The sequence below is a fragment of the Hyperolius riggenbachi genome, chromosome 3 (assembly GCF_040937935.1).
Source record: "Hyperolius riggenbachi isolate aHypRig1 chromosome 3, aHypRig1.pri, whole genome shotgun sequence".
In the NCBI taxonomy this organism is placed as follows: Eukaryota; Metazoa; Chordata; class Amphibia; order Anura; family Hyperoliidae; genus Hyperolius; species Hyperolius riggenbachi.
Genome location: NC_090648.1, coordinates 8,513,890 through 8,802,247, shown reverse-complemented (window position 1 = coordinate 8,802,247; position 288,358 = coordinate 8,513,890). Strand labels below are relative to the sequence as shown.

At 46.7% G+C, this 288,358-nt stretch overlaps 1 protein-coding gene across 2 annotated transcripts; it reads left to right on the top strand.

Annotated features, from left to right (window-relative positions):
* The first annotated feature begins 117,705 nt into the window (after nt 1-117,705).
* LOC137560845 (ficolin-1-B-like) lies at nt 117,706-269,343 on the top strand. 2 transcript variants are annotated; one of them, XM_068271989.1, is made up of 8 exons: nt 117,715-117,776; nt 122,000-122,074; nt 127,561-127,671; nt 129,684-129,725; nt 146,344-146,471; nt 154,923-155,052; nt 155,137-155,271; nt 268,615-269,343. In XM_068271989.1, exons 1-8 carry the CDS (start codon nt 117,740-117,742, stop codon nt 268,860-268,862), a joined length of 906 nt encoding a protein of 301 aa, XP_068128090.1. In that variant the 5' UTR covers nt 117,715-117,739; the 3' UTR covers nt 268,863-269,343. The 2 variants fall into 2 exon arrangements, with proteins under 2 accessions (XP_068128091.1, XP_068128090.1); XM_068271990.1 differs by lacking the exon at nt 122,000-122,074 and having other exon boundaries at nt 117,706-117,776.
* The last annotated feature ends 19,015 nt before the right edge of the window (nt 269,344-288,358 follow it).

The window sequence follows — 288,358 nt, the reverse complement described above, 5'->3', positions numbered from 1 at the left end:
TGTAAGAATGGCTGCAGTTTACATTTTCAAGTAAAATTTGTATTTGTCTCCGCCCCCTTTTTGGTCATGGGAATAAAACGTATCCTAGACTTTATTCCAGGTAATGTACTATGTGTGTGCCAAATTTCATTCAAAACCGTTCAGCCATTTTTGCGTGATCGAGTAACAAACATCCAAACATCCAAACATCCGAACTTTCCCATTTATTATATTAGTAGGATTAATTTAAAATGTTTTTATTTTTTTAATTAAATTTTGTTTTGTTTTTTATTTACAAACTCCCCCCCCCCCCCCCGCCCCAGGTCCAATCACTGATCGCGTCTCATAGCATCTGTGCGCACGCTCCCCGCTAATCTTACTAGAGTATCCTCCCTACTTCCTAAGAATGGGAGTGGAGGACAGGTAGAAATGTGTGGATTGGGCCTTCACAGGTCTGAAGACCTGGTTTGGAATTGGTTACCAATTGAGACCATACTTCTTATGACTAAACATATTAGTTGTAAATATGTATAATGACCTTGGGAGCAGTGGGAGACCTATTTACCTCAATGGTAGTTGTATTCAAGGCTTCAAAGAATTGGTATGAGTTTTAATGCATACTAAATAGAACAAAAGTTGTCAAAACTGGGATTGACTTAAAAGTACAAGTACTAGAACTATGACTAGACTAGAAGTATCTGTTCTTTGTATACCTTTTTGAATGACTTCTTACCAGGGTAGAGGTCTCTGATAGTTGTCAGTCAAACTACCATTTCTTGTTCTTATGATGGTCTCTAGTTGGAGATTGGATTGGGCCAGTGGCGTACCTAGGGAATTTGACACCCGGTGCTGATTAGTTTCAGACACCCCCCAAAAACAACATTTTTTTTAGATGTAAGGGTTGATGGGTTGGGGCGCTGAGCGTGTCACTGCAAATTTTGGGGAATTTAATTTTGGGGTAAAAGCGTGTGGACAGAGCTAACCGTTATGAAACTCTGTACTGTATACAGTGCTGCAGAAGATGTCAGTGCCACTGGCTTCTGTAACAGCAGACTGCCCTGCATTATTAAATCTAACACGCGCTCCGAAATTGTATCTCAATTTCCTTTTATTTTCAATCACTTTTGTTTCAAATTTCCACAAAAATCAATAAAATATTCAGGCAGCCTAATCCTAAAATCCAAATTGTTCATACCCATTCACTCATACACATTCATAAATAGAAGGGCCCTTCTACCTCAACCCTGCTCATGCGTGTGTACACAATAGGGAAGAAGCAAATGAGTAAAGAGTAAAAAAAAATATATATATATATATATATAAAAAAAGGGGGAAAGATTTATTTTTTTGTTGTTTGTTTGAGAAATCCCAGTTTAAAAAATCCTCATGGGGAACTTGTCCTGTTTTGGCAAGCGTCTGTTTCCAAAAGCTCTTATGTCGTGGTTTCTCCAATTAAGATAAGAAGTTTTCCACTTACAGTTCCGCAGTGTCTCTGCTATAAAAAAATGGATCTGCTAAGCTCCAAGATGTTATGTTTCCTGTAGGTCTCACCACCGCAAACCCAGGGTCCGTCTGATGGTGAACCGTCTCCTTGCTGCTCTCCACGCCAAGTAGTTGAGGTGCGCATACGTCACTTCCGCATGTTAAACACACGGGTCCGCTCGTCGCACTTCCTTCTGGCTGGTTGCAGTCTGTATTTCGGCTGTTTTGGGTGACGTCACCACTAAAGATCCGTTGAACCTCTGCTTACAGGCAGCCGCTGCGCGCTACCGCGGCTCGTCTATTGTCCACGATCTAAGTCAAAAGTGACAATTAACAGTGAAACCTCTACGCGTTTCTGCCAATCAGCGTTGGCCTTCTTCAGGAGGGTTTACTCTAGGTCATCTTAGGTTAGCATCGTTCATCCTTCTTATATAGTTTTCATCAGTCCTTCCTTCCTCCCTCTTAATTGGGTTATAGGTCATAGTTCAAAGGGTGCCAGAGTTTGGCTAGACCACTTCCTTTTATCATTCATCAATCAATTCACAACATTTATTATATTTTTTATCAAATCCTCATCCTTCCACTAATAGTCATCATGATATGAGTAAAATTAAGCGCACACATTCATATCTCCACTCGCGTATAAACACATCACACATAACCACTCCCCCACGCATAATTAGTCACTTGTCAAGATTCAGTATGTCCCTCATATTCAGTATATGTGTGTGACCGACATTGACCTCACACTATCCCTCACCTACTGAGATCAGGCACCCCAATCTCAAAAGTATGAGGGGCAGTTTCTAGTATTTGCAAGGGTCATTTAAAAAACACAAACAGTTCCATCTCACTATTAAGTCCCTTGGGGATAAGGGTGTCCAATTGAAAAATCCATTTGGACTCATTCCTCGACATCTTCTGTATATAATCCCCCCCCCCTTGTATTCGGTTGTATAATTTCCAAACCAAAAAATATAGTCCCCCTCACATTCCCCCCATGTTGTTCCTAATAGTGTTTTGATAAAGGATGTCCCTCTTTCTTTTTCTCAATATTGTTGAAATGTTCCCCCACCCTCCTCAAAAGTGATCTCTTAGTTCTCCCAACGTATCTCTTATGACATAGTGTTGGGCGAACATCTAGATGTTCGGGTTCGGGCCGAACAGGCCGAACATGGCCGCGATGTTCGGGTGTTCGACCCGAACTCCGAACATAATGGAAGTCAATGGGGACCCGAACTTTTGTGCTTTGTAAAGCCTCCTTACATGCTACATACCCCAAATTAACAGGGTATGTGCACCTTGAGAGTGGGTACAAGAGGAAAAAAAAATTAGCAAAAAGAGCTTATAGTTTTTGAGAAAATCGATTTTAAAGTTTCAAAGGGAAAACTGTCTTTTAAATGCGGGAAATGTCTGTTTTCTTTGCACAGGTAACATGCTTTTTGTCGGCATGCAGTCATAAATGTAATACATATAAGAGGTTCCCGGAAAAGGGACCGGTAACGCTAACCCAGCAGCAGCACACGTGATGGAACAGGAGGAGGGTGGCGCAGGAGGAGAAGGCCACGCTTTGTGAGACACAACAACCCAGGCCTTGCATGAGGACAAGAAGCGTGCGGATAGCATGCTTTGTACCGCCATGCAGTCATAAATGTAATAAAGATAAGTGGTTCAATAAACAGGGACCACGCGGCAACGCTAACCCAGCAGCAGCAGACGTGATGGAACAGGAGGAGGCGCAGGAGGAGAAGGCCACGCTTTGTGAGACACAACAACCCAGGCCTTGCATGAGGACAAGAAGCGTGCGGATAGCATGCTTTGTACCGCCATGCAGTCATAAATGTAATAAAGATAAGTGGTTCAATAAACAGGGACCACGCGGCAATGCTATATAGTCTGGCTGAGCGGTGTACACAGAGTGGCAGTACACACAATGCTATATAGTCTGGCTGAGCGGTGTACACAGAGTGGCAGTACACACAATGATATATAGTCTGGCTGAGCCGTGTACACAGAGTGGCAGTACACACAATGCTATATAGTCTGGCTGACCCGTGTACACAGAGTGTCAGTAAACAATGCTATATATAGCGTGGCTGAGCGAGGTGCACAGTGGCAGTACACACAATGCTATATAGTCAGGCTGAGCCATGTACACAGAGTGTCAGTAAACAATGGTATATAGTCTGGCTGAGCGGTGTACACAGAGTGTCAGTAAACAATGGTATATAGTCTGGCTGAGCGGTGTACACAGAGTGTCAGTAAACAATGGTATATAGTCTGGCTGAGCGGTGTACACAGAGTGGCAGTAAACACAATGCTATATATAGCGTGGCTGAGCGAGGTACACAGTGGCAGTAAACAATGCTATATATATAGTGTGGCTGAGCGAGCGGTGTACTACTGTTCCCAGCAGCGACACACAATGACTGGGGGGGACCCTGGCTAGCGTGGCTGGAGAGCGAACTACCCTGCCTGCCTACCCAAAGCTAAACCCACAGAGAAATGGCGGAGATATGACGTGGTTCGGGTATTTATTTACCCGAACCACGTGACCGTTCGGCCAATCAGAGCGCGTTCGGGCCCGAACCACGTGACCCGTTCGGCCAATCACAGCGCTAGCCGAACGTTCGGGGAACGTTCGGCCATGCGCTCTTAGTTCGGCCATGTGGCCAAACGGTTTGGCCGAGCACCGTCAGGTGTTCGGCCGAACTCGAACATCACCCGAACAGGGTGATGTTCTGCAGAACCCGAACAGTGGCGAACACTGTTCGCCCAACACTATTATGACAGGGGCACTGGATGCAGTAAATGACCCCACAAGTGGTACAAGTCATGGAGTCCTTAATTTTGTATTTCACTGCATCCAGTGCCTCAATCTCCACTATTCTACCTGGATTGTCCGTTCTTCTACAATTCAGGCACATCCCACATCTAACAAACCCCGCTCTACCCCTTCCCAGGGGTGCCTGGTAATTTCTCACTTAAGGACTCCATGACTTGTACCACTTGTGGGGTCATTTACTGCATCCAGTGCCCCTGTCATAAGAGATACGTTGGGAGAACTAAGAGATCACTTTTGAGGAGGGTGGGGGAACATTTCAACAATATTGAGAAAAAGAAAGAGGGACATCCTTTATCAAAACACTATTAGGAACAACATGGGGGGAATGTGAGGGGGACTATATTTTTTGGTTTGGAAATTATACAACCGAATACAAGGGGGGGGGGGGGGGATTATATACAGAAGATGTCGAGGAATGAGTCCAAATGGATTTTTCAATTGGACACCCTTATCCCCAAGGGACTTAATAGTGAGATGGAACTGTTTGCGTTTTTTAAATGACCCTTGCAAATACTAGAAACTGCCCCTCATACTTTTGAGATTGGGGTGCCTGATCTCAGTAGGTGAGGGATAGTGTGAGGTCAATGTCGGTCACACACATATACTGAATATGAGGGACATACTGAATCTTGACAAGTGACTAATTATGCGTGGGGGAGTGGTTATGTGTGATGTGTTTATACGCGAGTGGAGATATGAATGTGTGCGCTTAATTTTACTCATATCATGATGACTATTAGTGGAAGGATGAGGATTTGATTATAAATATAATAAATGTTGTGAATTGATTGATGAATGATAAAAGGAAGTGGTCTAGCCAAACTCTGGCACCCTTTGAACTATGACCTATAACCCAATTAAGAGGGAGGAAGAAAGGACTGATGAAAACTATATAAGAAGGATGGACGATGCTAACCTAAGATGACCTAGAGTAAACCCTCCTGAAGAAGGCCAACGCTGATTGGCAGAAACGCATAGAGGTTTCACTGTTGATTGTCACTTTTGGCTTAGATCGTGGACAATAGACGAGCCGCCGTAGCGCGCAGCGGCCGCCTGTAAGCAGAGGTTCAACGGATCTTTAGTGGTGACGTCACCCAAAACAGCCAAAATACAGACTGCAACCAGCCAGAAGGAAGTGCGACGAGCGGACCCGTGTGTTTAACATGCGGAAGTGACGTATGCGCACCTCAACTACTTGGCGTGGAGAGCAGCAAGGAGACGGTTCACCATCAGACGGACCCTGGGTTTGCGGTGGTGAGACCTACAGGAAACATAACATCTTGGAGCTTAGCAGATCCATTTTTTTATAGCAGAGACACTGCGGAACTGTAAGTGGAAAACTTCTTATCTTAATTGGAGAAACCACGACATAAGAGCTTTTGGAAACAGACGCTTGCCAAAACAGGACAGGTTCCCCATGAGGATTTTTTAAACTGGGATTTCTCAAACAAACAACAAAAAAAGAAACCTTTTAATCCCCCTTTATATATATATATATATATATATATATATATATATTTTTTTTTTTTTTATTTATTTTTTTTTTTTTACTCTTTACTCATTTGCTTCTTCCCTATTGTGTACACACGCATGAGCAGGGTTGAGGTAGAAGGGCCCTTCTATTTATGAATGTGTATGAGTGAATGGGTATGAACAATTTGGATTTTAGGATTAGGCTGCCTGATTATTTTATTGATTTTTGTGGAAATTTGAAACAAAAGTGATTGAAAATAAAAGGAAATTGAGATACAATTTTGGAGCGCGTGTTAGATTTAATATACAATTTTGGTCTATCCTTGTGAGGGTTTGAGGGATCCCTCAACTAACAACGCAGCTCAATTTTACATAAGAACTTCCAGCGCTTGGTAGTAGTATACAATTGCCCTGCATTATTGATTAATTACTCTGATCAGGATAAATAATAAATAGTCTAGGGCACTCTGATATTACAGCAGCCAGGGCACATGGCTACTAATGAAAGACAACTTCTGAAGCACTAAACACATCCTGCCCCCTCTCCCTGCTAGTGTCCCAGCTGCAGCACAACAATCATTCGCTCTACTCACCCTGCTGCTCCGCACATTCACTCACTGCAGGCTGTGTGTAGAGAGCGAGGAGACACATTGCCCACAGGAGCACTAAACACATCCTGCCACCTCTCCCTGCTAATGTCCCAGCTGCAGCACAGCAATCATTCTCTCTACTCACCCTGCTGCTCCGCACATTCACTCACTGCAGACTGTGTGTAGAGAGCGAGGAGACACATTGCCCACAGGATCACTAAACACATCCTGCCACCTCTCCCTGCTAATGTCCCAGCTGCAGCACAGCAATCATTCGCTCTACTCACCCTGCTGCTCTGCACATTCACTCACTGCAGGCTGTGTGTAGAGAGCGAGGAGACACATTGCCCACAGGAGCACTAAACACATCCTGCCACCTCTCCCTGCTAATGTCCCAGCTGCAGCACAGCAATCATTCTCTCTACTCACCCTGCTGCTCCGCACATTCACTCACTGCAGGCTGTGTGTAGAGAGCGAGGAGACACATTGCCCACAGGATCACTAAACACATCCTGCCACCTCCCCCTGCTAATGTCCCAGCTGCAGCACAGCAATCATTCTCTCTACTCACCCTGCTGCTCTGCACATTCACTCACTGCAGGCTGTGTGTAGAGAGTGAGGAGACACATTGCCCACAGGAGCACTAAACACATCCTGCCACCTCTCCCTGCTAGTGTCCCAGCTGCAGCACAGCAATCATTCTCTCTACTCACCCTGCTGCTCTGCACATTCACTCACTGCAGGCTGTGTGTAGAGAGTGAGGAGACACATTGCCCACAGGAGCACTATACACATCCTGCCACCTCTCCCTGCTAATGTCCCAGCTGCAGCACAGCAATCATTCTCTCTACTCACCCTGCTGCTCTGCACATTCACTCACTGCAGGCTGTGTGTAGAGAGTGAGGGGACACATTGCCCACAGGAGCACTAAACACATCCTGCCACCTCTCCCTGCTAATGTCCCAGCTGCAGCACAGCAATCATTCTCTCTACTCACCCTGCTGCTCTGCACACATTCACTCACTGCAGGCTGTGTGTAGAGAGTGAGGAGACACATTGCCCACAGGAGCACTAAACACATCCTGCCACCTCTACCTGCTAATGTCCCAGCTGCAGCACAGCAATCATCCTCTCTACTCACCCTGCTGCTCTGCACAGTGACTCACTGCAGACTGTGTGTAGAGAGCGAGGAGACACATTGCCCACAGGAGCACTAAACACATCCTGCCCCCTCTCCCTGCTAATGTCCCAGCTGCAGCACAGCAATCATTCTCTCTACTCACCCTGCTGCTCTGCACATTCACTCACTGCAGGCTGTGTGTAGAGAGCGAGGAGACACATTGCCCACAGGAGCACTAAACACATCCTGCCACCTCTCCCTGCTAATGTCCCAGCTGCAGCACAGCAATCATTCTCTCTACTCACCCTGCTTCTCTGCACATTCACTCACTGCAGGCTGTGTGTAGAGAGCGAGGAGACACATTGCCCCCCAGGAGCACTAAACACATCCTGCCACCTCTCCCTGCTAATGTCCCAGCTGCAGCACAGCAATCATTCTCTCTACTCACCCTGCTGCTCTGCACATTCACTCACTGCAGGCTGTGTGTAGAGAGCGAGGAGACACATTGCCCACAGGAGCACTAAACACATCCTGACACCTCTCCCTGCTAATGTCCCAGCTGCAGCACAGCAATCATTCTCTCTACTCACCCTGCTGCTCTGCACATTCACTCACTGCAGGCTGTGTGTAGTGAGGAGACACATTGTCCACAGGAGCACTAACCACATCCTGCCTCCTCTCCCTGCTAATGTCCCAGCTGCAGCACAGCAATCATTCTCTCTACTCACCCTGCTGCTCTGCACACTCACTCACTGCAGGCTGTGTGTAGAGAGCGAGGAGACACATTGCCCACAGGAGCACTAAACACATCCTGCCACCTCTCCCTGCTAATGTCCCAGCTGCAGCACAGCAATCATTCTCTCTACTCACCCTGCTCCTCTGCACATTCACTCACTGCAGACTGTGTGTAGAGAGGGAGGAGAGACACATTGCCCACAGGACAGGAAGGGGAGGGGTGCTACATCTAGTGCAGGAAGTAATACAGTCCCCTGCACTGCCTGCTGACATTTTTCCAAATGTTGCCTTGACCCTAATGCAAAAAAGACACCCTGTGTGTGTATGAGGAGTAGAGCAGAATCTTAACTGCTTCCATTGCCCCAGCATCAGCCTCTGTTTATCTGTAAAGTATCCTGTTACTGAGTACTGATCGGCAAGGTCAGCACAGGCGCAGTATGTCTCTGGGAGTACATGTGCACTCCTGTGGGAAGACATACCCGGCATGTGTATGCACACAAGGTACTCAAGCAGACATACTGCACATGCACAGCATAATATGCTCATTGCAGAGGGCATTTGTGCCGGGTATGTCTTCCTGCAGGAGTCAATGCACGTGTACTCCCATGAACATACTGCACAAACCCCGCTTACCAGGACTCAGGAACAGGCCACTTTATTGATAAACGGAGGCTGAAGCCGGGGCAAGGGAGGTGAGGTAAGTTTCTGCTCTACTTCCAAAACAAACACAAGGCATAATTTTTGCAATTGGGTCAGGACTGAGGTATCCTTTAACCACTTTACCCCTCACGGTACGAATTTCTCCGTCCCTATTTCCCCCCCTAAAAAACCAAGGGACAGAGAAATCCGTACCACCTGCTCTACCGCCGCTGTCCGTGCTCCCGCTGCTCGTGCGCATGCTCTCACCGCTCGTGCATGGCGCCGCCCGCTCGCCCGGAGATCAATGAACGGGAAAATCCATTCCCGTTCGTTGATCTAAGCCCCCGCAATGATCTGCTGCTTCTATGAAAAACAGCGAGATCATTGTGATTTTCCCAGCCTCATACTCCTTCCTGTAAGCATTCTTCCGGACGCTCACAGGTCGCTTGACAACAAACTTACTGTGGCCATCTTGTGGCCAAATAGTAAAACTACACCCTAAAGCATTTTACATATACAAATACATTAGTTTTACACAATAAGTAATCTCATTACCTCCCACACTCCCCAATTTTTTTTGTAATTAAAAAAAAAAAAATACAATAAAAAAAAACATAAATAGTTACCTTAGGGACTGAACTTTTTAAATATTTATGTCAAGAGGGTATAACACTGTTACTTTATAAACTATGGGCTTGTAATTAGGGATGGGTGCAAAACTGAAAAAAATGCACCTTTATTTCCAAATAAAATATTGGCGCCAAACATTGTGATAGGGGCATAATTTAAACGGTTTTATAACTGGGACAAATGGGCAAATACATTTCATGGGTTTTAATTACAGTAGCATGCATTATTTAAAAACTATAATGGCCGAAAACTGAAAAATAATAATTTTTTCCCACATTTTTTCCTATTTTCCCATTAAAACACATTTATAATAAAATAATTCTTGGCATAATGTCCCACCTAAAGAAAGCCTAATTGGTGGCGAAAAAAACAAGATATAGTTAATTTCATTGCGATAAGTAATAATAAAGTTATAGACGAATGAATGGAAGGAGCGCTGAAAGGTGAAAATTGCTCTGGTGTTCAAGGGGTAAAACCCCCTAGTGGTGAAGTGATTAAGGCTACACTTATTAGCCTCCCAGAAATTATGGAACATTTTCCAAAACTTCTTCCCAATGTTTGCAGCATTGATGGAACTTAATATAATCAAACATTCCCTGGTGCTATTTAGTAGCTTTTGGTACATTTTGCAATATAAAATACATTTTTAGGCTAACTATATCAAATATAGTAAAAACGGGCTATATGGTGAAACATATATGCCCCACGTGAATGTTTGCTATCAAAACACACCTGCAGTAATTAACTAACCAACTTTGAAACCACACCTGTGCAGTGAGTCAATTGACTTCCTAACAATCCCTGCAGCCAATTGGCTTCCTAACAACCACTGCAGCCAATTGGCTTCCTAACAAAATTCAATCAGCATGAAGAGACTCCATAGAACACAAGAGAGGGACTACTGTTACTCAACATGTCAAAGACAAAGGAATCAGTCTGGAGCTCGGAAAGAAGATAGTAGATGATAATTATAAGGGGAGGCTACACTGCCATTTCCAAGTGATTCACAGTGCCTAGAACTTCTGTACATTGCATCATTGCCTAGTACAAGGAGACATATTCTGTAAAAAAAAAAAAAAAACTAGTTGTGGCTGTAAGCACAAAATGTGTAGATCTCTGGAGAGGAAAGTAGTCAGAGATGTCAGCAAGGAGCCCCAGACATCTGCCAAGGTGATTATTGCTGACCTGACCTCTTCTGGCGTTGAAGTTTCAAGGAACACAGTTGTGAGGGCTCTTCATTGTGGTGAGCTTCAGGGCCATTGTTTAACTGCTTGCTGACCGCGATGCTGCGATGGGCGTGGCGGCAGCCCCAGGACCAGCTAACGCAGATTGGCGTAAAGTCCTGGGGCAGCAGTTTGCAGGAGATCAGTCTCCGAGTGGTGAAACCCTGTGTATTTACATGTACAGCGCTGCAATCTTCAGCAGCGCTGTACTGGGGACAGCCGGACAAGAGAGCGATCGGCTCTCATAGGCAGAAGCCTATGACAGCCGATCGCCATGATTGGCCGGCTGGGGGGAGCGAGGGGATTTGGGGAAAAAAATAGCAAAAAATATTTTTTAAAAAAAATATTTATTTAAAAAAAAATAAACACAGGGGGGGGGGGGGGGGGGGGGGCGATCAGATCTCACCAACAGAGAGCTCTGTTGGTGGGGAGAAAAGGGGGGGGGACCACTTGTGTGCTGAGTTGTACGGGCCTGCAGCTTGGCCTTAAAGCTGCAGTGGCCGATTAGGCAGGAAATACCTTGGTCACTAGGGGGGTTTAACACCATGGTCCTCAAGAGGTTAAGAAGAACCCTTTTACTCAAAGAGGGCACACCACAGCATGACTGAGGTTTGCCCATGAAGATTTGAAAGGTAAAGAGGAGTTTTGGAAGTCTGCGCTTTGGTCTGATGAGACTAAACTGGAACTGTTTGGCCACATGGATGTTACTTACAACTGGCAAAGAAAAGTAGAGGCCTTCAACCCAAGCAACACAGCTCGCACAGTTAATCCTGGTGGTGGTAGCATCATACCATGGGACTTTTTTGCAGCATTAAGAACAGGGAGCTTTCTTTGGGATGCATGGTATCATGAAACAATAGATTAAGTTGAAATTTTAAGGGATAAAATGCGCATTGATTTGAAAAGGGCATCTGGAAAAAAGGGCGCCTGGTACAATACAATAATACAATACAATAACATTTCTATAGCGCTTTTCTCCCATAGGACTCAAAGCGCTTAGGCTCTCTCAGATTCAGTAATTAGTAGGATGAAGTATTCACACAACAAAAGTTATATTTCTGCAAATGCCAAACTGAACAGGTGGGTTTTCAGTCTGGATTTAAACACGTCCAGGGATGGAGCTGTCCTGATCTGTTGAGGTAAGGAGTTCCATAACGTAGGGGCAGCATGACAGAAGGCTCTGGGACCAAAAGTTTCCAAGTGGACTCTGGGTATGACTAGATTATTAGAACCTGTTGATCTGAGAATGCGGGGATTGCTACGCAGCTGCAACATATCTTTCATGTATCCAGGGCCTAGATTATTCAGGGATTTAAATGTCAGTAGGCCGATCTTGAATAGGACCCTCCATTCTATAGGTAGCCAGTGAATGGAGTGCAGGACTGGCGTTATGTGGCAGTGACGGGGTTGGTTGGTTAGCAGTCTGGCAGCAGTATTCTGTATCAGCTGTAGTCGGTACAAGACCTTTTTTGGAAGGCCAGTGTAGAGAGCATTGCAGTAGTCCAGTCGGGATGTGATGAAGGCGTGGACTAAGGTTGGCAGATCTTCTGGGGGTATGAGGTGCTTAATTTTTGCAATGTTCTTCAGGTGAAAATAGGATGATTTCACCTGGTGTAGTCCATATACCAAATTCGGCTATAAAGGGCACCTGGTGTAGCACATATGCCAAATTTTGCTACAATGGGTGCCTGGTGTTGCCCATATGCCATATTCGGCTACAAAGGGCGCCCGGTGTAGCTCATATTCCAAATACGGCTACAAAGGGTGTCTGGTGCAGCCCATATGCCAAATTCAGCTACAGAGGGTGCCTGATATAGCCGAAAAAAACTAGTTTTAGTTTATAAAAGGATGCTGTTATAGGCAGCATTTGTTGGGCTATAAAAGGGCTCTGGATATAGCCGAGGAAAGTGATTACTATAACTTAACTTCTCCCTACTCTCACATAGAACTCTCCCCTGGTGGTGCCTAACCCGAACCACTCCCTGGTGGTGGTGCCTAACAATAAGACCCCCTGGTGGTGCCTAACCCTAACACCCCCCTGGTGATTACTATGACCTAACTTCTTCCCACTCTCACATAGAACCCTCCACTGGTGGTAGTGCCTAAACTCCCTTGGTGGTGCCTAACCCTAACCCCCCTTGGTGGTGCCTAACCCTAAGACCCTACCTGGTGGTGCTTAACTATAAGACCCCCCTGGTGATGCCTAACCCCCCCCCCCCCCTCCCTCCCCCGGTGATTACTATGACCTAACTTCTCCTTACTCTCACACTAAACCCTCCCCTGGTGGTGCCTAACCCTAACCCCCCACCGCTTGTGATGCTAATCCTAACCCCCCTGCACCCCCAATTCAAAAATTTCAGCTAGAAAAGGGCACCCTTTTGTAGCAGAATCAAAAACTTTGTAACCAAATGATAAATATGGGCTGCAAAGGGGCGCTCTTTTTTTTAACCAAATGAAAAACCCTGTAGCCGAAAAAGAAAACTCAGGCACCTGTTTCACCACTTTGTAGCCCATATTTGCAGAAATAACACTGAAGTCTATGGAGGCGCCTGTAATGATCCGCTCAGCTGTCTGCACAGACAGACAGCTGTTTGACCATTCCTTAAGTCTGAGGGCTGCAGGTCTCTGGAAAAGAGACCTGTCTTTGCTTTGCAAGTTTCAGACCTGCTCTGCTGCTGAGGAATTTGCATACATTCATTATGCAAATCGCCTACCTGCATCCTTTGAAGGCTGGCAGTATAAATACCATGTTCTCCCAGAATCCTTTGCTGATCATCTTCATGGTTTGTTACTGATGAACTGTCCTAGAGTATCAGCCCTGTTTGTTTGTTAGTTTATCTTAGACTAATTCCCTGGGACTGCACTAGGTATTCCTTCTAGTGCAGTCAGGTTGTATTATTTGTATTGCCTTGTTATCCCTCTCTGTCTCGATTGCCTTGTCACCAGCGGTGGTCGACAAGGAATCGTTCTGTCTGTCTTGCCCTGTGGATCACACTCACTCTGGTGGAGAGAACAGTGGATCCTGCTAGCTCTGTTTCTGTACTTGGATCACACTTGGTCTGGTGGAAAAGAGCAGTGGATCCTGCTACCTCTGTTTCTCTAGTTGGTTCACATTTGCTTAGGTGGAAAAGAGCAGTGGATCCTGCTACCTCTGTTTCTGTACTTGGTTCATACTTGCTCTGGTGAAAAAGAGCAGTGGATCCTGCTAGCTCTGTTTCTGTACTTGGATCACACTTGCTCTGGTGGAAAAGAGCAGTGGATCCTGCTAGCTCCGTTTCTGTACTTGATTCACACTCGCTCTGGTGGAAAAGAGCAGTGGAACCTGCTAGCTCTGTTTCTGTACTTGGATCGCACTTGCTTAGGTGGAAAAGAGCAGTGGATCCTGCTAGCTCTGTTTCTGTACTTGGATCACACTTGCTCTGGTGAAAAAGAGCAGTGGATCCTGCTAGCTCCGTTTCTGTACTTGGTTCACACTCGCTCTGGCGGAAAGAGCAGTGGATCCTGCTAGCTCCGTTTCTGTACTTGGTTCACACTCGCTCTGGTGGAAAGAGCAGTGGATCTTTCCTGTCCTGTCCCTGAGCCCGGAACACACTTGCTCTGGCGGAAGAGCGGTGGATCTTATCTGACCTATTCCTGTTTCTGTTCGTTTGTCTGTCTGGATCGCACTCGCTCTAGTGGTAGCAGCGGTGGTTCCTTTTGAACTCTGTCTGGGAGTGTAGGCCAGAGCTGCGGTTTCTGCTGGCTGCTCCTTCTCTCTGTCTTGTCTGATACGAACGCTTGCTGTAGGCTCGGTGAGGTAATCGTTAAGCAAGCGTTCGCGTTCTCTATTTTGTGTTTGTGTGTCGTAGGGTGGCGTGCTTGTCTCTGTTGCGCTTAGCGTGCGGAGACCGCGGCGTAAACGCGTTCGCTGTTGCGAATGAGTGCGGTGTTCGTGTTTAGCTAGCGTTTGTTATTTTCCTTAATGTTCTGATCATTCTTGTTTGCTGTGCCTTTGCTACTCTTGTGTGCTGTCCTGCTCGGCCTCATGTCACTTCTGGCAATCGCCTCTCTCCTGTGATTGCATTCCCGCTTTGTTTCTGCGGATGTGTGTTCACCATTGCTGGGTGGCGGCTAGATTGGGGAACACACATTTAGTCTGTTTCTGTGCTCTCTCTCTTAGAGGGCTATCATGTCTTACTTTGCCTTTATCTGTACAATTCCCATCTGGCATCTGTGGCTGTGCAGAGGCTGTGCTCATCTGCACTCCACAGCTCCATCTGCTGGTGGGAATTGCCCTCTACTGGTGCATTGCACCTTACCTGGGTTCTCCAAATTACACCTTTGTAGAGGATTTCCGCTGCGTCAGCGCACGTCTGGTGCGCTGACCACGGGAACAATTCCGCAAACGTTACAGCGCCCTTTTAATACAGATGGCTCAGGCACCCTTTACCACTGATTCGGAAAATGCAGAAATCTGCTCATAGTTGTAAGGAAACGCGGAAAATCAGCCGCCTCCACTCAGCGTGAGGCGGCTGTTTCCATGGAGAGCATGACGGAACGCGGAAAAACCACGCATGGCTCTGTTGCTGACACTTTGACCCAGCGCGGGGAGGCAGCCGCCGGTGCAGATAGCGGTGCGACCAACCCCGCGCATGGGTCAGCGGAGACATTGCAAAGCAGTACTGGTGTGGCTGGGACTGATAGTCCACCTAGGTTCAGAATGACGCGCGTGCGCGCGGAGAGGCAGAACCTTTATGGCAGTCAGAGAAAGGTCAGCTGACCAGGCCGGTCAGCTGACAATCACAGCAACTTTTATTGGTCCAGCACTTGAGGGAGGTGCTGGAGAGCACAGGTGTATATATACTGGGTGCTGGTCATTCTCTGGTTGTCTGTCGTTGCGATCACTACGTGGTAGCACTCAGGCCTTGTCTGTATCTGTGTTCTAGCATAGTTTCCAAAGGTGTTGACGATCACGGACCTCACACCTTAGCGTTAGGAATATTGAACTGTATTATTTGTTATGACCTTCTGCCTGCCTGACTATCCTGCTGAACTCTGATTCTGTACCTTGCTATCTCTGATATCCTGTTGCCAAACTCTGCTCGTTCCTGGACTCTTTATTTGCCTCTCGATTCTGTACCCCGCTATTCTGATACTCCGTTGCCAAACCCTGACTGTTCATTGGATTCTGTATCTGTCTCCTGAATCTGTACCGTATCGGTCTGTGTGTTAACGACCTGGATTGCTTGACCTCGAGAACTGGCCTTACTGTTAGAGGCAGTTCCCAGACCTGTTAGTAACACCCTCTCTCTGGTGTCACGTTCTGTCCTTCCTATCCTCAGCCTAGCTCCTCCCCCGGGAGAGTCTAGGCATACGGAAGGAACATACTTCTGTGCAGTACTCCTTACTGCTTCTGTACCTTCTCCTAAGGTGCAATACTAAGTATTACTGTTACACCAAAACACTCTTAATCCTCAGATGTCCAGAGGTTAGAATATATATCTGATTATCGGTGATACTGCAGATCACCAATGATCGGGTATATTCTGTATTCTTGGTGATACTGCAGTTCACCGGTAATCAGACCCTCTCTGTTACACCGATCGTTACAATAGTCTAGACTTAAGTCATTGCTGGGTCTTCCAACAAGAGAGTGACCGAAAGCATACATCAAGTTTAGTCCAACTGTTCATCAAGAATTTCAAAACCAAGATCCTTGGAGGCCATTCAATTTGGATCAGCTAGACTAATTTACAATGGAAGAATGGACCAAAATCCCTCAGGAGACATGTTCCAACTAAGTAAAGAATTAATCGAAAGCCTTGTTCACATTGCGTTCCTTTCGCATGTCCGTCCACGTTTGGCGTTTTTTGAGGCACTTTTTATTTCAGATTCCCAGCGATTACCTGTGCAATGTTTTATTTGTTTTTTTTTAACCGCTTTTCTAAGCGGTTTTGATGAGCGATTGCGTTTTTACACTTCCTGACTTCAGTCAGGAAGTGAACTCTTTGATCCGGAAAATAATAAATACAAGGGGCTTGATTCACTAAAGGGTGCTAAGTGTTAGCACGGCAGTGAAAAGCCCCTTAGCATGTGCAAAGTGTCTTTGCAAGTGCTAACATGCACTCAAAAGTTTGCACGCGCAAAGTTTAAGCACTGCGCAGTGCGCACAAAACATTGCACCAGTGCGCGTGTAATGTCGCACCGTTCATGTGCTAAGTATGCTTAGCATGTGAATGGTGCAACGTTTCATGCGCACCATGCAGTGCTAAACTTTGCACACAATCAGAACTAGGTTTACTTAGCACCCTAGTTTGCACGTCCAAAGCTTTTAGGCGTGCTAACTAGGTTAGCACCGTTTAGTGAATCAAGGCCCATGTATTTATTCTTAAAAACACGAACGCAATCGCTGCAGAAAGCAATTTTGTGAGTGTTTGCGTTTTTCCTACACCTTCCATTGAGACAAAATCGCATCAAAAATGGCTCATGCAGCGCTTTGCTGAGTGGATCAGAAACAAACCACTCACAAGTGAACTGTCTCATAGAGAATAATGGTGTAAGCGCTTTTAGGGTGATTTTGAAATATCGCCAGCGCTTAAAAAAGCAAAAAATGCCTCTATTGTGAACGAGCGCTCTGAGATTGTTGTTGTAATGATCCACTCAGCTGTCTGCACAGACAGACAGCTGTTTGACCATTCCTTAAGTCTGAGGGCTGCAGGTCTCTGGAAAAGAGACCTGTCTTTGCTTTGCAAGTTTCAGACCTGTTCTGCTGCTGCAGAATTTGCATACATTCGTTATGCAAATCATCTAGCTGCCTCCTTTGAAGGCTGGCAGTATAAAAGCCAGGTTCTCCCAGAATCCTTTGCTGGTCATGTTTCATGGTTTGTTACTGATGAACTCTCCTAGAGTGTCAGCCCTGGTTGTTTGCTAGTTTATCTTAGAGTAATTCCTTGGGACTGCACTAGGCAGCTCCTCTAGTGCAGTTAGATTGCATTATCTGTTGTGAGAATCTGCTCAGCTGCCTGTGCAGACAGGCAGCGTTTTGATCACTGTTCACGTCTGCATTCTGCAGGTCTCTTTAAGAGAGACATTTTGTTAGTTCTGCAGCTTGCTGCTGAGAAATTTGCATACATTCGTTATGCAAATCCCCTACCTGCCTCCTGTGATGACTGGCAGTATAAAGGTTGGGATTACCCACAGTCCTTTGCTGGTCATTCCTTCAGGGTTTGTAGTACACACTCCTAGAGAGTGTCAGCCATGCTACTTCTTGTTGAAGTTATCTTAGAGTAACTCCTGGAAGCTGTGCTAGGCAGATTTCCCTAGTGCAGTGAGGATTGTTTATCTGTTTGTTTGTTCTGTTGCTGTTGTCCTGTCCCAGCGGTGGTCGACAGGAAATGGTTCTGATCTCTGTTCTTGGAGTATAGCTGGTGCAGAGGTTGCTACCAGCTATCTCTTCTGTTCTGTCTCCTGGGATCGCGCTAGCCACTTTTCGCTAGTGCTGTGGATCCTTCTGTTCTGCTACTCTGTACCTGGATCGCACTAGCTTCTCGCTAGTGCTGTGGATCCTATCTCTCGCTTGTCCCTGTTTCCGTGTGTCTGTCTTGTCTGCTACGGATGCTTGCTGGAGGCTCGGTGAGGTAACCGTTAAGCAAGCGTTCGCGTCCTCTTTTTCATGTTTGTCTGTCGATGGTTAGTTAGGCGTGCTTGTCTCTATTGTGCTTATCACGTGGAGACCGTGCGTAACCGCGTGCACTGTTGCGAATGAGTGCGGTGTTCGCGGTTAGCTAGCGTTTGTTATTTTCCATATTTCCTCATTGTATGATTTGCTGTGCCTTTGCTACTCTCGTGCTCCGCCTTGCTGTAGCCTTGTGTCACGCTTGGAGATTTCACCTCTCGCGATCGCGTTCCTGCTTCGTATCTGCTGTGGTGTGTGCACAGTCACGGGTTGGCGACTAGTTTTATGCACACACACACAATCTGTCTCTGTGCTCACGCTCAATCGCTTCTCTTGCGATTACACTTCTTCCCTTCGTACAATTCCTGTCTGGCGTGTGTGGTACAATTCCTGTCTGGTGGGTGTGTCAGTTTTGTCAATGATATGTGAGATCCCTCGTCTTGTAAAAACAGATCTTCTTCTCCCAGTACTACTATAAGATCCTCCATCTATGATCTTGCTATGGGGAAAATTCCCAAACTATGCAGTTTCAAGAGTAAGGGTAATGTGATTAATAAAGTTTCTCATGTTGTTGTCACAACTCCTTCTTCTAATATTATTCAGTATGTATGCTCAGACCTAGTCAGGTGTGAATGGGAGCCCCCGTTCCAGAAAAAGCAGCTCGAATCGCTGGTGTACGAATTGGAGAACGATTCAAAGTCATTTTGTGAGTACTACATTGCCAGAAGTGAGTCTGTCTTGAGAGCATGTATAAGTTCTGCTTCTGCCTTAAGAAAAGGAAAGGGGTGTGAATTTGACTTTGTGAGTCCGCTGATTTGTATGTGGAAAATAATTCTGAATGAACAACGTGTACTTCATTAAGTTGATGTTTGTAAAAGCACATTGTCAGCTGGCGTTTCTGAGATCCAGCAATCCAGCCTGGAGACCTCTGAATCCGTCTTCGAAATGTCCACTTTCGCAATTGACTGCGATCTTGGATTCGCAAATTTTGCGTTCTGACTCCTCGGATTCGACATCGGTAGCCGAGTCCAAGAGTGAGACAGCGCCTTGGGCTTGCGAACCTGATACTGAAGCACCTTTGCTCTGTCCAGAGAAGATGTCTCTGAGCCTGCCCTGTAGACATGAATAAAGACATTGGCCCTGATTCACAAAGCGGTGATAACTCAGTTATCACGCCTAAAAGACTTTAGGCGTGATAAGCCGTGCAAAGCTGAGTTATCACCGATTTGTGCTGCTCTTCGCGCGAAGTTCCCGCGCGCAAATTTTTGCGCGCGTAGCGCACCGCGCTACGCGCGCAAAGTCCCATAGGGCTCAATGGACGCTGCGCGCGAAGCATGGTACACTGCGCGCACAGCGCGGTGCGCTACGCGTGCAAAACTTTGCGCACGGGAGATCGCGTGAGTTTCTTCTTATCACGCCTAAACTGAGTTTAGGCGTGATAAAGGGCTTTTCACAGGCGTGCAAACACTTTGCACCGCTTTGTGAATCAAGCCCATTATGTCCACTCGCATTGACATTTGCGAGTCTGATTCTGAAGAAAGTATTGACTCTCCACCCAGTACTCTGGATGAGTCAATATTGCCTTGTACAATATCTCCTGCAGTGCCCCTAGAGGCTCGTCTAGGTATTGCTGCTATTTTCACCTGTTTTTCTGCACTTTTGGAATTTCAAGCTAGTTTGACTGCTACGCAGAATTCTGGGTTCAGTGAGAAGGAAGTTAGGGAGTCAGTGTGTGGTCCAGTGAATATGCCTGTACATTCCCCTCATGATTATGAAATTCAATCTCAGTTTATGGTGGAACCTTCCTTGGGACATCTGCCCTGTTCACAAGATAAAGTTCCAGTTTTGTCCTGTAACATGGATAGTTCAGAATCCTTCCAAGAAAACTTGAAAAATGATGTTCCTGAGGTCTTGTTTGATGTTCTGGAGGTCTCCGAGTTCCTCCCAAAGGGTGCAGAACTTGTAGGGGATGTCTCCTGCCCCCCAAGTCCTTCTGAAGTGTTACCCTCTTCCGTAGGCATTGCTGCCTTGCTGGCTACCTTTTCAGCTCCGATGGAGCTTCACTCATATGTAGTCAATGATGATATTATTGTCACAGAAATTTCTGAATTGATATCCGAGTCTTCTTTTGAAAGTCCAGTGCCTGTGACCTCCACTCATGATGATTCTCTGCCCGGTACTGGTTTTGGTCTTGTCGTGCCGGACTCTGAGGTTGGCAGTTCCCCAACATGTCCTGAGGTTGCTCCTGTACTGGTGTACCCCAGTGTGCTCTGTGACCCAGAAAGCCCAAGTGTACCTCGGTTACCAGCGTACTCAGATGCTTCCTCGGTGGAGACATGTTCTGATTTAGCCTGCCTGCTTGCATGCCCAGAAGTGGTCCCTGAAAGTCCTGATGGGTGTCCTGCTAATTCTGAATCTGGAACTGTCATAGGTTCCATGGGGGTGCTTGGTAGCTCTCCATGTGAGCCTGGTGAGCGTTCTGGCTTCTTGGAATCTCTGCGGAGCTTCAAGGCGTTCTGGGAGATTCCGAGAGAAGTTTTGCTTGGTACCCTGAATACGATCAACAGCGGCTTTTGTTTTGAAAGAGACACTTCGAACAGGTTTTGTGGCAGATTTGGTATTTTCGGACGCTCCTTGGAAGGTGGTGGGTATTGTCTGGAGGGTGTCGATGGCTTCTTCTCTGGCGTTCACAGTCCTGATGGGTGTTATACTGAGACTGGTAGTACTGATGGGCATGTTTCGGTGGCTTCTGTTTCCGATGAGGTCGGTTTCGGGTGGACTGACTCTGGAATTGGACCTTGTCGGGCTGCCCCGACCTTCATGAGTCTTCTGTTAGAGTGGTTTGGAGATATCAGTTTTGAGGGTCGTCTGGAATTCGACCCTAGAAGGGGGGGTACTGTGAGAATCTGCTCAGCTGCCTGTGCAGACATGCAGCGTTTTGATCACTGTTCACGTCTGCATTCTGCAGGTCTCTTTAAGAGAGACATTTTGTTAGTTCTGCAGCTTGCTGCTGAGGAATTTGCATACATTCGTTATGCAAATCCCCTACCTGCCTCCTGTGATGACTGGCAGTATAAAGGTTGGGATTACCCACAGTCCTTTGCTGGTCATTCCTTCAGGGTTTGTAGTACACACTCCTAGAGAGTGTCAGCCATGCTACTTCTTGTTGAAGTTATCTTAGAGTAACTCCTTCAAGCTGTGCTAGGCAGATTTCCCTAGTGCAGTGAGGATTGTTTATCTGTTTGTTTGTTCTGTTGCTGTTGTCCTGTCCCAGCGGTGGTCGACAGGAAATGGTTCTGATCTCTGTTCTTGGAGTATAGCTGGTGCAGCAGTTGCTACCAGCTATCTCTTCTGTTCTGTCTCCTGGGATCGCGCTAGCCACTTTTCGCTAGCGCTGGGGATCCTTCTGTTTTGTCTCCTGGGATCGCGCTAGCCACTTTTCGCTAGTGCTGTGGATCCTTCTGTTCTGCTACTCTGTACCTGGATCACACTCGCTTCTCGCTAGTGCTGTGGATCCTATCTCTCGCTTGTCCCTGTTTTCGTGTGTCTGTCTTGTCTGCTACGGATGCTTGCTGGAAGCTCGGTGAGGTAACCGTTAAGCAAGCATTCGCGTCCTCTGTTTCATGTTTGTCTGTCGATGGTTAGTTAGGCGTGCTTGTCTCTATTGTGCTTATCACGTGGAGACCGCGCGTAACCACGTGCACTGTTGCGAATGAGTGCGGTGTTCGCGGTTAGCTAGCGTTTGTTAATTTCCATATTTCCTCATTGTATGATTTGCTGTGCCTTTGCTACTCTCGTCGTGCTCCGCCTTGCTGTAGCCTTGTGTCACGCTTAGCGATCGCACCTCTCGCGATCGCGTTCCTGCTTCGTATCTGCTGTGGTGTGTGCACAGTCGCGGGGTGGCGACTAGTTTTATGCACACACACACAATCTGTCTCTGTGCTCACTCTCAATCGCTTCTCTTGCGGTTACAGTTCTTCCCTTCGTACAATTCCTGTCTGGCGTGTGTGGTAGAGCAGAGGAGCTGTTCCTCTGCACTCCACAGCTCCACCTGCCGTCAGGAATTTCCCTCTGCAGGTGCAATGCACCTACTGCTGGGTTCCTGCAAATTTATACGCTTGTGGAGGAAATCCGCTGTGTCAGCGCACGTCTGGTGCGCTGACCACGGAGACGATTCCACAATCGTTACATCTGTTTTGTCTGTGTTGTCTCTCTGCTGCGATTGTCCTGCCGCCAGCGGCGGTCGACAGGAAATCATTCTGTCTGTCTGGGGGTGCTAACCAGAGCAGCGGTTGCTACTGGTAGCCGCTTCTGTTCATCTGTCTGTATTGCATTGGCCCTAATGGTAGTGGCAGTGCTTCCTTTTGAGTCTCGATTGCTTTGTCACCAGCGGCGGTCGACAGGGAATCGTTCTGTCTGTCTGGGAGTGTAGGCCAGGGCTGCAGTGGCTGCTGGCTGCTCCATCTGTCTGGATCGCACTAGCCCAGGCATGGGCAAACTCGGCCCTTCAGCTGTTACATAACTACAAGTCCCACAATGCATTTGCCTTTATAAGTCATGACTGTGGCTGTCAGACTCCTGCAATGCATTGTGGGACTTGTAGTTCCGTAACAGCTGGAGGGCCGAGTTTGCCCATGCCTGCACTAGCCTCTAGCGGTAGCGGCTGTGGATCCTTCTGATCTGTGTTCCTGGAGTGTAAGCTGGAGCAGTGGTTGCTACTGGCTACCTCACCTGTCTGTCTTGTCTGTTTGTGCTCATTTGTGTTACTTGTGGCTAACTCTGTTTCTGTACTTGGATCACACTTGCTCTGGTGGAAAAGAGCATTGGATCCTGCTACCTCTGTTTCTGTACTTGGATCACACTTGCTCTGGTGGAAAAGAGCAGTGGATCTTGCTACCTCTGTTTCTGTACTTGGATCACACTTGCTCTGGTGGAAAAGAGCAGTGGATCCTGCTATCTCTGTTTCTGTACTTGGATCACACTCGCTCTGGTGGAAAAGAGCAGTGGATCCTGCTAGCTCTATTTCGGTACTTGGTTCACACTCGCTCTGGTGGAGAGAGCAGTGGATCCTGCTAGCCTGTTTCTGTACTTGGATCACACTTGCTCTGGCGGAAGAGCAGTGGATCCTGCTGGCTCTGTTTCTGTACTTGGTTCACACTTGCTCTGGTGGAAGAGCAGTTGATTCTTCCTGTCCTGTCCCTGAATCCGGATCGCACTCGCTCTGGCAGAAGAGCGGTGGATCTTATCTGACCTATTCCTGTTTCTGTTCGTTTGTCTGTCTGGAGCAAACGCTTGCGGTTGCCTGAGGTAAGGCAGTCGTTTAGCAAGCGTTCCTGTTATTTGTTCGTTTGTGTCATTTCTTAGTCAGGGTGGCGTGCTTGTCTTTGTTGCGCTTATCGTGCGGAGACCGCGCCGTAAACGCGTTCGCTGTTGCGAATGAGTGCGATGTTCGCGTTTAGCTAGCGTTTGTTATTTTCCTTATCTCTCATTGTTGTTTGCTGTGCCTTTGCTACTCTTGTGCTCTGTCTTGATTCGGTCTTGTGTCGCTTCTGGCAATCGCCTCTCTCGCGATTGCATTCATACTTTGTTTCTGCTGATGTGTGTTCACCGTCGCTGGGTGGCGACTAGTTTGGTGGACACACATTTAGTCTGTCTCTGTGCTCTCTCTTTTAGAGGGCTATCGTGCCCTACTTTGCTTTTATCTGTACAATTCCCACTGGCATCTGTGGCCGTGCAGAGGCTGTGTTCGTCTGCACTCCACAGCTCCATCTGCTGGTGGGAATTGCCCTCTACAGGTGCATAGCACCTAACCTGGGTTCTACCTTAATTATACGCTTGTGGAGGATTTCCGATGTGTCAGCGCGCATCTTGTGCGCTGACCACGGAAACTATTCCGCAATCGTTACAGTTGTCAGTTGTGGCTCAGAAAGGGTACACTACTGAATATTAATGACCAGAGGGTAATCATTTTGGTTGTTTCATGTTTGCCCTTTCGTGTTTCCACTTGGACATTGTGTTTTATTATAGTGTATATGTTTCCAAAATAACAAACACTTGCTAATGGTTCTTTTCATAGAGAAATCAAGAGTGTTGTCTAATTATATAAGGGGGGGAAGGGGGTGTAAAAATGTTGGCCTCAGTTGTACATTGCGGTTGCCCTTTTCCCTTTTTTCATTGCACAAACACAATATTGGTCACCTAAGGTTATCTAGACCTTTTATAATTTATAAACATGATTGTGAGTATGTCCTGTGTCATGTTGATCTATATTTTATTATTCTATTATACCTGTACCTTCACACGTATAACAGAATAATAGAATATATTTTATATTTTGCATTTTATGGCTGTTGCTGTATTTGTTGTTTTTCAGTCTCAGGCTGGCCACCTTGCTGCTGTTTACTTTGTGGGATGCATACTATATCCTTTTTATTTGATACCACTATTACTATAGTAGTAGTTAATATATGGGTCACTGGATGCATCCGTACAGTATTTGTATTTGCACAATATTTCAATGTGATCTCTAGAGCAGTTTTGGGTGCAAGCAATTTGCTCACCTACAGCTGCCTTTTTGTTGTTTTGATACATCCTGTCATTGCTGCTGATTAGTGATGGAACAAACATTAAATTTTGCGTTTGCGAATGCGAAAACGAATTTAAAAGATTTTCTAACTGACCATTTGTGGCTTTAATGGCATGAAAACTTGTTCTCACTGTCCTCCTCAACATACTCTACAAATTTGGTGTTTCTAGCACGTACAAAAAAAAGTAGGCACAGCTTACACCAGCCAAATACATAAAAGGGCAACGCCAGGTCATAAGTGGGCGGAGACAAATACAAATTTTCCTGGGAAAATGTAAACTGCAGCCATTCTTACACTGTTATTGGCAGGGTTCTCAAACTTTGCACAGTTGGTCACTGGGTGACTGGGATTAACCACTTCACCACTGAGGGGTTTTACCCCCTGAGCACCAGAGCAATTTTCACCTTTCAGCGCTCCTTCCATTCATTCGTCTATAACTTTATTATTACTTATCGCAATGAAATGAACTATATCTTGTTTTTTTCGCCACCAATTAGGCTTTCTTTAGGTGGGACATTATGCCAAGAATTATTTTTTTCTAAATGTGTTTTAATGGGAAAATAGGAAAAATGTGGGGAAAAAAATAATTATTTTTCAGTTTTCGGCCATTATAGTTTTTAAATAATGCATGCTACTGTAATTAAAACCCATGAAACGTATTTGCCCTTTTGTCCCGGTTATAAAACCATTTAAATTATGTCCCTATCACAATGTTTGGCGCCAATATTTTATTTGGAAATAAAGGTGCATTTTTTTCAGTTTTGCGTCCATCCCTAATTACAAGCCCATAGTTTATAAAGTAACAGTGTTATACCCTCTTGACATAAATATTTAAAAAGTTCAGTCCCTAAGGTAACTATTTATGTATTTTTTTTAATTGTACATTTTTTAATGTTTTTTTAATTACAAAAAAAAAAAAATGGGGAGTGTGGGAGGTAATGAGTTAATTTTATGTGTAAAAGTCATTTATTTGTGTAATGATCGCTGCTGCAGCAGCTATTGCTGGAAGTAGTGCTGCAGCTCAGGCAGTTCTGATCTATTTCCATGCAAGCTGTATAGCTTTGTCTGTTTTTCCCTGCTGTCAGCTTGTGACTGATTATCATTCACCTGTGTGGGAATCTGCATGTCTGCTCCCATTGGATGACCTCAGTATAAAGATCTGCTTCCTGCAGGGTTTCCTTGGGTTTTCATAGCTTCAGTGTAAGCCAGTCTTGCTGTCGCTTTAGCCCCCGATCGTGTTTCTTGTTATAAAGATACTTTGCTGGTCTTTGCATCATATATTGGTTCATTGCCAATATATATGCATACCAGCACGTTTATTATTTTCCTTGTATTTGTGTTACGTTAATACATCAGTGTCGCTGATGTATACGTACACGAACTGTTTATATCCTGTGTGCAGTTAGTCAGCTTTCCAGCACGTTTTGGTAGGTTGCGCGTACCGTGACCACCCGTGCTGAGGTAGTTACCCTGCTCCTGGTTCTGTTTGTGGATTGCGTTCATCTCTGCGAAGAGATAACGAATCCTTCTGAATCCTGTTCTGTTACTGTTTGTGGACTGCGTTCATCTCTGCGAAGAGATAACGAATCCTTCTGAATCCTGTTCTGTTACCGTTTGTGGATTGCGTTCATCTCTGCGAAGAGATAGCGAATCCTTCTGAGTCCTGTTCCCTGTGTTACTCCATTCCTAGTCAGCGTTCCTGCTTATGTCATATATCGGTTCATTGCCGATATATACATATGTTAGTCAGACGTTACAAATAGTTTCATTGATAGCTGTAATTGTAATACGCTAGGAAAACATACTTATTGTATATTTATCTGTGTTACGTTCATCTATCTTAATCCTGCTATTTTCTGACTATCCTGTCCTGTCTTTGTGAGGCACGCCATCGCCGCATCGCATTGGCTGCCTCATTCCAGTCTGTCTGGTTTTGGATGCTTGCTGTCGCTAAGTAGCCGCTAGCTAGCAAGCGTTCATTCTGTCTACCTGTCCTGATCTCCTCAGTTCTGGTTTATGCGCTCAGCGCTACTTTGCGCTGAGACGTTATAACGAAAGCATTGTTTGTGGCTGTCAGATCTGCACCGGCTCTGTGCGCCACAATCTCCTATTGGAGTCAGTCCTCCCCTCCACTATACTAGGGATAGCCTGTTTCCTGGTGCTAGTGTGTGTACCTCCTCCACGCCAGCTCATGCGTTGCATGCTGACTGTGGAGAATACACCACCAAGCGTTACAATTTGTATGTGAAAAATGTGTAGGGTGTAGTTTACTATTTGGCCACAAGATGGCCACAGTAACTTTTTGTTTTAATGCGACCTCCAAGCTTCCTTCCGGAAGCTTGGAGGAAGAATAAGGAGGCTGGACACGTGAGTTTTTTCTCACAATGATCGCGCTGCCCATAGGAGAGCAGCTGATCATTGCGGGGCTTAGATCAACGAACGGGAATGGATTTTCCCGTTCATTGATCTCTGGGCGAGCGGGCGGCGGCGTGTTTACTAGCGGCGGGCGGCGTGTTTACGAGCGGGAGCGCGGGCAGCGTCGGGAACGCGGAAAGTACGTGTTTCTCCGTCCCTGGTTTTTAAAGGATGGAAAAAGGGGCGGAGAAATACGTACGCGCGGGGGTAAAGTGGTTAATATTCACAAAGGTGGGTGGAGTCTACAAAAGCCAATCAAAATTAACCTATTGATTTTCAAGGGGAATATTTACATTGCTGCCATTCTTGCACTGTTAATGGCACAAGCCTCAAACCTGGTACAGTTGATCATTGGGTGACTAGGGTTCAATTTCAGAAAGGGGGTGGAGCCACAAACAGCCAATTAGATTTGTTTCATTCCAATGCATATTATCGATGCCAAACACCGCAAAGCTCACAAACTTGGTAATTGAGTAATTGATTAATTGTGCGTTAGGGTTAGAAAAGTGGGCACAGCCAACACCAGCCAAATACATAAGTGGGCAATGCCGGGTCATAGGTGGAAGGAGACAAATACAAATTTTTTTGGGAAAATGTAAACAGAAGCCATTCTTACACTGTTAATGGTAGGGTTCTCAAACTTTGCACAGTTGGTCACTGGGTGACTGGGGTTAATATTCAGAAAAGTGGGTGGAGCCTACAAAAGCCAATCAAAAATTACCTATTGATTTTTCAGGGGAATATTTCATTGCTGCCATATTTGCACTGTTAATGGCACAAGCCTCAAACCTGGTACAGTTGATCATTGGGTGACTGGGGTTTAAATTTATAAAAGGGGGTGAAGCCACAGACAGCTAATATAATTTGTTTCATTTTAATGCAGGTTATTGATGCCAAAGACCGCAAAGCTCACAAACGTGGTCATTGAGTAATTGATTAATTGTGTGTTAGGGTTAGGAAAAGTGGGCGCAGCCAGCACCTGCAAAATACATAATCGGGCAATGCCGGGTCATCAGTAGGCGGAGACAAACGCAAATTTCACTGAGAAAATGTAAACTGCAGTAATTCTTACACTTTTAATGGTAGGGTTCTCAAACTTTGCACAATTGGTCACTGGGTGACTGGGATTCATATTCAGATAAGTGGGTGGAGCCTACAAAAGCCAATCAAAATTCACCTATTGATTTTCAAGGGGAATATGTAATTGCTACCATTCTTGCACTGTTAATGGCACAAGCCTTAAACCTGGTACAGTTGGTCATTGGGTGACTGGGGTTCAAATTCAGACAAAGGGGTGGAGCCACAAACAGCCAATCAGATTTTTTTAATCTCAATGCAAATTATTGATGCCAAAGACCGCAAAGCTCACAAACTTGGTTATTGAGTAATTGTGTGTTAGAGCTAGAAATAATAGGCGGAGCCAACAACAGCCAAATACATACCTGAACAATGTTAGGAATAAGTGGGTGGAGAAAAATACAAATTTCATTGCACAAATGTAAACTGCAGCCATTCTTACACTGTTAATGGTAGGGTTCTCAAACTTTGCACAGTTGGTCACTAGGTGACTGGGATTACTATTCAGAAAAGTGGGTGGAGCCTATAAAAGCCAATCAAGATCCACCTATTCATTTTTAAGGGGAATATTTAATTGCTGTCATTCTTGCACTGTTAATCACCTATACCTGGTACAGTTGGCCAGTGGGTGATTGGGTTCAAAATCAAAAAAGGGGTGGAGCCACATTCAATCAGATTAATTTTATTTCATTGCAAATTATTGATGCCAAAGACCGCAAAGCTCACATACTTGGTCATTAAGTAATTGTGTGTTAGGGTTAGGGAAAGTGGGCAGAGCCAACACTAGCCAAATACATACCCAGGCAACGCCGGGCGTCCAGCTAGTACATAATAATACTATGAGAGGACATTACGCTATGACTATGGTAGGATTAGATTCTGAGCTCCTCTGAGGACAGTCAGTGACATGACTATGTACTCTGTAATGTGCTGCAGAAGATGTCAATGCTATACAAATCCTACTAATATTATAAATGGGAAAGTTCGGATGTTTGGATGTTTAGATGTTTGGATGTTTGGATGTTTGTTACTCGATCATGCAAAAATGGCTGAACGGATTTGAATGAAATTTGGCACACACATAGTACATTACCTTAAAGTATAGGATACTTTTTATTCCCATAACCAAAAAGGGGGCGAAGACAAATACAAATTTCACAGGAAAATGTAAACTGCAGCCATTCTTACACTGTTAATGGTAGGGTTCTCAAACTTTGCACGGTTGGTCGTTGGGTGACTGGGATTAATATTCAGAAAGGTGGGTGGAGTCTAAAAAATCCAATCAAAATGAACCTATTGATTTTCAAGGGGAATATTTACATTGCTGCCATTCTTGCACTGTTAATGGCACAAGCCTCAAACCTGGTACAGTTGATCATTGGGTGACTAGGGTTCAATTTCAGAAAGGGGGTGGAGCCACAAACAGCCAATTAAATTTGTTTCATTTCAATGCACATTATTGATGCCAAACACCGCAAAGATCACAAACTTGGTAATTGATTAATTGTGTGTTAGGGTTAGAAAAGTAGGCACAGCCAACACCAGCCAAATACATAAGCGGGCAATGCCGGGTCATAAGTGGGCGGAGACAAATACACATTTTACTGGGAAAATGTAAACAGCAGCCTTTCTTACACTGTTAATGGCAGGGTTCTCAAACTTTGCACAGTTGGTTACTGGGTGACTGGGATTAATATTCAGAAAAGTGGGTGGAGTCTATAAAAGCCAATCAAAATTAACCTATTGATTTTCAAGGGGAATATTTACATTGCTGCCATTCTTGCACTGTTAATGGCACAAGCCTCAAACCTGGTACAGTGGATCATTGCATGACTGGGGTTTACATTTATAAAATAGGGTGGAGCCACACACAGCCAATATGATTTGTTTCATTTTAATGCAGGTTATTGATGCCAAAGACCGCAAAGCTCACAAACGTGGTCATTGAGTAATTGATCAATTGTGTGTTAAGGTTAGGAAAAGTGGGCGCAGCCAACACCAGCCAAATACATAATCGGGCAATGCTGGGTCATCAGTAGGTGGAGACAAATGCAAATTTCACTGAGAAAATGTAAACTGCAGCAATTCTTACACTGTTAATGGTAGGGTTCTCAAACTTTGCACAATTGGTCACTGGGTGACTGGGATTAATATTCAGATAAGTGGGTGGAGCCTACAAAAGCCAATCAAAATTCACCTATTGATTTTCAAGGGGAATATGTAATTGCTACCATTCTTGAACTGTTAATGGCACTTAAACCTGGTACAGTTGGTCATTGGGTGATTGGGGTTCAAATTCAGACAAAGGGGTGGAGCCACAAACAGCCATAAGACCGCAAAGCTCACAAACTTGGTCATTGAGTAATTGTGTGCTAGGGTTAGAAATAGTAGGCAGAGCCAACACCATCCAAATACATACCTGAACAATGTTAGGAAATAAGTGGGTGGAGAAAAATACAAATTTCATTGTGCAAATGTAAACTGCAGCCATTCTTACACTGTTAAGGGTAGGATTCTCAAACTTTGCACGGTTGGTCACTGGGTGACTGGGATTAATATTCAGAAAAGTCGGTGGAGCTTATACAAGCCAATCAAAATCCACCTATTGATTTTTAAGGGGAATATTTAATTGCTGCCATTCTTACACTGTTAATCACCTGTACCTGGCACAGTTGGCCATTGGGTGATTGGGTTCAAAATCAAAAAAGGGGTGGAGCCACGGCCAATCAGATTAATTTATTTCATTGCAAATTATTGATGCCAAAGACCGCAAAGCTCACATACTTGGTCATTAAGTAATTGTGTGTTAATGTTAGGAAAAGTGGGCAGAGCCAACACTAGCCAAATACATACCCGGGCAACGCCGGGCGTCCAGCTAGTACAAAATAAATGGGATACAGTTGGGGACATCAAACTTGGAGAAGGACTTAGGAGTACTCATCGACAACAAGTTAAATAATCGTACTCAATGCCAAGCTGCTGCAGCTAAAGCTAACAAAATTTTGGGATGCATTAAAAGGGAAATAAAAACTCAGGATGCTAGCATAATATTGCCCCTGTTTAACTCTCTAGTAAGGCCACATCTGGAATATGGAATTCAGTCCTGGGTAGTGTTGGGCGAACAGTGTTCGCCACTGTTCGGGTTCTGCAGAACATCACCCTGTTCGGGTGATGTTCGAGTTCGGCCGAACACCTGACGGTGCTCGGCCAAACCGTTCGGCCACATGGCCGAACTAAGAGCGCATGACCGAACGTTCCCCGAACGTTCGGCTAGCGCTGTGATTGGCCGAACGGGTCACGTGGTTCGGACCCGAACGCGCTCTGATTGGCCGAACGGTCACGTGGTTCGGGTAAATAAATACCCGAACCACGTCATATCTCCGCCATTTGTCTGTGGGTTTAGCTTTGGGTAGGCAGGCAGGGTAGTTCGCGCTCCAGCCACGCTAGCCAGGGTCCCCCCTGTCATTGTGTCACTGCTGGGAACAGTAGTACACCGCTTGCTCAGCCACACTATATAGCATTCTGTTTACTGCCACTCTGTGTACCTCGCTCAGCCACACTATATAGCATTCTGTTTACTGCCACTCTGTGTCTGCTGGGAATAGTAGTACACCGCTTGCTCAGCCACACTATATAGCATTCTGTTTACTGCCACTCTGTGTACCTCGCTCAGCCACACTATATAGCATTCTGTTTACTGCCACTCTGTGTCTGCTGGGAATAGTGGTACACCGCTCGCTCAGCCACACTATATAGCATTCTGTTCACTGTTCTGTGTCTGTTTGGAATAGTGGTACACCGCTCGCTCAGCCACACTATATAGCATTCTGTTTACTGTTCTGTGTCTGCTGGGAATAGTGGTACACCGCTCGCTCAGCCACACTATATAGCATTCTGTTTACTGTTCTGTGTCTGCTGGGAATAGTGGTACACCGCTCGCTCAGCCACACTATATAGCATTCTGTTTACTGTTCTGTGTCTGCTGGGAACAGTAGTACACCGCTCGCTCAGCCAGAGTATATAGCATTGTGTTTACTGCCACTCTGTGTACACCGCTCAGCCAGACTATATACCATTGTTTACTGACACTCTGTGTACACCGCTCAGCCAGACTATATACCATTGTTTACTGACACTCTGTGTACACCGCTCAGCCAGACTATATACCATTGTTTACTGCCACTCTGATTCTGCTGGGAACAGTAGTACACCGCTCGCTCAGCCAGACTATATAGCATTGTGTTTACTGCCACTCTGTGTACACCGCTCAGCCAGACTATATACCATTGTTTACTGACACTCTGTGTACACCGCTCAGCCAGACTATATACCATTGTTTACTGAAACTCTGTGTACACCGCTCAGCCAGACTATATACCATTGTTTACTGCCACTCTGATTCTGCTGGGAACAGTAGTACACCGCTCGCTCAGCCAGACTATATACCATTGTTTACTGACACTATATAGCAGACTATATAGCATTGTGTGTACACCGCTCAGCCAGACTATATACCATTGTTTACTGACACTCTGTGTACACCGCTCAGCCAGACTATATACCATTGTTTACTGCCACTCTGATTCTGCTGGGAACAGTAGTACACCGCTCGCTCAGCCAGACTATATACCATTGTTTACTGACACTCTGTGTACACCGCTCAGCCAGACTATATACCATTGTTTACTGCCACTCTGATTCTGCTGGGAACAGTAGTACACCGCTCGCTCAGCCAGACTATATAGCATTGTGTTTACTGCCACTCTGTGTACACCGCTCAGCCACACTATATAGCATTGCGTACTCTGCCAGTCAGTGTGTATATTGCTGGGATCAGTAATACTCCACTCACCGTCAACCACTATATGAGCTCAACATGAGTTCCCCAGAGACCTCCGCTGTGAGCAGCACTCCCAACAACAGCAACAGCCAACGCCCCACGCAAGCTATAACATCCACCCCAGCAGCCAGTGGTCAGCAGCAGCCCTCCCCGGAGGAGAACGTTGTGTCCATCAGTCCGTCGCCAGAGCGATTAATGAGGGCTGCCATTGAGGAGATGATGGGGCCTGATGTGGAGGAGGAGGTCTGGCTCAGGCCAGCATCCCAAGTTAATGTTGAGGACGATGAGGGGTCTGTGTCTGGGGATGTTGGGGTGGCAGAGGTGGTGGGTGGGTCAGACTCAGGAGAAGAGTTGTATGATGAGGATGATGATCGGGACCATCTGTATGTGCCTCAGAGTCCGACCCCGGAAAACATGTTGTATCGTGTGTTTAGGTACTAAAATCTGCGTTCCCTCCCAGTAGTGTTGGGCGAACAGTGTTTGCCACTGTTTGGGTTCTGCAGAACATCACCCTGTTCGGGGTGACTATATAGCAGACTATATAGCATTGTGTTTAATGCCACTCTGTGTACACGGCTCAGCCACACTATATAGCATTGTGTTTACTTCCACTCTGTGTCTGCTGGGAACAGTAGTACACCGCTCACCCGCCACTGTATAGCATTGTGCTCTGTGTCACTGCTGACAATAGTGGTACACCGCTCACCCACCACTGTATAGCATTTCTGTACTGCCACTGTACTGCTGCCAGTCAGCGTGTACTTTAAGGATAAGTGAAATGAGGAAGAAATCCGGTGAAAGAGGGAGGGGCAAGGGAAGAGGTGTTTCCCCTGACGGTTCACGTACAGGCCACAGGGGAGCACCCAAGAAAACCCACTCAATACTGCCCATGTTGTCCAGGACAACAACCCTCACAGATCCAAAAGAACAGGACCAGATAATTACTTGGATGACCTCTCAAGCGTCCAGCAGTGGGTTAAGCAGCACCAGCACATCACGCACGAGGTCCGAGTCCTCAGCCAGTTAAAGTCTGGGCTTTCTTTGAAGACTGCACTGAGGATGTTACCATGGCGATTTGCAAGGTGTGCAAGACCCGCCTGAGCAGGGGGAAAAGTATTAACAACCTCTCCACCACCAGCATGAGCCGCCACATTCTATCCAAACATCCCACTCTGTGGGCAAACGCGGCAGGACAGGGTACCACCAGCAACACTGCCTCCCTTGGGTTCACCAGACTCACCACCAGACCCGCCTCAGCAGCAGCAGTAGCCCAGCCATTGCGTGGTTCACAACATTCACAAACATCAGACGATGCTGACACTGTCACTTTCCGGACTAGTGCTCTTGAGGTCTCCCAGTGTTCATCAAACACAACAACCAACAGCCCTTCGGTGTGCAGCGCTACGGTTGAGTTGTCTGTCTCTGAGATGTTTGAGCACAAGAGGAAATTGCCAGCAAATGACCCCCGGGCCGTGGCAGTAACAGCCAGCCAGCATAGCCAAGCTTCTGGCCTGCGAAATGCTGCCATATCGAGTGGTGGAGACAAACAGCTTCAAGGGCATGATGTCAGTGGCCATCCCACGTTACGTGGTTCCCAGCCGCTACCACTTTGCGCGCTCTGCAGTGCCTGAGTTGCATGAGCACGTGGTCAGCTAAATAACCCGAAGCTTGAAGAATGCCGTTGCCTGCAAGGTTCACCTCACCACTGACACCTGGACGAGTGCGTTCGGCCAGGGTCGATACATCTCCCTTACCGCGCACTGGGTGAACCTTGTGGAGCCTGGCAGCGATTCCTCACCTGCTACGGCGCGGGTGTTGCCCACGCCGCAAACAGCTGGATAACAACAGCAGCACCTACCTCTCTGACTCCTTCTCCTCCAACGCATCTCAAAGCTGTACCTCATCCGGAAATGCTAACCCAGCACCAGCAGCAGTAGGATCGTGGAAGCAGTGCAGCACAGCTGTTGGCATGCGTCAGCAAGCGTTGCTGAAGCTGATCTGCCTTGGGGATAAGCAGCACACAGGGGAGGAAATTTGGAGGGGAATAAAGGAACAGACGGATTTGTGGCTGGCACCGCTGGACCTGAAACCGGGCATGAAGCTAGACACCTGGCACGAACTGGCAATGTACGCAATAGAGGTGCTGGCTTGCCCGGCAGCCAGCGTTATGTCGGAACGCTGTTTCAGTGCTGCCGGAGGCATCATCACAGATCGGCGTATCCGCCTCTCCACAGAAAATGCAGACCGTCTGACTCAAATTAAAATGAATCAATCCTGGATTGGAAACGACTACGCAACACTCCTGGACCCCAACCAAGTAACATGACCGATGAACATCTGGGATGGTTTAGCGTTTCCGGTCCCTGTTTATTGAACCTCTCATCTGTATTACATTTATGACTGCATGGCGGCAAAAAGCATTGCTGCTATATCCGCACGCTTTTTGTCCTCATGCAAGGCCTGGGTTGTTGTGTCTCACAAAGCGTGGCCTTCTCCTCCTGCGCCTCCTCCTGTTCCATCACGTGTGCTGCTGCTGCTGCTGCTGCTGCTGGGTTACCGTTGCCGGTCCCTGTTTATGGAACCTCTTATCTTTATTACATTTATGACTACATGGCGGTACAAAGCATGCTATCCGCACGCTTTTTGTCCTCATGCAAGGCCTGGGTTGTTGTGTCTCACAAAGCGTGGCCTTCTCCTCCTGCGCCTCCTCCTGTTCCATCACGTGTGCTGCTGCTGCTGCTGCTGCTGCTGGGTTACCGTTGCCGGTCCCTGTTTATGGAACCTCTTATCTTTATTACATTTATGACTACATGGCGGTACAAAGCATGCTATCCGCACGCTTTTTGTCCTCATGCAAGGCCTGGGTTGTTGTGTCTCACAAAGCGTGGCCTTCTCCTCCTGCGCCACCCTCCTCCTGTTCCATCACGTGTGCTGCTGCTGGGTTAGCATTACCGGTCCCTTTTCCTGGAACCTCTTATATGTATTACATTTATGACTGCATGCCGACAAAAAGCATGTTACCTGTGCAAAGAAAACAGACATTTCCCGCATTTAAAAGACAGTTTTCCCTTTGAAACTTTAAAATCGATTTTCTCAAAAACTATAAGCTCTTTTTGCTAAATTTTTTTTCCTCTTGTACCCACTCCCAAGGTGCACATACCCTGTAAATTTGGGGTATGTAGCATGTAAGGAGGCTTTACAAACCACAAAAGTTCGGGTCCCCATTGACTTCCATTATGTTCGGAGTTCGGGTCGAACACCCGAACATCGCGGCCATGTTCGGCCTGTTCGGCCCGAACCCGAACATCTAGATGTTCGCCCAACACTAGTCCTGGGCACCACATTACAGGAAAGATATTGCAGTTTTAGAGCAGGTGCAGAGACGAGCAACAAAATTGATACGTGGGATGGAAGGTCTCACTTACCAAGAAAGGTTAGATAAACTTGGTTTATTTAGTCTAAAGAAAAGACGCCTTAGAGGGGATCTAATTAGCATGCATAAATACATCAGAGGGCAATATAAAAGCTTGGCGAATGAACTTTTTGTCCCTAGGTCTTCTCAAAGGACTAGAGGACATGATCTGCGCATGGAGGAAAAGCCTTTTAGACATTTATTTAGGAAAGGATTCTTTACAGTAAAAGTGATTAAGATGTGGAATGCATTGCCACAGGAAGTAGTTATGGCAAATTCTATACCTGCATTTAAAGGGGGCTTAGATGCTTTGCTTGCATTGAAAGACATCCATGGCTACAATTACTAGGTAATGCCCAATGATGTTGATCCAGGGATTTTATCTGATTGCCACCTGGAGTCGGGAAGGATTTTTTTTCCCTTTTGGGGCTAATCGGACCATGCCTTGTAAGGGTTTTTTCGCCTTCCTCTGGATCAGCAGGGATATGTGAGGGAGCAGGCTGGAGTTGTGCCTTCCTCTGGATCAGCAGGGATATGTGAGGGAGCAGGCTGGTGTTGTGCCTTCCTCTGGATCAGCAGGGATATGTGAGGGAACAGGCTGGTGTTGTGCCTTCCTCTGGATCAGCAGGGATATGTGAGGGAGCAGGCTGGTGTTGTGCCTTCCTCTGGATCAGCATGGATATGTGAGGGTGCAGGCTGGTGTTGTGCCTTCCTCTGGATCAGCCGGAACATGTGAGGGAGCAGGCTGGTGTTGTGCCTTCCTCTGGATCAGCAGGGATATGTGATGGAGCAGGGTGGTGTTGTGCCTTCCTCTGGATCAACAGGGATATGTGAGGGAGCAGGCTGGTGTTGTGCCTTCCTCTGGATCAGCAGGGATATGTGAGGGTGCAGGCTGGTGTTACGCCTTCCCCTGGATCAGCAGGGATATGTGAGGGAGGCAGGCTGGTGTTGTGCCTTCCTCTGCATCAGCAGGGATATGTGAGGGTGCAGGCTGGTGCTGTGCCTTCCTCTGGATCAGCAGGGATATGTGAGGGTGCAGGCTGGTGTTGTGCCTTCCTCTGGATCAGCAGGGATATGTGAGGGTGCAGGCTGGTGTTGTGCCTTCCTCTGGATCAGCAGGGATATGTGAGGGTGCAGGCTGGTGTTGTACCTTCCTCCGGATCAGCAGGGATATGTGAGGGTGCAGGCTGGTGTTACGCCTTCCCCTGGATCAGCAGGGATATGTGAGGGAGCAGGCTGGTGTTGTACCTTCCTCCGGATCAGCAGGGATATGTGAGGGTGCAGGCTGGTGTTGTGCCTTCCTCTGGATCAGCAGGGATATGTGAGGGAGCAGGCTGGTGTTGTGCCTTCCCCTGGATCAGCAGGGATATGTGAGGGAGGCAGGCTGGTGTTGTGCCTTCCTCTGGATCAGCAGGGATATGTGAGGGAGCAGGCTGGTGTTGTACCTTCCTCTGGATCAGCAGGGATATGTGAGGGAGGCAGGCTGGTGTTGTACTTTGTTCTCTGGTTGAACTCGATGGACGTATGTCTTTTTTCAACCAAAATAACTATGTAACTATGTAACTGTTAAAGTCATCAGCCATTGATTTAAATGCAAATGCAAATTTTTGACAAAAAGATTTGCATTAAATGCGAATGACGCACAGCCCAAGTTCACCAGGAACTGTCTGTTGGTGAACTGTTCAGGCCATCACTACTGCTGATCCTTCAGACATGTCAGGGCTAATCCTAAATTACAGCCTCAGTCGTTTGTAGCCTATGCTGGGCAACATATAGCAACAAATAGCAGGTGCTGAGGGGTGTGGTCAAATTTACATATAAACAATCATTAACCTTCTGCACTGATGACACTCACATCAAGCTGGAACACTCACATCAGTAAAAACAACTAGGCTGTACAATATACCAAGTGAAGAAAGGGAATTGCTGGTGTAAGGGCTCTAGTACACAATGCTATTGCATGCAGTCCATTTTGGAAGCTAACCTAGGTACTTTTTATCTAATCTGGTGGTTGGGATTGCTTGTTGGAGACCAGCGGGGCCATACTATTCCCACCAGTAGACGGTTCTGGCTCTTTGCTTTATTTTTCTCTACAAATTAAATGTTTGTATCTCTTTTTTTTAATCTCTCCTAGTCAATGGCCTCACCTCACAACTAGAAATTCTCTATTATTATTATGTCTCTGGTACATATACACAGCTATTCCCATGATTATCTCTGGAATATGCTGGTCCTTTATTTTCTGTTGTTGATGGGCAGAAAACCCTCCATGGCCTGGACTGACTAAGCTCCTCTGGCCTGGAGGTCACTCACCAGAGAACATAGCTGATCAGGACTCAGAGACAGGAACAAAGAATTCCCAAGCTGAAATCCATCCAAAATTCAACAAAACCGCATAGCATGCAACAAAAAGAAAACAAGGGAAATTAATAAAATCGGTGATGTGCCTAGTTGGCAGCGGATTTCCCCCTGGTCCTTTCCCATGGGTCCATCTTTCTACAAGCTCCTCTACCTATACCCTACACTCTATAATCTATGCCTATATAAGATTTGCACCTACTGTAGGTATCTATTGTATGTATCTGCAGACACTGTATGTATCTACTGTATATCAAATGTACCTACTGTATGCTAAATGTACTTTGTACCATCACCGACCCTGTTGTGCCAAAATCAATTCCGGGTACAACTCACGTTGTACTTGGCAAAATAAATGATTCTGATTCTGATGAGTGAATATAGTTGCTGTAGAAGGGTCCCCTGCAGTTCATGATGATGGTTAATAAACTCTAATGCTGGCTCACTAATGGCCGGGTGTGATGTACTTAGTTACAGGTCAGGAACTTATGTTGCAAACATTTAAAGTGTATATTTAGTTTTAGGGTGGGAAATATAGAAAGTAAAGTGCTCCACCAGGCATTTCTAAAGAAAAGCCTCTCAACTTTGAGGAAGAGAGAGAGAGAAGTTTGTCAATAACTTCTACCATGGTGTTTTTCTTCTTTCTCTTGCAGTCGATGACCTGACTTCACAGCTAGCGAAACTTAAACAGGAAACAGACAAGTCTATTGTATGTGAATATCAGGATTATACAAACAGGTTTAGAGATAAAACAGCAAAATTGTGACTTTGCTACAAGTGTGTTAGTTCTCTTGATGCAGAAAATTAAATCAATTTGTTTTATTATTTTTAGCTCTTCCCACCCCTACCAGTGGTTACCAAAATAAAACACTTGTTTAAAAAAAAAAAAATAATAATTATATAAAAAAAACCTAAAAGTTACCTTCAGGACTTTTTTTTAATATGTGTGTCATGAGGGTATATTACTGCCGCTTTTGTAAATAAAGGCTTGTAATTATTGTTATAGTATATATAGAAAAAACAAAAAAACACTAAATGGATACAAATACACCTGTATTTTTAAATAAAATACTATCATCCTGATGAAGGCGCAGGAAGCACTGAAACCAGTAGTAACGTTGAGGCATTTACGTGAGCGGTTACGCCCCCTCCTTCCCCTGCTGGCGACACCGCAGCCAGCGGAACGTGGAACAACAACGTTGAATCCCCAGGTCCTGGCCAGACCGTGGCAGAGGGTTATGATCGCGGGCAGGCCGCTACACGCTGATTTTAACAAAACCTAAATGTAAGTGCAATTTTATATTGCATATCCTCATTAAAAATTTTAATGCACTATTGCATATATTTTTTGTTTTCTTCCTAATAGCAGGGACAAATTGGTAAATATAATGTGTCTGTTTTATCAACAATAGCACATTTTAAACTACGATGGCTGAAAGCTGAGAAATGGTAATTTTTTTTTTCAGTTTTTTTCTTCTTCTTCCCTGCAATGTGCATATAAAATTAAATAATTCTTAGAAAAAAGGTACTGTCCAAAGAAAGCCTAGTTTGTTCTGCAAAAAAAAAATAATATATAGATCATTTCAGTGTGATAAGTAGCGATACAGTTCAAAATTAAGTGAAAAGTTGAATGAAAATTGCTCTGGTTTTCAAGGGAAAAAAAAAACCTGTGGTAGGGAAGTGGTTAATAAAAAATAAAATAAAAAAAAATCTAAATGATTTGTGTCCTTATTTTTAAGACCTTTAAAATGTGATCATGTGATTATTTACATACTGTATGAGTGAGTGACTTACTTTCTATCTTTTGATGCTTGTTGTAAGGTGAGGCCATTGACTAGGAGATATATATATAAAAAAAGAAATACAACATATAATCTGTAGAGGAAAATAAAGCAAAGAGCCAGAACAGTCTACTGGTGGACATAGTATGGCCCCATCTGCCTCCAACAAGCAATCCCAATCAACAGATTAGATGAAAAGTGGGTAGGTTGCAAAATTATGTCGGCAGAAGAAAGGAGGTCCCGCTACACCAATGGCTGGGTGAAGAAGTCTCCATTTTATTAGTCACATCAGTGGGTACACAAAAATTAAAAAGCTGACGCGTATCGGAGCTCAAGGCTCCTTAATCATAGCTTACATGATGTTACATTGCACTGGTATAAATAATCAAGTGCCAGCTAGCGAGTTCATTCCTTTTCTACTACAAAATTATGTGATTAAAGAAAGGGGACGTTACCTTCCAAAATTGATTTCATGCTATAGCATTGTGTACTAGACCCCTTACACCAGCAATCCCTTTTCTTCAATCACATCATTTTGCAACCTAGTTGTTTTTAATGCTACTCGTGTTAGGGCTTGAGGTGAGTGTCTTGAGTGCAGAGGGTAATAATTGTTTATATGTAAATTTGACCACTCCCCTCTTGACCTGCATTTCCATTTAAAATCATAGTCTATGAGCAAGGTGAGCATGGCCCCTCCTTTCTTCTATGTATGTTTTACCAGCCATTGTGATCTGGCTGCAGGCTGCAGCTCTCCTGTTCCCTGTGACGGCACAGCCCATCTATCGCATAGTGTAAGTAGTGCAGTTTGTCACTTCCGGGAAATCTCAGACTGCTTTATGTGTAATGTGTGTTGAGTGGTTGAACCTGACAGGCCTCAGCGGAATCTCAGGATATGAGCATAACATGTTTGCTTGTGTGCTGACTGGTATAAGTCGATTAGGGACTCTTACCATTAACGGGTGGACCTCATTGCTGGTGTAAGGGGTCTAGTACACAATGCTACTTCATGCAATACATTTTGGAAGCTAACGTCCCCTTTCTTCAATCGCATAATTTTGCAACCTAGTTGTTTTTAAAGCTGCTAGTGTTCCAGCTTGACGTGAGTGTCATGAGTGTAGAGGGTTAATGATTCTTTATATTTATATTTCAAGGGATTGGCAACCGGAAGGAACCAAACATAAGAGAGACAGCAGGCAGAAAGATCATCCCATTACTGATAAGTATAAAATTACTGCCAAAGTCATAGAGAGTAACACAGATTTCCCCTCCACTCACCATTATACCTGAGCTGTGACACTTCCTCCGAGGAGCTCTTCTCTGCAGAGGAGACAGAAGCCACAGTAAGAATGTCCATTCATGTAACTCATAGGCTGCCCTGAATTTATTAAAATAAAGCAAAACAATCTCAAAAGACCTGGCATTCGATATGTGAGACCTGTGCAGTCACATAGGGTGCCAAGAAGGCATCATTCCTAAACTATCCCTTATGTCATATGAGAGTGTCACCACCCCTTATGTCATATGAGAGTGTCACCACCCCTTATGTCATATAAGAGTGCCACCACCCCTTATGTCATATAAGAGTGTCACCACCCCTTATGTCATATAAGAGTGCCACTACCCCTTATGTCATATTAGAGTGTCACTACCCTTTATGTCATAAGAGAGTGTCACCACCCCTTATGTCATATGAGAGTGTCACTACCCTTTATGTCATATAAGAGTGTCACCACCCCTTATGTCATATAAGAGTGTCACCACCCCTTTATGTCATATGAGAGTGTCACCACCCCTTATGTCATATGAGAGTGTCACCACCCCTTATGTCATATGAGAGTGTCACCACCCCTTATGTCATATGAGAGTGTCACCACCCCTTATGTCATATTAGAGTGTCACCACCCCTTATGTCATATGAGAGTGTCACCGCCCCTTATGTCATATAAGAGTGCCACCACCCCTTATGTCATATAAGAGTGTCACCACCCTTTATGTCATATAAGAGTGCCACTACCCCTTATGTCATATTAGAGTGTCACTACCCTTTATGTCATATGAGAGTGTCACCACCCCTTATGTCATATAAAAGTGTCACCACCCCTTATGTCATATGAGAGTGTAACCACCCCTTATGTCATATGAGAGTGTCACCACCCCTTATGTCATATAAGAGTGCCATCACCCCTTATGTCATATAAGAGTGTCACCACCCCTTATGTCATATAAGAGTGTCACCACCCCTTATGTCATATAAGAGTGTCACCACCCCTTAGGTCATATGAGAGTGTCACCACCCCTTATGTCATATGAGAGTGTCACCACCCCTTATGTCATATTAGAGTGTCACCACCCCTTATGTCATATGAGAGTGTCACCGCCCCTTATGTCATATAAGAGTGCCACCACCCCTTATGTCATATAAGAGTGTCACCACCCTTTATGTCATATAAGAGTGCCACTACCCCTTATGTCATATTAGAGTGTCACTACCCTTTATGTCATATGAGAGTGTCACCACCCCTTATGTCATATGAGAGTGTCACCACCCCTTATGTCATATGAGAGTGTCACCACCCCTTATGTCATATTAGAGTGTCACCACCCCTTATGTCATATGAGAGTGTCACCGCCCCTTATGTCATATAAGAGTGCCACCACCCCTTATGTCATATAAGAGTGTCACCACCCTTTATGTCATATAAGAGTGCCACTACCCCTTATGTCATATTAGAGTGTCACTACCCTTTATGTCATATGAGAGTGTCACCACCCCTTATGTCATATAAAAGTGTCACCACCCCTTATGTCATATGAGAGTGTAACCACCCCTTATGTCATATGAGAGTGTCACCACCCCTTATGTCATATAAGAGTGCCATCACCCCTTATGTCATATAAGAGTGTCACAACCCCTTATGTCATATAAGAGTGTCACCACCCCTTATGTCATATAAGAGTGTCACCACCCCTTAGGTCATATGAGAGTGTCACCACCCCTTATGTCATATAAGAGTGTCACCACCCCTTATGTCATATAAGAGTGTCACCACCCTTTATGTCATATAAGAGTGTCACCACCCCTTATGTCATATAAGAGTGTCACTACCCTTTATGTCATATAAGAGTGTCACCACCCCTTATGTCATATAAGAGTGCCACTACCCCTTATGTCATATAAGAGTGTCACTACCCTTTATGTCATATGAGAGTGTCACCACCCCTTATGTCATATAAGAGTGTCACCACCCCTTATGTCATATATGAGCATCACTACCCCTTATGTCATATGAGAGTGTCACCACCCCTTATGTCATATATGAGTGTCACTACCCCTTATGTCATATAAGGGTGTCACCACCCCTTATGTCATATAAGAGTGTCACTACCCTTTATGTCATATGAGAGTGTCACCACCCCTTATGTCATATAAGAGTGTCACCACCCCTTATGTCATATATGAGCGTCACTACCCCTTATGTCATATGAGAGTGTCACCACCCCTTATGTCATATATGAGCGTCACTACCCCTTATGTCATAAACATACATAATATCAGAATATGAAAGACTAGATTTAGTTTCACAAACCTCTATTTATCAATCGTACTTTATCGTTTTATGTAAAATTTTGATATTTTGCAACGGTGCCCAAACATTTGCAAAGTTGAGTGAAAAATTACAAAACCGATAATTAACATTAAAAAGATAGCCGCACCCAAATCTATTAGTGCTATAATTAGCTGATCTGTCTCTGGTTGCACGAGTGTAGCACGCCCTTCTGCTGTAGGAACGGCCTTTTATTTGTATTCTCCCTTTCAATACACGTCATTTAAATGGTAGTGTGTTTCATTAAGTCGATAAAAACCCACAAACTTCTCTTTATAAAAAGCTCAGCAAACCCACAACCGCAAGGGGAAGATATCAGCTCTGCCAGCGGCCACACATCTACCTAAACTAGCCACATAAAGGAAGCTAGCAAATACAATGCCCACACACCTCAAAGGTGTGAATTCCCCGTTGTTTTGTCACAGGACACTTCAGGGGAACTTACAGTATAAAACTTCACATTTATTTATAAACTATTAACAATATTTGTCTATGTGAAGTCTTCATTCATTTACTTATATGCCTTCCCACGTGGTCCACAGACACACAGACAGTGTTTGGTCTTCCCATCCCTCAGTTGAGGATTTAGTTTGCCTTCTGGTTCACACTTCAGACGAAATTGTGAACTCTACATGTACATGTGTGGTCTCTCTCTCTCTCCAACCCCAATCTCTGATGCCTGAAGAAGTGAACTTTGTTTCATGAAACATGTAGAGATTAGGTGAGATATTTGGGTTTGGGTTTATGCATTTGTATTAGGTTTGCCTCATGTGATCCTCTGGGTGGCGCAGTAGCTTACACAGCTTTTCCAAACCTCTGAGGTGCAGGTAGGAGTGTGTGTATAAAACTAGTGACTATGTGTTGCATTATGCTATATTATTCAATTGGATATATAATAAATAAATGTAAGGTTTGAACACTTCCCCTCCCCCTGGACGAGTAGCTACATCCCTGCAAATTCCCTCTTGCCCTTACAGGGACAGAGCTACTATGTTCCTTCCTGCGACACAAACTGGCTTGCACTGACCCCCCCCCCCCCCCCCTCTCTCGTGGGAAATGAATGAATGGGAACACAATTCCATCTCTTTAATCTCTGTCCCCGTATGAATGGTCGCAAGCATCAAAGAGATGCTGTGGTCATGTTTTTTACTTTGGACATACCCCTTCACACATTACTTCCTATTTAGTGTAGCGTAGACACAATAGGAAGTAATGAGTGAGAACATGTTGTGACCAAATATTAAAATTACACCTACACACATTTAATAAAAAAAAGACCCAAAAATACATTTTAAATTAACACATTACCTCCCCCACTTTCCCATAATGACCCATTTTTTGCATTAAAAAATACGTAAATAGTTACCTTAGGGACTGAACTTTTTTTTTAATATTTATGTCAAGACAGTATATTGCTGTTAATTTTGAGACTACGGGCTTGTAAATAGTGATGGACACAACACTGAAAAAATGCACCTTTATTTCCAAATAAAATATTGGCAACATTTATTGTTCTAGGGGAATATTTTAAATGTTGCAATAACTGAAACAAATGGGCATTTAAATGTGTGTGGATTTTAATTATGGTAGCTAGAGATGGCCCAAACCTCCGATTTTAGGTTTGCGAACCCGGTTCGCGAACCTCTGCAAACGTCCGCGAACTTGCGAAGGTTCGCGAACCGCCATAGACTTCAATGGGGAGGCGAACTTAAAAAATTTGAAAAAATTTGAAAAAATTATGCTGGCCAGAAAAGTGATGGAAAAGATGCTTCAAGGCATCTAACACCTGGAGGGAGACATGGTTGACTGGGATAGACGTCAAAAGTCTAAGAAAAAAAATTAGTTTTCACGCAAAGCAGAAATCACATTCAATGCTAAATTGCAGGCCTAAACTACTGTATGTGTATACATCAATCAAGGAGTGTAATTCTTTCTTCCCCTCTCTCTCTCTCTCTGATTTTGTCTTCCAGGGATTTGTAGGCGGTCAAAAGCAAGCTCACATACATTGGCCAGGAATCAAACCCAAGTCAACTGCTTGGAAGGCAGCTGTGCTCACCACTATACCACCATTGGCCGAGAATCAAAACCCAGGTCAACTAACATTACAGGCTGAAGCCAGCCATTTCAGCCATCTCTTCAACTACAAGAAAGGCCCAGGAGTAGTCTTAGCTACCGTAATATCTATGCTACGGCAGGGCACTTATTACACTTTCTCTTACAGGGCTATGGAAACCGTTTTGTCCATGCGATAAAGCGAGGTGCAAAAATGAAATCATGCCTAGCAGAGGATGGTTTCAATCCATCAACCTCTGGGTTATGGGCCCAGCACACTTCCACTGCGCCACTCTGCACTATTGGGGCGAATTGAACTTCCAGAAAAGTTCACGTGAACGCGAACCACCCAAAGTTCACCTGGAACCGTTCGCCGGCGATCGGGCCATCTCTAATGGTAGCATGTATTATTTTTACTATAATGGCTGAAAACTGAGAAAAAAACAAGGTATAGGTTTTTTCTTGTGATAAGCGCTGACAGGTGAAAATTGCTCTGGTTTTTAAGGGGAAAAACCCTTGGAGGTGAAGTGGTTAATATTTGTGTGTGTACTCTCCTGTGCAGGATTCGTATAGATATCTGTTCCCCTAAAAAGGCCTGGAGCTGTTGTTTTTCAACCTTTTCCTAGTAATTTAACTTTTGGATGTGGGGATTGTTCTGAAATATGAATCCTCTCTGCAGGAAGCCCCCTGTGGTTGTGCATGAGTGCACCTGACTTGGGAATGTACGAGTTCCCATCCCCACATGTCCAGTAAAAGGAGATGATTGAGCAAGAAAGATAGAAGATGTGCATGAGCACTTTGTTTCTCTGGGAATGTGAGGGATGTGAGGTCTGGAACTTGCACCACTCAGGTCAGTTTTTAGCTTGGTGAAGTCCCGAGATGCTGTGATTAGAAAACCTTCAAAAACTGAAGCAGGAGTCGGGTGTCAGGGACTCACCTGATCGCTCCTGATTGCTTGTGGCTGTGCGCCCGTCCTTTGCTCTTAGACGCGAGCAGCAGTAGAGTCAGCTGATAGCCTTGATCAGCTGACGCTTAGGTAGGAGATTGTGTGCAGTGTCAGCTGACATGTCTATCAGCCGACACTCAGGCACGGCTGTTTGATTTGTTCCTGGATGTGTGGCCGGCCCCTGATTGGATGCAAGTCATTATTTAAGCCTGCTGTGTCAGTATGTTGTTGCCCATGATAGCTTTAGCTGTGTGCTAGTTGCTGGGTGCTGTTATCGTTAGTGAATCTTGCCTGTGCAGTGCTGCTCGGATACCCCTTTTCAAAATCCGAATTGAATTTGGATCCGGATACCCAGATATCCGGATCCAAATCATATATCCGAATCTGAACTTTTTGGTATCCGAGTAGAATCGGATATCCAATAATCCAAACCCAATATCCGGTTTGATTTGGTTATCCGGATAGAAAACCGGAATTGGCCTTTAAATAGCTTAAAATCTCTCTCTCTCCCTCTCCCTCCCCCGAGTAGATTCGGATATCCGAACCCAATATCCGGTTGGATTCGGTTATCCGGATAGAAAACCGGAAGTGGCCTTAAAAGAGACACTGAAGCGAGATTAAATCTCGCTTCAGTGCTTATATTCAGCAGGGGCATGTGTGCCTGTGCTAAAATGCCGCTATCCCGCGGCTAAACAGCGGTCCCTTACCTCCCAAATCCCCTCCGTGCAGCGGGGGATCTCTTCCACATTGAGACAGGGCTAACCGCCGCAGCCCTGCCTCACGCGAGTCTGTCAGCGCGTATCTCCGCCTCTCCCCCGCCCCTCTCAGTCTTCCTTCGCTGAGAGGGGCGGGGGAGAGGCGGCGATGCGCCACTGATAGACGGCGCTGAGAGGCAGGGCTGCAGCCGTTAGCCCTGCCTCCAGGAAGAGCAAAATCTACGACCAAGTTGGTCGTAGATTTTGCAGGGGTGGGTTTGGGGGGTAAGGGACCACCGTTTAGCCACGGGATAGCGGCGTTTTAGCAGGGGCACACATGCCCCTGCTATATATAAGCACTGAAGCGAGATTTATTCTCGCTTCAGAGTCTCTTTTAAAATCTCTCTCTCTCCCTCTCCCTCTCCCTCTCTCTCTCTGCCTCCCCCGAGTAGATTCGGATATCCAAACCCAAAATTCGGTAGGATTCAGTTATCCGGATAGAAAACCGGAAGGGGCCTTTAAATAGCTTAAAATCTCTCTCTCTTTTAGATTTAGGCTGTTCGACCGAAACTAAGGAAAAAATTAAAGATCTTAGTAATTTCAGATGGAAACATGTGGTTAAATATCTAGGTATTCACCTAAGTCAAGAAATAAACAACTTGTTTGCTCTGAATTTTAAGAATATGATTAAGGAAAGCAAGGGAAAATTGAATGGGTGGGACCGTCCATATTTTAGCCCTTTGGGAAGGGTGGCCATTATAAAAATGTTAATACTGCCAAAAATTCTGTTTGTTATGCAGTGCCTCCCTATTATCCTCCCTAGCACATGGTTTAAAGACTGGCATAGGCTGTTCCAAGAATTTATCTGGGCAAAATCCAACCGTAGGATCAGTTACAAAATCATTAGTAGAGACAAAAAAAGAGGAGGTGTGTCTGCTCCGTATATTTTGGATTACTATACAAGCATACTACTATCTAGAGTTTTAGACTGGAAAATAGAAATATCCTCGAAAATAAGAAATAAAGTTTGGCCCTTACTGGAAAAGGAGGAAATTGACCTGGAGATGTTTTTTTCCTGGCACCCGACAAATATAAATAATCTGATTCACTCTACGACTCACCCTCTCATAAAGCCTACATTAAAAACCTTATATGCTTTAATTATACAGTGGCAGAAAAAGACAGGGCTCTCCCCCTTCACCACTTTGAGGGATAATCCAGATTTCCCACCCGCATCCACCCCTCGCTGGCTTGTAGTTAACAGCCTTGCACAGGACACACGTGTGCTGCATATGCTGGGAAATGGGGAGTTAAAGATCCCTAGTGTGTTGAACGAATCTAAAAATGCAGAAGCATGGTGGCAGAAACAAGTCAAAAGCTACTTAAATGAGAATAAGCCCATTAGGAGAGAACTTAATGATATAGAGAAACTCCTCCTTTTTTGTAAAAGACCCCCAAAAACAATATCAGTATTGTATGACTTTTTGGCACTCTCAAAATATGATGAACCTCCACCATATTGTAATAAATGGGAAATAATGTTACATACCCCCCTTGGAAAAAAATGGCCCCAAATCTGGTCTAACATCTGGAAGATTCCAGACAGTGACTTACAAATGCTACAATATAAAATAATAGCAAGGTGGTATTTTACACCTGCACGAGCAGGGAAGCTGTCTATTTCTACTGATATTACATGTTGGAGATGCGGATTAGGAAATGGTACGGAGGTTCACATGTGGTGGGATTGTCCAATAACCGAAAGCCTTTGGAAAGAATTTATCCAATTTGGTAGGAGTGTTATAGACCATAACTTTTGCATTTCTGCCACCACTGCTATACTGGGTATAACAGACCAAGAAGAAAGCAGGGAGAGCAGATTTTTGAAGGAAATAGGCACTTTAGTGGTTAAAAACATATTAGCGAAATATTGGAAAAGCTCATGATAATGGTAGAGCCTACCTCCCCTTAACTACCATCCGCCCCAACCCCCATTTAAACTCCCCATCTTAAGTCTAATAAATAAGGCACACGGACTACTAGGCATTGGATTAATTAAGGCCATAGCAGCCCCTTCTTTATTTTCCAGTTAACAATATTCCAAAGCCATAATAATAACTCAACAACATAAACAAAGAGCTGGGGTAAAGGGGTCCGGAGGTACGAACTTCTCCACGTCAAAAAACACACACGTGTGACATGCAGCCTTGTACCGGCCCCCAGCCGCGCAGCTCGGCTCAGGGACAGCTGCATGCCCCAAAGTCATCTCTCCCGTAGTTGCCATTAGGCCACCGGATTTGTCCCGCGACAAATCACCTTTCACGATAAACCCACCTCCGGAGCCCCTTTTTCCCCTTCCGGCTGCAATGACAAACAAAGACATACCTACATAAAACAAAAAATAAGGGAGGGAGGGAGGGAGCTTCTTCCATCACGCTGCAGTGACCGGATGTGCCCGCCCCCTTGTTCCCGCCTCCTATCCGGAATCCGCACTCCTCCCCAGACCAACCACCCGCCTTGCCCTACATTAACTTCCTGCCCCTGCATTAACCCCCTGCCTACCTAACCCACTAACCGGGAAGACGGCTACCCCATCATGCCCGGGCCCTCCGCACTACGTTTCCCTGCGGCTCCAGGCCCTATCTTGATAATGGTAGAGCCTACCTCCCCTTAACTACCATCCGCCCCAACCCCCATTTAAACTCCCCATCTTAAGTCTAATAAATAAGGCACACGGACTACTAGGCATTGGATTAATTAAGGCCATAGCAGCCCCTTCTTTATTTTCCAGTTAACAATATTCCAAAGCCATAATAATAACTCAACAACATAAACAAAGAGCTGGGGTAAAGGGGTCCGGAGGTACGAACTTCTCCACGTCAAAAAACACACACGTGTGACATGCAGCCTTGTACCGGCCCCCAGCCGCGCAGCTCGGCTCAGGGACAGCTGCATGCCCCAAAGTCATCTCTCCCGTAGTTGCCATTAGGCCACCGGATTTGTCCCGCGACAAATCACCTTTCACGATAAACCCACCTCCGGAGCCCCTTTTTCCCCTTCCACCACGAAAGGGCGTGACCCCTTATGCCCTTGAGGCCCCCAACCTTAGGGCTCTGTGGATACCATCCTCGATGCCCAGAGCCCATAAGTCCATCCCAATATCATTGAGATGGACCCCATCCCTGCGCAGAAACAAACCAATTTCATCCTCTAGATCAAAATGCCGAATCGCCAACCCCCCATTCCGAATAAAGAAACGTGCCACCTCTTTATTTAACTTTATCCTTGCCTTATTGACCTTCGGTACCGAATTAGCCAATCTCCAAAACCCCCGTGCCACTATGTCCGACCAAACCGCGATGGTCTCGGGGAACAAGGACCGAATTCTTAAAAAATCAAATTTGATTTCCTTTATCACTAATCTAGTGGACCTGGCCGCCAAATCATTCCCCCCAACATGCAAAATTAAGATATCGGGGGCTCTGTCCTGACGCGCCAGTCTATGCAGTTCCGGTAGCAGGCTGGTCCAAACCATTCCAGGGAAGCCTATCCACCGGATACGAACCTGCTCCCTCGGGAAGCCGAGCTGACGGCCGTCCGGCCTCACATCAGCTCTTCTGGCACCCCTGCGAACATAGGAATGCCCCACGATCCACACGACCACCTGCGAACCTGCAACAAAAACAAAAGAAACTGACAGCAATCGCCTAAAACCCCTCAAAACACCCCCCACCTAAACTAAATGGGGTCTAACATAAGACTTGTACCTAGCTGATTCCCATCTCCCGATCTGCTTTATGATCCTCTCACTCAAACCCCAATGGGAAGCCTCTGTAGCTGCCCCAATCCTGAAAGAATGGGAGGCAAACTCCGTGGAAGGAAGGCCGAGACGGCCAAGGCACTTACGAAATACCGCCACAAACTGGAACCTGGACATAGACGTACCATCCAGGTGTGCAAAGAAAACCCGCGCTTGTGACGGGCGAGCTGCGACCATCCATTGCGCGTTCGCATGCGGACATAGCGACCCGCCGATCTGAAACAGAGTGATGGCTCGGCCCTTACCCGCCTGGTCAGTTTTTGAGCGGGGTAAGTATACGACCACTGTGTCTGCCAGAACCGTAACGTGTTCCGCGAGAATGCCTCCCACTCCAGACTTATTACGACTCACCAATTCCCCTATCCTAAATGCACCGAAGAACGCCAACACAAATGCGGCCCGAAAAAGGCCACACTCGTAGCTTGAAGAACATAGACCCGGTAGCACCTCTGCCAACCTACCCAGTAACTCAAAAGTAACCGGGCGGCGAGACTCCCTGCGAACCACCCCCACCCGATAACCTTTTAACGCCTGCCTTACCCTAAAATCTTTTGTAACATCCACCATCCCCCTGACCTTAAACCAAAAAGCCAGAGCTGACAACTTTTTTGCCACCGCTGATGCTGCAATGCCGTCCACAAAATTCGTCCCCAGAAAATACAACAACAAACACAGCCGTTCCTCGTCCGAAGCACAACCTCCTACTTGCGTCATCAAAGCGTCCCACGCGTTCCACACCACCGTGTACGCTGCCGACGATGCCTCTGACAAGGATCGCCCGATCATACGGGACACCGCCCGAAAGGAATCCTCCACACCGTGGATGGGCAAGGAACCCCACGCTCTTCCGCTGTGGGAGCCGCGGCCCGGAATCTGTCCCACTGGAATCGAGAAAGTGCATCAGCAATCACATTGTCGACCCCAGGCAAATGTACAGCAAACAAGTAAATGTTCAACCGCAAACAATCCAACACCAGCTGCCGCATGAGGCTAATCACTGGAGGAGAAGACGCCGAGCAGCTGTTAATCGCCCCGACCACCCCCATGTTATCGCAATTGATCCTAACCCGTCTGTTAGCCAATTGGTGCCCCCAAATCTGAATTGCCACTACAATGGGGAGTAATTCTAACAACACCAAATTGGAAGTAAAACCAGCCTCCACCCAGGACCTATCCCAGGGGACCGCGCACCATTGCCCCGCAAAAAAGGCCCCAAAACCTTGAGAGCCCGACGCGTCCGTGAACAACTCTAACTCCGCATTACTCACCGTGTCTTTCATCCACAGGGATCTGCAATTGAAATCTGTCAGGAAGGTCAGCCACACTTGCAGATCAGCTTTGATATCCGCTGTCAACCGAAGGCGGTGATGTGGCGCGGATATCCCGGCTGTTGCCATAGCCAAACGCCTGCAGAATATACGCCCCATGGGCATGATCCTGCAGGCGAAGTTTAACTTACCCAGCACCGACTGCACCTCCCTCAATGTCATTTTCTTACACCTGATTGCCTCAGAAACAGATTGCTTGAGGTCCCTAACCTTATCGACTGGCAAGCTACATTCCATAGCAACAGTGTCTATGGTAATGCCAAGAAATTTTAACGAAGTCACGGGACCCTCTGTCTTCTCCTCGGCGAGTGGAACTCCAAATCGCTCACAGACATGCCGCATGGTAGCCACCGCATACGCACAGTCTGGCGAGCCCGCTGCCCCCATGAACAAAAAATCGTCAAGGTAGTGTATAACCGACTGAACACTCGACATGTCCTTCACCACCCACTCCAAAAATGTACTAAAACACTCAAAAAACGCACATGAAATGGAGCACCCCATGGGTAAGCATCTGTCCACAAAATACTCACCTTTCCAGAAACATCCCAACAAACGGAAACTGGAAGGATGAACCGGCAACAACCTAAAAGCCGATTCTATATCAGTTTTTGCCAAGAGCGCTCCCTGACCCAAACGTCTAACCCAACACAATGCCGCGTCGAACGATGTGTACACCACGGACGTGTCGCCCTCCGATAAGCCGTCATTAACCGATGACCCACGAGGAAAAGACAGGTGATGTATCAAGCGGAACGACCCTGGTTCTTTTTTGGGAACCACGCCGAGTGGGGACACAATCAAATTAACCAATGGACGAGATGAAAAAGGGCCCGCCAGGCGACCCGCCAACACTTCTTTCTCAATTTTCTTATCTACAACCCTAGGGAACTCGTAAGCCGATTTTAAATTCCTAAAAGGGGGTTCCGACCGCAATGAACAACTACTTGGGATCCGAAAACCCTCCTCAAAACCCGCCCTCAAAAACTCTGCAGCCTCCCGATCAGGATACCTGTTTAGAAAGGCCGCCATCTCCACCCCCTTCACCGGCGTCGTCCCTTTTTCGCATAGAATCCCCAGACTTCGCCCTTCGCTGCTTATAACATCTTGACGCCATATGAGAGCCTCCGCAATTGGAGCACTCGTGTTTGAAGCGGCAGGACTGACCGAAACGACAGGATCCGTCGTTGAACTGCCAACAAACACCCTTCCCTCGGGTGGCCAGCTGGCCAGCAGGGGCCGACCCGCCGGCAACCGCGGGAAAGGACTGAGGAGACCGAGACGGGATCATCAACCGCATCCACAATGTGATGTCCTTGTGATCCCAACGAACCGCCGGCCTTACCGCCTTCTCCTGCCTGAACTGCTCATCATACCGCAGCCATGCATTACCTCCATACGACCGATAAGCCTCCCCGATCGAATCCATGTATCCAAACAGCGCCGAACAATGTTCGGGCTGTTTCTCCCCGATCACGCTTGCCAGGATTGAAAAAGCCTGGAACCAGTTCTGGAATGTACGGGGAATTAATCTGTATCGCCTCTCCTCCTCCCTCTTCTTCTCGTCGGGCTTGCCTTTATCCAAATTAAACTTTTCCAAAAGGAGGAGCGAAAATATTTCAATATATTCGCCCTTCCAAATCCGTTCCTTTACCTCTTGCTTCAAATGGGAACCCAGGAGGCCATTGAAGCAAACGTAAAGCTCCGCGTGTGACGCGTCCGCCAAACGCACCTGACCTGCCCCATGAATCGCTGAGGAATCACTCCCAGTAGTGTCCGTTTGCACTGCCACCTCTGACTGGACCCCACTGGCGACCTGCGCAACCGGCGACGCCACTAAAACTACCCCCTGAGCCGCTGGTCCTGCCAGCGGAGGCGGCAACACCCCCAAGGACCCCGAGTGTGTAACCGCTGCGGGCGCTGAGGGAGCCCACGCACCTATCGGTGACACGGGGGAGCCCAGTGGCAACAAACCCGTCGCAGCCACCCCAGGAGGTGAAGGCTGCGCCTGTCCTAACTGCGGCCTTGCTGCTGCTAGTAGGTTACCGTCCCCCCCTTGTCTCCCCCCACAAATCCCCAAAAGTAACGTGGCTAAAGCGTTAACCGCTGCTAAACCGGCCTCACCTGGCTGCTCCGGACGCACGTCCCTGCCAGCCGTCACTCCGGATCCACTCGCTGCGTTGCCATCGTCCTCCGCTGCCGAGTCCTCTTCTGAAGCAGAGCCGTCCCTGGCTGGTGGGCCCCTGCTGTGCTGATCGTGCCGGGCCTGCTGTCTCTGTGAGTCCCTCCTGGAGGAACCTCCCTGCTTGCGCTTTCCAGTGGAGCTCCTGCTCCCACCATGTGCCTGCTGGGACACCGCCGCGGGGGGAGGGGCGGCACCCGTCTGCGTGGGGTCCTTCTGCTGGGCCCGCTTAGTCTGCCGCGCCGCGCGGGGACTAAGGGCCGCATCACCTCTGGCCGACTGCCCCTGGGAGGAACTGGCTGTGCCGGATGTCCCTTCTCCTGCCGACTCACGCTGCTGCTGGGCGGGATTCCTCCCACCAGACCCCTTGGTTTTAGAGGTGCGCTTCGCGGGGGGAGGCGGAGGGTCCCGAGGGGGGCTCCCTGAACGGCGCCTGGCTCTGGCTTGAGGCTCCGGGCTGAGACGCTCCGGAGGCCTGGACTTCCTTCTCCCACCTGCCTGTGCGGGTGGAGCGCTGGGTGCCGCAGCCGCGGCTGGCTCGCTGGTCGTCCCCGCCTCCGCTGATGCGCCCGCTCCCATGGCCGCCAACTGCACGTGGACCCAGGTCGGGCCCCTCGATTCTGCTTCTGCCCTGATCCTGGTCACGAGGCGCTCCAAGTCCTCCATAGTCTCCGGGGCACGGGTAGACGGTCCACACGCAGCTTCTTCCATCACGCTGCAGTGACCGGATGTGCCCGCCCCCTTGTTCCCGCCTCCTATCCGGAATCCGCACTCCTCCCCAGACCAACCACCCGCCTTGCCCTACATTAACTTCCTGCCCCTGCATTAACCCCCTGCCTACCTAACCCACTAACCGGGAAGACGGCTACCCCATCATGCCCGGGCCCTCCGCACTACGTTTCCCTGCGGCTCCAGGCCCTATCTGAAGCCCCAGTCTTTTCTGAATGGCTTATGAGAATGGAAGATCTGTGTGAAAGCCCTGGGATGGATATGGATGAGATAGTTTCAAATCAATTCATAGCTATGAGAGAAATTTGGAGGGCGTTGAAACCCTAGAGAGGAGTGAGGAAAAATCAAAAGAGGGAGACCAAAGAGTAGCGTAGTGTATGTGCGCATGTGACTGTGATCTAGTTTGAATGAAAAGTTGAATGTAGAATGCATGGAAGTTTGGATTGTGTCAGTTGGAAGGGGCAAAAAAAAAAAAATAAGTGTGTGGTGCTGCCCGTGATTGTTTGTGTCCGTGGTGGGTCTTGACTTGGGGTTGCTTTCGGTCAGTTGGAGGGTGTTTTTGTCTTGTTTTGTTTTCTTTTGTTTGTTTTGGCAGGGGGTGGTGTGGGTGTCTCCCGGGGTGTGGTGGGGCGGTGTGCGGGAGGCACTGTTGAGCAGGGAGAGTGATTCTCGGCTTTTGTCTGCATTTGGGTGGAGAGTGTCCGGTCCGGGATTGTTTGCACCCTTCTCAATGGTCAATGGAGAGGCCTTTATTGGCTATGGTAGCGGCCAGACGCTTACTATGATAGCAGACCAGCTTTTTGCATGTGGGACAGGTATGTCTGCCCTCTTATCCCTGGTAATGAGCTTGAAATCTTCCAGGTTGGAGGGTCTTGCTGTTTGTCTTTGATTAATATGATGTTGAAATGTCCACTGGTGCCCGGGGCGGGGTTGCTCTGTAGATTGCCTGGTGGTTTCGTTGAGAGTCCCCATGTTTTGCTCTCTTTTCAGGCTGCCATTTGCTGGGGTTGGGTTCCCTGGTCCATTAGCTGAGGAGTAGCCTCGGGGCATTAGGTTTCTGCCACCATGTTTGACAGTGGGGACGGTGTTCCTTAGATTTAAGACTTTCCCGCCTGGAACTTGGAGGCATTTGGGGACGGCCTTGTGGCCCGTTCCTGGCTGGGAACGATTGTGGTGTGCAGCCGCAGGTCCTCACCAAGCTGTTGTCATGGCCTGGGCTGACTGCTGACCGGCTGTGGAGAGCTGCTGCTTTGCACCTGTTGAGCTTGTTGGCACAGCCTGGTTGGTCGCGGTGGTTGGGATGCTTCGGCACAGTTTGGAGTTTATGGAGAGGTGTGGAGCTTTGGATTGTCCCACTGTGGAAGTTTGTGCAGGGTGTGGATGATTTTGGGCTGGGCGCTCTCTGCTTGGATGCGGATGGGAGCCGTTTGTTTGTTTAGCTATTTATTTTTCCTTCCCTGTGGTGCCTCTTGTGCATCGCCATGTTGTCTCCCTGTGGGCGCTTGTATCTGTTACTGTCGGGAAGCAGCTTGCTGGCTGGACGGAGGTGACTTAGGGTCGGGGTTGCCGGGGAGGGGGTGATTGGGGACAGTACTGAACGGGTGTGTGGATATGTAGTGCACTATTTATTTTAATATACAGCATAATCACTATATCACCTCATGTTGGCTGTTATTATTGGTATTTTCTTTTGATTATCATTAATAAAATATAATTCTTCAAACTGTGATGCAAACTTTACCCGACATGAGGAGCACTGCTGTGAAGCCTTAAAATCAGTCGGGATATACCCTGTAGGTATGCTGAGTTTGAAAAAAGAAAGAAAGAAAAAAAAAAAAAATCTCTCTCTCTCCCTCTCCCTCTCTCTCTCTCCCGACGGAAAAATTAAAGTAATCGCAATTGACACCTTGTTTATGCTAACTGGTAGCCCATAGCACATGTTGGCTATTCCCCTGGTCCTTTTTCTACTTCCTCCTTCCCTCCTCCTCTTCCTCTTCTCCTCCTCTGGAGGATCTTGTCTTCCAGGGAGTTGTAGGATATCAAAAGCCAGCTCACATACATTGGCCAGGAATCAAACCCAGGTCTAGTGCTTGGAAGGCAGCTCTCCTCACCGCTATACCACCACCAACACTACATGCTGAAGCCAGCCTAGCATGTACCTGTAATAGATAGCGGAGATACCGCCGCAGCGGTGAGCGGCATGGCGGCTGTCCCTGCGTCTCAGCCGGCGGCCTCCGCCGCTCAGTTACAGGTTGGAGTTTTGCCTGGCCCTTCAGTGGCACATAGACTGAGGGCTACGCGCGCGCGCGCACCAGGCGACAGGACCTTTATGCGAATAGAAGGGGAGTCAACTGATCGGCCAGCAGTGCTCCTGATTGGCTGAGTGACTGGGGCGGCGCTGTGGAGCACTCTCAGTGTATATATAGGACCTGCCTGTCAGTTGCTCAACGTCTGCTGTTGCAAATGCTACATGTTAGCACTCAGACCTTAGTCAGATCCCAAAGTGTGCTAGAACCAGCAGGAGCTGGGGATCCACACTTAGCCAGACTTTGTTGATAGCTTAAAGTACTAATTGCATTGTGTTATTTGTTATGACCTTCTGCTAGCCCTGACTACTCTTCTGCTTACTGATTCTGTACTTCTGTCTATCTGATCCTGTTGCCGACTCAGCCTGAATACCACTCTGATTTGGCCTTCTGTTTTTGTACTGCATCTGTCTGTCTGTTGCCGAACCTGCTTGTCTGACTCTCCTGCCCTCACTAGTGAGCCTAGTCTCTGGTGAGGGATTCTCACTACAGTTTGATCACCTACTCCTCAGGTGATCAGTAGCTGCTGTACAATCTTAATCACCTGCTCCTCAGGTGACCAGTAGCTGCAGTACAGTCTTAATCACCTGCTTCTCAGGTGACTAGTTATACAGTACTGTCCTCATCGCCTGCTCCTCAAGTGATTAGGAGCTACAGCTCAAACTATATCACCTGCCCCTCAGGTGATCACTTGCTGCAGTGCAGTCTGAATCACCCGCTCCACGGGTGATCAGTACCCTTTGTCTTACTGTGCACCACCCGCTCCTCGGGTGAACTGTTTGCTAGTTCGTCTGCATCTCCAGCGTGCTGGAGTGCTGATTCCTGTGTTCAATAAAGATATCTCCCACTACCAGCTCCTCTGGGAAAGTGGGTATTCCTATCTGTATTACTGTTGCACCAAACACCTATCTGTACATCTGGTTGTCCTGTGTCTCGCTATACTCGCATTTTTGGTGATTCTGCAGATCACACATAATCAGGTATAGCATCTGTATTATTGGTGATACTGCAGATCACCAATAATCAGAAAAATCTGTTCTTGCTGACACCAATCGTTACAGTACCATTGTGATATATCCAAGAGAAAAATGAGCTTGCTTAGGGATTTGTAGGATGTCAAAAGCCAACTCACATACATTTTTATTTATTTATTTATTGTATTTATAAAGCGCCAACGTATTACGCAGCGCTGTACAATAAATAGGGATACATACAATATTTAGGGGTGACATACAGCAAAATGACAATACCTGCATAAAAGAAAGACCAGATCATGCAGCACAGTATGAGTACAAGGTAATGCTTAGTCACTGGATGGGAGCATGGAGATCACACAGCACAGTATGAGTACCAGGTAATGCTTAGTCACTGGATGGAGCATGGAGATCACACAGCACAGTATGAGTACAAGGTAATGCTTAGTCACTGGATGGAGCATGGAGATCACGCAGCACAGTATGAGTACAAGGTAATGCTTAGTCACTGGATGGGAGCATGGAGATCACACAGCACAGTATGAGTACCAGGTAATGCTTAGTCAGTCACTGGAGGGGAGCATGGAGATTAGGCAAGTTAGGTTCTCTCAGATGCATAGCATGGGTTCACAGTAATGGAGGTGCATGATCAGGTAGGACACACAAGGAGGAGGACCCTGCCCAAAGACTTACAATCTAGAGGGAGAGGTAAGGACACGGAAGGTAGAGGACCAGAGTTCAGCTGTGGGTTTAGAGCACTTGTGAGGGGTAGTAGGCCAGAGTGAAAAGGTGAGTTTTGAGGGCTTTCTTGAAGATGTTGAAGGAGGGGGCTGCCCTAATGGGTGGAGGTAGGGAGTTCCATAGTGTTGGAGCAGCTCTTGAGAAGTCCTGGAGGCGTGCATGGGACTGGGTGATGCGGGGGGGGCGGTTAGGCGAAGTTCATTGGAAGAGCAGATTGAGCGGCTAGGTGTGTACCTCTGAGTAAGATCGGAAATGTAGGTTGGACAGGTTTTGTGGGCAGATTTGTAGGTCAGACACAGTATCTTGAATCTGATTCTGGACTGGATAGGAAGCCAGTGGAGGGATTCAAGGAGGGGATCCGCCGTGGTGGAGCGATGGGAGCAGTGGATAATTCTGGCTGCCGCATTCATGATGGACTGCAGTGGGGCTGTTCAGGTCATAGGGAGACCAGACAGCAGGGCATTGCAGTAGTCAAGGCGAGAAATTATGAGGGCATGGATGAGAAGTTTGGTGGTGGCAGAGGTCAGGAAAGGGCGAATCTTACAGATGTTATGAAGGTGGAAGTTGCAGGACTTTGTGAGGTTTTGGATGTGGGGGGTGAAGGAGAGTGCGGAGTCCAGGGTGACACCCAGACAGCGGGCGTGAGAGGTAGGGTGAATGGTAGTGTGGTTAACAGTGACATGCACATCTGGGAGGTTAATGGATGTCCGGGGTGGGAAGATCATAAATTCAGTTTTGTCTAGGTTTAGTTTCAGGAACCTAGCGGACATCCAGGAGGAGATGGCTGATAGACAGAAGGAGACCTTGGCCATGGTAGTGGTGGATATGTCAGGGGTGTGGAGGTAGATCTGGGTGTCATCTGGATACAGATGATAGTTAAAACCCATGGAGGAGATAACCTTGCCAATGGAGGATGTGTATAGGGTGAACAGTAGGGGGCCAAGGACTGAACCTTGGGGGACTCCCACCGAGAGGTGGTTGGGGGGGACGAGGACTCATTGAAGGCGGTCGTGAAGGAGCGGTTGGAGAGGTAGGATGAAAGCCAGGACAGGGCAAGATCATGAATGCCAATGGACTGGAGGGACTGGAGGAGTAGGGGATGATCTACTGTGTCAAAAGCTGCTGAAAGGTCAAGGAGGAGGAGAATGGAGTATTCACCTTCAGCTTTAGCTAAGGCAAGGTCATTGGCCAGGAATCAAATCCAGGCCTACCATTATACCACCAACGCTACACACTACAATGCTACATGCTGAAGCCAGCCTAGCATGTACCATTGTGATATACCCAAGAGAAAAACGAACTTACTTAGGGAATTGTAGCATGTCAAAAGTCAGCTTACATACATTGGCCAGGAATCAAACAAAGGCCTACCGCTTGGAAGGCAGCTATCCTCACCATTATACCACCAACACAACACACTACAATGCTACATTCTGAAGCCAGCCCAGCATGTACCATTGTGATGCACCCAAGAGTAAAATGAGCTTACTTAGGGAATTGTAGCTTTTATGCAGGGATGCTCGGATGTGCCTCATCCACGAATTCGGAAATCCGCGTGGTTGCAAAAAAAAATCCGCATTCTGCCCCGCCGCATGCGGATTTTCGTCCGCGTCCACGCAACCACGCGGATTTTTTCCCGTGAATGGCGTAATCACGCGCGGATTCACGCCCGGAGGCGGATTTTCTTTTAACGTTAATAACAAAGCCCCCATACATGCTACAGTCCCCCAAATAGCATGGATTATCGAGGTGATAAGGGGCAACATAACTTCAACATAAAAAATTCCCCCCCAAAAAATTTTTCTAGAGAAAATGAATTTTAAAGTGAAATCAACACTTTAAATGGGGCTATTAATTGGTAATAAGTGGTTTTAAAAAGGGATAAGCAGTCAAAGAGGTGAAGGCGAGTTCCAATGGCACTTGGCGGCGAAGGTACCGCTGGAGGAGGATGAGTGGCTGATGGCAAAAAGGCTCCAGAGAGGTTTTTGTAATTTTTTTTTTTTTTTTTTTGCAGCAATTAGCAATGACATCGCAGCAGAGTTGTCAGTGGACACGGGCAGTGTGAACGCAGAGTGCAGTGGTGGTAGCGACTGAGTCAGGAGAAGGACTATGCGGGCGGTCAGTTCAGCAGCACAGAAGGACCACGGCAACATACTGGTGGTAGTAGTAGCAGCACAGCGTCATAGTGCTGGCCAAAAAATTAAATGCACCCGGTGACCCGGGCAGTGTGAACGCAGAGTGTAGTAGCGACTGAGTCAGGAGGACAAAGCGGGCGGTCAGTTCAGCAGCAGCAGCACAGTAGTAATAGCACAGCGTCATAGTGCTGGCCAAAAAATTAAATGCACCCGGCGACCCGGGCAGTGTGAACGCAGAGTGTAGTAGCGACTGAGTCAGGAGGACAAAGCGGGCGGTCAGTTCAGCAGCAGCAGCACAGTAGTAGTAGCACAGCGTCATAGTGCTGGCCAAAAAATTAAATGCACCCGGTGACCCGGGCAGTGTGAACGCAGAGTGTAGTAGCGACTGAGTCAGGAGGACAAAGCGGGCGGTCAGTTCAGCAGCAGCAGCACAGTAGTAGTAGCACAGCGTCATAGTGCTGGCCAAAAAATTAAATGCACCCGGCGACCCGGGCAGTGTGAACGCAGAGTGTAGTAGCGACTGAGTCAGGAGGACAAAGCGGGCGGTCAGTTCAGCAGCAGCAGCACAGTAGTAGTAGCACAGCGTCATAGTGCTGGCCAAAAAATTAAATGCACCCGGTGACCCGGGCAGTGTGAACGCAGAGTGTAGTAGCGACTGAGTCAGGAGGACAAAGCGGGCGGTCAGTTCAGCAGCAGCAGCAGCACAGTAGTAGTAGCACAGCATCATAGTGCTGGCCAAAAAATTAAATGCACCCGGCGACCCGGGCAGTGTGAACGCAGAGTGTAGTAGCGACTGAGTCAGGAGGACAAAGCGGACGGTCAGTTCAGCAGCAGCAGCACAGTAGTAGTAGCACAGCGTCATAGTGCTGGCCAAAAAATTAAATGCACCCGGTGACCCGGGCAGTGTGAACGCAGAATGTAGTAGCGACTGAGTCAGGAGGACAAAGCGGGCGGTCAGTTCAGCAGCAGCAGCACAGTAGTAGTAGCACAGCGTCATAGTGCTGGCCAAAAAATTAAATGCACCCGGTGACCCGGGCAGTGTGAACGCAGAGTGTAGTAGCGACTGAGTCAGGAGGACAAAGCAGGCGGTCAGTTCAGCAGCAGCACAGTAGTAGTAGCACAGCGTCATAGTGCTGGCCAAAAAATTAAATGCACCCGGCGACCCGGGCAGTGTGAACGCAGAGTGTAGTAGCGACTGAGTAAGGAGGACAAAGCGGACGGTCAGTTCAGCAGCAGCAGCACAGTAGTAGTAGCACAGCGTCATAGTGCTGGCCAAAAAATTAAATGCACCCGGTGACCCGGGCAGTGTGAACGCAGAGTGTAGTAGCGACTGAGTCAGGAGGACAAAGCAGGCGGTCAGTTCAGCAGCAGCACAGTAGTAGTAGCACAGCGTCATAGTGCTGGCCAAAAAATTAAATGCACCCGGCGACCCTGGCAGTGTGAACGCAGAGTGTAGTAGCGACTGAGTAAGGAGGACAAAGCGGACGGTCAGTTCAGCAGCAGCAGCACAGTAGTAGTAGCACAGCGTCATAGTGCTGGCCAAAAAATTAAATGCACCCGGTGACCCGGGCAGTGTGAACGCAGAGTGTAGTAGCGACTGAGTCAGGAGGACAAAGCGGGCGGTCAGTTCAGCAGCTCAGAAGGAGGACCATGGCAACTTACTGGTAGTAGTACCATAACACCAAAAAATTAACCAAGGTAGGCACTAGGCAGGTAGTAAATGTCTTTATAAAGGCAGGCATAGTTAACAACAGCACATGCAGCAGCCACTTCATGTCCCCCTGTGTCCGACAATAGGGGCCAGAAACTCACCTTCCACCCAAGCCTGGTTGATTTTCAGGAAGGTGAGTTTGTCCACAGAGGCGTGGGAGAGCCGAGAGCGCTTCTCTGTGACCACGCCACCGGCCGCACTAAAGCATCTCTCTGAGAGGACACTGGAAGGAGGGCAGGATAGGAGTTCCAGGGCGTACTGGGAAAGCTCGCTCCAGATGTCCAGTCTCTTGACCCAGTACTCCAAGGGGTCCACGGGGCTGTCGGTGTCATTGAGCCCGCTGGATGACCCCATATAGTCAGACACCATGGTGGTCAGTCGTTGCTTGTGCTGGTTGGTGGTGGATGCTGTGGCGGGCACCTCTGTTCTGGGCTGCTGCACTGCATACAGGCTCTTGCTTAGGCTCTTCAGGTCTCCGGGGCGCCAGTTGCTGCTGCTGCTGCTGGTGGTTGTTGTTGTGCTGCTAGTGGCAATGGCAGGCACCTCTTGCTGGCTTGGCAGAGCAGTTACAGTGGGGGTGGAAGGCTGGGGGAATGCTTCCAGTAGTCTGCGCACAAGGGCCTCCTTCAACTCCCTTGTGCGTTGCTCGGTGGTGGATGGCGTCATTAAGTCTCCCAGCTTCCCCTTCAGACGAGGATCAAGCATCAAGGTAATCCAGATGTCCTCCCTTGAACGCATCTGGATCACCCGGGGGTCCCTGCGAAGGCAGCGCAACATGTGCACAGCCATGGGAAACAAGTGGGCCCTGCCAGCAAGATCTTCCTCATCCTCGCCATTGTCCCATAACGCATGCCTGTCCTCTTCCTGTGCCATGTCGTTGTCCTCCTCAAACCGCCATCCACGTACAACGCCTGCTGCACTCTGCTCCTCCTCCTCCTCCTCATTCAGGTTAGGGACCTCCAACTCTTCCACTACCTGCTGTGAGCCCTCCTCTGAGCTGGACTGTGCTGCCATCTGCTCCTGTTCTTCCAACTGCCTCAGGGCTTCATCCCCACGCTCAATTAAATTGTCCATTGCCTGCTCCAGTAGACAAACCAGGGGCACCCACTGGCACACAGAGGCCCGCTCCTCACTGACCATCTTGGTTGCCTCCAGGAAGGGACTCAGCACCAGGCATACTTGCTGCATCAGTGTCCACTGAGTGGCAGTAATCATGGGGACTTGCTGGTTGCTGGGGACACTTGGGTCTAGCATGTAGGCCCTAAGAGCCAGCCTGTGCTGACACAGCCGCTCCAACATGGCCAGAGTCGAATTCCAGCGAACTGGCATGTCGATGATCATCCGGTGTTGTGGCCTTCCATACTGCTGCTGTAAGGTGGACAAGAGTGCAGAGGCAGTGGCTGACAGGCGGAAAAAGTGTACCACCGCCCGGGCATCCTGCAGCTGCTCGCTCATCCCCTGGTAGGTGCGCAAGAAGCGCTGCACCACAAGATTGAGCACGTGGGCCAAGCAGGGGATGTGCTGGAGGTTTCCCTGCTGCACTGCTGCCACCAGGTTGGCCCCGTTATCGGCTGCCACATACCCCACTTCCAGGCCTCTGGGGGTCAGCCACCTCCGCTCCTGCTTCCTGAGGGCGGCCAGGACGTTGGTGGCTGTAAGCCTCTCCTTCCCCAGGGTCACCAATTTTAAAAGGGCTTGGCAGTGCCGAGGCTTGGCGCTGCTGCTGCCGAGGCGGGCTTGCTTTCCGGGTGCTGAGGGAGTGTCGTGACAGGACCCTTCTGCATCCCCCCTGATCCCGCGTGGTGGCACCACTAGCTGGGCTGATGCGCTCTTGTCCTCCCTCCCTTCCATCAGTGTCACCCAGTGGGCCGTAAAGGACAGGTAGCGACCTGTCCCAAATCTGCTACTCCACGAGTCCATGGTCACGTGGACCCGCTTGCCCACAGAGTAGTCCAGGGAACGGGCCACGTTTTCCACCGCAAACTTGTGGAGTGCTGGGATCACGCTCCTGCTGAAATAGTGGCGACTGGGGACTTGCCACTCGGGGATGCCAAATTGGAGCAGCGTCCGCATGGCGCTCCCCTCCTGCACCAGGGAGTAGGGAAGCAGCTGTGATGCCATGGCCCGGGCCAGCAAGCCATTTAGTTTGCGGATCCGCCTGTGGCTTGGAGGCAGAGGCTTGGTCAGACCCTGAAAGGTGTCGCTCAGCAGGGTCTGACGACGCTGGGATGCAGGGGAGACAGAGGAGAGAGACGAACACTGGCTGCCAGCCTCAATGTCTGTGTCCTGAGCAGCCGAGGTGGAAGAGCGCTTGCGTGCTACTACTGCTGCTGCTGTGGAGGATTCACGACCCTGAGGGAGAGAGGATGCTGCTGCGCTGGTGGGCCTTCTGCTCTCAGGAACCCCTGCCAGCAGTGCCTGCTTCCTCTTAAAGTCCGCATACTCGCGGCAGTGGCGGCTTCTCAGGTGGCCCTGGAGGGATGAGGTACCCATCTTGCTCAGACTTTTCCCACGGCTCAATCTTTTGCTGCATAACCTGCACACCGCATACCTTTTGTCATCAGTACATTCCTCAAAGCAATCCCACACTGGTGACTTTAATTTACTGCGGCCCCCACTAGCAGAGGGTGCAGCGGAGCAATGTGTGGTAGTAGTTGCCGGGGGTTGCATGGTGGTGGTGCTGGCTGAAGCAGTGTCCTGTCTACTTCCTCCACGCCCACTGCTGCCGATGCCCCTGCCCCTGCCTGACATATGGCGATATCCTTGCCTAGGCCGAGGTGACTCGTCATCCTGCTCTGACCATTCTTCCACGGACTCAGCAGGCTGCACATAGTTAGGGTCCACAACGTCATCATCAGCAGCATCATCATAATCCAGCTCTTCCTCTGACTCCCCCGCCTCCTCTTCTGTCCCTACATCCCCAGACACAGACCCCTCTTCTTCATCACCAGAACTCAACAACGCTTGTGATTGTGGCCCGATCTCAATCTCTGCCACATCAGTCCCCAGTAAGTCCTGTGCTTCTTGCATCAGCAGGTTCCCAGATGCCGGACTGAGGGACAGAACGCTGTCATCCTGGGAGGGCTGCTGACCAGTGGGTGCTGGGGTGGATGTCACAACAAGCGTGGGATGTTGGCTGCTGCTGCTACTGCTTGGAGTGGTGCTCACAGTAGAGGTCTGGGAGGAAGTCATGATGTCCATGAGTACGTCAGGTTCCATTTGCTCAACCACCACACGGGGACCAGAAACTTTAAAATATTTGGACAATGGCGTCCGCTGACTCGGCCCCGGCTTTGCTGCTCCCTTTTCTGCTGCATCACGACCACGTACAGCTGGGCGTCCTCTCCCTGGACGTGGAGCAGTCCCAGAAGTGGCTGAGGCAATTGAACTCCCTTTCTTCTCACCCCGCGAAACCCTGCCAGACATGTTGCTAGTAATGAATCACTGGATGCAGTGGGCACAGTACAAGGTCACTGAAGGATGCAGTGGGCACAGCACAAGGTCACTGAAGGATGCAGTGGCCACAGTACAAGGTCACTGAAGGATGCAGTGGGCACAGCAGTGGGCACTGGATATACAACTAGGTCACTGAAGGATGCAGTGGCCACAGTACAAGGTCACTGAAGGATGCAGTGGGCACAGCAGTGGGCACTGGATATACAACTAGGTCACTGAAGGATGCAGTGGCCACAGTACAAGGTCACTGAAGGATGCAGTGGGCACAGCAGTGGGCACTGGATATACAACTAGGTCACTGAAGGATGCAGTGGGCACAGTACAAGGTCACTGAAGGATGCAGTGGGCACAGTACAAGGTCACTGAAGGATGCAGTGGCCACAGTACAAGGTCACTGAAGAATGCAGTGGGCACAGCAGTGGGCACTGGATATACAACTAGGTCACTGAAGGATGCAGTGGGCACAGTACAAGGTCACTGAAGGATGCAGTGGGCACAGTACAAGGTCACTGAAGGATGCAGTGGCCACAGTACAAGGTCACTGAAGAATGCAGTGGGCACAGCAGTGGGCACTGGATATACAACTAGGTCACTGAAGGATGCAGTGGGCACAGTACAAGGTCACTGAAGGATGCAGTGGGCACAGCAGTGGGCACTGGATATACAACTAGGTCACTGAAGGATGCAGTGGGCACAGCAGTGGGCACTGGATATACAACTAGGTCACTGAAGGATGCAGTGGGCACACAAGGATGTCACACTGTGTAATGAGATGCTCATATGCCAGCGAGCGAGCGAGCAGTGGGCACTGGGCACGGCACAAGGTCACTGACAGAATGAATGAACAGCGCTGGCAGAGAGTGGTGGCGCTGGCGGTGTGACTGGCTGCCTGCAAATAGTACAAGTGTATAACTGTCACTGGAATATACAAGTGAACACTGCAGCTGCACTAACCTGCCTGCCTGCACTCTACACACAGATAATCCCCACTCCCACTACACTGCAGCACTGAACCTGCCTGCACAGCACTACACACAGTTAAATAATCACTAGACTCCCACACTCCCACTACACTACACTGACTACAACTAACTACAGCAATCACTCACTGACTAGCTAACTGTGTACAGTATAAGAGCAGTGTTAGCAAAAAAAAAACGCTTTGTTTTTAACACAATAAATGCACTTGCTCAAACAACAATGGCCTGGAGATAATCCTCTCAGCACCACAGTCTAACAAGGACAGAGCTTTTCCATCATGGCCGCCGCTTTATATTCAGGAGGGGAGGGCATAGCTCCCCTCCTGTGATTGGTTGCTAGGGCCTGGCTGGGGCACTCTGATAGGCCTGCAATGTGTCACTTCCGCATAGTTTGACGCATTTCCGCAAACCACGACTTCAGCCCCGGGTTTCACGAGCGTGAATGCGGATTTCTGTCCGCATTCACGCGAAGCCGAAGTAGATTTTCGTGGTTGAAAATCTATTCACGGATTTTCGTGTCCGAGGCGGAATGCGTCAAAATGGTCGTGAATCCATGCGTAAGCGTGATCACGACCTGGCGGTGAGCACCACTGCTTTTATGAATATTAATCCCAGTCACCCATTGACCAACTGTCCAAAGGTAAGAATCCTGCCATTAACAGTGTAAGAATGGCTGCAGTTTACATTTTCCAGTGAAATGTGTATTTGTCTCCGCCCCCTTTTTGGTTATGGGAATAAAAAGTATCCTATACTTTATTCCAGGTAATGTACTATGTGTGTGCCAAATTTCATTCAAATCCGTTCAGCCACTGTTGCGTGATCGAGTAACAAGCATCCCAACATCCAAACTTTCCTATTTATAATATTAGTAGGATAAAGGCCATGCTTAGAATCCCCCATGAAGAGATGGACTAGCCCTAAACCTGTCAGTAATGTCAGATTTCTACTACCTACTGTGAGTGACAGCAACATAGGAGAAAAGTCATTGATGTCTCATTTTATTCTGTAAGGAATAAACTTCTTATTTGTCTGTGTTTTAAATTTTAACATTTTCGTGACAGTTCCTTTTTAACGAGAGTGAAATGTTTTGGCACACATCAGATGTGGTTTTGTGTTAGCATGCAAGCCAGAATCACCATCTTCTCACTGATTGTCTCTGCTCACCTCCAGAGCACGAAGGGAGAGATCATTTGCAGAAGTAACTAAACATTATTAGGCTGTTTATCCTCTCACCATGCAGAACTTCCTCCAAGATTCTCTTATCTGAGGGGGAAATATGTCCTTAATGTAATAAGAAGCCACAGAAATGTATCTGAAAGCCAAGCCAATGTATACACTGAAACATGATAATGTTATACCGCTCTCCTCTCACTCCAGCCAAAGCCTAACAAATCTTCACTGATTCCTCGCTTTCCTCTTAAAGAGGAGCTGTTAGGTATAAGGTCTCAGAGAAAATAAACACATATATCAGTAGCTAAAGATTGGCTGTACTTACATTACATATGCATTTCACTGTCCACGTTTGGATTTCACAGAATTTGTATATAGTATATGCAGAGATAGATGCTCCTGACAGCTCATGGCAGGTTCCATGTTTGTGAAGCCAAATGTGTCGTCATGTCCTGCCTGCTTCCTGATCACAGAACAGCTCGTACAGAATAACACAGTGTGCAGTGAATATTAATGAGCCATGTGGCTAGGAACAATAGCGGACTCCTGCAGAGTAATCTTCCCGGAGATTTATCTGTGCTGTGAGTTTAGAACCTGCTGAAACTTGATCCCGTCTTCTCCTTAGCAGCCGAGGGGAGGGCCCCAGAATGCTTTGCAGTATGGAATGCGGCTTGCGTCCTCCTTAGGAGCTTAGCTTTGGTGATAAGCACACATTAAATGTAAGAGAGATTTTTATCTTTAGTAATGTCTTTTGGCTTCTGTCTAAACTGTTTAACACAGGAGAATAGAGGTTTAAATTAGCTTCTGCAGCCTGACAGTTACTCTTTAATGTGTATTACGTGTTTTTGTTACTAAACATACATACTTGAAAAATACATTTGCAACATACTTCTTTACCTTGTTAGTCACCTTTATACGCTTATCTCACATATTTTGCTCCAGATGTTCTATTTTTTACCACGCTCCTTTTAAAAAAAAAATTTTTTACCATATAGTTACATGTTTATTTCACTCATATCCTTAAAAAAATAGTTAATCTGCTGCTGTCGCTACAGCATGCTACTGTAACAAAAACTATTGGACGGTTAGGAAAAAAAGCAAAGCATGAAACACTGAACCAAAATGTTGAGTTTTTTCCCCTTTATTGTACAGAAAGTATTTGGCTCTCTAAAGTCCATTCAATAGGTTTCCATCACTCCCTTAACATGCAGACCTTTAGGGACCCCAACATAATAGTACAATCATTTTTTCCCATTTTAGTCTTCTTCTTTTATCACCCTAAAATCCTTTGTAATTCTCCAGAAAACAAAACAAGGGAAGAGAGGAAAAAGAAGAGACTCTAGTAATGGTGCTGCAAAGCAATCCAGATAAATTACCAAATAAACATCAGTTACAGCTTTGGCAGTAAAGGTCCCAGACCACTCAATCAGAGATATCAGCCATACTCCTGAATGTAGGCCCCGGTTGGGGGCTAGGAACACAAGCTTCAACTACAAGCAACCAACATTAAAGCAGCACTCTGCAATGGCAGATCTATAAACAACAAAATAACAGTTACTCACAACCTAATACAGGCTTTAGATCTAGCCTTATTTACTGAGACTTGACTGGATCGGAACCCAGGACCAACTCTGGAAGCTGCTGTGCCAGACAACTGCCCAGTGTTACACAGTGGGAGGAAGTGTAGTTCTGTGGCTCAAATCCAGTTTGATACTGGTCTCTGTAGGCTCCACCCACTTTTTTGAGTGTCTGGCAGCCCAATTCTCAGCTGAGAAAAACATAAACATATTACTTGTCTTGGTCCCCCACCCTCTTCCACGTGGTGGCTCAGCCTTTCTTAAAGAGACTCCGTAACAAAAATTGCATCCTGTTTTTTATCATCCTACAAGTTCCAAAAGCTATTCTAATGTGTTCTGGCTTACTGCAGCACTTTCTACTATCACAGTCTCTGTAATAAATCAATGTATCTTTCCCCTGTCAGACTTGTCGGCCTGTGTCTGGAAGGCTGCCAAGTTCTTCAGTGTTGTGGTTCTGCTATGAACTCCCCCTTCCAGACCCCTCTATGCACACTGCATGTGTATTATTTAGATTAGAGCAGCTTCTCTCTTCTCTCTTATCTTTTACAAGCTGGATAAATCGTCCTCTGAGCTGGCTGGGCTTTCACATACTGAGGAATTACACACAAGGGCAAAGCTGTTTGCAGGAAGAAACCAGCAGCCTGAAACTTCAGTGCATGAGAGATGCAGGGGGAAAGAAACACACAAATGATCTCTTGAGATACGAAAGGAATGCTGTATACAGCCTGCTTGTGTATGGATGTATTTTCTATGTGTGGACATACTGTACATCAACCTACTTCCTGTTTTGGTGGCCATTTTGTTTGTTTATAAACAAACTTTTTAAAACTGTTTTTAAAGACTTTTAATGCGGCAAGGAGCGGCAAAATTGTGACAGAGGGTAATAGGAGATGTCCCCTAACGCACTGGTATGTTTACTTTTGTGCGATTTTAACAATACAGATTCTCTTTAAGGAATTAGTTGAAATTGTATCTTGCATAACTTTGAAACACCTTGATTATTCAAGGTGGATAATCCTAGGAAACCTTAATGCGTGGGTGGACACACACATCTCTCAGTTAGGAAGAGAGCTACTTCTCTCTATGCATGAACGGTGTTTCTCTCAAGCCATCAACCTCCCTACTTTGTACCTTATATTCCATTCAGGACTTTAAATAACCAATATGGAAACTGATCCTGTAGTTTGGTCAGACCACCACACAATCTACTTCTCCTTTATAGCACCAGCTGTAAAATACCAAGTGAAAGAATTAATAAGATATTGTTCCTTGAAAGGTTTGTGTAGGGGTGGGACGACGAATCCGGCGAATCCACGAATCCCTCGAATATTAGGAAATATTCGAGATTCGTGGACTCGAATCCCGACGCCATTTTCTGTTCGCCGAATCCGCCGAATCCCGACGCTGCATCGCCGCGCATCCGCCGCTTCCCCCGCTCGCAATTGTCCTCCTCCCGCTCCCCGCAGCCGCCTCCGCTCGCCCGCCGCATAAATAAGAGGAAGCAGCCTCTCACCTCCAGCGTGGAGCCCGGAGCGGCAGACCTCCTACAGACTTCCTTATTTCCCCTAGTGACCGGCTCTTACTACGCGTCATCAGTAAGAGCCGGTCCAGTGGCCACTAGGGGGAACTAGGAAGTGAAGGGAGAAGGCTGCCGCTCCGGGCTCCACGCTGATGCTGGAGGTGAGAGGCTGCTTCTCCTTATGTATGCAGGGGGACGAGCGGAGGAGGCTGCGGGGGGAGGGAGGAGGATATGTGCCACCCATAAGAAGCCCCCATAGCCTGCTATCTATACTGAAGCCCCCATACGAAGCCCCCCATAGCCTGCTATCTATACTGAAGCCCCCCATAGCCTGCTATCTATACTGAAGCCCCCCATAACCTGCTACCTATACTAAAGCCCCCATAGCCTGCTACCTATACTGAAGCCCCCCATACTGAAGCCCCCCATAGCCTGCTATCTATACTGAAGCCCCCCATAGCCTGCTATCTATACTGAAGCCCCCCATAACCTGCTACCTATACTAAAGCCCCCATAGCCTGCTATCTATACTGTAGCCCCCATACGAAGCCCCCCATAGCCTGCTATCTATACTGAAGCCCCCCATAGCCTGCTATCTATACTGAAGCCCCCCATAGCCTGCTATCTATACTGAAGCCCCCCATAACCTGCTACCTATACTAAAGCCCCCATAGCCTGCTATCTATACTGTAGCCCCCATACGAAGCCCCCCATAGCCTGCTATCTATACTGAAGCCCCCCATAGCCTGCTATCTATACTGAAGCCCCCCATAACCTGCTACCTATACTAAAGCCCCCATAGCCTGCTACCTATACTGAAGCCCCCCATACTGAAGCCCCCCATAGCCTGCTATCTATACTGAAGCCCCCCATAGCCTGCTATCTATACTGAAGCCCCCCATAACCTGCTACCTATACTAAAGCCCCCCATACTGAAGCCCCCCATAGCCTGCTATCTATACTAAAGCCCCCCATAGCCTGCTACCTATACTAAAGCCCCCCATAGCCTGCTACCTATACTAAAGCCCCCCATAGCCTGCTAACTATGCTGAAGCCCCCCATACTAAAGCCCCTCATAGCCTGCTACCTATACTAAAGCCCCCCATAGCCTGCTACCTATACTGAAGCCCCCCATAGCCTGCTACCTATACTGAAGCCCCCCATAGCCTGCTACCTATACTGAAGCCCCCCCATAGCCTGCTACCTATACTGAAGCCCCCCATAGCCTGTTACCTATACTGAAGCACCCCCATAGCCTGCTACCTATACTGAAGCCCCCCATAGCCTGTTACCTATACTGAAGCACACCCATAGCCTGCTACCTATACTGAAGGCCCCTATACCCTGCTACCTATACTGAAGGCCCCTATACCCTGCTACCTATACTGAAGGCCCCTATACCCTGCTACCTATACTAAAGGCCCCTATACCCTGCTGCCTATACTGAAGGCCCCTATACCCTGCTGCCTATACTGAAGCCCCCTATACTCTGCTACCTATACTGAAGGCCCCTATACCCTGCTGCCTATACTGAAGCCCCCTATACTCTGCTACCTATACTAAAGGCCCCTATACCCTGCTGCCTATACTGAAGGCCCCTATACCCTGCTACCTATACTGAAGCCCCCTATACTCTGCTACCTATACTAAAGGCCCCTATACCCTGCTGCCTATACTGAAGGCCCCTATACCCTGCTGCCTATACTGAAGCCCCCTATACTCTGCTACCTATACTGAAGGCCACTATACCCTGCTGCCTATACTGAAGCCCCCTATACTCTGCTACCTATACTGAAGGCCACTATACCCTGCTGCCTATACTGAAGGCCCCTATACCCTGCTGCCTATACTGAAGGCCCCTATACTCTGCTACCTATACTGAAGGCCACTATACCTTGCAACCTATAGTGAAGGCCCCTATACCCTGCTGCCTATACTGAAGGCCACTATACACGGCTGCCTATACTGAAGGCCACTATACCTTGCAACCTATACTGAAGGCCACTATACCCTGCAACCTATACTGAAGGCCCTTTATACCCTGCAACCTATAGTGAAGGCCACTATACCTTGCAACCTATAGTGAAGGCCCCTATACCCTGCTGCCTATACTGAAGGCCACTATACCCTGCTACCTATACTGAAGGCCACTATACCTTGCAACCTATACTGAAGGCCACTATACCCTGCTACCTATACTGAAGGCCTATATACCCTGCTACCTATACTGAAGGCCCCTATACCCTGCTACCTATACTGAAGGCCCCTATACCCTGCTACCTATACTGAAGGCCACTATACCCTGCTACCTATACTGAAGGCCCCTATACCTTGCAACCTATAGTAAGGGCCACTATACCTTGCTAGCTATACTGAAGACACCTTTACCTAGCTACCTATAGTGCGGGCAACTATACCACGGATCGCACAATTCTTATGTGCAGGATTCGTTAGATTCGGGATTCGAGAGGTTCAAGATATTCGAGAACCTTTTTAGATTCGGATCCGGATTCGGATTCGAAGAAATTGTGGATTCGTCCCATCCCTAGGTTTGTGTAACGATCGGTGTAACACAGAGAGGATCTGATTACCGGTGATCTGCAGTATCACTGGGAATACAGATACATACCAGATTATAGATGATCTGCAGTATCACCGATAATCCGATATACTAGCTAACCTCTGGACACCTGAGTAGAGTGTAGTGTTTGGTGTAACTGTAACCCTTAGAGGACTAAGCCTCAAAGCAGTAAGGAGTACTGCACGGATTCCTTCCGAAGGCCTGAACTCTCCTAGGAGGGAGGAGTCAGGCTGAGAGTAGGAAGGACTATCTGATAGTGACACTTAAGAGGAGGTGTCACTAACAGGGCTGGGAACCGCCTCTAACAGTAAGGTCGGTTCTCGAGGTCGGACAAGCCAGGTCATAAACACACAGACAGATAAAGTACAGATTCAGAAGGCAGATGCGGAGTCTAGTAAACAGACAGGGTTCGGCAACAGGGTATCAGAAATATCGAGGTACAGAATCAGGAGGCAGATGCAGAGTCTTAGGGCAAGCCGGGGTTCAGCAACAGAGTATCAGAATGGCAAGGTACAAGATCAGTGTTCAGGAGGATAGTCAGGCAGGCAAAGGGTCATAACAGATAATCACAATCAAACTAGTACTTTAAGCTATCAACAGAATCTAGCTAAGTGTAGGATTACAGCTCCAGCTGGTCCCGGCACACTTAAGGATCTGACTAAGGTCTGAGTGCTACCACGTTGTGATCGCAACACCAGACAACCAGCAACTAAACAGCCGGCAGTATATATACACAGGCATCTCTCCAGCACCTCCCTAAGTGCTGGACCAATGAGGAGTGGAGCCAGAGTCAGCTGACCAGCCTGGTCAGCTGACTCACTTCTGGCTGTCATATAATTCCTGCCTCAGTGCGCGCGCGCGCGTTACTCTAAAGCTAGAGGGACTACGTGTCCCAGCCACACCAACACCGCTCTGCGGTGCCTCCGCAATGAGGCCATGCGCGCTAACCACCGCGTCCAACGCGGCAGTTTCTCCGCGCTCCGCCATGCCCTGCACGGAGACAGCTGCCTCACACTGAGTGGAGGCGGCTGCCTCTCCGTGCTTCGCCATGCCTTGCGCGGAAAGAGCCGCCTCCCGTTGACTTATGGCGGCGGCTCTTCCGCGTTTCTTAACTGTACCACCCCCCCCCCCCCCCCCCCCCCCCCCCCCCCGAGGAGTGGACTCCGGACAGCTCCTTCCAGGCTTTTCCGGATGTATGGCATGAAACTCCTTCCTTAATTCGTCCGCATGCATGCGACTCCCCCGTACCCATTGTCTCTCCTCAATGCCATACCCTCTCCAATGCACCAGATATTGTACCGAGTTCTGTACAATGCGTGAGTCTAATATTTTCTCCACTTCATACTCAGGTTGGTCATCCACCAACACAGGAGGAGGAGGAGTGGAACCCACATGGACTGCAGGTTTAAGCAGGGATACGTGAAAAGATCTTACACCCCGCATGCTGGCAGGAAGATCAATGGCATAAGTTACGTTGTTGATTTTCTTAGTCACAGAAAATGGACCCACAAACCTGGGGCCCAGTTTGGCAGATGGCTGCTTCAGGGTCAAGTGACGTGTGGACACCCAGACTAAATCCCCTGGCTGAAACTTCCATTCCAAGGAACGTTTCTTGTCCGCTTGACACTTTTGACTTTGAAACGCTTTCTGCAAATTCTCTTTAACCATTCCCCAATTGTCCCTGAGTGACCTCTGCCAATCCTCCAGTGCTGGAAATGGAGTGGAGGCCACTGGCAATGGGGAGAATTTAGGCAACCTCCCAGTTACTATCTGAAACTGAGAGAACCCCGAGGAGGAACTTTTCAAGTTATTGTGTGCAAACTCCGCGAAAGGCAAGAACTTGACCCAATCGTTCTGTGCCTCAGCAACATAACACCTCAAAATTGTTCCAAAGACTGATTGACCCTCTCCGTTTGCCCATTGGTCTGTGGGTGGTAGCCTGACGAGAATGACAGCTCCATGCCCATTTGATGACAAAATGCCCTCCAAAATCCAGACACAAATTGGACTCCCCTATCTGACACGATGTTTTCCGGAATGCCATGCAGCCGGAAGACGTGAATGATGAACAATTCGGTCAGTTCCTGAGCCGAGGGGAGTCCTTTCAGGGGCACAAAATGGGCCATTTTGCTAAATCGGTCGACTACCACCCAAATGACCGACATGCCTTCAGACCTGAGCAATTCCCCCACAAAATCCATGGACAGGTGGGTCCATGGCTCGCTCGGGGTGGGCAAAGGCTGTAACCTTCCCACAGGTGCCAGCCGGGAGGGTTTACTTTTAGCACATACCGCACATTCCCTGACATATTCCTTGCAGTCTGTTGCCATGGAAGGCCACCAAGCACACCTGGCAATCAGATCCTGCGTTCTGGCAGCACCAGGGTGACCAGCATTCTTATGGGCGTGAAACATTTGTAGAACCTGTAGACGAAATGGCAGTGGGATAAACAAAACCCCCTCAGGTTTTCCCTCAGGGACATCCTGCTGAAAGGGACCCAGAACCTTTGTCCAATCCTCCCAGGTCTCTGTGGCTGCTAACACTAACCTCTGCGGGATGATGGACTCAGGAGTGGGGGGCTGTGCTGTCTCTTGTTCGAAACATCTGGACAGGGCATCTGCCTTGATGTTTTTGCTGCCTGGAGTGTACGTGATAATAAATCTGAACCTCGTAAAAAATAAAGACCAACGGGCCTGACGGGGACTTAGTCTCTTAGCCCCCTCGATGTATTCCAAATTCTTGTAATCAGTGTAAACCGTGATTGTATGTTCTGCCCCTTCTAACCAATGGCGCCATTCTTCAAATGCCAATTTAATGGCCAGAAGTTCCCGGTTGCCTATATCGTAGTTTTTTTCTGCAGGTGAAAACCTACGGGAAAAATAAGCACATGGATGTAATCTGCCCTGCAACCCTGACCGTTGAGACAGCACCGCCCCTACCCCAACCTCCGAGGCGTCAACTTCCACAATAAAGGGAAAGGACGTGTCTACATGTCTCAAAATAGGCGCTGAGCAAAACAATTTTTTCAAGTGAGAAAAGGCTGCCACAGCCTCAGGGGACCAGTGGTTGGTATCTGCCCCCTTTTTTGTGAGACTGGTAAGGGGGGCAATTATCGTGGAGTACCCCTTTATGAACCTCCTATAGTAGTTCGCAAAACCCAAAAATCTCTGCAGGGGCTTCAACCCCACTGGCTGTGGCCATTCCAAGACAGCTGTGACCTTGGCAGGATCCATTGACAGGCCTGAGGTGGAAATCACATACCCTAAAAATGTGACAGTGGTCACCTCGAAAATACACTTCTCCACCTTGGCATAAAGCATATTTTGCCTCAATTTGTCCAACACAAATTTAACGTGGATCCTGTGCTCGGAGAGGTTGTTGGAATAGATTAGTATATCGTCGAGGTATACCAGCACAAATCTACCCAACACCTCCCTGAATACCTCGTTGATTAATTCTTGGAAGACGGCTGGCGCATTGCACAACCCGAAGGGCATCACTAAGTACTCGTAATGCCCGTCGGGTGTGTTGAAGGCCGTCTTCCATTCATCGCCCTTTCTAATGCGGATCAGGTTGTATGCACCCCTCAGATCTAACTTTGAGAAGATCTTAGCGTTTGTGACCTGCGTGAACAAATCGTCTATCAATGGTAAAGGATAACGATTCTTCACCGTGATCTTATTCAGGCCACGGTAGTCGATGCAAGGTCGAAGACCTCCATCTTTTTTCTTAACAAAAAAGAAACCGGCCCCCGCAGGCGACCGGGAAGGGCGAATGAACCCTTTGGCTAGATTGTCACGGATGTACTCCTGCATAGCCACTTTCTCTGGTCCAGACAAATTATACAGGTGACCCCTAGGGGGCATACAACCGGCACGGAGATCGATGGGGCAATCGAAAGGGCGATGAGGAGGTAACTTATCAGCAGCCTTGGGACAGAATACATCCGAGAATTCAGAGTATTGCTCGGGAACACCCTCCACATAAAACTTGGTCTGACCTAATGTCACTTTTCCTAGACACTGCTGGGAACAGAAGTCTGACCAACTGGTTAATTGTCCTGCAGCCCAACTAATCTGTGGCGAATGGAGCTGCAGCCAGGGCATACCTAAAACAATTGTGGAGGTAGTCATATGTAATACAAAAAACTTAAACTTTCCTTATGCAGTACCCCAATAGTGACTTCCACCTCTGGTGTCTGAGACAGCGGACGGTCCCTTTGCAGCGGGGAGTCGTCCACGGCAGTAACCTGGATAGGTGGTTTTACTGGGGTGAGTGGAATGCCCAACTTCTCTGCAAACTCGGAACTCATAAAATTAGCCGCGGAGCCTGAATCAACAAAGGCCTCCATGGCTTCAGATTTGTCCCCCCACGTAATCGTACAGGGAAGGAGCAAACGTTTTTCTTTTAGGGGTATGAGTTGGGCGCCTAGGGTGTTACCCCCTACAATTCCTAGGCGGTAGCGTTTCCCGGCTTATTTGGCTTATTAGGACAGTTTCGTACCCTATGCCCTCCTTCAGCGCAATACAGACATAATTGCTCAGTAATTCTCCGTCTTCGCTCCACCTGGGTCAATTTTGACCGACCGATCTGCATCGGCTTGGGAGGAGGCAAGACCGGAGAAGATGAGACAGAGGGAGATGGTGTTACCAGAGGTGCAGCGGGAGGTGCTGCGTAAGATGTCACCCTGACACGATGACTACCCCTGGTCTGTCTCTGATGGCGTAGCCTGCGGTCGACACGAATGGCTGATGAGATGGCCTCATCGACCGTTTTGGGCTCGGGCTGACTCAACATTAAGTCGGAGACCTCATCCGACAACCCAGACAAAAAACAGTCCAAGAGGGCATAGGTGTCCCACCTGGCCGTAACTGACCACCTTCTGAATTCAGCCACATAATCTTCGACCGGACCTTTGCCTTGCCGCAAAAGCTTGAGCTTCCGCTTGGAGGTCGCGGCAAGGTCTGGGTCGTCGTAAATTACTGCCATGGCTTTAAAGAATTACTCTACAGAGGTAAGAGCTGTGTCTCCGGGAGGTAGGCTATACGCCCAGGTCTGGGAGTCGCCGGACAATAAAGTTTTAATAAATGTGATTCTCTGGGCCTCAGTACCAGAGGATCGGGGTCTCAATTCAAAATAAGAAAACACTCTACTCCTAAAATTGCGGAAGTCAGATCTGTGGCCTGAGAACCTCTCGGGTACGGGCATACGTATGTCAACGCTAGGAGGGGATCGCACCTCATCCACTGACGTCTGGAGGGTTTCTACAGACCCTGACAAAACTTCAATCAATGCTTTGTGTTCACCCAGCACTCGATTGACATTATCAACCGAAGTGGCAAGTTCACCCAGAGGACCAGAGCGTGCGTCCATTTTGTTTTTAGGTCTGGCGTTCTGTAACGATCGGTGTAACACAGAGAGGATCTGATTACCGGTGATCTGCAGTATCACTGGGAATACAGATATATACCAGATTATAGATGATCTGCAGTATCACCGATAATCCGATATACTAGCTAACCTCTGGACACCTGAGTAGAGTGTAGTGTTTGGTGTAACTGTAACACTTAGAGGACTAGGCCTCAAAGCAGTAAGGAGTACTGCACGGATTCCTTCCGAAGGCCTGAACTCTCCTAGGAGGAAGGAGTCAGGCTGAGAGTAGGAAGGACTATCTGATAGTGACACTTAAGAGGAGGTGTCACTAACAGGGCTGGGAACCGCCTCTAACAGTAAGGTCGGTTCTCGAGGTCGGACAAGCCAGGTCGTAAACACACAGACAGATAAAGTACAGATTCAGAAGGCAGATGCGGAGTCTAGTAAACAGGCAGGGTTCGGCAACAGGGTATCAGAAATATCGAGGTACAGAATCAGGAGGCAGATGCAGAGTCTTAGGGCAAGCCGGGGTTCGGCAACAGAGTATCAGAACGGCAAGGTACAAGATCAGAGTTCAGAAGGATAGTCAGGCAGGCAAAGGGTCATAACAGATAATCACAATCAAACTAGTACTTTAAGCTATCAACAGAATCTAGCTAAGTGTAGGATTACAGCTCCAGCTGGTCCCATCACACTTAAGGATCTGACTAAGGTCTGAGTGCTACCACGTTGTGATCGCAACGCCAGACAACCAGCAGCTGAACAGCCGGCAGTATATATACACAAGCATCTCTCCAGCACCTCCCTAAGTGCTGGACCAATGAGGAGTGGAGCCAGAGTCAGCTGACCAGCCTGGTCAGCTGACTCACTTCTGGCTGTCATATAATCCCTGCCTCAGTGCGCGCGCGCGCGTTACTCTAAAGCTAGAGGGACTACGTGTCCCAGCCACACCAGCACCGCTCTGCGGTGCCTCCGCAATGGGGCCATGCGTGCTAACCGCCGCGTCCAACGCGGCAGTTTCTCCGCGCTCCGCCATGCCCTGCACGGAGACAGCCGCCTCACACTGAGTGGAGGCGGCTGCCTCTCCGTGCTCCGCCATGCCTTGCGTGGAAAGAGCCGCCTCCCGTTGACTTATGGCGCCGGCTCTTCCGCGTTTCTTAACAGTTTGGAGAGGTTTCGAAAACAAGACTGAAACTATGACTCAAACATTGGTCCTAAGAAGACCTTAATTGCTCACCTGAAAAAATATCAAACTGTGATAAACAAGAAAAAGTCATTGGACCTGTTTTAGGAGATTGTAAATGTAGCCAATAAACCTGCCCAGATTTTCCGCACAGTTGACAATATTTGCAACCTCTCTTGCTGGAAACCCAGCATTACATTTTCTATGTGAGAAATTTGCTCATCACTTCTCAGACAAACCCTCCTCCATAAAATTTGTCATATAATCTACAGCACCAAAAACCTATGCAGAGCCATACTGTAGGGGGGTCGGGGGAAAATGAGTTGAAGTTACCCGGGGCTTCTAATGGTCCCCCTCAGGCATCCTGTGCCCGTGCAGCCACTCACCGATGCTCCGGCCCCGCCTCCGGTTCACTTCTGGAATTTCAGACTTTAAAGTCTGAAAACCACTGCGCCTGCGTTGCCGTGTCCTCGCATCCCCTGATGTCACCAGGAGCGCACGGTGCAGGCACAGACCATACTGGGCCTGCGCACTACGCTCCTGGTGCCATCAGCGGGAGTGAGGACACGGCAATGCAGGGGCAGTGGTTTTCAGACTTTAAAGTCTGAAATTCCAGAAGTGAACCGGAGGCGGGGCCGGAGCATTGGTGAGCGGCTGTGCGGGCACAGGATGTTTGTGGGGGACCATTAGAAGCCCCGGGTAACTTCAACTCATTTTCCCCCGACCCGCCTACAGTGTCCCTTTAAAAGCAGGGAGGTTTCACACCTGTCTAAAAGAAGTAATCCTTAGACCTAGATGCTATGAGTAGCTAGCTACCTGTCTCCAACCTTCCCTTTCTGGGGAAGGTTATTGAAAAGGCTGTCTATCTTCAACTTAAAGACAGGTTCTCAAGAAACAACATTTTTGACCCTCTACAATCTGGCTTAAAAAAGCACACAAACACCACTGCTGTGAAACAGCCCATCTGCGATGATCTACTCATGCATTGGCAAACGCAGGGGGGGATTACAGCTGCCCAGAATCCCCCCTCAGACCAGGGCCGGTGCAGTGTCTGGGGACAGGCACAAGCTAAGATACCAGAATATCTGCAGACATCCTGCAGCTCACAGCAGTGTCCCCTATCTTTCCCTGCTACTGGTGACTTTGAGTGGAGTAGCAGCGTGTGTACAGAGCATGGAGCAGCTCTAGGGAATGTAACAGAGCACAGATTCAGGTATGAGCACAACCCTGTGCCCTGCTGTACGAATGCTTCCCTTTTCCCTTCATTAGTGAGGTCGGCTGTCCTCATTATTATCTGTATCCAAACTGCTCCTGAACGATCCCATTGTCAATCGGGAGCAGATTGGACATTTAGGAAATAATTGTCAGATCCTGTCAGTCGGACAGGAAATTGCATTGTGTGTACACAGCATGATGTCCTACCATATTATTATACTATATTGTACGTGGCTGTGGGAGACCTTTCAGGAATCCCCCTGTAACGATCGGTGAAGCACAGAGAGGATCTGATTACCGGTGATCTGCAGTATCACTGGGAATACAGATATATACCAGATTATAAGTGATCTGCAGTATCACCGATAATCCGATATACTAGCTAACCTCTGTTCACCTGAGTAGAGTGTAGTGTTTGGTGTAACAGTAACACTTAGAGGACTAGGCCTCAGTGCAGTAAGGAGTACTACACAGATTCCTTCCGAAGACCTGAACTCTCCAAGGCGGGAGGAGTCAGGCTGAGAGAGTAGGAAGGTTTGTCTGAAAGTGACACTCTGGAGGAAGTGTTACTAACAGGACGGGGAACCGCCTCCAACAGTAATGTCGGTTCTCGAGGTCGGACAAGCCAGGTCGTAAACACACGGACAGATAAAGTACAGATACAGTGGGCAGAGGCGGAGTCTAAGGTACAGGCAGGGTTCGGCAACAGGGTATCAGATATATCGAGGTACAAGATCAGAGTTCAGGAGGATAGTCAGGCAGGCAAAAGGTCATAACAGATAATCACAATCAAACTAGTACTTTAAGCTATCAACAGAATCTAGCTAAGTGTAGGATTACAGCTCCAGCTGGTCCCGGCACACTTAAGGATCTGACTAAGGGTCTGAGTGCTCCCACATAAGTGATCGCAACGCCAGACACTGGAGGAATGACCAGGCTCCAGTATATATCCACAAGGATCCCTCCAGCACCTCCCTAAGTGCTGGACCAATGAGGAGTGGAGCCAGAGTCAGCTGACCAGCCTGGTCAGCTGACTACCTCTGGCTGTCATATAATTCCTGCCTGAGTGCGCGCGCGCGCGTCACTCTGAACCTAGAGGGACTACGTGTCCCAGCCACACCAACACCGCTCTGCGGTGTCTCCGCAGAGGGGCCATGCGCACTAACCGCCACGTCCAACAGCCGGCAGTATATATACACAGGCATCTCTCCAGCACCTCCCTAAGTGCTGGACCAATGAGGAGTGGAGCCAGAGTCAGCTGACCAGCCTGGTCAGCTGACTCACTTCTGGCTGTCATATAATTCCTGCCTCAGTGCGCGCGCGTTACTCTAAAGCTAGAGGGACTACGTGTCCCAGCCACACCAGCACCGCTCTGCGGTGCCTCTGCAATGGGGCCATGCGCGCACCGCCATGCCTTGCACGGAGACAGCCACCTCACGCTGACAGGAGGCGGCTGCCTCTCCGTGCTCTGCCCCAGTATGCGCGGAAAGAGCCGCCTCCTGCTGCCTCATGGCGGCGGCTCTTCCGCGCTTCTTAACACCCCCCTTGAAAACCCTGGGTTTGCCCCTGTCATGGAAGACAGAGGTGAATGTTCTATCCAATTTTGCTTGACTTCTGAGCAACTTTTGACACATCTGATCAAGCTTTATAAACTGCAAGAGTACTGTGGCATAGATGGCTCATTCTCCAGTGGTTCCACCCCTTGGCTGGCAAAAGACGAAGGGTATCCTTGGGGCCTTTTCTTTCCAACCCTGCCTGTACCACTAACATATGGACTGCCCCAGGCCTCAGTCAACACTATCCCCTTTGCTATTCACCATATCCATGCTACCACTTGAAATAATCATCCAAAACATGGTCCGACATACCACTGCTGTGCTGATGACACCCATCTCTAGGTTTTATTTATTATTATTACTGAATTTTACCTGTTTATCACTTTTCCTATCATAACATTAAAGTCACATTTAGGGATGGTCAGAATAAATACAGATTTCTGATTCCAACTGATCTTTGCTTTCCAAAAAGTGTTTTTCCTATTTCCGTGGAAGTTTGTGGAAATCAGAATTTCTGATTTAAGCAGAATGTTATTTAATGTTTTGTTGTCTATAAAGTTAATTTATTGAAAAAACAAAAACTTTTTAATGCAGAATCTACATCCGCAACAGCGTTAAAGAGAACCTGTAATAAAAAACGTCCCCTGGGGGGTACTCACCTCGGTTGGGGAAGCCTCAGGGTCCCAATGGGGCTTCCCCCTCCCCTGTAGCTGCAGGCAGTCCAGCGCTGGCTCCCCCGAAGCATCCCGGAATCCTCCCTCAACAAGCCTGAAAAGCGCTGATAAACTCTGATTTATTTACCTTCCCTGGCTCCAGGGGGGGGGGAGGGGGGGCGCTGTTGCGGCTCTTTCCACGGAGATAGGCAAAAATAGCCGATCTCCATCAGGTCCACTCTACTGCGCAGACACAGAAGACTTGTGCCTGCGCAGTAGAGCGGCCCGACATCGATCGGCTATTTCCTCCTATCTCCGAGCTGAGAGACGATACTCCGCCTGCAATGGAGCTGGGAATAGTGGTGCTCAGCAGAGCTCGAATATTCGAGTAGCTCGAATATTCGAGCTCTTTTTCAGCTATCCGAGCTCGGTATTCGAGCTCCGAATAGCTGTAGCTATTCGAATGGGCTATCCGAGTACACTCGAATAGCCCATTCACTATTCGAGCTATTCGAGCAACCCGGCGCTATTCGAGCTCGGTACCGAGCTCGAATAGCGTCATAGCCCAGATTGATGTCCTTAGAGCCAATCAGAGGGCTCCCAGGCCCTCTGACGGCAGCCAATCACAGAGGGGGACCCTGGCCAGCCCCTACCCTATAAATAGCGGCCGCCATGTTCCGTTTCTCCATGCTTGCCTGAGACTTGTACAGAGAGAGAGTTGCTCCTTTGTGCTTTGGCTTAGCAAGTGCTCTATTGTGATCATTTACCTAGCGTTTTTGCTCACCTACACCTGCCATATACACCTATATTGTTGTTAGTTAGATAGACATTGTATTTTAGTTAGTAGCTTGTGTGTTACATTAGAGACAGGCAGCTGCTGCAAGCTTACAGGTTTAGGCCTCAGGGGGGCCTTGCCTCTGTGGGCAGCTGTCCTCTGTTTATTTCTCTCATCTATACCAGTATTTCTGCTGTCCTTTACTAATAGTATTGTAGTTATACTGTACTAGGAGTAGGACACTCACTGACTGTCACTGTTTATAGGCTACTAGCTAGCTCCTGCGTGTGTGCACTCACTCACTGTCTGTGTGTACACACACTCTATTTCCTTCTGATTACTGATAGATTATTGTTAGTTAGTTGTACTTACTGTTACTACTTACTCTTACTGTACTAGGAGTCTAGGACACTCAGTCAGACAGTCACTGTGTTCATAGGCTACTAGCTCCTGCGTGCGGTCACTCACTGTCTGAGTGTACACACACCACCCACACTCCATTTCCTTCTGATCGCTGAGTGATTATTGTAATTAGTTAGTTCTACTTACTGTTACTACTTACTCTTACTGTACTAGGAGTCTAGGACACTCAGTCACTGTGTTCATAGGCTACTAGCTCCTGCGTGCGGTCACTCACTGTCTGAGTGTACACACACCACCCACACTCCATTTCCTTCTGATCGCTGATTGATTATTGTAATTAGTTAGTTCTACTTACTGTTACTACTTACTCTTACTGTACTAGGAGTCTAGGACACTCAGTCACTGTGTTCATAGGCTACTAGCTCCTGCGTGCGGGCACTCACTGTGTGAGTGTACACACACCACCCACACTCCATTTCCTTCTGATCGCTGATTGATTATTGTAATTAGTTAGTTCTACTTACTGTTACTACTTACTCTTACTGTACTAGGAGTCTAGGACACTCAGTCACTGTGTTCATAGGCTACTAGCTCCTGCGTGCGGTCACTCACTGTCTGAGTGTACACACACCACCCACACTCCATTTCCTTCTGATCGCTGATTGATTATTAGTTAGTTCTACTTACTGTTACTACTTACTCTTACTGTACTAGGAGTCTAGGACACTCAGTCACTGTGTTCATAGGCTACTAGCTCCTGCGTGCGGTCACTCACTGTCTGAGTGTACACACACCACCCACACTCCATTTCCTTCTGATCGCTGATTGATTATTAGTTAGTTCTACTTACTGTTACTACTTACTCTTACTGTACTAGGAGTCTAGGACACTCAGTCACTGTGTTCATAGGCTACTAGCTCCTGCGTGCGGTCACTCACTGTCTGAGTGTACACGCACCACCCACACTCCATTTCCTTCTGATCGCTGATTGATTATTGTAATTAGTTAGTTCTACTTACTGTTACTACTTACTCTTACTGTACTAGGAGTCTAGGACACTCAGTCACTGTGTTCATAGGCTACTAGCTCCTGCGTGCGGTCACTCACTGTCTGAGTGTACACACACCACCCACACTCCATTTCCTTCTGATCGCTGATTGATTATTAGTTAGTTCTACTTACTGTTACTACTTACTCTTACTGTACTAGGAGTCTAGGACACTCAGTCACTGTGTTCATAGGCTACTAGCTCCTGCGTGCGGTCACTCACTGTCTGAGTGTACACACACCACCCACACTCCATTTCCTTCTGATCGCTGATTGATTATTAGTTAGTTCTACTTACTGTTACTACTTACTCTTACTGTACTAGGAGTCTAGGACACTCAGTCACTGTGTTCATAGGCTACTAGCTCCTGCGTGCGGTCACTCACTGTCTGAGTGTACACACACCACCCACACTCCATTTCCTTCTGATCGCTGATTGATTATTAGTTAGTTCTACTTACTGTTACTACTTACTCTTACTGTACTAGGAGTCTAGGACACTCAGTCACTGTGTTCATAGGCTACTAGCTCCTGCGTGCGGTCACTCACTGTCTGAGTGTACACACACCACCCACACTCCATTTCCTTCTGATCGCTGATTGATTATTGTAATTAGTTAGTTCTACTTACTGTTACTACTTACTCTTACTGTACTAGGAGTCTAGGACACTCAGTCACTGTGTTCATAGGCTACTAGCTCCTGCGTGCGGTCACTCACTGTCTGAGTGTACACACACCACCCACACTCCATTTCCTTCTGATCGCTGATTGATTATTAGTTAGTTCTACTTACTGTTACTACTTACTCTTACTGTACTAGGAGTCTAGGACACTCAGTCACTGTGTTCATAGGCTACTAGCTCCTGCGTGCGGTCACTCACTGTCTGAGTGTACACACACCACCCACACTCCATTTCCTTCTGATCGCTGATTGATTATTGTAATTAGTTAGTTCTACTTACTGTTACTACTTACTCTTACTGTACTAGGAGTCTAGGACACTCAGTCACTGTGTTCATAGGCTACTAGCTCCTGCGTGCGGTCACTCACTGTCTGAGTGTACACACACCACCCACACTCCATTTCCTTCTGATCGCTGATTGATTATTGTAATTAGTTAGTTCTACTTACTGTTACTACTTACTCTTACTGTACTAGGAGTCTAGGACACTCAGTCACTGTGTTCATAGGCTACTAGCTCCTGCGTGCGGTCACTCACTGTCTGAGTGTACACACACCACCCACACTCCATTTCCTTCTGATCGCTGATTGATTATTAGTTAGTTCTACTTACTGTTACTACTTACTCTTACTGTACTAGGAGTCTAGGACACTCAGTCACTGTGTTCATAGGCTACTAGCTCCTGCGTGCGGTCACTCACTGTCTGAGTGTACACACACCACCCACACTCCATTTCCTTCTGATCGCTGATTGATTATTAGTTAGTTCTACTTACTGTTACTACTTACTCTTACTGTACTAGGAGTCTAGGACACTCAGTCACTGTGTTCATAGGCTACTAGCTCCTGCGTGCGGTCACTCACTGTCTGAGTGTACACACACCACCCACACTCCATTTCCTTCTGATCGCTGATTGATTATTAGTTAGTTCTACTTACTGTTACTACTTACTCTTACTGTACTAGGAGTCTAGGACACTCAGTCACTGTGTTCATAGGCTACTAGCTCCTGCGTGCGGTCACTCACTGTCTGAGTGTACACACACCACCCACACTCCATTTCCTTCTGATCGCTGATTGATTATTGTAATTAGTTAGTTCTACTTACTGTTACTACTTACTCTTACTGTACTAGGAGTCTAGGACACTCAGTCACTGTGTTCATAGGCTGCTAGCTCCTGCGTGCGGTCACTCACTGTCTGAGTGTACACACACCACCCACACTCCATTTCCTTCTGATCGCTGATTGATTATTAGTTAGTTCTACTTACTGTTACTACTTACTCTTACTGTACTAGGAGTCTAGGACACTCAGTCACTGTGTTCATAGGCTACTAGCTCCTGCGTGCGGTCACTCACTGTCTGAGTGTACACACACCACCCACACTCCATTTCCTTCTGATCGCTGATTGATTATTAGTTAGTTCTACTTACTGTTACTACTTACTCTTACTGTACTAGGAGTCTAGGACACTCAGTCACTGTGTTCATAGGCTACTAGCTCCTGCGTGCGGTCACTCACTGTCTGAGTGTACACACACCACCCACACTCCATTTCCTTCTGATCGCTGATTGATTATTAGTTAGTTCTACTTACTGTTACTACTTACTCTTACTGTACTAGGAGTCTAGGACACTCAGTCACTGTGTTCATAGGCTACTAGCTCCTGCGTGCGGTCACTCACTGTCTGAGTGTACACACACCACCCACACTCCATTTCCTTCTGATCGCTGATTGATTATTAGTTAGTTCTACTTACTGTCACTACTTACTCTTACTGTACTAGGAGTCTAGGACACTCAGTCACTGTGTTCATAGGCTACTAGCTCCTGCGTGCGGTCACTCACTGTCTGAGTGTACACACACCACCCACACTCCATTTCCTTCTGATCGCTGATTGATTATTAGTTAGTTCTACTTACTGTTACTACTTACTCTTACTGTACTAGGAGTCTAGGACACTCAGTCACTGTGTTCATAGGCTACTAGCTCCTGCGTGCGGTCACTCACTGTCTGAGTGTACACACACCACCCACACTCCATTTCCTTCTGATCGCTGATTGATTATTGTAATTAGTTAGTTCTACTTACTGTTACTACTTACTCTTACTGTACTAGGAGTCTAGGACACTCAGTCACTGTGTTCATAGGCTACTAGCTCCTGCGTGCGTGCACTCACTGTCTGAGTGTACACACACCCACACTCCATTTCCTTCTGATCGCTGATTGATTATTGTAATTAGTTAGTTCTACTTACTGTTACTACTTACTCTTACTGTACTAGGAGTCTAGGACACTCAGTCACTGTGTTCATAGGCTACTAGCTCCTGCGTGCGTGCACTCACTGTCTGAGTGTACACACACTAAATTTACTTGTGATTACTACTGATTATTGTAACTGCTAGTTGTACTTCCTGACTGTTACTACTTACTTACTGTACTAGGGGACACTCACTCAGTCACCTCACCAGCCAACCCACTCCATTAAAGTACCCCACTTTTCACCCGCCCTTTTAAAAAACTTTTGTCTATACGCCCAAAACATTGAAGATGTCTGGAAGTGGCAGCCAGCGCGGTTTGGGCAAGGGGAAGGGCAGCAAGGGAATCAGGAGGAGAGGGAGCAGCATTGTGGCAAGCCGCGGCCGCGGGCGCGCCACCATGCACAGTTCCGCAGCAGCAGCAGCAGCGTCAGTGGCTAACATTCCTCCCATAGCCACTGGCCGTGGACGCCTTGGGCGCCGCCCAGCAGGAGCATCTGCAACTCACGCTGCAGAGACACAGCAGCAGCAGTGTGTAGCACCTGCTCCCATTTTCCTCCAGCCAGGTCGGAAACGTCCCATTGAGGAAAAGGATGCAGACACTGTGGTGCAACTCATGACGGAGGATGAGCAGCCCGCCATCAGCTCTGCATCCGAGGCCTCCACCCTCACCACCACCACCACCCCTGTTCGCAGCAGCCGCCCAGCAGGGTCTGGGGAGGAGGCCAGTTCACCGTCACTCGCCGACCTGTCATTCAGCAGTCTTTTGACCCCAGGCATCATGAGTAAATTGTCTGCTGTTGTTGGCGATCTTGAGGAGGAGATGCTGATGGGCACTTTGGGGGATGAGGGATTGGACAGCAAGACTGTGGCGACAGTCAAGCAGCCCATCCATGCATCAGGAGAGGAGTTTGGGGGGTCCTCATCCCAGCAGGACATGTTTCAGGAGGGGGAGGATGATGATGACCCGGTGACAGACAGAGACTGGGTGCCACCACCTCCAGGGGATGTCGTCCTCAGCAGCTCTGAGGAGGAGGAGGAGGATGCGCTTGTGGGCCTTGCAAGGAGGCGCATCATTGCAAGCATTGGCAGCGTCCCACACCCTGCTGGTGTCTCAGGCTCAGCAGCAGCAGCAGCAGCCAGTACCACCACCAGTCGCACCCAAGCCCCCCCCCCAACCACCACAGGGAGACAGGCAGCAGCGCTTCCATGCCGTAGGGGGATGTTTCTGTCACCAATCTGGCGCTTTTTCACCATGCCCACTGTGTACAGCAAGTACGCCACTTGCAACCACTGTCAGCGGAAGTTGAGCAGAGGTGCAGACCCCTTAAAGTTCAGCACCAGCTCGCTCATCAACCACCTTGCGGCTAAACATTTCCACCAGCATGAGGAGTTCCAGAGGCTGAAGGCATCTGGTGCTGGCAGTGGCACCACACCCATCACTGCACAGCCTTCAGCAGCAGCAGCAGCAACAGCAGCCACCCGCCCTCCTGCTCCTCCAGCAGCACCAGCAGGAGTGCGGAAACGCACTGCTCCTCCCCCCTCTGCAACTCCTGCCGCCGACACTGAGGCCTGTTCTGGCAGCCAGTCCTCAGTGGCCTCCTCTGCTGTGTCTGCTGATTCCCGTGTCAGCAAAAGGCCACGCCAGAGCCTTTTGAGCGAGTCCTTCCAGGGGGTGGTTAGGGCTCTGCCTCCCAGCAGCCGTCGCGTGCGGCAGCTGAACGGCTTGCTGGCACGGGCCATGTGCTCCCAACTCCTGCCGTACACGCTCGTGCAGGAGGGGAGCGACATTCGTGCGCTGCTTGCTTGCGCAGCCCCAGACTGGCAGCTCCCCAGCAGACACTTTTTCTCCCACAAGGCCATTCCTGCACTGCACCGCTTTGTGATGGCCAATGTGGAGCGAGGGCTGGAGCACGCGGTTGGTGAAAGGGTCCACGTCACCATGGACTCCTGGAGCAGCCGCTTCGGGACAGGCCGCTACCTGTCCTTCACTGTCCACTGGGTCAGCTTGGTGGAAGGGGGTGAGGATGGGAGAGCAGCAGCGGGCACAGCAGCAGCAGCAACACAGTGGGTGGTGCCACCCCGCAGGGTCAGGGAACTGCAGCAGGTTCCTCCGATCCTCTGCCATCCTCCGGCACACCTGGCCAAACCCCCCGCCTCAGCAGCAGCGTGAAGGCCCGCCACTGCCAAGCGCTGCTGCACTTGGTCAGCCTTGGGAAGACCAAGCTGACGGCAACCCATGTGTTGGCCAAACTCCAGGAGCAGGAGAGGATTTGGCTGACCCCCAGAGGCCTCAGAGTCGGAGAGGTGGTGGCCGACAATGGGGCCAATCTGGTTGCCGCAATACACAGGGGAAACCTGACCCACATCCCCTGTCTTGCCCACGTGCTGAACCTGGTGGTGCAGAAGTTCCTGCGCACCTACCAGGGGATGGGCGAACTGCTGGAAACGGCAAGGAATGTTGTGCCTCACTTCCGGCGCTCGGCTGCAGCCTGTGCGAGCCTGGAAGACGTGCAAAAGGAGCTGGATCTGCCACGCCATCGGCTGATCCTTGACGTTCCGACTCGCTGGAACTCCACCCTGGCGATGTTGGAGCGTCTGGTTGAACAGAGGCACGCTGTCAAACAGTACCTTGCCCTGGCCACTGTTTCCGCAGCTCTGAGAAGGGACAAGACCAGCAACTTCCCGTCCATCGTCCCCGATGATGACTGGAGGCACATGCAGCAGGTGTGCTTAGTGCTGGCTCCCTTCCTGCAGGCCACAAACATGGTGAGCAGGGACCATGCTATGGTCTGCGAGTGGGTGCCCCTGGTTTCTCTGCTGAACAGGGCCCTCGATGCTTTGCTGGAACAGGGAGCGGCAGCCTAGGACCAGCAGGAGCGGCAACCAGCTGCGCAGTCCACCTCTGAGGGGGAGGAGGAGGAGGACTTGGTGGAGGTCCCTGACCTGGCTGCTGATGAGGGGGATCAGCACAGCGCAGCTGAGTTGGTGCGGGGGTGGAGAGAGGATGAGGCGGCAGAGGAGGAGGATGAGGACAGCACTGACGTCGATGTGCCAGCAGACGTGGCCCGCCTCTTCCCAATGGCAGCGCACATGCTGATGTGCCTGCGCAGGGACCCCAGGGTGATCCAGATGAAGCAGAGGGAGGACATCTGGATCAGCATGATGTTGGACCCACGCCTCAAGGGGAAGTTGAGCCAGTTCCTGCCGCCTGCAGGAGGAGACCCAGCGCAACAAATAAGGAGCTTGCAGCAGGCCCTTGTTGAGCGCTTGGAGGAAGCCTTCCCCCAGCCTTCCACCCCCACTGTCCAGCAGCCAGCACAGAGGCAGCAGCAGGTGCCTGCATCCAGCAGCAGCAAGCGCCCCACAGACCTGCTGTCTCTCAGCCACGAGCTCTACAGGACTGTAGAGGCTCCGGCAGCAGTGACTAGAGAGGAGATGCACGCAGCAGCATCCTCCTCCGGTCACAGCCAGCGCCTGACCCGCATGGTGGCTGACTACATGGGGTCGTACAGCGGGCTTGACAGCGATGCCCCTGTTGATCCCATGGAGTATTGGGTCAAGCGCATGGAGATCTGGAGCGAGCTGGCGCAGTACGCCCTGGAAGTGCTGTCCTGCCCCCCTTCCAGCGTGCTGTCCGAGCGCTGCTTCAGTGCAGCTGGTGGCGTGGTCACCGAGAAACGCTCACGTCTGTCTCACAAGTCTGTGGACAGACTGACGTTTCTCAAGATGAACCAGGCGTGGGTGGAAGGCGAGTTCCTGGCCCCTGTTGTCGGCGAGAGGGGGACATGAACTGGCTGCCGGAACCATCGTTAATGTGCCTTACCACCCTTTACCACCTCCTGGCTCCTGCTCACTAAGCCAGCCTGGTTCACTTTGACTATTACGTCACCTGCAGCCACACATTTTACACCTACAGTGGGCTGCTGTGTACTGCCCTTCTGCTGTCTGTCTGTGTTTCCCACTGCCAGGGTACACAGATGATTTACCTTCTGCTGCCACTCTGCCACCAGCTATTACGTCAAACAATAGCTATATTGGTTGCAAAACCAAAACCAAACAAACCATTAAAAAAAAAAAAAAAAAGGTTTAATTTTTCTGAGGTGCCCGGGTTGAAAACTGTGTTGTCCCAGTTGTGTATTGGACACAATGTGGGCTGCATGACCGCTGTCTGGGACCTCCTGTTGTGTTTATTTACAGCCCTGGTATCACCGCTAGGTACCAGGGCTATTATGTCACGCTGCCTACCTGCTGCCACACTCACACTGCTCCTCCATACCTCCTCCTGCTGCTGCTGCTGCTGTCTGTCTGTGTTTCCCACTGCCAGGGTAAACAGATGATTTACCTACTGCTGCCACTCTGCCACCAGCTATTACGTCAAACAATAGCTGCTCGCCTACTCCTCCATTCCTCCTCCTGCTGCTGCTGTCTGTCTGTGTTTCCCACTGCCAGGGTACACAGATGATTTACCTTCTGCTGCCACTCTGCCACCAGCTATTACGTCAAACAATAGCTATATTGGTTGCAAAACCAAAACCAAACAAACCATTAAAAAAAAAAAAAAAAAGGTTTAATTTTTCTGAGGTGCCCGGGTTGAAAACTGTGTTGTCCCAGTTGTGTATTGGACACAATGTGGGCTGAACGACCGCTGTCTGGGACCTCCTGTTGTGTTTATTTACAGCCCTGGTATCACCGCTAGGTACCAGGGCTATTATGTCACGCTGCCTACCTGCTGCCACACTCACACTGCTCCTCCATACCTCCTCCTGCTGCTGCTGCTGCTGTCTGTCTGTGTTTCCCACTGCCAGGGTAAACAGATGATTTACCTACTGCTGCCACTCTGCCACCAGCTATTACGTCAAACAATAGCTGCTCGCCTACTCCTCCATTCCTCCTCCTGCTGCTGCTGTCTGTCTGTGTTTCCCACTGCCAGGGTACACAGATGATTTACCTTCTGCTGCCACTCTGCCACCAGCTATTACGTCAAACAATAGCTATATTGGTTGCAAAACCAAAACCAAACAAACCATTAAAAAAAAAAAAAAGGTTTAATTTTTCTGAGGTGCCCGGGTTGAAAACTGTGTTGTCCCAGTTGTGTATTGGACACAATGTGGGCTGCACGACCGCTGTCTGGGACCTCCTGTTGTGTTTATTTACAGCCCTGGTATCACCGCTAGGTACCAGGGCTATTATGTCACGCTGCCTACCTGCTGCCACACTCACACTGCTCCTCCATACCTCCTCCTGCTGCTGCTGCTGCTGTCTGTCTGTGTTTCCCACTGCCAGGGTACACAGATGATTTACCTTCTGCTGCCACTCTGCCACCAGCTATTACGTCAAACAATAGCTGCTCGCCTACTCCTCCATTCCTCCTCCTGCTGCTGCTGTATGTCTGTGTTTCCCACTGCCAGGGTACACAGATGATTTACCTTCTGCTGCCACTCTGCCACCAGCTATTACGTCAAACAATAGCTATATTGGTTGCAAAACCAAAACCAAACAAACCATTAAAAAAAAAAAAAAAAGGTTTAATTTTTCTGAGGTGCCCGGGTTGAAAACTGTGTTGTCCCAGTTGTGTATTGGACACAATGTGGGCTGCACGACCGCTGTCTGGGACCTCCTGTTGTGTTTATTTACAGCCCTGGTATCACCGCTAGGTACCAGGGCTATTATGTCACGCTGCCTACCTGCTGCCACACTCACACTGCTCCTCCATACCTCCTCCTGCTGCTGCTGCTGCTGTCTGTCTGTGTTTCCCACTGCCAGGGTAAACAGATGATTTACCTACTGCTGCCACTCTGCCACCAGCTATTACGTCAAACAATAGCTGCTCGCCTACTCCTCCATTCCTCCTCCTGCTGCTGCTGTCTGTCTGTGTTTCCCACTGCCAGGGTACACAGATGATTTACCTTCTGCTGCCACTCTGCCACCAGCTATTACGTCAAACAATAGCTATATTGGTTGCAAAACCAAAACCAAACAAACCATTAAAAAAAAAAAAAAAAGGTTTAATTTTTCTGAGGTGCCCGGGTTGAAAACTGTGTTGTCCCAGTTGTGTATTGGACACAATGTGGGCTGCACGACCGCTGTCTGGGACCTCCTGTTGTGTTTATTTACAGCCCTGGTATCACCGCTAGGTACCAGGGCTATTATGTCACGCTGCCTACCTGCTGCCACACTCACACTGCTCCTCCATACCTCCTCCTGCTGCTGCTGTCTGTCTGTGTTTCCCACTGCCAGGGTACACAGATGATTTACCTTCTGCTGCCACTCTGCCACCAGCTATTACGTCAAACAATAGCTGCTCGCCTACTCCTCCATTCCTCCTCCTGCTGCTGCTGTCTGTCTGTGTTTCCCACTGCCAGGGTACACAGATGATTTACCTTCTGCTGCCACTCTGCCACCAGCTATTACGTCAAACAATAGCTATATTGGTTGCAAAACCAAAACCAAACAAACCATTAAAAAAAAAAAAAAGGTTTAATTTTTCTGAGGTGCCCGGGTTGAAAACTGTGTTGTCCCAGTTGTGTATTGGACACAATGTGGGCTGCACGACCGCTGTCTGGGACCTCCTGTTGTGTTTATTTACAGCCCTGGTATCACCGCTAGGTACCAGGGCTATTATGTCACGCTGCCTACCTGCTGCCACACTCACACTGCTCCTCCATACCTCCTCCTGCTGCTGCTGCTGCTGTCTGTCTGTGTTTCCCACTGCCAGGGTAAACAGATGATTTACCTACTGCTGCCACTCTGCCACCAGCTATTACGTCAAACAATAGCTGCTCGCCTACTCCTCCATTCCTCCTCCTGCTGCTGCTGTCTGTCTGTGTTTCCCACTGCCAGGGTACACAGATGATTTACCTTCTGCTGCCACTCTGCCACCAGCTATTACGTCAAACAATAGCTATATTGGTTGCAAAACCAAAACCAAACAAACCATTAAAAAAAAAAAAAAAGGTTTAATTTTTCTGAGGTGCCCGGGTTGAAAACTGTGTTGTCCCAGTTGTGTATTGGACACAATGTGGGCTGCACGACCGCTGTCTGGGACCTCCTGTTGTGTTTATTTACAGCCCTGGTATCACCGCTAGGTACCAGGGCTATTATGTCACGCTGCCTACCTGCTGCCACACTCACACTGCTCCTCCATACCTCCTCCTGCTGCTGCTGCTGCTGTCTGTCTGTGTTTCCCACTGCCAGGGTACACAGATGATTTACCTTCTGCTGCCACTCTGCCACCAGCTATTACGTCAAACAATAGCTGCTCGCCTACTCCTCCATTCCTCCTCCTGCTGCTGCTGTATGTCTGTGTTTCCCACTGCCAGGGTACACAGATGATTTACCTTCTGCTGCCACTCTGCCACCAGCTATTACGTCAAACAATAGCTATATTGGTTGCAAAACCAAAACCAAACAAACCATTAAAAAAAAAAAAAAAAGGTTTAATTTTTCTGAGGTGCCCGGGTTGAAAACTGTGTTGTCCCAGTTGTGTATTGGACACAATGTGGGCTGCACGACCGCTGTCTGGGACCTCCTGTTGTGTTTATTTACAGCCCTGGTATCACCGCTAGGTACCAGGGCTATTATGTCACGCTGCCTACCTGCTGCCACACTCACACTGCTCCTCCATACCTCCTCCTGCTGCTGCTGCTGCTGTCTGTCTGTGTTTCCCACTGCCAGGGTAAACAGATGATTTACCTACTGCTGCCACTCTGCCACCAGCTATTACGTCAAACAATAGCTGCTCGCCTACTCCTCCATTCCTCCTCCTGCTGCTGCTGTCTGTCTGTGTTTCCCACTGCCAGGGTACACAGATGATTTACCTTCTGCTGCCACTCTGCCACCAGCTATTACGTCAAACAATAGCTATATTGGTTGCAAAACCAAAACCAAACAAACCATTAAAAAAAAAAAAAAAAGGTTTAATTTTTCTGAGGTGCCCGGGTTGAAAACTGTGTTGTCCCAGTTGTGTATTGGACACAATGTGGGCTGCACGACCGCTGTCTGGGACCTCCTGTTGTGTTTATTTACAGCCCTGGTATCACCGCTAGGTACCAGGGCTATTATGTCACGCTGCCTACCTGCTGCCACACTCACACTGCTCCTCCATACCTCCTCCTGCTGCTGCTGTCTGTCTGTGTTTCCCACTGCCAGGGTACACAGATGATTTACCTTCTGCTGCCACTCTGCCACCAGCTATTACGTCAAACAATAGCTGCTCGCCTACTCCTCCATTCCTCCTCCTGCTGCTGCTGTCTGTCTGTGTTTCCCACTGCCAGGGTACACAGATGATTTACCTTCTGCTGCCACTCTGCCACCAGCTATTACGTCAAACAATAGCTATATTGGTTGCAAAACCAAAACCAAACAAACCATTAAAAAAAAAAAAAAGGTTTAATTTTTCTGAGGTGCCCGGGTTGAAAACTGTGTTGTCCCAGTTGTGTATTGGACACAATGTGGGCTGCACGACCGCTGTCTGGGACCTCCTGTTGTGTTTATTTACAGCCCTGGTATCACCGCTAGGTACCAGGGCTATTATGTCACGCTGCCTACCTGCTGCCACACTCACACTGCTCCTCCATACCTCCTCCTGCTGCTGCTGCTGCTGTCTGTCTGTGTTTCCCACTGCCAGGGTAAACAGATGATTTACCTACTGCTGCCACTCTGCCACCAGCTATTACGTCAAACAATAGCTGCTCGCCTACTCCTCCATTCCTCCTCCTGCTGCTGCTGTCTGTCTGTGTTTCCCACTGCCAGGGTACACAGATGATTTACCTTCTGCTGCCACTCTGCCACCAGCTATTACGTCAAACAATAGCTATATTGGTTGCAAAACCAAAAACCAAAAAACCATAAAAAAAAAAAAAAGGTTTAATTTTTCTGAGGTGCCCGGGTTGAAAACTGTGTTGTCCCAGTTGTGTATTGGACACAATGTGGGCTGCACGACCGCTGTCTGGGACCTCCTGTTGTGTTTATTTACAGCCCTGGTATCACCGCTAGGTACCAGGGCTATTATGTCACGCTGCCTACCTGCTGCCACACTCACACTGCTCCTCCATACCTCCTCCTGCTGCTGCTGCTGTCTGTCTGTGTTTCCCACTGCCAGGGTACACAGATGATTTACCTTCTGCTGCCACTCTGCCACCAGCTATTACGTCAAACAATAGCTGCTCGCCTACTCCTCCATTCCTCCTCCTGCTGCTGCTGTCTGTCTGTGTTTCCCACTGCCAGGGTACACAGATGATTTACCTTCTGCTGCCACTCTGCCACCAGCTATTACGTCAAACAATAGCTATATTGGTTGCAAAACCAAAACCAAACAAACCATTAAAAAAAAAAAAAAGGTTTAATTTTTCTGAGGTGCCCGGGTTGAAAACTGTGTTGTCCCAGTTGTGTATTGGACACAATGTGGGCTGCACGACCGCTGTCTGGGACCTCCTGTTGTGTTTATTTACAGCCCTGGTATCACCGCTAGGTACCAGGGCTATTATGTCACGGCGAGCTGCCTGCCTCATTGACTGCCTGCTGCCACACACTCATCCTCCTCCTCCTGCTGCTGAATTTACCTCCTGCTGTCTTTGTGTTTCCACTGCCAGGGAGCACATACAATGGCGCTTCCAACATGCGTGCGCCCACCAGCTATTTGTTACGCTCAAAAATAGCTGCATTTCTTTAAAAAAAATTTGAAAAGAGAAATACGTGAAGAAGAAGAAGACGATATTGAAAAGGAAGGAGAAGATGAAGATGAAGATGAAGAAGAAGAAGAAGAAGAAGAAGAAGAAGAAGAAGAAGAAGAAGAAGAAGAAGAAGAAGAAGAAGAAGAAGAAGAAGAAGACATAGAAGAAGAAGACATAGAAGAAGAAGATATAGAAGAAGACGATATAGAAGAAGAAGATATAGAAGAAGAAGATATAGAAGAAGAAGAAGAACAAGTATATACAGTAACACTACTAAACAAAATGAAGGACACAACTTCTCTTTCCACATTTTTTTTTAAAGGAACATCCCCACATAATCACTTGCTGTTGTTACTTGGAAAAAAAGAGGTTTCTTGCATCATTCACCCTCAAAACAAGTGTTGGAAGCTATTTAAGGCCAATTCGAATAGTCAGCTCGAATAGTTAGCTCGAATACCGACTCGAATAGTGAGCTCGAAGTCCGAGGTCGAATCGAATAGTAAAAATTATTCGACTCGAATATTCGAATGACCTCGAATAATTTACTATTCGAATTCGACCAAACTCGAATTTTAAAAAGGGGTATTTGAGCACCACTGGCTGGGAAGGTAAATATTTACATCCTCGCTGTTCGGGGAGCTTTATCACCGCTGCCGTGGGACCGAGGAGGACGGGGGAAGCCTCAATAGGATCCGGAGGCTTCACCCACCCGAGGTAAGTACCTCCCAGGGAAACTTTTTCTCATTACAGGTTTCCTTTAAATTTCAGCATTCTTTGAGTGGCCTAACAATTCTGAGTCTCCTGTTGGCTGTAACGATCAGTGTTAGCAAGTATAAAGTTCTGATTATTTGGTGATCTGCAGTATCACCAATAATGCAGATACTATATCTGATTATGTGGTGATCTGCAGAATCACCAATAATACAAATATAGTAATCCAAGGATATCGAGACCGTAGTCACACTTTATTGTAGTTATGTGTAGTGATTGGTGCATACAGTAAATACTGACAGATATGACTACAGCTCACCAGAGGAGCTGGTGAGCTCTGTCAGTACAGTGAACACCTCACCAGTGACGAGGGCTCACTGGTGAGTGGTGAGGTCAGACTAATCAGGTTGGTAACAGCCAGGCAGGTACAGTACAAAATTGGAAGGCAGAGAAGTAACGGTAGACAGGCAAAGTTTGGCAGCAATATCAGATGGGCTAAAGTACAGAATCACTAGAGCAGAGAGAGGTACGAATTTCAGGCAGAGTCGGTAGCCAGATCAGATGGACAAAAGTACAGAATCACTAGAGAGTAAGAATAGTCAAGAACGAGCCAGAGTCATAACAGATAAATACACAATATTAGTACCAATTAAGCTATCAAGCAGATCCTAAGCTTAGTGTGAATTCCCAGCTCCTGCCGGTTCTAACACACTAGGGAACTGACTGAAGTCTGAGCGCTTACACGTAGTAATCGCAACAGCAGACAAAGGTGTACTGAATCCTCCGGGCTTAAGAGCCCGAGGAGACCTCGCAGCACGCCCCCCTGCATCCTGGCCAATCAGCGGCGGCAGGCGCATGGCGTGACGTCAGCCGACCCGCAGGTCAGCTGAGCCGCCTCTTCGCCGCATAAAGGTTGTAATGGTGCGCGCGCGCACGCGTCAACACAACACTATGGGCAGCTGACAAACCCGTCCTCGGCGTGCTAGGCGCCCGAGGAATGGGTAACTGTTTAGGCAGGGTCACGGAGGCCGCGACGGTGGCAGCGCTGTCTGCCGCCGCTGCCCCATCTATATTTGTTACATTGGCCTAAAATTTCCACAGTAATCTGCTTCTAGACTCTTAGTAATGCGGTCTTCCACGGATTTTTACATACTGATTTCCACTGCAGAAAGCTGATCTCTGATCGGAAAGCGTAAATCCGCAGAATTTGGAAGCTTATTCCTAGTCTCGTTCATGAAACTTTCTGCATAGAGTTTGTATATTCTATCCATGTTTAAATATTTTCTTTGGGGTCTTTGATATACTCCAAAATCTAGAAATCATGCTGTTAGGGCCCTTTCACACCGAGCCGGTGCAGTATTTTTACCACCAGGCAATGAAAGTTTATGGAGACTTTCATACTTCCGCAGTACGGCGCGATGCAACAGAAGTGACGTTTTCGCCGTATCCCCGATGCAGGTCCATACCTACGTTACCAGGAGTCTTCTGCAGTGAGCTGCGGGGATCAGCTTCAGCCCGGAAGTCATGCTAGTCTATGGCGATGTGGGGATACTTTAAAAGTTACTGATGCGACATTGCGGCGCACATGCGAGGAAGAATTTTTTTACAATACGCTTCTGTGCACTTCTACATATCCTGACACAGGAAGTGGCCGCAAGCACGCGTCACTTCCTGCTTGGCCCAATAACAGATTTTGATCATTGCAAAGTAACGCGATATTCCCCGAAGGCCTGTTTCTAGCTGTGCGATGCGGCAGAAGCAACAAACTGCATCGCTGCCACCGGTTTCCAGTGTGAAACAGGCCTTAAAGTGGTCTGAAACTCTGACGTAACATTTAATAAAAATGTGTTTTCCTACTTTTTATTACTCATTAGGGATGATCGGAAACAACAAATTCCGTTCCGCCGGAATTCGCGGATTCCGCCAGCGCTTAATTCCGTCGCTATGAAAATCCGTCGGATTTTCGTAAAATTCCGCAGAATTCTGGATTCCGACGGAAAAATTAAAGTAATAGCAAATGGAACCTTGTTTATGCTACTAGTAGCCCATAGAACCTATTGAATGTTCCCTTAGTCCTTTTCCCTCCTCCCGGAGCTTACATACATTGGCCGGAAATCGAACCCAGGTCTAGTGCTTGGTAGGCAGCTCTCCTCACCACTATACCACCACCAACAATACATGCTGAGGCCAGCCTAGCATGTACCATTATGATATATCCAAGAGAAAAATGAGCTTGCTTAGGGATTTGTAGGATGTCAAAAGCCAACTCACATACATTGGCCAGGAATCGAACCCAGGCCTGCCACTCTGTAGGCTGCTATCCCAACCATTATAACACCAACACAAGACACTACAATGCTACATGCTGAAGCCAGCCTAACATGTACCATTGTGATATATCCAAGAGAAAAATGAGCTTGCTTAGGGATTTGTAGGATGTCAAAAGCCAACTCACATACATTGGCCAGGACTCAAAGCCAGGGCTACCGCTTGGTAGGCTGCTATCCTAACCATTATACCACCAACACAGCACACTACAATGTTACATGCTGAAGCCAGCCTAGCATGTACCATTGTGATATACCCAAGAGAAAAATGAGCTCTCTCTCTCTCTCTCTCTCTCTCTCTCTCTAGGACTTGATGCCATTGAACTGAATTTTCAGCTTAAAACCATCAACGGATACTGGCAGAATTTGAAAAAGCAATTCCGCTCCAACCAAATGGAACGGAATGACCAATTTCCGCCCAAAATTGTGGAAATTACAATTCTGCGGAAAGCGGTGACCATCCCTACGAGAGAGAGAGAGAGAGAGAGAGAGAGAGAGAGAGAGAGAGAGAGAGAGAGAGAGAGAGAGAGAGAGAGAGAGAGAGATATGAATCTACCTGGCTATCTGGGGTTCTCTTCGGACAACTGTTGAACACAAAAGGCGAGGCCAACCTTGCAGTTAACAGCCAAACGCGCTACCCAATTGTGCCACAGAGACTGTGTACTACAAAGACTGTGCATGCAGTTGCTGTTGAATGATTTTATGGGGATGTATGTGTGTCTTTTGGAGGGAGGAAGCAAGTCTGCTCCAAGAAGTTTCAGCATGTAGTGTTGGTTGTATAATGGTTAGGATAGCAGCCTACAGAGCGGCCGGCCTGAGTTCGATTCCTGGCCAATGTATGTGAGTTGGCTTTTAAAATCCTACCAATTCCTAAGCAAGCTCATTTTTCTCTTGGATATATCATAATGGTACATGCTAGGCTGGCTTCAGCATTGTAGTGTTGGTGGTGGTATAGCATTGAGGAGAGCTGCCTTCCAAGTAGTGTTGGGCGAACACCTAGATGTTCGGGTTCGCGAACGTTCGCCGAACATCGCCGCAATGTTCGGGTGTTCGCGCCGAACCCCGAACATAATGGAAGTCAATGGGGACCCGAACTTTCGTGCTTTGTAAAGCTTCCTTACATGCTACATACCCCAAATTTGCAGGGTATGTGCACCTTGGGAGTGGGTACAAGGGGAAAAAAATATTTGCAAAAGAGCTTATAGTTTTTGAGAAAATTGATTGTAAAGTTTCAAAGGAAAAACTGTCTTTTAAATGTGCAGAATGTCATGTTTCTTTGCACAGGTAACATGCTTTTTGTCGCCATGCAGTCATAAGTGTAATACAGAGAAGAGGTTCCAGGAAAAGGGACCGGTAACGCTAACCCAGCACCAGCAGCAGCACACGTGATGGAACAGGAGGAGGCGCAGGAGGAGAAGGCCACGCTTTGTGAGACACAACAACCCAGGCCTTGCATGAGGACAAAAAGCGTGCGGATAGCATGCTTTGTACCGCCATGCATGCAGTCATAAATGTAATAAAGATAAGAGGTTCCATAAACAGGGACCGGGCGGCAACGCTAACCCAGCAGCAGCAGACGTGATGGAACAGGAGGAGGCGCAGGAGGAGAAGGCCACGCTTTGTGAGACACAACAACCCAGGCCTTGCATGAGGACAAAAAGCGTGCGGATAGCATGCTTTGTACCGCCATGCATGCAGTCATAAATGTAATAAAGATAAGAGGTTCAATAAACAGGGACCGGGCGGCAACGCTAACCCAGCAGCAGCAGACGTGATGGAACAGGAGGAGGCGCAGGAGGAGAAGGCCACGCTTTGTGAGACACAACAACCCAGGCCTTGCATGAGGACAAAAAGCGTGCGGATAGCATGCTTTGTACCGCCATGCATGCAGTCATAAATGTAATAAAGATAAGAGGTTCCATAAACAGGGACCGGGCGGCAACGCTAACCCAGCAGCAGCAGACGTGATGGAACAGGAGGAAGCGCAGGAGGAGAAGGCCACGCTTTGTGAGACACAACAACCCAGGCCTTGCATGAGGACAAGAAGCGTGCGGATAGCATGCTTTTTATCGCCATGCAGTCATAAATGTAATAAAGATGAGAGGTTCCATAAACAGGGACCGGCAACGCTAACGCAGCAGCAGCAGCACACGTGGAACAGGAGCAGGCGCAGGAGGAGAAGGCCATGCTTTTTGAGACACAACAACGCCGGCCTTGCATGAGGACAAAAAGCGTGCGGATATAGCAGCAATGCTTTTTGCCGCCATGCAGTCATAAATGTAATAAAGATAAGAGGTTCAATAAACAGGGACCGGAAACGCTAAACCATCCCAGATGTTCATTGGTCATGTTACTTGGTTGGGGTCCTGGAGTGTTGCGTAGTCGTTTCCAATCCAGGATTGATTAATTTTAATTTGAGTCAGACGGTCTGCATTTTCTGTGGAGAGGCGGATACGCCGATCTGTGACGATGCCTCCGGCAGCACTGAAACAGCGTTCCGACATAACGCTGGCTGCCGGGCAAGCCAGCACCTCTATTGCGTACATTGCCAGTTCGTGCCAGGTGTCTAGCTTCGATACCCAATAGTTGAAGGGTGCAGATGGATGGTTCGACACAGCTACGCCATCTGACATGTAGTCCTTGACCATCTTCTCCAGGCGATCGGTGTTGGAGGTGGATCTGCACGCTTGCTGTTCAGTGGGCTGCGGCTGCATGGGTGTCAGAAAATTTTCCCACTCCAAGGACACTGCCGATACCATTCCCTTTTGGGCACTAGCTGCGGCTTGCGTTGTTTGCTGCCCTCCTGGTCGACCTGGGTTTGCGGAAGTCAGTCTGTCGGCGTACAACTGGCTAGAGGGGGAGGATGTCAATCTCCTCTCTAAAGTCTCCACAAGGGCCTGCTGGTATTCTTCCATTTTGACCTGTCTGACTCTTTCTTCAAGCAGTTTTGGAACATTGTGTTTGTACCGTGGATCCAGAAGGGTATAAACCCAGTAATTGGTGTTGTCCAGAATGCGCACAATGCGTGGGTCGCGTTCAATGCAGTCTAGCATGAATTGAGCCATGTGTGCCAGAGTCCTACCAGAATACTCATCATCCTCTTGTGAGCGTTGTGATAGTTGTTGTGATGCATCATAGTCGTCACCCTCCTCCTGGTCTGCTTCTGCTGACCATTCGCGCTGAATTGTGGAAGTCCAACGTGCACCGCTCTGGCCCTCGTCAGTGGTGGCAGGAAATTCCTGCTCCAACTCCAGCTGTTCCTCCTCCTCCTCTTCTTCGTCATAGCTGCTGCTGGGGCCAGCGTTTCCTGAGGCGGATGGCCTGATGTTGGTACCATCACGCTGATCGTTTTCTCCTTCAGATTCCCCCAGTTGCATCATGACAGCTGATTCCTTGATTTTCAACATTGACCTCTTCAGTAAACACAGCAGTGGTATGGTAATGCTGACTGAAGAGTTGTCACTGCTCACAAGCAACGTGGATTGCTCAAAATTTTTGAGGACTTGGCAGAGGTCCAACATGTTGGCCCAATCGGATCCACAGAAGCTTGGCAGCAGTCCGGATGCGCCTCGGTACTGCGCCATCATGTACTGGACCACTGCACTCTTCTGCTCGCAAAAGCGGGCTAGCATGTGCAGCGTAGAATTCCAGCGCGTAGGGACATCTCACAGCAAGCGATGGTGGGGGAGATTGAAGCGCTCCTGCATCTTGGCGAGTGCCCCCGAAGCAGTACTGGAATTTCTACAATGTTTGGACACTCGACGCACCTTCAACAGAAGATCGGGCACGCCTGGGTACGTCCTCAGGAACCGCTGAACTACTAGGTTCATCACGTGCGCCAGGCAAGGGATGTGTGTCAGCTTAGCCAACCTTAAAGCGCGAATGAGATTACTCCCATTATCACACACAACCATGCCCGGTTTCAGGTCCAGCGGTGCCAGCCACAAATCCGTCTGTTCCTTTATTCCCCTCCAAATTTCCTCCCCTGTGTGCTGCTTATCCCCAAGGCAGATCAGCTTCAGCAACGCTTGCTGACGCATGCCAACAGCTGTGCTGCACTGCTTCCACGATCCTACTGCTGCTGTTGCTGGGTTAGCGTTTCCGGATGAGGTACAGCTTTGAGATGCGTTGGAGGAGAAGGAGTCAGAGAGGTAGGTGCTGCTGTTGTTATCCAGTGGGAGGGACGGCGGTGCAGCTGTTTGCGGCGTGGGCAACACCCGCGCCGTAGCAGGTGAGGAATCGCTGCCAGGCTCCACAAGGTTCACCCAGTGCGCGGTAAGGGAGATGTATCGACCCTGGCCGAACGCACTCGTCCAGGTGTCAGTGGTGAGGTGAACCTTGCAGGCAACGGCATTCTTCAAGCTTCGGGTTATTTTGCTGACCACGTGCTCATGCAACTCAGGCACTGCAGAGCGCGCAAAGTGGTAGCGGCTGGGAACCACGTAACGTGGGATGGCCACTGACATCATGCCCTTGAAGCTGTTTGTCTCCACCACTCGATATGGCAGCATTTTGCAGGCCAGAAGCTTGGCTATGCTGGCTGTTACTGCCACGGCCCGGGGGTCATTTGCTGGCAATTTCCTCTTGCGCTCAAACATCTCCGACACAGACAACTGAACCGTAGGGCTGCACACTGAAGGGCTGTTGGTTGTTGTGTTTGATGATGAACACTGGGAGACCTCAAGAGCACTACTCCGGAAAGTGACAGTGTCAGCGTCGTCTGATGTTTGCGAATGTTGTGAACCACGCAATGGCTGGGCTACTGCTGCTGCTGAGGCGGGTCTGGTGGTGAGTCTGGTGAACCCAAGGGAGGCAGTGTTGCTTTTGGTACCCTGTCCTGCCGCGTTTGCCCACAGAGTGGGATGTTTGGATAGCATGTGGCGGCTCATGCTGGTGGTGGAGAGGTTGTTAATACTTTTCCCCCTGCTCAGGCGGGTCTTGCACACCTTGCAAATCGCCATGGTAACATCCTCAGTGCAGTCTTCAAAGAAAGCCCAGACTTTGGAACACCTGCCTTGCTGGCGATTTCTGTTTGCGCCTCTTTTGCCTCTCACTTGAACTTCCACGCTTGTGGTGCCTGAAATTGCGCGCCGCCTACCTTGTGGCACAAGGCGAACTCGTGCACGTGCAGCAGTGGGTTCTTCAACAGACTCATCTGTGCTGCTGCTACGACGGCGATGTTCACAAACAAAATCTGGGTCTATGTCCACATTGTCCATACCCTCCTCTTCCATCTCCTGAAACTCGTCATATGTCATTGTGGGGGGCCGCCGCCGTGGAGTAGAGCTCCCCAGAACAACCTCTGCGCAGCTCACTCCAACATCGTCTTCCAGAGCTTCTCGGCCGACCTCCTGCAATTGCAACCCCTCCTGCCCAACTTGCTCTGGGATTTGGGTTTCAAAGTCCTCGGACTCGCCTTGTATTTCAGTGCGCGGTGCATTTCCCAGAGTTAATGGTTGTGAATCCGGGCACAACATTTCTGGCTGTTCCTCCATTGACCTTTCAAAGGTGGAAGTTTGTTGGGCTGGGAATAGCTCCTGCGAATACCCCATTGTGTCCTGAGGTAATTCATCGGACTGATTATCTGGCAGTTGTGTGCGTGGTGTCGCTGCCGGTTGTGTCAGCTTTGTGCCCACTGGCTCCTTGTAACTGGCTGAGGACTCGGACCTCATGCGTGATGTGCTGGTGCTGCTTAACCCATTGCTGGACGCTTGAGAGGTCATCCAAGTAATTATCTGGTCCTGTTCTTTTGGATCTGTGAGGGTGGTTGTCCTGGACAACATGGGCGGTATTGAGTGGGTTTTCTTGGGTGCTCCCCTGTGGCCTGTACGTGAACCGTCAGGGGAAACACCTCTTCCCTTGCCCCTCCCTCTTTCACCGGATTTCTTCCTCATTTCACTTATCCTTAAAGTACACGCTGACTGGCAGCAGTACAGTGGCAGTACAGAAATGCTATACAGTGGTGGGTGAGCGGTGTACCACTATTGCCAGCAGCGACACAGAGCACAATGCTATACAGTGGCGGGTGAGCGGTGTACTACTGTTCCCAGGCCCAGCAGACACAGAGTGGAAGTAAACACAATGCTATATAGTCTGGCTGAGCCGTGTACACAGAGTGGCAGTACACACAATGCTATATAGTCTCGCTGAGCGGTGTACACAGAGTGTCAGTAAACACAATGCTATATATAGCGTGGCTGAGCGAGGTGCACAGTGCAGTGGCAGTACACACAATGCTATATAGTCAGGCTAAGCCGTGTACACAGAGTGTCAGAAAACACAATGCTATATATAGCGTGGCTGAGCGAGGTGCACAGTGGCAGTACACACAATGCTATATAGTCAGGCTAAGCCGTGTACACAGAGTGTCAGAAAACACAAGGCTATATATAGCGTGGCTGAGCGAGGTGCACAGTGGCAGTACACACAATGCTATATAGTTAGGCTAAGCCGTGTACACAGAGTGTCGGAAAACACAATGCTATATATAGCGTGGCTGAGCGAGGTGCACAGTGGCAGTACACACAATGCTATATAGTCAGGCTAAGCCGTGTACACAGAGTGTCAGAAAACACAATGCTATATATAGCGTGGCTGAGCGAGGTGCACAGTGGCAGTACACACAATGCTATATAGTCAGGCTAAGCCGTGTACACAGAGTGTCAGAAAACACAAGGCTATATATAGCGTGGCTGAGCGAGGTGCACAGTGGCAGACAGTACACACAATGCTATATAGTCAGGCTAAGCCGTGTACACAGACTGTCAGAAAACACAATGCATATATAGCGTGGCTGAGCGAGGTGCACAGTGGCAGTACACACAATGCTATATAGTCAGGCTAAGCCGTGTACACAGAGTGTCAGAAAACACAAGGCTATATATAGCGTGGCTGAGCGAGGTGCACACAGTGGCAGTACACACAATGCTATATAGTCAAGCTAAGCCGTGTACACAGAGTGTCCGAAAACACAATGCTATATATAGCGTGGCTGAGCGAGGTGCACAGTGGCAGTACACACAATGCTATATAGCCAGGCTAGGCCGTGTACACAGAGTGTCAGTAAACACAATGCTATATATAGCGTGGCTGAGCGAGGTGCACAGTGGCAGTACACACAATGCTATATAGTCAGGCTAAGCCGTGTACACAGAGTGTCAGAAAACACAAGGCTATATATAGCGTGGCTGAGCGAGGTGCACACAGTGGCAGTACACACAATGCTATATAGTCAGGCTAAGCCGTGTACACAGAGTGTCAGAAAACACAATGCTATATATAGCGTGGCTGAGCGAGGTGCACAGTGGTAGTACACACAATGCTATATAGTCAGGCTAAGCCGTGTACACAGAGTGTCAGAAAACACAATGCTATATATAGCGTGGCTGAGCGAGGTGCACAGTGGCAGTACACACAATGCTATATATAGTCAGGCTAAGCCGTGTACACAGAGTGTCAGAAAACACAAGGCTATATATAGCGTGGCTGAGCGAGGTGCACAGTGCAGTGGCAGTACACACAATGCTATATAGTCAGGCTAAGCCGTGTACACAGAGTGTCAGAAAACACAATGCTATATATAGCGTGGCTGAGCGAGGTGCACAGTGGCAGTACACACAATGCTATATTAGTCAGGCTAAGCCGTGTACACAGAGTGTCAGAAAACACAATGCTATATATAGCGTGGCTGAGCGGTGTACACAGAGTGTCAGTAAACAATGGTATATAGTCAGGCTAAGCCGTGTACACAGAGTGTCAGAAAACACAATGCTATATATAGCGTGGCTGAGCGAGGTGCACAGTGGCAGTACACACAATGCTATATTAGTCAGGCTAAGCCGTGTACACAGAGTGTCAGAAAACACAATGCTTTATATAGCGTGGCTGAGCGAGGTGCACAGTGGCAGTACACACAATGCTATATAGCCAGGCTAAGCCGTGTACACAGAGTGTCAGAAAACACAATGCTATATATAGCGTGGCTGAGCGAGGTGCACAGTGGCAGTAAACAATGCTATATATAGTCTGGCTGAGCGAGCGGTGTACTACTGTTCCCAGCAGCGACACACAATGACTGGGGGGGACCCTGGCTAGCGTGGCTGGAGCGCGAACTACCCTGCCTGCCTACCCAAAGCTAAACCCACAGACAAATGGCGGAGATATGACGTGGTTCAGGTATTTATTTACCCGAACCACGTGACCGTTCGGCCAATCAGAGCGCGTTCGGGTCCGAACCACGTGACCCGTTCGGCCAATCACAGCGCTAGCCGAACGTTCGGGGAACGTTCGGCCATGCGCTCTTAGTTCGGCCATTTGGCCGAACGGTTTGGCCGAACACCATCAGGTGTTCGGCCGAACTCGAACATCACCCGAACAGGGTGATGTTCTGCAGAACCCGAACAGTGGCGAACACTGTTCGCCCAACACTACTACCAAGCACTAGACCTGGTTTCGATTCCCGGCCAATGTATGTAAGCTGGCTTTTGAAATCCTGCAATTCCCTGGAAGACAAGACCTCCTCCTCCCTCCTGGAGGAGAAAGGAAATAAGGAAGTCTGTCGAGCAGAAATTCTTGTTATTAGGCAAAAATGAGTTTGGTGGGAAAAATAAATTTGCATTCCGTAAAATTCAGCGGAATTTCGTATTTTTCCGCGGAAATTCCGCCATAGTGATATACCAATTCCGTTCTGTCAGAACGGAAAGGAATCACCAAATTCCGGCCGGAATCACGGAAATCTTAATTCCGCGGAATCCAGCGACCATCCCTATTACTCATACAGTTATCATATTTGCTTTTGTGCATAAGTAATATTGTCTGTCTACCAATTACAAGTTTCCAAAGTGTAGTTTATCTTGCCCTGAAAGCTGCCATTGCATTTTATTCCAGCTCCTTTTTATTATATACTAGCTGATTGCCCGGCGTTGCCCGGGTATGTATTTGGCTGGTGTTGGCTCCGCATACTTTTTCTAACCCTAACACACAATTACTCAATGACCAAGTTTGTGAGCTTTGCGGTCTTTGGTATCAATAATTTGCATTGAAATGAAAAAAATCTGATTGGCTGTTTTTAGCTCCATCCCCTTTTCTGAATTTGAACCCCAGTCACCCAATAACCAACTGTACCAGGTTTGAGGCCTGTGCCATTAACAGTGCAAGAATGGCAGCAATTAAATATTCCCCTTGAAAAGCAATAGGTGAAGCTTGATTCACTTTTGTAGGCTCCACCCACTTTTCTGAATATTAATCCCAGTCACCCAGTGACCTACTGTGCAAAGTTTAAGAACCCTGCCATTAACAGTGTAAGAATGGCTGCAGTTTACATTTTCCCAGTGAAATTTGTATTTGTCTCCACCCACTGATGACCCAGCGTTGCCCGGGTATGTATTTCACTGGTGTTGGCTCCGCCCACTTTCTAACCCTAACACACAAACACTGAATGACCAAGTTTGTGAGCTTTGGGGTCCTTGGCATCAATAATTTGTATATTCCAATAGAAATTAAACAAATCAGATTGGCTGTTTGTGGCTTCACCCCCTCTCCAGCATTTGAACCCCAGTCACCCAATGACCAACTGTAGCAGGTTTGAGGCCTCTGCTATTAACAGTGTAAAAATGGCAGCAATTTAAATATTCCACTTAAAAATCAACAGGTGAATTTTGATTGACTATTATAAGCTCCACCCACTTCCCTGAATATTAATCTGGGCAAAGTTTGGGAACCCTGCCATAAACAGCGTAAGAATGGCTGCAGTTTACATTTTCCCAGTGAAATGTGTTTTTGGCTCCACCCACTGTTTGTAACCTGGACATACAGTCACTCAATGACCAAGTTTGTGAGCTTTCGGGTCCTTGGCATCAATAATTTGTATTTTCCCATGAAATGAAACAAATCTGATTCACTGTTTGTGGCTCTGTCCCCTTTTCTGATTTTAAACCTCAGTGACCCAATGACCAACTGTACCAGGTTTGAGGCTTGTGCCATTAACAGTGCAAGAATGGCAGCAATTTTAATATTCTCCTTGAAAAGCGACATGTGATTTTTGATTGGCATTTTTAGGCTCCACCCACTTTTCTGAATATTAATCACAGTCACCCAGTAACCAGCTGTGCAAAGTTTGAAAACCCTGCCATTAACAGTGAAGAAAGGCAGCAGTTTACAATTTCCTAGAAAAATCTGTTTTTAACTCCACCCACTTTTTGTAACCTTGACACACAGTTACTCAATGACCAAGTCTGTGAGCTTTTGGGTTCCTGGCATCAAAATTGTGTGACTGGAAGCAGTTTATCCAGCAAATAAATCTGGCTGTTTGTGGCTCCACCCCTTTACTGAATTTGAACCCCAGACACTTAACGACCGACTGTAGCAGGTTTGAGCCCTCTGCCATTAACAGTGTAAGAATGACTGCAGTTTCAATATTCCCCTTGAAAATCAATTGATTGAATTTTGATTGGCTCTTGTAGGCTCCACCTACTTTTCCGAATATTAATCCTAGTCACCCAGTGACCAACTGTGCTAAGTTTGAGAACCCTGCCAATAACAGTGTAAGAATAGCTGTAGTTTACATTTTCCCATGAAAAAAGTTAGTTGTTTTTGGCTCCGCCCACTATTTGTAATCTTGACATAGTCACTCAATGACCAATTTTATGAGCTTTGGGGTCTTTGGCATCAATAAGTTGCATTTTACCATTGAAATTAAACAAATCTGATTGGCTGTTTTTGGCCCGCTCCCTTCAGAATCCAGTGACCAACTGTGTTGTCACCTACCCACCCAGTTTGAGAACCCTGCCAATAACAGGATAGATGAAATCAATCTAAAAAATCTGATTGGCTGTTTGTGGCTCCACCCCCTTTAGTGAATTCGGACCCCAGTCACCCAATGACTGAGTGTATCAGGTTTGAGGCCTCTGCCATTAACAGTGCAAGAATGGTAGCAATGTGAATATTCCCCTTGAAAATCAATAGGTACATTTTGATAGGCTGTTGTAGGCTCCACCCACATTTCTGAATATTCATCCCAGTCACCCAGTGGCCAATTGTGTAAAGTTTGGGAACCCTGCCATGTTAAAAATTTAGTTGTTGGCACTGCCCACTTTTTCTAACCTTGACATACAGTCACTCAATTATCAAGTTTATCAGCTTTGGGGTCCTTGGTATCAATACTTTGTATTTTCCCATTGAAAAATAATCAAATCTGGCTATTTGTGGCTCCGCCCCCTTTCTGAATTTGAACCCCAGTCACCCAGTGACCTATTGTACCAGGTTTGAGGCATCTGCTATTAACAGTGTTAGAGAATGGTAGCAGCTTAAATATTCCCTTTGAAAATCAAAAGGTGAATTTTGATTGGCTGTTGTAGGCTCCACCCACCTTCCAAAATCTTAATCTCTTTCACCCAGTGACCAACTGTGCAAAGTTTGAGAACCCTGCCATTAACGGTGTAAGAATGGCTTCAGTTTATATTTTCCCAGGGAAATTTGTTTTTGGCTCCACCCACTTTTTGTAACCTTGACACACAGACACTCAATGACCAAGTTTGTGAGCTTTCAGGTTCCTGGCATCAAAAATGTGTGAATGGAAGCAGTTTATCCACCAAGGAAATCTGATTGGCTGTTCGTGGCCCCGCCCCTTTAGTGAATTTGAACCCCAGTCACCCAATGACCGACTGTAGCAAGTTTGAAGCCTCTTCCATTAACAGTGTAAGAATGGCAGCAGTTTCAATATTCCCCTTGAAAAATCAATAGATGAATTTTGATTGGCTGTTGTAGGCTCCACCCTCTTGAATCTTAATCCCAGTCACCCAGTGACCAACTATGCCAAGTTTGAGAGCCCTGCGATTAACAGTCTAAGAATGGCTGCAGTTTACATTTTCCCATTTAAGATGAATGGCTGAAATTTGATTGGCTGTTTTACGCTCCGCCCACTTTTCCTGGATTTGTAACCTCGGTCACCAAGTGACCAACTGTGCCAAGTGTGGGGACTCTGGCTTGATTACTGTGAGAATTGCAGCCTTTTAAATTTTTTCCATTGACATGAATGGATGAAATCTGATTTGCTGTTCGTAGCTCCGCCCACGTGTGCAGGGGGGCCGCGAGACCCCCAGAACATATCATCCCAGGTAATAAGGGATCTGTGCACCAAGTTTCGTTCAAATCGGTCAAGCCGTTTTCGAGTGATCGCGGCACATACACACACACATACACACATACACACATACATACACACACACATACACACACACACACACACACACATACATCCGATTTTATATATATAGATTAACATCTTTTAGTGAGCTGTTCTGAACTGTGTGTGTGCTTGATTCCCAGAGAGCTTCTCAGAGAGTGTTTTTACTTGTTACACACACATGTAAGGCCCGGTTCACATTAGCGGTTGTTTGCCAAACGGACCGGATGACCTGACCGGATCCGGACCGGATCCGGATCGGAACCGTACGGTTCTGATCCGGATCCGATCCGGATCCGGTCAGGTTGCATCAGGTGGTAATCAGGATGCGATCCGGATCCGTTTGGCAAAGTTAACGTAAAAAAAAATGTTGGGGTCTGGGAGGTCAGCAGAAGGGGGACCTGTGGAATCAGGCCCTCTGCTGTTTAGCACTCACCTCCACCTCCGACATGCTGCCAACATCCTGCCAACACCTCCAGCTCGTGCTGCTCCACTCCAAAATGCTTGCCCATGTGTCCCCAGCCAATATCGCCGCAAAAATCCGCATAGGAAGTGGGGTAGAACATCCGGATTTCTCAGCCAGTGTGTTGTGCGGCCTCCGGTTCCCATTTGTTTGTATTGGCCGGATGGTGCAGTCCGGCTCCGCCCCGGATACGGCTGCCGGAGGGGCCGGATGAAAAAATAGAGCATGTTGGAACGGAGGCCGGAGTCCGCATCCGGCCCGGATCCGGTCCGGCTCCGGTTCTGCAGAACGGACCCATGTGAACGGACGCATAGGCTTTAATTGCTATGCCGTGCGTCCGTTTCGTCCGTTCTGCAGGCGGTGCGGCTCCGGCACGGCGATTCCGGAGGGCCACCGCAAGTGTGAACCGGACCTAACAACATTGGAATGTAAACAAAGATACTGTTATCTCCAGTCTGGCTGAGGATTTAAAGCTGAATAGCCTTTGCATTGCAGGACAAAGTGCTGTGTTTAACCATTTCAATGATGTTCTGCTACAAATGTTTTCTGGGATAGTAGCTTTAAAACTGTAAGGAATCTTTTAGAGCAAAGTAGAAATGCTGACTTTCAGACAACTTTAAGTTAATGGTGTACCCGCTAAAAATTACCTTAAAGGAGTTCTGTGTAGGTTAAAAAGTAAAACAAGTTGACACTTACCTGGGGCTTCTATCAGCCCCCTGCAGCGGTAATGTCCCGCACTGTCCTCTCCTGATGCGCCGTTCCCCGCCTCCGGTCCCCATGTAATCACGCGAGTGATTACACTGCGGCTGTGCGGCTGAGCTCTCGCTTCCGTACATGTCATCAGAGCTTACTGCGCAGGCACAATACAAGAAACCTTTTTACTGTGCCTGCGCAGTAAGCTCCCGATGACGCGAACAGGAGCGCGCATTATTCGTCTGTCGTCAGACGAATAATGCCCGGTGCCGGCGGCAGGGAGTGGCACATCAAGAGAGGACAGCGCGAGACATTACCGCTGCAGGGGGCTGATAAAAGCCCCAGGTAAGTGTCATCTTGTTTTACTTTTTAACCTGCATAGAACCCCTTTAAATGGAACCTTAACTGAGAGGGATTTGGATGTTCCTGTTAAACAATACCAGTTGCCTGGCAGCCCTGCTGATCTCTGGCTGCAGTATTGTCTGAATCACACACCTGAAACATGCATGCAGCTAATCCAATCTAACTTCAGTCAGAGCACCTGTTCTGCATGCTTGTTCACGGGCTGTGGCTGAAAGCATTAGAAACACAGGATCAGCAGGAGAGCCAGGCAACTGGTATTATTTTAAAAGGAAAAATCCATATCCTCCTCAGTTTAGGTTCCCTTTAATTTAAAGTGTCCTGCTACAAGAAAAGGGAAGCCTCTGGATTCTATAGAGGTTTCCCATGACATCTTACAGTCCCCCGTTTGGGACCCCCAAACATTACCAACATGATCAGGCTGCACTCTTCTTCAAGCACAAATGTGACCATACTCTTCATGCGCAGTAAGCTGGGGCCGCTTGTGCCTGATTGGCTCCATAGTACTACACAGGCACAGCTGTGCTCATGTGGCTGCAGCATGGAGCAGAGTGGCCCAGATGAGCTGGAGGATACCGGCAGTGACAGAGGAACAGAGGACCCTCACCTTAGTGAATTATGTGTTTCTGAACCCAAGCTTAGGCTCAGGTCGGGTTCTCTTTAAGAAAATGGCAAGGAAAATAAATAGTGAATCTCACTCAGTGAATACTAGTTATATGACTTTGGCATCATTTTCTATGATGCACAATTTAATATGGTTTCCGTAATCTGAATGTGGTCAGTTTCAATTCCTGAAAAATACAGAGTTGGCTGCCCAGAAGGTATAAGACTCGGATCACAGACTGCATGGCCAGGATCTGATCTGTCTGCAGAGCACAATGAGGAGGAGCACTGAAGGCCATGAGATGGGATCAGGTAATTCATACATATAATGGTGTATACATATATTGGAAGCTGGCTCAGGGCATAGACTGGATCACTATAACACGTGCAGCACTCAGAGGTTAGCGGCAGAAATGCCACCACTCATGGTATCTTCAGGTTATTTTAAACACACTTTCCCAAAACACAGTTTTATGTTACTGAGAGAACCTCACAAAGCACATAAAGTTATACAGATAAACTGTCTGTAACTAGTGATGAAAGAAATTACTGAACTCCATTGTGTCTGCCCTTCCATAGAGACAATAGAGCTTTCACAAAATGTGATAATTGTCTTCAGATTACCATTGTACCTTCCAGTTATATCGTACTCTGTGTCTCTTGTGCCAGAAGTGGCCACCAGTACAAGACAGGAGATGGGGTTGATGGCCAGACCCTGATAAATGTCTGTATGCTAAATACAGGTTGGCTGGAGATGAGCAGCAAAATCCAGGCGTTCCGATTTCTGGGCCAGATTTCTTAGGTTCTGCTTGAACTTTGGAAAGCCAGAAAACATGAACAGTCTGGGTGGGTTCTGATGTTTCTGCAAGTCTGATGGTGCTGAGTTAATTGTGCAGCCCCCAAATATGCCATTGTTACCAAATGTGCTGCATATGTCAGATTCATGAGTGACAACATGTTCATATATTTTCCTTTTTTTTGGTGAATATATTTTTTGTGTGAATACATTTCACTGAATGCGCCCCCTGGTGGCTGTGGCTCTGGAGCTTTGAGTCTGCCAGGAGACAGGCACAATATAAATGTTCTGTGTTTGTTGGGAATCCCCAAACCTTAATCAGTCTGTTGTAAGATGGATTTCTGCTAGAACCGTCATCTGACAAAGTCCAAACATTAATACTCCATTTTGCTAACTGTTCTTTAAAGGGGTAAATTAGCTTATTTTTAATTAACAGAAACCATGAAGCAGGGAGACATGTGAAAAAAAAATAAAATAAAGAAATAAAGAGATAAAAAAATATAAAATAAAAATAAGCAGAACCGTCACAATGATCACCTTTTCTGTGGGCATCTCGTCACTTGTGATTGTTGGCAAAGAAGAAGTCAGCTCATTCAGTTGTGGGTGACAACAAAGGCAACAGCCCTTTTTTAAAATGAATGTTCTGCCCTTCAAAAAATGTGGTAACAATGGTGGTACATTCCTACCTTCTAGAGGTCCCACACGCCTCTACATAGCTACTCGGCTGCTACTAGCAGCATAGCTTCTCTAAGACCCACTTGAGCAGGCACTTTTGTGGACACCTTTCTGTGTCCATCAACTTCACGACTGTACTATGCATGTCCACTAGTAGTTTATGTGTAGTACATTAGAGTGGTGTATGGAAGCAGAGAGGTGTCCACAAAAAAGCCTGCTTGAGGGCCAGAGAAGCTTTGTTGTTGGTAAGAGCGGTGTAGCTGGGTTGAATAACTTCAGCAATGCAGCAAGTGATCTCTAGAAGGTAGGAACATACCATTCCTACCTCATATTTGAAGGGAAGAAATTCTTTTAAAATAGTAAATTACTTTTGTTGTCCTCCTCAAATGAATGAGCTGATCTGCACCTCTGTCACTATCACAAGCAAGATATACAAATTTCATTGGGAAAATGTAAACTGCAGCCATTCTTACACTGTTAATGGCAGGGTTCTCAAACTTTGCACAGTTGGTCACTAGGTGACTGGGATTAATATTCAGAAAGGTGGGTGGAGCGTACAAAAGCCAATCAAAATCCAGCCATTGATTTTTAAGGGGAATATTTAATTGCTGCCATTCTTGCACTGTTAATGGCACAAGCCTCTTGCACTGTTAATCACCTGTACCTGATACAGTTGGACATTAGGTGATTGGGCTTAAAATTCAGAAAAGGGGTGGAGCCACAGCCAATCAGATTTATTTTATTCCAATGCAAATTATTGATGCCAAAGACCACAAAGCTCACAAACTTAGTCATTAAGTAATTAAGTAATTGTGTGTTAGGGTTAGGAAAAGGGGGAGGGGTCAACACCAGCCAAGTACATACCCGGGCAACGCTGGGCGTCCAGCTTGTATATATATATATATATATATCTATATATATATATCCATAAACAGTACACAGAAAACTCAGCGCCCAGCTTGGGTATTGGGATAAATTCACTCCATCATAAGGCAAAATTGAATGCTCTCACCTGTTTTCTCCTTGTTGTGGCTCCAATGAGACGTACTCACAGTTTCGCTAGGAAACACGTTTGAAGTTGGTGCAAAAGAAATCTAGACTGGGCACTGTCTCACCATCGGTTTATTGCTTTCATCAGAGGTACTCCACGAAGCATGGATAAGCATGTGACCAAGCACTGTATAGCGGGAAATAGCTGTTATACCAGTCACTGCCACTCCAATCACAGCCGAGGTATATGTCAGTGTATATTTTAAGTGTACCTGGATGGCTGTACCCCCAATGAAAGCAATAAACCAATGGTGAGACAGTGCCCAGTCCACAACTTTTTTGATATATACTGTATATATATGTACATTTTACTGCATACCTGTTTCATAAACAAATGTACAGTATTATCCTGTTTAAAAGAGTCCTCAAGAATAGTTTTAGTTACATTCACCTACAGTTAGGTGGCATTTCAGGGTTTGCACAGATCCATGAGACCCAATTCTAACTTGTAGGTTTCTCTGGACCAGCTGTTTCAGATTTCTATCATGATAAAATCAAATGTCTGGTGACTATCAGTGTAGAAGGGATGGTGTGATGAGATGATTTAGAAGGTTTGTGACCTAAGTAGGTATTGCTTAATTTCTGCCCGTTTTCCCCCCACACTGTTGTCTCACCAGTGTTTGGCCATTTTCCAGATTTGTATCTTTTTTTTTTCTTCTGCCTCTGTTTTTCTTTGTCAAGAAAACCTTGATGTTTTTGAGAGAAACAATTTGAAAGTTGTGGTGGGAATGTCCACTTGAAGCAGGCATCACCAATGTAAATAACCATCTCTTTATTGATCACATCAGTAAAAGCAGCTATACAACGACAGACCGCTGTTTCGAGCTTCCATGCCCTTCATCAAGTTGTAAAATCTGCAATCAAAAGTTGTGGTGGGAAAACATGTTTCTAAACCTGGCTGAGCAGATGGTGGTGGATTTTCGTACATAACACCTTCATATGCTTTCATCCCTAAAAGTTTTTTTTTTCTTTGAATCAATTGGTAAAACTTTTAAAATCTTAAGTGACAATACATATATAAAACAAGGTTAAAAAAGTATGCAGTGTGCCCCCCACACACACACACACCCACACACCCCCACAAAGCACTGTTAGCCCTATTTGTCCTCCATGCAATGTAATAGCCCCCGCAGAATGCGTAGCCTTCCAGTATGTCATATCTTACACATGCTCACTCTATACCAACTCAACAAACATACATTTTATACATTCAAATGAGGCCTATAGTGGGGGTAGTGGCTAGATAGGGCACTGGTTAGAGATACCACCGTTGACATAGGAGACCAGTTTTGCCGCACCACACCCCGCCAGTGTGAAGGGCCCTCAAGCTCATATTGTTTGACCATTATAAAAAACTTAAAACAAAACCAAACCGAAACAGAAACTAAAGTCTTATGTGCAGGCCCGGACTTACATCACAGGAGCCTATAGGCACAGATGTTCTGGCACCCTAGACTTCACTCTCTATGAGCCTACAAACTGCATTGCAAGTGTTCTGTCTGTCACTTCTCCGTTACTTCCCATGCCCGTTATAGGTAGCTACAAGTGCCCCTTAGTATTAGGTAGCCAATGGATCTCATTTCCACTCTCATGAGGACTTTGCACAAGGAAGGAGGAAAGCACTGGGGGAGGGGAGTGAGCCGTTTTTCCATCATCAGGCGCCTGTAGGCACGTGCCTGCACTGCCTTATTCTAAATCTGCTTATGTGTGTATGTTGTGTGCAGAGATGGCAGCCACCATTATCAGTGATGAGCTAATTTTTTTTTTTTTTTTTTTTTGCAGTCAAAATAAAAAAATTTCATGTTTTTTTAATTTTTTTTAAATTTATTTTTTTGCCATATTGAGCAAATGCATTCTATTTTTGTGAAAACTTTCTCAAAATTGAACATGGCAATTTTCGATGCAAAAATTAGTTTGTCAAAAATTTGCGAGCAACACTGAGCATTATAATTATACCGATGTACTTGTGTGTCCCTGTCTGGAATTTCACATAAACACACATCTGTATTTGCAGTGAAATCTATTCAGGAAGAAATATACGCCAATGCAGATTATCCCGAAGCAAAGCAGAGAAAGAACCGACCATCAGGTAAAGTGTTCCACTAGCAAACATATTTCACTGCAGACAGGGGAGGGTACAAGGCTAAAGCCCAATACACACTATCAATTATGATTGGCCAATCACTGACCAATTCTACCACTGCCATGTACAGTAGCATGAGGGTCAACAGATATGAACTACTAGAAGTAGATTGTGTAGGAAGTTCTCATACTACATGGAGGTGGTAACATTCATCAGTGATTGGCCAATAATAATTGAAAGTGTGTGCCAGGCTTTACTCTATAGAAGCAAGCTGTGGGCTTTGGCAGAATCCAATGCCAGGCAATCATTTGGATGTTGTGCTCAACAGACAAGTTTATCTTTAGGATTACACTAAGTAATCAAACTAAATTATGGAATCTTTAAAGATATGGAATCTGTTCCGCCTCCAAATCTAAAAGCACATGCTAGTAATTGGGCATTTATTGGCAACTAGTTGAAGGCCCAACGTTGCCCGATTATGTATTTGGCTGGTGTTGGCTCCGCCCACTTTTCCTAACCCTAACACACAATTACTCAACTACTTAATGACCTAGTTTGTAAGCTTTGCGGTCTTTGGCATCAATAATTTGCATTGAAATGAAACAAATCTGATTGGCTGTGGCTCCACCCTCTTTTCTGAAATTGAACCCCAATCACCCAATGGCCAACTGTACCAGATTTGAAGCTTGTGTCCTTAACAGTGCAAGAATGGCAGCAATTGAATATTTCCCTTGAAAAGCAATACATCAATTTGGATTGGCTTTTGTAGGCTCCACCCACTTTTATGAATATTAATCCCAGTCACCCAGTGACCAACTGTGCAAAGATTGAGAACCCTACCGTTAACAGTGTAAGAATGGCTGCAGTTTACATTTTCCGAGTGAAATGTCTATTTGTCTCCGCCCACTGATTTCCCAGCATTGCCCGGGTATGCATTTGGCTGGTGGTGGCTGCGACCAATTTTTCTAACTCTAACACGCAATTACTCAATGACCAAGTTTGTGAGCTTTGCAGACTTTGGCAACAATAATTAGCATTAAAATGAAACAAATCTGATTGGTTGTTTGTGGCTCCACCCCCTTTTCTGAATTTGAACCCCCACAGTGACCAACTGTGCAAAGTTTGAGAACCCTACCATTAACAGTGTAAGAATGTCTGCAGTTTACATTTTCCCAGTGAAATTTGCATTTGTCTCCGCCCACTTTTTGGTTATGGGAATACAAAGTATCCTATACTTTATGCCAACTATTGTACTATGTGTGTGCCAAATTTCATTCAAATCCATTCAGCCATTTTTGCGTAATCGAGTAACAAACATCCAAACTTTCCCATTTATAATACTAGCTGGACACCCGGCATTGCCCGGATATGTATTTGGCTGGTGTTGGACCACCCCTTTTCCTAACCCTAACACACAATTACTTAATGACCAAGTTTGTGAGCTTTGCGGTCTTTGGCATCAATTATTTGCATTGAAATAAAATAAATCTGATTGGCTGTGGCTCCACCCCTTTTCTGAATTTGAACCCAAATCACCCAATGGCCAAGTGTACCAGGTACAGGTGATTAACAGTGCAAGAGGCTTGTGCCATTCATAGTGCAAGAATGGCAGCAATTAAATATTCCCCTTAAAAATCAATAGGTGGAACAGGTACAGGTGATTAACAGTGCAATAGGGTTGTGCCATTAACAGTGCAAGAATGGCAGCAATTCAATATTCCCCTTAAAAATCAATAGGTGGATTTTGATTGGCTTTTGTACGCTCCACCCACCTTTCTGAATATTAATCCCAGTCACCCAGTGACCAACTGTGCAAAGTTTGAGAACCCTGCCATTAACAGTGTAAGAATGGCTGCAGTTTACATTTTCCCAATGAAATTTGTACTTTTCTCCACCCACTGATTTCCTGACATTGTTCAGGTATGTATTTGGCTGGTGGCATCAATAATTTGCATTGAGATTAAACAAATCTGATTGGCTGTTTGTGGCTCCACCCCTTTGCCTAAATTTGAACCGCAGTCACCCAATGACCAACTGTACCAGGTTTAAGGCTTGTGCCATTAACAGTGCAAGAATGGCAGCAATTACATATTCCCCTCGAAAATCAATAGTTGAATTTCGATTGTCTTTTGTAGGCTCCACCCACTTTTCTGAATATTAATCCCAGTCACGCAGTGACCAATTGTGCAAAGTTTGAGAACCCTACCATTAATAGTGTAAGAATGGCTGCAGTTTACATTTTCTCACTGATATGTGTATTTGTCTCTGCCCACTGATGACCCGGTATTGCCCGATTATGTATTTAGCTGGTGTTGGCTGTGCCCACTTTTCCTAACCTTAACACACAATTACTCAATTACTCAATGACCAAGTTTGTGAGCTTTGTGGTTTTTGGCATCCATAACCTGCATTAAAATGAAACAAATAAGATTGGCTGTTTGTGGCTCCACTCCCTTTTATCAATTTAAACCCCAGTCACCCAATGATCAACTGTACCAGGTTTAAGTCTTATGCCATAAACAGTGCAAGAATGGCAGCAATGAAATATTCCCTTGAAAAATCAATAGGTAATTTTTGATTGGCTTTTGTAGGCTCCACCCACTTTTCTGAATATTAATCCCAGTCACCCAGTAACCAACTGTGCAAAGTTTTAGAACCCTACCATTAACAATGTAAGAATGGCTGCAGTTTACATTTTCCCAGTAAAATTTGTATTTGTCTCCGCCCACTTATGACCCCGCATTGCCCGCTTATGTATTTGGCTGGTGTTGGCTGTGCCCACTTTCCTAACCCTCACACACAATTATTCAATTACTAAATTACCAAGTTTGTGAGCTTTGCGGTGTTTGGCATCAATAATTTGCATTGGAATGAAACAAATCTAATTTTTCTCAAATTGAACCCCAGTCACCCAATGATCAACTGTACCAGGTTTGAGGCTTGTGCTATTAACAGTGCAAGAATGGCAGCAATGTAAATATTCCCCTTGAAAACCATTAGGTGAATTATGATTGGCTTTTGTAGGCTCCTCCCATCTTTCTGAATATTAATCCCAGTCACTCAGTAACCAACTGTGCAAAGTTTGAGAACCCTGCCATTAACAGTGTAAGAAGGGCTGCAGTTTACATTTTCCAGTGAAATTTGTATTTGTCTCCGCCCCCTTTTTGGTTATGGGAATAAAAACTACCCTATACTTTATTCCAGGTAATGTACTATGTGTGTGCCAAATTTCATTCAAATCCGATCAGCCATTTTTGCGTGATCGAGTAACAAACATCCAAACATCCGTACTTTCCCATTTATTATATTAGTAGGATTAGTAGGATGCATGACGTTTTGTGCATAGTGTCTTGGTAGTATCTTCTTAAATGTAATTAATTTCTGGCAGACTAGTTCCTGGATTAGGGCCCATTTCCACTACACAGAATTTTGCTATGAGAATTTTTGCATCCAAAATGCAACAGGTTTGTGAATGGAGCTATTTCCATTCAATGCAAAAAATCTGGATGGTATGCTGCATTTTTTCTCATTCCAGGGCAGTCTGGATGCGAATCTCAGCTAATGTAAGTCAGTGGGAGTGGGGCTGCATATATTCGCTTTACAACTCATTCCAAACACGAATGTACCCAGCATGCTCAGCACCATTTCCTCGCCTTCTACAAGCCAACATACAGGGAAGGGGCACACATAACATGACACCAAAGGCTGCGTTTTATGACATGTGCATATATATATATTTTTGTGTGTGTTTATTTTTGTGCGTTTTTGGTATCCTTGCATTTTTTTACCGCAGATGCATTTTTCAAGTGTTTTGCCTGCATTGTAATGCGTTTGTGGTTCGCATTTACAAAACGCATTTACATTTTGTTTTACAATTTTTACAGTTTTACAATTGCGTTTCATGCAAATAATTAGGAATACAACAGGAAGCAGAACTACATCACAAAACAATTTTTAATTTGTTTTAAATGCATATAAAAACGCATGACAAACGCATACCATTGCATTCCTATTGACTTTCATTATGTGCGTTTTTGAATATTATGCAACAACGCATACAAAACTCATATGCATTTTTTATATGCGTATTTTTTTTTCATGCGACCCATAGACTTCCATTAGCAGGAAAAACACAGCATTTTCCACAACACTAGCGTTTCTGCTAAGTGTGCATCTAGCCACACAGGAAAGGCCTATACAGGAAGTTAATTAATGCTAATGAGTTGCTGGGCATGTGATGCTGCTAGGCAGTTTTAAAATCGCAATGCAATTTTCACATGAAAAATGTGCATAAAAACGCATGCCTTTTTAATTGTGCAATGCACAATTCGCAATGTAATTTACAATGGTGCTAGTGGAAATAGGCCCTTAGTCCTTTAGCTCCTTGACGACAGTAGGCTGAGATTTGCTACCTTCCTGAAGTCTTCAGAAAATATGGGAGGGTGAGAGGGGCAGCTCCTCCCCCCTCCCACCCCCCCCCCCTTCCCTTGTATCTGATATCCTTTTTTTATTTTATTTTATTCTCTGGAGAGGGGCCAAGAACTTAACTACTATTGCCCACAGGCCATTTTACCCTTACCACCAAGAGCCATCTCGCCTCCTTGCCTGCCACGCCTGAAGCTTCGCGTGGCAGGCAAGGAGTCGCTCAGTACATGCGGCTGCACGGACATCCAAAGATTTTATGATATGCGCATCCGTATTGAAGAAATGTGAGTGCACTACAATATTATAATATCAAAAAAAAAAAAAGAAAAATTCCAGTGAGGAACTGATTGTCTCTTCACGCAGGTCAGGTGACATGTTTATGCTATGTGCAACAATCACCTAAAAATATAGGCCCTGCCAGTAAGGACTTATGCAGGGCAGTAGTGGATATTAGGTGCCAGTAGTGGTGATGAAGGATTATTGGGTTATCTAGTCAGTGCACTACTAGGACCAGCAGACCAGTCTCCAACAGCCTACTTGTGCACAGGACACACTGCAATACAATAGCAAGATAAACAATGTTTCAGCCCTAAGAAGGGCTTAGCTGTTCAGGACAATGTGGTAGCGGCAAGAATATGCACCGAGGACACAGAACACAGGCCTGACTAATGCTATTCCTGTTAGCAGCACAATCTCCCTGATCTGCACAGAAGCCAAACACAGACTGCAAAATGGCTGCTGTGCTGGCTTTTTGATAAGTGGGGAGGGGGGGGGGGGGGGGCAGACCAGGTAAGAGGGATAGCTTATTGGCTGCCATGTGTCTGCTGACTCTGGGCTGAGGGGCCAAAGTGTGGCTCCATTATAATGTATAGGGGGCAGGTTGATCACGTCATATGTTCGCGAACAGGAACTTTCCACCAGCGAACAGTTCATCTCTATCAGTGACATCATAAGCAATTCTCCTCCTGGTCCACACTATTGAATTAGTTTTATTACACATATAGGAAAGAGATAGTGATGACACATGGAGGGCTATCGATGATCATCATTTCTGTCTATATTTACAGAGACTCCAGCGGACAAGAACACCCACAATCGTATTATACTGATCGTGGCGATCCTTTTGGTCCTGAAGGTCCTTTTTATGGTTATTTTAACAAGCATCCTGTTTACTTACCGTGAGTATCACTAATAATCTGTATTCTGTTAGTTACGGGTATGTAACAACTTTGAAGCCAGGATTGTTCTCTAGGTCTGTGCCAGATGCCCAACAGACAGCATGGATTGGAGGCTCTGAAACTGTCATATCATACAGTAAATATGATCACCGAAGGGCACATTTGTCCCATGATCACACATATGTAAAGTAGTGCAGTGAAGCTAGGGTTGAGCTGAAATTTTCAAAATTTCGCGTTACTATAATTACGCATGCGAAATTTGCTATTACGGCGCAAAATTATGGTAGCGTAATTGCCATTAAAATCGTAATTGATAATACCGTAAGCATAATTTTCAACGTGTAATTTCGCGTTTCGTTCATAACGTAATTTCACGTACAACTATACCGTAATTTCACGTTAAACCATAACGTAATTTCGCATTTCTTCGTAATTTCGCAAATTTTGTAATTACTTGTTAGCATTAGCATTAATGCATTAGCCAATCAGATGCGAATCAGCGGTAGTCAGACGAACACTAACAAATTTTCGCATATGAACGCTTTTTCGCGTTAAATAATGTAAAAACTAAGCATGCGCAGTTCAAGGGTGTATTGACAAGAATGTTTCTATGCATAGAGAAAGCTTTTTTGCAATAATTACACTGTGATCAATGAGAGTAATATGAACTATCGCGAAATTACGTTATGTAACTACGCTTACAAATGGTTGCATGCAAGGCAAACATAATTTTGCGATACCCACTGTAATGCGAAAGCTACGCGAAAATTACGCTTACGTGGAATTTCGCGAAATCCTTCTTCATTACGATTATGTACTTATGGCCATAATCGTACTTACACTAATAACGCGAAATTTCGCGTAATCGTAATTAAGTCATTACGCTCACCTCTAAGTGAAGCTGTTTTATATGCACCTGCTCCAGTGCTGCTTCAGGACTCCTCTGGTCTCCATGATAGCCAGTGCCACATCCTCTATACTGCATATCTCTGGCTCTGAATGCAGGTTATGTGATCGGATCCTCTATGCTGCATACCTCTGGCTCTGCATGCAGGTCACGTGATCGGATCCTCTATGCTGCATACCTCTGGCTCTAAATGCAGGTCACGTGATCGGATCCTCTATGCTGCATACCTCTGGCTCTGAATGCAGGTCACATGATCAGAAGCTGGGGATGTGGAAGCAGAGAGCGTGCAGCTGCCAGGAAGAACAGACACTCGAAGCTGCCGGGAAGAACAGAGACCCGACACATCGCTGGAGTAGGTGAATAGTACGCTTCTCTGCTATAGTACTCTGCAATGTGGGGAGGGGGTGTTGGGCGGTGTATGGGTGGGTGTGTGTGTTTTACCAGCCACACAAGGGGGGTTGTATCCCAGGAGGGGGGCCCATGCTAATTTCTCTAGGAGTTGCTTTGGGTTTTTGCTGCACACCGGCTCAAACTGAATTTTACAATGAGAAACACCATCGCCATTCACCAATATGCTCTTCTGGACAAGAAGGTGGTGCGCTGTTGTTCTTTTGCTGCTTACAATGTTGCACATTTGAAGCTCTCGAGGGCCACATGAAATGGCAGGAAGGGCCGCATTCAGCCTTAGGGCCTTTTGTTTGCTGTAAAGAGACATAACAGTCACAATGGCAACACAATACTGAACCTCAGCTGAGGCAGAGCAAAAGCTATTAGTATTCACATGACAGGAGCCGGCAGGAAACCTGTGCTGGACATAAATACTCCCACTGCCTCCTCTGAAGTATCTACTGACCAGTGATGTCACTTCCTGCACAGGATTAACTGTTCATGGAAAATGCTGAAATAGTCAGCACATCTTCCCTGCAGGCTCTGCACCCAACACTCCTCTGCTGATCAATTCAAGTATCTGGCTGCCACAGGGTATAGTGGGCACACACTGGGCTCTGAACTACTCCTAGGCCTTCTAGCTGCTGCCATGAATATTACTATGTCACTAGTTATGTTTCTTTGGTGCCAGAAAGTAATTTTCTATTTTCTTCCCCAGATAAGAACCTCAGAGAGGAAGTGTTGCATCTCAAGATTGGGGGTAAGTAAAACCTCTGTGCTCATCTCATAACTTCTGCATTCCATCTCACGGAGACCCAAAGTGACTAGGAAAACATAAGGGACTAGAGATGGGCAGAACCTCCAATTTTTGGTTTGCAATATTCCGCGGAAGGTTTGGTTCGCGCGAACTTTCGCGAACCGCAATAGACTTCAATGGGGAGGCAAACTTTGAAAACTAGAAACACTTATGCTGGCCACAAAAGTGATGGAAAAGATGTTTCAAGGGGTCTAACACCTGGAGGGGGGCATGGCGGAGTGGGATACATGCCAAAAGTCCCGGGGAAAAATCTGGATGTGACGCAAAGCAGCGTTTTACGGGCAGAAATCACATTGAATGCTAAATTGCAGGCCTAACGTGCTTTAAAACATCTTGCATGTGTATACATCAATCAGGGAGTGTAATTAGAGTTCTGCTTCACACTGACACACAAAACTCACTGTGTAACGCACCGCAAACAGCTGTTTGTGTAGTGACGGCCGTGCTGGACTGGTGCGCATCATGGCGAGATTGCTCTTCCTCACTCAGTGATGTCAGGTAATGTCTGACTGCCTTATCAACTTGCCATGGTTCTTTCTCTACCATTGTTAAAGCTTAGCTTACATCTATTTTTTTAAATTACATTTTCTACTTGCTGTTCAGTACCTGCAATGAGAATCTGTTATGGAGGGCAAGTCTGCCATTGTCACCATGGGTAATGGCCGGGGAATCAAGGTTCGATTCCGATCTGAAGCGGAGCCTGAGACCCATGCTGTACCTGCCCTGACCGTGCTTTGCAGGCCAGGCATATGTGGTCAGATGGACCCTTGACCCAGCGGAAGACAAACCAACTCGAAAGCATTTGCCAAGAATGTTTTATGGAGGGCAAGTCTGCCATTCATTCAACTGTGTGAAACTTTCGATGGTACTTTTACAGTACCATGGTGACTGACCACGGTAATGGCCGGGGAATCCAGTTTCTATTCCATTCCGGAGTTGGAGCCTAAGAAACGGCTACCACCACACATCCAAGCAAGGAAGGCAGCAGGCATGGCAGCAGGCATGGCATGCCCGCCCCGAGGTGGTGACCAAAAATAACAATACGGGAGGACTTTCGAGGCCCTGCTGTGTATGTGAAATGAATCAACTTTAAATTGTTTAACGAGAATCTATTATGGAGGGCAAGTCTGATGGTGCCTTCACTGCGATTCACCAGGTTGGTCTCCTCCTCAAGGAGGCGAGAATCTTTTATGGAGGGCAAGTCTACCATTGTGACCACGGGTAATGGCCGGAGAATCCTGGTTGTATTCCGGTCCGGAGTTGGAGCCTAAGAAACGGCTACCACCACACATCTAGACAAGGAAGGCAGCAGGCATGGCATGCCCGCCCAGAGGTAGTGACCAAAAATAACAATAAGGGAGGACTTTCGAGGCCCTGCTGTGTATGTGAAATGAATCCACTTTAAATCCTTTAATGAGAATCTGTTATGGAGGGCAAGTCTGATGGTGCCTTCACTGCGATTCACCAGGTTGGTCTCCTCCTCAAGGAGGTGAGAATTTTTTATGGAGGGCAAGTCTGCCATTGTGAGTGACCACAGGTAATGGCCGGAGAATCCTGGTTGTATTCCGGTCCGGAGTTGGAGCCTAAGAAACGGCTACCACCACACATCCAGGCAAGGAAGGCAGCAGGCATGGCATGCTCGCCCCGAGGTAGTGACCAAAAATAACAATACAGGAGGACTTTCAAGGCCCTGATGTAATGAATAAACTTTAAATCCTTTAACGAAAATCTGTTATGGAGGTCAATGATTCCATCACCACCCTCCTTTATGAGAATCTGTTCTGAAGGGCAAGTCTTCCATCCATTCAAGTGAAAGGTATGCACTGACTGCCAAGTATAATACAATGTGCAGTCACAGATGCAGTGAAAGGCATGCAGTGACTGCAAACAGCCGTTTGTGTAGTGACGGCCGAGCTGAACTGGTGCGCACCATGACGAGAGTGCAGGTGATGGTAGCTTTACAGCCCATATGGTCGCCCGGCTGATGTAGCTGAATTACAGAACAGTGACTGTCCAGCTGATCAAATTTGGTCTGACCATAATAAAGCAACAACCTTATTATCTTTGGTGTGCCAAGCCAACCCCCGAGACACTCAAATAGCCGGCGGTGATTGCTTCATTGTGATATGCAAGCCCCTTCACTGCGGCAAGGTAATGATCACAAAGGGGGATGGGCACATGTACATGCCTTTTGTTTTGTTGTTGCAGCCATCTGCAGTGCAGCCAGAAAAATTAGGCAGGCATGTAGACGCCCCAGAAAAATTATTATAGTGTCCGCTGCTAGCAGCGGCCTAAAAAATTCAGTAATCCGCCTGGAGTCCTGGACCCTGTTGGTGGTGGCGGAGAAGGCAGTCAAGCGGCCAGCGGGCAGAGGTGCTGTGTGGGGATCGACTTAGTCTTGGGGCAGGCAGTCACACGGCGTGCAGGCAGAGATGCTGTGTGTGGGGTCTGACTTAGTCTTGGGGCAGCCAGTCACACGGCGTGCAGGCAGAGATGCTGTGTGGGGAGCGACTTGGTCTTGGGGCAGGCAGTCAGACGGCGTGCAGGCAGAGATGCTGTGTGTGGGGACTGACTTAGTCTTTGTGCGGGCAGTAGCCCTCCCGGATCCATGCCTCATTCATTTTGATAAAAGTGAGGTACTGAACACTTTTGTGACTTAGGCGACTTCTCTTCTCAGTGACGATGCCTCCAGCTGCGCTGAAGGTCCTTTCTGACAGGACTCTTGTGGCAGGGCAAGACAGAAGTTGGATGGCAAATTGGGACAGGTGAGTTCACTCAACACAACAGGCAGGTATATGCAGTGATGAGTTGGGTTCACTCAACACAACAGGTAGGTATATGCAGTGATGAGGTGGGTTAACTGAACACAACAGGTAGGTATATGCAGTAATGGGTATTACAATGTGCACCTGCTGTCACACACACAGGTAGTCACTGAATGTGCTGGGCCTGGCAGTGGCACACACAGTATGAATTATCAAGGCTGTCTATGCAACACAAGTGTCAGTAGTACATACAGAAAAAAAATAGATCACAAGAACAAGATTAACTTTCAAAAGAGCTGTTGTGGGGTGTTATTTTAGCAATAAGAACCAGCTAGGAGCAAGCTAACAAGCCTACAAGAGCCTAACTAATCTTTCCCTATCAGAGTCTGCCAGCAGCTGTCCCTTCTCTCACTTTTTCAGGCACAAGAGTTAGTGTAATGGCTGGTGCTGCCTGCCTTATATAAGGGGGGGGGGGGGTGACTCCAGGAGGGAGTGTAGCCTGATTGGCTACAATGTGCCCGCTGACTGTGATGTTGAGGGTCAAAGTTGACCCTAATGGAGCATTATGGGCGCGAACCAAACTTCCGGGAAAGTTCGCCTTCGCCGGCGAAGGCGAACCATCCAAAGTTCGCCTGCAACCGTTTGCCGGCGAACTGTTCGGGCCAGCTCTAATGCCAAAGACCACGAAGCTCACAAACTAGGTGATTGAGTAATTAAGTCATCGTGTGTTATGGTTAGAAAAATTGGGCGCATCCAACACCAGCCAGATAGTGAAAAAATGCTTGTGAATGTCGTGATCACGAGTTGCATCCGAGCAACACTACTAGAAAGACATACCTAATAAAGTGGCTAGCAAAATATACACATTTTCTTGCCATTGTATTTGTTTTGGTTCATGGCTTAGCATACCATTTAGTAATCATGGGCTACCAAAATGACTAATACTTTGACAGTATCCCGAAGGTATCAATGCAGCCAATATATCAAATAAAATATGCAGAAGTCATTAGACGCATTACCCCACATAAGGCATGCAAACATTGCAACCCTTATGAAATGCAGCAAACATTACAGTCCATAAGAAATACATAAAACATTTTTTCCTATATGAAATGCAGTAAATGTTATGCTCCACATGAAATACAGCAAACAGGTCCTAGCTGGAACAAGAAACAAAGAGAGATGGTCAGTCTATCCCAGTGGGGGCATGGAGTAAGCTTATAGTCAACAGACATGGGGATTGATTTACTATAGCGTGCTAACACATAGCACGGTCACGCTATACGTTTAGGGCACAATTTGACGCACGCACACATTTACGCGTGTAAAGGTTTGCGCTCACGCGATAATAAAGGTCTTTGCTTGTTAAAGCGGCAGTTAACACGCGAAGACCTTTGTTAGTGAGTGATCACAAACCTTCGTGCGCGTAAATATGTGCGAGGATCACATTGCACGCTAAACGCATAGCTTGACCGTGTTAGCACAGTATAGTGAATAAACCCCTTGGGGTGCAGAATTTATGTTGCCCCTACATGTGCTGCATATATTCCCTAAACCATCATTTGGAACATTCATCACTATTGACATGTGCATCCCTCCTTTCCAGATATCTACTCCCTCTATGCCTATCCCTCCCACTGCTCCACGCCCACCATGAACATGGTGATAATGGTGATGTAATGATGATTCCTAGTGTTTCTCATACTGCTGTAACTTACCATATGCACATGTACCAACTTTAGAGATAGCTCAAACTACACATTAACTATGTCCAGTAGCAAGGAAAAGTATCTGTATTGTAATTAATGCGAGCGGACCTCTTGTAGCAGCACTACTCCTACGAGGAGGACTCAACTGGAAATCAAAATTGGAACAACTGTATAAAATACCAGGGAGTCCTACATGTGCTTCGAAAACCTTTATTAATACAGAAACTATAGCCCCTACAGCAGCTCTTATCTAAAATCTTAAAACCACAATAAGAACCGGAGGGAGCGCTCCTTCACATGTTACCACCAATCCCCATTAGGTAATTGCAGAGCACAGTGGCCCAGCCTTAGCCTATGCTAGCAGTGGCTGCCACCCATATGGTTGGACTGTATGTGGACCCACCACCGACGCACACCAAAGAGGCCTCAATAAGTTAAGCTGCAGCCACTAGCGATTCATTGTATCGGATCCTCAAAAGTCCATGTACTAAAGCTCTATAATGTATAGTTGATTGCTAGCTGTATCACCTTTATCAACACCATGTAAGTCCGTGTGCACCTCCCACGTGACCTGCAACTGCGATCTACGGATTAAATTCACAGACTGGAGAGGGAGAAGTGTCATGTGTTGCTATGGCAGGGTCAGGAACCTTTTTGGCTGAAAGAGCCATAAACGCCACATATTTTAAACTGTATTTCACTGAGAGCCATACAATGGGCTTGATTCACAAAGCGGTGCTAACCTACTTAGCGCGTCTAAAGTCTTTAGACCTGCTAACCAGGGTGCTAAGTAGGTTAGCACCGGATTTCTCAATCAGATCATGTGCTAAGTTTACGTGCGGAAAGTTCCATGCGTGCGCTAAGTACCATAGGCTTTAATGGGCACTTCGCGCGGAGCGCCCTGCGCTCTGTGCAGTGCGAGCGTAAAGTTTTACGCTTATAAAGTTTTGCGCGCGAAAAGCTGGTTTAGACGTGCTAAGGGGGTTTTCACAGGCGTGCTAACAGTTAGCACCGCTTTGTGAATCAAGCCCAATATGTTTCAAACTGGAACAGTGCACATGTGCAGCAGAGGGCTCACGTCCCTGTTGCCATGGTGATGTGTATACAGTTGATCCGACGGGCAGTGGAAGTGTCAGACACATCTTCAGCTTCTCTTGGGTTTCAGCAACATCAGCAATTTCCCTGAGAGCCAGACAGGAGAAATACCGACTAACAGCTTGTACAATTAGCCAGCTGACTTAGTGGTTGATTCACTTTATAGGACGAGATTCCCGCACTTTGGCCCAATAGGCTGCCTGTCAAGTGACAGGCAGGCTATTGGGCCAATCAAAGTGCGGGGTCCGGGGATCTCATCCTACAAAGTCAGTGGACCTGACAGGGTCCAGAGTGGGACAGTTGGAGCAGCTGTTCGTTTTGGGGGAAGTGCAAATAAGTTAGTAGTGCATGCTACAACAGTACTACTTTGAAAATGTCACTTTGCTTGAGCAATGTAGCTTAGTGAATCAACCTCTACTGATTTGTCTGTGAGCCAGATGCAGCCATCAAAAGAGCCACATCTGCCTCCCGAGCTGTAGGTTCCCTACCCCTGCTCTATGGGCAAGGAAAAGTATGTGAACCCTTTGGAATTATATGGATTTCTGCACAAATTGGTCATCATGGGCTTGATTCACTAAACCGTAAAAACTGAAATATCACACCTTATGAAACGATATCACACCTTATTGAAGATATCACACCTTATCAAAGTTAACACGCCTTATCAGAGTAGCATAGCGAGCATTACAAACACGCAGGGGCTCAGGGCAGGATGAATGCCATTGCCAATTAGCAGGCATAAGTTTGTAGCGCTCGCTATGCTACTCGGACAAGGTGTGTTAACTTTGATAAGCTGTGATTTCTTTGATAAGGGGCTTAATTCAGTAAGCAGTGCTAACTGTTAGCACGCTTCTGAAAAGGCCATTATCACGCCTAAACTCAGTTTGGGCGTGTTAAACTCAGATTGCGTGCAAAGACATGCGCACACATCTATGCAACGTTTCGCGAGCACCGGACTTAATGCGCGCAAAGATTTACGCGCGGGACTTTGCGCGCGATCTGATTTTAGAAACGGTGCTAACCTACTTAGCACCCTGGTTAACACGCCTAAAGTCTTTAGGCGTGCTAAGTAGGTTAGCACTGTTTACTGAATCAAGCTCATGGTGTGATATCTATGATAAGGTGTGATATTTCAGTTATCGTGGTTTAGTGAATCAATCCCAAAACGTTATCTGATCTTCGTGTAAGTCTCAACAATAGACAATCACAGTTTGCTTAAACTAGTACCACACAAATAATTGAGGCTGGGTGCACACTTACTAGAAACGCTAGTGTTTCAAAAAACGCTGCGTTTTTGCCACTATTGGAAGTCTATGGGCTGCAGGAAAAAACACATATCAAAAATGCATATACGTTTTTAATGCATGCGTTTTCAAAAACGCTGGTTTTGCACAATCTTCAAAAATGCATAAAAAATGCACATAATGAAAGTCAATGGAAACGCAATGGTATGCATTTTACATGCTCTTTACAAGCGTTTTACAAGCGTGTTTTTGGTTAAAAAAAAATAAAAATGTTTTTGAATGTATTTCTGCTTCCTTTTGTCTTCCTAGTGATTTTCATAAAATGCAAAAGAAAAAGGTGTAAGGGCCTGTACACACTGCTGCGCTTGCGTTGCGTTTTTAAAAACGCATGCGTTTTTAAAAACGCAAGGTCTTTTGAAAAAGAATGAAAATCGTGATGACTTGTACACACTGGTGCGATGCGTTTTTAGAAAAACGCAAACGCAGTGCCTGCTGCGCTTTTTTAAGCGCAGCGCATGAAAAACGCATTAAAAACGCATGCGCTTGCGTTTTTGCCTGCGTTTTTCAGAAGTCAGTATGCCAGAAGACTCTGCAATCTCCTGATTCCTGTTGAAATGTAAACTAGAAAAAAAACAAAAGATTCTTTAGCCAATCAGCAATTACAAGAAAAACGCAAACGCACAAAAAACGCAGGCAAAAGCGCATGCGTTTTTAAAACTACAGGCACTTTAAAAACGCATGCGCTTGCGATTTTGCTTGCGTTTTTCAGTGTGTACAGGCCCTAACACCATATAATGTGCTGTTATTGTTATGTTATATACTGCTGCCTTTAGAGGGCATAGCTCCTTTAAGACTGCAGAGAATTCTGGAAGAGAGGCTGGAGTGAGCAGAGGCTGCTGGGAGCTGAGGTGTGGCTGGTGTGCCTAGAGCCTGGGAGTTAGAGATGGGAAGTTCGGATCTTTTCAATGATCCGGATGATTCGAATCGGATCATTGAAGAGATCCGGATCTTTGATCCGAATCTCGGATCATTTTACTACCGGAAGCATTCGGGGGTGAAATGAACAGCAGGACAGGTCTGTGGACAGGAGAAGGGGAGGGGGTGGACACACAGAGAAGGGGAGAAGATGGACAGAGGGCAGGGAGTGGACAGAGGGCAGGGAGTGGACAGAGAAGGGAGGAGGGACGAGCAGAGAGCAGAAATGTTTGCTTGCGCACAATACCCACATGCTGCAATCATATGCTTTACATGTATTTCACCTATATGTTCATCTGTGTACTTTGAAAGAAAAGGTCGCACAGTGAAAGAAAGCATTCCCAGAAGTGAAGTGCAGCTGTTTAGTGCCGAGAGCAGGAGGCTCATATTGCGCTGCAATCACAGTGCCTGCAAAGTTACTGAGCTGTGCTGTGCTGAGCCAAAAGTTTCCAATGTGATCACTGTGCAGCACTACGGAACAGCCAGCCTATAATGGGCAGCACATTGCAGCCAGTATGTGTGCTCTACACATATCTGGCAGTGGCACCCATGTCCCCTCTCTCTCATCTACCTGTGGCTGCAAGGCTGGCTCCCATCCAAACAGAGCGATCCATCTCTGCTCTGCTTCCAGGACCCCGCTGCCCGCTGAGAGGGGGCGTGTCGCTCCTGGCCCCGCCCCTTTTGCGATCCGAATCACTCATTTTGATGATTCGGATGATCGACTCATAAAATAGATTCGGATCAAAGATCCGAATCGTTCATGATCCGGACAACACTACTGGGAGTGAGGTCTGGAGTGACTGAGACTGGATCTTCAGGCCTAAATCCATCAGACTGGCTTCCATTTGATTTCTGAGTGTGAAGAAGGGATCGTGTGACACAGATTGCTGCACCCTGTCCCTGAGCTGAATCTTGGTGAAAGGATACAGCTGCCGGACCACAACTGTGTGAACCTGTGAGGTTGGTGGAGTCTGGATTGTACAAGCCGTGTGTGAACCTGTGAGGTTGGTGGAGTCTGGATTGTACAAGCCGTGTGGACTTCAGAAGGAACCATTTTAGCTGGATTACAAAGTTTGTGAATCTAAGTCTCCTCAAAACGTCTGGCCTGCGAGTTCTGCACCTGCTGAGTGACCATTATCAGGGACTGGCCCTGCACCTCATGCTGGCCTGCGAGTTCTGCACCTGCTGAGTGACCATTATCAGGGACTGGCCCTGCACCTCATGCTGGCCTGCGAGTTCTGCACCTGCTGAGTGACCATTATCAGGGACTGGCCCCGCACCTCATGCTGGCCTGCGAGTTCTGCACCTGCTGTGTGACCATTATCAGGGACTGGCCCTGCACCTCATGCTGGCCGAGAGTTCTGCACCTGCTGTGTGACCATTATCAGGGACTGGCCCTGCACCTCATGCTGGCCTGTGAGTTCTGCACCTGCTGAGTGACCATTATCAGGGACTGGCCCTGCACCTCATGCTGGCCGAGAGTTCTGCACCTGCTGAGTGACCATTATCAGGGACTGGCCCTGCACCTCATGCTGGCCTGTGAGTTCTGCACCTGCTGAGTGACCATTATCAGGGACTGGCCCTGCACCTCATGCTGGCCTGTGAGTTCTGCACCTGCTGTGTGACCATTATCAGGGACTGGCCCTGCACCTCATGCTGGCCTGTGAGTTCTGCACCTGCTGTGTGACCATTATCAGGGACTGGCCCTGCACCTCATGCTGGCCGAGAGTTCTGCACCTGCTGAGTGACCATTATCAGGGACTGGCCCTGCACCTCATGCTGGCCTGTGAGTTCTGCACCTGCTGAGTGACCATTATCAGGGACTGGCCCTGCACCTCATGCTGGCCGAGAGTTCTGCACCTGCTGAGTGACCATTATCAGGGACTGGCCCTGCACCTCATGCTGGCCTGCGAGTTCTGCACCTGCTGAGTGACCATTATCAGGGACTGGCCCTGCACCTCATGCTGGCCTGTGAGTTCTGCACCTGCTGAGTGACCATTATCAGGGACTGGCCCTGCACCTCATGCTGGCCTGTGAGTTCTGCACCTGCTGAGTGACCATTATCAGGGACTGGCCCTGCACCTCATGCTGGCCTGCGAGTTCTGCACCTGCTGAGTGACCATTATCAGGGACTGGCCCTGCACCTCATGCTGGCCTGTGAGTTCTGCACCTGCTGAGTGACCATTATCAGGGACTGGCCCTGCACCTCATGCTGGCCTGTGAGTTCTTCACCTGCTGAGTGACCATTATCAGGGACTGGCCCTGCACCTCATGGTAGGAACTATCTTTATAGTGATAGAGGGGCAATAACCTGGCTGAGAGGTTTGGGAGTCATACCACTCCTCTTACAACAAACTATGGACAGTGTATGTCAGGACTGTTTGCCATAGCCTGCCATGCTGAACTGTAGCCTGGTTAACCTGCCCCCTCTCACACCACTGGCATCTATGCTGCTATTGCTGAGTGCATCGGGAGTCTACTTGCTGCTGCACCTTCTTCACAAGGCGCCCAACTGTGCACATAACGTTCCTTAAAGGGGTACCCCGAGTGCAGAACTGCATTATAGCTCACTGGCCAGTCGGGAGTTAAATAAGGGTTGTGCTACTGATGGCATTTTCTTAAGTTTGTTTCTTTGCTATTGTTGTGCGTCTTTCACCAGTGTAGTGTGCACTTCTTTAACCACTTGAGGACCTAGGGCTTTCTACCCCTTAAGGACCGGCCACTTTTTTTCCATTCAGACCACTGCAGCTTTCACGGTTTATTGCTCGCTCATACAACCTACCACCTAAATTAATTTTGGCTCCTTTTCTTGTCACTAATAAAGCTTTCTTTTGGTGCTATTTGATTGCTCCTGCGATTTTTACTTTTTATTATATTCAGCAAAAAAGACATGAATTTTAGCAAAAAAATGATTTTTTTAACTTTCTGTGCTGACAGTTTTCAAATAAAGTAAAATTTCTGTATACATGCAGCGCGAAAAATGTGGACAAACATGTTTTGGATAAAAAAAAACCATTCAGTGTATATTTATTGGTTTGGGTAAAAGTTATAGCGTTTACAAACTATGGTGCAAAAAGTGAATTTTCCCATTTTCAAGCATATATGACTTTTCTGACCCCCTGTCATGTTTCATGAGGGGCTAGAATTCCAGGATAGTATAAATACCCCCCAAATGACCCCATTTTGGAAAGAAGACATCCCAAAGTATTTGCTGAGAGGCATAGTGAGTTCATAGAAGATATTATTTTTTGTCACAAGTAAGCAGAAAATGTCACTTTGTGACAAAAAAAAAAAAAAAAAAAAAAAAAAGGTTCCATTTCTTCTAACTTGCGACAAAAAAAATGAAATCTGCCACAGACTCACCATGCCCCTCTCTCAATACCTTGAAGGGTCTACTTTCCAAAATGGGGTCATTTGTGGGGTGTGTTTACTGTCCTGACATTTTGGGGGGTGCTAAATTGTAAGCACCCCTGTAAAGCCTAAAGGTGTTCATTGGACTCTGGACCCCTTAGCGCAGTTAGGCTGCAAAAAAGTGCCACACATGTGGTATTGCCGTACTCAGGAGAAGTAGTATAATGTGTTTTGGGGTGTATTTTTACACATACCCATGCTGGGTGGGAGAAATATCTCTGTAAATGACAATTTGTTAATTTTTTTTACACACAATTGTCCATTTACAGAGATCTTTCTCCCACTCAGCATGGGTATGTGTAAAAATACACCCCAAAACACATTATACTACTTCTCCTGAGTACGGCGATACCACATGTGTGGCACTTTTTTGCGCCCTAACTGCGCCAAAGGGCCCAAAGTCCAATGAGTACCTTTAGGATTTCACAGGTCATTTTGAGAAATTTCGTTTCAAGACTACTCCTCATGGTTTAGGGCCCCTAAAATGCCAGGGCAGTATAGGAACCCCACAAATGACCCCATTTTAGAAAGAAGACACCCCAAGGTATTCCGTTAGGAGTATGGTGAGTTCATAGAAGATTTTATTTTTTGTCACAAGTTAGCGGAAAATGACACTTTGTGAAAAAAAAACTATTAAAATCAATTTCCGCTAACTTGTGACAAAAAATAAAATCTTCTATGAACTCACTATACTCCTAACGGAATACCTTGGGGTGTCTTCTTTCTAAAATGGGGTCATTTGTGGGGTTCCTATACTGCCCTGGCATTTTAGGGGCCCTAAACCGTGAGGAGTAGTCTTGAAACGAAATTTCTCAAAATGACCTGTGAAATCCTAAAGGTACTCATTGGACTTTGGGCCCTTTAGCGCAGTTAGGGTGCAAAAAAGTGCCACACGTGGTATCACCGTACTCGGGAGAAGTAGTACAATGTGTTTTGGGGTGTATTTTTACACATACCCATGCTGGGTGGGAGAAATAACTCTGTAAATGGACAATTGTGTGTAAAAAAATCAAAAGATTGTCATTTACAGAGGTATTTCTCCCACCCAGCATGGGTATGTGTAAAAATACACCCCAAAACACATTGTACTACTTCTCCCGAGTACGGCAATACCACATGTGTGGCACTTTTTTGCACCCTAACTGCGCTAAAGGGCCCAAAGTCCAATGAGTACCTTTAGGATTTCACAGGTCATTTTGAGAAATTTCGTTTCAAGACTACTCCTCACGGTTTAGGGCCCCTAAAATGCCAGGGCAGTATAGGAACCCCACAAATGACCCCATTTTAGAAAGAAGACACCCCAAGGTATTCCGTTAGGAGTATGGTGAGTTCATAGAAGATTTTATTTTTTGGCACAAGTTAGTGAAAAATGACACTTTGTGAAAAAAAACAATAAAAATCAATTTCCGCTAACTTTTGACAAAAAATAAAATCTTCTATGAACTCGTCATACACCTAACAGAATACCTTGGGGTGTCTTTTTTTCTAAAATGGGGTCACTTGTGGGGTTCCTATACCGCCCTGGCATTTTACGGGCCCAAAACCGTGAGTAGTCTGGAAACCAAATGTCTCAAAATGACTGTTCAGGGGTATAAGCATCTGCAAATTTTGATGACAGGTGGTCTATGAGGGGGCGAATTTTGTGGAACCGGTCATAAGCAGGGTGGCCTTTTAGATGACCGGTTGTATTGGGCCTGATCTGATGGATAGGAGTGCTAGGGGGGTGACAGGAGGTGATTGATGGGTGTCTCAGGGGGTGGTTAGAGGGGAAAATAGATGCAATCAATGCACTGGGGAGGTGATCGGAAGGGGGTCTGAGGGGGATCTGAGGGTTTGGCCGAGTGATCAGGAGCCCACACGGGGCAAATTAGGGCCTGATCTGATGGGTAGGTGTGCTAGGGGGTGACAGGAGGTGATTGATGGGTGTCTCAAGGTGTGATTAGAGGGGGGAATAGATGCAAGCAATGCACTGGCGAGGTGATCAGGGCTGGGGTCTGAGGGCATTCTGAGGGTGTGGGCGGGTGATTGAGTGCCCTAGGGGCAGATAGGGGTCTAATCTGATAGGTAGCAGTGACAGGGGGTGATTGATGGGTAATTAGTGGGTGTTTAGGGTAGAGAACAGTTGTAAACACTGCACTTGGGAGGTGATCGGACGTCGGATCTGCGGGCGATCTATTGGTGTGGGTGGGTGATCAGATTGCTCGCAAGGGGCAGGTTAGGGGCTGATTGATGGGTGGCAGTGACAGCGGGTGATTGATGGGTGGCAGTGACAGGGGGTGATTGATGGGTGGCAGTGACAGGGGGTGATTGATGGGTGATTGATAGGTGATTGACAGGTAATCAGTGGGTTATTACAGGGGAGAACAGATGTAAATATTGCACTGGCGAATTGATAAGGGGGGGGGGGTCTGAGGGCAATCTGAGCGTGTAGGCGGGTGATTGGGTGCCCGCAAGGGGCAGATTAGGGTCTGATCTGATGGGTAACAGTGACAGGTGGTGATAGGGGGTGATTGATGGGTGATTGATGGGTAATTAGTGGGTGTTTAGAGGAGAGAATAGATGGAAACACTGCGCTTGGGTGGTGATCTGATGTCGGATCTGCGGGCGATCTATTGGTGTGGGTGGGTGATCAGATTGCCCGCAAGGGGCAGGTTAGGGGCTGATTGATGGGTGGCAGTGACAGGGGGTGATTGATGGGTGGCAGTGACAGGGGGTGATTGATGGGTGATAGGTGATTGGCAGGTGATTGACAGGTGATCAGTGGGTTATTACAGGGAAGGACAGATGTAAATAATGCCCTGGCGAATTGATAAGGGGGGGGTCTGATGGCAATCTGAGCGTGTAGGCGGGTGATTGGGTGCCCGCAAAGGGGCAGATTAGGGTCTGATCTGATGGGTAACAGTGACAGGTGGTGATAGGGGGTGATTGATGGGTAATTAGTGGGTGTTTAGAGGAGAGAATAGATGTAAACGCTGCGCTTGGGTGGTGATCTGATGTCGGATCTGCGGGCGATCTATTGGTGTGGGTGGGTGATCAGATTGCCCGCAAGGGGCAGGTTAGGGGCTGATTGATGGGTGGCAGTGACAGGGGGTGATTGATGGGTGATAGGTGATTGGCAGGTGATTGACAGGTGATCAGTGGGTTATTACAGGGAAGGACAGATGTAATTAATGCACTGGCGAATTGATAAGGGGGGAGGGGGGTCTGAGGGCAATCTGAGCGTGTGGGCGGGTGATTGGGTGCCCGCAAGGGGCAGATTAGGGTCTGATCTGATAGGTAACAGTGACAGGTGGTGATAGGGGGTGATTGATGGGTGATTGATGGGTAATTAGTGGGTGTTTAGAGAAGATAACAGATGTAAACAATACATTTGGGAGGTAATCTGACGGCGGGTTTGCGGACGATCTAATGGTGTGGGTGGGTGATCAGATTGCCCGCAAGGGGCAGGTTAGGGGCTGATTGATGGGTGGCAGTGACAGGGGGTGATTGATGGGTGATAGGTGATTGGCAGGTGATTGACAGGTGATCAGTGGGTTATTACAGGGAAGAACAGATGTAATTAATGCACTGGTGAATTGATAAGGAGGGGTCAGAGGGCAATCTGAGCGTGTGGGCGGGTGATTGGGTGCCCGCAAGGGGCAGATTAGGGTCTGATCTGATAGGTAAAAGTGACAGGTGGTGATAGGGGGTGATTAATGGGTGATTGATGGGTAATTAGTGGGTGTTTAGAGGAGAGAATAGATGTAAACAATGGATTTGGGAGGTGATCTGATGTCGGATCTGCGGGCGATCTATTGGTGTGGGGGGGTGATCAGATTGCCCGCAAGGGGCAGGTTAGGGGCTGATTGATGGGTGGCAGTGACAGGGGGTGATTGATGGGTGATTGACAGGTGATTGACAGGTGATTGACAGGTGATCAGGGGGGATAGATGCATACAGTACATGGGGGGGGGTCTGGGGGGGGGGTCTGGGGAGAATCTGAGGGGTGGGGGGGTGATCAGGAGGGAGCAGGGGACAGGGGGGGGATAAAAAAAAAATAGCGTTGACAGATAGTGACAGGGAGTGATTGATGGGTGATTAGGGGGGTGATTGGGTGCAAACAGGGGTCTGGGGGGTGGGCAGGGGGGGGGGGTCTGATGGGTGCTGTGGGCGATCTGGGGCAGGGGGGGGAAAAAAATCAGTATGCTTGGTGCAGACTAGGGTGACTGCAGCCTGCCCTGGTGGTCCCTCGGACATTGGGACCACCAGGGCAGGAGGCAGCCTGTATAATACACTTTGTAAACATTACAAAGTGTATTATACACTTTGAATGCGGCGATCGTCGGTTTTACATCCCGCCGGCGCTTCCGTATGGCCGGCGGGATGTTGCGGCGGGTGAGCGGCGCCAGGCGGAGGCGGAGGATCGCGTCACTGATGACGCGATCGCTCCGCCCATGCCCCTACAAGGACCGCCGCCATTTGTCTATACGGCGGTCCTTGCGGGGTGCACTTCCCGGCCGCCAATTGTATATACGGCGGTCGGGAAGTGGTTAAAGTGACACTGGAGGGGTGCAAGAGGTTACTACTGTGTGTTCATTGCAGTTTATTAAGCTTGTCCCTTTGCTGCGGTGCATTCTGCGCCAGTCTAGTGTACACTTGTTTAGAGTGACACTGGAGGGGCGCAGGAAGTGGCTACTTTGGACATACACTTTTCATGCACTTTGAATGTGTGAAGCATATTACTTTTATTGTTATGATCTTGCTGAGTTAACAAGTGTTTGATTAGTGCTATATTTTCTATTGCTTACGTCACCCCATTAGATTACGTTGGTCTGTGGGGAATAAATATATTGCATTGATACTGGTGTCTGCATGATTCTGGGAGGCAGGGTGCCACTGGAGGCGGTATCCACTAAGAGGCCCCGTTACATTCATTAGCGATCCAGTCTGTCTCGCTACAAAGGCAAATGCTTGAAAACGCATCTGCGGTAAACAAAAAAACAAACAAACAAAAAAAAATGCTAACACAAACGCACCAAAAACAAAGTAAAAACTTACAAAAAAACCTGCACAAGACATAAGATAAAACATGACCTAAAACGTAGCCTTTCATGCTATGCTATGTGTGCACCTACCCTGAATGTTTCCATGTTTTTTATTGCATGTTGTGCACAAACCCTTTTAATTCCAAAGGGTTTGCATACAGTTTATTGCTACTGTATGTATTTGTATTTCTACTATTGAATGTCATGACTGTACATTGTCTTGAATTTCTCATGCATATTTGTTCCCCAATATTTGAATGTACTAAGTACAGCGCTGTGGAAGATGTTGGCGCTATATAAATAATAATATATAAGTAATGCTGCCCATCTATCTGCAGGTGCTCGGAGCTGCAAGGCACTGCAAGAAGGAGGTGTGGTTTTGTCCGGCTGGTACTCCATATATCCGGATGGGAAGAGGCCTCTGACAGTTCTGTGTGACATGGAAACTGCTGGAGGAGGATGGATAGTAAGTAGGTGGAGACAGAGGAAAGATGTGTGGATGGAAATGGGAGATGATCTCTGAATGTGTAGAATGTGTTTGGGCTTTGGAGATCCGGAGTATGATCCATCCATGTGTATGTGCTTGCTGGGTTCAGGATTAAGACACAGACACAGAACATTTATATTAGGCTTTTCTCCTGGCGGACTCAAAGTGCCAGAGCTGCAGCCACTAGGATGCGCTCTATAGGCAGCAGCAGTGTTAGGGAGTCTTGCCCAAGGTCTCCTTACTGAACAGGAAGAGCTGAGATTCCAACCCAGGTCTGCTGTGTCACAGACGGCCAGATCTGATCTGTGCATCAAGCAGCTTCCTTGTAGAAGTATTATTGCTCCTTACTAGAGATGGCCTTAACCGTTCACTGGCGGACAGTTCCTGGTGAACTTGGGCTGTGCTAGGAACACCAAATTTGCAGGGTATGTTGAGGAGGACAGTGGGAACAAGAAAGAAAAAAAAAATCAAAAAGACATTATAGTTCTTGAGAGAATCCATTTTAAAGTTTTTGTGCTGAGTGTGTGAAATGGGTTAATGGCTGCCGAATTTAGTGGTTAGTAGCAAAGCCCCAAATGTGGTACAAACACCAAATTTGCAGTGAATGTTGAGAAGGACAGTGGTAGCAAGATGAAAAAAAAAATTCAAAAAGATAGTATAGTTTTATAGAAAATCGATTTTAAAGTTACAATAGTAAAAAAAAAAAAAATACAGCTTCCAATGTGGTAAATGATGGATAATGTATCAACCAGTGGTGTACCCACCACAAGGCTGCTCACAGCCCCGGGTGCAGCCATGGCTGGGGTGCCGCTGTGGTGCTCAGTCACTGTGTTCCTCCACCTGGGACCTTTTCTCATAGTTTGGACAACATTCAGGAAAATAGCAGCAGGCAGTGCAGGGGACTGTACTACTTCCTGTGCTAGATGTAGCACCCCTCCCCTTCCTGTCCTTTGGGCAATGTGTCTCCTCGCTCTCTACACACAGCCTGCAGTGAGGGAATGTGCAGAGCAGCAGGGTGAGTAGAGAGAATGATTGCTGTGCTGCAGCTGGGACATTAGCAGGGAGAGGTGGCAGGATGTGTTTAGTGCTCCTGTGGGCAATGTGTCTCCTCGCTCGCTACAAACAGCCTGCAGTGAGTGAATGTGCAGAGCAGCAGGGTGAGTAGCGAGGATGATTGCTGTGCTGCAGCTGGGACATTTGCAGGGAGAGGTGGCAGGATGTGTTTAGTGATCCCATGGACAATGTGTCTCCTCACTCTCTACACACAGCCTGCAGTGAGGGAATGTGCAGAGCAGCAGGGTGAGTAGAGAGAATGATTGCTGTGCTGCAGCTGGGACATTAGCAGGGAGAGGTGGCAGGATGTGTTTAGTGCTCCTGTGGGCAATGTGTCTCCTCGCTCGCTACAAACAGCCTGCAGTGAGTGAATGTGCAGAGCAGCAGGGTGAGTAGCGAGGATGATTGCTGTGCTGCAGCTGGGACATTTGCAGGGAGAGGTGGCAGGATGTGTTTAGTGATCCCATGGACAATGTGTCTCCTCGCTCGCTACACACAGCCTTAGTGCTCCTGGGGGCAATGTGTCTCCTCGCTCGCTACACACAGCGTGCAGTGAGTGAATGTGCAGAGCAGCAGTGTGAGTAGAGAGAAGAATTGCTGTACTGCAGCTGGGACATTAGCAGGGAGAGGTGGCAGGGTGTGTTTAGTGCTTTAGAAGTTGCCTGCCATTAGTAGCCATGTGCACTGGCTGCTGTAATACCAGAGTGCCCTGGACTATTGATTATTTATCCTAATCACAGTAATTAATTAATAATGCAGGGCAGTCTGCTGTTGCAGAAGCCAGTGATACAGGTGCTGACAGCTGACTTCTGTAGTGAGCAGAGAAGCTAGCTCCAGGCAATTTAGATTAACTCGATTCCAGGTAATCTTATCTCCTTTCCCCCCCCTTTTCTGATTGTCCTCAGAGGAGCTCACAATCTAGTCATAGTCTAATGTCCTACCATATTATTATTGTGTATTTATATAGCACTAACATCTTCTGGCACTTTATAGAGTTTCATAACGATTAGCTCTGTCCACATCCTGATAACTCCTTTACCCCAAAACTCCCCCAAAATGTGCAGCGACGTGCTCGGCGCCCCAACCCATCAACCCTCCCATAATTTTTTTATTTTTTTTTTTGTCGGGGGGTGTCTGTAAATAATCAGCACCAGGTGTCAAATTTCCTAGGTACGCCACTGGCATCAACCTAACTGTAGTGTAAATTTATATATATCTAGTGTTGAGCCGAAATTTTCTAAATTTCGCGTTACTATAATAACGCATGCGAAATTTGCTATTACGATGCGAAATTATGGTAGCGTAATTGCCATTAAACTCGTAATTGAAAATACCGTAAGCGTAATTTTCAACGCGTAATTTCGCGTTTCGTTCATAACGTAATTTCGCGTTAAACCATAACGTAATTTCGGGTTCGCTCAATTTTCGCGAAATTTAGCTAATTTTTTTTTTAGCGTTTTCGTCTGCATGGCGAATTTTGATGCGAAATATCACTACATGGCGAATTTTATATGCGTAACGCGAAAAACGACGCGAAAATTAACGCTTACAGTAATATGAACTATCGCGAAATTACGTTATGTAACTACGCATACAAATGGTTGCATGCAAGGCAAACGTAATTTCGCGATACCCACTGTAATGCAAAAATTACGCGAAAATTACGCTTACGCGGAATTTCGCGAAATCCTTCTTCATTACGATTATGTACTTACGGCCATAATCGTAATTACACTAATTACGTGAAATTTCGCGAAATCGTAATTAAGTCATTACACTCATCTCTATATATATCAAAAGAAAGAGCAGTGAATCTCATGATACGGTTTCCAGGTAGTCAGTTTGCAATGTGTAATGACCACCTGGAAACCCATTGGCAATATGGCATCGCTTTGGTCAGGGATCGCTACAGTATATGGCTGTATAAGGATCCATGGCAACTTTACCTATTTTTGGACTTTTTTTGTTCAAAGTGTGGGAAATAGATATACAAACAATGATGTGGGGTCACCCCTACCAAGCTTTTTAACCCCTTATCCCCATGTAGGCTGGGATAGCACCCTGAGCTATACCAGCCCGCATGGTCCATGGTATAAGGGGCTCTGGAAGCCAAGCCTCCCCCTCTCCTCCAGAGCCATTGTCCATCCATGGATAAGGGGCTCTTCCCCACCTCCGGTGCCCCAGGAGGAGGTGGGTGCGACGACTTTCAGGGGGGATCCCGGTGGAATTTGTGAGACAACTTTAAGAAGGGGACCCCAGATGCCCACCCCCTCTCCAGGAGAAATGAGTATAGGGGTACATAGTACCCCTTACCTATTTCCACAAAGGGTTAAATTAAATAAAAACACGAAAAAAGTTGTTTATAATTCTTAATTAACCAGAAATACATACCTGCACCTTTAAAAAATGTTCCCACACCAATATTCTCTAATGATCTTGATTAAAGATCTCTGTGCACTTGTTGCCACACATGCCACTCCCCGCCGCCAGCTCCAGCTATACTTGGTATAGTTAGTACTCCGTCCATCCCTCCTGTGCTGCTTTCTGTTCTCCTCCCCACCCACCACACCTATCGCGCCCATGCCGGCACCCTGGAGCACCCATAGCGCCCTGATATCAGGGTGCTATGGGTGCTCCAGGGTGCTGGCATAGGTGGGTGCTATAGGTGCAGTGGGCAGGGAGGAGATCGGAAGTCACACAGGAGGGAGGACAGAGTTCTAGCTATACACTAAGTTTAGCTAGAGCAGCCTTTCTCAACCTTTTTACCTTGGAGGAACCCTGTAAATAACTTTTGGATCTCAAGGAACCCCTGTAAACAATTTTTTGGTCTCGAGGAACCCCGGCATTTATTTTTCAGGAGGCATGGTCTTTAAATAGGTTAGGCTGCTAATTTCACTATCTCCTATTACACTGCCACTCATTATACTGTCTCCTGACCCCCCAATTTAGTGCTTCTTGTTACAGTACCACCTATTATAGTGTGCTCTATTATACTTCCCCCACAATGGGGTAAAATGCCAGGGAACCCCTGCAGAGTCCTCAGGGAACCCTGGTTGAGAAAGCCTGAGCTAGAGCAAAAGCATCTTTAAATTTGGCTCCAAGGCTCCCCGTTGGTCTGTCAGGAGGATACACATTAGTCTGTTAAAAGGCCAATGGGGAGCTTTGGAGCCAAATTTAAAGATGCTTTTGCTCTAGCTAAACTTAGTAAAGCTAGAGCTGCAGCGGGGACTGAGAGTGGTGTACGTGTGGCGGCGGGTGCGCAGAAATCTTCAATCAAGATGTAACGATACAATAATGCACTATCCCACCACCAGTTTAGCCAATAGCATCATGTTTGTTGTTGATAGTTAAATTACCTGTACGCCAGGGCCGGGATGAGGCAGAGGCAAGAGAGGCCCCAGCCTCAGGGTGCAGTATAGGAGGGGGATCAGGGCTGGGCCAAGGCAGAGGCAACAGAGGCTCCAGCCTCAGGGTGCAGTGTAGGAAAGGGTGCAGGGCGGGGCCGAGGCAGAGGCAAGAGAGACTTCAGCCTCAGGGCGCAGTGTAGGAGGGGGCACACAACTTACTCAGCTATAATTCCCCTATTGTGTTTGAAGCAGAGAGAAATAAGAAAAGGGGATACATGGCAGTGACTACAATCCAGATAACTAGAGATAAATGTGTTGGGGGGCCCTGGGGCGAATCTTACTCTAATATCAATCAGTGTGTGACGGCTGGTGTGGGAGGGATGGAGGGGCCTCTTAGTCTAATAGCAATCAGTGTGTGACGGCTGGTGTGGGTGGGATGGAGGGGAGCACTTTGGTGTCTCAGCCTTGGGTGCCGGAGGACCTTGTCCCGGCTCTGCTGTACGCAAAATGTTACAAATTTAGATATTTACCTCAGTTGTAAGAAGTCCCTGGATCATCCCAGATCTCACAACAGCCCACCATTCCAGTGCTGGTTCCCTCTATACTGTATTCAATAAAACCTTGTTGAAAAGGCATTTTTGTGGCCGCACCCCCATCATCCATAAGCATATCCAGACCCAGCATGCCTGTGTAAGGAGGGAAAATCATGAGTGGCTACTACTACTGGGCATTTGGACTCAGAAGTGTTTGTCTATAGTCAGGAGTGGGGCTAGAAGATGAATAGAGAACCTGCGCTGTGGCAGTGAGCTCTATGAGGATCCAGGAAGCCTCTGGTCCATGAAGTAAGCATCTATCTTTTAGCCCCCATTCAAAATACTGCTTAGGAATGTGTTAAGAATCTGGTCCTTGTAAGCAGGGACGTAGCAATAGGGGGTGCAGAGGTTGCGACCGCATCAGGGCCCTTGGGCCAGAGGGGCCCTAAAGGGCCCTCCCTCAACTGCAGAATTAGCTTTCTATTAGTCCTGTGTGCATAATAATCACTTATACAGATACTTTGAATAGTGGTAATCATTAACAAACTGCTCCCCATCCCCTTCTTGCACCTCTGACACTGTAGTTGCCATTGGCAGGGATTGCTATGTATAGAGTGCTTGGGGGGTAATCAGTAACAAGCTGCTCCCCATCCCCTTCTTGCACCTCTGACACTGTAGTTGCCATTGGCAGGGAATGCTATGTATAGAGTGCTTGGGGGTAATCAGTAACAAGCTGCTCCCCATCCCCTTCTTGCACCTCTGACACTGTAGTTGCCATTGGCAGGTTTTGGTGCGCCGTATCAATTGTTATGTATAGAGTGCTTGGGGGGGCCCCAATGTAAAACTTGCATCGGGGCCCACAGCTCCTTAGCTACGCCACTGCTTGTAAGGGTTCTATTAACCATCAAGGTGTTGTATGTTACTTGTTATGGCCAAGCTTAATGGAAAGGGATCATTTTAATACGTATAGGAGAAGTGCCTAAGGCAGCAGAAACCCTAAATGCAGGCCAGCCAAGTGCAGTGACCATCTCCAGCTCTGCAGCTGACTCAGCCTGGTGATTAGTCCTAATTACGCCTACAGATCCCCAAATGTATAAATGGTTACATTCCCAAACCACACATGCGCTGAGGATACCTCTGGGCATCTGCATACAAAGCAGGAAAAAAAGGGTGCAGAAGCCGTTACTGACAAAACAGCACCACCGTAGGTCACCATAGATTACCTATTGTAAAAGCCTTTATTTGCGGCAAAAGAAGGAAATGTTGCCGCATGGCAGGACCCACTATCAGATGTCTCCCACTGCTAAAATGTACCTTCTTTACCACAAATTGTGGTTTTTATAATGGCATGGATATGCAGCAAGCAAAGTAAATTTTGGCACCCCAGACATCTGATTAGTGGTAGTGAAAGCCAGGAGCTTGCAATAATGCTAACTGTGGCATTGCATAGCGTGCACAGAGCAATAAGTATTTCTGCAAGCCCCCGGTGCCCGCTATGCTATCGTGCTCCCAAATTTTCACTAGCGCTAATCGGGTGCCTTTGGGCGCTGAAATTTACCATGCTTGCCGCATATTGCTGCTATGTGACAAAGGTGGTTTAGGAGGGGAGATGGGAAGATTTAGGCACCACCAGGGGGGGGTTACTTAGGTTTAGTCACCTCCAGGTGGGGCTTAGGGTTAGGCATCACCAGGGGGCGGTCTTAAGTTTATGCACCACCAGGGGGGTTAGGTGTAACTCTGTTATCTGCTAATTGTTCTAGCGAGGGCTCAGGCAGCACTGGGCTGCTGCAGGAAACTTCCTCTTCCGATTTCTGCAGCGGCATCCCCAGCACCCCTGCGGCTGTGACTCAGTATGTACGGTACTCCAGCCTCCCCAGCGGGACGCGCCCAACCCAGAGCAGTACTTACAGGTTGAGGAGGCGGGTCTAGTGGGTGTCAGCTGACACACTGATCAGCTGCCACTTTTCTGCTGGAACCTTTGCAGATTGGCCAGTTCCTTTTCTGGGCTGGTTTGTGATCTTTCCCACCTGTATATAAGCTCTGTTCATTCAGTTGCTCGCTGCCCGTGATAGCAATCAGTACGCTGGTTTTTCTGGGCACATAATCACTCCGTGATAATCATATTGTATTTCAAAGTGACTTTCACTATTGTATTTCAATGCGAGTGCCAGACTGACTTAGATACGACCTTAGCTTTACTGACCACTCTCTTGCCTAGTTCTTTGTGCTGCTGCCATCTGATCTAACGTGTATGACCTTAGCCTGTTACCGACTCCAATTCTGCCTAGCCCTTTGTACTACAGCCATCTGATCTAACGTGTATGACCCTAACCTGTTACCGACTCCGATTTTTGCCTAGCTCACCGTACTGCAGCCAGCTGATATTGTGTATTGGTCCACATAGCACCTAGCGTGATATTAGGTTTTGGCATTGGGAGAGGGAGGGTTCTGTGTGAGAGTAGGGTTAGGTTTAGCCATAGTTAGTGTTACACTCACCGTCCTGGTTTGGTCCGGCGTTCTTGCGGGCACGCCTCTACGTGCGTGTGGGTGCGCTAGGTTTCATGTCTTTTGCGAGTGGTTTGGCGAGCACAGCATTGCGCGTTGCGCGCGTAGGGTCATGCACTTGCGCAGAGTGCAAGAAAGGTCGCACGCATGCATAAAAGAGTATGAACGCATGCGCGCTGAGTGCAGTGCGCACGCGCAGGCATTATTGTTGCCGCCCAATTCTCTATTTAAGCAGGCCTGCCCTTCTCAGAAGTGCTGTTTGTTCTTACAGCGTGTACCTGAGCGATTACTTGTATCCTGTTAGTATTTCCTGGTTTGACCCTTGGCTTGTGACCCTGACTACTCTTGATCTCTGCCCGTCCTGACCCTTGGCTTGTGTTCCCAATTACGATTGTCTGCCGCCTGCCTTGACCTCCTGCTTGTCTCCGACCTTCCAGATATCCGCCTGCCCTGACCTCGGCTCCGTCCTCGACCACGATTACCAGTCTCTGGCTCTCCACACTGAGCTGTTCCCTATTCTCCGATCCACTGTAGAATTCCCTTAAGTGCAACCTGGTGGGCACTAGGCAGCTAAGTATCCACTTCCCCCTCCAGGGGTTGTGGCCCTGCTTCCCCCTCAAGGGGTCGTGGGTGAAGACCCGTGGTCACTTAGATCCTGTGCTTGGGTGGTTCATATCTCAGTGGAAAGGTCAACAGCACCTGAACTTCTCTGCAAGTCGTAGCAGTTAACCATAGTAAAATATTGGTAAACATTACAATATTTTACTATCAGAATCCATAAAAAATTGTAGTGATATTCTACTAGCAGCAAAAGGCAACCTCCTGAGCCATTTTTTCAGGCACCTTTTTTCATGTATGCTCTGCATATGGTCACACAAAGAGCACACATTGGTCTGGACTACTTGGGGGTCTGTAGAGCACACCAAGGAGTGGCCACTTCTAACGACTTATCCCGGAAGCACTCAGCTGAGGACCTCTCTTCTCTCTCTCAGGTATTTCAGAGACGTACTGATGGCTTGGTGGACTTTTACCGGGGCTGGAAAGACTACAAAAGAGGGTTTGGCAGCCAGCTGAGTGAGTTCTGGTTGGGTAATGACAATATTCACCAGCTCACAGCCACAGGTAAACCCCAAATAGAGGGGACCTTATTATATGGTCAGATTTACTTTATTCTCATTGGTAAATCGTTCAGTATTCTTTTCTCAGGTTCCTATCAGCTGCGAGTGGATCTGGAGGATTTTGACAAAAACAGGACCTATGCCACATATAGCGGGTTTAAGCTGGAGGATGAGAGAAATCTTTACCGTCTGCGGCTCAGTAAATACACAGAAGGCACTGCAGGTAGAATATTCTCTCTTGTATTTGTCATGTGTCGCCATCATACATGACTGCATCTTCCTGTGTGTTCTCTATGATAATATCGAGTGTCACTCTAAAGAGGAATAAGGTTGTAAATTTATAAAGGCAAAAGTGCACTTTGTGGAGGAAAGAATCTGCACACTCTGACAGGTAATGTCCAAGACTTTTATAGCTCAACAATAAGGCAGTTAAACTTAAAGAGAAACTCCAACCAAGAATTGAACTTTATCCCAATCAGTAGCTGATACCCCCTTTTACATGAGAAATATAATGCTTTTCACAAACAGACCATCAGGGGGCGCTGTGTGACTGATTTTGTGCTGAAACCGCGCCCACAGGAAGCTCTGAGTACTGCAGTACTTTTGGCAGTTTGTTACAATGTAACAAGGCTCACAGACAGGAATTAGCTGTTTACAGCTGTCTCTAACAGCCAAAACAGCTAACAGCAGCTACATAACCTGCCCACAGTAAAAATGTCACCATGTAATAAATGTCAGAATGTAAATCGGGGAGAGGAAAGATTTTACAATGGGCAAACACTGACTAAATCATTTATACATAATTATTGTAAAAATGAAGCACTTTTTTATTACATTATTTTCACTGGAGTTCCTCTTTAACTGCATTTCTGTTGCACAATAAAAATCTTGGATGTTGCATGTTGAGTGTGTGGATTGTACTTCCATGTTGTGCCTTGCTACCTGTTTTCTGCACATTTGAAAGGGGTGAGAGAAGTTTTGCCGGATGTTGAGAATGTGTTTAAAAAAACCCCCAAAAAACTGTTTGTTGCTGTGTGGGTACATGCAGGCGTACGTACAAAAAGGGCGTCAGGAAAAAAGGGTACGGGGTGTAAACGGTAATACTGTGCTATATTTCGTTTACAAATCTGTAAATCATTAAATAATGTTTATGAAATCGGAAATTATGAAAACGTTAATCTTCCCTGTTTCAAAAGTGAAACTTATAATTACGTTTGTTAAAAAAACGATAATATATGTTTAATCGTTATAATTGTACATTATTGTGAATAACCTTCATTTATTGTTTGTTCTTATAATAAAATAATAAAATATTGTTTATAATGATATAAATATAACTACATTCTTAATAAGTGTTGTAAAACATTAGTAAGTATGTGTAAACAATAGCGGAGCCGCCGGCGCGCAGGGCAGCGTGGCGGCGACCTCTGCATCCCAGCCGGCGGTTTCCGTTCAGCTCACGGAACCGCCGGCACAGAGCAGGGCGGGCGCCGCGGCCACTAGCAACACGGCGGCGGGTCCCACAATGCGGCCAGCGGAGTTTGGGGCGCGCGTGGACTCGGGGCCTGGCCTCTCGGATGTTCTGAGGCAGAGGGTCACACGCGCGCGCGCGCAAGGAGGCAGGACTCTTACCTCCTACGTAGGAGGGTCAGCTGATTCTCCTGTCAGCTGACATCAGGAGAGTCCCTGATTGGTTGGGCTCTGGGGCAGCACTGAGTAGCTCTCTTCTACAAATACAACTGTCAGTAGCAAGTTGTCTGCTGTCGTGAATACACTCGTGTTAGCACTCAGACGTTAGCTCAGTGCCCTGGTGTTGATACTAAGGATTTCACACCTTAGTTAGGATTGTATTTGATATTGTATCTGTGTTTTGACTTCGGTTATCCTTGACTACTCTCTCGTTCTACGCTATTGTACCTCTGCCTATCTGATTCTTGTTGCCGAAATCTGCCTAATTACCGATTACTCTTCTGCCTTCCGTTCCTGTACTGCTGCCGCCATCTCTGTTGCCGAGCCCTTGCCTCGCTGACTTTGCTCCCTTCAGTGGAACGTCTCCCACTGGAGGGTTATCTCTGAGGCTTGCCTCTCCGAGACGCCTGCCCCAAGCAGACGGTTACTGCTGGGGGTCGAGATTCCTCACTCTGCCTGGTTAGAGGATCTCACTCACGGAGTTCCCATTCAGAGGTAACCACACCTCTGAGGAATTGCCGTGAGGTGGATATTTCCACACTTTTGTGATATTACTGTATTTATTGTGTTCCTTTTGCTGGGTGTCCAGAGGTTAGCGATATATCCGTATTATCGGTGATTCTGCAGATCGCCAATAATAGGTTATATATCTGTATTCTTGGCGATACTGCAGATCGCCAATAATCAGATTCTCTCTGTGTGCTGACACCGATCGTTACAGTATGACTAAAATTTTACTAAAACTATACCTAACCCTACTCTCACACAGAACCCTCCCTGTACCTATCCCTAACCCCTAGACCCCCCTGGTTGTGCCAAAACCTAAGACCCCCTGGTGGTGCCTAAACCTAAGACCCCCCTTGTGGTGCCTAACCCTTACCACCCCCCTTAGTGATCGCTTTATTATGTGGATAATAATGTTTTACAAATAGTGACTGTAAAAAATATATTGCAATTTACGTTACGTACTGATTGCTTTATTTTGTGAATAATAATGTTTTACAAACAGTAAGGGATAACATTTTAAATAATGTTTTAGTTAAATAGGATAAATATGTTTAGTATTTTTATAAACGTTATTAGTCATGGGTGCATTTTCTAAACGTAAATCATCACAAGCACAGTTATAAAACATTAAAAAGCTCCGGGTGCCGTTTGTAAAACGTTATTTATCTCCGGTGCCCTTTTTTCCTGTTCGGCGCCCATTAAACGTTATTTATTATGGGAGTGTAACAAACGTTGGAGAGGCAGTTGCGGTGAACAGCGATACCACCACAGCTGCCTCCAGCTCTCTGCCTAGCAATCTATCCGTGCCTCGGGCATCTAGCACATCGAGGACGGGGTTGTCTGTTGCACATAAGGTCGCCTTATCGCGTGCGTGCGCGCGCGCACAGACAGAACCTTTATGCGGGGAGGAGGCGCGTCAGCTGACCGGCCGGTCGGCTGACGTTAGAGGAGACACTCGTCGCTCCTCATTGGCTGAGAAGACTGGGCGTGACGGAGGGGGTCTCCTCTGCTTCAAAAGCCAAGCTGAATCACTCTCAACTTGTCTGCTGTTGGAAATACTTGGTGTTAGCGCTCAGACCTTAGATAGTTCTGGTGTGCTTTGATCCGGGAGGAAACCGGGAATTTCACACAAGATAGGAACTGTTTGATAGCTATAAGATTATTCATTACTGTGTTATTATCTGTGTATGACTCTGGTTCCTTCTCACTACTCTTCTGCTCAGTGATTCTGTACCTCTGCTCATCTGATCTTGCTGCCGACTCTGCCTGTTTAAACCTTTCTGTCTCTGCCTTCCGATTTTGTACTGCATCTGTCTGTCTGTTGCCAACCCGATTAGTCTGACCACTCTACTCTCACCAGAGGGCCCTTGACTCTGGTGAGGGGTGCTGTACTGTTAGTACCCACCAGCTCCTCTGGTGAGGTATAGCTAAATCTATCAGTACTACTGTTGCACCAATCACTATACTTGCTATTGCTGTCACATCAGCTGTCTGATATATCTGCATAATAGGTGATTCTGCAGATCACAATATAAACAGGTATATAGCTGCATTATAGGTGATACTGCAGATCACCTAATAATCAGAATTCTGTTTCTTGCTGACACAAATCGTTACAGAACAGCAGACCAAAATGTCTATGGACGCACTGCGTAGCCAAGTTGAGGCCTTGACCACAGCGGTGAACAATTTAACCGTATTGGTAAATACCCAACAGACTCAGATCACCCAGCTGTCTGGGGTTGTGCTGACCCTCCAGACTGCAACCGTACCAGTGCAGTCCCCTTCAGTTATAGAGCCCAGAATGCCTCTGCCAGGGAAGTTTACAGGGAATAAATCTGATTTTCAGAATTTCAGAAACCGCTGCCTTTCTTACTTTGAGATGAGACCTGTTTCATCAGGGACTGAGAGTCAGAGGGTAACCTTCATTAAAATACTTTTATCAGGGGATTCACAGACATGGGCTTACAGTCTTCCTACTGGTCATGAAGCATTAACTTCAGTTCAGAATTTTTTCAAATCAATGGCTATCATATACGATGATCCAGATATTGCAGTCATTGCTGAGAGGAAACTTAAAAATCTCAGGCAGGGACATAACACCGCTGAGACCTATGCAGCTGAGTTTAGACGGTGGGCAGTATTGGCTAGATGGGGTCAGTTTGCATTATTAGACTGTTTCTTATCAGGGTTATCCGATCCCGTTGCAGACATAATACTAAGCCATCCTGAACCCAAGACTGTTGATGATGCGATCTCTCTCACAGTAAGAATAGATCGCTGTGTTCATTATCAAAAGCAAGCTCGTGGTAGAAACTCTGTGAAGTCTGTCCCCGTCACCTCTCCTACACCTTCTCCTCCTCGGGATGAGCCGATGCAGATCGGACATTCAAAATTGTCAGAGGTTGAGAAAAATCGTAGACGGACGGAGGGGCTCTGTCTATATTGCGCAGAAAAGGGCCATATAGTACAGAACTGTCCTAAAAAGGCGTAAAACTCTGCCGCCTAGGAGTAGCTAGAGGTACTACCCTAGGCGAGCTAGTGTTACCTCTAATGGATAATCGGTTACTACTCCCTTGTTCTATTTCCTGGAAAGATCAAGTCCGGTCTCCCCAGGCATTTATAGACTCGGGTTCAGCCGCCAATTTTATAGATTATGATTTTATTAAAAAATTGGGGATTCCCCTACTCCCCTTAGACAGACAGATTGTCCTCACAGCAGTTGATGACTCTCCACTTCAAGGGAGTCAGCCTCTGTCTCTGACTCCGAGTTTGTTATGTCATGTGGGGGTATTGCATAGAGAACAAATACAATTCTTTGTACTTAAAATGACCACTTCCACTGTAATCCTTGGGATGCCATGGCTGCAAAAGCATTCTCCTCAGATAGATTGGAGCTCTGGCCAGTTGCTAAGCTGGTCCTCCTTTTGCCATCATCATTGTATGGAGAAAGTTGCTGTTTGCACCACCAGGATTCAGGTGGAAGGGTTACCTGCACAATATGCAGAATTTGCTGATGTATTTTGTCCAAAGTCGGCGGACAAACTTCCCCCACACAGAAGTTTTGATGCCCCATTGAGTGAGGACCTGGTTGTATGCCCCCTAGAGGCCATTTGTATAACTTGTCCGCTCCTGGAAAACTCGCTATGCAGGATTACATTAAAGAAAACCTTGCCAAAGGTTTAATCCATCCTTCTAAGTCTCCGGCTGGAGCAGGGTTCTTTTTTGTTCAGAAAAAAGACGGTGGGCTCCGCCCTTGCATAGATTATCGTGAAAGGAATAAAATTACCATAAGTAATCGTTACCCACTCCCGTTAACTGATGACTTGTTCTCCCAGGTTACTGATGCGTGTCTTTTCTAAACTCGATCTGAGAGGGGCATACAACCTGGTACGCATAAGAGAGGGTGACGAATGGAAGACGGCGTTTAACACACCTGACGGGCACTACAAGTACCTTGTTATGCCCTTTTGGGTTGTGTAACGCTCCTGCCGTCTTCCAGGAATTGGTCAACGAAATTTTCCGAGAGGTCCTGGAGCGATTCATCTTGGTATATCTAGACGACATACTGATTTTCTCACCCAGTTTAGTGAAAAACAGGGAGCATGTGAAGTTTGTCCTGAAAAAACTGAGACAGAATTCTTTTATATGCAAAAATTGAGAAATGTCTTTTTGAGGTGTCAGAAGTTCCTTTCTTGGGTTATATAATTTCCACCTCAGGACTCTCCATGGACCCCAAGAAGGTAGCTGCCATTTTGGAATGGCCGCAGCCCATGGGGCTGAAGGCACTCCAAAGATTTCTTGGCTTTGCCAATTATTACAGAAAGTTTATCAATGGATTTTCTTCTGTAGTTTCACCTCTCACTAACCTCACCAAGAAAGGAGCTGACACTTATAATTGGTCACATTAAGCACATTCTGCTTTCTCATCTCTGAAGAAATTGTTTTGCTCCGCCCCTATTTTGCGGCATGTGGATGTCACTTGTCGCTTTATAGTTGAGGTGGATGCATCAGAGATTGGGGTCGGGGCTGTACTGTCTCAACACTCGGGTTTGCAGGGCAGATTGCATCCGTGTGCCTTCTTTTCACATAAATTCTCTCCCGCTGAGAGGAATTACGACATCGGTAACCGAGAACTGTTAGCCATTAAACTCACGTTTGAGGAATGGCGTCATTGGCTTGAGGGGGCAGAACATATGATTACAGTCTATAACAGGCATGGGCAAACTTGGCCCTCCAGCTGTTACGGAACTACAAGTCCCACAATGCATTTGTCCTTATGAGTCATGACTGTGGCTGTCAGACTCCTGCAATGCATTGTGGGACTTGTAGTTCCTTAACAGCTGGAGGGCCAAGTTTGCCCATGCCTGGTCTATACTGACCACAAAAATTTGGAATATATTGAAGGGGCCAAGAGGCTTAGCCTTCGACAAGCCCGTTGGTCATTATTCTTTTTGAGATTCAGAATTATCATCACGTATAATCCAGGGAGTAAAAATGTCAAAGCTGACGCCCTGTCTAGATGTTTTGAGCCCGAGACAGTACAGCCACCAACTCCCGAGAACATACTGCCCGAGAAAGTCGTTGTGGCAGCTACCGAGACATGGGAGGATTGATCGCTTACTTTGAAGCCCTATCAACAGGACGTTCCTGAGGGGAAACCTGATGGAGTTCTATTTGTGCCACTTCATTTCCGTCTACAGATTTTACAGTGGTTTCATGCACATAAAAATGCAGGGCATCCTGGGGTGGCCAGAACGCAGGATCTACTATCTAGATATGTTTGGTGGCCATCACTGTTCCTAGATTGTAGGGAATTTGTCAGAGACTGTGCAGTCTGTGCCAGGAATAAGCCATCCAGACAGGCTCCTGTGGGCACCCTTCACTACCAGTGCCTAAGGAACCATGGACCCATTTGTCCATGGACTTTGTGGGCGAATTCCCCAGTTCTGAGGGGAAAACAGTTATATGGGTGGTAGTCGACAGGTTCAGCAAAATGGCTCACTTTATTCCACTGGACGGACTCCCCTCTGCTCAGCAAATTCTGGAGAGCCTTTTGTCATCATCTTGGAATGAACCTGTCATTTTCCTCCGGCTACCACCCACAAACCAATGGGCAAACGGAGAGGGTTAATCAGTCTTTGGAGCAGTTCCTTAGATGCTATGTGGCTGATGCGCAGTTGGAATGGGCAAAGTTCTTGCCATTTGCAGAATTTGCGCATAACAACCTGAAAAGTTCCTCTTCAGGCTTTTCTCCCTTTCAGGTGGTGACAGGGAGATCTCTCAAATTCTCTCCATTGCCAGTGGTATCTTCTCCTTTCCCTGCTTTGGAAGGCTGGCAGGGATCTTTTAAGGAGATTTGGACCATGGTCAAAAGGAATCTGGAAAAGGCCTTGCAGACCCAGAAAAAGCAGGCTGATAAAAAGCGATCAGTGGAATGGGACTTTGTACCCGGGGACATGGTGTGGGTTTCTACCCAACATCTGGCGCTGAAACAGCCATCAGCAAAATTGGGTCCAAGATTTATAGGCCCATACCCTGTTTCCAAAAAGATTAACAATGTCTCATGTCACTTCACTGCCACCCAGTATGAGAGGTGTTAAGTCATTCCATGTGTCTCTGTTGAAGCTGCCTGTGCATGTGGATTCCTCTCCACCCCTCCCCCCTCCCCCCCCCCCCCCCGGGATGATTGATGGGGAGCCTGAGTATGAGATTGAACGGATTTTGGATTCTCGTCTGGTGCGTAACTCGGTACAGTATCTTGTTCACTGGAAGGGGTATGGGCCCGAGGAGAGATCTTGGGTGCCGAGTCATCGCATGCATGCTGAGGAACTTAGGAAAGAATTTCATGAGTTGCATCCGGAGAAGCCATGCAGAACGTGTCCGGAGTCCACGCCTCAAGGGGGGGTACTGGAACAAACGTTGGAGAAGCAGTTGCGGTGAGCAGCGCTACCACCGCAGCTGCCTCTAGCTCTCTGCCTAGCAATCTATCCGTGCCTCGGGCGTCTAGCACACCGAGGACGAGTTTGTCTGTTGCACATAAGGTCGCCTTATCGCGTGCGCGCGCGCACAGTCAGGACTTTTATGCGGGGAGGAGGCGCGTCAGCTGACCGGCGGGTCAGCTGACGTCAGAGGAGACACCCGTCGCTCCTCATTGGCTGAGAGGAGTGGGCGTGATGGAGGGGTCTCCTCTGCTTCAAAAGCCTAGCTGAATCACTGGCAACTTGTCTGCTGTTGCGAATACTTGGTGTTAGCGCTCAGACCCTTAGATAGTTCCGGTGTGCTTTGATCCGGGAGGAAACCGGGGATTTCACACAAGATAGGAATTGTTTGATAGCTATAATATTATTCATTACTGTGCTATTATCTGTGCTTTACTCTGGTTCGTTCTGACTACTCTTCTGCTCAGTGATTTTGTACCTCTGCCCATCTGATCTTGCTGCTGACTCTGCCTGTTTAAACCATCTCTGTCTCTGCCTTCCGATTTTGTACTGCATCTGTCAGTCTGTTGCCAACCCGATTAGTCTGACCACTCTACTCTCACCAGAGGGCCCTTGACTCTGGTGAGGGGTGCTGTACTGTTAGTACCCACCAGCTCCTCTGGTGAGGTATAGCTAAACCTATCAGTACTACTGTTGCACCAATCACTATACTTGCTATTGCTGTCACATCAGCTGTCTGATATATCTGCATTATAGGTGATTCTGCAGATCACCATATAATCAGGTATATATCTGCATTATAGGTAATTCTGCAGATCACCATATAATCAGGTATATATCTGCATTATAGACAAGATCTGCTGCATATCCTGTTTGAATGGCATGTCAGTGGACCACCACCAACACCCTTTGTGTGCCACTCACCGCTGTAATAGACCAACCAATGGTCTATATGCACCTTGGGACTGTTCCAGGGTCGTCCCCCACCTCTCGATCACAATGCTCTTTACAATCCAGATGTAGCTTCTTATGCACCTCAATAAAAAATGCTCCACATAGCGTAATACTGCTAAAACCGTTTTAATAATAAAAAGCAAGTGCACTTACAATCTCCATGTCGAATTAAATGTATGAGTAATTTTGGCACGGGCTCTCCCCCGCATAGGTGGCCAGGCTGGCAGGCTTAGGCTGGACCCTGTCACTCCTCCGCTGCGCATACGGTGGACGCCGGGATACCTGTTTGCCTCCTCACCACGATGCTCCGTGCCCAATCCGATTCCGCAATAGACTCCGCCCTGCCGAAGCGGATTGGGCACGGAGCAGCGTGGTGAGGAGGCGAACAGGTATCCCGGCGTCCACCGTATGCGCAGCGGAGGAGTGACAGGGTCCAGCCTAAGCCTGCCAGCCTGGCCACCTACGTGGGGGAGAGCCCGTGCCAACATTACTCATACTTTTAATTCTACAAGGAGATTGTAAGTGCAATTGCTTTTTATTATTAAAACGGTTTTAGCAGTATTACGCTATGTGGAGCATTTTTTATTGAGGTGCATAAGAAGCTACATCTGGATTGTAAAGAGCACTGTGATCGAGAGGTGGGGGACGACCCGGGAACAGTCCCAAGGTGCATATAGACCATTGGTTGGTCTATTACAGCGGTGAGTGGCACACAAAGGGTGTTGGTGATGGTCCACTCACATGCCATTCAAACAGGATATGCAGCAGATTTTGTCTATAATATAGGAGAAGATAATTTTAAAGTTTCTGATGTTTTTGGACATTTTACAATTTTAGGAGCTCTGCACATGGACTTTTGACCTACTGTGATTGTGTGCTTATATGCCAGAGTGCCATCTTTCTTGTTTTATATATCTTTTATTGTGAAGAGAGGGTGAACTGGCTAACCTTTCAAACCTTTGCTGTGAGCGCTGACCTCTTGTGATTTATATATCTGCATTATAGGTGATAAAGCAGATCACCTAATAATCAGAATTCTGTTTCTTGCTGACACAAATCGTTACAGGTAGTGAATGGTGGCGCCCTTTTTGTCCACTAGCTGCCTGCGCCCTTTTTTCCCGTTCCCACATGCAGTGTGCAAGGGTGAAAAACAGCTGAGTCATAAGTCTTCCAGCGTGCAGTAACCCTCTGGGATCCAATCCTCATTCATCTTAATAAAGGTCAGGTAACCAACACTTTGTTGACCTAGGTGACTTTTCGTGTCAGTGAGAATACCTCCGGCTGCGCTGAAGGTCATTTCTGTCAGTATGCTTGAGGCAGGGCAAGCCAAAAGTTCGATGGCAAATTGTGACAGCCCACAGGGTTGTTCATTTTTTTGCATCTGAGCAACTTTCACCTCTCAACTTTCACCTCCCACTCATTTGCAAATAACTTTATCACTACTTATCACAAGTAAATGATCTATATCTTGTTTTTTTCTGCCACTATTTAGGCTTTCATTGAAGGGTATATTTTGCTACAAATTATTTTATTCTAAATCCATTTTAACAGGAAGATTAAGAAAGTAATGGAAAAAAATCATTATTTCTCAGTTTTTGCCATTATCATTTTACATTAATACATGCTACCGTAATTAAAACCCATGTATTTAATTTGCACATTTGTCCCAGTTATTACACCTTTTAAATTATGTCCCTATCACAATTTATGGCGCTGATATTTTATTTGGAAATAAAGGTGCATTTTTTGAATTTGCGTCCATCACTATTTATAAGCCTATAATTAAAAAAAAAATGATATTAACATACTCTCTTGATATGCATATTTAAAAAGTTCAGAACCTTAGGTAACTATTTAGGTTGTTGTTTTTTTGTTTTTTTTTTCAATTGTAATTTTTTTTAAATTTTGTATTAAAAAATGTATTTGGGTAATTTTTGGTGTGGAAATGAACAGCTAATTTTTAAATGTAATAGAATGTATTTATTTAAAAAAAAATACATGTGTGTGTAGCTTACCATTTGACCACAAGATGGCCACAGTCAGAAAAGTCCTGGAAGTGTACGATCACGTTTCCAGGAAGTAAAAAGAGGACGGGGAACTTTTTTTTTTTTTTTTTTTTTGCAGAAATACAGCGGTCTCTGATAAGAGATCGTCTGTTTTTCTGCGGGGGACAGGGATTGATGAATGGGAAGTATATTCCCATTTATTGATCGAGGAGCTAACAACGCGCAGTGGGAGCGTGCGTGATATCGCTCAAACCGCACATTGACAGCGGCAAAGCCTATCTGGACAAACATATTCATCCGGATAGGCTTAAGTTGTTAAACTGTCATTTTTCTAAGTTTAAAAAACATTTTTACTTGCATTTGTAAAATCAAGTTGCTCAAAAACTATAAAGTCTTTTTGCAAAAAATTCTTTGTGACTTGTACCCACTATTCTCCTTAACATAAATAGCAATTTTGGTGTCAATAGCATGTATGGGGGCTTTGCTATTCACTGCCAAAGTCGGCAAGAAATTACGCAAAATTTTGCAAAATTTTATGCAAAATTATGAATGGCTGCACAAAATCAATTGATTTTGTAAATCATAATTACGTATAAGCGCAATTGCAAAAATTTACGCAAAATTTAGCAAAATCGTAATTTGTTGATTACGATCACCACTAGTTCCAATTTGTTGCTGCTGCACCAGGAGGAAAGCTGTCCCACCACATACCTGTATGCAGACTCGTCCCCATTTTGTATGAGACCCACTACTGTTGTGTCATCTGCAAACTTCAGAACCTTAATAGATGGATCTGTGGAGATGCAGTTATTGGTGTACAGTGAGTGGAGCAGTGGGGAAAGCACACAGCCCTGGGGTGCACCAGTACTGACGGTCAGAGAGCTTGATGTGTGTTTCCCAAGTCTAACATGCTGTCTACTGTTGGTTAAGAAATTTGTTATCCATTTGCAGATGGATTCAGGTATGTGTAGCTGGGAGAGCTTGCTATGTGGCAATCATGCCCGTTTTTAGGGCCGTGCGGCCCGTGCGGGCGCCCTGAGCGCTGTTGGGAGGGGGGCGCTGTAAAGGAGGGGGGAGCTGGGGCCACGGGGAGGGCAGCCCGACCTCTCCCTGGGCTGCCCTCCGTGCTCCCCCTCAGATGCAGAGTAATTAGTGCAGCAGGAAGCTTTGTACACAACTACTCACCTCCCTGCGTTCCACTCGCCGCTGATCTCCTCTCGACATAGACGCTGATACACACGCTGCTTCCTGTTTAGCCGGAAGCAGCGTGTATATCAGCATCTATGCCGAGAGGAGATCAGAGGTGAGTGGAATGCAGGGAGGTGAGTAGTTGTGTACAGAGCTTCCTGCTGTACTAATTACTCTGCATCTGAGGGGGGAGTACAGAGGGTGGTCTAGGGAGAGGTCGGGCTGCCCTCTCCGCGGCTACGGCTCCCCCCTCCATTATGGGGGGGGCCTACCTAACCTATACTGGGTGAAGCTCCAGCCTGAACTCCTCTAAAGCAGCTCAAAGCAGTGCCTAAATCCAGCTAATTTGCACAGCATGTCGGAGGAAATGGAGATGGAGACAGAAGCGTCCAGAAGGCGGAGACTAGCGAACCTCTGCCCGAAGAAATTGAAAGACTTTTGTGGAGAAATCTCAGCGCTCAGCACACAGGAAACAAAGTGGTGCTGAAGCAGCAAAACACCCTCCTAACATTTGAGGCGAAGGCGACTCCACTCAGACTGGCGAAACTCTGCCGATCAACCTAGCCTCACTGCCCGCGAATCTATCAGCCACCTCTTCACCTTCAAACAGCCCAGCCAGATCGCATCCCAGCATAGAGGACACAGAGGAAACTAGCAAGGTAGGCCCGCATTCTGCTAATGCACTCAACACAAACAGTGCTTCTTCAGGCCCAGCAGACATCACATCCTTTACTCCTACAGATCAGGGTGTGGTGCAAGCCTATATAAAAGACATTCTGCTATCATTTAAATCAGCCCTTATTGCAGACTTTACACACATGCAAGCCACAATGCAATATGAGATTACAAGCCTGGGAGAAAGGGTGGATAATTCTGAAATCTCTGCCATAATTAGAGTTGAGCCGAAATTTTAGTAATTTCGAATTACTATAATTACGCATGCGAAATTTGCGATTACGATGCGAAATTGCGGTAGCGTAATTGCCATTAAAATCGTAATTGAAAATACCGTAAGCGTAATTTTCAACGCGTAATTTCGCGTTTCGTTCATGCCGTAATTTCGCATTAAACGCTACCGTAATTTCGCGTTAAACCGTAACGCTCCGTATAATATAAAAAAGCCGCCGACTTTTTTATTATTATTATTATTATTATTATTTAGTATTTATATAGCGCCAACATATTACGCAGCGCTGTACAGTGTATATATATATATATATATATCTTGTCACTAACTGTCCCTTAAAGGAGCTCACAATCTAATCCCTACCATTGCCATATGTCTATATTATGTAGTGTAAGTACTGTAGTCTAGGGCCAATTTTTTAGGGGGAGCCAATTGACTTATCTGTATGTTTTTGGATTGTGGGAGGAAACCGGAGTGCCCGGAGGAAACCCACGCAGACACAGAGAGAACATACAAACTCTTTGCAGATAGTGCCCTGGCTGGGATTCGAACCAGGGACCCAGCGCTGCAAAGCGAGAGAGCTAACCACTACGCCACCGTGCTGCCCAGACTTTAAGGGTTAATAGCAAAGCCCCCTTAAATGCTAAGAGCCTCAAATTTGGAGCATATATTAAGGAGATCAGGAGGAATAAGAGGAAATTTTTTTTTTTCAAAAAGACCTTATAGTTTTTGAGAAAATCGATGTTAAAGTTTCAAAGTAAAAATGTATACATTTAAAAACCCACCGACTTTAACGGTTAATAGCAAAGCCTGCTTAAAGTTTAGGAACACCAAATTCCCAGGGTATATTAAGGGGATCAGTGGGAATAAGAGGAAAAATTTTTTTTTCAAAAATACCTTATAGTTTTTGAGAAAATCGATTTTTAAGTTTCAAGGGCGAAAATGTCTTTTAAATGCGGAAAATGTCAGGTTTTTTTGCACAGGTAACAATAGTGTATTATTTTCATAGATTCCCCCAAGTGGGAAGAGTTTTACTTACTTCGTTCTGAGTGTGGGAAATATAAAAAAAAAACGACGTGGGGTCCCCCCTCCCAGACCTCTTTAACCCCTTGTCCCCCATGCAGGCTGGGATAGCCAGAATGCGGAGCACCGGCCGCGTGGGGCTCCGCACCCTGACTATACCAGCCCGCATGGTCCATGGATTGGGGGGTCTCGGAAGGGGAGGGGCAGCCAAGCTTTCCCCTCCCCCTCCGAGCCCTTGTCCAATCCAAGGACAAGGGGCTCTTCTCCACCTCCGATGGGCGGTGGAGGTGAAGGCCGCGATTTCCTGGGGGGGGGGGGGTTCATGGTGGAATCTGGGAGTCCCCTTTAAAAAGGGGTCCCCCAGATGCCCACCCCCCCTCCCAGGAGAAATGAGTATAGAGGTACTTGTACCCCTTACCCATTTCCTTTAAGAGTTAAAAGTAAATAAACACACAAACACTTAGAAAAAGTATTTTCATTGAACAAAAAACATAACCACGAAAAAAGTCCTTTAATATTCTTAATTAACCATTAATACTTACCTGTCCCTTTAAATAAATGATCCCTCGCAATATCCTCGGAAATGTTCTATCAGTTACAATGTAACAAAGTTATTACAATGTAACAACTTTGTTACATTGTAACTACGCCGCACCCGACGTCACTCGTCGCTCAGCCGCCGCAGGGACCCGACAGAGCTCTGAGCTATATAGCTCAGAGCTCTCTAAGCATCTTTGTATTTGGGCTCCAAGGAGCCCCATTGGTCCTTAGCAGACCAATGGGGTTCCTTTAAATCAGAAGGAACCCCATTGGTCTGCTAAGGACCAATGGGGCTCCTTGGAGCCCAAATACAAAGATGTTTAGAGAGCTCTGAGCTATATAGCTCAGAGCTCTGTCGGGTCCGTGCAGGACGCTAAGTCCCCGCCGGCTCCCGCTGCCCTCCCCGCCTCTCCCACATGTCACCCACATGTCACCCACATGTGGGTGACAGATGTGGGCGGGGTGGACAGCGGGAGGCGGCGGGGACTTAGCGTCGTGCACGACCCGACAGAGCTCTGAGCTATATAGCTCAGAGCTCTCTAAACATCTTTGTATTTGGGCTCCAAGGAGCCCCATTGGTCCTTAGCAGACCAATGGGGTTCCTTCTGATTTAAAGAAACCCCATTGGTCTGCTAAGGACCAATGGGGCTCCTTGGAGCCCAAATACAAAGATGCTTAGAGAGCTCTGAGCTATATAGCTCAGAGCTCTGTCGGGTCCGTGCGGCGGCTGAGCGGCGAGTGACGTCGGGTGCAGCGTAGTTACAATGTAACAAAGTTGTTACATTGTAATAACTTTGTTACATTGTAACTGATAGAACATTTCCGAGGATATTGCGAGGGATCATTTATTTAAAGGGACAGGTAAGTATTAATGGTTAATTAAGAATATTAAAGGACTTTTTTCGTGGTTATGTTTTTTGTTCAATTAAAATACTTTTTCTAAGTGTTTGCGTGTTTATTTACTTTTAACTCTTAAAGGAAATGGGTAAGGGGTACAAGTACCTCTATACTCATTTCTCCTGGGAGGGGGGGTGGGCATCTGGGGGACCCCTTTTTAAAGGGGACTCCCAGATTCCACCATGAACCCCCCCCCCCCCCCAGGAAATCGCGGCCTCCACCTCCACCGCCCATCGGAGGTGGAGAAGAGCCCCTTGTCCTTGGATTGGACAAGGGCTCGGAGGGGGAGGGGAAAGCTTGGCTGCCCCTCCCCTTCCGAGACCCCCCAATCCATGGACCATGCGGGCTGGTATAGTCAGGGTGCGGAGCCCCACGCGGCCGGTGCTCCGCATTCTGGCTATCCCAGCCTGCATGGGGGACAAGGGGTTAAAGAGGTCTGGGAGGGGGGACCCCACGTCGTTTTTTTTTTATATTTCCCACACTCAGAACGAAGTAAGTAAAACTCTCAGAACATACAAGGCAGTCCGTGCACAGCTTCCTGAAATCACGTTTATTTCGCCATATTCTTTCGCCAGCAGGCAGAAAACATGTCACATTGCATCAGACATATATACACAGTGGATCGATCTGACCTGAGTGAAGGACGGGTGCGGGAGGGTGACCAGGGGATGAGAGGACGGCGCAACAGCCGTTTCGCGCCGGTGTGGCGCTTGTTCACGTGCGTTTGTCCCAGGGCAATGGCGGCGTGCACGGACTTCCGAGATGTTGTCTGGAAGCCCCGCCCATCACGCTCGCCATTGGCCCACAGTGTTGGAAAGTGAAGTGTTCGGGTAGAGGAGGAGAGGACCTACTACGTAACAGTGTAGGAGTGAGAGATGATGAATCCGCCTATTAGGTGGGTCTGTGAGGAAAAGGGGGAGGATCGCCTGATCCGGCGAATAACATAGTGACGTGCTTGCATATATTCAACAAGTGCCAAAACATAGTGTGTGCCGTACATTTGTGGGCTAACATGCCAATAAAAAAAAAAACATCCATATTACAAACCTATGAGGAAGTGCATATACCATACCTATCAGGAAAGACTATATCACCCCAGATAGTCCTATTGTCATAACTGATACAATCTCCACCAGGTCGCGGATGAAATGAAGGCCCTTTGTTACAACAGGGTGCCTGATAATTTAAGTAGCACAGAGAGAAGGGCCATTCGTTGGCTCAAGCAGCGCCGCGACCTGGTGGTGAAACAGGCGGACAAAGGGGGGAACGTGGTCATCATGTCGGGTGAGGCCTACACACGGGAGGCTTAGAGGCAGCTGGAAAACGGGGAGTTGTATGAGCGCCTGGACCGCAATCCGACCACCAGGTACCAGTCACTCCTCCGCACCCTGTTGAGACGGGGGGTTGAACTGGGGTACATGCCGCAGAGGTTAGCCACAGATTTATTGCCCATGTCCCCCCGGTATCCTGTGTGGTACCATCTTCCCAAGTTGCACAAATCGATGGAGAGCCCTCCGGGGAGGCCCATAGTCTCGGGATGTGGGTCCCTCACGGAGCGGCTCTCTCGTTTCTTGGACCACCTGCTACGCCCTCTACTCGTAGGGGTTCCAGCACATCTGGCGGACACGTTGGATGCAATTAATGTTGTTGAAAACGTGGAATGGCGACCTGGATACAGGCTCGCCACAATTGATGTAGAGAGTCTCTACAGCCGGATACCACATGAGGATGGTATAAAGGCTGTCCTTCGGTTCCTTGACAGGACCAACAAGGACACGGGATACAAGGATTATCTTTGTGAGTGTCTTAGGTTTGTCCTGACACACAATGCGTTTTTGTTTGATGGAAGATGGTACCACCAGACCTCCGGGACGGCCATGGGAACCTCTGTGGCATGTACCTATGCTGGGCTCTTCTTGGGAGCCTGGGAGGAGGACTACGTATTTAGTCCCTTGAACCCCTTCCGGGGAAACATTAAGAAATGGTCGCGTTATGTGGACGATGTGCTGGTCGTGTGGCAGGGAGACCATGAAGTTTTTGGGGAGATCATGCAGCACCTCAATGTGAACAGGATTAACATGCGATTTACATCGGAAATCAACGACAGGGGCGTATGCTTCCTGGACTTGATGATTAAACCAGATGGGGCCAAACTGATCTGCGAAGGCTTTAGAAAATCCACGGCAGTTAACTCATTATTGCATAGAAGCAGTTATCACCCCGAGCATGTTAAGTCATCCCTGCCATACGGCCAGTACTTACGTCTCAGGCGTAACAACACTAACCCCGATACATTTGAGTTGCAGGCGGGGGAACTTACCGCCCGCTTACGGGCAAGGGATTACGACAGTGCTGCCCTGGAGGCAGCTAAGGAAAGAGCTGGGGGAGGGATAGATCCACCCTCCTAACCAGGCAGTCCAGACCCGAAAACAGTGGCTCCTTCACATGTACATTTGATTACACCCCCATGACCAGAAAGTTATCTCAGGTCATAAAAAAGAATTGGTCGCTCATAACCAGGGACCCCGCTCTGCAACGGATCTTTCCTGACCCCCCGAGGGTGGTTTACAGAAGAGCCCCGACTTTGGGTGATGTTCTTGTACGGAGTGAATTTCGCTCCGTCACATCGCCCAATTGGTTGATCATCAGACGCCCTAGGGGGAACCACAAATGTGGCAAATGCAAATATTGTCCACAGATGTTGGAAGGCACGAATTACAGGATGGGAGGGGTACAGTGGGAGGTCAGGGCTTTTATAACTTGTCAGACAGAATTTGTCTCTTATGTCATCTTCTGCCCCTGCCACTTTTACTATGTGGGCAAAACAACCCGGCCCCTCAAAGAGAGGGTAGGGGAACATCTCAAGTCCATCAAGTCGGGGAAGGGGTGCCCTCGTCTAATTGAACACGTTAGAGAAGCCCATGGAGGCAAGTCCAAGTGTTTAAAATTTGCAGGACTCCTACATGTTGCAAACCCCAGGAGGGGAGGCAATAGAGACCAGGAGTTAACTCGTCGTGAATCTCGTGTAATCTTACGCACAGAAGCAATGGGGCCTTTGGGCCTCAATGATAGGCTGGAACTATCCTGTTTCCTTGATCCTTGAGCTTCTGGTGCCTCCCCTCTCCCCATGGACTTGGGAATGTTTCCCCCCCCCCACCTCTCTAACCCAAGTGAGTATGGCCCCCGCCTCCCCCCTTCCCTTATCGATGCACTTCCTCCCTCTCCTCTCTTCTCTTTTACCTTTTCCTCTTTCTTTGGGAAGTTTATCTCCTCTGCATAATGGGAAACCTCTCCGCTTCATACACCTCTGTAAGTGTTTCTCTTTATATTCTGCACATCGGTGGACGTCCTGGGTACAGGAGATCTTGCACTGTGGCTCATGGGCAAGCCTAGAGCAACAGTGCATAAAAGGAGTGGGTGGAGGGACAGGTGCAGAATGAGTACGGAGGTCGTTGTGACAGGAGGTGCCACCAGAATTCTGGTGGCCATGTTCACTCTCTCTTATTTATGGGGAAAGAGTTGGCTTGGTTGTTGCCTTTCTCCCCCACTAGAGTAGACCATCCCGTCAATGCACTGTCTGGTCCAGTACGCCCCCACCCCATCCCTGGCTTAATCCCAATAGGACGCCGATGGTGGCGTTAGCCTTATGCAGCTCTCCTTTTCTCTATGGTGCTAGGTTGCTCCCTAGTGTTCTCTCTGGTAGACTGCGTGTCAGTGGTTTGTGCCCCTTTTCCCCTCTTTGCGTTTCTTGACACAATACTCTGGAGGATACTCAGCCCTGGCCAAACCAATGGTGGTCCGTTTAGAATAGAAATAGGACAGTAGGTGGGAACAAGAGATTCCACTGAGGGAACAGTCCTTAGGCTTCGCTCCTCCCCTTTTCTCCCCTATTCCTCCTTTCCTCTTAGTGTTTTTAAGCAGGGATATGAGGTGGTTTTAACTTTAATGTTTGAATAAAGATGTTCCTTTAACGGCAGCTGATGGAGATTGTATCAGTTATGACAATAGGACTATCTGGGGTGATATAGTCTTTCCTGATAGGTATGGTATATGCACTTCCTCATAGGTTTGTAATAAGGATGTTTTTTTTTTTTTTATTGGCATGTTAGCCCACAAATGTACGGCACACACTATGTTTTGGCACTTGTTGAATATATGCAAGCACGTCACTATGTTATTCGCCGGATCAGGCGATCCTCCCCCTTTTCCTCACAGACCCACCTAATAGGCGGATTCATCATCTCTCACTCCTACACTGTTACGTAGTAGGTCCTCTCCTCCTCTACCCGAACACTTCACTTTCCAACACTGTGGGCCAATGGCGAGCGTGATGGGCGGGGCTTCCAGACAACATCTCGGAAGTCCGTGCACGCCGCCATTGCCCTGGGACAAACGCACGTGAACAAGCGCCACACCGGCGCGAAACGGCTGTTGCGCCGTCCTCTCATCCCCTGGTCACCCTCCCGCACCCGTCCTTCACTCAGGTCAGATCGATCCACTGTGTATATATGTCTGATGCAATGTGACATGTTTTCTGCCTGCTGGCGAAAGAATATGGCGAAATAAACGTGATTTCAGGAAGCTGTGCACGGACTGCCTTGTATGTTCTGTGAATTTGTTGAGTTTCTATTTGTCCGGAAGCACGCCCCCCCACGTACAGCCTACAGTGGAGTGAATAGGACGGAGTTGGTACCTACTGGTGCAATAGACTTTCTCCTTCATTTGAAACCCCCCTTTGCTGAGTGCCAGGCATACCAGCTTCTTTTGTGCACTGTAAGTAAAACTCTTCCCACTTGGGGGAATCTATGAAAATAATACACTATTGTTACCTGTGCAAAAAAAACTGACATTTTCCGCATTTAAAAGACATTTTCGCCCTTGAAACTTAAAAATTGATTTTCTCAAAAACTATAAGGTCTTTTGAAAAATTTTTTTTCCTCTTATTCCCACTGATCCCCTTAATATACCCTGGGAATTTGGTGTTCCTAAACTTTAAGCAGGCTTTGCTATTAACCGTTAAAGTCGGCGGGTTTTTAAATGTTTACATTTTTCCTTTGAAACTTTAACATCGATTTTCTCAAAAACTATAAGGTCTTTTTGAAAACAAAATTTTTCCTCTAATTCCTCCTGATCTCCTTAATATATTCTCCAAATTTGAGGCTGTAATGCGAAAACTACGCGAAAATTACGCTTACGCGAAATTTCGCGAAATCCTTCTTCATTACGATTATGTACTTACGGCCATAATTGTAATTACACTAATTACGCGAAATTTCGCGAAATCGTAATTACGTCATCTCTAGTCATAATAAAGGAGCACAATACAATGGTTGACTCATCGGAGCAACAGACAAGCAATATTGCATGGCTTAAATCTAAAGCTTGTGACTTGGAAGACTGCTCCAGATGCAATAATCTTAAAATAAGAGGCATTCCAGAAACTGTTCTTATGAATGATCTCAGATCTTACAGTGGTGTGAAAAACTATTTGCCCCCTTCCACAGTGTTGCCAACTCATCCCTTTAATTACTGACACAAATGAATTATACAGGTTTTGTGGCTAGGTAGATGCAGTTAAGGCACTCATTATGTGCAAATAGCCCCAGAACCTGTATAACTTAGATGTGTCAGTAATTAAAGGGATGAGTTGGCATTGGCAACACTGCCCTTCCTGATTTCTTATTCTTTTGCATGTTTGTCACACTTAAATGTTTCTGCTCATCAAAAACCGTTAACTATTAGTCAAAGATAACATAATTGAACACAAAATGCAGTTTTAAATGATGGTTTTTAATATTTAGTGTAACGAGTCTGAGATAAAGGGCAAGGTTTGACCACAGTTTACAGCATACAGACACTGGAAACAGAGAATGATGTGCAAAATGATGTTTTATTGGAAAATGCTCATAAACCAATTTAAAGGCAATATCGTGCAAACACATGCGCAACATGCAATACATACAATAACTCAGGGAAACAATAGTAATAATAAATCAACATAAATGCGATGTCATGCAATCCCATGCGCAGCATGCAATACATACAATAACTCAGAGAAGCAATAGTAGCAATAGTAGCTGGATAGTGTAATGGTTAAGGGCTCTGCCTCTGACGCAGGAGACCTGGGTTCGAATCTCGGCTCTGCCTGTTCAGTAAGCCAGCACCTATTCAGTAGGAGACCTTGGGCAAGTCTCCCTAACACTGCTACTGCCTATAGAGCGCGTCCTAGTGGCTGCAGCTCTGGCGCTTTGAGTCCGCCAGGAGAAAAGCGCTATATAAATGTTCTGTGTTTGTAGTAGTAATAACCCAACATAAATGCGATGTCATGCAATCCCATGCGCAGCATGCAATACATCCAATAACTCAGAGAAGCAATAGTAGCAATAACCCAACATAAATGCGATGTCATGCAATCCCATGCGCAGCATGCAATACATACAATAACTCAGAGAAGCAATAGTAGTAATAACCCAACATAAATGCGATGTCATGCAATATACATGATAATTCAGAAGTAGTGATAAATGTACACCTGACTATCTATCTAACTACAGAATATATATATGTACAGTATATATATACACACAATCGTCATACACCAGGGATCAGACAGAATCTCAGAGTCAGCAGGAGAGCAAAGTCAGCAACAGGTAATCAGAGAACACGGAATCAGGGATAAAGCAGATGACAAGATCAAGACAGAATACAGGTTCATAAACAGGAAACCATCCACAGAATCTGGAGCAGGGAATCAGGAATTAGAATGTCCAGGAGCTCAGACCTAGGAGATCAATGTTCTGGCAACCAGCAGGCAGAAGAGGCAGCCCTTAAATACTCCAGGAAGGAGACAAGCTGCCTGCTGTCCATCAGGGCTGCTCACAATCCACAGAGCCCTCTGCTGGTGGTGAGCAGAAGTCCATGACTGCTGTAAGTCCATAAACCCCCCTGCTGGTGGCAAGGTGCAAAAGTCCAGGCAGTCCAAACCACCACCACCAGCAGGCCAGAAAAGAACAGGACCAGGTTCCTTACATTACCCCCCCCTTGAGGAGCGGCCTCAGGACGCTACAACACGTATTCAGAAAAAACCCCACCAGGGTCCCAGGACACACCATACAAGTAATGCCTTGGCAGAGTGGACCCAGGATGCCAAAACAGGGTGGGCAGGGAGGGAAATAATTTCAACCAAAAGATGTACAGCGTTCTTGGAACAATGGACCACTTGGAAACTTGTACTTTAGGAAACTGGCAGGCATTAGACTGGACAGAAAACTGGCAGGCATCCAGCTGGATAACATCAGGCAGAGCAAAAAGCTGAACACGAACAGGCTGAGCAGAAGACTTGGCACCACCAGGCTGAGCAGAAGACTTGGCACCATCAGGCTGAGCAGGAGACTTGGCACCATCAGGCTGAGCAGGAGACTTGGCACCATCAGGCTGAGCAGGAGACTTGGCACCATAAGGCTGAGCAGGAGACTTGGCACCATCAGGCTGAGCAGGCCGGATACCATCAGGGGTAGCAGACAGGATGCCCTCAGGAGCGGCAACAGGCAGGATGCCTTTAGGAACAACAACAGGCGGAATGCCCTCAGGAGCGGCAGCAGACTGGATACCCTCAGAAGCGGCAGCAGACTGGATACCCTCAGAAGCGGCAGCAGACTGGATACCCTCAGAAGCGGCAGCAGACTGGATACCCTCAGAAGCGGCAGCAGACTGGATACCCTCAGAAGCGGCAGCAGACTGGATACCCTCAGAAGCGGCAGAAGACGGGATACCCTCAGAAGCGGCAGCAAACTGGATACCCTCAGAAGCGGCAGCAGACTGGATACCCTCAGAAGCGGCAGCAGACTGGATACCCTCAGAAGCGGCAGCAGACTGGATACCCTCAGAAGCGGCAGCAGACTGGATACCCTCAGAAGCGGCAGCAGACTGGATACCCTCAGAAGCGGCAGCAGACTGGATACCCTCAGAAGCGGCAGCAGACTGGATACCCTCAGAAGCAGCAGCAGACTGGATACCCTCAGAAGCGGCAGCAGACTGGATACCCTCAGAAGCGGCAGCAGACTGGATACCCTCAGAAGCGGCAGCAGACTGGATACCCTCAGAAGCGGCAGCAGACTGGATACCCTCAGAAGCGGCAGCAGACTGGATACCCTCAGAAGCGGCAGCAGACTGGATACCCTCAGAAGCGGCAGCAGACTGGATACCCTCAGAAGCGGCAGCAGACTGGATACCCTCAGAAGCGGCAGCAGACTGGATACCCTCAGAAGCGGCAGCAGACTGGATACCCTCAGAAGCAGCAGCAGACTGGATACCCTCAGAAGCGGCAGCAGACTGGATACCCTCAGAAGCAGCAGCAGACTGGATACCCTCAGAAGCGGCAGCAGACTGGATACCCTCAGAAGCGGCAGCAGACTGGATACCCTCAGAAGCGGCAGCAGACTGGATACCCTCAGAAGCGGCAGCAGACTGGATATCCTCAGAAGCGGCAGCAGACTGGATACCCTCAGAAGCAGCAGCAGACTGGATACCCTCAGAAGCGGCAGCAGACTGGATACCCTCAGAAGCGGCAGCAGACTGGATACCCTCAGAAGCGGCAGCAGACTGGATATCCTCAGAAGCGGCAGCAGACTGGATACCCTCAGAAGCGGCAGCAGACTGGATACCCTCAGAAGCGGCAGCAGACTGGATACCCTCAGAAGCGGCAGCAGACTGGATATCCTCAGAAGCGGCAGCAGACTGGATACCCTCAGAAGCGGCAGCAGACTGGATACCCTCAGAAGCGGCAGCAGACTGGATACCCTCAGAAGCGGCAGCAGACTGGATACCCTCAGAAGCGGCAGCAGACTGGATATCCTCAGAAGCGGCAGCAGACTGGATATCCTCAGAAGCGGCAGCAGACTGGATACCCTCAGAAGCGGCAGCAGACTGGATATCCTCAGAAGCGGCAGCAGACTGGATACCCTCAGAAGCAGCAGCAGACTGGATACCCTCAGAAGCAGCAGCAGACTGGATACCCTCAGAAGCGGCAGCAGACTGGATACCCTCAGAAGCGGCAGCAGACTGGATACCCTCAGAAGCGGCAGCAGACTGGATACCCTCAGAAGCGGCAGCAGACTGGATACCCTCAGAAGCGGCAGCAGACTGGATATCCTCAGAAGCGGCAGCAGACTGGATATCCTCAGAAGCGGCAGCAGACTGGATACCCTCAGAAGCGGCAGCAGACTGGATATCCTCAGAAGCGGCAGCAGACTGGATACCCTCAGAAGCAGCAGCAGACTGGATACCCTCAGAAGCAGCAGCAGACTGGATACCCTCAGAAGCGGCAGCAGACTGGATACCCTCAGAAGCAGCAGCTGGACCAGCGAACTTGGAGGCAATAGCTGAATCAGCAGTCTTTGAGGCAACAGCAGAAGCATCGGACTGGAGAGCAGCCATAGGGATACCGGATTCAGGAGCAGCAACAATATCACCAACCTTGGAAGCAGCGGCAGAGTCACCAGACTTGGAAGCAGCGGCAGAGTCACCAGACTTGGAAGCAGCGGCAGAGTCACCAGACTTGGAAGCAGCGGCAGAGTCACCAGACTTGGAAGCAGCGGCAGAGTTCTGTGACATCTGAGCAGTAAACTGGAAAACTTCAGGTAGTGCTGCAGGCATATTAGCAACAGAGTGAATAGTCTCAGACAGGGTAGCAACAGGCTGGATGGTAAACTGGGTGCCCTCAGGTAGTCCAGCAGACCAGGCACTACCAGGAAGCGCAAAAATAGTAGCAGGCCGGGCACCATCAGGAACATCAGTCTGAGCACCAATTAGGAGCAGGAACATCAACAGACTTGGCACCTACAGGAACAGCAGCAACAAAAGTCTGTGAAGGCTGGGCAGCAGCTTGCATAACCTCAGGCAAAACAGAGGACAGGATAACTTTAGGCAAGTTAACAGGTTGGGATGCTTCAGACAGGGCAGCAGGCTGTGTAACCTCATGGATCTGAACCTTTGGTTGAGCGCTTGGCTGGGCCGTTGGCTGAGCGCTTGGCTGGGCCGTTGGCTGAGCGCTTGGCTGGACCGTTGGCTGAGCGCTTGGCTGGACCGTTGGCTGAGCGCCTGGCTGGACCGTTGGCTGAGCGCCTGGCTGGACCGTTGGCTGAGCGCCTGTCTGAACCGTTGGCTGAGCGCCTGTCTGGACCGTTGGCTGAGCGCCTGGCTGGACCGTTGGCTGAGCGCCTGGCTGGACCGTTGGCTGAGCCTGTGCGGACAAGGAGCAAAGTTCTGCAGGCAAGGAGCAAAGTTCTGCGGGCTGGATGCAACACTCTGCGGGCTAGATGCAACACTCTGCGGGCTAGATGCAACACTCTGCGGGCTAGATGCAACACTCTGCGGGCTGGGTAGGCTGACCCACTGTCAGCAAGTCTAGTCCATGAAGGAGTCCACAAAGAAAGGCGAGGGACTTCTCAGGACAGACTGGAGATTGCTGAGGACACAAATCACCTGGAGTCTGCATGGACATGGGTGAAGTCTGTATGGAGCTGAATGGAGTCTGCACACGACTGGAATCGGCTGGAGTCTGCACACGACTGGAATCGGCTGGAGTCTGCACACGACTGAAATCGGCTGGAGTCTGCACACGACTGAAATCGGCTGGAGTCTGCACACGACTGAAATCGGCTGGAGTCTGCACATGACTGGAATCGGCTGGAGTCTGCACACGACTGGAATCGGCTGGAGTCTGCACACGACTGGAATCGGCTGGAGTCTGCACATGCTGAATGGAATTAGTAGGAAATAATTTTTTCTTTTTGGATGAGGACTTATTTTCTAAAGATTTTTGCCAGGACCAAGGTGTGGTTCTGACTGCAGTTTGTAGTTTTTTATTGTTTACAGGTTCTGAGCTCTGGACCTGGTTGGAGATATATGGAGGGTGAGCAGACGGAGTAGAGTGGAAATAAGAAGAAAGAATATCACGCCAGACAGCAACCAACACAGAAGCAGATTCACGCTTACAAGGTTCATACAGCATCAAAGACTCAGCAGCACGTATACAGGCGGACACAAAATGTTCACTTTTTTCACAATAATGTTCCCAAAAACCTTCCCTATTCCTCTCCAGAAAATCAGGTAAAAAATCAATCAGTTCAGGTTCAAAAGTAAGGTTAAATTGTTCCTTACTGGGGGACTGACATTGGGACTGTTTAGCTATTGTGGATTGTGAGTTCTGAACTGGAAGAGGAACTTTCAAAGGGTTAACAGAAGGTTTACATAAGGGCAAGATCTCAGAATAGGCAGCAATTAGGGCGGCAGCTGGTTTATGCTTGCAGGCCTTTTTATGCATTATTTTTTCAACGTCATTTTTACATTCTAATACAAATTCCATAGATTGCGTGCAATACAATTCAAAAAATGCCTTTTTGTCTTCTTTCAGATATCTGTAAAAAGCATCGATTTGCTCAGAAGTAAAATCCGGATAAATTGAGTTTTCAAGAGAGTAAGCAGAGGCTGTGGAACTTGCAGAGAAAATCCCTTTCCATGCAGATAACACAAGAGAGGCTTTCCCATATCTGCATAATCCCTGATTGATCAGACATTGGAGGGATTCTATGCAAGTTTGCACAATTGGTTTATCTTTGTTTGAATAGTAATCCAGGAATCCTGCTTGATCACTCTCAAACAAATTAACCAAGACTGCTACTTTTCTGTTATTAAATGTGTCGGGCGTTTTGTCAATGTTTGTATTAATCGTTAAAAATAAATAAATCACAAATATAAAGCTCCTAAAAATTGGGAGGAGCTAACAATACAAACACACGCCTAACTATATGAGTTCGTTTTTCGAGGTTTTACAGTACTGGTTTAAACATGTAAATAAACGTAGACCAACTTGTAAAAATATCAATTTAATATCAAATAAATATTACAATATCAAAACAATATAAAATTGCACTTTTGATTTAAAACAAAACTCGTAAGGTTATTCTTATGATGAGCAATGAGCTGGAAAATACAGTTTCAGTAAAACATCAAAATGTTATTATACTCATTTATCAATAACAGCAGGATTTAAACCATTTATCAGTCAACTCAAATACAGTACAGAGCTATGAGTCATCAAATATGGCCACCGGCCATGTCAATCAATTTATCACAGGATTCCTGGAGACAAAATGGCTGAATCAAAAATAAAATGGCTGCTATTAAAATCAAAATGGCTGCTATGAAAATCAAAATGGCTGCTATGAAAATCAAAATGGCGCAGTCAAAAATCAAAATGGCGCAGTCAGAATCAAAAATGTGCTATCCAAAATAAAATTTGCGCAATCCAAAATAAAATGGTTGATGTCAGCTATACCATTCACTATGATAAATTTAGGATGACTCAGTGGATGTAACGACTGGGCGTTGCCCCACAATGGATATGCAATCAACTATAAAATGACAGGAATTTTACTTCTGTCTACACTTTAACCTCCGCTGGCCTGTGTTACTACACAGAGCGAGCGGGTAACATACATATATATATATAATTTTGGAATGAAATATCTTATTGAGTCATCCTAACTTTGTTAGGTGTGGCCTGCACATGCTGCGGCAAAATATCAATATTTAGAGGAGGTAGCTTGAAATCTAGCTTTTATCCAAAACTGAGTTAAACAGCCAGTTATCAATGAACATATGGTAGATCCTATGGGAGTGTCGTTTCCAATTTGCAATTTTGGAAAAGCTTCCCCCTTTCGGATGGTTATTTAAACTATCAAACAATAAAATTTAATCAATACATCATATGTTCAGATATTCTGCGCTGTAATAAGCCAACTAACTAAAATGGTTATTAATAGTTACCAAGATGGCCTCTGGGGCGTATTCCTTTAGGCGTGGCCGCTTGTGATCATTCAGATGGCATGGATTCCCCTGTGAGCCCTCTTCAGCTGGTGATCTGATGATTGATTCATGACTGACTCATCTCTTCTTATTTTCCTCACTATCTAGAGTCCTGCCCTGGAGATCAAATCTTCCAGCCTATCACAAGGCAGTGGGAGTAGTCAGTGGGAGTTCTCTGTGACTAATCTTTAACCCAAGTGTAATACTGGCTTTCACCCTTTGTAGGTGCAGTTGGCTAACTAATCACATTCTTAATGGGATATGTGGCAGAATTTAAGATATTTTGCTCGTGTTTTATTATAGCCCACAGTGAATAAACCAATGATATAAAAATTCATATCTATGGATAGCTGATCTTGCTGGCATCACTGGTTTTGAATTTATTATCCAGTGACCTTTTCTACCATATTTAAGATAGATTGGATTTGATCCAAAAATCATTGGCATACTTAAAACCACCATGGATCTCTCATTATAACACATTGTGCATGTTAGCAAAGTTTTATATGTCTAACCATTAACGTTATTGTCTAACATGCAACACGGGTAAACATATAGCATTTCCATATCATTCTGGATATAGTCATTCAAAGAATTTAGATATTAGTACATATACATTTTCATATTATTATTGAATTGATTGTAACTAATAAATAAGACTTAATCATAAAATATCTGTATTACTCTTTGTATGATACCTTTCTACTCATAAGGCATACCGTATATACTCGCAAGCAAGCCGACCCGCATGTAAGCCGACCCCCCCACTTTTACCCAAAAAAACAGGAAAAAATGATTGACCGTCATATAAGCCGGGGGTAGGAAACACTGGCTGCGTGATCCCCCCAGTATGTCCCAGTATAGCTAGTATAGTGCCCAGTATAGGTAGGTAGTGCTCAGTATAGCTTGTAAAATGCCCCAGTATAGCTAGTATAGTGCTCAGTATAGCTAGTATAGTGCTCAGTATAGCTAGTGAAGTGCCCCAGTTTAGCTAGTATAGTGCTCAGTATAGCCAGTATAGTGCCCAGTATAGCCAGTATAGTGCTCAGTATAGCCAGTATAGTGCTCAGTATAGCCAGTATAGTGCTCAGTATAGCCAGTATAGTGCTCAGTATAGCCAGTATAGTGCTCAGTATAGCCAGTATAGTGCTCAGTATAGCCAGTATAGTGCCCAGTATAGCCAGTATAGTGCTCAGTATAGCCAGTATAGTGCTCAGTATAGCCAGTATAGTGCTCAGTATAGCTTGTATAGTGCTCAGTATAGCTAGTGAAGTGCCCCAGTTTAGCTAGTATAGTGCTCAGTATAGCTAGTATAGTGCTCAGTATAGCCAGTATAGTGCTCAGTATAGCTTGTATAGTGCTCAGTATAGCTAGTGAAGTGCCCCAGTTTAGCTAGTATAGTGCTCAGTATAGCTAGTATATTGCCCCATTATAGCTAGTATAGTGCCCCAGTATAGCTTGTATAGTGCCCAATATAGCTAGCATAGTGCCCCATATAGCTAGCATAGTGCCCCAGTATGGGTGGGTAGGTGGGTGGGTAGGTGCTGTCCCTCCCCGCTCCCCCGCGGCCGCCGCTGCTATTACCTTAGGCGGCGCCGCTTCCTCTATCCCCGTCCTCCTCCGGTAACTCATTCACAGCAGCGCGCCCCCCGCTGCTGTGATGACGAGGAAACCATAGAGAGCGGCTTCCTGTAGTTACTATGGGAACCGCTCTCTATGGTTTCCTCCGTCATCACAGCAGCGAGGGGCGCGCTGCTGTGAATTAGTTACCGGAGGAGGACAGGGATAGAGGAAGCGGCGCCGCCTAAGGTAATAGCAGCGGCGGCCGCGGGGGAGCGGGGAGGGGCAGCACTTACCCACCCACCTACCCACCCATGACTCGCAAGCAAGCCGACCCCCCAACTTTTGGCCCACTTTTGGGGGGTCAAAAATTCGGCTTGCTTGCGAGTATATACGGTACATATAAAACGCCATAACCTTATATATATATATATATATATATATATATATATATATATATATATATATATTCATTTTAAATAAGAGCGTTCATGCACTCAGATGTGTTTTTCCCAACTTGTACTTTGTCCAAAGGTTAGGGATGCATGTGTCCACACTTTATTTGCTATGTTGCCAAATGTTTTGATCTAAAACAATGGTTAATTTCTAAAATCTACAAGCCTTAGAGATTGTATTCAACTTATGTTTGGAGAACTGTTGATATAGCCTGAGTTCATTGTTCAAGCAATGTGAATTGTATCATTCATTGCAAACAGCACATCAGCTGACTGCCTGTTACTAATAGCTAACCTTACTTTAGAGACACAGATTTGTGCAATTCAGCATTACAGGATATATTAAAATAAACCATATATATTTCTAAATATTCAATGCACCTATGTTAACTAGAATCACCACAAGTCTTTGTCTTCTGTAACCTAAGGTGAAGGAAATATTAGATTTTATTCCTATTTGATCATACACAGTTCAGTTTATTGGGAAAACGATATTCCGCCATATGGAAATCTTGACACATCCCCCTTTTTTCCTGAACGTTTCACAAAGTGTGAACTTTCTGGAAAGAACAACAAGGATTATTAAACGTTTTTCGTCTGCTTCATTCCCGTGGGAACACGTTGCGAACAAAACTTCATGTTTTGTATTTGTAATCCAAGTATGAAATGGAAAAATGGACTTTAAAACATTGTCTTCATCACATTGAAGTTCATGTTTCACGTTTCAAGAAAAATAAACTTGGCAAATAATACTCCGGCTGTAAACAAACAGGTTTCCTCTTGCTGCAAAGGTAGCAAACAGCGACTGTAAAAGCGATGAACTGCTTTGGTCTTCGGCTTAAACAAAAGGATTTCCCGGATTTGCTTTAAGATTTGAATAACTCACTCCTGTGAGTATCTGGTGTGCAACAGGTATCAGACTTGCATCTCCATCAAATGGACCTCGGATACATCCGCTCGTCATTCAACGACACATCGCGGGTTTAGGCTCATCTGGACCCTCTAGGATAGGAACAGCTATCTGGTCCTGATGAACTCCGCTGTATCCGGTAACCTCAGGGATGCTGGACCTGGCACCACACTTGGCTCGGCACTCTTCCCCAAGATTAGGACTGCGTAAAGGATGGCCATCGTCAGATGGGGCATCTTTGCGCCGGTATGAAATCTTCGTGTCTAGTAGAGATTAAACACATCATTAGGTATACCTGTCAGGAGAAAAATAATTTGTTAGGACACATTTCAAGATTTCTCAATTCTCCGTAGCTGTGAGCTAGGGTGACATATACGCAGTTGATTAATATGTACCCATTTTTGAACAAAATCATCCCCCTTAGGGATCTTAACCTTATAAACCACAGGAGACAATTTATCGGTGATTGGATATGGACCTTTCCATGAAGGTAGGAATTTCCTTTCCTTTACCTGGTCTCTGGCGAAATTGTACAGATACACCTTATCGTCAACCTGATACTCCTTTTGGGTAGTTTTGAGGTCATAGTACGTTTTTGTACTGACTGCGGCTTTTTCGATGTTTCTTTGAGCAAATGCAAAGGCATGCTGGAGGTGCTTACGTAAGTTCTCCACGTATTGATGTGCAGTAGTTGCATTCATCAAGTTATGATCTGTGGTTTTGTAAAGCAAATGCTGGGGTAACACCATCTTTCTACCTGTGAGCATCTCAAATGGAGAAAGTTTGGTTGCTGCGCTTGGAGTAGCTCTAATAGCCATGAGAACTAGTGGCAGCTTGACATCCCAGTCTTTACCTGATTCGCTAACAAATTTTTTCAGGATATTCACAATGGATTGATTGTAACGCTCCACTCCACCACTAGAGGCTGGTCGGTAAGCTATGTGTAGCTTCCGTTTTACTCCTAGGATTTCCCACATTTTGGTCATTACTTCACTGGTGAAGTGACTTCCGCGATCGGATTCGATACGCTGGGGAAGATCAAATCGGGAAAATACGTGATTAATGAGCAGTGATGCGCACACACTAGAACTGCATGTTTTACTCGGTAGACATTCTACCCATTTAGTAAATAAACATGTTACAGTCAACATGTATCGATTTCCCTTTGAAGATGTTGTTACTGGACCAATAAAATCGATCTGGATGTCTGACCATGGCATGGCTATGCCTCTTTTCATCAGCGGTGCCCTGTGAGTGGGACCTTGTGGCTGGAATTGAGGGCATACCAAACATCCTTGGCAATATGTCCTGACATCCTGTAACATGTGTGGCCAGTAAGCGTAGTCCCTTAATAACTCATACGTTATTTTCTCTCCTCGATGACCAGCAGTCGGGGCATCATGAGCATGTTGTAACATTAGACCCCGATATGCTGCGGGTACTACTCACTGCGTAATACCATTTTTCGAGGTTCGTATCAGCAATCCATCTTGTAATGAAAATTGTGACACACCTTTCATCAGAATACGTAATTCTTCGTTGTCACTGCAGTCTTTCACGGTGATGGGATAATCCTGTGGACTTTCAATATGTTTATAAAACAAACCAATAATGGGATCCCCCTTCTGGCTTGCAATGAGATCCTCACTAGGAGAATCTTGACTCCACATTGCCACACTGGGTTGAGACTCCTTTTGGGCCTGCCCCCTAGTGGTGACATTTACTTCGATAGTTCCCATGAGGTCATTGATATAGAAGATTTCACCATCAATGGCGGCTTTCTTAGCGAGGGAATCTGCTAAATCATTCCCATCTTTATCAGCGCCAGGGTGTTTCGAATGACCCCTTACCTTTTTCCAATAAATGGTAAGGCCGTGGGTATTAACAAGTTCATCGATTTTACAGAACAATTTACCATGTTTGACTGGCTTTTTGTTACTTCTTGTCATGCTAGTTCTTTTCCAACCGGGAAAATATTCCACAAAACTGTTCCGAACATATTCAGAATCTGTTATCAAAACAAACTCCTTAAGATCATGTTCGATAGCCATTTGTATAGCTTTATACACGGCAGCAAGTTCTGCAACCTGGCTACTTTTGGGACCAATTTTGTATCCCGCAGATATCTCTGGAAATATGTTATTCCATACGATACCGATACCTGCAACCAGCATCTTTTCATCTCCTTCTGTGTGAAAAGAACAGCCATCGACATATGCACATGGTAGTGATTTGCAGTATTCTTCTTCATAGGATTTATATGGAGATAAAGATTGCTCTTCCAGAAAATCGTTTTCTGGTGGCTCATCTTTATGTTCCACATGGGTGCAATCATGGAGTTCAGCTAATCCTTGAGCAACTGGGTTTTTAGTATCCTGTTTATATTTGATTTCCAATGGCCATCCCATTAGGGACATTGTCCATGCAGTTATCCTACTGTTTGACAGGTTCTTTTATTTGATCACTTTGTAAATATTGTAGTGATTGGTGTGCAGTTTCCACAATGATCTTTTCACCTTGAATAAAACTTCTGAAGTATTGCAAAGCCCACACAGTTGCTAATAATGCCTTCTCGCAATTATTAAATTTGATTTCAACTGGTTATAGTGACTTGCTGGCATAAGCAATTATTTTATTCAGTCTTTCTTGCTTTTGGAAAAGAACTGCACTTACACTCTTGTCGGTAAAACCTGTTTCAACATAGAAGGGTTTACCACCTTCTGGATAAGCAAGGCATGGGGCCTGTATGAGTTTTGTTTTAAGCTCAGATACAGCTTGTTCATGGCACTCATTCCATTCCCATTGTACTCCTTTCTTTAGCAGCTGCAATAGCGGTTTTGTAATCTCAGCATAGTTATCTATGAACTTGCGAGAATAATTCATCATCCCCAGGAATGATCTCAGTTCCTTGAGATTTGTGGGAGACTTCGTATTTTTGATTGCTTCCACTTTCTTTTTCTGTGGATTAATTCCTTCTGCAGTAATTTCATGTCCTAGGAAATTTACCTTAGATCGGCACCATTGAGCTTTCTGTAGGGAGAGTTTAACACCCGCCTCTCTTAGTTGATTCAATACATATCTCAATTCTGAAATATGTTCCTCAAAGATTGTACTTTTAATAAGGATATCATCGACATAAGTTAGGGTACCTCGTTCAGCTGCATCAGGCATTGCTTTGTGCATGAACACAGCAAACTCATGGCCTGCGTTGATGTATCCGAAAGGCGTACGGGTCCACGCAAATTGTCTATTACCGAACGTAAATGCCAGTTTGTATTGATCCCTTTCATCCACTTTAATTGTCCAATATCCTTGTGCGCAGTCAAGGGCTGTGAATATTTTAGACCCTTGGATTTGCGCCAAGCATTGGTCAATGTATGGTACGGGCCAACCAGACATGTAGACACGTTTGTTTAACTGTCTCAAGTCTGAGCATAGACGAAACTGACCATTCGGTTTGAGAACTCTGAGTACTGGATGATTGAAGGAGCTGTGTACTGGTCGGATAATACCTTTCTTTTCCAGGTTCTTAACAATTTCCGATAGTGACTCGTAGGTTGCTAACGGAAGTCGATATTGTTTGATAAACACAGGGGGTGCATCTGGATCAGTCAGGATTCTTGTAACATGCAGGTTAGTTTCCCCGCAGTCATAAGAGTCCTTGGCAAACATGTCCTGGAAATCCCAGAATAGTTGCCTTAGCTGCTGTCGTTCTGATTCATTAGAACATCCATCAGCTATAGAGAGTTGTTCTTCCACCCGTTCCTGAAATTCTGGGAAAATCTCAGGTTGACCTACCTCATAAGCTTCTTCAAGCCTATTAGTTAGATCATTTGGGGTGTAACATGCTTGATCCTTACCCTGCTGGAGTGATTGATACTCACTTTCATTGATCTCATGGTTAAAAATCAATGATGTTTCCTCGACATGACATGTACCTTCCTCAGGACTGAAAGGATAAACAGAGTGTATGCTGAACAATCCTTCAGGTGTTGAGAAATATTGTTGGTCCACTATCTGTTCTTCTGTCAAATATTCATCAGGTATTAGTCCAATGACTTCATTTTGGAATCCAAAAGTATAATATTCTGAGTCAATGGCTAAGCCAATCATTGTATCCTCTTGTAACGTGATACTATGAGGGCTCATGTTTTGCGTGACCATGTATAATGGTTCCTGATGAATATTTATTAGGGGAATTGGTTTTACCTTCAACCCCAATTGTTGCATCCGATTGGATAAACAAATTAAGGCATCTGCATTTCTCATCTTTTGCCCCTTCTTTACTCGAATGGGTAAAACAAATGATTTGCAACCTTCAGGGATTTTTACTTTTTCAGCGACAGTGATATCCACTGCATATGGTATTCGCTGTTCCCATCTCAGGGCTTGTTCTCTATCCTGGAATTCCTCTGGGTTTCCGGATAATTTGGACCACAGAACATTATTGACCAGATCAACCTGTATGGCAAATCGATGAATAATATCGTTTCCTAAGTACATTTGGTACTGTGGTTCCTTTAACACACTGAAGACATGTTTTGCAGATTTGTTTCCTAGGGACACAGATAAAATGCATTTTGCAATCACATTATGACTCTGGTTATCGTTATCCAGATCGTGGATCCATTCCTGTGTGGAAATAAATTTGATGACCTGAGGGTCTGTAACCTGCTTCAGCAGTCCTAGGCTTATGTAGCTGGCCTCGGATTTGAGATCCAACTTAGCATATTTTACCCGAGCAATATTATTTACCTGCACGGGAACCATCACATTGTCATTGGTTTTCCTGATTTCAACCAATGCTTGTTTATGGCTGGTTATGCCTGCCACTTCCTGACTTCCCCCTTTGAGGGCAATAGTTAATACATCATCCTCCAGAATTATTTTATCAATTTTATCCTTTTGGATATTTATGATATGGAAAGATGTATCAATATTTTGTTCGGGTTTACCGTTTTTCAGGATAGTGACTTCTGGTACCTGACTGTTCCGGAAGTGAATTTCAACAGAGTTAGGCCTTTCCTCAATCATATGGCAGCTGCGTTGCAGTTGTGCATTGTTGGAGCGCTCAAAATCAATTGGAGTATTGACTTGAGCCCATATTGCTTCATTTATGAAGTCAATTATGGAATTTAGTTGTTTGAGCAAATCGATTCCAATGATCAATCTATCATATGGAAGATCAACAATCAAAGTTGGATGTTTAATGACCTTTTTACCAATCTTGTATGTCAGCCAGGATGTGCCTTTTACTTGTAAACTATTACCACCAACGCTTATCAGCGCACCGTCAAAGGCTTTTAATCTTGGCTTCCTTTGTGATGAATCCAAGATCTGTTGGTAATAGTTAAAAGACAGAATAGTGACCTGGGAACCGGTATCCAGTAAACCCGGTATCGGTCCGATACATCCATCTTGTAGATGGGTATCGATAAAATAACGGCCATCTACCTGTTCAAGATTGCAAAGAAAATTGGAATGTTTTTCCATTTGTTGCTTCAGAGAATGATCTCTCTGCAGCGTCAGGGTATTAGGAACTTGTTCCTCCTGATTCCGCCTGCATCTGATTCTGTCTGCTTCAGACAGATTTAAAGAGTCCATAGTGGATTCATACAACTCTAAGTGGGATGCTATTTGCGCTGAACCCTTTTTAGTGAACTTTGGCACAGTGGTGTTTAAGAATTTTATGATGCTGGCCGAGCTCTGTTTTTCTTGGGGGTACTGATTATTTCCCCTATTTGAATCCCCTCGATACGTACCTTTCCCCCTTCTTGGGATAGGGCTGGATTTTCGCTTTCTCTCATCAGCCTCCAATTCATCTGAATCAATATCAGCAAGGGAGTCGTGACCTTTATGGGAATCATCATACCTAGGGGCCCTCATTTGCATATCTCTCTCTGGAGAGGAATCCAAATGTCGATCTTTAGGGACCCTTGTACTGTCATCTATCATGGTATTCATGGTTTTACATACCGCCTCCATACGATCCAACATGCCTTGCCATTTTGGGTCATATGGAGTGAGTATTGGCGGGCAAGGGCTGGATGATCTATCAGGTTCGGTTGCCTGTTTGATTTTGAAGTACTGCTGTTGTAGTTCTTCAAAATCCTGTTTAAGTCTGTGATGCGCTTTACGATTTTGTTCAGCGTCTTTTTCCAGACTTTTGATCGCTGCTTCCCTGTCTGAAATATCAATCATTAATTGGTCTCTATCAGCCCTCATAACCTGAATACTTGATTCCATATCATGTAACTGAGAGGTCAACGATTGGACGTTTTCCTCCGTTTCTTGCAATTGAGATCCCAATTGTTCTATTTCTTGTTTCCTAGATTGAGAAAAGTAATTTACTTCCAATAACCCATATAACACAGGAGGTAGGGCACCTAACAACCTTTTTTTCAGATCGGATTCTGAAGTTATTGTGGTCATACATGATAGATAATGATCAAATGTACCTTTAGACTTAAAAATACAATCAATTTCCTGTTTGATACATTTTCTCATTTTGGCTATCCAGTCATCTACTTCCTCATTATATTTTAGCTGTATAAATATGAATTCAGTAATCTTCCGGAATAACCGTTCCATCTGGAGTCCTGAATCATTCTCTGCAGCACTCATGATTCAATAGCCAATGCAATAAAACCAGCTCAATAAAACGTTTTTACACTGTTTAAACCAGTAAGGGAAAGTAAACGAATCTCACTAGGGCCTCCAATCTTATGTCGGGCGTTTTGTCAATGTTTGTATTAATCGTTAAAAATAAATAAATCACAAATATAAAGCTCCTAAAAATTGGGAGGAGCTAACAATACAAACACACGCCTAACTATATGAGTTCGTTTTTCGAGGTTTTACAGTACTGGTTTAAACATGTAAATAAACGTAGACCAACTTGTAAAAATATCAATTTAATATCAAATAAATATTACAATATCAAAACAATATAAAATTGCACTTTTGATTTAAAACAAAACTCGTAAGGTTATTCTTATGATGAGCAATGAGCTGGAAAATACAGTTTCAGTAAAACATCAAAATGTTATTATACTCATTTATCAATAACAGCAGGATTTAAACCATTTATCAGTCAACTCAAATACAGTACAGAGCTATGAGTCATCAAATATGGCCACCGGCCATGTCAATCAATTTATTACAGGATTCCTGGAGACAAAATGGCTGAATCAAAAATAAAATGGCTGCTATTAAAATCAAAATGGCTGCTATGAAAATCAAAATGGCGCAGTCAAAAATCAAAATGGCGCAGTCAGAATCAAAAATGTGCTATCCAAAATAAAATTTGCGCAATCCAAAATAAAATGGTTGATGTCAGCTATACCATTTACTATGATAAATTTAGGATGACTCAGTGGATATAACGACTGGGCGTTGCCCCACAATTGATATGCAATCAACTATAAAATGACAGGAATTTTACTTCTGTCTACACTTTAACCTCCGCTGGCCTGTGTTACTACACAGAGCGAGCGGGTAACATACATATATATATAATTTTGGAATGAAATATCTTATTGAGTCATTCTAAACTTTGCTAGGTGTGGCCTGCACATGCTGCGGCAAAATATCAATATTTAGAGGAGGTAGCTTGAAATCTAGCTTTTATCCAAAACTGAGTTAAACAGCCAGTTATCAATGAACATATGGTAGATCCTATGGGAGTGTCGTTTCCAATTTGCAATTTTGGAAAAGCTTCCCCCTTTCGGATGGTTATTTAAACTATCAAACAATGAAATTCAATCAATACATCATATGTTCAGATATTCTGCGCTGTAATAAGCCAACTAACTAAAATGGTTATTAATAGTTACCAAGATGGCCTCTGGGGCGTATTCCTTTAGGCGTGGCTAGGGATGAGCGTAATGACCTAATTACGAATTTCCGAAATTTCGCGAAATTACTACAATTACGATTTTAGCAGTAATCGAAATTTCGTAATTTTCGCAAATTTTCGTAATTACGATTACGAAATTTAGTATTTTAAAGTTTGCAAAGGTTTCTATCCCTCTAGATGCCTAAAATGAACAACCAACCAACTCCTCCTCCTCCTCCTCCTCCTCCTCCTCCTCCTCCTCCTCCTCCTCCTCCTCCTCCTCCTCCTCCTCCTCCTCCTCTCTCTCTCTCTCTCTCTCTCTCTCTCTCTCTCTCTCTCTCTCCAGAGATTTGTAGTATTTCAAAACCATACTCACATTCATGACATGTCCAGGGATCAAACCCAGGCCAACCACATGGAAGACAGCTATGCTCACCACCATACCACCAAACACACACTAAATAGACTGCTAACCTAAATCTTACTTGTAGACAGTCATATGAGACACATGCTGGGTGCAGGGCTTTGTGATTGGACCATGCGATAGAGTGAGGTGCAAAAATGAAATCATGCCTAGCAGAGGATGGTTTCACAATGCTAAATGCTAGGCTGGCTGTGGTGCAATTGGTTAGTGCGTCTGGCTGGTAACAGCAATGTTACAGGTTCGATTCCATCCAGGCATGTCTTTTCCTTTTGCGTTCAACAGTTGTCCAAACAGAGCCAACAGAGCCCCAGATAGCCATGTAGAGTTAGGTCACAGCTAGCCTGGCTGTGGTGCAATTGGTTAGTGTGTCTGGCTGGTAACAGCAAGGTTACAGGTTCGATTCCATCCAGGCATGTCTTTTCCTTTTGCGTTCAACAGTTGTCCAAACAGAGCCAACAGAGCCCCAGATAGCCATGTAGAGTTAGGTCACAGCTAGCCTGGCTGTGGTGCAATTGGTTAGTGTGTCTGGCTGGTAACAGCAAGGTTACAGGTTCGATTCCATCCAGGCATGTCTTTTCCTTTTGCGTTCAACAGTTGTCCAAACAGAGCCAACAGAGCCCCAGATAGCCATGTAGAGTTAGGTTACAGCTAGCCTGGCTGTGGTGCAATTGGTTAGTGTGTCTGGCTGGTAACAGCAAGGTTACAGGTTCGATTCCATCCAGGCATGTCTTTTCCTTTTGCGTTCAACAGTTGTCCAAACAGAGCCAACAGAGCCCCAGATAGCCATGTAGAGTTAGGTCACAGCTAGCCTGGCTGTGGTGCAATTGGTTAGTGTGTCTGGCTGGTAACAGCAAGGTTACAGGTTTGATTCCATCCAGGCATGTCTTTTCCTTTTGCGTGCGCGCGCTGCGCCATTGAACCCCATGGGGTATTTTGCGTGCGTAAAACTTTACGCATGCAAAACTTTGTGCTCGGTGTTTGGACAACTGTTGAACTCAAAAGGAAAAGACATGCCTGGATGGAATCGAACCTGTAACCTTGCTGTTACCAGCCAGACACACTAACCAATTGCACCACAGCCAGGCTAGCTGTGACCTAACTCTACATGGCTATCTGGGGCTCTGTTGGCTCTGTTTGGACAACTGTTGAACGCAAAAGGAAAAGACATGCCTGGATGGAATCGAACCTGTAACCTTGCTGTTACCAGCCAGACGCACTAACCAATTGCACCACAGCCAGCCTAGCATTTAGCATTGTGAAACCATCCTCTGCTAGGCATGATTTCATTTTTGCACCTCACTCTATCGCATGGTCCATGGTCCAATCACAAAGCCCTGCACCCAGCATGTGTCTCATATGACTGTCTACAAGTAAGATTTAGGTTAGCAGTCTATTTAGTGTGTGTTTGGTGGTATGGTGGTGAGCATAGCTGTCTTCCATGTGGTTGGCCTGGGTTTGATCCCTGGACATGTCATGAATGTGAGTATGGTTTTGAAATACTACAGATCTCTGGAGAGAGAGAGAGAGAGAGGGAGGAGGAGGAGGAGGAGGAGGAGGAGGAGGAGGAGGAGGAGGAGGCTGTGCTATTCATTTTAGGCATCTAGAGGGATAGAAACCCTTACAAACCCGAAAAAGTAAAATTTCGGTTGGAGACACGAAATTCGTCATTACGGGAGTGAAATTTCGTTTACGAAATTGTAAATTACGATTTAAAAATTAATTACGAAATTACGAATTTGGGTCGTAATGTTAAATTTCGCATTCGTAATTAAAGCAGTTCGAAATTTCGAAAATTTCGGCTCATCTCTAGGCGTGGCCGCTTGTGATCATTCAGATGGCATGGATTCCCCTGTGAGCCCTCTTCAGCTGGTGATCTGATGATTGATTCATGACTGACTCATCTCTTCTTATTTTCCTCACTATCTAGAGTCCTGCCCTGGAGATCAAATCTTCCAGCCTATCACAAGGCAGTGGGAGTAGTCAGTGGGAGTTCTCTGTGACTAATCTTTAACCCAAGTGTAATACTGGCTTTCACCCTTTGTAGGTGCAGTTGGCTAACTAATCACATTCTTAATGGGATATGTGGCAGAATTTAAGATATTTTGCTCATGTTTTATTATAGCCCACAGTGAATAAACCAATGATATAAAAATTCATATCTATGGATAGCTGATCTTGCTGGCATCACTGGTTTTGAATTTATTATCCAGTGACCTTTTCTACCATATTTAAGATAGATTGGATTTGATCCAAAAATCATTGGCATACTTAAAACCACCATGGATCTCTCATTATAACACATAGCAAAGTTTTATATGTCTAACCATTAACGTTATTGTCTAACATGCAACACGGGTAAACATATAGCATTTCCATATCATTCTGGATATAGTCATTCAAAGAATTTAGATATTAGTACATATACATTTTCATATTATTATTGAATTGATTGTAACTAATATATAAGACTTAATCATAAAATATCTGTATTACACTTTGTATGATACCTTTCTACTCATAAGGCATACATATAAAACGCCATAACCTTATATATATATATATATATATATATATATATATATATATATATATATATATATATATATATATATATATATATATATATATATATATATATATATATATATATTTTTTCATTTTAAATAAGAGCGTTCATGCACTCAGATGTGTTTTTCCCAACTTGTACTTTGTCCAAAGGTTAGGGATGCATGTGTCCACACTTTATTTGCTATGTTGCCAAATGTTTTGATCTAAAACAATGGTTAATTTCTAAAATCTACAAGCCTTAGAGATTGTATTCAACTTATGTTTGGAGAACTGTTGATATAGCCTGAGTTCATTGTTCAAGCAATGTGAATTGTATCATTCATTGCAAACAGCACATCAGCTGACTGCCTGTTACTAATAGCTAACCTTACTTTAGAGACACAGATTTGTGCAATTCAGCATTACAGGATATATTAAAATAAACCATATATATTTCTAAATATTCAATGCACCTATGTTAACTAGAATCACCACAAGTCTTTGTCTTCTGTAACCTAAGGTGAAGGAAATATTAGATTTTATTCCTATTTGATCATACACAGTTCAGTTTATTGGGAAAACGATATTCCGCCATATGGAAATCTTGACAAATGGAGGCAGGTAGCAGTCTCTAGAACCAGAGAATACAAGATCATACAACAGTTTGACTATCCATTCAACATCAGGTGCATCAAAAAATCCATTTTCAACATGACTATACACTTGGCTAATTAACTGCAGCAATTTCTCTCTGGAAAATTCTGCAAAAATCTCATAGCATTCGTCCCACGCCTCCCCTGCTAATAATGCAAAATATTCCAGATCTTGCGGGCTCATTCTGACAGATTTTCAGTATACTGTATTACTGCAGTGGTCAGTAAATGTATGGCCAGAACATTCTGTAACGAGTCTGAGATAAAGGGCAAGGTTTGACCACAGTTTACAGCATACAGACACTGGAAACAGAGAATGATGTGCAAAATGATGTTTTATTGGAAAATGCTCATAAACCAATTTAAAGGCAATATCGTGCAAACACATGCGCAACATGCAATACATACAATAACTCAGGGAAGCAATAGTAATAATAAATCAACATAAATGCGATGTCATGCAATCCCATGCGCAGCATGCAATACATCCAATAACTCAGAGAAGCAATAGTAGCAATAACCCAACATAAATGCGATGTCATGCAATCCCATGCGCAGCATGCAATACATACAATAACTCAGAGAAGCAATAGTAGTAATAACCCAACATAAATGCGATGTCATGCAATATACATGATAATTCAGAAGTAGTGATAAATGTACACCTGACTATCTATCTAACTACAGAATATATATATGTACAGTATATATATACACACAATCGTCATACACCAGGGATCAGACAGAATCTCAGAGTCAGCAGGAGAGCAAAGTCAGCAACAGGTAATCAGAGAACACGGAATCAGGGATAAAGCAGAAGACAAGATCAAGACAGAATACAGGTTCATAAACAGGAAGCCATCCACAGAATCTGGAACAGGGAATCAGGAATCAGAATGTCCAGGAGCTCAGACCTAGGAGATCAATGTTCAGGCAACCAGCAGGCGGAAGAGGCAGACCTTAAATACTCCAGGAAGGAGACAAGCTGCCTGCTGTCCATCAGGGCTGCTCACAATCCACAGAGCCCTCTGCTGGTGGTGAGCAGAAGTCCATGACTGCTGTAAGTCCATAAACCCCCCTGCTGGTGGCAAGGTGCAAAAGTCCAGGCAGTCCAAACCACCACCACCAGCAGGCCAGAAAAGAACAGGACCAGGTTCCTTACATTTAGTGAGAAAAAAAACTCCAAACCTGCATGGCCCTGTGTGAAAAATAAATTGCCCCCTGAACCTAATAACTGGTTGGGCCACCCTTAGCAACAATAACTGCAATCAAGCGTTTGCGATAACTTGCAACGAGTCTTTTACAGTGCTCTGGAGGAATTTTGGCCCACTCATCTTTGCAGAATTGTTGTAATTAAGCTTTATTTGAGGGTTTTCTAGCATGAACCGCATTTTTAAGGTCATGCCACAATATCTCAATAGGATTCAGGTCAGGACTTTTATTCGGCCACTCCAAAGTCTTCATTTTGTTTTTCTTCAGCCATTCAGAGGTGGATATCACAGCAAGCCTTCCAGGTCCTGAGCAGCAAAACAACCCCAGACCATCACACTACCACCACCATATTTTACTGTTGGTATGATGTTCTTTTGCTGAAATGCTGTGTTACTTCTACGCCAGATGTAACGGGACACGCACCTTCCAAAAAGTTCAACTTTTGTTTCGTCGGTCCACAAGATATTTTCCCAGAAGTCTTGGCAATCATTGAGATGTTTTTTTAGCAAAATTGAGACGAGCCTTAATGTTCTTTTTGCTTAAAACTGGTTTGCGCCTTGGATATCTGCCATGCAGGCCATTTTTGCCCAGTCTCTTTCTTATGGTGGAGTCGTGAACACTGACCTTAATTGAGGCAAGTGAGGCCTGCAGTTCTTTAGATGTTGTCCTGGGGTCTTTTGTGGCCTCTCGGATGAGTTTTCTCTGCGCTCTTGGGGTAATTTTGGTCGGCCAGCCACTCCTGGGAAGGTTCATCACTGTTCCATGTTTTTTCCATTTGTGGATAATGGCTCTCACTGTGGTTCGCTGGAGTCCCAAAGCTTTAGAAATGGCTTTATAACCTTTACCAGACTGATAGAACTCAATTACAGTACTTTTGTTCTCATTTGTTCCTGAATTTCTTTGGATCTTGGCATGATGTCTAGCTTTTGAGGTGCTTTTGGTCTACTTCTCTGTGTCAGATAGCTCCTATTTAAGTGATTTCTTCATTAGAATAGGTGTGGCAGGTGTGGCAGTAATCAGGCCTGGGGGTGACTACAGAAATTGAACTCAGGTGTGATAAACCACAGTTAAGTTATTTTTTAACAAGGGGGGCAATCACTTTTTCACACAGGGCCATGTAGATTTGGAGTTTTATTTCTCACTAAATAATAAAAACCATCATTCAAAACTGCATTTTGTGTTCAATTATGTTATCTTTGACTAATAGTTAACGGTTTTTGATGAGCAGAAACATTTACGTGTGACAAACATGCAAAAGAATAAGAAATCAGGAAGGGGGCAAATAGTTTTTCACACCACTGTATGTCACAAACTTCACTCAAACAATTTTTCCACAGTCTCCTCAGATTGAGCTTACAATTGACAGGGTTCATCGCCTACCGAAACCACCTCATCTCCCTGAACAAATACCAAGTGATGTAATTGTCAGATTTTTATTCTATCAGACAGAAGAAAACCTTCTCCTCGCAGTTAAAAAGGCAGGGTGTTTGCCTGACCCCTTCTCAAAGATCCAGTTATTTGCTAATCTTTCCCAAGCTACTTTGCAACGCAGAAAAGAGCTGCAGCCTATCACCGAAGCGCTCAGAGAAGCAAAGATTCCCTACAAGTGGGGATTCCCGACAAAGTTGTTATTTTCTCTACGCAATAAGCACTACCGCATTACAATGATTGAAACAGGCGAAATCCTTTTTCACAACCTCAACTTTCTTTTTACTATGGATTCAGCACAGAACTCCAAATCTATGAACAGACTCACTCCATCCAACTCCTCTCAATCCACTAAAGTGAAGTGAAACAGGCATGACAACATCTTACGATCTTGAGGATGGCCATATATTTTACCACTCACTCTCAGCACCTAACTATTGTTGTTACTTGCAATACATAGTATTGCCACCAGCCCCACTGTCTGGTAGAAGGACGAACTTTAGTTCTACTGTTGAACGGTTACCGTTGATATCTTTCTTTGGTTTTGTTGCTATCTGTCCTTTGCTTCAAGCCCAACTTGACAACATGTCCTACTGCATGATTAACTACTATATCTTTTTTATGAGTATCAACAACTACAAATGCTCTCTTGCCTCATATTTCCCAATGGGTGACTTTAACTTCTTGAAGATTTCTTGACTAAACGTGAGGGGACTGAAGTATGGAAATTACTTTGTAAATAAGCTCAACTCAGTAAATCTCACATTTTTATTGCCCAGGAAACACATTTACTGGAAACTGATACCAAATATTGTGTTAATCGTGACTTTCCTCTGATTTACCATAGTACCTTCACTAACAAAAAAAGGGGGGAGTACTATTAGCTTTTCACAGAGTGCTAAAAGTAGATCCCATATCTGTTGTAATAGATACGAGTGGAAGATACATTATTTTTGTAGCCACAATTAATTGCTCATTAGTGACTTTAGTAGCCCTTTATGCACCTAGGGCCATATGCAATTCATTTTTTTATCTGAGTTTTCTCCTAAGTGATAGTTTTAAACTTGTCAATAAAATGCCTTTTAAGTCACCAGAAAGAAAGAAAATGCTCAAAATAATTTTTATAGTACCTTTTCACCAACTTTTTGGTACCTTTATAGTTGAATAGTGCTGGAAAGTTATTTAAAATCAAAGATGAAAAATTATCTCTTTGGAGAAAACTCAGGTGAAAAAGTCAATTGAATATGGCCCCTAATGTGGGCCAACGTAAATTCCTCCAAAAATTATTATCAAAAGTGGACGAGATCAAACAAGGCTCTTGAAAGAGAATCTGTATTGTTAAAATCGCACAAAAGTAAACATACCAGTGCGTTAGGGGACATCTCCTATTACCCTCTGTCACAATTTCGCCGCTCCTCGCCACATTAAAAGTGGTTAAAAACAGTTTTAAAAAGTTTGTTTATAAACAAACAAAATGGCCACCAAAACAGGAAGTAGGTTGATGTACAGTATGTCCACACATAGAAAATACATCCATACACAAGCAGGCTGTATACAGCCTTCCTTTTGAATCTCAAGAGATAATTTGTGTGTTTCTTTCCCCCTGCAGTTCTCATGCACTGAAGTTTCAGGCTGCTCGTTTCTTCCTGCAAACAGCTTTGCCTTTGTCTGTAATTCTTCAGTATGTGAAAGCCCAGCCAGCTCAGAGGAGGATTTATCCAGCTTGTAAAAGAGAAGAGAGAAGAAAGAAGCTGCTCTAATCCTAAATAACACACAGGCAGTGTGCATAGAGGGGCCTGGAAGGGGGAGTTCATAGCAGAACCACAACACTGAAGAACTTGGCAGCCTTCCAGACACAGGCCGACAAGTCTGACAGGGGAAAGATACATTGATTTATTACAGAGACTGTGATAGTAGAAAGTGCTGCAGTAAGCCAGAACACATTAGAAAAGCTTTTGGAACTTGTAGGATGATAAAAAACAGGATGCAATTTTTGTTACGGAGTCTCTTTAATGGTGGGTGGAGACTTTAATGCCTGTATAACGCCCCTCGACACCTCGGCCATTAAAACTTCACACCTTCCATTACTCAAAAAGAATCTTAGATTACATGACTTAATGGATCCCTGGAGAATATTACACTCATCTGAGAGGGATTACAATTATTACTCAGCAGTGCACAAAACCTATTCTCGTATAGATTTTTTTTCTTACTGATAGATCTCTCATACAGTCAATATCTAAAACAAGCATTGGTAGCATAACGTGGTCTGACCACGCTCCCATACACATCACTCTTATTAACCCCAGCAGAATGCCTAAGACTAAACTATGGAGAATAAACAATGCTATCATTGATAATCCCTCTTACACTGCCAATCTAGAAGAAAATATGAAAAACTACCTTGCCATTAACCAGACCCCAGACGTTTCTAATACTAAAATTTGGGCAGCACATAAGGCGTTCATGAGAGGCCTTGTCATCCAACAAGGCACCAAGATTAAAAAAGAAAGATTTAAAGCATTCAATGACCTCTTAGCTCTAATTCAAAAACTAGATAAGACACATAAACATTCACAAGACCCCACCATTTGTAAACAACTATTTATGGCCTGCCAAGATCTACGCAATCTATTACTATATAGATATGATCAAAATCTTAAAGTGGCACTACAGCGAAAAACTGTAAAATTTAAAATGTGCAAACATAGACAAATAAGACGTACATTTCTTCCAGAATAAAATGAGCCATAAATTACTTTTCTCCTATGTTGCTGTCACTTACAGTAGGCAGTAGAAATCTGACCGAAGTGACAGGTTTTGGACTAGTCCATCTCTTCATAGGGGATTCTCAGCAAGGCTTTTATTCTTTATAAAGATATCCCCTAAAAAAAATGCAACAATGATGCTGGCCAGCTTCCCTGCTCCCTACACAGTTTTTTGGCCGTTGGACAGAGCAACTGCCATTCACTAAGTGCTTTTGAAAATAAATATATCACTGAGAATCCCTTATAAAGAGATGGACTAGTCCAAAACCTGTCACTGAAATTTGGATTCCAAACAGGGATGCTCATCCGGATCCCGGGTAACCCGGGTATCCGACCATTTTTCCGCTATCCGGTCGGATCCGGATTCCCGATACCTGGGCTAATATCTGGATAGCTCTATGCGGATATCTGGCCGCATAATCTGGGTACCCGTGGATATCCGACGGATATCTCGATCCGGGTACTGTAACAAAGGAGATGATGTCGTTGAGCCAATAAGAGGGCTCCCAGCCAATCAGAGGGCTCCCAGCAGAAGCCCTAGCAACCAATCACAGAGGGGAACTCTGGCCAGCCCCACCTGATCTCATTGAGCCAATCAGAGGCCTCCCAGCCTAAGCCCTGGCACCCAATCACAGAAGGGAACCCTGGCCAGCCCCCCTGTATAGTAAGGAGGGCTGGCATGATGAGACAGATGGTCCTTGCTTGTGTGGCTGGCTGGCTGCTCACTGACAGACTTGCTCCAATGCTGTTGGCTTAGCATGTGCTGCCTGCATACAGTGATAAACCTAAAGCTTTGAGTGCTAAACACCTTCACTGCACTATTGTTCTATTGTTTTTTAGCTAGCTAGTGTCATTGTTTGATTTAATTCACTCATTTAGGTCCTGTCTGTGTCTGTGTGTGCTGTGCAGGCCAGCAGGACAGTATAGGTTAGGGAATAGGATTACTGTGTTATTGTATTGTATTGTATTATATACTTAGTTAGTACCAGTGGCGTTTCTACCACAGGGCGCAGGGGGGCGTGGCGCATCGGGTGCCAGACAGCCAGGGGGGTGTCGCCACGACCCCGAATAGATGCCGGACTCAGGAGGGGAAGAGCAGCGCTAGGAGGAGGGGTGACAGCAGGGATAGCGGTGGGGAGGGGGGACATACCCCCCCTCCCTCACCTGGGTCCCCTCCTTCTGCCTCTCTTCTCCCCCCTCAAAATGTGGGCAGCGGGCCGGGGGCAGTGGTCAGCGAGCAGGCGAGCGCGAAGAATACTCACTTTACTTCCGCGTATCAGCCTGGAATGCTCCGTCGCCGTCACGTGCCTCTTCTGCGCCTCCAATCATTGGAGGGGCAGTAGTGGCACGTGACGGCGACGCATGTTCCAGGCTGATACGCGGAAGTAATGTGAGTATTCTCTGCGCCTGCCTGCTCGCCCTGTTTGCTGCCCGCTGCCCACATTTTGGGGGGGGGGAAGAGGCAGAAGCAGAAGGAGGGGACCCAGGTGAGGGAGGGGGAGATATGTCCCCCCCTCCCCACCGCTATCCCTGTTGTCACCTCTCCTTCTAGCTACATAGGGGGGGGGTACTATGCTACCTAAACTGGGGGCCACTATACTGGGAGCAGCTAAACTGGGGGCCACTATACTACCTAAACTGGGGGCCACTATACTGGGGGCAGCTAAACTGGGGGCCACTATACTACCTAAACTGGGGGCAGCTAAACAGGGGGCCACTATACTACCTAAACTGGGGGCAGCTAAACGGGGGGACACTATACTACCTAAACTGGGGGCCACTATACTGGGAGCCACTATACTACCTAAACTGTGGGCCACTATACTGGGGGCAGCTAAACGGGGGGCCACTATACCACCTAAACTGGGGCCACTATACTACCTAAACTGAAGGCCACTATACTAGCTATACTGGGGCCACTATACTGGGGGCAGCTAAATGGGGGGGGGCACTATACTAGCTACACTGGGCCTGGGGGTCACTATACTAGCTATACTAGGGGCCACTATATTACCTATACTGGGGGGGGCAACATACCAGCTACAGTCGAGGCTACACTGGGGGAAACTATACTATCTAAACTGTGGGCCACTATACTACCTATACTGGAGGGCAGCTGTACGGGGGCCACTATACTAGCTATACTGGGGGCAGCAACACTACCTACATTGGGGGCAGCAGCTATGCTGCCTATCCTGGGGGCAACTATACTAGCTATATTGGGGCAACTATACTACCTTCGCTGGGGGCAACTAGCTACCTATACTGGGGGCAACTGCTAGTTACCTATACTGGGGGCAGTGGCGGCACTGGGGGGGAGGCTTTGGGTGCTGAAGCACCCCTTAAAATTCTCCAAGCACCCCCCAGCGTGAACTGACTTTCGGCATCTAATAGATGCCGTGTCAGTTCACCGCAGTGGCAGAGCAGGGCTATAGTAAAATGTCTGAAGCCCTGCTCTGGAGGATCATGGGAGCTGCGCACCGGACGGAGGCCGGAACAGGAGCTCTGCTGCAGGTGAGTAAATGTGTTTTTTTTTTTTTTTTTTTTAATTTATATTAGCAGCCTGGTGTAGCGTTTATGTTCTGGCCAGGACTGCTACACGATTGAAGTGTTTTCTGGACTGGTCTGCCACACGTTTGCATGTATTTTCTGGTCAAATCTGCTACATGATTGCATGTATTTTCTGGGCAAATCTGCCGACATGATTGAACTTATTCTCTGGGCAAATCTGCCGACGTGATTGAACGTATTCTCTGGGCAAATCTGCACACATTACGTTTATTTTCTTGAGAAAACCTGCACAAGTATGTGAATTTTCTGGGGAAAGGGTCACCAAAACTTGGGTCCACTGTCTTTGCGTTGCACTTTTAAAGGGAACCCGAGGTGAGAATAATATTGAGGCTGCCATATTTATCTCCTTTTAAGCAATATCAGTTGCCTGGCTGCCGTGCTGGTCCTCTGCCTCTAATTCTTTCAACCATAGAACCTGAACAAGCATGCTTGTTTCTGGTGTGATTCAGTTCGCTACTGCAGCCAAATAGATCAGCAGGGCAACTAGTATTGTTTAAAAGGAAATAAATATGGCAGCCTCCATATCACTCTCACCCGGGCAGGGCCGTATCTCTTAAGAGGCACCCGCGGGCCGGTGCCATGGGCGGCCCCTGGGGGGGGGGGGGGGGCGGCCTCCTATATGGTGTGTTATTTAATTTATTTACAATTGTTCCTCTGGTTTTCTGGAGTGGACCTCTGGATTATTATTTTTTTTTAAGGGAGGGGGGGGGGGGGTTGGGGGCGAGTCTGGTCCAGCCCAGGGTAGCTGCAGCTGGCACCTGCCCTCCCCATCCATGCCTGGCAGTGGTTTAGTCCGATCTCCTCTTCAGCGGGGCTGAGCCTGTGTGTGACAGAGCACACCACTGGCCAATGAACTGCAGGCGGCAGGGTCGGAAGTGCGACCTGAAGCTGCATAATTCATTTCCTGACATCTTAGCAGGCAGCGCGTCTTACTCTGCAAGGGTCCCTGTCTTGCCTGATGTCTGTAGCGCAGCGTCAGGTTTTCTCCCTCAATCCCAGCCTCCTGCCTCATCAAGCTCAAGGGGAGAGGGACACTGGCTGCACAAACATCACGGGCACTCTCCATGGTAAGATGACACCTCCTTTCCACTTGTTTGTCTTATCTGCCTTTCACATGTCAGCCCTGATCACACAGTCCAGAATCTCTCTGTCTCTAGTGTGTAACCCTTTCACTGCTGGTGTAAGCTGATTTAGCTAGCTGCAGGCAGCACTGATACTACTATCTAAACTGGGGACATCTATATACCTACTATCTAACTGGGGACACCTATATACCTACTATCTAACTGGGGACACCTATATACCTACTATCTAACTGGGGACACCTATATACTTACTATCTAACTGGGGACACCTATATACCTAGCTACTATCTAACTGGGGACACCTATATACCTACTATCTAACTGGGGACACCTATATACCTACTATCTAACTGGGGACACCTATATACCTACTACCTAAACTGGGGACACCTATATACTTACTATCTAACTGGGGACACCTATATACCTACTAACTGGGGACACCTATATACCTACTGTCTAACTGGGGACACCTATATACCTACTATCTAACTGGGGACACCTATATACCTACTATCTAACTGGGGACACCTATGTACCTACTATCTAACTGGGGACACCTATATACCTACTACCTAAACTGGGGACACCTATATACTTACTATCTAACTGGGGACACCTATATACCTACTAACTGGGGACACCTATATACCTACTGTCTAACTGGGGACACCTATGTACCTACTATCTAACTGGGGACACCTATGTACCTACTATCTAACTGGGGACACCTATGTACCTACTATCTAACTGGGGACACCTATATACCTACTACCTAAACTGGGGACACCTATATATCTACTATCTAACTGGGGACACCTATATACCTACTAACTGGGGACACCTATATACCTACTATCTAACTGGGGACACCTATAACCTACTACCTAAACTGGGGACATTTTCTGCTGAAATACTGCCCACGTTGTGATTGTTTTCTGTTGAAATGATGCCCACATTGCGATTATTCTCTGCTGAAATGTTGCACTCATTGGGATTATTCTCTGCTGAAATGTTGCACTCATTGGGATTATTCTCTGCTGAAATGTTGCACTCATTGGGATTAGTCTCTGCTGAAATGTTGCACTCATTGGGATTATTCTCTGCTGAAATGTTGCCCTCATTGCGATTATTCTCTGGTGAAATGTTGCCCTCATTGCGATTATTCTCTGGTGAAATGTTGCCCTCATTGCGATTATTCTCTGGTGAAATGTTGCCCTCATTGTGATTATTCTCTGGTGAAATGTTGCCCTCATTGCGATTATTCTCTGGTGAAATGTTGCCCTCATTGCGGTTATTCTCTGGTGAAATGTTGCCCTCATTGCGGTTATTCTCTGCTGAAATGTTGCCCTCATTGCGATTATTCTCTGGTGAAATGTTGCCCTCATTGCGATTATTCTCTGGTGAAATGTTGCCCTCATTGCGGTTATTCTCTGCTGAAATGTTGCCCTCATTGCGGTTATTCTCTGGTGAAATGTTGCCCTCATTGCGGTTATTCTCTGGTGAAATGTTGCCCACATTGCGATTATTTTATGGTGAAACATTGCCGCATTACGATTATTTTATAGTGAAACGCTGCCCCATTACGATTATTTGGCACCTATGGGGGGGACCCCATCCAAATTTTCGCAAGGGGGCCCAGCAGGGGCGTAACTAGAAGTCACTGGGCCCCCCTGCAAAACTTTGGATGGGGCCCCCTACCCCCCTCACTTTCTGCACAGGTAACCGGAGAACCAATGTTAATCAATTGGCTAGTGCACACTTGAATGTGTTTTCCCCATGCAGATAAAAACAGACAGCAGCAAACCACTGCACACATTTTCTCTATCAATTACATTAGCTCCTGTGATAAAAATTGCATGTTTTCCCACATACAGACACACATGGTGTGCAGAAAACCCGTACAGAAAACGGACATACAGTGTGCTCCCAGCCTTAGCTTATTACACTCACGCTGTCCATCTATGATGGAGCAGAACTGGCTCTGCAATCTTCTCCAGCATCACTACAGTACACAGCACTTGGGGAGGGGTAGAGGTTGGTGGCTGGGCGCTGTACACAAGAGCCTGCTACATACTGAATAGGGACTGTCTACAAATCTTTCTACGATTCTTTCAGTAGCTGAGTAGATGCAGTCATTAGAAAGAGCAGAAAGTTTTTTGTTTTTTTTTCCTCTCCGTGCCATTACTTGTCAGTGTCTCAGGACAGGGAAAATAAACCTCTTCCCCCATGGGGCCCCCTGTGGCTTCTGGGCCCCCCTGCGGCAGCATCCCTTGCAGGGTCTATTGTTACTCCCCTGGGGCCCAGTGATATCTAGTTACGCCCCTGACTACTACCTAAACTGGGGATACCTATAGACCTGGCTATCTATACTGGGGACACCTATAGTATGTCTACATTGGGGACACCTATAGACATGGCTACTTTATATACTGTACTTATACTAAATATTTATATAGCGCCAACATATTACACAGCACTGTACAGATTATGTATTGTCTTGTTACTAACTGTCCTACAGAGGGGCTCACAATCTAATCCCTACCATAGTCATATGTGTATGTATCGTAGTCTAGGGCCAATTTTTTGGGGGAACCCAATTAACTTATCTGTATCGTATGGCATTGGGATGTGGGAGGAAACCAGAGTGTCTGAAGGAAACCCACACAGACACAGGGAGAACATACAAACTCCTTGCAGATGTTGACCTGGCTGGGATTCGAATCGGGAACCCAGCGCTGCAATGCGAGAGCGTTACCCACTATGCCACAGCTTACAATCTAATCCTGCCATATTCTAATGTTCTACCATATTATTATGTATTTATATAGTACTGGCATCTTCTGCAGCACTTTGCAGAGAACATAGTCATGTTACTGACTTTTCTCAGGGGAGCTCACAATCTAATACCTACCACTATTTTGTGCGAGAGAACACTGGCTAATGTGGTTTTTTTTTTTTTTTTGTTGTTTTTTTTGGAGGGGGGGGGGGGGGGGGACATTTTCTACTTGCTTTTTTAGGGTCACTTTACTCATACTCAGGGAGAAAACATGGCCCCACCGACTTTGGGCTGCACTCTTACTAGGAAGTTTTAATTGGTCACACCCACTGTATGTTATGGACACGCCCACTGCATTATATGGCCACGCCCATTTTTCGCCGCGCTCTGCGTGCCGCCAACGCCCTCGTGGGGGGGGGGGGGGGGCGCCATAGGTTTGGGGTGCCTAGGGGAGCCCAAACCCTAAATACAGCCCTGCACCCGGGTTCACGTTAAATTACAGTTAGCTCCGCCCTCATCCGGTCATGGCCACGTCCATTTTTTTGCCACGGCGCGCTTCGCGTGCCGCATGTTATAGCGCCACCCATTTTTTTGCCCCTTTACTTTTTTTTTGGGGGGGGGGGGTGTCGTATAATACCCAGCACCGGGTGTCAAATGCCCTAGGTACGCCACTGGTTAGTACTGCAGTTAGTTGTTAGAGAGAGTAGTACTGTGTTAGCTTACTACAGATTACTGCTGTGCTGCTGTGCTGAGCATTGTCAGTGTGACAGTTAGACAGTGCGCACTGTCTGTCCTCTACTCTGTGGTCCGTCACTACGTACTTATTTGATTTAAAGTCCAACCCCGATTTAATTAAAGTAAAAGTACCCCACATCATCTGGTGACATCATCACGTATAAGTTGTACTAAGTCTGCTGGCACCGGCAGCTGGGGGAGGGGCAGCAAGGGCAAGAGGACAGGGAGCAACATTACGGCCACCCTCAGAAGGTCTACCATGTCAGTGTCGACCCCAGAGGGCAGCCTACCCTCAGTCAGCGAGCTTTTCACTCCTGGCGCCACGATGGAACTCAGGGCTGTTAGCCGCAAGGAGTTTGAGGAGGATGTTCTGGGTTTTGAGGAGGGGGGGTATGATGTTGATGATGGGATGAAGAACTGTGACTACCATCCGCAGGATGGGGATGTCAGCTCTGACTCTGAGGAGGAGGATGCATCGGTGGGTTTGGCATGGAGGATCAGCATTGCAGACAGTGGCCGTGGAATGCGGGACCCACCACATCCTTCTGCCGCTACCTCCAGCCGCACCACTCAACCCCCAACCGCCACAGGGAGAAAAGCAGCAGCATCTCATTCAGGCCGCAGGGGAATCTTCACCTCCCCAATCTGGCGGTTTTTCACTCTGCCCTCATTGAACAGCAAGTTTGCCATATGCAATGTGTGCAAACTACAGATGAGCAGAGGTTGTAACCCCTACAAGTATGGCATCTCCAGCTTCATCACCCATCTGGCCAAAAAACATGTTGTTGAGCATAAGGAGTTCCAGAGGCTGAAGTAAGCTGGCGCTGGCTCCCACCGCCACAGTGCCACAGGCCACTGCTGCTGATACCACCACCTATATTCAACCCAAAACAGAATTGCGGACGTGTGGTGTCATTTTTTGGAGGTGTCTGGGCTGAAAACTGTCATGTCCCAGTTGTGTGATTGGACTTTGGACACAATGGCCTAGATTCATAAAGCATTACCTCATGCGGTAATGCTGAAAACAGCAGACTTTACCGACCACTTAGCAATGTGTCAATTCATAAAGGCTGTTACCGCATGAAAAGCTGACATTACCGACCAGGGAGATAAATTACCGACTTGGCTGCAGTTACCGACAACACATGTCAGTAAATTGTCAGCAAATGTCAATTCATAAAGCCTTCAACAAGCGGTAAGCCTGGCGGTAGTTACCGACACCTCTGGTGAGGTCTTAACACCTTACTGACCGCTCTGATGAATGCAAAAGTGCAGAGAGCCGAAGTCTGTTTGAGTCATCAGTGCAGAGAGAGCGAGAGAGCCCTCTGTGTGAGTCATTTCTGCAGGCAGGGAAAGACTGTGTGACTCATCTGTCTGAGTCATCAGTGGAGAGCCAGAGAGAGCCGTCTCTGTGATTCATTTCTGCAGGGCAAAGAGAGAATCGAGACACTGCTCTACTCTACCGCTCAATGGGCTGCGGTAATTTACCGACCTCCAAGGGCAGCTGGGGAAATCTTTATGAATTAGCACACAGACCGGGAAAATACAGAGTGCGGTATTTTCCCGGTCTGTGTGCTAATTCATAAAGATTTCCCCAGCTGCCCTTGGAGGTCGGTAAATTACCGCAGCCCATTGAGCGGTAGAGTAGAGCAGTGTCTCGGTTCTCTATTTTTTTATAGCACTGCTGTTTATGAATCGAGGCCATTGTGGGCTGCACGACCGCTGTCTGGAACCTAGTCCTGATGTTAATTGACAGCTTTTTTTTTCATTTTATGTCCAACAAATAATAAATTAGTGTTTCCCTTTAAAAAAACATGATGCTACATGCATCATTTACCCTAAAAACCCTTATTAAAGCGATTTAAATGGCACTTCCGGTTTTTCTATCCGGATACCCGAATAGGTCGGGTATCCACAGGTATTTTGGTCAGATATCCGAATTCACTTGGATATCCACAAGGTCGGATCTGGATATCCGAACCTGATTCCAAGGTCCAATACTCTCAGCAGTTTTGGCACTCTACTCCTGTCCATCAGCAAGAGTCAACACGGCAGGATTCCTGTCAGATCCTTTTAATATTTCCAATGGCACTCGCCAGGGCTGCCCCCTGTCTCCCATAATTTTTGTACTCCTTATGGAGACTCTAGCTCAAAAGTTAGAAATAACCCCTTAATCAAAAGGCAGCAGTATAAAAGACAGTAACCACCTCATTACACTTTTTGCAGATGATGTAGCCTTGATTCTCTCAGACCCATTAAACTCTTTACATCACTTAATTATAGAATTACAAAAGTTTTCATCTGTATCATATTATAAACTAAATCATACAAAATATTTTATTCTAGGATTAAACATAATTCCCAATCTCAAAACTGCTATCCTACTAATATAATAAATGGGAAAGTTCGGATGTTTGGATGTTTGTTACTCGATCACACAAAAATGGCTGAACGGATTTGAATGAAATTTGGCACACACATAGTACATTACCTGGAATAAAGAATAGGATACTTTGTATTCCCATAACCAAAAAGTGGGCGGAGACAAATACAAATTTCACTGGAAAACTTAAACTGCAGCCATTCTTACACTGTTAATGGCAGGGTTCTCAAACTTTGCACAGTTGGTCACTGGGTGACTGGAATTAATATTCAGAAAAGAGGGTGGAGCCTAAAAAAGCCAATCAAAATCCACCTATTGATTTTCAAGGGGAAAATGTAATTGCTGCCATTCTTGCACTGTTAGTGACAAAGCACTATTAGAGACAGCCCCAAACCGGGTACAGTTAGTCATTGCATGACTGGGATTCACATTCAGAAAATGGGGTGGAGCCACAAACAGCTAATCAGATTTGTTTCATTTCATTGCAAATTATTGATGCCAAAGACGGCAAAGCTCAGAAACTTGGTCATTGAGTAATTGAGTAATTGTGTGTTAGGGATATAAAAATTGGGAGCAGCCAACACCAGCCAAATACATACCCGGCCAAAGCCGGGTCATCAGTGGGCGGAGACAAATACAATTTCACTGAGAAAATGTAAACTGCAGTCATGCTTACACTGTTAGTGGTAGGGTTCTCAAACTTTGCACCGTTGGTCACTGGATGACTGGGATTAATATTCATAAAAGTGGGTGGAGCCTACAAAAGCCAATCAAAATTCACCTATTGATATTTTAAGGGAACATTTTATTGCTGCCATTCTTATTTATTTTATTTAAGTATTTATATAGCACCAACATATTACACGGCGCTTTCCAGTGTATATTGTCTTGTCACTAACTGTCCCTCAGAGGGGCTCACAATCTAGTTCTTGCACTGTTAATGACACAAGCCCCAAACCAGGTACAGTTAGTCATTAGGTGACTGGGGTTCAAATTCAGAAAAGGGGGTGGAGCCACAAACATCCAATCAGATTTGTTTCAATTCAGTGCAAATTATTGATGCCAAAGACTGCAAAGCTCACAAACGTTATCATTGAGTAATTAAGTCATGGGGCCTGATTCACAAAGCGGTGCTAACAGTTAGCACTCTTGTGAAAAGCCCTTTATCACGCCTAAACTCAGTTTAGGCATGATAAGTTTAGGTGTGATAAGTTTAGGCATGATAAGTTTAAGCACCAACTGGGTTAGCACCGCAATGCACAACTGATCAAAAGTTTTGCGCTAGCAAAGTCTGGTGCACTTCGCATAGAGTTTAATGGCACTGCTTTGCGTGCGGGACTTTGCACGCTATCTACACTTATCTAAACTTAGCATGCCTAAACTTATCACACCTAAACTTATCACACCTAAACTGGCTTTTCACCAGCGTGGTGCAATGGTTATCACGCCTAAAGTCTCTAACTGGGTTAGCACCGCTTTGTGAATCGAGCCCCTTGTGTGTTAGGGTTAGAAAAAGTGGGCGCAGACAACAACAGCCAAATACATACCTGGGAGATGCCGGGTCATCAGTGGGTGGAAACAAATAGAAATTTCACTGGGAAAATGTAAACAGCAGCCATTCTTACACTGTTAGTGGTAGGATTCTCAAACTTTGCACAGTTGGTCGCTGGGTAACTGGGAATAATATTCAGAAAAGTGGGTGGAACCCACAAAAGCCAATCAAAATTCACCTATTGATTTTCAAAGGGAAAATTTTATTGCTGCCATTCTTGTACTGTTAATGGCACAAGCCCCAAACCGGGAACAGTTAGACATTGGGCTCGATTCACAAAGCGGTGCTAACAGTTAGCACCCTGGTGAAAAGCCCTTTATCATGCCTAAACTCAGTTTAGGCATGATAAGTTTAGGTGTGATAAGTTTAGGTGTGATAAGTTTAGGCATGATAAGTTTAGGTGTGATAAGTTTAGGCATGCTAAGTTTAAGCGCCAACTGCGTTAGCACCGCAGTGCACAGCTGATCAAAAGTTTTACTCTAGCAAAGACTGGTGCACTTCGTATAAAGTTTAATGGCGCTGCTTTGCGTGCGGGACTTTGCAAGCGATCTAAACTTATCTAAACTTAGCATGCCTAAACTTATCACACCTAAACTTATCACACCTAAACTTATCACGCCTAAACTGGCTTTTCACCAGCATGGTGCAATGGTTATCATGCCTAAAGTCTTTTAGGCATGCTAACTGGGTTAGCACCGCTTTGTGAATCGAGCCCTTTGGGTGACTGGGGTTCAATTTCAGAAAAGGGGGTGTAGTCACAAACATCCAATCAGATTTGTTTTATTTCAGTGCAAATTATTGATGCCAAAGACTGCAAAGCTCACAAACTTTATCATTTGAGTAATTAAGTCATTGGGCCTGATTCACAAAGCGGTGCTAACAGTTAGCACACTGGTGAAAAGCCCTTTATCAAGCCTAAACTCAGTTTAGGCATGATAAGTTTAGGTGTGATAAGTTTAGGTGTGATAAGTTTAGGTGTGATAAGTTTAGGTGTGATAAGTTTAGGTGTGATAAGTTTTTAGGCATGATAAGTTTTTAGGCATGATAAGTTTAGGTGTGATAAGTTTAGGTGTGATAAGTTTTTAGGCATAAGTTTTTAGGCATGATAAGTTTAGGTGTGATAAGTTTAGGTGTGATAAGTTTAGGCGTGATTAGTTTAAGTACCAACTGGGTTAGCACCGCAGTGCACAGCTGATCAAAAGTTTTGCGCTAGCAAAGTCTGGTGCACTTTGCATAGAGTTTAATGGCGCTGCTTTGCATGCGGGACTTTGCGCGCGATCTAAACTTATCTAAACTTAGCATGCCTAAACTTATCATGCCTAAACTGAGTTTAGGCATGATAAAAATGGTTATCACACCTAGGGCTCGATTCACAAAGCGGTGATAACTCAGTTATCACGCCTAAAAGACTTTAGGCGTGATAACCTTTGCACCAGCAAAGTTATCACCGCTTTGTGCTCTAACTGGCGCGAAGTTTCCGCGCGTACGCGCGCGCGCAAAGTCCCATAGGGCTTAATGGGCACTTCGCGCGAAGCACAATGCGCGCAAAACTTTGCGCGCGGGAGTTCGCGCGAATTCCTTCAGATCACGCCTAAACTAAGTTTAGGCGTGATAAAGGGCTTTTCACAGGCGTGCAAAGTGTTTGCACCGCTTTGTGAATCAGGCCCCTAAAGTCTTTAACTGGGTTATCACCGCTTTGTGAATCGAGCCCATAGGGCTCGATTCACAAAGCGGTGCTAACCCAGTTAGAGACTTTAGGCATGATAACCATTGCACCACTCTGGTGAAAAGCCAGTTTAGGTGTGATAAGTTTAGGCATGATAAGATTAGGTGTGATAAGTTTAGGCATGCTAAGTTTAGATAAGTTTGGATCGCTTGCAAAGTCCCGCACGCAAAGCAGCGCCATTAAACTTTATACGAAGTGCACCAGTCTTTGCTAGCGTAAAACTTTTGATCAGCTGTGCACTGCGGTGCTAACGCAGTTGGCGCTTAAACTTATCACACCTAAACTTATCATGCCTAAACTTATCACACCTAAACTTATCACACCTAAACTTATCATGCCTAAACTGAGTTTAGGCATGATAAAGGGCTTTTCACCAGGGTGCTAACTGTTAGCACCGCTTTGTGAATCAGGCCCATAGGGCTTGATTCACAAAGCGGTGCTAACCCAGTTAGAGACTTTAGGCATGATAACCATTGCACCACTCTGGTGAAAAGCCAGTTTAGGTGTGATAAGTTTAGGCATGATAAGTTTAGGTGTGATAAGTTTAGGTGTGATAAGTTTAGGCATGCTAAGTTTAGATAAGTTTAGATCGCTTGCAAAGTCCCGCACGCAAAGCAGCGCCATTAAACTTTATACGAATTGCACCAGTCTTTGCTAGCATAAAACTTTTGATCAGCTGTGCACTGCGGTGCTAACGCAGTTGGTGCTTAAACTTATCATGCCTAAACTTATCATGCCTAAACTTATCACACCTAAACTTATCACACCTAAACTTATCACACCTAAACTTATCATGCCTAAACTGAGTTTAGGCATGATAAAGGGCTTTTCACCAGGGTGCTAACTGTTAGCACCGCTTTGTGAATCAGGCCCATTGGGCCTGATTCACAAAGCGGTGCTAACAGTTAGCACCCTGGTGAAAAGCCCTTTATCATGCCTAAACTCAGTTTAGGCATGATAAGTTTAGGTGTGATAAGTTTAGGTGTGATAAGTTTAGGTGTGATAAGTTTAGGCGTGATAAGTTTAGGTGTGATAAGTTTAGGCGTGATAAGTTTAAGCGCCAACTGGGTTAGCACCGCAGTGCACAGCTGATCAAAAGTTTTGCGCTAGCAAAGTCTGATGCACTTTGCATAAAGTTCAATGGCGCTGCTTTGCGTGCGAGACTTTGCGCGCGATCTAAACTTATCTAAACTTATCATGCCTAAACTTATCACACCTAAACTTATCATGCCTAAACTTATCACGCCTAAACTGGCTTTTCACCAGCGTGGTGCAATGGTTATCATGCCTAAAGTCTCTAACTGGGTTAGCACCGCTTTGTGAATCGAGCCCATAGGGCTTGATTCACAAAGCGGTGCTAACAGTTAGCACCCTGGTGAAAAGCCCTTTATCATGCCTAAACTCAGTTTAGGCATGATAAGTTTAGGAGTGATAAGTTTAGGTGTGATAAGTTTAGGCATGATAAGTTTAGGTGTGATAAGTTTAGGCATGCTAAGTTTAAGCGCCAACTGCGTTAGCACCGCAGTGCACAGCTGATCAAAAGTTTTACGCTAGCAAAGACTGGTGCACTTTGTATAAAGTTTAATGGCGCTGCTTTGCGTGCGGGACTTTGCAAGCGATCTAAACTTATCTAAACTTAGCATGCCTAAACTTATCACACCTAAACTTATCACACCTAAACTTATCACGCCTAAACTGGCTTTTCACCAGCATGGTGCAATGGTTATCATGCCTAAAGTCTTTTAGGCATGCTAACTGGGTTAGCACCGCTTTGTGAATCGAGCCCATAGTGTGTTAGAGTTAGAAAAAGTGGGTACAGCCAACAACATCCCAATACATACCCAGGCAATGCCAGGTCATCAGTGGGTGGAGAAAAATGCAAATTTCATTAGGAAAATGTAAACTGCAGCCATTCTTACACTGTTAATGGTAGGGTTCTCAAACTTTGCACAGTTGGTCCCTAGGTGACTTTATGAATTAATATTCATAAAAGAGGGTGGAGCCTACAAAAGCCAATCCAAATGTATTTATTGTTTTTCAAGGGGAATATCCAATTGCTGCCATTCTTGCACTGTTAAGGACACAAGCTTCAAACCGGGTACAGTTGATGATTGGATGACTGGGGTTCAAATTCAGAAAAGGGGGTGGAGCCACAGCCAATCAGATTTTGTTTCATTTCAATGCAAATTATTGATGCCAAAAACTGCAAAGCTTACAAACTAGGTAATTGAGAAATTGTGTGTTAGGGTCAGAAAAGTGGGGGGAGCCAACACCAGCCAAGTGCATACCCGGGCAACGCCGGGCCGTCAGCTAGTTTCCAATAAATTCTCCTTTCCCTGGGTGGCCTCAGCAGTGCAATATTTGGGAACTCACTTGACAGCAATTTTTTTTTTTATATAATTTTTATTTGTAGTCAAAGAGTGAAAATTAATTTTATTAAATTAAATTTATTTATTAAATTAACAATTTTCAAAGCATCACTGCGTATTCACTTAATACCAGTTATCTAGGAACATTCTTCTCAGCAAGAACAAAAGAGAGTTATTGATGTACATATACTCCTATTAGTTCCCTTTATCTCTTTACAATAATTATATTATATTAACCACACTCTTTTGGCATTTAAGAGTAAGAGGAAAAGGAGAAGGAGAAGGAAAGAAAAAGAGAGATAGGGAGAAGGTAAAGAGCTATACAAAACATAAGACCTTTGCATGCACACATATATCTGGGAATCTTCCGTCTCCTCCCTACTGTCTACCCCACCATTTCTCTATGGTAAGTCCCATCTAATCCGGGTCCCCTGGGTTGACTATCTGTTTATAAGTGTCAGAGTCTTGGAACATAAGCCATGGAAGCCAGGCCACCTTATATTTTTCCCCTCTATTCCTTTCCGTCATGATAATTTTCTACGCCTCATGCAATTTATTTATTCTCTGAAACCAATCTTTAATTGAGGGGGGGCTAGATTGTCTCCAGTATCTCGGGATCAAACTTTTTTCTGCGTTTAATAGGAAAGGCATGACCGAGGCCTTATACCTTTTCAGAGACATAGGTGCCAAGTGAAATAAGATTTGCCAGACATCTAGTCCCAATGTCAACCCCGTAATCTCTTTTATAATTTCAATGATTTTTACCCAAAAGGAGGAAATTATCGGACACTCCCAGAAAATATGAAGAATGGTTCCTGTAGCACCGCACCCTCTTCAGCATTTATTATCAGTCCCATAGACCCTGGCCAGGAAGACCGGGGTTCTATACCAATGAACCAGTAATTTATAACACCCCTCCTGTATATGGGTACTAATAGAAGACGCATGCGACATACTCAGGATCCTAGACCACTGTGCTTCTGAAAGTGTATGACCCGTATCCCATTCCCATTCCCTCAAGTATAAAGGTTTGCTCTTGTTTAATTCTTCTAGCAGAGATTTATAGATCCAAGAGATAGCGTAGGGAAGTGTAATAGATAGCGGAGATGCCGCCGTGGCGGTGAGCGGTATGGCGGCTGTCTCCGTGTCTCAGCCAGCGGCTCCCGCCGCGCAGTTACATGGTGGAGTTTTGTCTGGTCCTTCAGTGGCTCATATACTGAGGGCTACGCGCGCCAGTTGACAGGACCTTTATGCAAGTAGAAGGGGAGTCAGCTGATCGACCGGTCAGCTGACTCCAGCTGTGCTTCTGATTGGCTAAGTGACTGGGGCGGCGCTGGGGAGCGCTCTCAGTATATATAGGACCTGCCTGTCAGTCGCTCGGTGTCTGCTGTTGCATATGCTACGTGTTAGCACTCAGACCTTAGTCAGATCCTAAAGTGTGCTAGAACCAGCAGGAGCTGGGGATCCAAACTTAGTCAGATTCTGTTGATAGCTAAAGTACTAATTGCAGTGTATATTTGTTATGACCTTCTGCTAGCCCTGACTACACTTCTGCTTTCTGAATCTTTACTTCTTATACACTAAAACTCATGCGCCTCTGCATATAAAATAAATGCACTCTTTAATAAAATTGGTCACATAATGTATGAATCTGCATGCAGAGATAAAATGTCAGCCTCATTCCTAGCCACACACCTGAACACATCCACAAGTCCCAGGGAAAGTTGCCCAGAATACTATGCTGCAAATTATCACATACGTGCACCTAATTAGTAAAACAACTACTTTTTCTTTAATATTGATGCGCATCAATCTTTAAAACTAGAGATAAAAACTCTAAAATAAAAATCTTCCAGAGTGTAATCCTTTACTTTAAGCCTTGCGTTTCCACCAAATAGCAAACTGTCAGTAACTGTATTCCTCCGTATAGTGAGTTTATTATTGCAACTGCAGAGGATCTGGTATGATCAAGGATCTATACGGAGGAATACAGTTACTGACAGTTTGCTATTTGGTGGAAACGCAAGGCTTAACCACTTGAGGACCCACCCTTTACCCCCCTTAAGGACCAGCGCTGTTTGTTATGATCTGTGCTGGGTGGGCTCTGCAGCCCCCAGCACAGATCAGGGTGCACGCAGAGCGATCAGATCGCCCCCCTTTTTTCCCCCCTATGGGGATGATGTGCAGGGGGGGTCTGATCGCTCCTGCGTGCAGGCTAGTTGCGGGGGGGGGGGGCACCTCAAAGCCCCCCTCCGCGGCGACATTCACCCCCTCCCTCTCCTCCCTCTCCCCCCGGTGATCCGGGCTGCACAGGACGCTATCCGTCCTGTGTAGCCAGTGACAGGACGTCCCCTGTCACATGGCGGCGATCCCCGGCCGCTGATTGGCCGGGGATCGCCGATCTGCCTTACGGCGCTGCTGCGCAGCAGCGCCGTACAATGTAAACAAAGCGGATTATTTCCGCTTGTGTTTACATTTAGCCTGCGAGCCGCCATCGGCGGCCCGCAGGCTATTCACGGAGCCCCCCGCCGTGAATTGACAGGAAGCAGCCGCTCGCGCGAGCGGCTGCTTCCTGATTAATCAGCCTGCAGCTGGCGACGCAGATCTGCGTCGCTGGTCCTGCAGCTGCCACTTTGCCGACGCACGGTATAAGCGTGCGGTCGGCAAGTGGTTAAAGTAAAGGATTACACTCTGGAAGATTTTTATTTTAGAGTTTTTATCTCTAGTTTTAAAGATTGATGCGCATCAATATTAAAGAAAAAGTAGTTGTTTTACTAATTAGGTGCATGTATGTGATAATTTGCAGCATAGTATTCTGGGCAACTTTCCCTGGGACTTGTGGATGTGTTCAGGTGTGTGGCTAGGAATGAGGCTGACATTTTATCTCTGCATGCAGATTCATACATTATGTGACCAATTTTATTAAAGAGTGCATTTATTTTATATGCAGAGGCGCATGAGTTTTAGTGTATATGTTTTTTGATGTATAGTCTACGGATTCTATATTAACTTGTTGCTGCCATTTCTAACTAACTGCACTAGCGCTACAATCGTAATAAGGTTTTTGAATCTGTACTTCTGCCTATCTGATCTTGTTGCCGACTCAGCCTGAACACTACTCTGATTTAGCCTTCTGTCTTTGTACCGTATCTGTCCGTCTGTTGCCGAACCTGCTTGTCTGACTCTCCTGCCCTCACCAGTGAGCCTAGTCCCTGCTGAGGGATTCTCAGTACAGTCCTAATCACCTGCTCCTCAGGTGATCAGTTGTTGCAGTACAGTCTTAATCACCTGCTCCTCAGGTGATCACTTGTTGCAGTACAGTCTTAATCACCTGCTCCTCAGGTGATCAGTAGCTGCAATACAGTCTTAATCACCTGCTCCTCAGGTGATCAGATGTTGCAGTACAGTCTTAATCGCCTGCTCCTCAGGTGATCACTTGTTGCAGTACAGTCTTAATCACCTGCTCCTCAGGTGATCAGTAGCTGCAATACAGTCTTAATCACCTGCTCCTCAGGTGATCAGTTGTTGCAGTACAGTCTTAATCACCTGCTCCTCAGGTGATCACTTGTTGCAGTACAGTCTTAATCACCTGCTCCTCAGGTGATCAGTAGCTGCAATACAGTCTTAATCACCTGCTCCTCAGGTGATCAGTTGTTGCAATTCAGTCTCAAATCACCTGCTCCTCAGGTGATCCATGGCTGCCGTACAGTCATAGTCACCTGCTCCTCAGGTGATCACTTGCTGCAGTATAGTCTGAATCACCCGCTCCACGGATGATCAGCACCCTTTGTCTTACAGTACATCATCCGCTCCTCGGGTGAACTCCTTGCTAGTTGCATCTCCAGCGTGCTGGAGAATTTATCCCTGTCTTCAATAAAGAAATCTCCCACTACCAGCTCCTCTGGTAAAGTGGGTATTCCCATCTGTATTACTGTTGCACCAAACACCTATCTGTACATCTGGTTGTCCTGTGTCTAGCTATACTCGCATTATTGGTGATTCTGCAGATCACTACATAATCAGGTATAGCATCTGTATTATTGGTGATACTGCAGATCACCAATAATCAGAAATATCTGTTCTTGCTGACACCAATCGTTACAGGAAGTTTATCTTCCTGAACAAACAGCTTCTCCCATTCTGTCATGTCAATGATTGCTCTTATTTCTCCTCTAGAGCTAAGCCAATGAGAAATCTGGCCTAGTCTCCAGACATCAAAGGGAAAGATTCTATGCTCCCCTATTGTTTTTAGTCTTGTCACATTAAGGAAGTGGCCCAACATCATTATTTTATCCCCCTTCCATTTCCCAAAATATCCTTTTTCCAGACCTGGAAGAAAATGTGTAAAGCCTTCCAATGGGGTCAAAGGTGAGGGTTCCCGTGTCCAGTTTGAGTCTTTCCTGATCTCGTCCCACTGTCAAAGCGTATGCTTAACCCATGGGGGGTTCCTTCTGAAAGACCCCGATATTCTGGTCCTATCCAAACTGCTCCTGCTAAGTTTCTTCCCGCCAGAATTTTTTCTAATTTAACCCACCCTTTGTGTTTCCCGTTGTGTTGCCAATCTAGGACTCTATTAAGAGCCACTGCCTTATGATATGTCTTGAGGTCTGGCAACCCTAACACCCCCCGAACCCCCCCTCCGTCCTCTTTTGATCTGGTCATTATCTTATAAGCCAACCTGGGTCTTTTCCCCCTCCAGAGGAATTTTAGCATGAGGGACTTTATTTTTCCGAAGTATGTTTTAGGTAGGGAAATTGGTATCATGGACATTGGGAAGAGTAGTCTGGGGAGAACATTAATTTTAAAAATGCTGACCCTACCCAGCCACGTGTAGCTGTATCTATTCCATCTATCTAAATCTTTACCTATGATCTCCAATAGAGGGATAAAATTCAATGTGTATAATTCCGCTAGATTAGCAGGTAATTTAATACCTGTAATGATCCGCTCAGCTGTCTGCGCAGACAGACAGCTGTTTGACCATTCTTTAGGAGGTCTGAGTGCTGCAGGTCTCTGGAAAAGAGACCTGTCTTCACTTTGCAGGTTTCAGAGTTTCTCTGCTGCTCAGGAATTTGCATACACTTGTCATGCAAATTGCCTAGCTGCCTCCTCTTTGATGACTTGCAGTATAAATACCTTGTGCTCCCAGAATTCCTTGCTGGTCATGATGGTTTGTTCCTGCTAAACTCTCCTGGAGTATCAGCTTTTGCTATTGTTTGCTAAAGATTATCTTAGAGTAATCCCTTGGGACTGCACTAGGCATCCCTGCTAGTGTAGTCAGGTTGTATTATCTGTTTTGCCTTGTTCTGTCTAGGAGTGAAGGCCAGAGCTGTGGTTGCTGCTGGTTACTCTTTCTGTCTTGCAATTGTCTTGTCGCCAGCGGAGGTCGACAGGAAATCGCTCTGTCTGTCTGGATCGCATCCGCTCTAGCGTTAGTAGCGGTGGTTCCGTCTGTACTTTGTCTGGGAGTGTAAGTCAGAGCTGTGATTGCTACTGGCTACTCCTTCTGTCTGTCTTGTTTGTTATGAACGCTTGCTGTAGGCTCGGTGAGGTAACCATTTAGCAAGTGTTCGCGTTCTCTATTTCGTGTTTGTGTTTCTTTGGGTAGTTAGGGCGACACGCTTATCACTGGGCGCCTAACGCGCGGTGATCATGTCGTAAACGCGTTTGCTGTTGCGAATGAGTGCGGTGTTCGCGTTTAGCTAGCGTTTGTTTTTTCCTTACGTTCTGATTATTGTTTATTGCTGTGTCTTTCTTGCTACACTTGTGCTTTTTCTTTATTCGGTCTTGTGTCACTATTGGCAATCACCACTCTTGGGATTGCGTTCCCACTTCGTTTCCGTTGTAGTGTGTTTACCGTCGCTGGGTGGCGACTAGATTGGTGGACACACATACATTCTATCTCTGCTTATTCAGTCTTGTGTCTCTGTTAGCAATCGCCATCTCTTGCGATTGCTTCCCCGCTTTGCTTTCGCTGTTGTGTGTTCACCGTCGTCAGGTGGCGACTAGATTGGTGGACACACATACATTCTGTCTCTGCGCTCACGCTCTCTCTCTCTGAGGGCTTTCTTGCCCTGTATTGTTGCAATTCGTACAATTCTCATATGGCATCTGTGGCAGTGCAGAGGGGTTGTTCCTCTGCACTCTACAGCTCCATCTGCCGGTGGGAATTCCTCTCTACTGGTACATCGCACCAAGCTGGGTTCTCTCCTTTTATACACTTGTGGAGGACTTCCGCCATGTCAGCGCACACCTTGTGCGCTGACCACGGAGATAATTCCACAATCGTTACAGTATGACCAGCCAAACCAAAATTCCCAGTGTAGAGGGAATTTCTGATTTGTATGTTTTTGTCGAATACGGTTCTTATATCTTTAAGAGCTTTAAAAGACTGGATTCAGAAACCAAGGAGGATTTCCTTTCTGAATGTGTTAGGTTTTGTCTGAATCCTACCTTTCAAATGACTGATCCGTCCACGTCAGCTCTTCAATTAGCTTATACGCTATTGCAAGGATATCTGTTTTTGTGGGCTTATGAGATTTTGAAAAGCAATTATTGGAATGATAATCTGTATCAGTTTCTTACATTGATTTTCTCCCACTGGTTTAAGCTGCCTTGCTTACCGCCTGCCCTTGAGTGTGTAGCTGCTAATGAGTCAGCTGTTCTATCCCTTCAATGCAAAACCATTCAGTGTGACAATCAGTGTAATGCCCCTCTTAATGCTTTGGTTGCTAAGCATGTGCAAGAGGAATGCTATGACAGCTTTCTTGCATTTAAACAGCAGTCATTCAAAGTTGCTAAAAAGAAAAAATCTAAGCATCTGAATAAAACGTTTCCTATAGATGTTGACAATGATGTTGTTCAGTCTGTGTCTAGAAAAGCTTCCCAGCTGAAAAATCTGTTGACCATGGCAACTACAAGTGAAGAAATTATTTCCGTGGAGTCTGAAATGGGGGAACACATTTGAGTGTGATGAATTCAGAGAGACTTCTCAGTCTCAGGGTTTATTACCCCAAGCAAAAGCATATGTGGATCCTACGATAGGCAGAATTATTTTCTATGTTAAAGGAGTAAGAAAGTCTATGCATGTTTCTGATCTCAACCCGTATGAATGTTTCTTTGATACAGGGTTGTTTGAGCCTCCATTCACTCCGTGGGAGGTTGGGGCTTTGGTTGAGGAGTTTGAGTTTGATTGGAAAGCGTTTTGCGACTTCTACATCGCAGAAAGCGAAGAGACTCTTAACGCTTGTATAAATTCTGTGTACGCCTTGATTGATTCTGGTGAGTGTGATGAGTGTTTTGTAGATCCGGTGATTTGTGTCTGGCAGACGATGTTTGATGAATTGCACACACACCAATCAATTGACTCCAATAAAGAGACATCGTTATCGGATGATTGTTCCGGCCTTTCTGGGGTAAAGCAAGTGAGCTTAGACATTGTGCGATCTGAAATGAATGGGTGTGCTGCTGTGGTTGACACATGTGTAAATCCTGAAAGATTCTCTCCTGCTTGTGTGGAGTTTGAATCTGTGCGATCTAATGCCTGTTTCTCAGATGTTCCTGCAGATGGTGATCAACATGAATGTGTCAGTTTTGTCAATGATATGTGGGATCCCTTGTCATGTAAAGACAGATCTTCTTCTCCCAGTACTACTTTAAGATCTTCCATCTATGATCTTGCTATGGGGAAAATTCCCAAACCATGCAGCCTCAAGAGCAATGTTAATATGACTAATGAAGTTTCCCATGTTGTTGTCACAACTTCTTCTACAAATATTGTTCAGTTCGAATGCTTAGACCTAGTCAGGTGTGAATGGGAGCCCCCGTTCCAGAAAAAGCAGCTCGAAGCGCTGGTGTATGAATTGGAGAACGATTCAAAGTCGTTTTGTGAGTACTACATTGCCAGAAGTGAGTCTGTCTTGAGAGCATGCATAGGTTCTGCTTCCGCCTTAATAAAAGAAAGGGTGTGTAAATATAACTTTGTGAGCCCGCTGATTTGTATGTGGAAAATGATTTTGAATGAACAACGTGTACTTCACTCAGTTGATATACATCAAAGCACATTGTCAGCTGGCATTTCTGAGATCCAGCAATCCAGCCTGGAGACCTCAGAATCCCTGTCTTCGAAATGTCCAGTTTCGCAATCAATTGCTATCTTGGATTCGCAAATTTTGCGTTCTGACTCCTCGAATTCGACATCGTTAGCCGAGTCTATGAGTGAGACAGAGCTTTGGTTTTGCGAATCTGATACTGAAGCATCTTTGCTTTGTCCAGAGAAGGTTTCTGTGAGCCTGCCCTGTACCATGAATGAAACCATGATGTCTACTCGCACTGACTTTTGTGAGTCCCTTTCTTGCCCTGAAGAAAGTACTGACTCTCCACCCTGTACTCTGGATGAGTCAATATTGCCTTGCTTAAAATCTCCTGCAGTGACCCTAGAGGCTGGTCTAGGTATTGCTGCTATTCTCACTTGTTTTTCTGCGATTTTGGAGATGCAGTCTAGTTTGACTGCTATGCAGGATTCTGCGTGCAGTGAGATTAGAGTCAGGGAGTCAGTGTGTGTTCCAGTAGATATTCCTGTACATCCTGTTCATGAAGATGAAATTCAGTCTCAGCGGATTGTAGAACCATCCCTGGGACATTTGCTCTGTCCGCAAAATGTATTTGATGTTTTGCCCTGTAACATGGATAGTTCAGAATCCTTGATTAGTTTGTCAGAAAATTTGGGAAATGATGCTCCTGAGGTTTTGTTTGATGTTCTGGAGGTCTCCAAGTTCCTCCCAAAGGGTGCAGAACTTTTAGGAGATACCTCCTGCCCCCCAAGTCTTTCTGAGGTATTGCCCACTTCAGTGGGCATTGCTTTTATACTGACTACTTTTGCAGCTCTTGTGGAGCTTCAGTCATGCATAGTCAATGATGAGTTTTGGTTAGATACCATTACAGTTACAGAAATTTCTAAGTCTGAGTCCAAGTCCTCTTTTGAAAGTCCAGTACTAGTGACCACTACTCGTGATGGTTCTCTGCCCGGTCCTGGTTTTGATCTTGTCGTGGCGGACTCTGAGGTTGGCAGTTCCTCAACATGCCCTGAGGTTTCTCTTGTGCTAGTGTACCCCGATGCGCTCTGTGACCCAGAAAGCCCAAGTGTGTCTCAATTACCAGCATGCTCAAATGCTTCCCTTGGTGGAGACATGTTCTGATATTGCCTGCCTGTCTGCATGCCCAGAAGTGGTCTCTGAAAGCTCTGATCTTGATGGTTGTCCTGGTAATCTTGAATCTGGAATTGTCATGGGTTCCATCGGGGTTCTTGATAGTTCTCCATGTGAGTCTGGTGAGCGTTCTGGACTCTTGGGATCTCTGCGGAGCTTCAAAGTGTTCTGAGAGATTTTGGGAGAAATGTTTCCTGGTACCCTGATGGGATCAACAGTGGCTTCTCTGTTGAAAGGGACAGTTCGAATAGGTATTGTGGCAGATTTGGTATTTTTGGCGCTCCCTGGAAGGTGGTGGGTATTGCTTGGAGGGTGTCGATGGGTTCTTCCCTGGCATTCACAGTTCAGATGGGTGTTACGCTGAGACCTGTAGTACTGATGGGCATGTTTCGGTGGCTTCTGCCTCCGACAAGGTCGGTTTCGGGAGGATTGATTCTGGAATTGGGCCTTGTCGGGCTGACCCGACCTTCATGAGTGTTCAGTCAGATTTTTTTTATATCAGTTTTGAGAGACGTCTGGAAGCCGTCTCTAGAAGGAGGGGTACTGTAATGCGAACAAAACTTTCCCGTCAGAACTCGACCCTCCAAAGTGCATAGTAGTCTTTTTATTGCATTTCAATAGCAGCGGTACAACAGCACAACAACAGCATGACGTTTCGGGCAAAGGCCCTTTCTCAAATGCTGAAGTTCACATCCTTCTTACAGACATATATAGACATTCAAAAAACACACCCCCCTCATAAGGGGTGGGCACAATCCTTAAAGTTACATACCTCTTACTAGGGGAAAGAGCAGCAGCAAATATAATGGTTTAAGCTACAGGAAGCATCTAAGGCTAAAATCCTCATTTAACCCCCCCGGCGACTGAGTCCCCAGCCTGTCCATCCAGCAAGCCTCTCGCCTTAAAAGGGTGTTCCTCTGATCACTCCCTTCTTGACACTGCACCACCTCCAACACCTGCCATCTTATCTGTGTCACTCTATGGCGCAATTCAACAAAATGACGTGCCAAAGGGGAATCTTTTTTAATTTGTGTGTCACCTTCTTTCACCTTTGGTGGATTCTGTATAGTGCTTTTATGCTCATTAAGCCTTGTTTTTATATCTCGTGTGGTCTGGCCCACATATGCCAGACCACACGGACACTTAATGAGATAAACCACCCCTTTGGTATCGCATATAGCATAATGTTTGAGTGGAATAGCAACACCTGAGCTGGGGTGGCGTACTTCGGGGCCTTTAATAATGCTATTGCAGTGTTGGCAATTGAGACATGGGTATGTCCCTACTTTTCCTGGGCCTAGAAACCTCTGTGTTTTGACCCTTGTGCGGCCAATATCTGCCCGCACCAAGTGGTCCTTCAAAGACTTCCCCCGTCTATACACAAATCTCGGTGGACTCTTGCATATATGGACAAGCTGGGGATCACTCTCAATAACCGGCCAGAATTTAAGAACAGCATCCCGGAGTAATCTGGATTCACCACAGAAAGTGGTGATGAAATTTACATCCTTAGACTCATTATCCATATCTGCTTTGTACTCCCTTAGTGCCTTCCTATCCATTTCTAACACCTCTGCTGTAATTTCTTTACATCTCTTCTCACTGTAGCCTCTCGCGACAAAATCTTGAGTAAGGAGCCGTGCCTGCTCAAAATATAATTCATCAGTGGAGGTAATCCTCCTTGCCCTGATAAATTGACTCTTAGGGAGACCCTGAATGAGAGGGCGAGGGTGGCAACTTTCTGCCGACAAAAAAGAATTCTTGTCGGTCATTTTTCGATATAAATTCGTTACCACCTCACCTTCCCTCTTCATGATCTCCACATCCAAAAAATGTAACTTATGGGCATCATATTCCATCTTAAATTTGAGCGTTAAATGCCTCTGATTAAGATCAGCAAAGAAACGGCACAGCTCCTCCTCACTCCCACTCCAGCAAAAAAATAGATCATCTATAAACCTGCAGTACCCCCGGATGTGCCCCGGAGCGTCCTGTCCCAAAAAATAGGTATTTTCAAAATCGGACATTACAATATTTGCTACTGAAGGGGCATATGGCGCCCCCATGGGCACACTCAGGGTCTGCAGGTAATTCAAGTCGCCAAATCTAAAGTACGAATGAGTGAGGCAAAATTCTAATATAGACATAATAAAAACAAGCATCTCGTTTTCCACTCTCTCATCTGTTCTCAGCCTCTCTTGGACTGACTGCAATGCTTCCACATGGACAATATTGTTATACAGATTTACAACATCCATAGAGACGAGGAAATTCACCTCGTCCATATTAATACTTTCCAATTTATTAAGGAAATGAGTCGTGTCTTTCAAACATATTTCAATGTCCCTAACGATTGGCTGCAGCCAAGAATCAATATATATCCCCAAAGGCTCCGTCAGGGAGTCCACTGCAGATACAATGGGTCTCCCTGGCGGATGCCTTAGGTCCTTATGAATTTTTGGTAACGTGTAGAATACTGGTACCCTCGGCTTATCTTTCTTCAGAACCGCTAATAGTTCTTTACTTATAATACCAGTACTTGCTGCATCATCCAATAGGACATCCAATTCCCTTTTAAACATATAGGTGGGGTCACTCGATAACTCTCTATACATCTGTTCGTCGTCCAGTTGACGCTTAATCTCTAGTTCATAATCCTTCCGATCCTGTATAACAGTGGCCCCCCCTTTGTCCGCTCTTTTAATTACTATGGAAAAAAGAAAGTTTGGTCCGCTTCAAGGTCACTCCAACAGTTTATTTGGGACTTATCCCAGAGCAGCCACAGAAACACTCAGCTAACATGTTTCGGACCTACAGCGGTCCTTAATCATAGCATGCTATGATTAAGGACCGCTGTAGGTCCGAAACATGTTAGCTGAGTGTTTCTGTGGCTGCTCTGGGATAAGTCCCAAATAAACTGTTGGAGTGACCTTGAAGCGGACCAAACTTTCTTTTTTCCACTTTGACCTGTGGGCTGGTTGCCCAGGTCCAGCTCGGTTCCCACTACAAGTGCAGCGGTATATCCACCTTTCTATTTAATTACTATGGATGTGTCCCCTTTAAAGGAACACTTAAGTCAAACAAAAAAAATGAGTTTTACTCACCTGGGGCTTCCAATAGCCCCCTGCAGCTGTCCGGTGCCCTCGCCGTCTCCCTCCGATCCTCCTGGCCCCGCCGGCAGCCACTTCCTGTTTCGGTGACAGGAGCTGACAGGCTGGGGACGCGAGTGATTCTTCGCGTTCCTGGACACAATAGCGCCATCTATGCTGCTATAGCATATATCATATACCATAAAGCAGCACAGAGGGTGCTAATGTGTCTGGGAACGCGAAGAATCACTCGCGTCCCCAGCCTGTCAGCTCCTGTCACAGATACAGGAAGTGGCTGCTGGCGGGGCCAGGAGGATCAGAGGGAGACGGCGAGGGCACCGGACAGCTGCAGGGGGCTATTGGAAGCCCTAGGTGAGTAAAACTCATTTTATTTGTTTGACTTAAGTGTTCCTTTAAGCGCCATCAATGCGCTGTATTCACTTCTAGTTAAATTATATTGCCTCCTTTTTCTTTTTATCCACAAGGTGTTTAGTCTCCTTTTAGCACAAGTTTTTCAAACAATTCCAATGCACTGCTAGTAAACGGAGTATCAAGTTTACTGTTAGGTCTTAATTTCTTAGGAATCTCAACCTCCGCTCTCTGTTTATCTATTACATCTCTATCCCTCCTTGGTCTATTGAAGCTGAACCAGGTCTTCCATCTAATGTTCCGTGTATATTTATACAAGTCAACTTTAATGTTGAACATATTAATGCCCGAGGTTGGAACAAAGCCTAGTCCCTTGTTCAGTACACTCAGTTCGGCTTGTGTCATCTCTCTGCTCGAGATGTTGTACACGGTACAGTTTCTATCCCATACACTGTTATCTTGCTGTTCCGTCAGCCCTCTATTCCTTCCCATATAATCCTCCCTCAACAGCGCAGGATCATCATCATTGTAATTACTCACTGTTCTCTGTAGCGTGTTCGCGCTGATCACGGGGGTATCCGTCTGCCTGCACATGGTTATTGCGGCTGACTCCGAGTGACTGGACGACTCGCTGGTAGCTGGGTATGTCCCTGCGGTCCTCCTCTGCCGCCTCTGCCGCGACCCCTGCCTCTTTCGCCTCCGGCTCCTCCTCTTCCTCTTGGCGGTTTCCTGTTTCTGCCCTTGGGCTCTGCGGGCTGCGTGTAGGAAAAAGGAGCAGCATACTCTTGCTCACTACCCGAAAATTCAGGGTCTGATGCACCACCAGCAGGGGGAGGAGGATTCCTGTTGTACTGACGAACTATTCTCCGCTCCAGCCTCCAGGTATATACTTGATTCCGTTCGTAATCTTTAGTGTCTCTTTTAAATTTGTCGACCTTGACTTTCAGGATACTCTCTTTTAGTTCTTTAATTGTAACGTCCAACATTAAGTGTCTGTGTGGTCTGGCATATGTGGGCCAGACCACACGAGATATAAAAACAAGGCTTAATGAGCATAAAAGCACTATACAGAATCCACCAAAGGTGAAAGAAGGTGACACACAAATTAAAAAAGATTCCCCTTTGGCACGTCATTTTGTTGAATTGCGCCATAGAGTGACACAGATAAGATGGCAGGTGTTGGAGGTGGTGCAGTGTCAAGAAGGGAGTGATCAGAGGAACACCCTTTTAAGGCGAGAGGCTTGCTGGATGGACAGGCTGGGGACTCAGTCGCCGGGGGGGTTAAATGAGGATTTTAGCCTTAGATGCTTCCTGTAGCTTAAACCATTATATTTGCTGCTGCTCTTTCCCCTAGTAAGAGGTATGTAACTTTAAGGATTGTGCCCGCCCCTTATGAGGGGGGTGTGTTTTTTGAATGTCTATATATGTCTGTAAGAAGGATGTGAACTTCAGCATTTGAGAAAGGGCCTTTGCCCGAAACGTCATGCTGTTGTTGTGCTGTTGTACCGCTGCTATTGAAATGCAATAAAAAGACTACTATGCACTTTGGAGGGTCGAGTTCTGACGGGAAAGTTTTGTTCGTGTTGGATTGATGTGGAGGAGTGATGGACCTCTAATCCTGACAGGACTCCCCATTACACGTCTTTCATCCCAGAGGCGGGCAGACACAATATAGATTGCGATGGGGTACTGTAATGATCGTCTCAGCTGTCTGCGCAGACAGACAGCTGTTTGACCATTCTTTAGTTCTGAGTGCTGCAGGTCTCTGGAAAAGAGACCTGTCTTCACTTTGCAGGTTTCAGAGTTGCTCTGCTGCTCAGGAATTTGCATACACTTGTCATGCAAATTGCCTAGCTGCCTCCTTTGATGACTTGCAGTATAAATACCTTGTGCTCCCAGAATTCCTTGCTGGTCATGATAGTTTGTTCCTGCTAAACTCTCCTGGAGTATCAGCCTTTGCTATTGTTTGCTAAAGATTATTTTAGAGTAATCCCTTGGGACTGCACTAGGCATCCCTGCTAGTGTAGTCAGGTTGTATTATCTGTTTTGCCTTGTTCTGTCTAGGAGTGAAGGCCAGAGCTGTGGTTGCTGCTGGTTACTCCTTCTGTCTTGTGATTGTCTTGTCGCCAGCAGAGGTCGACAGGAAATCGCTCTGTCTGGATCGCATCCGCTCTAGTGTTAGTAGCGGTGGTTCCGTCTGTACTCTGTCTGGGAGTGTAAGCCAAGCCCAGAGCTGCGGTTGCTACTGGCTACTCCTTCTGTCTGTCTTGTTTGTTACGAATGCTTGCTGTAGGCTCGGTGAGGTAACCGTTTAGCAAGCGTTTGCGTTCTCTATTTCGTATTTGTGTTTCTTTGGGTAGTTAGGGCGACACGCTTATCACTGGGCGCCTAACGCGCGGTGATCGTGTCTTAAACGCGTTTGCTGTTGTGAATGAGTGCGGTGTTCGCATTTAGCTAGCGTTTGTTTTCCTTACGTTCTGATTATTGTTTATTGCTGTGTCTTTCTTGCTACACTTGTGCTCTGTCTTTATTCGGTCTTGTGTCACTATTGGCAATCGCCACTCTTGCGATTGCGTTCCCACTTTGTTTCCGTTGTAGTGTGTTCACCATCGCTGGGTGGCGACTAGATTGGTGGACACACATACATTCTATCTCTGTGCTTATTCAGTCTTGTATCGCTGTTAGCAATCGCCATCTCTTGCGATTTCCTTCCTGCTTTGCTTCCGCTGTTGTGTGTCCACCGTCGCCAGGTGGCGACTAGATTGGTGTACACACATACATTCTATTTCTGTGCTTATTCATGTAAGAGTTGGCAGAGGCACCAATGCCGCGCTGGGCAACATGGCGGTGGTCTCCGCATTACTGCCGGCGGTTTCCGCCACGCAGCCTTTTCCTAGCGCGGCGCTGGTGTCACGAAGCAGTGGGGACACCGCCGCCGCGGCCGGTAACATGGCGGCGGATCCCGCAACTCAGCCGGCGGATTTTGGTGCGCGTTCGCGTGCGGACCTGGGGCCTGGCCTCTCTGCTATACAGAGGCTGAGGGTCACGGGCGCGCGCGCGATGCGACAGGACCTTTATGGTTGTAGAAGGGCAGTCCAGCCGCCCTTCTGATTGGTTGAATTAATGGGGTGGAGCTGGGAGTCTTCCAAGGGTATTTAGACCCTGCCTATCAGTTGATCTTTGTCTGCTGTCGTGAATACTTTGGTGTTAACGCTCAGACCTTAGTCCAGTTCCTAGGTGTTGATACCAAGGACGTCACACCTCAGTTTAGGATTGTATCTGTATATTACCTGTGTTTTGACTCTGGCTATCCCTGACTACTCTTTATTCTAATCGATCTTGTACCTTTGCCTATCTGATTCAAGTTGCCGACCCTGCCTGTTTACCGACTCTGTATCAGCCTTCCGTTTCTGTACTGCTGCCGCCTCTCTGTTGCCGAACCTCTGCTTGTCTGACCTTTCTCCCTCCAGTGGAACGTCTCCCACTGGTGGGCTATCTCTGAGGCTTGCCTCTCTGAGACGCCTGCCCTAGCAGATTGTTACTGCCTGTGGCTGAGATTCCTCTTCTAGCCTTTAGAGGATCTCACACACGGGGTTCCCATTCAGAGGTAGCCACACCTCTGAGGAATCGCTGTGTGGTGGATATTTCCACGATCTCGTGAATTGACATTGTCGTTGTTGTTATCACTGTTCTAGGTTTCCAGAGGTTAGTCATACTTGTATTATTGGTGATTCTGCAGGTCATCAATAATCGGGTATACATCTGGATTGTTGGGGATACTGCAGATCACCAATAATCCTATTCTCTCTGTGCGCTTACATCTATCGTTACAATTTAGTCTCGTGTCTCTGTTAGCAATCGCCATCTCTTGCGATTGCTTCCCCGCTTTGTTTCCGCTGTTGTGTGTTCACCGTCGTCGGGTGGCGACTAGATTGGTGGACACACATACATTCTGTCTCTGTGCTCACTCTCTCTCTCTGAGGGCTTTCTTGCCCTGCATTGTTGCAATTCGTACAATTCTCATCTGGCATCTGTGGCAGTGCGGAGGGGTTGTTCCTCTGCACTCCAGAGCTCCATCTGCTGGTGGGAATTCCTCTCTACAGGTGCATCGCACCAAGCTGGGTTCTCTCCTTTTATACGCTTGTGGAGGACTTTCGCCGTGTCAGTGCACACTTTGTGCGCTGACCACAGAGATAATTCCACAATCGTTACAATACCCAGATATTTTAAAGACCCTCTTTCGCAGTGAAGGGGAAATTTTGTTTAAATTGAGCAAGATCCTCCTGGCTATAGCCCACCCCTAACAATTCTGATTTGCTCGGATTGATTTTAAAATCAGATATGGCCCCATATTTTTGAAATTCATCCAGGAGCTCAGGAATGGTGGTCTGTGGATCTGTTATATATAGCAGTATGTCGTCCGCAAATGCAGATAGTTTGCAAATTTGGTCTCCAATTTGTATCCTTTTGATCTGCTGATTCATCCTTATGCTCCATAGAAGCGGTTCTAGAGTTAACACAAAGGGGAGAGGGGGCAACCCTGCCTCGTGCCATTCATTAAGTAAAAGCTCCCAGATAGGGTCCCGTTTACTCTTATTCGCGCTGATGGGTTAGTGTATAAGCTGGAAATCCAAGCCCTCATTATAGGGCCCAAGCCTATATGAGCCAACACCTCTTGTATGAGACCCCAGTTCACCCTGTCAAAAGCCTTTTCTGCATCCGTGGAGAGGAGGAGAACTGGAGAGCCACTATATCGTGACCAATGTATCACGCTTAATGCTTTATAGGAGTTGTCTCCCGCCTCTCTCCCAACCACAAAGCCCGCCTGATCAGGGTGAACCAGGGCTGGCAATCCCATTTTAATTCGGTTTGCCAATATCTTTGAGAATAATTTAATATCTAAATTTATGAGAGATCTTGGGCACAAGGCAGGGTCCTTCCACTCTTTTGGTATAACCATAATGTGGGCTTCCATGCTCTGTGCTGGAAAGTTACCTCCCTCTTTCAGGCTGTTTAAAGCTACCGTTAGTCTTGGGAGAAGTTGATCTGCAAAAGTGGAGTCATATTTTTTTTTGAAAAGCCATCTGGCCCTGGTGCTTTGCCATTTGGCATATCTTTTAGGACCCCCTGCAATTATTGTACTGATATATCCCGTTCCAGATCCACACACCACTCCTCCGACCACCTGGGAATTTCCACCCTCTTTAGGTAATCTTTTATCTTCTGTTTACATTGCTCTACAGAGTCCCTCAACTGTCCCCCTCTTATATTATACAGTGCTTCATAGTAGCCTCTGAAAAGACCAGCTATTTTGTCCGCCCCATACTTCATAAGGCCCCTCTGATCCTTTATTTTGTGAATATAATTTAGATCCCTCTTCTTTTTTATGCTATTGGCCAGCATCTTCCCACATTTATTGTTAAATTCATAGATTCTAGCCCACCAAAGCCTCTGTTTATGTTTTTGTGATGGATTGCGGAGAAGCCGCCGCGCGTTCTGATAGTGAGGCGGCGGTATCCGCACACATGCGTCTGACTCGTCTGGACCTAGTAGTGCACACAGATGGAGAGCTACGCACGCGCGCGCGCCGCGAGACAGGCTCTTTATGCCAATAGGTGAAGGGTCTGCTGATCGAGGCGGTCAGCTGATCCCAGCTCAGCAGGTGTTTGGTTGATGGGAGCTGGGTGGCGCTGTGGAGCGCTTTGCTATATATATCTCTTGCTGTTCAGTTGCTGGTTGTCTGGCGTTGCGAATACCTATGTGTTAGCACTCAGACCTTAGTCAGATCCTTCAGTGTGGTGGAACCAGGTGGACCTGGGAATCCACACTTAGCCAGTTCACTGTATTATTATCTGTGTTATTCTCTAGCATAGTTCCAGGGTGTAGAGACCACGGACCTCACACCTCCGGCTAGGAATACTGTGTATAATCTGTGTTATTCTCTAGCATAGTTCCAGGGTGTAGAGACCACGGACCTCCCACCTCAGGCTAGGAATACTGTGTATCATCTGTGTTATTCTCTAGCATAGTTCCAGGGTGTAGAGACCACGGACCTTACACCTCAGGCTAGGAATACTGTGCATCATCTGTGTTATTCTTTAACATAGTTCCAGGGTGTAGAGACCACGGACCTCACACCTCAGGCTAGGAATACTGTGTATCATCTGTGTTATTCTCTAGCATAGTTCCAGGGTGAAGAGACCACGGACCTCACACCCCAGACTAGGAATACTGTATATCATCTGTGTTATTCCTTAGACCAGTTCCAGGGTGTAGAGACCACGGACCTCACACCTCAGGCTAGGAATACTATATATCATCTGTGTTATTCTCTAGCATAGTTCCAGGGTGTAGAGACCATGGACCTCACACCCCAGACTAGGAATACTGTATATCATCTGTGTTATTCCTTAGACCAGTTCCAGGGTGTAGAGACCACGGACCTCACACCCCAGACTAGGAATACTGTATATCATCTGTGTTATTCCTTAGACCAGTTCCAGGGTGTTGAGACCACGGACCTCACACCCCAGACTAGGAATACTGTATATCATCTGTGTTATTCCTTAGACCAGTTCCAGGGTGTAGAGACCACGGACTTCACACCCCAGACTAGGAATACTGTATAACATCTGTGTTACTCCTTAGACCAGTTCCTGGGTGTGGGACCACAGATCTCACACTCTAGACCAGGCATTATTGGTTATCTGTTTACGAAAATACCCTGCCTGTCCCTGGTTACCAAATCAGTCTCCTGTCTCCGTACTTTATCTGCTTGTGTGTTGCAGACCCGGCCTGCCCGACCTTTCTGGCTGCCACCCTCTCCTGGGGTGCTCAGTCCTCCTGCAGGGGTCCCCTGCTCCTCAGAGGGGGTGCTGCTGCAAAACAATCAGGGACTCCCCCTCCTGGAGTCCTTGACCACAGTAGAGTCTCTCTCTACTTATTGGACCACCTGCTACCCTGGTGGTCCAATTTCTACCGTTACACCAAACACTTACACGCTTCAGGTGTCCAGAGGTTAGCAATATATCTGTATTATCGGTGATTCTGCAGATCATCCATAATCAGGTATATATCTGTATTCTTGGTGATACTGCAGATCACCAATAATCAGATTCTCTGCGTGCTGACACCGATCGTTACAGTTTTGTTTTGCGGTCCAGGATCCTGAGCAGAGTTCCCCTTTCCTCCCCCAGGGCTTTTTTTATTTCCTTAGTTGGGTTTTTTCTGTGCATCTGTTCTAATGAAGAGATTTTCTCTAATGTTTTTAAAATCCATCCTTGTTCTTCCCTCTTTAAACGTGCCCCCTGCGAAATGAGCTCTCCCGTCACCACTGCCTTATGGGCTTCCCACACGGTACGTTCTGAAACCTCTGGGGAAATATTCTCCCTGAAATAATGTTTGATCATTTTTTCAACCGTCTGTTTTACCTCGAAATCCTCCAGGAGAGCCTCATTCAATCTCCAATGGCACCCCCTAGAGAGGGGATGGGATAAGTGGAGGTCTATCCACACCCCAGCGTGGTCAGATACCGTTATATTTTCAATTTTTGCCTTTTGTAGGTCATGTAAATGTTACTGATCCACCCAAAGAGAGTCAATACGTGTATACACTTTATGTACCTGCAAATAATAAGAAAAGTCCTGTAACGATCGGTGTCAGCAAGAACAGATTTTCTGATTATTGGTGATCTGCAGTATCACCAATAATACAGATGTTATACCTGATTATGTGGTGATCTGCAGAATCACCAATAATACAAGTATAGCAAGACACACAGGATACTAAGATGTAAGTGTAACGATTGTGGAATTCTCTCCGTGGTCAGTGCACAGGACGTGCGCTGACACTGCAGAAATCCTCCACAAGCGTATAATTTGAGAGAACCCAGCAAAAGGTGCAAAGCACCTGTAGAGGGAAATTCCTGTCGGCAGATGGAGCTGTGGAGTGCAGAGGAACAGATCCTCTGCCCTGCCACAGACGCCAGACAAGAATTGTACGGAGGGAAAAAACGCAGGGCAAGATAGCCCTGAAAGAGAGAGATCAAAGCGAAAGAGGGTATGTGTGTCCACCAATCTAGTCGCCACCCTGCGATGATGAACACACAACCATGAAAATCAGGTGAGAAGGCAATCGCAAGAGATGGCGATTGCTAACAGCGACACAAGACTGAACAAGTACAGATGAGGAATGTATGTATGTCCACCAATCTAGCCGCCAACCTGCGACGGTGGACACACAACAGAGGAAACCAAGTGAGAACGCAATCGCAAGAGAAGCGATTGCGAATGAGAATGAGTACAGGGACAGAATGTATGTGTATGCCCCAATCTAGTCGCCATCCCGCAACGGTGCACACACAACAGCAGAAACAAAGAAGGAACGCAATCGCGAGAGAGGCGATTGCCAGAGGTGACACAAGGCTTAAGCAAGACAGGGCACGAGAGTAGCAAAGGCACAGCAAATCATACAATGAGAAGATAAGGAAAATAACAAACGCTAACTAAACGCGATCACCGCACTCATTCGCAACAGTGAACGCGTTTACTGCGCGGTCTCCGCGTGTTAAGCACAACAGAGACAAGCACGCCTAACTAACCCCCGCCACCCAAACATGAAACAGAGAACGCAAGCGCTTGCTTAACGGTTACCTCACCAAGGCTATAGCAAGCGTTCGTCTCAGACAAGACAGACAGATGAACGGGAAACAGGATAGGAAAGATCCACTGCTATTTCCGCCAGAGCGAGTGCGATCCAGGTAAAGTAACAGAGCCAGCAGGATCCACTGCTCTTACCGCCAGAGCGAGTGCGATCCAAGTATAGGAACAGAGCGAGCTGGATCCACTGCTCTTTCCGCCAGAGCAAGTGCGATCCAAGTACAGCAAGAGAGTAGTAGATAAGAAGGATCCACAGCCGCTACCGCTAGAGGCTAGTGCGACCTAAGCACGACGGACAGGACAGGCAATACAAATAATACAATCCTGACTGCTCTAGCAAGGATGCCTAGTGCAGTCCCACGAATTACTCTCAGCTAATCTTTAACTAATAAGCATGGCTGACACTCCAGGAGTGTTTCACAGGACTAACCCTTATGACCAGCGACGTACTGTGGAATCACATGGCATTTATAGAGCAAGCCTACAAAGGATGTGGCCAGGCAATTTGCATGACAAACGTATGCAAATTCCTCAGCAGCAGCAAGCTGCAAAACTGACAAAAGGTCTCTTTTCCAGAGACCTGCAGAATGCAGACCTGAACAGTGGTCAAAAAGCTGCCTGCCTGCGCAGGCAGCTGAGCGGATCATTACACCATCTCTTGCGATTGCTTCCCCGCTTTGCTTCCGCTGTTGTGTGTTCACCGTCGTCGGGTGGCGACTAGATTGGTGGACACACATACATTCTGTCTCTGCGCTCACTCTCTCTCTCTCTCTCTCTCTCTCTCTGAGGGCTTTCTTGCCCTGCATTGTTGCAATTCGTACAATTCTCATCTGGCATCTGTGGCAGTGTGGAGGGATTGTTCCTCTGCACTCCACAGCTCCAACTGCCGGTGGGAATTCCTCTCTACCCGTGCATCGCACCAAGCTGGGTTCTCTCCTTTTATACGCTTGTGGAGGACTTTCGCCGTGTCAGCGCACACCTTGTGCGCTGACCACGGAGATAATTTCACAATTGTTACAGTATGACCAGCCAAACCGAAATTCCCAGTGTAGAGGGAATTTCCGATTTGTACGTTTTTGTCGAATACGGTTCTTATATCTTTAAGTGCTTTATAAGACTGGATTCAGAAACCAAGGAGGATTTCCTTTCTGAATGTGTTAGGTTTTGTCTGAATCCTACCTTTCAAATGACTGATCCGTCCACGTCAGCTCTTCAATTAGCTTATACGCTATTGCAAGGATATCTGTTTTCGTGGGCTTATGAGATTTTGAAAAGCAATTCTTGGAATGATAATCTGTATCAGTTTCTTACATTGATTTTCTCCCACTGGTTTAATCTGCCTTGCTTACCGCCTGCCCTTGAGTGTGTAGCTGATAATGAGTCAGCTGTTCTATCCCTTCCATGCAAAACCATTCAGTGTGACAATCAGTGTAATGCCTCTCTTAATGCTTTGGTTGCTAAGCATGTGCAAGAGGAATGCTATGACAGCTCTCTTGCATTTAAACAGCAGTCATTCAAAGTTGCTAAAAAGAAAAAAATCTAAGCATCTGAATAAAACGTTTCCTATAGATGTTGACAATGATGTTGTTCAGTCTGTGTCTAGAAAAGCTTCCCAGCTGAAAAATCTGTTGACCATAGCAACTACAAGTGAAGAAATTATTTCCGTGGAGTCTGAAATGGGGGAACACATTTGAGTGTGATGAATTCAGAGAGACTTCTCAGTCTCAGGGTTTGTTGCCTCAAACAAAAGCATATGTGGATCCTACTATAGGCAGAATTATTTTCTATGTTAAAGGAGTAAGAAAGTCTATGCATGTTTCTGATCTCAACCCGTATGAATGTTTCTTTGATACAGGGTTGTTTGAGCCTCCATTCACTCCGTAGGAGGTTGGGGCTTTGGTTGAGGCAGCTGAGCGGATCATTACAGTAACCCCCCCCCCCCCCCCCCCCTCGGGTCGGATTCCAGACAAGCCTCTAAACTGATATTTGCAAAAGACTCTAACTGAAGACTCATGAAGGTCGGGATAGCCCGACAAGGCCCAATTCCAGAGTCAGCCCACCCGAAACCGACCTCATCGGAAGGAGAAGCCACTAAAACATGCCCATCAGCACCACAATTCTCAGTGTAACACCCATCAGGACTGTGAATGCCAGAAAATAAGCCATCGACACCCACCGAGCCATGCCCACCACCTTCTAGGGACCGTCCAAAAATACCAAACCTGCCACAATACCCATTCGAAGTGTCCCTTTCCACAAAGCACCCACTGCTGATCTCATCCAAGGTACCAGGAAATATTTCTCCCAGGATCTCCCAGAACACTTTGAAGCTCCGCAGAGATCCCAGGAGGGCAGAACGATCACCAGGCTCACATGGAGAACTATCAAGAACCCCTATGGAACCAATGACAATTCCGGATTCAGAATTACCAGGACAAGCATCAAGATCAGGGCCTTCAGGAACCACCTCTGGGCATGCAGGCAACATCAGAACAGGTTTCCACCGAGGAAGCATCTGAGCAGGCTGGCAACCGAGACACACTTAGGCTTTCTGGGTCACAGAACACATCGGGGTACACTGGCCCAAGGGGAACCTCAGGACACGTCGAGGAACTGCCAACCTCAGAGTCCGTTACGACAAGACCAAAACCAGAACCGGGCAGAGAATCATCCCGAGCAGTGGTCACAAGCACTGGACTTTCAAAAGAAGGCTTGGACTCAAACCTAGAAATTTCTGTGACTGTACTGGTATCTATCTACCCCATATTCATCATTGACTACACAAGACTGAAGCTCCTCAAGAGCTGCAACAGTAGTCAGCACAACAGCAATGCCCACTGAAGTGGGCAAAACCTCAGACGGATCTGGGGGGCAGGAGGTATCTCCTAGAAGTTCTGCACCCTTTAGGAGGGACTTGGAAACCTCCAAAACATCAACTAAGACCTCAGAAATGTCATTTTCCAAGTTTTCTATGAAGGGTTCTGAACTATCCATGTTACAGGGCTGAACATTAAATACCTCCTGCAGGCAGGGCAGAAGTCCCAGGAATGGTTCCACCATAAGCTGAGACTGAATTTCATCATCATGAGCGGGATGTACAGGAATATTTACTGGAACACACACTGACTCCCTAACTTCAATCTCACTGCACCCAGAATTCTGCGTAGCAGTCAAACTAGCTTGCAACTCCAAAACTGCAGAAAAACAGGTGAGAATAGTAGCAATACCTAGACAAGCCTCTAGGGACACTGCAGGGGATTCTAAGCAAGGCCATATTGACTCATCCAGAGTACAGGGTGCAGAATCAGCATTTTCCTCAGAGCAAGAAAGGGACTCACAACTGTCAGTGCGAGTGGAAAATATATTTTCATTCATGGTACAGGGCAGGTTCAGAGAAAGCTTCTCTGGACAAGGCAAAGAAGCTTCAGCATCAGATTCATAAAACCAATGCTCTGTCTCACTTTTAGATTCGGCTAACGATGTCGAATCCGAGGAGTCAGAACGCAAAACTTGCGAATCCAAAATCGATTTAGGTTGTGAAACTGACGCTTCCATAGCGCAAACCTCCGCAATCTGCGGGGCAGACTGTAAGGCGTTGAGGACAAAAACCCTGGAGCAACTGTCACCAGGCAACGGGCCCTTACAGGTGTGAACAGGGTGAGACAAAGACGCATCTGCAGTAGAAATAGCGACAACAACAGGAGAAAGTTTATTAGACATATCAATTTTACTTTTGACGCTGCATAATTTAGGAATTTTCCCCATAGCAGGATCATAGATGGAAGATCTTAAAGGTCTGTCTTTAGATCGCATAAATTCAAACTGCACACAGTCAAGAGAGAATCTTTCCGGATTCGCACAGGAGTCAACCACGGCGGCACACCCATTCATTTCAGATCGCACAATGTCTAGACTCACATGCTTTACCCCAGAAAAGCAGGAACAATCATCCGATAACGATGTCTCTTTATTGGAATCAATTGATTGGGGTGTGTGCAATTCATCCAAAATCGTCTGCCACACACACATTACTGGATCCACAAAACATTTGTCACACTCATCAGAATCTATCAAAGTGTACACGGAATATATACAAGCGTTTAGCGTCTCTGCGCTTTCTGCGATATAGAAATCGCAAAACGCTTTCCAATCCATCTCGAATTCCTCAACCAAAGCTCCAATATCCCAGGGAGCAAATGGGGGCTCAAACAACCCGGTATCTAAGTAGCTGTCATACGGGTTGGGGTCAGGAATATGCATAGACTTTCTTACTCCTTTAATATAAAAATAATTCTGCCTATTAAAGGGTCCACAAAAGTTTTGGATTGGGGTAAAAACCCCGGAGACTGAGCAACATCATTGTAAACATCAATAGGGAGTGTTTTATTCAGATGCTTGTGATTTTTAGTTTTTCCCTTTTTAGCAACTTTGCATATCTCAGACTTGACAGAAATAATCTCTTTATTTGTAGTTGCTATGGGCAACAAATCTTTTGGCTGACCAGCCGAATCAGCAGATTGGCCTGCAAGCAACAACTCATTAACATATGGAAATGACAGAGAGATGTTGCATAAACTAATCTGATCAGCATCTTGCACAGCAGGAAAAAACTCATAGAAATAGCCTGGCAGGGTGTAACGATCGGTGTAGTACATAGAGGATCTGATTACCGGTGATCTGCAGTATCACTGGGAATACAGATATATACCAGATTATAGATGATCTGCAGTATCACCGATAATCCGATATACAAACTAACCTCTGGACACCTGAGTAGAGTGTTTGGTGTAAACAGTAATAATGAGAGGACTGGGCCTCAGAGCAGTAAGGAGTACTGCACAATTCCTTCTGGACTCTCCCGGAGGGAGGAGTCAGGCTGAGAGAAGGAACGGCAGAACGAGAGTGACACTCAAGAGGGAGTGTCACTATCAGGACTGGGAACCGCCTCTAACAGTAAGGTCGGTTCTCGAGGTCGGACAAGCCAGATCGTAACCACACGGACAGATAAGGTACAGATTCAGAAGGCAGAAGCGGAGTCTAAAGTATAGGCAGGGTTCGGCAACAGGGTATCAGAAATATCGAGGTACAAAATCAAGAGGCAGAAGCAGAGTCTAAGGACGAGCCGGGGTTCCGCAACAGAGTATCAGAATGACAAGGTACAGGATCAGAGTTCAGGAGAATAGTCAGGCAGGCAGAAAGTCATAACAGATAATCACAATCAAACTAGTACTTTAAACTATCAACAGAATCTAACTAAGTGTAGGATTACAGCTCCAGCTGGTCCCGCCACACTTTAGGATCTGACTCAGGTCTGAGTGCTACCACAAAGTGATCGCAATGCCAGACAAAGAACAACTGAACAGCCAGCAGTATATATACAAGATCCCCCTCCAGCACCTCCCTAAGTGCTGGACCAATGAGGAGGAGCAGAATTGTCAGCTGACCGGCCTGGTCAGCTGACCTCTTTCTGGCTGCCATATAAGTTCTGCCTCTCCGCGCGCACGCCTGTCATCCTGAATGTAGAGGGACTATGATTCTCAGCCATACCACGCCTGACTCGCACGCCTGCCGCGGGGGCCGCCGCATCGCACGCGGCGGCTTCCCCGCGTTCACCCCTACCGCTGGCCGCAAGCAACGCGGATTCCCCCGTGCCATTAATGTGGCATGCGGCGGTTTCCCCGCATTGCGCCGCCATGCTGGATGCGGAAGCAGCCGCCCTGCTCTGAGAGCAAGCGGCTGCCTTTCCGTGTTTGCTCACAGTTTCCCCCCCCCCCCCCCCCCGAGGAGTGGACTCCGGACAACTCCTCCCAGGTTTCTCGGGATGCAAGGCATGAAACTCCTTCCTTAATTCATCCGCATGCATGCGACTCCCCGGTACCCATTGTCTCTCCTCAATGCCATACCCTCTCCAATGCACCAGATATTGTACCGAGTTCTGGACAATGCGTGAGTCTAATATTTTCTCTACCTCGTACTCAGGTTGGCCATCCACCATCACAGGAGGAGGAGGAGTGGGACCCAAATGGACTGCAGGTTTAAGCAGGGACACGTGAAAAGATCTTACGCCCCGCATGCTGGCTGGAAGATCTACAGCATAAGTGACATTGTTGATTTTCTTGGTTACAGAAAACGGACCCACAAACCTGGGACCCAATTTGGCTGATGGCTGCTTCAGAGTCAAATGACGTGTGGAAACCCAGACTAAGTCCCCTGGTCGAAACTTCCATTCCAGAGACCGTTTCTTGTCAGCTTGACCCTTTTGACTTAGAAACGCCTTCTCCAAATTACTCTTAACAATTCCCCAATTGTCTCTGAGTGACTTCTGCCAAGCCTCCAGTGCTGGAAACGGATTGGAGGCCACTGGCAATGGGGAAAACTTAGGCAATCTCCCGGACACTACCTGAAACGGAGGGAATCCCAAGGAGGAACTTCTCAAATTATTGTGTGCAAATTTTGCGAATGGTAAAAAGGGTTACCAGCATTCTTATGGGCGTGAAACATTTGTAGAACCTGTAGACAAAATTGTAATGCTATAAACATAACCCCCTCAGGTTTTCCCTCAGGGACATCCTGCTGAAAGGGACTCAAAACCTCTGTCCAATCCTCCCAGGTCTCTGTGGCTGCTAACACTAACCTCTGCGGGATGATGGACTCAGGAGCGAGGGGCTGTGCTGTCTCTGGTTCGAAACATCTGGACAGGGCATCTGCCTTGATGTTTTTGCTGCCTGGAGTGTACATGATTATAAATCTGAACCTCGTAAAAAATAAAGACCAACGGGCCTGACGGGGACTCAGTCTCTTAGCCCCCTCGATGTATTCTAAATTCTTGTGATCAGTGTAAACCGTGATCGTATGTTCTGCCCCTTCTAACCAATGGCGGCATTCTTCGAACGCCAACTTAATGGCCAGAAGTTCCCGGTTGCCTATATCGTAGTTTTTTTTTCTGCTGGTGAAAACCTACCGGAAAAATTAACGTATGGATGTAATCTGCCCTGCAACCCTGACCGTTGAGACAGCACCGCCCCCACCCCAACCTCCGAGGCATCAACCTCCACAATAAAAGGGTAAGACTTTTCTACATGTCTCAAAATGGGCGCTGAGCAGAACAATTTTTTCAGATGAGAAAAGGCCGCAACAGCCTCAGGGGACCAGTGGTTGGTATCTGCCCCCTTTTTTGTGAGACTGGTAAGGTGGGCAATTATTGTAGAGTACCCCTTTATGAATCTCCTATAGTAGTTCGCAAAACCCCAAAATCTTTGCAGAGCCTTCAACCCCACTGGCTGTGGCCACTCCAAGACAGCTGTGACTTTGGCACGATCCATCGACAGGCCTGAGGTGGAAATCACATACCCCGTCACGGTGGTCACCTCAAAAATACAATTCTCCACCTTGGCATAAAGCATATTCTGTCTCAACTTGTCCAACACAAATTTAACGTGGATCCTGTGCTCAGAGAGGTTGTTGGAATAGATCAGTATATCGTCGAGGTATACCAGCACAAATCTACCCAACACCTCCCTAAAAACCTCATTGATTAATTCTTGGAAGACGGCTGGCGCATTGCACAACCCGAAGGGCATCACTAAGTACTCGTAATGCCCGTCGGGTGTGTTGAAGGCCGTCTTCCATTCATCGCCCTTTCTAATGCGGATCAGGTTGTATGCACCCCTCAGATCTAACTTTGAGAAGATCTTAGCGTTTGTGACCTGAGTGAAGAAATCGTTTATCAATGGTAACAGATAACGATTCTTCACCGTGATTTTATTCAGGCGACGGTAATCGATGCAAGGTCGAAGACCTCCGTCTTTTTTCTTAACAAAAAAGAAACCGGCCCCTGCAGGCGACCGGGAGGGGCGAATGAACCCTCTGGCTAGATTGTCGCAGATGTACTCCTGCATAGCCACTTTCTCTGGTCCAGACAAATTATACAGGTGACCCCGGGGGGGCATACAACCGGCACGGAGATCGATGGGGCAATCGAAAGGGCGATGAGGAGGTAACTTATCAGCTGCCTTGGGACAGAATACATCCGAAAATTCTGAGTATTGCTCGGGAACACCCTCCACATGAATCTTGGTCTGACCTAATGTCACTTTCCCTAGACACTGCTGGGAACAGAAGTCTGACCAACTGGTTAATTGTCCTGCAGTCCAACTGATCTGTGGCGAATGGAGCTGCAGCCAGGGCATACCTAAGACAATCGTGGAGGTAGTCATGTGTAATACAAAAAAACTTAATCTTTCCCTATGCAGTACCCCAATAATGACTTCCACCTCTGGTGTCTGAGACAGCGGACGGTCCCTTTGTAGCGGGGAGTCGTCCACAGCAGTAACCTGGATAGGTGGTTTAACTGGGGTGAGTGGAATGCCCAATTTCTCTGCAAACTCGGAACTCATAAAATTAGCCGCTGAGCATGAATCAACAAAGGCCTCCGTGGCTTCAGATTTGTCCCCCCACGTAATCGTACATGGAAGGAGCAAACGTTTTTCTTTTAAGGGTATGAGTCGGGCGCCTAGGGTGTTACCCCCTACCACTCCTAGGCGGTAGTGTTTCTCAGCTTATTAGGACAGTTTTGTACCCTATGCCCTCCTTCAGCGCAGTACAGACATAGTTGCTCAGTCATTCTCCGTCTTCGCTCCACCTGGGTTAATTTTTGACCGACCGATCTGCATCGACTCGGGAGGAGGCAAGACCGGAGAAGATGAGACAGGAGGCGAGGGAGTCACGGAAGGTGCAGCAGAAGGTGCAGTGTAAGATGTCACCCTGACACGATAGCTGCCCCTGGTCTGTCTCTGATAACGCAACCTGCGATCAATGCGAATGGCCGATGAAATGGCCTCATCGATCGTTCTGGGCTCGGGCTGACTCAGCATCAGATCGGAGACCTCATCAGATAGGCCTGACAAAAAGCAATCCAACGGGGCATAGGTGTCCCACCTAGCTGTAACTGACCACCTTCTAAATTCAGCCGCATAATCTTCGACCGGACCTTTGCCTTGACGCAAAAGCTTGAGCTTCCGCTCAGAAGTCGAGGAAAGGTCCGGGTCGTCGTAAATTATTGCCATGGCTTTAAAGAATTCCTCCACAGAGGTAAGGGCTAAGTCACCGGCAGGCGGCAGGCAAATTGTACGCCCAGGTCTGGGAGTCACCAGATAGCAAGGTTTTAATAAATATGACCCGTTGGGTCTCAGTCCCCGAGGATCGGGGTTTCAATTCGAAATATGATAACACTCTACTCTTAAAATTTCGGAAGTCAGACTTGTGGCGGGAAAATTTATCAGGTACGGGCATACGTATGTCATCACTAGGAGGGGATCGCACCTCATCAACTGACGTCTGGAGGGTTCGCACAGAGCCTGATAGGGCATCAATTAATGCTTTGTGCTGGCCCAGTGCTTGATGGATGTTATCCACCGAAGTGGCAAGCACACCCAGAGGGTCAGCGCGTGCGTCCATCTGTTTTTTGGTCTGGCGTTCTGTAACGATCAGTGTAGTACAGAGAGGATATGATTACCGGTGATCTGCAGTATCACTGGGAATACAGATATATACCAGATTATAGATGATCTGCAGTATCACCGATAATCCGATATACAAACTAACCTCTGGACACCTGAGTAGAGTGTTTGGTGTAAACAGTAATAATGAGAGGACTGGGCCTCAGAGCAGTAAGGAGTACTGCACAATTCCTTCTGGACTCTCCCGGAGGGAGGAGTCAGGCTGAGAGAAGGAACGGCAGAACGAGAGTGACACTCAAGAGGGAGTGTCACTATCAGGACTAGGAACCGCCTTTAACAGTAAGGTCGGTTCTCGAGGTCGGACAAGCCAGATCGTAACCACACGGACAGATAAGGTACAGATTCAGAAGGCAGAAGCGGAGTCTAAAGTATAGGCAGGGTTCGGCAACAGGGTATCAGAAATATCGAGGTACAAAATCAGGAGGCAGAAGCAGAGTCTAAGGACGAGCCGGGGTTCGGCAACAGAGTATCAGAATGACAAGGTACAGGATCAGAGTTCAGGAGAATAGTCAGGCAGGCAGAAAGTCATAACAGATAATCACAATCAAACTAGTACTTTAAACTATCAACAGAATCTAACTAAGTGTAGGATTACAGTTCCAGCTGGTCCCGGCACACTTTAAGATCTGACTCAGGTCTGAGTGCTACCACTATGTGATCGCAACGCCAGACAAAGAACAACTGAACAGCCAGCAGTATATATACAAGATCCCCCTCCAGCACCTCCCTAAGTGCTGGACCAATGAGGAGGAGCAGAATTGTCAGCTGACCGGCCTGGTCAGCTGACCTCTTTCTGGCTGCCATATAAGTTCTGCCTCTCCGCACGCACGCGTGTCATCCTGAATTTAGAGGGACTATGAGTCCCAGCCACACCACGCCTGACTCGCACGCCTGCCGCGGGGGCCGCCACATCGCACGCGGCGGCTTCCCCGCGTTTACCCCTACCACTGGCCGCAAGCAACGCGGATTCCCCCGTGCCATTCATGTGGCATGCGGCGGTTTCCCCGCGTTGCGCCGCCATGCTGGATGCGGAAGCAGCCGCCCTGCTCTGAGAGCAAGCGGCTGCCTTTCCGTGTTTCCTCACACAGGGGAATTCTAAGCTTACGAGAAAATACATGAGCCAGAAACCTGCGAGGGTTATGTCTCAGATTCTTGTGTATGGCATACTCATCAGCCCACACAAACAGATCCCCTTGGAAAAGATTGTAAGCAATCTGACCACTCCAAGTGGAAATATTGGTGGCCTGAAATTCAGGATTTGCCAAGAATCTGGAACATTCTGATATGAACTCATCTCTGGTTTCAGAGTCCAGTATCTTAAACCTCTTAAAGATAGCAGTAGGGTATTGTAGTTAGCCAATAAATGGTATCATCCTGATTTAAAACTTTTTGCTCTTAAAGATACAGGACCCATATTCGACCAAATCGTACAAACCGGAAATACCCTCTACACTGGGAATTTCGGTTTGGCTGGTCATACTGTAACGATTGTGGAATTCTCTCCGTGGTCAGTGCACAGGACGTGCGCTGACACTGCAGAAATCCTCCACAAGCGTATAATTTGAGAGAACCCAGCAAAAGGTGCAAAGCACCTGTAGAGGGAAATTCCTGTCGGCAGATGGAGCTGTGGAGTGCAGAGGAACAGCTCCTCTGCCCTGCCACTGACGCCAGACAGGAATTGTACGGAGGGAAGAAACGCAGGGCAAGATAGCCCTGAAAGAGAGAGATCAAAGCGACAGAGGGTATGTGTGTCCACCAATCTAGTCGCCACCCTGCGATGATGAACACACAACCATGAAGATCAGGTGAGAAGGCAATCGCAAGAGATGGCGATTGCTAACAGCGACACAAGACTGAACAAGTACAGATGAGGAATGTATGTATGTCCACCAATCTAGCCGCCAACCTGCGACGGTGGACACACAACAGAGGAAACCAAGTGAGAACGCAATCGCAAGAGAAGCGAATGAGAATGAGCACAGGGACAGAATGTATGTGTATGCCCCAATCTAGTCGCCAACCCGCGACGGTGCATACACAACAGCAGAAACGAAGTAGGAACGCAATCGCGAGAGAGGCGATTGCCAGAGGTGACACAAGGCTTAAGCAAGACAGGGCACGAGAGTAGCAAAGGCACAGCAAATCATACAATGAGAAGATAAGGAAAATAACAAATGCTAACTAAACGCGAACACCGCACTCATTCGCAACAGCGAACGCGTTTACTGCGCGGTCTCTGCGTGTTAAGCACAACAGAGACAAGCACGCCTAACTAACCACCGACAGACAAACATGAAACAGAGGACGCGAGCGCTTGCTTAACGGTTACCTCACCGAGCCCCCAGCAAGCGTTCGTCTCAGACAAGACAGACAGACAAACGGGAACAGGATAGGAAAGATCCACTGCTCTTTCCGCCAGAGCGAGTGCGATCCAGGTAAAGTAACAGAGCCAGCAGGATCCACTGCTCTTACCACCAGAGCGAGTGCGATCCAAGTATAGGAACAGAGCGAGCTGGATCCACTGCTCTTTCCGCCAGAGCAAGTGCGATCCAAGTACAGCAAGAGAGTAGTAGATAAGAAGGATCCACAGCCGCTACCGCTAGAGGCTAGTGCGACCTAAGCACGACGGACAGGACAGGCAATACAAATAATACAATCCTGACTGCTCTAGCAAGGATGCCTAGTGCAGTCCCACGAATTACTCTCAGCTAATCTTTAACTAATAAGCATGGCTGACACTCCAGGAGTGTTTCACAGGACAAACCCTTATGACCAGCGACGTACTGTGGAATCACATGGCATTTATAGAGCAAGCCTACAAAGGATGTGGCCAGGCAATTTGCATGACAAACGTATGCAGATTCCTCAGCAGCAGCAAGCTGCAAAACTGACAAAAGGTCTCTTTTCCAGAGACCTGCAGAATGCAGACCTGAACAGTGGTCAAAAAGCTGCCTGCCTGCGCAGGCAGCTGAGTGGATCATTACAGTAAGATAGTGTTTGGTGCTACAGTAAATATAGATGGAGATACCCACTGTCCAGAGGAGCTGGTAAAGGGGGTATCTTTAAACCACACAGTAGTCAGTACTCCAGCGAGCTGGAGACTCAGAGGAGTAATGATAGGTTCACCCGAGGAGCGGGTGATGCACAGTAAGACAATGTAGAGAGATCACTTGAGGAGTGAGTGATTCAGACTGTACAGTAACAGGTGATCCCCTGAGGGGCAGGAGATCCAGACAGTACTATAATAGCTAGTCACCTGAGGAGCAGGTGATTAAGACTGTACTGCAGCTATAAACCTGAGGAGCATGTGGTTCAGACTATACTGCAGCTATCAACCTGAGGAGCAGGTGATTCAGACTATACTGCAGCTATCAACCTGAGGAGCAGGTGATAACTAAACTGAGAGCCCCTCACCAGGACTAATCTCCCTGGTGAGGGCAGAAGAGTCAGACAAGCAGGTTCGGCAACACACGGGCAGATACTGTACAAAGGCGGAAGACAGAATCAGAGTGAGGGATAAGCTAAGTTGGCAACTGGATCAGATAGGTAAAGGCACAGTATCACAAGACAGAAAAGTAGTCAAGGCTAGCAGAGGGTCATAACAAATAATACAATTCAATTAGTACTTTAAGCTATCAACAGAATCTGTCTAAGTGTGGATCCCCAGCTCCTGCTGGTTCTAGGCACACTTTCGGATCTGACTATGAGTCTGAGTGCTAACACGTAGCATATGCAACAGCAGACGAGGAACAACTGACAGGCCTGTTCTATATATGCTCTCCTATATGCGCTCCTAAGCCCCGCCCCAGTCACTCAACCAATCAGGATCAGTGTTGGAGTCAGCTGACCGGCTCATCAGCTGACTCCTCTTCTGCTTGCATAAAGATCCTGTCTGTGTGCGTGCACGCGTGTAGACCTCAGTCTATGTGCGACTGAGGGAGCAGGCAAAGTTCCATCATGCAACGATGCTGCGAAGGCCGCTGGCTGAGACGCGGAAACAGCCTCCATACCACTTGGCGCTGCGGCAGTTTCCTCCTTATTCACCACAATCCCAGGCACAATTCCATCATGTATCTGCGTGGCGGAAACCGCCGGCTGAGACGCGGAGATAGCCGCCATGCCACTCCCTGATGTGGCGGCCTCTCCGCGATCCCTTACAAGTCCCTATCCAATGGGTGCATATACCTCCAGCAATCCACCAAATGCATTTGTTTTATTAGTGAGCTGAAATCTTTCAGAGTTTTTAAAGACAAGGTTGATGTACCTCCAGATGTATCCATTTTGGGATTACTCACAATGTTCATGTCTCCACCGAACACCAGGACCCCCTCTGCAAAGGCCTCTATTTTCTTTTTAATGCGTTTCATGAAGAGGACCTGGTGTACATTGGGTACGTGCACACTCACGAATGAGAATTTCCTGTCCCCCAATTGTGTTTTCACTGCCATGTATCTACCTGAATCATCCTTCGGATGCTAATATTTGAAAGGCCGTTTCTTTGGCAAGGGCTATTGCCACTCCTTTGGCTCTACTTATAGTAGCATTATTGAAGAACCAATTATTGAAAATGTGTTTAGGCAAGCGGGGGATACATCCATCTCTGAAATACGTTTCCTGAAGGAAAAGTACTTGTGGCCTCAGCCGCTTAATTTCCGTCCATAACCTTCCCCGTTTACAGGGCGAACACAATCCCCGGACATTATAGGTCATTACCCTCAGTTTCCCATTTTGAGCCATGACAGTAAACCAACAAAGATCTACATTAAAGCCATCCAGTACATGTGTGCAATCCTAAAATGAAATTGTATAACCGAACTCAGATAACAAAACTTAACACAACTAAATGAGCCTAAAGTGTGGCTCCAAAAAAAGTTCTTCCAGTCAAAGCAGAACTTCCAGATCTCTGCATTTCTTCCCTTAGCAAAGGGAGCCCTAAGTGGGGGAAAACAAACCATCTCAACACAGTCGCCTTCTATCTTTACTCCCCGGCATGTGCTGTAGAGTGTGGAGAGAGATCCACTGTCTCCCTTCAACATAAAACTATATTGCAGTCCCTGCACTTGCAGTTTTTCTGTGAGGATATAGTGTATAGAGTTCGCCCGCATCACAACTATCTTTATCATATAAGAAAAAGCAAACCCCTCTTATCCCCACTTTCTCTTATTATGTCCGCTGCACCGCTAAGCAACTTCTTCATCCTGGCTCCTTTGTGCCACAGGGGACCCTGGCTGAGAAGCTTGAACGTGAGCCCTTTTTCTCTTAGAGTTCTTTGTTTGCCAGTGATCCCTTTGTGGCAAGGGAGGGATACTGGGTGAGCCTCTCCAATCTTCAAAGGTGACTGATGGTAGGCTCAAGTCCTCCCGAAACGTAGGTAGGTCATCCTTAGTTTTCAAAGTAGCCGAGACTCCCTCTATTGTTGCATGTAAAGCAAAGGGGTATCCCCATTTGGATATCCCCCTTTTTGTTTAATGGCTGCTAGTAAAGGTTTCACCGCCTTCCTTTGCATTAATGTCCTTCTTGACAGATCCGGGAAAAGGGTAACTCTTGCACCGGCATAGTCTATGCTCTCTTTGTCTCTTATATTGCACAATAATTGCTCTGCATCTGTGAACCTGAGTAAATGACAGACTATATCTCTTGGCCTGTTTGGATCAGTGTTCTTGGGACCTAAGGCCCTGTGAGCCCTCTCAATGTCTATGGGTTCTGAAGCAGGCCTGTTTAAGATCACATTAAATATTTCAGCTGCCATGGCTTTAGGATTCTCTGCTCCTGTAGCTTCAGGGAGACCACGGATTCTCATTGCCTCCTGGAGCGGTTTTCCTGATCGTCCATTTGAGAGATCAGGACCTCTATTTTCTTGTCCTGATTAGTAAGCTTAGTCTGCATGGCCGCCATCTTAGAGTCTGCCTCCTCTCTTTGATCCTCCAGATTTACCACTCTGTGCCCTATGGCTGTAATATCTTTATGCAGCTCATCTATTTCTCTCCTGAAAGATCTCTGTATGCGGCTTGCAAAAGAGTCCAGATCCTCTTTCGTCGGTAGATTGCGGATCTGAGTGCGGAGATCCTCTATTGCGTCTCTCTGCTGTGGGGACTGAGGACTGTGAGTGCCACTAGGTTTCCCAGCCTGGGAGCACGGGCTGTCTTCCACCCCCCCTTTGGGACCTAGTACCTGGTGATCTCGGCTGAGCTTGAGGACTTTGTTCAACTTGGTGAGCCAGAGTTGGGGCGTTTTCATCTGTAGCTGCGCTACCTTTCTCCTGCCGGGCCGGCGCCATCTTAGAGAGCATGGTCCGCTCTGTATTTGCTTCGCGCAAGTAGCGCTGGATACCGGGACCCGTGGAGGGATCGTTCCTCTTCTTTTTGTTATTCTTTGGGGCCCGTGACCCTTCGGGCATCCTTCCCCCTCACGGAGGTCTAGCAGTGAGCGTTGTAGCTGCTGTCTGTGCAGGGTAAAGGCTTCAGCTTGCCGGGAGCTCGGAGAATAGCGTCCTACTCCGTCATTAGTTAGCCACGCCCCCACTTGACAGCAATCTCATCTGAATTATTTAAACATAACTTTGTGCCCTTGCTGGCGGATATTAGAACGGAGTGTCAATCCTTAGCTAAATTCTTTCTTTCTTGGTCAGAACGGATAGCAACATTCAAAATGTGTATACTGTAAAAAAATGTATATTTATTTAGGTCCCTTCCAATCCCTATCAAACGTTGCTTCTTCCAAGACTTAAAAAAGATCATCAGTAATCAGTGCTTGGAAGGCAGCTCTCCTCACCACTATACCACCATTGGCCAGGAATCAGCCCCAGGTCAACTAACATTACATGCTGAAGCCAGCCATTTCACTCATCTCTTCAACTATAAAAAAGGCCCAGGAGTAGTCTTAGCTACCGTAATATCTATGTTACGGCAGGGCCCTTATTACACTTTCTCTTACAGGGCTATGGAAACCGTTTTGCTCATGCGATAAAGCGAGGTGCAAAAAGGAAATCATGCCTAGCTGAGGATAGCTTTAATCCATCAACCTCTGGGTTATGGGCCCAGCACACTTCTGCTGCGCCACTCTGCAGTCTGCTTACATTTGTATACAATCTTCAAGTTTAAAAAGGGTACATTAGTTCCCTTCACAAAACACAAGGCTTTCCCTGGGTGGGCTTGAACCACTAACCTTTCGGTTAACAGCCAAATGTGCTAACCAATTGTGCCACAGAGACTGTGCCCACAGTTGCTGCTAAATGGCTATCTGGGGTTCTCTTCAGACAACTGTTGAACACAAAAGGCAAGGCCATCCCTGGGGGGGTTTGAACCACTAAACTTTTGGTTAACCGCCAAATGTACTAACTGATTGCGCCACAGAGACTGTGTATGCCGTTGCTGCTAAATGATTTTTTGGGGATGTATGTGTGTCTTTTGGAGGCAGGAAGTAAGTCTGCTCCAAGATGTTTCAGCATGTAGTGTTGGTGGAATAGTGGTGAACATAGCTGCCTTCCAAGCAACTGAACTGGGTTTGACTCCTGGCCAATGTATGTGAACTGGCTTTTGACATCCTACAAATCCCTAAGCAAGCTTCTTTTTCTCTTGGGTACATCACAATGGGACATGCTAGGCTGATTTAAGCATGTAGTGTTGTTGGTATAGTGGTGAGCATAGCTGCCTTCAAAGTAGTTGACCTGGGTTTGGTTCCTGGCCAATCTATGTGAGTTGGCTTTTGACATCCTACAAATCCTTAAGCAAGCTCATTTTTCTCTTGAGTATATCACAATGGTACATGCTAGGCTGGTTTCAGCATTTAGTGTTGGTGGTATAGTGGTGAGCATAGCTGCCTTCAAAGCAGTTCACCTGGGTTCAATTCCTGGCCAATCTATGTTAGGTTGCTTTTGACATCCTACTAATCCCTAAGCAAGCTCATTTTTCTCTTGGGTGTATCACAATGGTAAATGCTAGGCTGGCTTCAGCATGTAGTGTTGTTGGTATAGTGGTGAGCATAGCTGCCTTCAAAGCAGTTGATTTGGGTTTGATCCCTGGCCAATCTATGTGAGGTTGCTTTTGACATCCTACAAATCCTTAAGCAAGCTCATTTTTCTATTGGGTATATCACAATGGTACATGCTAGGCTGGCTTCAGCATGTAGTGTTGGTGGTATAGTGGTGAGCATAGCTGCCTACAATGCAGTTGACCTGGGTCCTATTCCCGGTCAATGTATGTAAGCTGGCTTTTGACATCCTACAAATCCCTGGAAGACAAGACAAGAGAGGAGGAGGGAGGGTGGAAGTTTAGGCCTGCAATTTAGCATTGAATGTGATTTCTGCCCTTAAAACACTGCTTTGCGGCAAAATCTAATTTATTTCCGGGACTTTTGGCATGTATCCCACTCCGCCATGCCCACCTCCAGGTACTAGACCCCTTGAAACATCTTTTCCATCACTTTTCTGGGCAGCATAATTTTTTCTAGTTTTCCAAGTTTTCCTCCTCATTGAAGTCTATTGCGGTTCGCGAAAGTTCGCGAACCCGGTTTGCGAACCGAAAATCGGAGGTTCGGGCCATCTCTAGCGCTCAACTGAACGGACTAGCTTGGGCATTGTTATTTATAAAAAAAAGTATTTTTTTGTTTTGTTTTACAAAAAAAAGTGCATGCGTTCATGTGTGTAGTGATAGGAGGTGGGGGAACATCCTTAGAGCCTTCATTTTGTACCAATAATGCTCATGCATCAGTAAATTCACCACAAACATGTGTGAATAACTCCTGAAAACTCTCAAATGGAGTGGCTGTGGTGCTAGTAATAGTGGTGGTGGTGGCTGCCTGCTGAGTGGTAAGTAGTTGTGGGGTGCCCGATTCAAAGCAGAAGGAGAAACATCTGTCATGATTCAGTCCGGAAGCTGAGGAAGATGAGGGGTTCTGTGTTAAGAAGTCAACTATGTCCTCAGAATTTTGGGGGTTGAAGGTACTTGCCAACTGAATACTGTGCATTGGTCGAGGGCCACACAAAATCACACCACCATGACCCCGAAAAGACTTGCGGGGTGGCCATCCTCTGTCTCTGCCTCTGCCTGTTATTTTTCCATATTGGGTATGCAGTAGTACTAACAATATTAAATAGTGGTAGACAGTGTGTGTAATCACAAAGAGGCAGTGTGTGTATCACAAAACTGTGTACTTTAACCCACACACACACACACATATATCCTATAGTACGTTTAATCACAAATACAGTTGCAAGCTAAGCACAGCTTATGATACACAGTGTGCTTGCTTGTAATAGATGGAGCAGGATGGTAGAACTGCAAGGCCCAGCAGTGACTGTGGCCTGGCCTTTGTACAGTGTGAAACTGGCTCAGACAGATATCAATAACAGATACGGCAGTGTGAGGAAACGCGGAAAAGCCGCCGCAAGGGCTCAGAGTGAGGCGGCTGTTTCCGCGTCTAACATGGCGGCACAACGCGGAGAAACCGCCACATGCCGCATGGACAGAGCGGTGGAGTCCGCGTTGGAGGAGGCAGATTGCACGGATGGCAGAGCAGCTGACAGTGCGGCCGGACGCGGGGAAACCGCCGCTCGCTTAGAGAACGGGGCGGCGGTCCCCGCGCTTGAATCAAGGGTCACATTGCAAGACCTGTCTGGTGTGGCTGGGACTGCTAGTCCACACAGATTCAGAAGGACGCGCGCGCGCGCTGAGAGGCAGAGCTTATATGACAGCCAGAAAAGGGTCAGCTGACCAGGCGGGTCAGCTGACATTTTCGCCACCTGCCATTGGTCCAGCACTTAGGGGAGGCGCTGGAGAGCGCTTTACTATATATACTGGGTGCTGGTCATTCTCTGGTTGTCTGCCGTTGCGATCACAACGTGTTAGCACTCAGACCTTGTCTGTATCTATGTTCTAGCATAGTTTCCAAAGGTGTTGACATCAAGGCGTTCACACCTTAGCATTAGGAACATTGAATTGTATTATTTGTTATGACCTTCTGCCTGCCTGACTATTCCTCTGAACTCTGATCTTGTACCTTGCTATTTCTGATATCCCGTTGCCAAACTCTGCTCGTTCCTGGACTCTGTATTTGCATCCTGATTCTGTACTGTACTATTTCTGATATCCTGTTGCCAAACTCTGCTCGTTCCTGGACTCTGTATTTGCATCCTGATTCTGTACCTTATCTGTCTGTGTGTTAACGATCTGGCTTGCCGACCTCGAGAACTGGCCTTACTGTTAGAGGCAGTTCCCAGACCTGTTAGTGACACCCTCCCTCTCGGGTGTCACTCACGCTCTGACCTTCCTACCCTCAGCCTAGTTCCTCCCTTCTGGAGAGTCTAGACCATAGGAAGGAACATACTTCTGGAGAAGTACTCAAAGTATACTGTTGCATCTAACACTCACTTGTTCTCCCTGGTGTCCAGAGGTTAGTAGATATATCTGATTATCGGTGATACTGCAGATCACCAATAATCGGGTATATTCTGTATTCCTGGTGAGACTGCAGTTCACCGGTAATCAGATCCTCTCTGTGTTACACCGATCGTTACAGGCAGCAAGCTAAGTGCAGCTTAAAAACCACTTCACAACGGAGGGGTCTTACCCCTGAAACACCAGCGCGATTTTCACCTTGCAGCGCTGCTTCCATTCATTTTTTTCTGTAATATGATTGGTTATTGGGGACTGGGGTCCCCATAACCAATCATTGGACTGCAGAGCGGGGGTGTGTGTGCGCGCGCAACGCGGGGGCGCGCGATCGCGCGCTGCACTTTTGTTTACTTTACGTTGTTATGAATGAAGACTGCTTCTGTTTGAAGCAGTCTTCATTCTATTCGCAATCGGCGAGTCTAATTGGATGTTAGGAACGCTTGTTCCTAACATCCAATTAGTCACTTGCTGTGCTGGCTAGCTGGAGTGTGCACGCGAGTTCCCTGCCCACTCCTAGCCAGTAAACAAACAAGTGCACCTTTCTCTGTCCCTGGGGGTGAAGCGGTGCGCAAAGGGATGGAGAAATTTAGCACTGGGGGGGGGGGGGGGGGTGAAGTGGTTAAGATGACAGTGTGCTGGCTTGCTTGCAGTAGACTGAAGAGTATAGTAGAACTACAAAGCCCAGCAACTGATTGTGGACTGTATTGTAATGAATAGCGGAGATGCCGCCGCAGAGGCAATCGGCATGGCGGCTGTCTCCGCGTTTCAGCCAGCGGCTGCTGCCGCGCAGCAGCGTGATGTTGCTTTGCCTGGTCCTTCTAGTTCACACAGATGGAGAGCTACGTGCACATGCGCCAGGCGACAGGACCTTTATGCTGCTAGAAGGGGAGTCAGCTGATCAGGCCGATCAGCTGACTCCAGCTATGCTCTGGATTGGCTGAGTGACTGGGGCGGCGCTGTGGAGCGCTGTTAGTATATATAGGGCTTGCCTGTCACTTGCAAGCTGTCTGCTGTTGCGAACAGTTACGTGTTAGCGCTCAGACCTGAGTCAGATCCCACAGTGTGTTAGAACCAGCCGGAGCTGGAAATTCACACTGAGTCAGATTCCATTGATAGCTTAAAGAGGAACTGTAACATAAAAATATCCCCTGGGGGGTACTCACCTCGGGTGGGGGAAGCCTCCGGATCCTAATGAGGCTTCCCACGCCGTCCTCCATCCGTCAGGGGTCTCGCTGCAGCCCTCCGTGGAGTCCGGGCAGCGGTGACGTCATTATTTACCTTCCTGGCTCCTGCGCAGGCGCTCTGACGGCTTTCCATTCCGAACTACACGGAAATACCCGATCGCCGTCGGGTCCGCTCTACTGCGCAGGCGCAAGTCTCCTGCGCCTGCGCAGTAGAGCGGACCCGAATGAGATCGGGTATTTCCGTGTAGTTCGGAATGGAAAGCCGCCACAGCGCCCCCGCTGGAGCCAGCAAAGGTAAATATTGAAATGACAGTCGGCACAGTCGCCGGCTGTTCGGAGGGCTGCGGAGAGACCCCCGTGGGACAGAGGACGGCGTGGGAAGCCTCATTAGGATCCGGAGGCTTCCCCCACCCGAGGTGAGTACCCCCCAGGGGATGTTTTTAATGTTACAGAGTCTCTTTAAAGTACTATTGCTCTGCTACTGTTTATGTGTTAGACTAGTTCCAGGGTGTTGAGACCAAGGACCTTACACCTAAGACTAGGAGATTACTGCATTGCTACTGTTTATGTGTTAGACTAGTTCCAGGGTGTTGAGACCAAGGACCTTACACCTAAGACTAGGAGATTACTGCATTGCTACTGTTTATGTGTTAGACTAGTTCCAGGGTGTTGAGACCAAGGACCTTACACCCAAGACTAGGAGATCACTGCTCTGCTACTGTTTATGTGTTAGACTAGTTCCAGGGTGTTGAGACCAAGGACCTCACACCCAAGACTAGGAGATCACTGCTCTGCTACTGTTTATGTGTTAGACTAGTTCCAGGGGGTTGAGACCAAGGACCTCACACCCAAGACTAGGAGATCACTGCTCTGCTACTGTTTATGTGTTAGACTAGTTCCGGGGTGTTAAGACCAAGGACCTCACACCTAAGTCTAGAACTGTGACACATTATTGTTACCTGTTATGACCTTTGGCTTTCCTGACTACCCTCCTGTCCTCTGATTCGGTACTTCTGCCCATCTGATTATCTGTTGCCAACATTGCCTGAACTTGGATACCGAATCAGTCTCCCGCTTCTGTACTTTGTCTGTCCGTGTGTTGCCGACGTGGCTTGTCTGACCTTCCTGGCTGTCACCTAGCTCTTGGGTGAGCAGCCTTACTGTACACCTGTGACACCTGCTCTTCAGGTTGTTACTAGCTGCTATCTCAGTCCTATGGTCGCCATCAGGCAGCATAGTCAGTGGATCTCTGCATCTCTAGGTCCACTGGCTGCAGTACAGTCTGATTCCCTGCCTCTCAGCGATAGACAGTGTGCTGGCTTGCTTGCAATAGTTAGAAGAGTATAGTAGAACTACAAAACCCAGCAACTGACTGTGGCCTGTATGCAGTGTAAGTATCGATCTATGAATTTATTTTTAAAAGCTATATGTTGTAGCACACATTAGGACAAGTACTAGGAGCAATTTGATTCCTCACACAGCTGTTCCTCTCAGCTGTAAAATCCTCTGTCAGTTTTAGATACAAAATGTATCTAATACTAAAGGCTCCCAGAGGGCTAGACCATGTCTCTGCACAGGGGAGTTGCTATCAACTCCTCAGTTCATAGTTTAACTATCACCTTGCTGAAAGAATCTTATTGATATGGTGGTAATGGGTTAAAGATTCTAGCAATGTGTTTTATTATCTTTGCTTCTATTGACTGAAAAATATACTAATAATGCTAATTGTAAACAGTGATCTGCCCCTCTCAGCATCTTGTAAAGTGGATGCAGCCTGGAGTGAATCACCTCAAGCAGGCAGCCAGGCAAGCAGTCTGAGTGTAAACACAGACTAGTGTTATAGCTAGTTATATTCCAGCAATATTACAGCTCATTTAGTTACCTGTTACCACCTCAGATCAGCCTATTTCTCCTCATGTTTCCTGCATGCTGTGAGTGACACAGTGACATATATTTGTGAGCTGTGTGAGAAATTAATTTTTAAGCAGGGATAGAGGGAGAGAAACCTGGGTGAATAAATAAAGTGCTCCTAGCACTAGTGGTAATGTGTACACTAATATAGAGTATTGAAAAAAGTTGTTTCAATCGATAGTATTCCTTTAAACAACACAGACTGATATCAATAACAGATACAGTAGCAAGCTAAGCACAGCTTATGATAGACAGTGTGCTGGCTTGCTTGCAATAGTTAGAAGAGTATAGTAGGACTACAAAGCCCAGCAACTGACTGTGGCCTGTATGCAGTGTGTAACCCACACTGATATCAATAACAGATACAGTAGCAAGCTACACACAGCTTATGATCAGAGCTGGATTAAGACCATGCAGGGCCCCAAGCAGAATAATACATTTACCCCCCTCCCCTCCAACCCCCCCCCCCACACACACACACACACACACACAGACACACACTGTTGAAAGGATGTCTCCCCAGCATACAGCATCTCACAGTAGTGAGTGCACCGCTCACTTTTATGTAAATATTCTTACATAGTTACATCGTTATTTTGGTTGAAAAAAAGACATACGTCCTTCGAGTTCAACCAGTATAAAGTACAACACCAGCCTGCTCCCTCACATATCCCTGTTGATCCAGAGGAAGGAGAAAAAACCCCTACAAGGCATGGTCCAATTAGCCTCTAAAGGGAAAAATTCCTTCCCGACTCCAGATGGCAATCAGATAAAATCCCTGGATCAACATCATTAGGCATTACCTAGTAATTGTAGCCATGGATGTCTTTCAACGCAAGGAAAGCATCTAAGCCCCCTTTAAATGCAGGTATAGATTTTGCCATAACGACTTCCTGTGGCAATGCATTCCACATCTTAATCACTCTTACTGTAAAGAACCCTTTCCTAAATAAATGGCTAAAACGTTTTTCCTCCATGCGCAGATCATGTCCTCTAGTCCTCTGAGAAGGCCTAGGGACAAAAAGTTCATCCGCAAAGCTATTATATTGCCCTCTGATGTATTTATACATGTTAATTAGATCCCCTCTAAGGCGTCTTTTCTCTAGACTAAATAAACCCAGTTTATCTAACCTTTCTTGATAAGTGAGACCTTCCATCCCACGTATCAATTTTGTTGCTCGTCTCTGCACCTGCTCTAAAACTGCAATATCTTTTTTGTAATGTGGTGCCCAGAACTGAATTCCATATTCCAGATGTGGCCTTACTAGAGAGTTAAACAGGGGCAATATTATGCTAGCATCTCGAGTTTTTATTTCCCTTTTAATGCATCCCAAAATGTTGTTAGCTTTAGCTACAGCGGCTTGGCATTGAGTACGATTCTATTTCATCTTTTCATGGAACAGACAGCACTGAAGATATGACGCAGTGATACTCTGTAGAGCAGTCAGTGTACAGCTTTTCTAACAGTGTAAGGTTATTTTCTGTGCAATAACATCAACACACAGCCATTAAAGGACAACTGTAGCAAGAGGTATGCGGAGGCTACCTGTCAGTAATCCTGCGCTTACCAGCTCAGTTGCTGTTTCCTCCACTGGTAGCGCCTCTGAGGCTTCTGGTGTGGCCGGCCGCAGTGGCAGGAATTATGTCAGCAGCATGTCTGCGGGGATCCGGTCGCATGATACTCTGACTGAAAATGAGGGCGGATGCATGCGCTGGCAGCGCTGCCCCTCTTATGCTCTAAGGAAGCGGGTAAGCTGACCAGCTGTCAGCTGACACGCAGGACTCCACCTCTGGTTCCTTATTGGCCACGCAGCTTGGGGGCGTGTTTTCCTGTTTACCCGGGCTATTTAAGCTCTATTCTGACACTTGCTCACTGTCTGCTCTAGCTAACACTTCACAGTGAAGGCTTCAGACCTTAGTCAGTTCCTTGTGTGACTTGCACCGGCAGGACTCCGGGGATTCCACACTAGCTAGCCTAATATTATAATTATTATTATTATTACAGATTGATATACTGTGTTTGACTTCTGCTTGTTTCTCTGACTACTCCTTGCCTATCGATTCTGTACCTTTGCCAATCTGATCTTTTGCCGACCTCTGCCTGAACACTCACTTAGCTCTTGCCTGCCAATTCTGTACCTTTGCACATCTGATTGTTGCCGACCTCTGCCTGTTTACTACTTTGTATTTGCCTTCCGATTTTGTACCTGTCAGATCTTTTACCGACCCGGGTTGCCTGACCATTCTTATTAGCTGTACTCAATGTTAGTGCTGCCTTCTACTGACACTGTCTGCAGACAATTCCCATTGAGGGAACGTCTGATATTGTCTGCCTGCAAGTGCTCACACACTAGCAGATCGTTACATTACCATATTTATTTATTTTTAAGCAATACCAGTTTCCTGGCTATCCTGTTGATCCTCTGCCTCACATATATTTAGCCACACTCCCTGAACAAGCATGCAGCAGATCAGGTGACATTATTATCAGACCTGGCATTAGTTGCATGCTTGTTTCTGGTGCGATTCAAACACTACTGCAGTCAAATAGATCAGCAGGGCTGCCAGGAAACTGGTATTGTTTAAAAGAAAATAAATAAGGCAGCCTCCACATACTTCTCACTACAGTTGTCCTTGAATGTCTAAACCACTGGCAACAAAAGTGAATGCAGCGAAGCAGATTTAAAGGGAACCAGAGATAAAGGAACTTGAAAAATTAAAAAAAGATTTTATATATACCTGGGGCTTCCTCCAGCCCCATCAGCATGGATCGCTCCCACGCCACTGTCCTCCGCTGCCTCTATCGCCGGTACCGGGTCCTGACACTTCCGAAGGACGCGGCCGGTTGTATGCATGCACAGGGGCTCCTTCTATCTTGCCGACGCCTGCCTTACACATGCGCCTGCACAGTACGGAGGGAGTGCACTGTGCGTGCGTCAACTGACTGGCTGAAGAGATGGGACCTGGTACCAGGCGATAGAGGCAGCGGAGGACAGCGGTGTGGGAGCGATCCATGATGGGGCTGGAGGAAGCCCCGGGTATGTATAAAATCTTTTTTTTCATTGATCTCTGGTTCTCTTTAAAGAGACACTGAAGCGAAAAAAAAAATATGATATAGTGAATTGGTTGTGTACTATGAATAATTACTAGAAGATTAGCAGCAAATAAAATATTCTCATACTTTTATTTTCAGGTATACAGTGTTTTTTCTAACATTGCATTATTCTATAATATGTGCAGATTACACAACACTCAGCATTCAAAATGAGTCTTTCAGAGCAGTCTGTGAAGTAATGAAGTCTCCTCTAGCAGAGGAAAAGTAAACAGTACAATAACACTTGAGATAATAAAAGTCAGATAACAGCCCTCTCCAGGACTAAACTTGGTAGGAGAGTTAATAGCTTTTTTGCATAGAGATAACAACTGGAGTTTCTTAACTCTTCCTGTACTGGAAACAATTAGACTGATGTATCTGATCTTAATGTTTTATTTCTTAGCTGTACTACACATACAAATCATAATATCATAATTTTTTTTTCGCTTCAGTGTCTCTTTAAGATCAACTTCATGATTGTTTACACCGAAAATGTGATGGCCCCTTGTACTTCTTTATTGTTGCCTAAGCCTGCCACGTGGCAAATGTGAGTGTAATGTCTTGTACACACCATGCAATTTCCCATTAGATAGATGAGTTGAATCAATTATTTCTGAAAAGTCCAAATGGATTTCCAATCATTTTCTTATCATTTTCCAAACACTTCTATACAAAATTGATTAGAAAAATTATCGAAAATCAGAATCGGATCACGATCGGATCTGTCAGAAATAATCCATTTGAGCTATCTATCTGACGGGAAATTGCATGGTGTGTACTGGGTATTCGGGTTGTGAGGATCTGGTAAAGCAAGATTCTAGTTTATTCACTGCAAGACCAAATTAGTCAGTTTTGCTCCCTCATTCTCACTAGTCATACACAGGTCAATAATGCCCCAATATGTCTAGCCAATTGATCATTATCCCATTCAATTGGTTAGTGATCAACCTCTATCACAGCAAGTTTAATTCTGATAGGCTTCCGCAGAACTGTATCAAGCTTCAATCAAACTGCAAGTGCTGTACTGCTCAATGCAAGGGCAAAGTTATAGACCATCGATCCCCCACCACTCCTGTCCTGCCCCCATACCACAGAGATTGATAAACAGCACAATATCACTTAATAGCTAATCGATTGGATATGTATGTGCAATAGATTACTGGAAGATTCAATCAGTGTTCAAAATGGATGTGTGCATAGCCAGCTTTAGATATTTTTTGGCCAACTAGGGTGATAAAATTAAGGTCAAGTTCAGCAATGACAGGAACCAACTGTAAACATCACCAGCAGAACTCTTATCTCTGTAGTGGAGCATTGCTGCAGAGATCTAAAGACTGAAAGAGTTGGACAGAGACAATAAACAGAACAGAGACAGACAATAAATCTTTATGTGCCTCTTATGTGGGAGATAAAATTAAGGCTAATAAGTTCAGCAAAGACCGGAACTAAATGTAAACATTATGCACATAAGTCATAGGCTTTTGAGCAAATTATGATGCTACTATGAAAAAAAGTTTAACTACAGTCTACAGATGTTTTTGCCACATCAAGTTTCTCTAGCTAAGCTAGCAACCGGCTCCTGTATAAAGAGATTACATTCCAGCACCCAGTCTGTGTCTGACAGCTCTGAGCGAGGGGGGTAACTGTGTGTGCCTGCTTGTATAACTTCTATCTTTGTAGTAGAGAATTGCTGCAGAGATCTTGTTTTTAAAGACTGAGAGAGTTACTAAAGGACTACATGAACAGAGGCAAGAAATCTTTATGGGGCCCTTTTGACCTCCTGGGGCCCATAAGCAGTTGATTAGTTTGCCTGGTTGAAGATCCGGCTCTGCTTATGATAGACAGTGTGCTGGCTTGCTTGCAATATTTAGGAGAGTATAGTAGGACTACAAAGCCCAGCAACTGACTGTGGCCTGTATGCAATGTAAGTGTAACCAGGGCTGCTCATTACGACCTCGTAATCACGAGTAACTCATGATCACAAGTCATTTTTGCCGATCACGAGTTCAAGATTGGCATTCAGGATCGGCTCTTGATCACGAATGCTGATCACAAATGCACTCGTTATACACCCGTTACTAAAGTTGTGATCACGAGTAACGAGTTTGTGATTCGTGAAATTTAAAAAAAATGACGTAGGGTTCCCCACTCAGCATATTTAATCCCTTGTCTCCCATGCAGGCTGAGATTGCCAGAATGTGAATCCCCGGCTGACTGGGGCTTCACACCCTGAGCTATACCAACCCGCATGGCCATGGTATGGGGGGGCTCAGGGGGAGAGGGGCAGCCAAGCCTTCCCCTCCCCCCCCCCGGAGCCCTTGTCCAATCCCTTGTCCTGGTGGCTCTTACCCACCAGGAGGAGGTGGGGGCATCGACTCCCTGGGGGCGGGTCATGTGGCATCTGCCTACCCCCATCCCAGTAGAAATAAGTATAATGGTACAACGTACCCCTTACACATTTCCATAAAGGGTTATGAGAAATAAAAACACAACAATGAAAAAAAGTATATACTGTAATTGTTCACACAGAGGACTCTCTTTTGAAACAGAAAAAAGTCAGTCAACACAGAGTACAATATACATATATGTAGCATCATAGTGACTGATGCATTGTGTTGGTTTTGTTTCTGCAGGGGACTCTCTCAGTGGGCATAAGGACGAGGTATTCTCTACAAAGGACAGAGATAATGACAGAGACAGTGAAAACTCTGCAAAGAAGTACCATGGGGCCTGGTGGTATTGCGAGTGCCGTGACTCCAACCTGAATGGATTATACCTGCGGGGGGAACACACAGACGGGGACTCAGGTGTTATGTGGAAAACATTCAGGGGAGCTAACTACTCCCATAAACTGTCTGAAATGAAATTCCGCCCAGAATAACAGAAGGGAATAAATCTGCAGCTGCGAGTTCAGCGTTAAACAGAGAGGTGTGGCTTCCAGAAATTATGCAAATTCTAAAGTGACATCACATGATCACTGACAGGCTGGACATGTTTGATGACATGCCACTCCTTCTTATCTCTCCTCCCCCACACACAGGAAGCAGAAGTGGGCGGAATTTGTGCTTGTTGCCATAGCAATCAGTCTTATTTCCTGCTTCATTTGCAAAGCTGCGTAATAATGAGAGCTGGAAACAGAACAAATGTTTCAGGGGAACTAACAGTCATTGTCACATACACTGGGGGAGTGAGATGCAGGACACAGACTTCCTGTTCCCATGTACACAGATCAGATAAATGACACATGAATTAGAAAACTTTTAGCCACAAATGGAAGAGAACAGAAAGCGGGCAATGCTTTATATCCCTCACTACTTATGTGCTGTGCATGCATTTAACAAATAAACATCTTTTTATGTCAAGCAGGCTTTAGCATTTTTATTGCTTCGTTTTTTTTTTTCTCGAAAACTAGCTGATGACCCGGCGTTGCCCGGGTATGTATTTGGCTGCTGTTAGCTCTGACCACTTTTTCTAACCCTAACACACTAACACTCAGTGACCAAGTTTCTGAGTTTTGGGGTCCTTCACATCAATAATTTGTATTTTCTCATTGAAATGAAACAAATCTGATTGGCTGTTCTGTTTGTGACTCCACACCCTTTCTCTGTATCTGAACCCCAGTCACCCAATGGCCAACTGTACCAGGTTTGCTGCTTGTACTATTAACAGTGCAAGAATGGCAGCAATTACATATTCCCCTAAAAATCATCAATAGGTGAATTTTGATTGACTTTTATAGGCTCCACCCACTTTTATAAATATTTATCCCAGTCAAACAGTGACCAACTGTGAAAATGTTGAGAACCCTACCATAAACAGTGTAAGAATGGCTGATGACCCCACGTTGCCCGGGTGTTATGATCTGCTCTGCTGTCTGCGCAGGCAGACAGCTTTTTGACTATTTTTTAGGTCTGAGTGCTGCAGGTCTCTGGAAAAGAGACCTGTCTTCTCTCTGCAAGTTTCAAAGTTGCTGTGATGGTGGAGGATTTGCATCCACTTGTCATGCAAATTGCTTATCTGCTTCCTTTGAAGGCTTGCAGTATAAATGCCATTTCCTCCCAGAATTCCCTGCTGGTCATAAAGGTTTGTTCTTGCTAGACTTACCTGGAGTCTCAGCCCTCTGCTAATTGTTTGCTAACATTATCTTAGAGTAGTTATCCTTGGGGAGTGCCCCTTATATTCCTATTTAGTGCAGTCAGGTTTGTGTTATAATTTGTACTGCCTATTCTGTCTTGTCTTGTCCTTGCGATTGCTCTGTCGCCAGCGGTTGGTGGTAGTGAATCGTTCTGTCCTGTTCATAGGTCGCACTCGCCCTAGCGTTAGAGGCGGTGGGTCTTTCTGGTCTGTATCTTGGAGTATAACCTCGGCTACGGTTGCTACTGGTTACTCCTTCTGTCTGTCTTGTTGTGCGGATCGCACTCGCTCTTGCGGAAGAGTAGTGGATCCTACCTGACTTGTTCCTGTTGTCTGTTTGTCCAGAGCAAACGCTTGGTGTTGCCTGAGGTAAGGCAACCGATTAGCAAGCGTTTTTGTTATTTGTTTGTTTGTGTTTTCTGTGTTCTTTTGTTAGTCAGGGTTGGTGTGTTTTGTCTCCTTCTTCTCGTGCGGAGACCACCCCATTAACGTGTTTTGTCGCTGTTGCGTTTCTCGTGCGGCGACCGCGTTTAGATTTTCTTTGGCGTTCTGATCATTATTGTTTGATGTGTCTTTCTTACTACACTTATGCTCTGTCTTTACTCAGTCTTGTGTCGCTATTAGCAATCGCCATTCTTGCGATTGCTTTCCCACTTGGTCTTCGCTGTTGTGTGTTCACCATCGCCGGGTGGTGACTAGATTGGTGGACATACATACATTTTGTCTCTGTGTTCACTCTCTCTCACTAGGGGCGTTCTTGTCCTGTATTGTTTCCCCTCGTACAATTCCTACTGGCTCCTGTGGCAGTGCAGAGGGTTTATTTCTCTGCACTCCACAACTCCATCTGCCGGTGGCAATTCCCCTTTACAGGTGCATTGCACCAAAGCTGGGTTCTGTTATTCAGGCGCTTGTGGAGGACTTCCGCAGTGTCAGCGCACATCTTGTGCGCTGATCATGGAGATAATTCCACAATCGTTACACCGGGTATGTATTTTGCTGGTGTTGGCTCTGCCCACTTTTTCTAACCCTAACACAAACACCCAGTTTGTAAGCTTTGCAGTGTTTGGCATCGATACTTTGCATTGAAATAAAGCAAATTTGATTGGCTGTGGCTCCACCCCCTTTTCTGAATTTGAACCCAAATCACCCAATGACCAACTGTACTGTTTGAGGCTTGTGCCATTAACAGTGTAAGAATAACAGTGATTACATATTCTGATGCTTTCAGCAAATGCTAGGCCATTTTAAATTAGTCAATTGGCAATTAGGCAATTGCTGATGATACAAAATGATGCAGAATTATCAACACTAAGACTGATAGTGACATATTATAATAGGACCATGACAACATGGCCTTATGTGGCAGATAAAATTTAATGTTGATAAATGTAAAGTCATGCACTTTGAACATACCAATGGTAGATCATTATATACAACAAATGGCATACAGCTGTGAACATCAGACTTGGAGAGGGTCTTAGGAATACTGGTTAATAACAAGTTAAGTATCATATACAATGCCAAGCAGTGATAGCTAAAGAAAATACAATTCTGGGATGCATAAAACAGGACATAAAATATCTTGAGATGCTAGTATATACTACTCCCTCTGTATAAATCACTTGTGAGGCCATATCTGGAGTATGGAATAATGTGTGGGGGGGTGACATGATGCAGGGGGAGGGGCAGTGTTTGAGTCCTGCGTGAACGCAGGTGGACAACGTCCACCTACTTTTTTCAGAGGGTGGACATCGTCCACCCTACAGGGTTGCCAAGCGTCCGGATTTTTAAATTGTAAGTTAAAAACAGTGCAAAATCTGGCTGTCTGTACAGTCCGTATATTTGCCTTTGTACTCCGTTTAAATGAGCCCTTGGCTCTCTATCTCATGGTGGATGTTCCCCTTCCTTGGCTTTTTTGGCTGCGACAGATCCCCCCTCTAGCTGCAGTGAACTATGGTTCTGCCGGTGAGTGGCCCGTACTGCCCCCTGCTTGCACAGCGTGCACATAGAGGCAAGACTTTGTGGGAAGTTTGGAAGCCAGGAGGAGAGACAGCTCTCTGATCATCTGTCTGTGGCTGCCTGGTTGCTACGTGATCAGACACATTTATTCCCAGCAGGGCCACCATCAGAAATTTTTGGGCCCCTCACACAACGTCAGGCCTGCCCCCCGGACCCATATAGGACACATTTGTTGCTTGCCCCGATATCGTTCACCGTTATCATCGCGCACCCAATCCAGAAAGTCGGCCCTACATCTTGCAGCTTGTCTGACCGATACATGCAACCAATCTTCAATCGGGCATGCATTTGGCAGCAAAGACTTTCATCCAATTCAATAATTATTGAATCAGATGGTCGATCAGCTGCCAAGTTGCTGATGTATGGCCACCTTGAAGGAAACCAGAGATGATTGATACTGTTTTATACATACCTGGGGCTTCCTCCAGCCCCATGTGCACAGATCGCTCCCACACCGCCGTCCTCCGCTGCCTGCAGCTCCGCTATTGGGTCCCGTTAGTTCAGCCAGTCGAGGCCAGTCTGCGCAAGAGGAACTGCGCTCTTTACGTATCTCTCCAGCGGCCACCGGAGAGATATGTAGAGGGCACACTTCTCTGGTGCAGACTGGAAGAACTAACGGGACCCGATACCGGAGCAGCAGGCAGCGGAGGACTGCGGCGTGGGAGCAATCTGTGCGCATGGGGTGGGAGGAAACCCCAGGTATGTATTAAACAGTGTCAATCATCTCTGGTACACTTTAAGACCAGCAGCAGCTACAAATGATTAAATTAGGATACACAAAGCTTAAGAAGCTAGGACAGGCAGTGAAAGGGTTAATAAAAGAAAATGCAGGCTGGAGTGAGCAGAGCAGATAAAAGAGCAGAGGGCAGGTGGTCAGTGAGACTGAATAGTGAAAGGAAGGGGGGTGAGCCATTACACAGGGTATACCTGACCTCTGTGCAAATTGTTCCTGCTCCCTGAGCTGCAGATAGGAGAGAGTCAGTTACTAATAAAAGATTATCCCCTGCCCGCCAATCATCATCACAGTAATGTGGGCACAGGATTGTCAAGTCAGTGGGGGAGGTCAGGGAACTCATACATTGTACACAACATAGCGTCCATCAGTACACAGGCTGTCTGACACAGGCTGTGTCATGTGTATGCAGAGAGCTGAGTGGCTGGGACTGGAGACATAAATCACTTGCCAAATCCAAATTCAAATCCAAAAAAGTTTTATTGGCAGGACCAAATACATTTAGCATTACCAAAGCAAAACAAAACATTAACGTGTGTGTGTGGTGGGGGAGGGGGGGGGGGGTATGGGGAATTGTGGGAATAAAGGAAGGATATGGGTATACAGTCCATAGGAGGATGTAAGGGATGGTATGGGGGGGATGGGGTATATAGTCCATAGGGGAGGGAGGTATAGGCATACAGTCCATAGAGGAGGGGAGTATGGGGTTATACAGTCCATGTGGTATCATGTTCCTCTCAGTTGGTGGCAGGCTGTGACATATCGGGCTGCTATTTGCACAGTTTTTTCCTCTTCCCCCAGTAGGATATAGAGTTTCCTCTCCTCATCTGTGGATGTGAAATCTGCGATGTGGGTGGAGAGTCTTTGGAAATGGGCGGTCCTCAACGGTGTATATTTGCTGCAGTGTAGCAGGAAGTGGGCCTCATCCTCCAGGACCCCCTGGTCACATTTCCTGCACAGTCTCTCCTCCCGGGGCTTCCATGTCTGTCTGTGTCGTCCTGTCTCTATCTCCAGGTTGTGGGCGCTCAGACGGTACAGGCTCAAGGCCTGTCTATCTTTGTGGTGGTGTAGCCTCTCCAGATATGGAGCCATTGTGTACTCCCTCTGTAGTGATTGGTAGATAGTGAGTTTCTGGGAGTTCTTTATGTCACTTCTCCATTCCTCTAGGTATCGGTCCTTGCAGCTTTCTATCATTCCTTTTATTTGGGCTTTTGTCAGCCTGTGTTGGTGGTCTTGGCTGGGCTGGCTGTTGACGTTTTGTTTCAAAGCGCGTGGTATGGCCTCGCCACCCTGGCTCAGTGAGGCTTTATGGTGGTAAGTGCTGGGGCTGCTGCTCTGTATATGCGCCCAGTATGAGAGCGCCCTCTGCTGGATAGTCAGCCATAGTGGTATGGCCTCGCCACCCTGGCTCAGTGAGGCTTATGGTGGTAAGTGCTGGGGTTGCTGCTCTGTATATGCACCCAGTATGAGAGTGCCCTCTGCTGGATAGTCAGCCATAGTGGGAATCTACCTAGCTCTGCCCGGCAAGCTGAGTTCGAAGTGCTGCGATGGACTTGGAGAAGATACTTGCAGAACTCTAGATGGAAGATTTCTGTTCGGCTGGAGTCCCATTTTGATTGGTCAGGGTAGGTGACCGGGCCCCATACCTCACTGCTATAGAGCAGGATTGGGGTGATGATGCTGTTGAATATCTTTACCCAGACTCTCACCGGTGGTTTTAGGTGGTAAAGTTGCCTTCTGATGGCATAAAACGTTCTGCAGGCTTTTTCCTTCAGGGCCTCTACTGCTGGTTTAAAGCTCCCCGTTTGGTTAATTTCCAGCCTCAGGTAGGTGTAACTGTTTGTGGTCTCCAGTGGGCAGCCATTTAATATAAATGAGGAGGTGGGCATTTTTATATTTTTTCTCTGGAACACCATCACTTTTGTCTTCTTCGGGTTGATGGGCAGTGCCCATGTGGTGCAGAAACTCTCTAGTACTGCCAGGCTGTCCTGTAGGCCCCTTTCTGTTGGGGAGAGCAGCAGGAGATCATCTGCATACAGCAGGAACTTCACCTCGTGGTCATGCAAGAGGAGGCCTGGTGCTGGGGAGGATCCCAGGGCTACAGCCAGTTGGTTAATGAATATGTTAAATAGCGTTGGGCTCAAACTGCAGCCCTGCCTGACTCCTCGACCCTGCTTGAAGTACGCGCTTCTCTTCTCGTCCACTTGCACACTGCATTGGTTCCCAGTATATGAACTCTTGATGACATCATAGATTCTACCTTCTATTCCGCTCTCTAGGAGTTTTAGGAAAAGGCCTGGGTGCCACACCGAGTCAAACGCCTTCTTAAAATCCACAAAGCAAGCATGTATTTTGCCGCGTGAGCTGTGGACATGGGTCTTGATAAGGCTGTGCAGTTTGTAGATGTGGTCGGTTGTGCGGTGGTTTGGCATGAACCCGGCTTGGCTTTTGCTGAGTACGTCCTGCTGTGTGAGGAAGGAGAGGATCCTCTTATTGATGATGCTGTTAAACAGTTTCCCCAGTGTGCTGCTGACACAGATTCCTCTGTAGTTTGCTGGATCATATCTGTCCCCATTCTTGTAGATGGGTGTTATGAGGCCTTCACTCCAGGCATGAGGAAAGGAGCCCGCACTCAGGATAAGGTTGAATAGTCTTGCGAGTGCCTCATGTATGTCCCGGGGGCTGTATTTGATCATCTCTGGCAGGATGCCATCGGTACCGCTAGCCTTCCTACATTTTATCAGCTTTGTTCTTTCTCTTATTTCCTCCATCGTGATTGGTGTATCCAGAGGGTTTTGAAAGTCCTTGATTGTCTCCTCCATGTCCTTCAGCTTGTACAGAAACTGGAGCACCCGGCGCTCAAAGTTATAATCACAATGTGATAAATCGCAATGGAATAAATCCTGAAAGGATGACTCTTCTCAAACAATTATGGACACCAGCCACAAAGTTCTTATCCCATATGGGAACAAATGCCGGTTCCTTCGTTAAATAGCTTTGCGGCTATTTGTTTCTGTTCCGGGGTTTGGGCATTTTCTGGGATGTCTTTGTAGAGGTCCCTGAAGTAGTGGAGCCAGATGTGGCCATTTTGGATGTGTAGAGGGCTTTTCTTGGGCTTTGTCCCAATGTGGTTTCAGGTCTCCCAGAATGAGTTGTCTTGGAGGGAGTCCAAGTCTTGGAGGGAGTCCTCCAGCTGTTGGAGTTTGTGGGAGATGTGGCTCTGTTTTTTCCACCTGAGGGTGTCTTTGTATTGTCTCTGTAGGTGGTCATGGGCTTCCCTTAGGTCCTGGTTGTTGGGTTCTCTGTGCTTTTGGTTAGAGGCTGCCCTTAGAGAATTACGTAGAGCCTTGCACTCACTGTCAAACCATTTTTGGGACTGTTTATTTGTGTATCTCTTAAAGTTGGTCTGCTTGAGGCCGGCGAGTACTGCCATGTTATATAAGATGTTGCTGAAGTCCTTCACTGCATGGTTGACACCTTGTTGGTTTGGTTCATATAGGTTGGTATGAAAGTTTGTCAGCAGTTCTTGGATTTTGGCAGTGTTGGTCATGTTGGTGAATTTGATGGCAGACTCTTTGGGCCATTTGAAGGATGGTGGCAGCTTGTAGAGACCGGTCTGGTGAGGCTGCTGTGTGGTTGGTTTGTCAGTGGATTTCAGGTACAGCAGGATTTGGCTGTGGTCTGACAGGTGTGTTTCAGGGGTGACTATGACGGCATTGATGTTTATGGGGTCTGTGTCTGTGACAACATAATCTACCACACTGCTGCCTACATGTGAGTTCATAGTAAATTTCCCAAGAGAGTCACCCCTAGTTCACCCATTCATTATGTATAGGCCGAGGCTCCGGCACAGGTTCAGCAGGGCTTTCCCACTTTTGTTGACTGTCTTGTCATAGCTGTTTCTTGCTGTCTGCATTGGTTCCTGGTACTAGCTCTCTCCTCCAAGTATGTATGTGTTTCCCTCAGAGGTCAGATAGTCCTTCTCTGTGCCTGTTCTGGCGTTGAGGTCTCCATAGATGAGACTGGAAGTGGCTGGCTTCTCTTTGTAGGACCTCATAGATGTCAGGTTTGTAGTAAGGGGACTCTGTTGGGGGGATGTATGCTGCACACAGGTACATGTCAGACTGAGAGGTGAGGATGGAGCTGTTTATTTTGATCCAGATGTGGCTGTCTCCTCGTTTGATTGCTTTGATGTGCTCTGTGAGCTCCTCCTTATACCAGATTAGTATGCCTCCTGAACGGCGGCCCTGTTTAATGTTCCTGTTTTTCTGGGCAGATATGGAGGATTCCCAATACCCCATGGGTACGAAAGATTCATCCTCTGCCCGGGTCCATGTATCCAGGAGGATTTGGATATCAATGTTTTCAAGTCTCTTTTTAAAGTCTGGATCATTTGTTTTGGATCCAAAAGCTGAGGCGTTCAGCCCTTGGATGTTCCAGCTACTGATGAGAAGGGATGTCATTTTGAGTTGGTTTACCTTGTAATGAGCAGAAATTTTCATAGGACTCAGTATTTTCGGGGGGAGGGTGGACACTGTTGTGGGTGTCACCTCAATCTGCTTTGTATGTTGATGAGCAAAGTTCTGATTTCCGCCATGATGCTACCCTCTGTTGCTTTGTGTTGCCATTGTGGGGCAGACGGTTTCCTACATGTTTGCCATGCTTGTGGGCTCTCTCTCTGGTGTTGGGACATTGTGGTTTGCTGTCTGATTGTTGAGTTGGGGCTTTCTTGGAGTCTCTGGGGTCTACTTAGCACCATGTCCTTTAGTTCCTTTGCTAGCCGGCTGACTCCTTGTTTGTCAAGGTGCTTGTTGTTGTACAGATGGTTGGATGTGATTGTGGTGTGCTGTGCCAGTTGTATGTCTGGTGAGGATCTGAGACTGGAGGCCAGCTCTGCATTGATCTGTGTAATTGTCTGGTGAGGAATGTCTTTTCTTGGGAGCAGGGAAGAGAGGATAATCTTTGTGCTGGGGAATTTCTGCTGTGCCCTTTTAACCATTTGTGACAGTTTGTATGTGATGGTTTCTTGGTCTGTGGTGTTTTCTTGTATAATGTCATTGGTGCCGGTGTGCAGGATGAGATGTTTTGGGTCGGTGAAATAAGGATCATTAATGACCTGTGTTACTTTTTCGATAGTTGAAGTGATGATTTTGATGGCATGCATCCCTGGAAAGAGTCTTCTTATGTCCAGGTATTTTCCATTAGAGTCTATAACCAGCACAATGTCAGGACTGCGATGTTTATAGGAGCGATTTGCTTGGTGTTGAGGCTTGGGCTGTGGGTTGTTGGATGAGGCTGTGTTGTTTATAGGACTGCGATGTTTATAGGAGCGATTTGCTTGGTGTTTAGGCTTGGGCTGTGGGTTGTTGGATGAGGCTGTGTTGGCAGTATTTGAAGAGGGGGCTGGATGGCTGTGATTGTCACTGGTCTCTTGGGTGATTATTGCATCCTGTGTGTTGTGCGGAGCACTGTCTTTGGTCGGCACAGGTTTTGTGGGGGCCTTTGTGCTTTTTGTTGTCTCCTCTAACTTTTGTGGCTGTTTTAATATTTTTAATTTCCTGATCTCCTCTTTAAGTTGTGAGATTTCCTCCTGTAGTTTTTGTAGGGAAATGTTGATATCATTCAAGGCTGCAGTGTGCTCAGCTTTCATCCTGGCTATTTCTTCTCTCAGTTGATCATTTGCATTTTTCACACCTTGGCTGCTTTTCCTTTCTTCCCTGAAAAGGGTGAAGTCTCTTTCTAATTGGGACAGACTTTCTCTGAGAGTCTCCAGGGAGGGGTGTGAGAAGCCCGGTGTCTGGTCTCTGGAGAGGGGCTGTTTGTGTTGTTTTGGAGATTAGTCTTCAGCCTTCTCTCTGGGAACAGTCCTTGCAGATGATTTACGACCATTGTTTGTGTTGACAGAGTTTGTCTGGTTTTCTTTAAAGTTAATTGCAAGTCTTTCAATATCAGGATAAAGCTTTTCAAATATATTTAAGTAACGTTCTGCCCCCTGGATCAAGACACTGCCATTGTGGTATACAGTTACTGTAAGTGTAGTAACATCCATGGCCGTTTCTACGGCCGTGCGGCACGTGCGGGCGCCCTGAGCGCTGCTGGCAGGGGGGCGCTGTGATGGAGGGGGAGTCGCAGCCGCGGGGAGGGCAGCCCGACCTCTCCCTCCCTTCCTCTCCCCGGGCCGCCCTCCGTGCGATCCCCCCTCGGAGTGCAGAGTAATGCAGCAGGGAAGCGCTATGCAAAACTACTCACCTCGCTGGCTCCAAGCGCTGCTCTCTCGCCGCCAGTCTCCTCTCTGCCTACACGCTGATACACACACATGCTGCTTCCTGTTTAGCCGGAAGCAGCGTGTGTGTGTATCAGCGTCTATGCAGAGAGGAGACTGGCGGCGAGAGAGCAGCGCTTGGAGCCAGCGAGGTGAGTAGTTTTGCATAGCGCTTCCCTGCTGCATTACTCTGCACTCCGAGGGGGGATCGCACGGAGGGCAGCCCGGGGAGAGAAAGGGAGGGAGAGGTCGGGCTGCCCTCCCCGCGGCTGCTCCTCCCAACTCCATCATGGGGGGCACCTACCTAAACCAATACTGGGGCAGCTACCTATCTAACCTATCCTGGGGGGCACCTACCTATCTAACCTATCCTGGGGGGCACCTACCTAATCTGGGGGCACCTACCTAATGTAACCTATCCTGGGGGCACCTACCTATCTAACCTATCCTGGGGGGCACCTACCTATCTAACCTATCCTGGGGGACATCTACCTAATCTAACCTATACTGGGGGGCACCTACCTAATCTAACCTATACTGGGGGCACCTACCTATCTAACCTAAACTGGGTGGCAGCTACCTATCTAACCTATACTGGGGGCACCTACCTAATCTAACCTATACTGGGGGCACCTATCTATCTAACCTATACTGGGGGGCACCTACCTAACTTATACTGGGGGGCAGCTACCTATCTAACCTATAGTGGGAGCATTAGCTTATCTAACCTGTATTGGGGGCACCTACCTACCTAGCTAGTCTATACAGGTGACAACTATACTGGCTACCTATGTTGGAGGCACCTACCTAACTAATTTATACTGGGGGCATCTACCTATCTAACCTATGCTGGGGGCAACTATTCTGGCTACCTATATTAGAGGCACCCACCTAGCTAACCTGTACTGGGGGCACCTACCTCTCTAACTTATACCGGGGACGCCTGCCTATCTAACCTATACTGTGGGCAACTATACTGGCTACCTATACTGGAGGCACCTACCTGGCTAACCTATACCGGAGGCAACCATACTGGCTCACCTATGCTTGGCTACCTATACTGGGGGGACCTATAGCTGGCTACCTATTCTGGGGGAATCTATACTGAGTGCAACTAGACCTGGCTAACCTACACTGCGGGCACCCATACCTTGCTTCGGGGGGGGGGGGCATTTTAGTCTAAAAACTGCACTGGTAACATCTGGGTCCTCCTTGTCTTTTATTCTGATTTGTCTCCCATTCGTGATACCATTTTTTTTTAATGCTTTTTTCTAATTTTTCACAAATGGCAGTATGCCAGGCTTGGGTGTCATGTGTAAAAAATATCAGGTTTGTTCTTACTCTAGGGTTAGAGGAATAGTCAGCAAACAGAGTCTCTGGCATGCTTTTAGTTAGTTTCAATCTTTCTTCTTTCTTTGTATCATTGCTTTTATTGCCAGGAGAGTAAACAATCTCCTGAGTGCCAGACCTCCTGCTGCTAGATGTGCTGGGCTTATCTGCTTCCTGGCTTGCCTTCCATAGGCTCCACCTGCTGCTAGATGTGCTGGGCTTATCTGCATCCTGGCTTGCGTTCCATAGGCTTCTCCTGCTGCTAGATGTGCTGGGCTTATCTGCTTCCTGGCTTGCCTTCCATAGGCTCCTCCTGCTGCTAGATGTGCTGGGCTTCTCTGCATCCTGGCTTGCCTTCCATAGGCTTCTCCTGCTGCTAGATGTGCTGGGCTTATCTGCATCCTGGCTTGCCTGTTAGTTCAGCAGTAGTACCGTACTACTGCTGAACCGCCCACTGCCTGGCCTCCCTCAACGCGTCACTCTCCGGACTCCTCCTCCTCAGTCACTCACTAAACAGTGCCGCCCACTGCCAGCCACCCAGCCACTACCACCGCACCGGACCGGTACTGTTTTACTTCATTAAAGTTTTGTATGGGGAAGCGGGCAGAGGGGGGAGCGCTAGCGGAGGGGGTGGGGGGAATTTCCGACCCCCCCCCGCGATCGGGGCATGCTCCCCCCTTATGCCTGCGACTCCATAGGGCCCCCAAAAGCGGGATGTTCGGGGAGTTCGGGGTTCGGCCCGAACATGCCGAACATCGCGGCCATGTTCGGCGAACTTTCCCGAACCCGAACATCCAGGTGTTCGCCCAACACTATCTCACTCCTCTCTCACTGGCTGCCTGGCCCCATGTGATACCCGACCAGGCTACTGAGTGTCTCTATCTCCGCCTCCCGCACAACGGAGAGAGGAGACGCAGCCATAGTAATAACGGCTGCGTCTCCAGCGTTCAAGGGGGCACCTTTGCCTAAGCCCCTAGCGACGCTGCTGGGGGGTGTCAGGCGGGCGGCCCCCTTACCCCCCCCCCCCCCATCTTTGGCACCAGGCCTGTTACTGATGTGTCGGCTCTCCCCCCCCCCCCCCCCTGATGGCGGGTCTGACTCCCAGCATGACCCTCTTTCTGGAGAGCACTGTGAGAGATCGCGGAAAAGCCGCCGCGAGTGCTACTGAGCAGGCGGCTGATTCCGCGTCCAGCGTGGCAGTTTGCACGCAGCAGCGTGCAGCTGGTGTGGCTGAGCCTGTTAGTTCACACAGGTTTAGAGATACGCTCGCCAGAAGTCAGGACCTTTATGCCAGCAGGAGATGTCAGCTGATCAGGATGATCAGCTGATTCCTGCTGGACTCCTGATTGGCTGAGTGGTTCGGGCAGGGCGGCAGAGTCCTGCAACTATATATACAACTTGCTTGTCAGTTGCTGGTTGTCTGCCGTTGCGATCACTACGTGGAAGCACTCAGACCTTTAGTCAGATCCTACAGTGTGTTAGAACCAGGTGGACCTGGGAATTCACACTTAGCCAGATTATTTGAATTGTATTCTGTTTATGCTTAAGCTAGTTCCAGGGTGTAGAGACCAAGGACCTCACACCCAGCTTAGGGAACTGTGTTATCATCTGTGTTATACTTCAGACTAGTTTCAGGGTGCTGAGACTACGGACCTCGCACCCAGTCTAGGGAATACTGTATTATTATCTGTGTATTCTTCAGACTAGTTCCGGGGTGCTGAGACCAAGGACCTCGCACCCAGAATAGGCATTGTTTGATATCTGTTATGACTTATTGCTTTTCTGACTATTATTATTATTATTTATTGTATTTATAAAGCGCCAACATATTACGCAGCGCTGCACAATAGATAAATGGGTTAACATACAGGTAGAACATACGGAAACAAGATCATGCAAATGATTTGATAACAATACAGTGTCATAGGTCAAGATAGAGACTGTTCGAGTCTATAAGAGGGGTGGTTGTGAGTAAGATTGCATAATCAAGCTGGATACATTAGGGAGGAGGGCCCTGCCGGAGGCTTACAATCCAAAGGGTGGGGTGGAGACAATAGGTGCGTCTTTTGAGAGGGGGTCTAACAGAACATATTATGATGCTGGTGTAGGGGGGTATGCGAGCGTGAAGAGGTGAGTCTTGAGAGCTTAAAGATAAAACAATCTCCGCGCAAAGAGCTATAAAAGTTCCATGAGCTGCCCAGAAGTTAAAAAGTCCTTCAGAATGACTTCATAATAACATGTATCCCCAAAACTTCAGCGCTGCAAGGTCTCTTAATTCAGGGATCCGCCACCAACACCCCTCACAGTGCAGGCTTACCAGCTTCCTGTAAGACCCAAATTATAAGGTCTGAGCGTGTGTGTGGTCAATATCCCCACCGATCTGTGACTTCCACGTTCTGTGATCCCAAATGCTCCTGACATTACTCCTCTGAAGATGTTCTCCGCATATGAGGATATAATGTCATAAAGCAAAACAAAATTCTGCAGGGTGCCAATCTCCCCTCTGCCATCCGTTCCGCGGAACGGATGGCAGAGGGGAGATTGGCACCCTGCAGATATACATATTTTATACGCTGTGTCTACTGAGGGTCCCTGTAACAAGGGCCCTTATGTGAAAATCTGTTTACATTTTATATGAATAAAAGTGCTTGTTTTAATTGAATACGGAGAGCACTTAGATTTTTGTTTTGCTTTATGACATTATATCCTCATATGCGGAGAACATCTTCAGAGGAGTAATGTCAGGAGCATTTGGGATCACAGGACGTAGAAGTCACAGATCGGTGGGGATATTGACCACACACACGCTCAGACCTTATAATTTGGGTCTTACAGGAAGCTGGTAAGCCTGCACTGTGAGGGGTGTTGGTGGCGGATCCCTGAATTAAGAGACCTTGCAGCGCTGAAGTTTTGGGGATACAAGTCTTGAGAGCTTGTTTGAAGGTATTAAAGGTGGGGGCGAGTCTGACGGCTGGTGGGGGAGAGTTCCAGAGAGTAGGGGCAGCCCTGGTGAAGTCCTGCAATCGTGCGTGTGACTGAGTTATGCGTGGTGCGACTAGGCGCAGGTCATTGGAGGATCGGAGGGGGCGGGCTGATATGTGCCTGTGGACCAGATCAGAGATGTAGGTCGGGCAGGTCTTGTGCACTGATTTGTAGGCCAAGCACAGGATTTTGAAATTGATCCTAAAGCTGATGGGAAGCCAGTGTAGTGCTTTACAGAGCGGAGTTGTAGAGGCGCTGTGGTGAGAAGAATGTATCAGTCTGGCTGCCGCATTCATTACCAATTTAAGTGGGTCAGTACGGTTATAGGGGAGGCCGGATAAAAGAGAATTGCAGTAGTCTAGGCGGGAGATGACAAGGGCATGGATAAGGAGTTTAGTGGTGGTTGGGGACAGGTAGGAGCGGATCTTGGAGATGTTGCGGAGGTGGAAGTTGCAGGATCTGGCAATACCCTGAATGTGGGCTGTAAAGGAAAGTTCAGAGTCCAGAGTAACGCCTAGACAGCAGGCTTGGGAGGTAGGGTGGATAGTAGTATTTTCAATAGTGACGTGCAGTTCTGGGAGGGGTGCAGCTGTGCGGGGTGGGAATATTAGAAGCTCAGTCTTGTCCAAATTAAGCTTCAGGTACCTGGCAGCCATCCAGGAGGAAATGGATGTGAGGCAGGCAGAGACTTTGTCCATGGTAGAGGAGGAGAGATCTGGGGTGTGGAGATATATCTGGGTGTCATTGGCATACAGGTGATAATTGAAACCCATGGAGGAGATGATTTTGCCAATTGAGGCAGTATAGAGTGAGAACAGGAGTGGTCCTAGGACGGAACCTTGAGGAACACCAACTGAGAGGGGTGTAGGAGTGGATGAGGAGCCATTGAAAAATGTTGTGAAGGAGCGGTTGGAGAGGTAGGAGGAGATCCAGGCTAAGGCTAGGTCCTGAATGCCCATTAGCTGCAGGGAGTGGAGGAGGAGGGAGTGGTCGACAGTGTCAAATGCCGAGGAGAGGTCCAGGAGGAGCAGGATGGAGTATTTACCTTCGGCTTTGGCAAGGGCAAGGTCGTTTACCACTTTGGTGAGGGCTGTGCGAAAACCAGACTGCAGTGGATCGAGAAGGGAGTTGGAGTTAAGGAAGTTGGTCAGGCGTTGGTGGGCCAGGCGTTCAAGAATTTTTGAGGCAAAAGGGAGGAGAGAGATTGGGCGGTAGTTGGATGGCAGAGCAGGGTCAAGTGAAGATTTCTTTAGCAGGGGAAGCACAGTGGCCTGTTTGAATATGGAGGGGAAGATGCCGGTGGAGAAGGAGAGGTTGAACAGATGGGTGAGGACAGGGGCCAGATCAGAAAAATGTGGGCGCAGAGAATCAGATGGGACCGGATCTAGGGGGCAGGAAGTGGCAGGTGAAGTTGCCAGCAGCTGGTTAACTTCCTCCACCGTGACAGGATTGAAGGAGGTAAGGGAGGAGAAAGAGGCAGAAGTCGGATGTGGTGGGGAGGCAGGGGCGATAGAGTGGAGGAGAAAAATATCCCTCCAGATGGTTGTAATTTTGTTGATAAAGTAGTTTGATAGGTCAGTGGCTGAGAGGGTGGAGGTTGGGGGGGGAGGTGTGGGGTTAAGTAGGGCATTGAAGGTGGCAAAAAGACGACGTGGGTTGGAGGCTTGGGTAGCGATCAAGTGAGTGAAGTATATCTGTTTACTATCAGCGAGGGCAGTATGGTAAGTCTGTAACTTGGTCTTGTATCCCAGGAAATCATTGTTGTTACGGGATTTCCTCCATTTGCGTTCTGCAGCTCGTGTCTCATTTTGTAGTTTTTTTGTGAGGGCAGTGTGCCAAGGTTGAGGGTTGGGGCGACTGTTGGTACGAAAGGTCAGGGGAGCAGCATGGTCTATGGCTGCGGAGAGGTTACTGTTATAAACTGTTCTTATATCACCTTGCTTCGACACCACCGTCTCACAGACTGTGAGATCACTTGACTCTCCACACCGCAAACAGGATATAGACTTTCTCAGGCTTCTTCAATGTTTACGTTATTTATTCAGGAAACAGGAATACAGATAGATACATTCATCATATCCTAGCCATGCCAATCTTCATGTTGCGTTACAAGCTCGTGATTAGACTCCCTGCTGAAGTCAATCAGGTACCTTCTTCCTAACTACGTTATACTAAACTACCTATGTACAGCATACATTATATCAGATTACAGAAAGGAAGAACATGCTTAGAGGTCCCAGTCGGCCTTGCGAGCTAGTGCGGAAGGAAGAAGCAGAATGCTCTCTCCATCGCTCCCTCCGGGTTTAATACCGACTAGGAAAGAGTTAAATATGACATCATCTTCGCCACCCCCTAGATCAGATTATTGGTGGACCCACTCGTGGTGTCATCATACCCACCTACTTGATTAATAATCAATGAGGCATTTGACCCATATGCAGGAACGCGGATGTTTAGTAAATATGGCCAATGTTTTCTGTTCCTGTGGTGTAGTGTTGAGGTCAGAGTAGTCCGATGGCCTTCTTTTAGGAACATGTTCTCAGTATCTGCGTGTATCCTCTGCTACACGCAGACCCTGAGATGCCTCTGCCTGCATCACAAAACCTCTATTGATTTTAAAGGCATACACTGCGGACAAGCCTTTTACATAAAACTCAGGCCAAGTAACTGAGGCCTACTTAAATTATAACAATCCCCCCTAAAACGGCTTGACCCGCAGATCCCAGCGTCTGAACCTCCCAGTACCTGGTTTCTTTCTTTTATGTTTCACTTTTCGATGTTCGTGCTCACACAACTTCTCTGCTCTAGGCGGTTACTCCTGGAAGAGAGAGAGCAAGACCTCTTGGTCTTCCTGTAACCAGGCTCTCTGGGGAGGCCCTACTTCTAAATCCCTCTATACCACATGCTCAGCATTTGCGTCACTTGCGTATCACTCACAAACTTGCATGACCACAGAAAAGTGAAACTCGTTTGGTTGTTACTCAAGGGAGCAGTGCCAGGTGCCTTCTAAAAGAACGCCTTTATACAATCAGCTCCATCACAGGTACTACTAAACCTATACCCGTAACCCTGTATATCCCTTAATTTGAAAATATCAGTTCAGGAGATTGTTTATGAGGCACCAATCTCTGGACCAGGTTAATTTGTTTTACGTAATTTTAACACGCAACCTCACCTGGATAATGATGCCTAACGTTGTCATCCCCATCCAGACGACCAGTGGGTGTAGAAAAAACTTTGTAACTGCAGAGGCCCAGTCCGAGTGTCCCTGGAACATCACTGGAACCTTTGTCCACCAGGTCAGACTGGCACTCACCTGCTCATTTTTGTGTTCTACCTCGTTAAGATCACCTGTATCATGGTGAAATCTTACCTCTAGCTTAGTGTACTGTTTGTTTAACCTTTGTAACAAAATGTGGTCGTCTTGGATCAAACCCTTTTCCCCTTTGTCCCATGTCGTGCTCTTTTTCAGGACGGGAACTACCCGTGAAACTTTGCACTTTAGAGTTCTCTTAACAATTTGAGAAACAACGTCATCCAACCTGGATGACTGGATCCATATGGGATCTCCGCTCCCACAATATGTTCCCCTTGGAAAATCTCCCTTATCGGAACAATTATGAGAATATACCTTGAATGTATCATTAGACCTTATGTTAAAAAAACAAACCTTTCCTTCAGCCACCGGAACTATCGGTTGAACTTCAGGGTGGATCTTTTGAATGGTATCCTCGCATTCTGCGTTCTTGAGCCTGCAGGCTTCTTCACTAAATTTGACTTGCCCCGGCCAACGCAGGTACTTCTGCAAGAATTGCCCGCATGAGGACAACTCTACTTGCTTCACCTCCCCATCTAGCACCAAAAAAGGTTGACCTCTCAGGTCCTGGTGTGAGACACGGGTTGAGGTGGGAACTAAGGAAGTGGCGGTGCCTAAAGGAATGTTGCACCGTTTCCCTTTGTTCACCCAAACATCTCGAAGCTGCCATGCAAAAGATCCTTCTCCAGAAAAATCGCTATACCTCCCCTTGTCCAATCTCAGTTGGACAGGATCTTTTAGCATCTCCCTGACAACATATGTCCCCAACTGTCCTGATTGGACCTCTTCCCCCCTTATGTCCCGAGGCACAATATGTACCTGAGGTTGGGAAGACTGTACTCTCTGCAATTTTTCAATTAAGAGTACCTCTTCACTTATCCAACTATCATGAGGATAAGCTGCTGCATATGGACTGTGTAATATCGTCCCCTGTTGTGACCCGTGTGGTGTGAATGGGGTTCCCTGTGTTGGCGTTCCCTCCCCCGGGACCGCTCTCCCCACCCTCTTTGTCACCTGGAAATGTGGCTTGATCTCGATTTTTACTTCTTGTTTCGAGAACCACCCACCCTCGGCTTTCCAGCCTTTACGTGTGTATAGTTGTTTCAGAGGCACTCTCTGTTGGTAGCTCCAGAGTGTGATGTTGTCCCCTGCGTCTCTCTGGTAAGAGAATTGACGCCTCCTGCTCGTTCCTCTCCAATCTGGAACCATCTCACTCTGCATAACCAAGACAAGGTACCCCTGAATCACACACTCCAACTTTTGCATGTACCCATTGTACTGCAATGTACCTTTTAACAAACCTTTGGATCGGTGCATCGATTCTGGGAGTGTGACATTCAATAGCAGGTTTACACTGCCGTTCACGTCACCCTTCCAGCACACCTGACCTTTCAGCCCTTTCACCCACATTGTGCCATGAAATTTGTTTTCTCCTGGCACAAGTGCTCTTTTCCTCCGTCCCTGCATGGTCCTTCTGTGCCAAGCGGAGGGAGGTGTGAAAGGATTAGTACCTTTGTCACCCAACATTAACATGCTTGGGCCTTGCATTCTCATTAACCCCTTACTATACATGAGAATGTCCTCTCTTCGTTCTCCTAGGAC

What these genes read in the sequence shown, in the direction of transcription:
- LOC137560845 (XM_068271989.1), top strand. Translation starts at nt 117,740, where the DNA reads ATGAGGAGGAGCACTGAAGGCCATGAGATGGGATCAG. An exon ending in AGGCCATGAGATGGGATCAG is followed by an intron (nt 117,777 to 121,999) that starts GTAATTCATACA and finishes CTGTATTTGCAG; the next exon opens with TGAAATCTATTCAGGAAGAA. An exon ending in TCACCAGCTCACAGCCACAG is followed by an intron (nt 155,053 to 155,136) that starts GTAAACCCCAAA and finishes TTCTTTTCTCAG; the next exon opens with GTTCCTATCAGCTGCGAGTG.